Source organism: Trachypithecus francoisi, unplaced genomic scaffold (genome assembly GCF_009764315.1).
Source record: "Trachypithecus francoisi isolate TF-2019V2 unplaced genomic scaffold, Tfra_2.0 Lachesis_group3, whole genome shotgun sequence".
Classification (NCBI taxonomy): Eukaryota; Metazoa; Chordata; class Mammalia; order Primates; family Cercopithecidae; genus Trachypithecus; species Trachypithecus francoisi.
The window spans coordinates 92,556,463-92,844,820 of NW_022681468.1; the positions used below are offsets into that span (position 1 = coordinate 92,556,463).

The 288,358-nt window shown below is 41.1% G+C and overlaps 2 protein-coding genes and 1 long non-coding RNA gene across 7 annotated transcripts; 1 reads left to right on the forward strand and 2 right to left on the reverse strand.

Moving 5' to 3' along the window:
* Positions 1-17,350: 17,350 nt before the first annotated feature.
* NR2F2 (nuclear receptor subfamily 2 group F member 2) lies at positions 17,351-32,105 on the reverse strand. Of its 3 annotated transcripts, none has more exons than XM_033188889.1 (3): positions 31,304-32,105; positions 22,960-23,487; positions 17,351-20,240 (listed from the first exon to the last, which is right to left on the reverse strand). In XM_033188889.1, exons 1-3 carry the CDS (start codon positions 31,344-31,346, stop codon positions 19,966-19,968), a joined length of 846 nt encoding a protein of 281 aa, XP_033044780.1. In that variant the 5' UTR covers positions 31,347-32,105; the 3' UTR covers positions 17,351-19,965. The 3 variants fall into 3 exon arrangements, with proteins under 3 accessions (XP_033044780.1, XP_033044781.1, XP_033044779.1); XM_033188890.1 differs by lacking the exon at positions 31,304-32,105 and adding an exon at positions 23,706-25,006; XM_033188888.1 differs by lacking the exon at positions 31,304-32,105 and adding an exon at positions 25,026-26,878 and having other exon boundaries at positions 18,772-20,240.
* LOC117070159 (centromere protein V-like) lies at positions 26,018-228,420 on the forward strand. 3 transcript variants are annotated; one of them, XR_004431805.1, is made up of 5 exons: positions 27,231-30,703; positions 67,133-67,287; positions 161,589-161,631; positions 223,761-224,002; positions 228,369-228,420. XR_004431805.1 is itself a non-coding variant. In XM_033188891.1 (2 exons), the coding sequence occupies exon 1, from the start codon at positions 26,236-26,238 to the stop codon at positions 26,584-26,586; it is 351 nt and encodes a 116-aa protein (XP_033044782.1). In that variant the 5' UTR covers positions 26,018-26,235; the 3' UTR covers positions 26,587-30,459; positions 67,133-67,474. The 3 variants fall into 3 exon arrangements, 1 of the variants encoding a protein (XP_033044782.1); XM_033188891.1 differs by lacking the exons at positions 161,589-161,631; positions 223,761-224,002; positions 228,369-228,420 and having other exon boundaries at positions 26,018-30,459; positions 67,133-67,474; XR_004431804.1 differs by lacking the exons at positions 161,589-161,631; positions 223,761-224,002; positions 228,369-228,420 and having other exon boundaries at positions 67,133-67,474.
* LOC117070160 lies at positions 179,048-181,852 on the reverse strand. The gene is made up of 2 exons (XR_004431806.1): positions 181,756-181,852; positions 179,048-179,623 (listed from the first exon to the last, which is right to left on the reverse strand). It is a non-coding gene; the product is annotated as an uncharacterized LOC117070160 (long non-coding RNA).
* Positions 228,421-288,358: the final 59,938 nt, after the last annotated feature.

Genomic DNA, 288,358 nt, shown 5'->3' on the forward strand with positions numbered 1-288,358 from the left:
AAAACTATTTTTTTTTCTTTTTTAGTTTGGGGGACAACTATAGAACACATATTTTCCTTCTTTTATTTTTTTTTCTTTGAAAAAGAACAACAACAAAACCCTAAGCTGCGTCTCTGAGCTTGTAGTGGATTGGGCGCTTGCTCGGTGTGCCTGGGCCGAGGCTGACTCCAGCGCGCCGCTCCCCGAGCCTGGGGACCTGCAGCCCCAGCGTCCGCCCCGCCCGGGAATTTCGAAGATTTCTCCCGAGCGGCGGCGCGGGGAGTGTGCCTCGGGCCTCTCGCCACCACAGCTCTCCTCGCCGCCGCCAACCTTCCCCAGTCGTGGCCTCAGACCTTCGCCCACCCTGCGGACCTCTCGGCCTAGATGGGTCTGAGCGCTCCCGACTTTCCGCTCAGAGGCTTTAGGAACCCCGAGTTAACGTTGCTCGGTGGCCGCTGCCTCGCTGCGGGGACGCGGCGGCGGATGCGCTCGGTGGCGAAAACCTGGGCGCGCTGCCGTACCTTGGAGCGCCACCTAGCCGCAGAAACTGGAATGACGCCGCCGAGCCTCCCAGCCTGCTGCAGCCTAACTTGAACGTCACCCGGACTTTTTCCCTAATCGAAACCCTCAGAGAAGTCGCAACGCACAGGCCTTCTGACGGGTTAAAAACCATTATGTGTGACCGACAGATCCCCCAGTGGCTGCATTGGGATGAAGGGAAAATAACAGGAGAAGGAGAAAAATATATAGGCACAATTTCACCAAGTCTAAAGTAGTCACTCAAGCTGGGGAGCTGCTTTTCTAGAAAGGATAAAATAAATGAGACATGGTCTTTAGGAAGCCACTAGTTCGGGCCGCCGTGTATTTCGGGTCATGCAGCTGCGGCCAATGCAGATATCTCCCATGAGGTGGTGCCTATAAAGTCATCCCTTCCCAATTATGATTTCCACCAAAATTCACTTATTCTGGTCAGTCCAGCATTAAAGGCGTTCTGCAGTGCCAGTCGCCAGCCTACTGGGACACTGCAGCCACAGCTTTTGGCTTTGCTGACTAAACAACCATAAAATATAGCCCCCAACATGTACACCTATCCGCTGGTGAAAGTAGTAACTGACAAGAATTGCAAATTACACAGCCTTTCTTTCCAAGGTGCAACTGGGTATTTGATACTATTTTATCCAGTTGATAACTTAACAGGTTTGCCCCAATCTTAACATCCACACGACCATAAAATACACAGAAAACTTAATCCACTTATATGGTGAGCCTTTGTTTCAATTTGTCTTCGAAGTGCACCATCCCAGAGATGGGTGTTTTAAGTTACAACAAATGTTACATGCCAAAAATGGTTTTAAAGTAGAGCATCTCTCTCATAGTCCAGTGAGGATTTGTGTGGTTTCTTTGTTTTGAAGGGAGGAGCAGAACCTTTATTTAATGTAGTTTTTATTACAAATTTCAAATCTTTTTATTTTTTAAGGAGCTCTGTGGACCCTACAGATAATGGGAACTGAACTGGGGACTATAGGGTGGAGTTAGAGTTTGAGTTAGAGTTTATTTGGTGTTGTGTAAGCCCCTGTATTTCCCTGCCCGAGCAATCCCAACATAGAGATCGCTTCTTGAAACTCCGCAGTCCCCTGAGTTAGCTGAGTGAGCCCCCAAGGGGCAGGCAGGGGATAGAGTGAGTGCCCCCTCTCCCTGTAACCAGGGCTCCTCCTTGCTGATTAGGAGCTCTCAGATCTTGCTCAGAAATTACGCCAGAAAAACAGCCAGGTTGGCTTTCTGGCTGGCTTGTCTCTTCTCCATCAGGCTAGGAAAGATTTCTGTGAGACCACACAGAAGAAAGGCCCCAATTTCCTAGCAGAACTTGAATGAGCATTCCTAATAACTGCCAGCTAAGGAGGGGTGGCCCGGGCCCTGGGGGTCTTGAGGCCTGAGCATGGGGGTGGGGGTTGGTGCTAACATGGGGAGAAGACAGCTGATGAAAGATAATAGGGGGAATTCCCAAGAGGGTCCTGGGGCCCACTGATGGCCAGCAGTGAGAAACTAGGACAAAAACGTAGGAGAGGAAAGCATAGAAAATGATATGTGTGAATCTGCATGCCTACAGTTTGGAAAAGGAGTTCTGAACTGGAAAAGGTTTTCTCTCTCTCTCTCTCTCTCTCTCTCTCTCTCGCTCGCTCGCTTCAAACCCCCCCACCCCCTTCTTCTCTCCCTTCATTTCTCTCTCTTCCACCCCTTCCTCTTCTCACATTCAGGTTTTCTGTTTGTTTGTTTGTTTGTTTTTTTTTTTCACCCAATAATGCCTGGAGATGAAAAATGATTTTTATTGCTATTACACTTCCTACCGCAAGATGCAGTGCAAGGCGGCCGAGTTTGTATTACAACTATGTCACAATGTTTCACTGATGCAAAACATGTAGCCAGAGGGTGTTGCTAATGACTCCTGGATTAGAGTGAGATTGAGACTGGGAGAAAAAGAAAAAGAGAGAACAAGAGACAGAGGAAGGGAGGAGAGAGACGAATTTCATTAGAGAACGGGGAAAATCACTGTATAATCAGCTCTAATAATCTAATCAGGATATTTTCAGATTTCCAGGTTCTCTCCACGCTTAAGACTGTGAGCTAGAAAGAGACCATTATCCTTTTAAACACCACAAAGGTTTTTTTTTTGCATGTTAATAACTATTAATTATGTTTACAGCCAGTTAAGTGAAGAACTCTCCTTTGGAAAGAAACTTCGGAAAACGCTTAATAGCAGATTAAAGCTTTTTCCTGGAGCCAAGGTCTCTTGGAGGGAGGTGGGGGCAGGGTAATCACCCAAGGGTGTGCCGAGCCCGAGGCAGCTAGCAGAGGCTTAAAGCCCCTGCCCGTGGTCGTGCACACAAATGTGCAAACGCCTGTGACGGCCTGTTGGGGTCCAGGGTGCCCCGTCGGACCCGTGGCGGAACTCATAGGCGCAGCCAGCCGCCCGGGCTCGGCTTCCGCTTGGTCTTGGCAAAAATGTCCCTCCGGGCTCCGAAGTCCCCGGCGCCCTCCCCCGAGACCAGCTCTATTTAGGGAATCGGGAGGTTTCGCGGTTCCTACCGTGGCCCAGGCCGGTCCCACCGCCCAGCAGTCCGCTTCTGCCCCCCGGGGCACAGCAAGGAGGGCGTTCCCTCGGGGCTGCGGCCCTTTGAACCCGGGGAGCCCTCGGCTCCCGCCAGGACTCGCGGAGCTCGCTCGGGGCCCGGCTGCGGAGCCGAGTGTAGGTGGCGGGTGGCGTTGAAGGGGAGTGGGGGAGGCTGGAGGGGATGGAGGGGCGGGGGCGGGAGCCGGGCGTTAAGCCTGGAAGCTTGGCTGTTTACCCAAACGATTTTCCTTTCAGACCCGAGACGTCAATGAGACAAGATCAAACTCCCCTTCTCATAGTGCTTGTGTGGGGTGTGTGTGTGTGTGTGTGTGTATGTGTGTGTCCTCTTCCAGGAGGGGTTTTGTGAATGGGGGCTCCAGGATGTCGGCTGGGAGGGACCAGAGGCCGGCCCGGGCACCAGCGCCTCCTCCCGGGGACTGGGAGAAGCCGGTCGGAGGGCTCGAGGTCTGAGCGCACCGAAGGGCGCGGCGCCCCAGACACAGTGGTCCTCTGGAAGAGAAGCGAACAACAGGAACACAGGCCATGGAGAGCGAGGGGCCGCGTCCCTAAAGGCCCAGCCAGGAGACACATGGGCGTGTGCAGGAGGGGGAGGGGGAGAATAATATGAATCACACCCTCCTTGCAGTCCCTTAATTTCCGATCCCTCCAAAGCCACTGGTTTCTTCCCGACTCCCTCGCTCGAGATCTATTAGCTGCAAATTAGGCCAAGGTTTTGGCGATTATGGTGCAATTCAGGCCGAGTGACACGCGCCGCCTGGCCTGTGCCTGGGTCTCTCTTCGCACTGCAAAATGGTTAGAAACGAAGAGAGGATGGGTAGCCTGTATTGATAAGACATTGGTCATTTTAAAAAGAGCCCCGACCGAAGAATATCCATCAGCCTGGGGAATCTGGGGAAGAGGGAAGAGGAGCTAAGCAGGCTGAAGTATGAGCTGCGGCGCAGCAGGTGACAATAGTCCTGGGCACGGCTCCTGCAGTTGCTCTGGGGACGAACCGGGACTAAAATCTCGTTTAAACAATAACAACAACAGCATTAATATCACTGATAAAAAGAACCAGAAGGCAGTATATTTATTAAGATCATAAATTATTAAAATCTGGTTACATGAACATTGTATGTATAGTTAATGGCACTACCTCCCACAACTCATTGCTCACCGAAGATCGATTAAAGGCTTAACTAAAGAATTCTTTCTGGAAGAAAAAGGTGTCATTGCGATGCTCTGACTCAGCCTCTATTGCTTCTTCTGCATCAGCCTGGCTCTAGTGCCCCCCACTCTTCCCACATATGCATCCCTTACTGAAGGATTCTCTCTCTTTTTTAACTGACCAACCACCAACTCCCTGTCCAGAATATTCTTATTTAACCATAATTCCCCTCTGCTGGTGCTGACATGGATGGGGCATATTAGGGACCTGCTAACCCTTCTTCAGGCCTCTGTATCTTCTGCTCAGGTGTCCCAGGCCTGGAAAACACACTGGGGGGGGGGCTCTAGGGGCCTCTGACTTTCTCCCACATGTCAGGGGTGGAGGGCTGCAGCTCCAAGGCTCAGAGGGGGCAGAGGCAGCTGATGGGCCTCTGGGTATGAGTAGAGGTGCTTAAGGACCTAGCTAGGCATGTTATTGGCCTGGAATAAATGTGTGTAAGAGGGGAGATGCTCACGGAGGAAACCTGATGTGCCTAATAATGATTGACACCACCATCTAACATTTCTTAAGCGCTTACTACGTGCCAGTCACTGTGTCCACATCTCTGGGGCCTCCAAGCCTGAGGACAAACCACTATGGCCAAGGGTAGGCCTCTGAGCCGGGTGGCTGGGCCAGGGCAGGCAGCCAGCCAGATAGGTGTCCTTGTGTGGCTGAGGTCAAGGTTTCCACTTCCCAGTCCGTCCTGGGGTGGCATCCAGGAGCCAGACCAAGGCGTCCTCCCCACCTGCCCGCCGTCGTCCCCTGACAACCACTCCGTAGCGTGTGGCCACGAGCTGTGCGGACTTCCAGGCCAGAGGGGAGGTCAACAGGTTCTAGCCACGTTCGCTCTTCTTCGAGCTCAAGTCCTTAAAAAGAACGTAGACTGGGCCGAGAGAGCCGCGAAGGCCAGGCTCAGGCAGATGGGGAGCGCTCAGTCCACCGAGGCCAAGTCCACAGCCAGTCCAGGAGCCCCGCGTCCTGTGCCTCCTCCTGCTCAGGTCGCGGCAACGCGGCACCAGAAGAGGTGCGCCTCCCTCGCGGTGCCAGAGGGCGCTTGACTGATTCCCAGGCTTCAGCATTGGAGAAGGCGGCCCCCGGCTTTCGCGGCCTGGTGTGCTCCCAGGGCAGGGGCCAGGCGCGGCACTCGGGCCGCTCTCCACGCCCCACCCCGCCGGGGTGTTCTAGCCTCCAGCTCCAGGCAGCCAGAACGAGAGTTTTCCTCCATTCTCCGACTCTTCCTCCCATCCCCCTAACGCAGGAGGCTGAGATTCGCCGGTGACCCAGTGCCGCGCCCCGTGAGAATGGAAAAAAGCAGGCGCTGCTCTCTGTCTGGAGACAAAAGGCCTCTGCTTTCAGGCTCCCTCGGGCTTGGCCACTAGGTCTTTCGCACCGGCTTCCACCTATGCAGAGGAGGTAGGAGCAGGTGAAAGCGGCGATGCAGCGAGGGCTCAGCCAGCGAGTCTTAATTGATCCCAGAAACTGAACACCTCCGAATCCACGGGCATAGGTACGACCAGGCATCTGCTGCAGAAATACACAGTCTGCCCCCAGCACCCCTCAGCAGCCCCCATCCAGCCATCGTCTTATAAAGGGGCCCCTGGTTGCCGGTGTTTTCCTTCTAGTCTGATTGCAAATCATCTGGCAGCTAGAAACCCTCGCCCCCTGATATCGACCTGCAGAGGTTACTCCTTTCCCTAAAAACGACTCTGGCTTGCTTTCTTCTACTAGACCCACGGGAGAATTAACTGGTTTTTACATTAAAAAACAAAAACAAAAAAACTTTAAACTCTCTCTGGGTGTGAGATGTGGTTGGAACTCTCCGAGTCTCCTGGTTCACCACACTAACTCTCTGCTGCTCCTGAAAAGCTAGTCCTCTGAAGAAGAAATAGTCTTTTCCTGCAGTCTATCATTTCGGTATTACAAATAACTACCGTGGAGCGAGAAATACCCACGGCTTGAGAATATTGATAGATGATAGTAGCGATATTCACAATCGATCCCTTAATAGGCAGACGTCATAAATCATGTTCAATGCCCTGACAGCAGAGTACTTCACATAATAATATAATTAAGATTAAAACTCGAGAGGTATTGGAGGCAGCGGGTATTGATAGCTTCAAAAATTACATTCTGGATATGACGATGGCATGGAAAAGGACCTTGGGAAACTATAACCCCAGTCCCCAAAAGTGGAGTCTTCTGGCTGCTCCTGTCTTGTGCTGAGCCCCTCCCGCCCTCCTGTCCCTGCACACACTGTTTTTCCCCACCAGCAACTCGAATCTCCCATAGGTCTGAGCAGAGAGTAGGCCCACTCTTTCTCAGAAATGCTATCCAGTAGGATAAGAATTAATAGGGTTCGGATGAGTTCCTTGGATTTAGGAACTGTTTAAAAATTCATTCCTTCAGCCTTGAATATTAAGTTTTTAAAAAACGTTTGGCAGACCTAGGAAATGATGCTGTTTGTTCTTTCAATACAATTAGGTTCCTGAACAAAGTTTTCAAAATTACATATAAATAACTGAATATATGCAGATATGCCAATCCACTTCATCCCTGAAACTCAACTGCCTGTACACCTTCCCAGAACCTTGGGCCTCAGGACAAAACCCCAAACTTCACATTAAGAGTAAAAGCAGAGTGGTCACATCCCATGCAGCAGTGATAGTCTGCTCTTTGCTTCATGAGCAGAACTGATTATAAGTGCAGCTGAAATTATTTCAGAGTGGAATATTAATCAAATCAATCAGAGCTGACATTTGAGAAATATTTGAAAGTCAGTGGCAATTTACAACTTTGTTATTGGTTAAAAATCTTTTACCTTGTAACAGCAATTAATAATGCTTAGAAAAGAACGATTTGGAAATCCCCTTCCCATTCTTTTTATTTTTCTCTGGCTCTTAAAGAAGGAAAGAGAGAAAGGAAGCAAATGAGTGATCAGTAGAAACAGGAAAAACACTGAGTCGTTTGTGGGGAGAACAAAACTGGAAAATATAAAAGAAAGGGAAAAAAGATTAACCCCATGGGAGGCCATCAGGAAATAAAGAAAATACAGGAGGAGCGGTAGTAAATCAGAAAATGAATTCTGTAACCATACCCCATGAGCAGGCTGGCTAAAGGTTGAATTTCAAATGGCCCAGAAACCCCATCAAAATGAACAGTGCTGCTAAAATATCTTGAAAGTAGCTCAGCTCTGAATCCAGGCAGAACTCAGGGTATTGTCTGTTTTGTTGTTGTTAACAATGTATTTCTTTATGGCCCAGGAGCAGCCGTGTGCAGGCTCTTTCCCAAATTCAATCCCTGGAGACCAGACTGGCTTTCATGTTTCTGGTGTTAACTCTTCTTTTGGTCATAGCCAATCCCCCCACCCACCCATCTTACACTGATTATTAGATTGTCTCAGCCCCACCTAAACAAAATACCCAAATAATGACTTGTTGAATAACTATAAATCATTTTGGCCTCTGAGTTTGGAAAATCATTTCAGTGAAAAGGCTTTGCTGTGAAATGCTAAAGAAATTCCCAACCTTCTGCTCACTGAGGAAGAGCTGCTACTTTTATTTGTTGAGCTTTAATTTGTTGGATGTGGAAATTTTTCAGGTTGGTTAAAAAGGATGGAGGAGAAAAAACAACTTTGGCAAACTTTATCTGGACTTTACTATAAGCCCTAGTTTTGTCTCATTGAACCCAAGCTGGGTCTACAAAAAGTAGCTAGAGATTGAGATTTATTGGACTCTAAATGAAAAGATTCATTTGATATAAGAGGTTAACTCAAAGTTCCTACACCGTGACTAGCTTCAGCAAATGCCTTTGTTGGGTCAGCACAAAAGCAGTTCAAAGAAATCTTAAAAACACACCGAGATATAGACACACAAACACATTCTCCCAGTTAAGCCACAAATGCAATTCTCTTTTCTTTGTCATTTTTTTCTGTCATTACAAACCTCCAGCTTCTTTCTAAATGGCTGGGATGGTCTCCCCTAACCCATCAAACTTTGCCATTTTGTATTTTTTGCTTTTGCTAGAACTCAATGAAAGAATGAGGGGGTATGAGAAAGTAAAAGGGGGGAAGTGAACTAATTTGGATAAAGCAGAACACTTTGTAAATGAGGTACATGGAGGATAGAGAGATACAGATGGAGGAGAGGGGCTCTAGGACTAAAAATAGGCACACTGGTTGGAAACTGATGAAATGGATTTTCAGCGATCAGTCTATGGATTCAATAGGAACCTGACAGAACATAAGGATGTGATGAGGAGACCATGAGTGAGAGTGAATTCGTCAGAGAGAGTGAGAAGGGAGAAAACAGCAGCAAGGACCTGAGATCCCTTGCAAGGAGCAGACTATGGAGATGCTAATGAGGGAAAATTAACCTTGGGGTTGGGTCTGTGACATGGGCCTTCCACTGAATGTCTGATCCAGGGGCTGCCAGCAGCTTCCCTCTGCACCAGCGAAATGAGATAATCACTCTGAAACCTCCCAACCTTGGTGCAAGCAAGCTCTGAGACTGTTGTGGAGAGCAGCTAACTAACAGCTCTTTCCAAAGAGACAAACAAATAGCAACTAGGACCACAACCAAGCACCAGAGCAAACCTGTAGCTGTGGGTACATTTGTTCAACTCTAGAGCCCCTCTATGCTGGCACATTGAAGGAAGGGAGGAGCAGGTGTGGAAAACGAAAAAAATACCTTCATCTCTGTTTGTTCCAGTCTGTCGCCAAAGGCCCTGGATAACCGGGCCTCAGTGAGGCAACACAAGGGATAAATGGATTTTATCTCCAGGAGCGTGGCCACTGGGCCAGGGGATTATTGCCTAGCCAGAGAAAATGTAGTGGGGAGGGGAATAAAGAAAAGAGAAATTGAGGAGGACAGACACAAAAACAAACAAACAAAAAAGAAATTCAAAGGGAAATTCTGAAAGTGGTTTCCTGTCACATACACTGAGACATTAAAACACACACACACACACACACACACACACACACACACACGGATTTTATTAAACAAACAAGCCAACAACCAAACGCACATCAAAACCACATTTGCTCCTGCTGTCATAGGAAAAGAGGGTTTGGAATGATTGTAGGGTTCTGGTAGGAACCCTTCTGGCCTTCACTACTATCAGTACCTCCCCACCGCCCCCACCCCCACCCCTCGCCCCAGCATTTTCATAAATGCTCTGAAGTCCCCGCTGGAGAAGGGGCCGCACTAAAGGCTGCAAGCAAGGGGAGCACTCCCTGTTGGAGGTGAAGGGGTCATGTTTCCAAGTAGAGACATCAGCAAACCACAATCTTAGTGACAGTGACAGCGCAAAATTATGTTTAATGTTGCAAGGGGAAAGGGGAAATATAAAATTAGCGCAAAGAAAATGTTTCCCAGACCTTCCTCACAATTAGGGCAGCAGCATATGGATGGGCACAACGGCGGGGTTGACAGCGGAGAGGGTGGGGCCTAGCAGGGCGACTGTGTTGGAGGGAGGCAAAGGCCAGAGTCCTCACTCCCCAGGAGGAAAAGGAAAGCTTCTGGAGAGAGATTAATGACACTCCGCCCAGTCACTCCACTGGGTTCGGAACCTTTTTTGCAGAAGAGGGGATGTTCTAGATTTCCCATCCTGGCGGAGATGACAGTTCAACGACCGGCCTACTCAGTCCCAAAGCCACAGGGCGTTTTAATTAGTGATGAGGCTGGTGAAGGGGCTGACGGAGCCTGGAAGGCGGAGAAGGAAATGCGGAGGGGGAGATTCGCAGCCCCAGACCCCTCCCCCTCCTCGCCGGAGCCTCGGGAGCTGTAGGGAGAAGATGCTGAAGCGAAGTAAGAATTACTTAATAAATTAGCTGCCCCTCTTTAGAACTTGCTGTCAGCCCCGCCTCGGCAGCCACACGTCGGCGGGCGAGACCCCATTGCCTTCTCACTACGCTCCTGGATCTCCATAGGCGCACCCCCACCCCCAACCAGGGCCTTGGACAGGCAGACAGCCGACAGCCCAAGGGATTGGCCCAGAGAGGTGGGAACGGTGGCATTTTCAAGGAGGAAGCAGTTTCTCTTCAATGCGGGAGATTATTTCCTAAGCTGCTTATTTAAAGAGACAGAGATGACAGAGAGAAAGAGAGGTTGATTCCCTTCTTGTGGTTAAAAAAAAATTTAATTTTGCCTTTGTCTAGAAATCACTGTATTATTGTGATTATTGAACAACATAGTTTCCCTTCTTACTGCCAGGCGAGGGGAGGGGGAAGAAAGGGAGAGGATAAGGAACAATTTATTTTAAAAATAATACATATTACAAATAAATGCATTTTTAAAATCTAAACCAGGCAGATAAAGGCAGATAAGAAACTGCAATGAGAGAAAAGGGTGGGGGGGTGGGCGGAGAAAATAGTTTGATTATTTAAAGGCTAATCTATGCAGAAGAATCAGGAAAAAGAAACTTGGGGAAATAAGACAGCTGCCATTTCCTATGTGATAGCTACATGACTTGAAAAAAATAGGAAAAGAGCTATTCTTAGGTATAGCCAGGGTTGTAGTTTCATACTTTGATTTTAGCAACAAGTATCAAAAGATCTAAACTAATTGATTGCTGAGTTCCTTGGCCCTTTTCCAAAGAGCAATATAGATTTAATTGTATGTTGCTTAAAACTCCATTTCTCGAACAGTGTGAAGCATGTAATAAAAGTCATAAACCGTATCGGAGATTTTTTTTTTTTCTCCACAAGCATAAATACCCAACTGACACTTGGAAATCTTAGCTAATACTCCTAATGGGTTAAAACAAAACAACAACAACAAGAAAGGCATCTTCAAGGGGTAGCCACATAATAAATTCCAAACTGTTAATCCATTTTAACTCATTCAAAAGAACCTGCAGTTGCAGATGGATGTTTTGCAGAGGCGGGATTGGGGTGAAGAGACCCCACATCAGACACCTGATTTGCTCAAATTCAGTCCATCCAAACCACACTCCCCCAAAGGAAAGAAGTCTGGCCTACAAAAAGACACCAGAAATATCTCCACCAGAGAAAATGGATCTGAAAGTTGCAGCCGAAGTGCCTGGCCACAGCTCTCTCTGGCCAAGAGACAGGGAAACCACTCCGCGGCTTTCGCTCCCCGCTGCCCCTAGCCTGGCATCCCCCAGGGAAAGAGACCGGCCTAGAGACTCCGCAGGAGCGCTCCAAAGCGGTGCAGCAAAATCCACCCCGTCCCCCTCCTAGGCAGCTCTCCCTTCCCCATTGTCCTCCGTTATCCCTGACCCCCAGTTGCTGTTGGGGTCCAAAACCACCCGCGGGTCCCCCTCGGCCAGCTGTATCTTGGAGAAGCGAAGAGTCCCAGCCACGCCTGCGATTTGGTCGGAGATCTGCTGCTGCAGCCAAGTTCGCCGCCGCCATCAAGCTGGCGGCTGCGCGCGTCGCGGGCCGTGCCCTGGCGTGGCCAAGCGGGCCGGCTGCAGGCGGAGATCTGTAAAAATCCACGTGAGCCGCCCCCTCCTCCTGCTGCCCGCGGCCCCTGACACTGCAGCATTGAAGCCTGCCCGGAGGTCCCTGAGGTCTCCGAGTGTGACAGTACTCAGCATAGCGGGTAGATGGCACAATTTTCTAACATTTAGAGAGAGGAACCCACGCTGGGAGCAATAAGTCCATTTAAAAGCCCTTTATTTAAAAGGAACAAAGATAACTGACAAGCGAAGTACAGAGACATCTCAATGAAATTTCCAAAGAAGAAAGAGAAATCAGAGGCTAAAGCAAATGCGAACTGGGCTTGATGGAACAGGCCAGCACTTTCCTCCCCCTCGAAAGGAGAGCAGATAAAAGACAAAAAGAAAGAGGTGGTGGTCACTGGGTCTGTGCGGTAAGTATCACAGCCCAAACCAAATTCTAAAAGTCCACAGCCACTAAACTTTAAAATGGCCGGGTGGCCTCGGTGGGGGAAGGTAGGGGAGAAGCCAGATCAGTTTGGGGGAAAGAGATATGGAAGTTTTGCCCCTACCTTGGAGGCTCTTCCCCAACCTTTGGTAACAGGACCTCTGCTTTGGCTTGGGGTCTGGGGAGCCCCAGGAGGATGGGCATGCAAGGCACTCGCACTGGGCACACCTGAGCCCTTCCAAGGGGCGGGGCACCAGAGGCTTCTGTCCTACAGTCACCTTTCCTACAATGGGGCCCAGGGCTGGGCCGGGTCAGCCACGATCCCAGACCCTAAGATTTGGTCAAAAGCAGGGCACTTAAGCTCACATTCAGAGACGTGGGTACAATTGTGCCCCTTCCAAACTAAGAAGGGCACGACGGCACCCACTGATGTCTCCTGGCAACGCCAAGACAGCCCACACTTCATCTTGTGCTCTGGCACCGCCACCACCCTCTCCCTCCCCACCAAACCTACACGCCAGATCCGATCCCCTTGGCCAGGAGAGCCTCAGGCTGAGTGGAGGAAACAGAGGAGGGGGCGAGAGGCCAAGGGATCGGTGAGGCCACCTCTCTGGTCGTCCAGGTCGGCCTCTGTCCCCGAGAGACCCTGGCCAACCAGGACCAGCGGTGGGAAGGGGCGCCGCAGCTATCGACCGCAAGGGGTCAAATGATTGCATTTGGGTGGGTGCTCGCCGACATATTTGCTGAGTAAACCTTCCTCGCTGGGCTGAAGGCGAATCCCCGTTGATAAATCCATCATTACCGTTCGGATTCAGGGAGGCAGTCTCGCCACTAAATTCATCTTACATTTGTAGCGCTTTAATAGACATTTATTAAATGCTTTTAGAGAGAGGCATGGGGCGCGTGATTACATCCTAGTTATAGACAGAACATAAAGACCCACGTTAACACCCATTTGCAGGAAGGAAGGAAAAGGTGGGGAGGGGGTGGTAAGGCAGAGAGATGAAGTGAGGAGAGGCAAGGAGAGATGGGGCGGGCAGGGACACGGTGTCCAGGCGTTACTAACGAGGGCTGCCTGGCGGGAGCAAGGCTAGAGCCTTGGGAAGTTGCAGGCTGTGGAGAGAAGTACTAGCTCCCCTCGCAGTTCCTGGGGCTTCCCTTCCCTTGTCCCCCACCCACAGTCCCCGCGTGGTGGACTCGTATTCTGTCAGGGAACAAGGGACGCCGCACTGCCGACCCTTTCTGTCCCTCCAACCCCCACTGCTTCTTCACTTTATTCCAGGCCTCTCCAACTTCGACCCTTTGGAGTGGCCAAACCAGAAAGAGAAGAAAGGAAGTCCCCACATGCCCAGGACCCCAAGAACCCCTTTAAAGCAACCTCTTCACCCGATATCACCCCCAACCCAGACAGCAACAGAGCTGGGCCAGGCCTCCTGCAGCACAAAGTAGACGCCCAGGCCACCGGGCGGTGTAGATCTGCTTGCTCAGAGGGCTCCTTGGCCTGACAGTCTTGCGGAAGGGCCCCCTGCTCTACGCCAGGAGGAAGCCATGCCACTTTCGCGCCTTCGATCATCTCGTGCCTGGGAACTTGCCCTGGACTTGCCCCGCGCCCCCCGACCTCATCCTCAGGGAGCTAGTCCAGTAGGGATGCCTGGGCCTCCAAAGGGCCTAACGCCTTCCTGAGGGCCCCATTAGCTTCGCCTAAAAGCCCAGTCCCCGAGCTCTGCCAGCTCTGCGTGTGCTCTCACCGCGCCCTCGATCCCCCGGGACGCAGCCACCAACCCGGGCCGGGCCGGGACAGCAGGACTCCGGGCCCTCCCTGGCTCTTGGTAAAGAACACTTCCGCTATCTCAAAGTTGCCATAAGAAAATAAATACAAGTGACATTGTACTGGGCCAAAGCTCATTAGTTCGTTGTCCAGGCCTAATAAAGGAACAGAAGCGCAAATTATAGAGTTCAGCTTCAACACACGCTCTGTCACCCGAGATCAGCGCACCGAGAGCCTGATTCCAATTGCTCCGAACTTGCTGCGCAGTTCGCCCCCCACCCCCTCCTCTCAAGCAGGAGGTTGGGTGGAAAAATATAGTTCCAAAGGGGGTAATGATCAAGCTTTTCCTCTCGGAAGCCTGCGCCACCTCATTTCCCATCAGTAATCCCAATAAAATTAACGTCGTGGCTCCAATTGAAAAGAGGAGGGCCCGCAACACTCCTGAAATAACACACTCTCCCCAGCAAAAGGTAAAAAGCAAAACGGCCCTTTGTTCAGCTAATTAACGAAGGCCCAACTCCGAAAGCAGATGTGTTTGCTTAGCTAATCACAAGCATGTTTCTTTCAAGGAACGTCATTTCGAGGGGGCCACTCCGGGGGAGATGGGAGAGAGGGACACCACCCCCCAGGCCCATTCTGCCTCGGGTGTCTCACCCCAGTCTAAGATCCAGAGGCTGAATCCAGGCAGCCCGTCTTTCACACCTTTCTTCCCCTCAGCCCTACCCCAGAGGCCCCAGAGGCAGAGACTTCAGCGCTAGCCCCAAGGCCAAACCTGCAAGACACGAGGGGGAGAAAAATAAAAGTTTTAATGACACAGATGCCATATTAAATGAGGCAGTTTTACAATTCACTTTGAATAGGACGCTAACTTATTACAAGTGTGTTATCAGAAGGACGATAAGATTTATAACTCCAAGAGTCAGCTTTGCGCCTTAATGACAATGGATGTTAAGAGGAGGAAATCTGTTCTCTATTAGAGGAGATGAGAATCCTTTCCCGGGTTTGGGGGCATTTACAGAGGCCTCCAGGACCAAGCTCTTTGTGTCTCCATATGAAAGATTCTCCCTTTCCCCTCTGACTATGAAATAGGGTCTCCTTGTTGGGTTAGCACCTTGCTCAGCTTTTTAACGTGTGCTTGGGATAGAAAAAAACAGAAGGAAAACGACATAGAATTGGGGATGGAGATAGAGGTGGGTGGGGAGCGGTTCTTAGCCCTCTGGTTCCTACAGTAGAACTATTTCCCGGTCTTTCTTTACCATACAAAAGATAGCTTTCCCCTAAACCAACACAGTAAGCAAACTTTAAAAAACTGGGGTCCTATTACAAACCAACGCCCAGCACTAACTGCTTTAAAATTACTGCATAATTAGATTTAGTTGAATTTCACCATTAATTAGGCAGCCACACTGCAGGGAGCCTTTGAAATCTGAGAAAATGGGAAAAATCATCTGAAGCACGTTTTTTAAACCCAACTTCAATAAATCTTGACGAGGCCTGGAATTCAGAGAGTACCTCGCTCCCCTCCCAGGCGGCTGCGGGATAGGGCTGTCCTGGCCGGTGCTGGGGATGGAGCTGGACGTAGCGGGGCGATTTCCCCTCGGCCCGAGAACGGGGCCTGGGCCCGGATCCACTATCTCTGCAGAGGCCCTCGGAAGACCCTCTCTAGGAGGCCAGGTCTGTCCCACGGCCGCCCTTGCCCACTCTCAAACCTATTAGAGAAAGAGGATCCTCCGCTGCAGTCGCTCTCCTGCCAGAGGCACAGTCCACGCGGGCTCACACATTTCTAGGGTCTGCGACCACCCGCCTGGAACCGGCCCTCAGCGCCTGCTAGATTCTCCCACCCCGCAATCAACCTTCCTCCCAGAAAGCCACCTTTGCCACAACTTGGACGTGCAAGCAGCAAGTTCTGCCCAAGTCCAGCGGGGTTCGCATTCCGCCCTCCCTCCATTCCCCCGCGCGCCCCAGCTCCGCTCCGGCCCGCGCAAACCCCGGCGCAGCCCCTGCATTAATGAGCGCGAGAACTGACCGAGGTCTGTGAAGACCGTCCTCTCCCCCTCCCCCTATATCATTCAAACATTTAAGATCATTTGCGGATACAGACTTTTTATTCTTCTAATTTGGTTCTTGGAAGGAGAGGAGACAGGAAATCAACTCTCCTGAATATGGGAGGGGGAGGGGAGAGGGTACAGCGTTACCAATATTTTCCTTACGAATTCTGTTGCTTTAATTAAAGAATCGAGGATCGGACTCACTTGCCAGCAAGAGTTTAAAAGAGGGTTTTCGTCCTGCAGACGGAATGGCCTTTAGCGCCCCTCGCCCTCCTTTTTTCCTTTTTGGTAACCAATGTGTTTTCTATTACCCGGCCCTGCCGTGCCTGGCAGCCCGGCGCTCACGGTGCAATGGGAGACGCCATGTTGGCTCAGCTCATAGGACCAAGTCAAAAGCGAGCTTCGAGGCAGAGTTTCACACGCTCGAGCTCCCCCTGACCACCCCCCGCCCCCGCCCCCGCCTCCCCCCCGCCTGTAGCCGCTTAATGCACATCCCAGGAGTGCAGCTCCGCGCGCTCTGCACCCCGGACTTTCCCGGGGCGCTGGCGGAATTCTGCCGCACGTAAGTGGGGGCGGGGGCTGGGGGGCAGTCACTTTCCCGCAGCAGCTGCCAACTCCAGGCCCCCGTCCCTACAGCCGGCTGGATGCTAATCCAGCCGTCTCCGCGGAACCAGCTTTGGACGTCGCCTGCTAACTTTGAGCCCCAGCTCCTCGCGGCCCAGGGAGAGCTAATGGTGAAAGGCCGAGGCAGGGCGACCGCGAGCCGAGCGAGCAGGCTGGAATCCCCCCCGGGCGCAATCTTCCCCCAGGTTTGTTTGAAAGTGGCGAGAAGCAGCGAGCGCCCCTCTCTCTCCTTGCACTATTGTTGCATTTCGCGTCTAACTGGGTTCTCTCACACCCCCGAGCGCCACGAGGAGGAGGGGGAGCGGGGTTGGGAAAAGAAATAAAGCGAGCTCAGATCAGATGAAAAAAAAAAAAAAAAAAAAAAACCCAGCAAGGAAAAAGAGACACTTAAAGGGAAAGAGTCGCCATGTTTAGCAGCTTTTTTAAAGATCTCGTCAATTTCACACAGAACGCGCTCGCTGGGTCCCAGCCCTCGTCTTTTGTCCAATTCAGTCGCAGCAAAGATCTTTTGTTCTAACTCAGCGTGAAAAGAAAAACTTTCTTTAAATGCAATAAACTTAAACCGAACTCAAGACTCTAAACAGATCCTCCTCCGGCCACTCTAAACATATACAAGGGGGTTTGTTTTAACCGGTTGAAAAATTTTGGGTCCTGTTTTTCTGCCTCGCAAACCCCAAGCTCATTGCTGAAACTTAAGAGTGTGAGAGAGATTTCCAACGTCTAGAACACATGCTTAAAGCATAATAAAACAGGGATTGTCTTTTGCTTTGAAAATCATAAATTATAATTTAATGCCAATAATAATTTACAACAAATGGCTGTTTACAATAAACTAACACAAAACAAACAAGGAAAAGGGCCTGTGTTTTACTTATTAGAGAAACTTCACACACTCACATGGATAGCACTTGCAAGAGGAAGAAAATAAACAACAACCGACAAAACCTCGAACTAAAGGTCAGCAATACTGTGCCGTAAGAACATACTTGTATTTATATATGTATATATCTACAGAAATCAGTGAGAGTCAGATGGAAAACTCTGCACAAATCAGATTTTACTGGTCTGCATGTATTGGCGATCTGAATATTAACGTTTAATACACTTTACAAAATGATCCCTTTTCTTTCACCTCTCTCACTAGTTCCCTCCCCGCCTTAAAATTAAACCACAACATGATGAAGTACTGGTGGTGGGGGGTGGGTTGGAAACCTTGAATAAGAACAAAATTGCAAGCTCCCAGCACTGAGCTTCCTCCAAACCAGGAAAAGAGAAAGAGGAAAAATGAAAAAAACTCCAAAAGAAATAGTTACTACTTTTAAATCAGCACACCCTGTAAAGTTTCCTTCCTTCCTTCTTTCTTTTTCTGTCCTGCTTTCTCTTCCTTAACTTGGCTTCTAAGGACAAAGGATCCCAAGAGCAGTACAGATTGTAGCTACACAATCTGAAATGTCAAAATGTCGATGTGTTTTTATGTACATAACTCCAATGGAAAAGATTCCCTTGACCCTGTGGTCATGCTCTCACAGACTGAAGGTAAAGTGAGGAGGGGAGAGGGAACCCAACTGCAAGTTATCATATGTACATTAAAAATAGACCCTTCAGTCTTATAACCTGTATCACTGAATTTGAAACTCTATCAACAACCACGCTAGAGTAGAACCACAGAATATTTTTAAAAATCGCACCTACTTAAGGAAAAACTCATTGCAAACAACTGTCCTCTAATTACAATGCTGTGATTAGCTTGCTTGAACGATCTTCTGAGTAACTGTCAGAAATGTACAAGAGTATTTTTTTCTGATCATAAAATAGATACTGATCTCAAGATTTCTAATACTTTTTCACAATACCTTCCCTAAGCAGGCACTTAAGTGTGACAAATATAAGGGCCTTTTTTTTTTTCCTGGAAAATCCATTTTTAATTAAAAGGAGGATTAGGTGAATGGGGGTGGTTTACTATATCAGTATGGCACTTCCTAAACCATAGATAAACCATTAACTTCAGCTCCCCCCCACCCACACACACACCCAAATTAAACAGGCAAATACACTAGTCCACCTTTGAACAAACTGACTGAGGGGAGTAAACAAATGCCCTCCCCCCACTGCCCCCCGCCCGGCCAGCTAAGCGAGAGCTCACAGGGGCTCTTCTAGATGTAAAGACAGTGAGTGGGGACAGCCAGGTTTCAGATATCAAATAATATTTTAATTTCTGAATACTTTCAATTTTCCTTGGAATATAACACACAAAGACTCGACCAAACAGTTCAGTTATTATAACTTTTACAGTATACAGAAATGTTGCACTTAAAAAAAAAAACCTTCAGTTTTTTAAAAACACAAACTGTAAACTCTAAGATACTGAATCAATCACGTTACCTATAAGTGCCAACAGTGTTATTTTTGTCATGCTGATTTCAATGGTATTTTTTAAAAAGGGAAAATATCAACAATTATAATACAAAGGGTTTGCAAATATACAAACAGATATAGGATTTTCATAACAATTCAAGAACTAAGCGGGACCCAATTCAAATTACAAAAGTTCACTTTTTATTCAAAACCTCAGCATGTGTCTTGGACACATTCCTTGGCTGCCAATAAATTCCACAGTTCATTCTCTTTCTTAAAATATTTTTTAAAAGCTAGGTTTGTCATGGTGTCTTTTGGGGAGGGGCAGGGTAGGGGAAGTTAAGTGTTATATGTGGTTCCTCCAGTTCTCTAATTAGAGTGCTCAACTTCACCTAAAATTTTTGGTCACCACTTGTAAGTGCGTTTCCATCATCTTTGAGTTGCCTTTTAAAGTTTTATGTCTTCCTATGATATTTTCATGGACTCAGTTTTAATTCTTGCAGAACATATATTTTAATGATACACAGTTTTTAAGAAGCCAAGATTATATCAAAACTTATTATAGAACCACAGAATAAACTGGTTTGGAACCAGAAAAGTACAAAAAGAACAGCTAGAGGTACATAGACACAGGACAATTAATAATTTGGAAAAAAAAAAAAGACTTACTTTCTCCATTCTGCTAATTTTCTCCCAATCTCCTTAAATGCACTTTTAGCAATGTTTTTCAAAAATTTAGCAAAAAAAGAAAAAGACTAATTTCCTTTTTATACAAAAATGATAAGTAGCAAGTTGTTCTGACCGACACAGGAGTTTTTTTTTTTTTAATGCATTCTGTAAAAGTTCATTTGACAGTCTTTTTTTTTTTTTTTTGAAATTCACAGTCCATTAAATTCTTCCCCTCTCTTCTTTTAGCAAACTTGTAACATCCTTTTATATCCTTTCTTAACAGAAGGAAATTAAGCAAACAAACCAGTCTTTTGCCTTTTCTTTCTCTGTTTCACTCCCCCTTCTTATTTTATTTATTTATTGAATTGCCATATATGGCCAGTTAAAACTGCTGCCGGACAGTAACATATCCCGGATGAGGGTTTCGATGGGGGTTTTACCTACCAAACGGACGAAAAACAATTGCTCTATGACTGAGGAGGAGACGGTGCGGAGGGAAGGGAGGCGAAGCAAAAGCTTTCCGAATCGCGTCGGCTGGTTGGGGTACTGGCTCCTAACGTATTCTTCCAAAGCACACTGAGACTTTTCCTGCAAGCTTTCCACATGGGCTACATCAGAGAGACCACAGGCATCTGGAAGAAAGTTTAAAAACAGGAGAAGAAGAAGGAGAAGAATTCAGTCATCAGATTAAGAGGTTTGAATTGGGTCACATGAGGTGTGTGCACAGAGCTCTGTCAAACTGCCCCAACCGGAGTTGGAGCAAATGTCTATGTACTGAAAACTTAAGGAGAAAGAGCAAGAGACTGAAGAAGTGTTTGCTTTAAAATAAAACATAGCTCAGTGTGCTACAGGCTTTCACTGCCTGAGTCCTTAGCCTGGGTCATTGAGAGGCCCAAGCAAAAGTGCATTGGGTCTATCTGGCCCAAGTCAGTAAACAGAAGAAACCAAAACTACCAGCACTCTTTCCCCTCCTCCTCTGTAAATAATAGTTTGGCTTATAATTATATAGGGGTTTGTGGGGGTTGGGAGTGGACAACCTGGCCCAGTCCCGAGTAATGGCGTCCACGATCCAGCCTCAGATTCTCCCCAAAGAGGGCGACTCATTTTTCTCCAGTCTTTGAAACTGATTTAAGTGGCCCTTTAAAACTGATCTTGTCAGTTTAGCCTATTGAAGGGCAGCCATGCAAACTGTGATCTCTCTGTTCATTTGAGCTGTTTCTTTTTCCCCCTTTTCTTCTCTCTCCCTTTTTCTCCCACCCCCCTTTATTTTTTAAAACCCAGGTCCCTCCAAGAAGCATCCCCCCTCCCTGTTATCTTCAGGAAAACACTCTTCTTTTTTGATATGTGAAAATACAATAAGTGCCTTTGAAATGAGAAGCTTCTTAGTAAAGGCGGTTCAGGTTGTGACCTGACCTTTCAGGGCTCCCCAGACAAGACTGGGGTTAACACATGCGTATTGTGAATCATTAAAACAGATATTAGAAAATCAGCACCACCACCTCCACCCCAAGAACCAGAACACACATGCAACTTCCTCATATGTATATCTAGGACTCTGCATGTCTACAGAATGTAGAGGTGTCTGTGGACAGGAACTAAAAGATCTGTTTGCATAGGACTCCTTCTCTCTGCATCCTCGGAACTGTGTGTCTCCCTCTGAATCAGATAACAGGAACCTTTATCTCTTTGTGAGGCGATTTGCATTCTCCACACAGGCCTCCACATTTTGCAAATAGTCATAAATTAAACTGTTAATGACAGTATCAGGCATTTTTTTTTTCCTTGAAAGACCAAGGGTAAGGCTAAGAGCTAGCAATGATATCAAGAAATTAACAACTACCTCCATCGTCCAAGAAGGTGGGCTGGGTGTTGTGTTGTGGGACGGGGATGAAGGTGGCCATGAGGTAGGGAAATATCTTGCCTGCATATCTGCAGCAGGCAAACATTCTAGATATGAGGGGCTCTTGAGAAAAATAATCCCTATCCAAACCTCTGCAAACAGCTTCCCTGCACAGACACTGGCCTTTAATTGATCACCTAAGGACTTCCAAAGGCAGAATTTGGGGTGGCTGTGCGGGGAGATTTTATGTGGAAAGCAGCAATGTACAAGACTTAGCAGTTTGAAGACTCAGAACCTGCAAGCCGTTCAGCTGATGACTTAGTTCCCCAGACTTCTTTCAAATAAAGAAGAGATTGTGGACCTCCTTTATGTTTGCCACATAAACTACACCTCTCCTCGTTTCCTGTTACAAGCTTAAAATATTGTAGTGGGTGACTAGGTTCCAAGCCCTGCTAATGTCCAAATGTCTGTTATTCTTAATCGGAAACCCCTTTCCCCTCTCAGCCATGACAAAGGGATCAGCTGACAACTTAGTATAAGAATGTGAAAGGGGGTTGGTGATTTCCATCCACCTGGGCTATGCTGAACTCAACCTGGAGGCAGCCAAAAAGCTCAGGTGTGGCCCAAAATGGAAAGCCAGACACTTTCAAAAATCATTTTGCCTCAAGAGTTAATTAATATCAGATCTATTACTCACACGGGTTAAACTACATGCAAACTAATTAGATTGCATAATGCAGTCAGTGATGGTTTTATATCTCTAGCAACATCCATATCCAGCCCAAGTTGGCATACACTTTGGGTTGTTTGAAAATTGCCTTAAGTGTTTGCTTGGGCAGGGGAAGCAAGAGGCCAGAGTCTTCAACCTCCTGCAGACATTCTAAAGAGTTATGACGGTCCCTTTCTCCTCTTGCCCCCTTCCTGACAGATCTTTTCCCCTCTCCTGGCAGTCTGCATTATTTCAGTAAGAATATGATTTTGAAAATTGCTGCCCTCAGATTGGATTTGCCTAGAGCTCCAACTCCTACTGAGTTAGCAGGCAAACTTTTCCTCTGCAGGGGCAAACTTGCCCCTGTAGAGACACTGTCAGGGCTGCTCCAGTGCCCAAAGGCATCTCCTGGAGGTCCAGCCAGGGTGCTAGAGAAAACCCAGGTCTTGAAAAGATTCCCTGGGGCCCAGCAGGCCCAGGGGGCGTGGGCTCAGGAAAGGGAACAGGAGAGGGCATCCCAATCTGGATACTGCAGGTAGGGGAAATAGGCAGCAGAAGCTGCCCTATGGCCCATTTGGGGAATCTATCTGAAGCATCCTTCCTGCAGTCCAGCCTTCCTCTCCTCTCCCCAGGACAGGCCTGGTGGTGCCCAACAGCTATACAAAGTTCCCACTTCAAGTTGCACTCAACAGTTTGGCCTTTCAAGGAGCAGTTTGGGTTTGCCCTGGGGACTCCCAAGTTCTCTGGGCCCCAACTCTGGGCTAGGAGCCCGTGGGCACGAGAAGACAGGGCTCCTTCCTACCTGAGGTGAACAGGACTATGGCCTTGAGGCAGCTGTACTCGGCTGAGTCAACGTGCAGCGCCTTGAGCTTCTCCACTTGCTCTTGGAAGATCCGTATGTGGTCCATAAAGGCGACCACCCGGTCGGCGGACATGGGCGAAGCATGCAGGCCGGCGGCGGCCAGGAGCGGGGCGACATGGAGGGGCATGGAGCACTGCGCCGCATTCAACACAAACAGCTCGCTCCAGGTGAGGCGAAGCAGGGCCACCTGGTCCGTGATCTGCAGGTCGGGGAAGAAGGGGATGTTCCGGGCCCACTCGACGGCGCTGAAGAGCATCCTGGCGGCCAGTTCGCAAATGTTCTCGATACCCATGATGTTGTTGGGCTGCATGCATTGGCTGCCGAAGCGCGACGTGGGATAGGGCTCGGCGCGCAACAGCAGGGAAATATATCCGGACAGGTACGAGTGGCAGTTGAGGGGGTCCCCGTTGGTCAGCGCGAACTGCCCGTGGGTCGGCTGGGTCGGCGGCATCCTGCCCCTCTGCACCGCTGCGGGGAGGAAAGGAGACACTCCACAGTTAATGACCCGCCTCAGTCCCCAGGTTCCCCGGCGGGGTCTGCCCCAGCCCGACCCCCACCTGACCCAGGCCATGAGCAGCGCAAGAACCAGGCAGGCCTGCCACAGACCTGGAGTCGCCAGGCTCTTGGCACCATTCCTTTGAAACCACCACCCAGGCGAGCTCTGAGGGTCAGAGGGGCACACTTGCCTCTGAGACCCGCTCAGGGCTGGTCCACCGAGGACCCAGAATTGGCCACTTTGCCTCGGGGTCCCCGGCGCTGTGGGCGGGATGTAGCATTCTGAGGGCATCTTTCTTCTTTACTGCTAAACAGCTGATATTTCTTATTGATTGGAGGAGAGGGAGCGGGAGGGGCGAGTCTGGGGGGAGGGTGAGACGCTTTTGCAAAAGGCACGAGGGTTCACCCCAGACGGCCTGTGGCCACTCCGGAACGACTCTCCCACAAACCCCGAAGCCCCAGCCCCAGCCCGGCGGGGAACCCCCAGTGAGAGACAAGCAGAGAGCGGAGATCTGGCGTCTGTCTAATCAGTGTGCTCGGAGAAAGAGACTGAGGGAGAGGGCGGAGAGAGAGAGGCCGGCTTAAGGAGAGAGGAAGCCGGGAGAGGCAGGGAGCAGGCGGCCGGCACTAGCGGAGCCTGGGCAGGGCCTGTAAGGGCCGGGGAAAGCCGGCGAGGCTCGGGCTCAGGCTGTTATCTGACTCCGGACCTGGAGAGTCGCTCTCGCAGAAACACAAAGAAACCCCGGCGTTGGCTCGCCCCAACCCGGAGCCCGCGCCCCGCGCCGAGCGCGCCATTGGCAAAGCACGGCTCGCGGCGCTCGGCGAATTTTATATCACAAAGACCCAACTCGCGCAGAGCGAAAGCAGCCGCCCAGGGCCCCTCGCCCACCCTTTCCTACTTCCTATCGCGCTCTCTTCGTTTCAAAAGTGAAAGAAAAAAGCAAGCAGAGGTTTTTTTTTTTTTTTTTTTTTTTTAGCAGAACGTTAATCCACGGAGGGTCACATGAGCGCTGCCCGGGCGGCAGCGTTAATACGGCGAAGTGCATAAAATTGCCATTTGTAATTTGAACCTCCTGTACAAAAGTACAATCTCAGGTTTTTTTTTTTTTTTTTTGAGAGGGTGGGGGGTGGGGAAAGGGATGAAGGGGAGGGACATGTTGAACATGCAGGAAAAACAAGAGGAGAGAGAGAGAGAGAGAAGTAAACTAGGCTTTAAAACAACAACAAACACCCCATTCCTTGCAGAAAGGCAGACTCCAGTGAACTCACAATCAATGCAAAGCAAATGAAAACAGCCTAAAGACAGAGTAAAGAAGGAAATCAGTCGGCCAAAGCATGCGGATTTGGGGTTTGGGTTCCAATGCAGAACTCGCTTCTAGTATAAAACCCCTTTCCGCTGCAATACGAAGAGAAGAGCTTGGGGCTTCTTGTCCTTACCCAGAGCAGGCTAGCCAAACGTACCCAGGACCCCGGGACCCAGGACGAGGGAAGGAGAAATGAGAGGCCGATACCTTCCCGTCTCATGCCCACTTTGAGGCACTTTTTGAGGCGGCAGTACTGGCACTGGTTACGATGGTGCTGGTCGATGGGACAGTTCCGGTTGGCGCGGCACGTGTAGCTCAGGTTCCTCCGCACGCTGCGCTTGAAGAAGCTCTTGCAGCCCTCGCACGTGAACTGGCCGTAGTGCTTGCCGCTCGACTTGTCCCCGCACACCACGCACTCGATGTGTTGCTGCTGCTGCTGCTTGTCGCTACCCGGGCCGCCAGGGCCGCCCTGGCCACCGGCCGCCGTCTGGGCTGGCGTGCTGGCTGGGCCCCCTTGGCCGGGCGTCTGTGGCGTGTGCGGGGCGCCGGGCGGCGGGCCGGGCACGGGCGGCGCCTGCGAGGCCTGGCTGCCCTGTGAGCCGGGCACCTCGTCCTGGGGGTCGCGCCACGTGCTGACTACCATTGCCATATCTATGGGGGCCGCGTCCGGACTTCCTGCTCCCCTGGCTGCGGGCGGCGGCGGGGCGGCGGCGGCTCCCCGGGTCTCGGGCTCCGGCGCGCCGCCTTTTGTGTGTGCGAGGGTGCAAGAGGGCGCGGGAGGGCGCCCCGAGTGGCTCGGGGGCTGGTTGGTTGAGGTTGGTTAGTTTTTCCTTTTTTGTTTTTGCTTTTGCAAAGTTTTGTCGATTGCTTGTCTGGCCCGGTGTGTTTGTTTTGTTTGTTTCCCTCGGCTCAGCTTTGTTGGTTTCGGGGGGCTTTCCGCCGGGAGGGGAGGGGAAGGGGACAGGATAGCGAGTGGGAGCAGAACGTGAAGAAAGAGGGAGGGGAGGGAGAGCTGAAGTCGATTGTCTGGCTTCAAGACAGAAGTAGGAGGCAAAAAAAAAAAAATCTCTCCAAAGATCTCGCTCGCTCTCACTCTCTCCCTCCCTCTCTCGTTCACTCTCTCGCTCTTAGAGCTGGTGTGCAGCCGAGGAGTTGGCGGAGGAGGAGGAGGAAGAGGAGGAGGAGGAGGAAGAGGAGGAGGTGGTGAAGGAGGAGGTAGAGGAGGAGGAGAGGCGACTGTCCGGGGGCCAAGTCCAGGGCAGCCCACAGTCAGCCATTCAGGAAAGCCATTGAAATCAGGAGGACTAGGAGATCGGAGGCGCCGGGTGCGGGCGCGCCCAGGGAGCCAGGCAGGCCGGGGCGGAGGCCGGCGGCCCGCGGAGTGGCCGGAGCGCTGCCCGGGTCCGGGGGAATCAGCATGAAAGTGGTCCTCGTCGGGCACTGCGCGGCGTCGTCCTGGCGCTGGGCCGCCGCCGCCGCCGCCGCCGCCTGCCCCGGGCGTCCGGCGCGCGCCTCGCTCTCTCCGGCCGCCGCTGCCCGCAGTCGCTGGGTGGAGGCCGCTCGCCGTTCCCTGCGGGCCGCCGCTGCCGCCGGAGCCGCCGCCGAAGCCGCCGGGTCGGGCCCGGAGCCGCCGCGTCTAGCGCCGCCGCCGCCGCTGAAGTCGCTGCTGCCGCTGCTGCCGCCGCCGGAGCCGCTGCTGCTGCTGCTGCCGCCGCCGCCTCACACACATAGGGAAAGAGTCAACTCGCCGGCGGCGGGGGAGAAATGATAAAAGAGAGAGAGGAGGGCAGATCACCACCTAGAAGCACATCCTTCGTGCGCAGAGGGGGGAGAAAAAGACGGAGAGAAAGAATGAAAGAGGGGAAAAAAGGCAGCACGGCACCCAGAGAAAGGAGGCAACTCGGAGAGAGGAGGAGGAGGAGAAGAAAACACACGCGCGCACGCACACACACACCGCGGAGAGAAAAGAACAGAGAATCAAAGTGATCAAATATGCTAAAAAGGGGGGCGCGGGAGGGAATGCGATTTATAGGCGCCGGGGCTGGCAGAAGTGGCTTCTCCGCGATCAGCTCACTGAGCTCTCTATATAGTGAACTTTGACACGACTGCTGCAACTTAGCGCACGTTGCCATGGCGACGGCGCGCCTTATAAGGCAGCAGCCGGGGTTGGCCTGGCCAGGCGCGCGCGCGCCGCCCCCTCGCCGTCATTGGCCGGACTGCGGCGGCCCCGCCATGGCGGCCGCGGGCGCAGCCCGGTCCTAGCGCGAGCGGCGTCGCCGGCGCGGCGCGGGGAGCCCGGGGGACCCGGGGTTGGGGGTGCGGGGACGGGTTGGCCGCGCCGCCGCTGCTGCCGAGCGGGGGATGGGCCGGTGCTGGCCCTGCGAGCGCTGCTTCTGCTCGCCCCACATCCCGCACCCGAGGTTTCCGCCCCGGCGGGGAGACTAGCGCAGCGCGCACACACAACGTCTCTTAAAGGCTCCGCGAGAGGCTTTGGATGGAATCGGGGACTTTGCCTCTCGCAACTTGTCGATGTCACGAAATCCGCCGCTCGCGCACCACCCGGGACTCCTGGCGCATCTTAGTGCCCACAATGCCAAAGAAAAGTTACCTGGTTTCTTTGCAGAGGGGTAGGGAGTGAGGGTGGGAAGGTGCCACGAACTGAGCTTGTAGGCATTTTCCAAACGAAAGATTTGGCCAAATCCGGGTGATGGCAAACCCTTCTCTTAATTGACTCTGATCACTTGTTCGGTTTGGTGGCTCATGTATATATATACATATATATGTGTGTATATATGTGTGTGTGTATATATATACATGTATACACACACACACACACACACACACACACACATATATATATATATTCTTTTCAGAGGATAAAAGCCGTCCTGTTTCTGCATATTCCTTGTAGGGTTAACATTTCACAGGTATGTGGCCTGACATTTTAATTGCCCAAATAAAGCATCTCGGATGCTGAGAAGCAGAAGTAGACTTCACCTCATTGTCATGACGCAATTAAAATCAATTTTCCTCAACTTTACCCTCTCTCGCTGGTTTTTGCTAACTGTCCAGCCAACATCCTGCCACACACCCAGTCATGGTGAGAGGGGAAAGACCTCTGCCCACTGATGGACAGGAGGAGGCAGCCGCCTAGCCTCCCCTGTGCACACCCTCTGCACACACATGTAAGCGCACATGTATCAGATGCACATTTGTCAATGTACACAGACAAAGACTTCACCGACCATGCTTCTAGGTCATAGAACAGTTGAGTACGGACTTCATTGTTCCTCAAGTTCCTTTTAAGCATTCATATAGTCATTAAAACGCACCCAGAGATTCTGCCCCTAATGGGAAATAATACTAATACAGGTCACAAGAACCAAACACAAGTCGTATTCTACCTCAAGAAGTCACTGCAAAAAGAACAACTTCATAGCCTCTTGCCATCCTGCTCCATGTGCTAAAATAATTGAGACAGTTGTGTCTTTGAATTCCAGGGTGTCTGGTTTTAAACATCAAACATGTAGAATTGCTCTCAGAACACACTATATTCCAACACAGTAAACTTGTTGTTTGATTATCACCAGTTAGTGAATTATCATTATTCCACATTTATACAAGAAAATTATGTCTCCTTTGTACACACTTTGCACCAAGAGAAAACCTTATGCCGGTAAACCAACCAGGTTTGTGAACAATTAAAATATTTTACACAAAAGACACTGAGCTCCAGGAAAAAATGAACACATATGAAGAGTAAATTGACAACCACAGAAAACATCCTTGGTAGCTGAAAAAATAATTGACAGGATAAAGATATTTTAAAAATAAACCATACATACAATTGACATGTATAGATTACATTTTACATTCAATTTTCTTTACACACATAGGCAGAATATGAGGTAAGGACTAAAGATCTGGGCAGATAAGGACTGGTTTTTAGGAAAGGAAAAGTCTTTTAAGCTTCATTCCTGAAACTTCCTCAACCCTCACTCTTTCTCCGATGAAATCACATATTTCACTAAAGCTGTAGGTTCTCCGTTTATTTGAAAGTTGTTAAATAAATTTTTAAAAAGCCCAACAAACCTATAGTGGACACTGAACTATCATAAACCTGGTGTGTAATAAGATTGCCACAGAGTGAAGCCAAGTTGAGAATTTCAGGTTGATTAGAGACACAATATAACTTTCTCCTAAAGAGGATAAGAAGGATGGAAAAGAAATCATTACAGAGGAGGTTTTTGGTTGTTGTTGTTTTCCCTTTCAACCTCTTTGATTCAGGAATTGCTAATGTTACAAATGTCAGTAGATTAGGGACAAGCTCAGCTGAGATGTGATGAGACTGGGGTTGAGATAGGAAATATAATGGGCATTCCCATCTCAATAGAGGATGAAAATATTTGATTATAGGGAAATCTTAATCTCACCTCCTGAGTGAGGAGACTTCCATAGCAGATTACCTTTTACAAACATGGGAAGAGACAATATCGAGGAGGAAGAACTTCCCCAGTCCACTCAGAGATTTTTGGAATTTGAAGTATGCTCTGATGGCCTTAGATTGAAATGGAAGAATTTCCCAACCATATCTTAAAAAATTGGAGCCTGCTAGGCAAATGATCACAGGGCTGCCATAACGTCAGGGTGTTTCACTCTGTATTTTAGGACTCATTCAGTTATGAAATGCTGTTACAAGGGGTAAAAAAATCACCGTATGAATTATACTTAATTTTAATACATAGAAGAAGAGACAAGACTACAGACTGGGAAGAAAAAAGGCAAAAATATTTCAAATGTCTTCGCCAGAGATGCTCACTTGCTGTGCATCTAAGGTTGAAAAGCTCTGAGAAGACAAAATCAATATATTATTGTTGTTTTTTAAAAATCCAACTCAGTCTTTTTTTGCAGATGTAAATTTATTTTAATGAGAAGAATGGCAAGCTTTAATTTATCTAGAGAAAGGTGGGACAACATTTGCCCTAATCTAAAAAAGAAAAGAAAGAAACTCAATGCCCAGGAATATAATTTTCTTGCAGAAAGTGGCCTGATGGGCTGTATTTCTTTACAGATTAAATCACAATATGAATACAGAGCCCAGCAAATGCCGAGTTTAACTCTGAACTCAGTAGAAACCAGTTCCGTCCTCCAGGATTCATTGAATTCCTCCTTTCCCTCAATCTAGTCCGTGTGTGCTTTTCTCTTCCACCACACTGGAGCTCCATGAATAGGGAAAGGGGCTTCCATTGTGTCCCTCTGAACTTCCAAGTCAATGCAATTTTTAACCACTGGCTTGTGGTACTTTGAAAATCACCAGGGGCTGTCAGAGTTGGGTCCTCTGAAAAATTTACAGTGCTAAATCAGAGCATATGCTGGGAGGGAAAAAATTGCTTAAGATTGGAGCAAGTACAGTATCTGTCTGCCCCCTAGTGTAAGAGTCCTAGCTGCCTAAAATTCAACTTTAAAAGAAAAGGAGCTCTTAAAGGGAAACGACTTTGGACTCACGTAGGCACAGGAGAATGAAACTTCTGTACATTTTAATCTGAATAATTCTTCAGGATTTAAAATTAATTGGCTCTGGCTTGGTTGGACCGTACTCGGATCTCGCCACCTCTGCGTTTCCCGAGCCACTGGCGAAGAGGTGATTTTTTTTTTTTTTTTGAACTGGGTTTATGTGCGTCCCCCTCACCCCCTCCTCTCTTTTTCTTTCTCTCTGTCTCTGTCGTCTCTCTCGCTGGCTTTTTAAAAATGAGGAACCGCTCCTTGAATGTTCTGGACAGAGCACAGAATTGCTTCTTAAGTCAGCCCGGCGCGGTTGCAATAGACAGCAAAAAGGTAAACGTTTGCCTGAAACCCGCACGCCAGCTCCACCACCCCGCCCGATGGTGAGTACCCTTCTCGTCGCGATTCTCCTCCTAGCTTAACCGAGCGCTCGCCTACCCGAACTGTGGCCGAGGGCGCCGGGCTAGGCTTTTCTCCCTCCCTGCCTGCCTGGCTGTCAGTTGCACAAGGTTGCAAAATGAAGCGCAGAGGCAAAGCGAACAGTAAATTCTTATACTTAGTGCGAGCCTGGCAGCTCCTTTGCTAGAAAACCGAGTCATCTGCTGCTTGGAAAACCACGCTTATAGGACTGGTTTTTAGTTTGTTCTATAGAAGGAAATGAGTTTGAGGAGACAGTACGAGGAGATAGGAGGCTCCGCAGTCTTAACGCTTCGGTTTAATCATATTTTGGCAGCTTTGCAATTGTATTTTCCCCCTCCCCCCCCCACCATCTCTCCTACCACACACATGTAATAAAATATGGCAATGCATTGAATTGACTCTTTTCCCCCCTTCCCCGAACCCCTTAAACCACAGTCCTCGGCATTTCATACGCGTTAGCAAACCGATATTTTGAAAAACCCAAGTCATCCCCAACCCCACACAGCACAAGGAGAAAAGTGAGAAAGGAAAGAGAGAGAAAAAAATACTGTAAGTAAACATACCAAAACCATATTTGCCTTGTTCAAGATCCCAAACCGCTTGCATCTTCCTCCTAAACTGGAATAACTCTCCTTTAGTTTGGCGGGTGAAATAAATGCTTTGTTGGCCCCCTGAAAAGATGTGTCTTTGATAATTAAAGAGAGAATCTCCTCCTCGGTGTTTATCTAAGCGATTGTGCAAACTGATAAAAAGTAGGCACTAGCCTGCAGGGAAAAAGAGGAAAGGTGAAGGGAGAGATCTTCCACCTCAAGGAAGTGCTTCCCCATGTATTAGGCTCTCTCAGCCTTGGAAAACCCTGCACACTAACTTTAGAGAGACAAGGTTTCAGGGAGCTTTGTACATAGCTGCTGAGGAATGCAAGCCTCGCCTTTAAGAAAAAAAATCCCAAACCGTAGGTAGGAGATGTCTGGAGTGATCCTTGTCTCTCATCTCATTCCTTAGAAGGAAGAGTGCGTTGTTACACCTTGTTTGGGGCTGGAAAGACGAGACTTTAAAAACACCCCGTCCAATTGAAAAAAATCTCCCAACTTAATGAGTTTAGTCGGAGGCTGGAGCAAACGGCTCAGCCTCAGCAGAAAATCGCCAACAACTATAGGCGATATTGCAAAGCAAGACGACCCAAGGCACAGCCAAATTCCACTGTTTGGGGTCGAGAGGGATGGAGGCTAATCCTAAAGCAAGTTGGGAAAAAACAGAGGTGGAAGAGGAGGGGGAAAAAGCATCAGCCTCGCAGACTGGCAGACAGGCTTCCCTCGTCCTGGATCAAAGATAGAACTTGAGACAGTAGGGCAACATTTTTCCTAGGAATCCGTTGGAATCTTCATTTTCCACTTTTAACTCAAGTCTCCCCAAGTGATTTTTTCCCCCTCTCCCCTGTGGATTTCTGCCTCCCCCCTTTCCGGTCCTCATTCTAGAACTTTCCTGAGAAAGAAATCTATTTCTTTTGGGGGGAGGGGTTCCCCATTCCATGCCTTCAGATAATGAATGCTTGATTCACCTCCTCCCTTTCTCTACTCCCCAAAACGAATAAAGGAAGCAGGAATATGGTAACTAGTGAAAATTGAATATAAACTATGCTGCCTCTCACAGTTTAATACAGTTTTAACTAATGGATTTCTGTTTTGTTTTGTTTTAAGAGAAGAATAATGGGGAAACACGGATCTTTTATTTTAGGAAACTGTTATGGTAAGATGTATGTCAGACTTGACAAATGGAACTAACGCTCTTCGGCTGCTTCTTGTCCTTGTCTTAAACAGGAATTAAGTTAAACACAGTGCTGAATGTTAATTACATGTTTACTGGCTAATGAAAATTACAAATGGTTTTGCCACCTCAAACAATGATGAAAACTCTGAAGACACTGTAATTATATACTTTGAGCAAAATAACTCAGAATATTGATCATAAGAAGTGTAAATCTTTTTTAACTATTCATTAATACCATAAATATGGGCTACAGAAGTTTTTCCTTGCGGTTTGTCTCATCAGTTATACTGAGTGGATGGATGGTGAGGCTCCTCTGGGGAGGAGGTGAACTCATTCTCTTAGTAGAAGGAGGCCACTTGTGTAACTCGGGGGTGCCCCCTCCCTTTCGCCCCCACCCCCTTCATCCCCAGCAGAAGGTCGAGGAATAGTTGAACTGGAAGGCCGGGCTCAGGGCAGGTGAAGGTGATCACAGCCTGGCCTTTTCCCTCCCCTCCCTGCCCATCTTACTCCTCTCCCTTCTCCCTTTCCTGCCAGTTCTGATTGATGACTGCCTTCCCCAGCTCGGGCACCAGTGGGATAACCTGGCATTCGGGGGTTCCTAACGGAGGACCAGTTAGACCAAGAAAGTCACCCCACCCACAACTCAGCCATGGAGCCCTGACAACTTAAATTCCCTCCTTCAGAGATGGCTCAGGCAGTTCTTTGCAAAAGAAGGAAAAAAAAAAAAGTTAGGGATGGAGGTTGCTATTAGGTAAGGTGGCTCAAGCGGCTGAACCAGAACTGGTTTCCCTGGGTTTGGAAGCAGAAAACATTTTTTTTTGTTGTGGTTTTCTTTTAACTTTGGCCAGAGTTGTAGTGCTGGCAGCCATTCCGATCTCGGAGGTCAAAGGTGAGGGCTACGTTAACCCTAAAAGGCTGGCCTGGCCTGGCCACAAGGCCAAACAGGCAGGGGAGAGGGGGTCTGTCAGCCTTGCAACTTGGCACTTTGGAGGGGACATCTGTGGAACCCACAGTTGGGGGACACAGCATCAAGTGTGAGTTTTCAGTGAAATATTGAGGATTTTTTTTAAAAGTGCCCTAGACTTGTGGGACTAGAGTCCTCTTTTTCCCTGAGAATTCCCAAGGCGCTGGTCTTTGTCTTAGAAGGAATGGAGTTTCTGAATGGTGTGAAAGGGACAGAGAGGGTCGCTTCAAATCGATTTTACTTGTCCTTTCTGTCTTTTCGGATCAACGCCCTTCAATGGGCACAGAGGTGCTCTTTCAACCAAAAACTTGTGCTACATTTTCTGCCTGTATTGGTGCTAAATACAATAAGCACTGGGCAGGGTTTTTTTTTTTTTTTTCCTTTGCTCTCCAAAGCAAGAAAGCACCCTAATTAAATTGTTTTATATGGACAGTCAAGACGGACCAATTAAGTTTGCATTAGTATAAAGATATAGTCTGCAGATAAGGTTGTTTAGAAAATCATGTGTAGGACAAAGGAGAGGGCGCTAGCATTTTGGAGAGGTGCCTAGACTCAGCAAGGTCATGCCCCTTCCTCCTTGGGCCCCAGGGGAGTTGCAAAGGCCCGGGCCCCAGGTGAGAAGGGAACAAGCTCGCTAACAGGTGGGCGACGTTGCGGGAGACTTTCAGGCCCGAAGTCCCGGCCCAAGAGTAGTGGAGTCCGAGGATCGGGATTCCTCACATCTTACTCGGGCAACGTAGCAGAGCTAGGTAGCGGGTCCCGTAGGAAGCGGCGGGACCCTGCAGTGCCCTACTCCAGGTCGAGCCTACTGCCCGATGTCCAGGTCCAGAGTGCGGCCCTGCACTAATGAAATCGTCTGCGCCCGGGGAAGGCCCGGAGGGCCAAGGGACACCGACAGTGTCACGGCCGCAGCCCTCTCACAGCCAATATCAGGGCAGGAGGCCTCCACCTAACACCTCCAAGCTAAGCGTTTTTTCTCGTCTTAGGAGAGGGGAGTTTTTCTGGGAGGAAAGTAACGTTCCCACCCGACGCCATCCCGCCCGATGGACGTCGAGGATCAGTCTCTAGAGTAGGGGAAAGGCCGAGGGGTCGGAGAAAGGGTAGCAGGGAGAGCGGCTTGTAGTCCAGCTGATGCAGCTCTCGGCTTCTCCACCCCCTCTCCTCCCTCAGAGGTGTGGGCGGGCGGAGAGCATCTCTCCTCTAAGGAGGCGACCCCCATAGCAGGGGCCAGGGCCTCCCCGTGTCGCGGCTCAGGGCTGTGATAGGTGGTCCCAGGGCCGGCGGGCGCGAGCGCCGCGCGTTGCCGCTGGCAGGGCTCGCAAGGCGCACAGGGCACCCCTTAGTAGGGCGGGAGGGATGAGTGGGGGCGAGAATTAGAGCCTGGGGAAGTGGCTGAATGTCAAAAGTAAAAGGTTGAAAAGCCAATTTTCCAGGCGCGCTTTCGCCCCCCTCAGCTGGTTGCAGGGGCAGTAAATCAGCGGCCGGCGGCGAGGGCGGGAGGAGCCCCCTCGGCGAGCTCGGCGCGGCTCCGCCCGGACCGTGCGCACCTCCCGGTGGGCCCCGAATCGATCCGAAGCCTAGCTGAGGATGTCACCGCACTAAATATTTACTGATCACACACAAATAGCCGGGGCTCGAACGATTTTCCTCTGTGAGGAGAGCGCGGAGAGAAGGGTAAATCATTTTATTAGTGTGGATAAAGCCCAGAGCACACTCTGGGCTGGAGTGTTTTAAGATGTGTCTTCAACAGGATGAAAAGAGTTAGGGAAATCGATACCGAGTGATTAGAAGCCCCCGGGGTGACGAAGGGGAACTGGGCTTTCAGGGATTTGGCGAGGCTGAGAGGGGGGAGCAGGCCTCAAGGGGGGCGGCCCGATCACCGCCAGGGAGCTCCCCGGCTCAGGCCTCTTGTTCCTCCCTACTCGACGGGAGACGCGAGGGCGCAGCAAGCTGCAGGGAGTCCGCTGCGGCCAGGCTTCGTGGTGCCGGCTCAGGGTGAAGGCTGCGCGGGCTGCCGCGGGGCCGAGGGCTTGGGAGCCACTGGCTTCTCGCCGCGAGTGGCAGTGGCCAGGTGGCCGCGGGAGTGGATTGCAGGCGTGGTGTGGGAACACCAGGAAGTCCCCCACACGCAGTCTCTCCAGACAGCCTCGGGGATTAAAGGTGTGGCCTAACGGGTTGCATTTCTCCTGCTGGCATTTCGGGTACTCCCAGCCGCGACCCGATGCACCCTCGAACTTTCTCCCGGAGAAATCTCTACCCTATCCTGTCTTTTAATATTTTTCAAGAAGTCTCAATGGCCCATCCCCGCCAGCTGCCTCTTCCTCCCACCCACTTGGTGTCAGGGGCGGCCGCCGGGTGGCAGAACCCGCTGAGGACTGCCGGGAGAGTGAATTCCAGGTTCCCTGTTCGTGGGCAGGTGGGACGACATCTGAGGCCGAGGAGGAAGGCAGGGGGCAGGGTGACAGACCCCGAGGAAGCCCCAGGACGTCTGCGTCCTCTCCTAGGCGGGAACTCAGCTTTGGGGGTATCAGGCCACCCCCAGCGATGGAAACCCATCGGGGCCCTTGGCTGGGTACTGCGAACCCAAGTGGCCAAGGAGTAAAGGCTGGCAGGGCTTGTTGAAGTTAGCAAGGCTTTGAGGGGAGTTTGCTGGGAGGGAAAGCAAAACCCCCAAACTCAAGCAGCGAAGTCCTGGCGCGAAAATGGCTTTTCACTTCTCCAAGCGCAAGTCTCGCTCGCTACTGTGTACAAACCTTGAGGTTCGAAACAGCTGCAAATAATCAAGTAGGCGCAAATTTCGGGAGGGGAGAGGAGGGGCGAAAGGTAAGAAAAGGGGAGAATCTTTTTCGTTTCTTCTTCCTTTTCCCGCTCCTGGCCTTTTCCTAAATATCTGCGCTCCCTAAAGCAACTGATAGCGACCTACGTTTGTTTATTTATTTAGAAAGGTTCACCCCCACACCACCCTCCAATTACTCGATTTTCTTGGCAGCTTGAGGGATCCAATCCAGGCTGCCCTGCTTGGCTCTTCGGTGCAACAGGAAATATAGCTGCAGATCCAATTAACCATTTTCCAGAAGATAATTTATTATTATTATTTTTAAATGAATCCCAGTGGATTGAAGCGACCATGTTCAGGTATGAGGCTATCGGGTACCTCGCATTCCTTCCTCGGTAATCCTCTAATTCCTGCGTTGGAAGTTCGCAAGCCAAGCTGACCTGGAGGGTGTCAGGAGCCGGGTCTCCATTAACCCTTCTTGGTCTTGGCCGGAACGAAGGTTAACTACACTAATCTACCAAAAGGAGACGTAGCAAAAAGGAAGCGAGGGAGGGAGTAAAGGAAGAAGGAAAAAAGGAAGAAAGGGTATATTCACTGTAGTTGCCAGAATTTTAGAGCTCTGCCCTTCACTGGTCCTCTCCCACCTCCACCCTTCCTATGAAAGCAGGTTTCCATTCAGAGAGACAACAGTCTCATCCATCACCCGCAGCACACTCCATGGAGATGGACTTTAGGGAATAAGAAAATATAATATAGTGAAATATTTTCTTGTATTTAACTGACCGCCTAGTCCATTTAAAAAATATTTCTAACCATGTATACAACCGTAGATTGCTGTGCAGCGAGTTTTAAAAACTAAAAAAACTAAATAAATAAAAAAAAATTACATGGTTTATTTCATTTAAATAAAAGCTAATTTTAGAATTTTGTCAGTAGCCAAATTACAGCCATAGAATCTGGATGAGATTAGAAAAATATATGCTGCTGGTTTCAAACCTGGTGGCATTCTAATGGGTAGTTGTATGATACTTACATGCATGAAGGTGTATGCACGTGGGTGTGTATATTCTTATGGTGTTAGAAGTTCCTTGATGGATTAAAGGTTCATATACTCAAGCACTAGATAGAGGCTGTCACTCATGTGTACTGGCAAAAAGGCAGAAGGCAGTGCAAAAAAGAATTTTGAATGAGCTCCTTAGAATCACCATTGTTGAAATACAGGCTGAAGCAACTTAGCTATGGTAGAGCTTTTGTGGCTTGCAAAATCACAGAAAGACACTTCAAAGTAAAACCATCAATTTTGCAGTTTGGTAACTTTGGCAGGGCATTTAAATAAAAGGTGAGCATCTTTTGCCAAAATGTTTAAAAATTCAGGGATGTACTACTCGGTCTATTTTACTTTTCAATGGATTGAAGAATTAAAGGAGAATAGGCTATAGCTAGAGGTGATGGCATAAGGGGGCTCTCTGCCCATTTAATCAAGTGTGGTGTGGCTATACATGCCTTTAATACCAATATTATATTGTAAGGCAACTCCTGCTGAGAAAGTTCCAAAGGCATCTAAAGCCATGTGGACATCAGTTCATACTTAGCAGTGGACAGAGTGAGGAATTATTGTCTGGTTCTACATTTTTCTCTTTCTCAAGAGCCTGGTAATGAAATCTTCTAAATGGCAGTTAATTTTTGGTATGTCAAGAAAAAGCATTAATCAAATGGTATCAAGTGCCAGTCATTTAAATGTGAAGGTGTTAGTAAGGCAAATACCCAGATAAATTAATATGGTTAATTAGCTGCATCAGTAGTACTTAAAGAAAATACAAACAGAACAACAAAAGGGATTTAATTAAATTTTCTTAAAACACAAACTCAAGGTGAATTGCAGTTGGAGAAAAATAGTTTAAGGAGTTATTTCCATTCTATTGGTTTTTATAAGTTTTTTTGGGGGGGGGACAGTTTCAATATAAAGAAGTAGGTGGACAGAGACAGACATAGTGTCATAATAGGGAAACATGCACAAGCTAGTTACAACCTCATTTCTCCTCTTAAAAGGCTGATTTCTGGAAAAGTTGAAGGTGAATGTTAAAAATAAAGAACTTCTGTGTAAAATTAAGAGAAGGCTGTTTAACATCATATTCAGCTTCTTGACCATAGGAAGTATTAGCTTGAGAGTTTACAAAGTGTATTGTTTAAATAAAATTTATACTTTTCTTTTTAGTTTGAATACAAGGTAGATAAAGATATTTTTCCTATCCATCTATTATAATTCATAATAAATTAATCAACCTTATCTAGGAGATTTCTATGTACTTGACTGAGGTAAATTGATTGAGAGGAAGTCACTTTAAATAGTTTAAAGCAAAACTGAGAACCTTAAAGGAAGGGAATATTGAATTCAGTGAAAAATGTCACATTGGTTATTTCTTGGCAGGACCATGTCACATCACATCAGGGAGAAGTTAGCAAAATTGGGGAAGCCCATTTCTTTGTAGAATGTATGTTAATAACTTATTTACTTCTAAAGATATGTTGCAATTTCTTTGCATATACTTTGTTGCCACATTACCAAGTAATTAAAAAGATAGTAGTACTGTGATATTTAAGTAGTGGGGATTTTAAAGATACTTTTCTTCTTAGCCTCCTCTGAGTGATAAAGACGATGTTTATTTACTCATTTATTTTTCTTACATGTGATATTGGTTAATTTAATGGCTTTTAAAATTAGATACTATTTTGCTAAAGTCTACATGGTATATAAATTGAAAACAAATTCAAAAGTATCAAATCTTTTTCAGGAAGTGCAATTTGAATGTTCAGTTATTGAAGAGCTACTACTTCAACCCCCCAGGTTCTATTAAAAACAAACAACTAAACCTGTTCTTCTTTCCTAACAACTCTTAAAATTGCAACTGGCATGGCTGTGGATGAATGAATATTTAATATGAGTCTTTAACCCTCCTTTCCCATTTACTCTGGAAATGCCTTTAATTTGTCTTTTATGAGTATGTATTTTAAAAAGCATTAGTCAGTATACAAGAATTATTCACTCCCTTTTTAAAATCAGTGAATAAAAATTCTAATTATAGAAAAGAGGTGCGATGTTTATTCTGAAGTTTCAGTAACACACTAAGTTTTTTTAAATAAACAAGAAGAAACACTATCCTAGATAAATTAAAATAGGGCAGCTGTTGGGTAGGGTTTACATTGATATCCTTCTGCCTTTTGCTTTTGGTACAAAGGTATTTGGGTTTTTGTCTTCACATACTGTCTATTGTTAACAGAGTGAATTTTTGAAGTTAAAAATATTTTCAAATTGTCTCGCCTTTAGAGTCGAATGCATTATTAAATTGAAAAACATAATATTCACTTTTGTGTTCAAATTGGTATGTCCAGGTAGTAATGAGAAAGGTATGTTCTGTAAAATGTCTCCTCCCCTAAAAAACAAAACACATAGACATTACATAAACTAAGTCCAAGAGAAAAAACAATTCTTAGGATTCAGTGTGTTTGAACAATGAAGCTCTTAATAAGTTTTAATTTCTTTTATTTTAAAAATCTTAACTATCTACTAAGATGGGACACTTCACTTTTACAGTTTTATATACTTTTTGAATTTAAAAGCAAATTTTAACATTGCAGGATTTTTGAATTGTAGAGAGATTTGAAAAATAAGCCTCCAAAATAAAAGACAGACAAGTGACAGGGCATGCTGTCTTGCCTAAGTTTTTAGGGATATTACAAAAGTTTTCTTTTAAAAACTACAATAACATGCTTTTTCATCAAGTACAAAATAAGATAGGAAGAAAAAAATGAAGAAAACATCTCCCTCTCACTCTCTCTCCCACCAAAAGACCCCAAACAACAACAAAACAAAATAAAAAGACATCCAAATCCTAAACCCCATAAATGAAGCCCCTTACCATGTTGGGAAAGTTTCTGCGCAAACTGAACTGTTTCTGTGGGTCCTGCCAAGCTCCTGGCTGGTCAACTTTTTAAACGCGGCAGGCAATGGTTAGACTGAGGTGAGCAGCCTGACAGCCTAGAGAAGGAGGTAGACTTTTAGAGCTCAGCTCCAGAGACCTACCACTTAGGGGGAAAGTTGGGAAAGCAACTGTTGAGAGTTAACCTCTCCTTTCCAAAGGAGGTTTGCAGAGGCAGGACAGTGAGAGCTGATACCACCAATTTTATTATTTTCTCTGGCATTCCTAACTTTTATGATTTCCCCCCTCCTTCCTTTACTATCTGTCTTTGTGCCTCCAGGGCCAGTGAAAGAGCAGGGCAGATTCTAGATTGCTTTCAGAGTTTGCCTTCTCTGATGATGGATTACCATGTCAATTTAAACAGCATAGGATTAATTTGTTTCAATGATTTCTCTTTAGGCTGAATGCCAGCCGTTTTTCTATCTTTCTCTTTGCTCTTCAGAACAACAACAACCAAAAAAAAAAAAAAAAAAAAAAAAAAACCCTTCTTTCCATATTCTAAGTTAAGACACAATAATAGAAATAGACAAGTTAGGTGTAATGTTGCAACACAGTTATAGGTCTGAGTGTTTTTTATCTCTGCCTAAGAGGCTGAAACATACAGTCAGTCACATTAAAATGAAATTGGACTCAACATTTATTCAATAAATACTTGTCTTGTAGATAATCCAGTGCCGAGTGCTTTTGACACATAAGAACTTAATTTGTCTTGGATAACAAGTTATTAATATGGCACATTTAAACTTGCCACCTACAATAAGGTTACTGAGCTCTACAATAAACTCAAATGATCATTGTGAAAAATAGTTTGTGTGAAGGAGAGAGACATTTTTTGAGAATGCTGATATTATTATATGTAAGTATATTCACATACAAACCAGTAACATATAGGAGCACACGTACATGTGTACACACTCTCCCCAACATATGTGTGTGTGTGTACACACACACACACACACATATATATTCAGATCACATATGACAAAAAAGTTCAGTGAAGTTAAAAAAAAGTCCATCCATTATGCAGATATATCTAACCTTTCCTAAATAAGAATGTGTCAGAGAATTTTCTCTTTTGAAAGATTTCTAAAGTGCACAGGAAAAATGCTGTTGAAATCCAATTTTTTTGCAAGACCAAACCCATTATGAGGTTGAAAATGGCACAAAAAAAGCACTTAGGTGCAATCCAAAATCAAACAACCCCTCCCCATTTTTCACCTAGTCTGAACTTGCAGACAGCCAGAGCATGTTGCTGGTAGAATAAAGGCAATTTAAGTGAAATAATCTATTACTAAAGTGATTATTTTATTTCCTGCTCTAACAGGAGGTCCTCCAATGATGCAAAAGGACAGGAGAGAGATTTCATCCTATGGACTGAATATATTGGGCAAACATATTTTGAATTATGGGCTTCTTTTTCACCACCCTCTTCAAATTGTCTCTCCTTTTCCAGCATTCCCTCACACTGAAATTTACATCATAGTTCAGAATAATAAAGTGCATTTTGAATATGAACACAAATGGATTCTAGAGCCTTCCCCTTTTCCTCAGCCTTCTCGATGCACAGGCGGGCTTTATTTGAACAGGTTCTACTTTCTAAGGACATGCATGATCAGAGGCCAACGACTGTCAGAACTGGAATCTATGCAATTTTAATTTGTAAAAAAAGTTGTTGGTTGCTAACCTTGGGGGAGATTGTGCATCTCTAAGAAACCAAATCTTTGAGTGCTCTCCCTAGAAAATGACGTTACACATGAGTAGAAAAATCCAGGCAAGAAAGGCTAATTGAATGAAGAGAGAGAATTAGGTTAAAAAATAGAGTACAATCTAGTATCACATTTTCACTAGTGTAACTTGAAATGAAGGTGTCTTCAAGTCGCCAGTGTTGCCAGAGTGTTTAGATGTTGGCCACAGATGGGAGCACCTATTGAAATGTGTCTGAAGAAGATTAATAGGGCTTGTCACTGTTGGGAAAGCACTGCTTTGCTGTAAATTTCTACCAGCACAAGATGAATTACCGATGAATGCTCACTTATCAACCCCATCACTATCGTTCGACACTAAATCAAATTGAGAAGTTATCTGCAATCAGAAAATTTCTTTTTAAAATAGACATACACTTTTAGGCCCCAACTCTTTACTAATCCCATGTACAAAACAATTCTCTATCCCCTGATGCTTCTTTAGCTTAAACAAAATTATATCTCAATAATGAATATATTTTTAAGTTTTGCACAATAAGCAGCTGGTCAATAGCAAAGGTTGGCAATATTTTCGAGAGGGTATGAAGGCTTCTTGGAGGTCATCATTTAACATTTCATAAAATGTTTGTGTGTGTGTGTGTGTGTGTGTGTGTGTGTGTGTGTTTTAACTTTTAGGTCTTTCTCTCCCTCACTTGGAAGGCAAAGAAGAGAGTAAGTTTACTGTTGTAAACCCTGTGACCTAATAGTCCTCTAATGCTCTGGTAAGATCTAATTCTAAGAGAACTGCAAGTTTAAATAGAGAACAGTAGAACTGAATTCAATAGATGGCAGTGATACTTGGGGACATGCATTTATTCTTTTATGATTTAATGGTATTTTAGATATCTCTTTTTTTAAGTTGATTTATTTGAGAAGCAAAGCAGGGGCATTATCTCGTTTTATTATTTATTAACCAACTCTGAGCATCCAGAGGCTTTCCAACCTAGGGATAATTACATTTTGATAAAACCATCAACACTTGTATTGTTATAGGACTCTACCTGTTTAAAAAATGTGGTCATATGCATGATTCATTTGATTTTTACTGAAGTCCTGTACAAGAAGAGATTTTGAATTCCCATTTTATTGATGAGTAAACTGAGGTCATGGAGCCAATAGGAGCACAGATGGACTATGAACCTATTTAACCTATTTCTCCTGGGTTCCTTTCAGGATTTTTTCACTCATCATTATGTAAATAAAGGAGAAGATGGCTGGGCGAGGTGGCTCACGCCTGTAATCCCAGCACTTTGGAAGGCCAAGGTGGGCAGATCATGAGGTCAGGAGATCGAGACCATCCTGGCTAACACGGTGAAACCCTGCCTTCACTAAAAATACAAAAAATTAGCCGGGTATGGTGGCAGACACCTGTAGTCCCAACCACTCGGGAGGCTGAGGCAGGAGAATGGCATGAACCTGGGAGGTGGAGCTTGCCGTGAGCCAAGATCGCACCACTGCACTCCAGCCTGGGCGACAGAGAGAGACTCCGTCTCAAAAAAAAAAATAAAACTAAAATTATGATGATACTAATAACAGCTAACATTTACTATATACCAGAACTATGGTCACCATTTATTTATGTAACTTTATTCAATCTCTATACAACTCTCTACGGTAAATACTGCTATTATTTCTATTATCCAAGAGAAAAAATGAAAACCAAGCAGAATGAGACTTACAGAGTTTAAAGACCTGCCTGAAATTCACATTGTTAGTAAGGTGGAGGCATATTATTCAAATCCAGGAAGTCACAATTCAAAGCTACTGCCCTATCCTATGTTCCTGTTTCCAATTACAAGAAGTCTTAAATTGTATTGAATGCTCACAAGAAACCCCACTTCTTTTCAGAATATAAAATTCCTTAGACTCTGCAGCAGTGTGTCATGGCAGAATAGGTGCTGGTTTGGAAATAAGGAGACCTCGCTTAAATTCTAGCTTTACCAGTTAACTAAGTAGGTGACCTCAACTTTTATGGCCTTTACTTTCCTCATCTCTAAAATGAGTTGCTTGGGTCAAATGGATCTACGGACGTTGCACTTGTGTACTTCTTTCACTTATGGTCCCCAAGAGGAAAAAAGAGGAACAGAGAAGCAACAGCCATCTCTGCAGAGGTGAGTAGGGGCACGTGACACAGTGCACTGTGTGAGGGCATGGCTCCTGCTTCTTGGAGACTGTCTTGAGGACACTCAGCATTAGAGGAAGTATCCTTTTTCTTTTTCTTGCCTCCAGAGAGTACTGAATACTTAAAACAACGATGGTTCTTTAGAAAACCATAGAATTCAAAACTTGCAAGAAAATCCTTACCTCCATTATTTTCCAAGTAAGAGAAAGAAAGAAAGAAAGAAAGAAAGAAAGAAAGAAAAAGAAAGAAAGAAAGAAAACTGAGGTCTGTAAAGGTTAGAGGACTTACTTAGGGTCATTGACCTGGTTGGTGATGCAGTTGAAACTGGACCGCTTTCTCTTGGCCCCCAAACCAGGAATCCTCACCCCATGAAAGCGTCTTCCTTACGCTGTGCTCCTTGCTCAACAAAAAAGACACTTTAGATTATCTGATCATGTCCCTATCATAACCATTTCTCTATTTTATGATGTGATACTTTTATTGGGTTATTATTGGCTGTAATATAAAATTTTTCTAGGTCTCTCTCACAGTAGTTTTTCATAAAACCTATTAAACTCACCAGCTAAATAGTGGAGGCTACAATGAAGAATCACACAGTAATAAGAATATTCTGTCATCTCCATTAAGTCACAATAATACTCCAATCTGTATTTATCACAATGGTCCTCTGATGCCTCCATCACTCAAATTGTTAGATTTATATTCTCTAATGGTTCCCCAATGGGAAAAACCTGTATTTTTTATTTTTCTTTTCCTGTCCCAAATCACCCTTTCATATCCATTGCCTGTTTTGGAACCCCTGTCTGGGTTTAATCAGAAGTTGCAAGACAAAATGTGCATTATTAAGAAATATAAATATTTTCGGAAGCAATCAAAGGGATGAAAGATTGATTCAGCATGCAGATTGGACCTAATTCGAAGCAGCTTTGTTCTAGTGAGGGCTACTGGGATACAAAGTCAGGAGCCGTTGTACCACCAGTTAGTTGGAAATTCCAATGCATTAGAATAACCTGTCAGGGTTTTTTTTTTTTTTTTTTTTTTTTTTTGCTAGATAGGCTGAAAACATTTTTGCAAGCTATGTTCCCCAGTCTCTGGGCAAAACCACCTTCCTTGCCACCCTTAGGGACTTGTAATAGGTAATACTCATCTTTGAGAAATTATGACTAATTCGTTCTTCGCTTTAGAGTTCAGATCAGCAAGTACCTCCCTTTTCCCAACTCAGAAGCTGGCTTAGCATTAACTTTCATAAGAACATTTTGGCCTCGAGGCATCCGTATTACAATTTCTTTCTTGGCATAACAAAAGGTATCACGTTATCTACCTGGTCAATCTCTATTGGCTTTCAAAATAGAGACATGGAAAAACCTAATAAGCCTCATTAGGATATCTGCTTTAAAAACAAGGCTGCCTCATTTAGCACATTGCTGTGAAATGTCCCAGCAGAGCTGGGTGGTCATTGCTTGAATACAGGTATTGCTAATTTGGGATCTTTGTTAGTCTGGTAGCTCTGAAAAAAATGCCTAATGTGTAGGTGGAATTTTAATACACAAGGGATCAAACCCAGATCGTTGTATTTTGTTTTTGTTTTCTTTCTTTCCTTTAATCCCACTTCTTGTCCACATGGCCATGTGTGAGAGATGGCTTGATTTTCTTGATATGGTTCATCCATCCACAGCTGGAATTCCAAAGACGACTGAAAATGTCTTTAAAATCAACACAACTCAGGGAGCCTGAGAGAACAAGTTTTCCTTTGTTGTAGGGTATAGTATTATTTGCTGTAGGTTTTTTGATATACATTCTAAATTAGGCCTGCAAAGGCATGCTTCATCTTTAATTCATCACTCTCAGCTGAAAGAGATTAGCAATGTCTAGCACGCACCCCTCGTATGGTGCTGACCTCATCAAGTATGGCCTGAAATTAATTAGCCTCATTCATTCAAAATGGAAAAGGATAATGGAGCCTCATTTTAGAGATGACCATCACAAATTGTATGCAGCATATTTAAAAGGCCCCTATTTTCAAACCATGTAGATTGAAATTCTTTCCAGGGCTTACAATATGCCAGAGTTATCAAGGATCCAGAGCAGAGCCTGGTCAGGTTTCGTGTATATATGTTTGTGTGTGTGTGTGTGTGTGTGCAGAGTCATATGTTCCATGAATGTTAGTGCCTGTGTATGGCTGAGTCCATAGCTGGCTTGTTCTCTAGGATGACACCCAGAATATCTGACCAACAAAAATCTGATGTTTCATACTGTTTTATATGATCCAGTAGTAGAATACATTAAGTGAAATTTTTTGTTGCTATTAAGTGGAATATGCCAGCACAAACTTTGCTGCTATTTTTCAGATGCTATTCATGCTTTAATTTAGAAACAGAAAAGCCTCTTAAAGAAATGTTCAACTTTTCTATTTTGAGTTATTTTTAAAGTTTCTGTCTTTTCCCAGTCTCTACTGTTTGATCATATTTTAAAACATGATTTAGGACTACGTTAGATTACAGAATCACTTAAATTTACCATCTTGCTAAGATTAGCTGATTTTTCCCTTTTGGGGATTGACTAAGAACAGCCAAATTTTTGAATATCAAAACTGCTTTCTTTTCTAGCCAAAAAAATCTTGACCGGGGTTCTTTTGGATTCTCAAAGATGTTGTAAAGTTTATTTTTATGAGCAGTAGTTTTGGGACTACAAATTCGAAGAAAAAATGACTTTTATGTTTCCAGGTTTTAATTTTTAAAATAGTACAAAATGTAGTTAACTTATGAAAAGATAGTAGCGGTGTTTGAAGGGACTTTTACATAGTATACATTTCTAAAGGAAAAAACTTTATCCCAGTATGACTTTGTTTAGTTAAATTAAAAAGCAGGCATTTAGTGTAATGAAACTACAGAGCTTCTACTTAACTGTTGTAGTGAAACAGGCAGTTTTAGGGAAAATAATGTTTTCAGAGCTCATTGATATACTAATCTCCATATGTAAGTTATTTAAGATTATTTTGCATTATAATAAAACAGAAACTGGAAGCATGTTGCCCATGTCTCTGCAAACTTAGGATTTAGAAACTTCTCTAAGCTCACTTTTGCTTAAGCTCCTTATCCCAGAAGACCCCTGTGTCTAATGGGCATATATCATTTATATATACAAGATCATCAATCAGGAACTGTGAACCTATCATTTTGACATAAAATATCTGTCCTTAAATCTGCCCAAACTTCTAACATATAATTTTAGGAAATTAGCTAGCTTAAAGTCTGGGCTTCTGACTTCTGGGGGATGAAATGAAAAAATGAAGAAAGTTCAAATCATACAAATTTGATTTTAAAATCACAGTTTAACTGAGCCAGGGATAAAACTGATCTCCAAAATGCAGATTTTTAAAAGTTGATGGAAACAGACAATTTTATTAATTATTATCTGATCAGTTTGGAATTTCATGGCAAGTAAATGTCATAGTAGATAAAGAAGAATATTCTCCAAGAATAGTTTGACTCATTGAAGCACATTTTACCAATAATATGATACTTTCTCCATACTTATTTATCATTGAGACAAAGGAGCGTATGCATTCTGTAATATTGCAATTTGCTCACATACTGAACAGCATGTCTCAATTTTTATTTAATTTTTTTATCAACTGAGGTGAAAATGGCAGAAAAACTGTAAATATGAGGATTAAGCTGTATGAAATTTGAGTTCATTCAAATGACAAACTCAAAGTAAAACACAGATGAACTTACCAAATTCATTTGGTATCCACCTGAAACTGTAAATCTTCTCTTGACATTTGAGAGTAGAAAGGAGGTTCACCTAAAATTCAAACCAGGTTTTCTTAAACCTAACCCAGACTTACTAACTTTGGGGTAAACTACGGTTGCATTTTGGGTTCATAATAAAAGTTTCATCCCACTTTAGCTGATGATAAATACATGATGGGCTGCATGGAGTAAACTAGAAGATGTTTTTGGAATTGCTATTTGATCTTATTTCATAATGTTCTGAATTAGGGAAGAACAGTATATAAAGCACATTTTCAATGATGTACAGGGAAAGATGACCACATAAGACTGTCCGGAAGAGAAAATTAGCAGCATTTGGATGTAAAGTATACATAGGGTTTTCTAAAAAGCAGAATGAGGGTGAAATATTATTAACTCACATTTCTTGGGTGCTTACGATAATCAGGCACTGTTTTAAGCATTTTACATGTATTAACTCAGTTTGGCTTACCATAGATAGTACTAGGCAAATACTATCACTCCCATTTTGTAAAAATGCGAAAGACTACTAGGCATAGGGAAGTTGCGCAACTGGTCCAAGGTTATACTGCTTGTAAAAGTGATTTGAGCCCCAGATGTCTGGTTCTGGAATCTCTGTACTTAAGTACAATGCCATACCTCCTCTCTAGAGAAAATGCTATTACAATGTTGTCTGAAAACAAATTGCTGCAGACTGTGAATGGGAGGCATGCTTTCCCATTTTTTAATGACTGAGGGCAGTAGTAAATTTAATGGAAAAAGCCAAAGTAGACAAGCTCATTCTTGTCTAATCTTCTTATCCCAGAAGTAGGAAGGGAGTTGGTTTCCCAAATCTCCTGTAAGTCCTTGCTGAGCTTCCACTTGGAAAACTACATTACGTAGGATGCCTCAGTGCTGAAGAGATGGAGATAAACTGAGTGGAATTCAAAGAAAAAAATACAAGAATGACAGGGTGAGAGGGGAAGATAAAAAGAACTAGACAAGTAGAACGTTGGCCAAGTAATAGTTAATAGAGAACTCAACAGTGTTCTAGAAGTATGTAGAAGAAAAACAATGGCCTAAGAACGTCACTAGGGTGGCTGGAAAGAGGCAAAGAGGAAGGTCTAAAAGAAAAACAAATTAAGAGAACACTGTTAGATTTTGTCACTGTCTTGCAAGACCCACAGTAAAAGTTATATTTTCTTGGAATGCTGAAGTCCAAGTCAGAGATTTCGCAGGAAAATAAAATTTTGTTCATTTCTTTGTGTAGGTTGAAGCAGAAGGATAGGCTTAAAAAATATAGTTTAAAATGCTTTACATAATAATAATGTGTGGAATGTCCCCCTAAAAGTAATAACCTTTACATTTACTGTCTCATTTAATCCTCATAATAAATTTACAAGGTATATACTATTATCTCTGTTTTACAGATAGAGAAACAAAGGTTTGGGGGACCCAGGCCCAGACAGTTGGTATCCCTAGGAATCCTTCCCAAGCCTGGTCTCTTCCCAGAACACCACGCTGCCTTCTCTCACATGATGTCCCCGGGATTTTGTTCAGGAGATGATGTCCCAAAACAACTGATTTTAGGCCAAATTCATTACAGCGCATCACCCTCAAGGAATGTTTTGATAAGAGTATATTATGCTGGAATCAGACATAGCCCTGCTTCTGAAATCTGGCCGACATCTTCAAGAGGTGGCCGAGTCTGCTTAGCTCTTTCAGAAGCTGTGCATGTTAAGTAAACACACAGTGGTTGGCTTGAATGTGGGAGCTAAGGAGAGCTGGATGGACATGGGAAAATGGAGTGGAACTCTCGAAGTAGGCCCCAAGCCTCCTGCCTGCAGGCCCCCAAATGAAATCACTTAGCTGTTTATACGAGTCTTAGTGCTGATGAAAAGACTGAATTACACTTCAAACTTTTCCCTGCCAATGGAGAAAAGTTCCAGATTCTTTAAAAAGTATGAAAACCATCGATCCGAAAAGTGGCAACAGCATTTGGGACCAATTATCCAGATTAAGAGGCAACAATGATCTGTTTACACTTTGTAGCCAAGAGCCCTTTGGCTCTGGTCCACAAACTGGAGATTGTAATTTACAGGAATTTCAGCCTAACATTGACTTCTCTTTTGACCTGTGTGTCTGAGAATAGAGGAAGGCATGTAGCAAAAGCCCTGTGTTACCTTCCCTAAAATGTTAATGGATGGGGAACTGAATATCATCTTCTAGGTAACACAGCACATAGATCCCCTGCCATGAAGGCATGGGTTTTGTCAACTCAGGAAGAGTCTAATTAACTATGTCAGGATACAGCTTTTCAACTTGCCACTCCTCGAAAATGATATTTATAAAAGAAGTCAGAAAATAAAGGCTCCCTGCCATCTTGTGCTTAATTACCATAGCATTCTAATTTAACTCTAATTTTCAATACATTGTGGATTAGTCAGTCACAAATGGTAGAAAGTGAAGTTATTACCAGGAGAACTGTGTTGCTGAGAATGATCAGACGTAAGATTGTGGCAAATACCGATATTACGGGCAAAAAGGAGATATTTGGAACATTTGGCCAAAACTCCAAAGTTGAAGTTGATAGAGATTTGAACCATTTGGGATGGAGATGCAGGTTTCTCCCTCTACAAAGGAAGGTCAGTCTCCATTTTGCATAACCCTGATAATTCCAGAAGTTTTTGAAAATATTGGTCTTTCTTTTAACATAATCCTGATGTTAAGGGCTTGACCTTGCCAGGAGGAAAATAACCAAGTGACAAGGAACAGAAATAGGAGATATCTACTCCTGAAGAGCAGGACTGCTCAATGCAGCAGTATTGAAAAGACAAGTCGTGATTTTACCTGTAGCTATAGCTATGCATATGTGTTCAAAGTTAAAAAAAATAATAATAATGAGGGCTGGGAGTGGTGGTTCACACCTCTAATCCTAATACTTTGGGAGGGAGAGGCGAGAGGATCACTTGAGCCCAGGAGTTGGAGATCATCCTGGGCAATATAGTGAGACCCTGTCTCTACATAAAATAAAATAAAATAAATTAGCCAGATGTGGTGGCTCACACTTATAGTCCTAGCTACTTCAGAGGCTGAGGTGGGAGGATGGCTTAAGCTGGGGAAGTCAAGACTGTAATGAGTGGTGATCTCACTACTGCACTCCCGCCTGGGTGACAGATTGAGACCTTGTCTCAAAAGAAACGTAACCACACTGAATACCATCTTAGACCATCAAATTGGAAGTAAGCACAGGCAGAGACTGAGTTGTTCTTTTTCAAGCTCTGTTGGTTGGATAGCCATTTAGATAAAAAGACAACAGAGGTTGTGATTGTGGAGTATTGTGCAAGTCTTGGAGTTGGAAAGCACTTGTTATCCCATCATCCTGTGTGCACTTAATGCAGGGCCATCTTCTGAGGCAACTCCAATATGATGCCATTCCAGACCCTTCACAAGTCAACATATATTTCTGATAAAAACTGGTCAAAAAACAAACTTTATTCAACTTAGGATTTTTCAGATCCTGGTTTATCTCAACAATTTACCATTTTCTGCAATGTCAGAGCTTCCTGACATTTACAATTAACTCACAAATTAACTTAGAAATGATAGTAAGCTCTCAGCTAAATGATCTAGTGGCCACTGGGGAGCAGACCAATTTTCTAGAATAAGGTTAGGACTAAGTTGCTCTGTAACGATGTTATGGTTGGTTGTGTAGAAGCAGTTATTCAAGTGTGAGCAGGAATCTAGGTGTGAGAGGGAGTCATTGTCTGCCTCTCACTCTGGCTTGTTACTCAGCACTTTGACATTCCTCCATCTGTAAAACAGATAATCTGCTTTTAAAATTTTTTGGAATTCAAGGCTCCATAATGGAATCAAGAAGTCATGGAATCCTAGCTTGGAAGGAAGTTTGGAGGGCGTTGGTCCAACTTCCCACTGAACCCAGAATTCTGGAAATGGACAGATGATCAAACAGATGCAGATGGAGCGATTTTCAGGAGTTGCAGATTCAAGGAAGGTAACATAAACATGACAAGGTCTGAGTGAAGGCTGCCAGTTTGGCCAGGGCCACCTGGAGAGATGGAGGGGAAGGGTTCATGCTCTCCAAGACTGCTACCACTGGGAAACTTTGTTTTTAGAAAGCTTTGTTCCTTGCATGAAAGCAAAAATCGATGTATTGGAAATATCTTTCTCTTGTCTGATTTTATCTTGAGAAGGAATATAATAAAATCTTATCCATTTACCATATGGTAGACCTTCAAATCTTTGAAAACTTTCATGCCCCTCAATCTACTGCTTTTGTTTTAGTGGCTAAAGTTCCCAGTTCCCCATATGACCTAGACTCAAGAGATTTGCTTCCCTGAGTTGACCTTGGTTTGCCAGTCTCTTAAGAAGTGTCTGAAAACAAGTACATTACTCAGAAGTTACATTACCATCAGGGACAGTGTCTGTCCACTGCACCGTGTGATTGACTTTAAATGGAGCCTTTCATCAAGGAAGAGCCCCCATATCCTGGAGTCAAATCTTAATCATCTGGGGCTTGTACAAAGGATTTATTGCATTTAAAAACGTCTCACACTTATCCCCATTAAATTTCACTGTGTTTTGGCTTTTTGGTAGCTTTTAGAATCTGTCTCTTTTATATTTTGTTCCTTTACAAATGTACTAGGAATTTTTTTTTTCTTTTTTACAGTTTCGCCCAGTCATTGAACGAAATATTGCAGATGCCAGGGCTTCTGGAGTTTCTGGGGTCTTCGGTGTCACTAGTGATTATGTTGAAAATAGTTGCATGTGTATTTCTTCAGTTAACTCATAAGTAGTGATTAATGGCAGGGTCTCTGGAATGAGATTTGCCAGGGTTTAAGTACTGGGTCTGCCAATATACCAGGTGTGTGGCCTTGGGTGTATTAACTTATCTGTGCCTCAATGACCTCATCTCTAAAATGGGGATAATAATGTAACTATCACATATGGTTGTTTTGATGATTAAATGAGTTAAAATATATAAAGCACTTAGACTAGTGCCTGGCACATAGCATGCACTATTTATTAATGAAGATAAAATAAATAGAAACAATAGTCCTAAAGATAGGGTAGTTGCTTGTTTATATCTGTAGCTCCAGAGACTGATGCTGTGCCTGGAATACATTTGGCGCTAATATATTGAGAATACGATGAATGGGTTTCCATAGTGTTATAGACATTGCATGTAGGCAAATACTACAATCAATGCTATGGCTCCTAATGTTAACAGATTTTCAACATGATTATAAAAAAGAGGTCCTGACCATTGAAAGAGAAGTTGTGTACATTCAACCTCACACCATCTCCATGGTGGTCATTTTGCCACTAATCTTTCTGTGAATGGTAATAGCATCAGTGTCTTTATTGATCTAGTCTATCATGCCTCTTTTATCATGGAAGACTAGAAAAGACACATACTTAAGTCTACCCTCAGCTCAGAAAAGAAGAATGCATTCTGCTTAATTTGTGCTTGCACCAGTCTGCAAGGGGATGCTTAACCAAGGAATGCTAGTGTTTCCTAATCAGATCTTCAGCTTGTTTCAACTTTTGTAGATTCCTAGGCCTGAGGCAGATTCATTTAAAAATATATGATTAAAAAATAAATGTTTTAGGCATCGTGCATGATGTGAAAGTTTCTGCATCCTCCTACCTTTCTATTTACATCACAAGTGAAGCTTTGCCATCAGGATAGGTCTTGATTTTCAGGTGCATAGCCATGTAACCTTCCCCTGGGTTCAGCTTCAGTATGTTAAAGCCAGTTCTCATCAGGTTGGAAATTTAAATCTTCCAGAGATATCTTCTACACTGTAATTCCCTTTGAACTTCTGTCCATGCTAATTTAAACACAGTCGGTATTTTCCTCCTTCTATATTAATACAGTCAAGCTCAAAGAATAAAATTCACCAGTGTTTTCTCCTTTGAATGTGTTCAATAGGTAACCCTGAAGCAATTACCTACTGCAAGAGGTGGGAGGAGCCATTCTGTAGGAGCAGGGGCCATGGGTAATATGATATGTGGTTGTTGTGTGTGTAACGTGCTAATACTTTTGACAGCAACCATCCTAAAGGGGTGTAGCAAGTCATTTGAAATTTGTACACAGACTGCCCTATCCATTACGCATGGCCCATATCATACCCATAATCTCCCAAGGCAGATATGCTATTACACTCAGCGGGCCAAGGTCTGCTGGTGCTCATATACACATAACTCCCACTGACTCTGTGCCACCGAGACACTTCAATGGGGGTTGTCAGCGGCATAAATTTAGCCCGGTACAGTCACAACCACAGCGGGCACAGCTGAACAGAGAGACCTGGCTGTGTGTTAAAAAGGCTGAGGAAGAACAAAAAAGCTGCCGGTTTTCATAAGAAATCTTATCCCTCGAGAATTGAGAACTGTAGCCCGATACTCACCACACTCTTTTTCCTTGTCCCACAACCTGTGGATCCCAGCCTTGGACTTGGAAGCAGCTAAAACAGAGTGGGCATTAAAAAAAAAAAAAAAAAAATGTGTGCTACAGGGCATAAAACTGTGCTTTGCATCCAACCTTATTATGTGTGGGAGAAGAATTCCCCATAGATGATCTTCAGAACATTTATTTATCAAAATTTAAAGGAGCTTCTTGGAACCAATGGCCTTTAAATGTAGAAAATTAAAAATTAAAAATACGTAAAACAGAGGCACAAAGATGCTAACCTTCTGAAAGTCACTAGTACATCCAAGTTGAATCACATTTGTTATGGGTGTTATAATGTATCCCATATATTGTCATGCTAATACGATGATAGCTATATTAAACCTTTCACAGTGATTTCCAGCATGTTATCTCATGTGATTATTTGCAAGGTCTTTTTTGGCCCCTCAGATATCCCCAAATCATATCTTCTAAGTGATCAGCTTAGAAGCTCTGGTTGCAGCAAACACCAGGATTTAATCCTTTCTCCTTGGAGTCACGGCCCTCACAGCTGTAAACATGAAGCCTGCTCCTAATCATCAGAAGTGCCATCGTTTGGGAAGCAAAGCCTGGGTTTGAATCCCGGCTTCGTGCCATGCTGTGTGTATCTTGGGTGTGTTGCTGTTAAGCCCCATTTTTCTCATCTATATCCTAGGTTAAGACGGTAACTTCACAGTGATGCTGTGAGGACAACATCAGAAAGCACTTAGTGCAACATACATGCACCAATGAGTGAAGGCCTGCAACTGTTACAGTGTGTGCTACTTAGTAGGCACTCAATAAAAGCTTCTTTCCTCTTTTTCATCTTTTCTTCCCCACCATATCCTAACAATGCTTATGCAAGCCTATGAATATTGAGAAAATACCTTTAAAAAAAAGTAAATATTATTCCATGAATAACAAATGACTATGCATTAAACAGAACACATTTAAAGCTATACTCACCCTTTGATTATTGGTATAGAACAGGTAAGAATGATCTAATCGAAAGAAAAACAGAAAAATAAAGAGTAAACAAAGAACCAAATTAGACATTCAGTCAAGTATGATTAGTGTCTATTTCTGGTGGAGATTTTAGCTGAGTTTAGGATCCTGCCTCTCTGGCTATTAAGGTACAGTGGTTAAGGGTGACCTTTAAGAAGTTGAATGCCTAATTCATTCAGAGTTCCCATAGATTTTCTTTCTCAATTTGGGAAAGACCAAAAATCAGGTGCAATTCTGTTAATGCTATAAAACTAGTATGTTTAATGATAACGAACTTAGAAAAAGGAAACTATCTTTTTCCTTAATAAATTTAGCTTTCTTTTCATTTCTCCATTTTAAAAAAGTAGTTCACAATATGAGGACCCTAGTTTGAAGTCAAATTAATCATGTGTTAAAACATGACATCACTCATTCCACTCATTCTGAGAACAGTGGTCTGGGTCATGTTAAAAACGAACAATGTGTTCTTGAATATGAAAAAATGCAATAGGTTAATTTGCAAAGTATAAATAATTCAATACAAAATTATGCATTTCTCTTTACATATTTTCCTATATAAAAATATTTCCTCCTCATGGTTAAGTAAACTCTCATTGGCACGTGTAACTCCCTTAGAGCTCAGATAGGAGATGCAATATTGTGTTTTTTAGAAGAAAGTAACTGAAATTTAGTAAATTGAAAAGAGCACATGCATTTATGTGTGTGTGTGTGTGTGTGTGTGTGTGTGTGTGTGTGTTGGTGGGGAGTTGATATTTTTCAGTTTAGAAAACAACCTCCAGTTTGAAGTTGCACTTAGAAAATGTTAGAAGGTAAAAAAAAAAAATTGAACAGGATTTGGACAATATTCGGGGACTTTGGAGAGTGTGTGTCTGAGAATTGGGTATTGATGATGGCAATGTAGCCACTTCAATTTGTGTAATACAATCAGCAAGAATAAAACAAGGCTTATCTAAGTATAAGTTGAGGTGGTCAAACTCTAAATAGAACATAAAATTGATATACATATATCCAAATATACATGATAAACTTGTTAAATTCTTTTTGTCTTATTAAAGATAATAAGAAATACCAAAATTCAAATATGCCTTCTGCCTTCAAACATCACTTCTTTTTATGTAGGGTTGATGATACTGGCCTCTCAAGTTCTGGGTAGTTTTGTGGTCAGTGAATCTTGTCAAACAGGAATTTGTTTTAAAAACAAGGTGTTCTCCCTCCTCATCCACATTTTGCCTCGATTTTAGTGATCCTTTCACCTTCCCATGCCTGTCAGATCATAGCATCATATCAGCCTGCATCAAATTGATTTAGGACAGTAAGCATTTCGTCCGGAATGAAATTCCCCATGAAAATGTAACAGCACCACCCAACATCAAAAAAATGTCATGGGAAAAGTGCCAGAAGTTGAGCTAAAATGAAGGCTGAATGCTTTATATCAGGGAGAAGGGGAAAAGGGTCAGACAGAAAGAGAAGCGAAAGGAAAAGCAGGGCAGGAAGAGAGGCATGAAGGAGAGGAGGGACCTAAATTAGAACAAGAGGCGATGTTTATTAATAACCTTACTGACCCACAGGCCCCTGACACAAAATACATTAAGTATTCTTGGGACACTCTGGTCTGTCACTCACAGGAGGAGCAAATAAAATGGTATTGGAAGCTGCAAACTTTCTGAGAACAGATAAAAAAGAAAAGAAAAAGCCAGAACAAGATGAAGGCATAGACTCACAAGCTCAAGAGGCCTCATGGTCCGGGTTCACTTTCTCCTGCAGCATCTTCTCCAGGCAGTCCACCTGACGCCTGCACATTTCTGGCAAAGTAGGACTGAAACAAACACAAGAAAATATTGAATTTTAGTTGCAAAGAGGTACAGTGGTTAAGAGTGACCATTCATGGCCATTGTAAGACATTTGGAAATTAGAGGAAAGCATGAAGAAGTAAATAAAAATTGCCTCTGATTTCACCACTTAAATATAATAATTGTGAACACTTTGATAGACATTTTCTAATCTTTTTCCTCTATTTTTTTGCACATACGTATTTGTGTGTTTGGAAACTGCAGTGCAGACCCTGCTGTAGTGTACTATTTTGCAGGCTGCTTTTCCCATTTGATAAGTCATAGTAAATATTTGTTCATTTTGTTAAAACTATTCCATAACATAATTTCTTTCTTTCTTTCTTTCTTTCTTTCTTTCTTTCTTTCTTTCTTTCTCTCTTTCTCTCTCTCTCTTTCTTTCTTTCTTTCTCTTTCTTTCTTTCTTCTTCTCTTTCTTTCTCTCTTTCTCTCTCTCTCTCTCTCTCTCTCTCTCTTCTTTCTTTCTTTCTTTCTTTCTTTCTTTCTTTCTTTCTTTCTTTCTTTCTTCTTTCCTTCTCCTTGAGACAGAGTCTGACTCTGTCACCCAGGCTGGAGTGCTGTGGTGTGATCTGGGCTCACTACAGTCTCGACCTCCCAGGCTCAAGTGATCTTCCCACTTCAGCTCCCCCAAGTAGCTGGGACTACAGGCCTGCGCCACCACACCAAGCTAATTTTGTTTGTTTGTTTGTTTTGTAGAGATGGGGTTTTGCCATATAGTCTGGGCTGGCCTCAAACTCCTGAGCTCAAAAGATCCACCCACCTCAGCTTCCCAAAGTGCTAGATTTACAGGTGTGAGCCACTGTGCCCAGCCTCCAAAACATGATTTCAGTGCCAGCATTGCATTTCCTTATCTATAGAGGCTCTAATTCATTCATTCCTCTAACCTCTAGTCAGACATTGATACCATTTGTAACTTGTTGCCTTTATAAAATCTTCCTGTGTATCTTCATTTCCTCTGGATAAATTATTGTATGTGAAAATCATGGGTCAAAGCCTTCTTTCTGTTTTGTTATTTTACTTTTGGCTACATTTTGTAGAGTTGCCCTCCAAAATTGCCGATTTATATTCTCACTCAGGGTGCATATGAACAAATACAGATTTCAGGAACCATCATTAACTCTTCCCCCCAAAAGATAAGAAACATAGCATCCCATTGTGTTTTGTATTATGTTGATTATTTGTGATGCTAACTTTCTTTACATTTCTTGACCCTTTGTCTTGTTTTGTGTGTAGGTGATTTTGCATGGTTTTTAAAATATTTGTTTATTTAACATTTGCCCTGTAGTTCCAAGGAGATTTTCATTAATTTTCTATTAAATTATAAAAGTTCTTTACATATTAAGTTTATTAACTTTCTCACTATCATATATTGCAAACATTTTCTGCATTTTGTCGTTTGGTTTTTAATTGTTAATGGATATATGTCGATGAATTTAAGTACATAAATATTTTCCTTTATTCTTCCTTCTGCTCTATGTTTTAAAAGGCTTTGCCCATCCCGGAGTAAAGTCAGTATTAACCAATATTTTCTACTAGTGCTTTTGTGGCTCCTTTTATTTATAGAAACATTTAAATCTCTTATTTATCTGGAATTTTTTTGGTCATTGTGATAAGAATCTATTTAATAGAATTTATTTTCCTTATTGATTCAAATGTATGCTCTTGGGCCTGTTTATGTGTTTTCATGTTTATTTTATTATCTTTTTGTCTCCATCATTTTTGCCAAAATTCTCCCTTTTTATTATTGTAATTCAAGAATATGTTTTTATGTCTCGTAAAGTAAGCTCTCCCTCTTTAAGATTGGTATTCTGGATGATGCTTTCTTTTAGTTATTCCATAAGAATGCATCAAGTTTCAAATTTAAATGTTAGAAAATACAATTTAAGTCAAGCACGGTGGCTTACACCTATAATCCCAGCTCTTTGGAAGGCTGAGGTGGGAGGATCACTTGAGACTAGGAGTTTAAATGAACCATGATACAGTCACTGCACTTCAACCTGGGCAACAGAGAAAGATTCTGATTTAAAAAAAAAAAAAACAAAAAAGAGAGAGCAAGAGTACAATTTATAGATTAATGTGTGTGGATTAGAGGTCTTTTTAAAACTGGGTTTTCTCATGTGGAAATAAACCATGCCTTCTCATCAATCTTTTCATATGAACTTCTGTAAAGTTGTAGTTCCTTCAGGTAGTTTCTCGATACAATCTCACATTTATTCAGTGCTGTTGTGCATGCAGTTTCCCTATTCAGTTTCATGACTTCACTGAGCAACAATATTTTTTAAGCATTTTAAGCATTTTTATTTCATATTTGCCACTTTACTGGTTTCTTATTCAAATAATTTGTCAATTTGATTCTCTTGAATCATCTAGGTAGATAACATTATTATCTGCAAATAATGATCATTCTGTTCCTTTCCCAAAATTATGTAATTTCTTTATTTTTCCTGTCTTATTGCAAAGGATTACAACTTCCAAATTATTTAAAAAGATTCTTCATTAGGAAGGCTTTTAATATTTCACTGCTAGGAATACACTGTATTTTTGATAAGCTCTTGCCCATAGATGTGTTTTTGATTTCAACTTTCAGTCTCCATTCCTGAACCTTCTGTACCCTAGTCCCAATGTATGGGTCCCAGTTCTCCCTGCTCAGTGCTGAATAAGTCTTACCCTTTTTGTATACAAGAATGTTCTATCTCTATACACACAGCCTCATTACTTATCTACTGATGGCTTCTTTTTGAGTCATAACACCCATGGTTCACTATAGGAGAACTCTCCTTCAATTCTTGGACCAAAACAATAAAAATTGGAATCACCCTTGATTTATTTAGCAAATCATAAGAAACTACCTCGCTATTTTCTGCCACCTTAAAAATTAGTGTCTTGCATAAAAGACATTTTATTTTTCCGTTTTAGGAAATGCTAAACTTTTTTCTCACATAGGAATGGTTATTTCATTTGAATTATGCTGGCTTTCTGCCAGAGAAAAGTAAAAATAACCTGGATTTTGTATGTGCCATGCAAAAAGAATTGGTTCCATGGGTTAGACTGGTTAGAACAATATGTGAAAATAGACTGAGGGGAAAAACAGCAATGTTTAGCAAGAGTGTTTGGTTACACGTGGAGAGGTGGAATGGTGAACCTCTCCAAGTAGAGGTGGCCTTTGGGACGAACCACGGCTTAAAAACCATGAGACCTCAAACACATCTGTATATCACCTTGAGTTTCCATTTTCTCAACTCTAAATTGAACATCTTTCCCCTGCAAGGATAATGTAAGAATCAGAGACAACTTCTGGAAAGCATCTAGTTGGACACTTGGCACCTAAGCAGGCACTTAAAAGAGAAGCTGTTAGGTTCTGGCCAGGTTTGAAGGCAGGAACATGGACCATGTTTTAGATAACAAATGAAGACTTTAGTATGAATTTCTACATATAACTGACCCCAAACATACTCAAGAAGTTTAGGATTTAGTCAACAGGCATTACTGTACTTGGGGTGCCATTAAAAGGTTCCCCAGCCTCTGCCCAAGGTAGTAGACACCCTGTCTTCTCTTTTCTCCTCTGTCAGGGTTGGCCTTTGCATTGACTGCTGACTTTATTGGATCCTACTTCCTGTCCCACCCTGATGGAGCATGAACTCTGAATGTTTAGATTCTGTCTTCCTCTGAGGGAGACCGGAAGGGCTCCTAATTTTGGTAAAACAGTAAATTTAGTCATTATAGCCATGTGCCTGGCATTTAAGAACCTCCTTGTCAGCACCCCTTAATTTTTCCAATTTGTTAGGCTGGAAAGCACTCCTATTAGTATCAAACTTAAGTCTTAATGAGGTGAAATAAGAATTTACCCCTATCATTCCCCAAATGAAGATAGAGATTTGTATTTTTTTTAAAACATAATGGCAGGTATCTGTGTTATCGTTTAAAATCAATTATCCTTTATTCCATGCTTTTTGTTTTTTCTATTGTTTATCTGTCCTGCTTTCCCAGAGGGGCAGAATTAAGGCCCCCATTTGGCTTTTATTATCATAATCAGTTAATAGCTGTTCTATAATGCTTTACTTATTGTGTTAATTTTCTGTAGTTATGTCCAGAGGCCGCTTATTGGAAGATCACATTTTTAAAAAAAAATAGAAGATCTAACTCCTTCTTTAATGGGTCCAGTTTCCATCTATAGTGTCAGCTGAAATTATCCAACACGATTGAATTGCAAGATCATTGAAAAAATATATAAACTGTAGCTAGTATTTTCAGTATATCTGTTTTGAGTCCAAACATTACATTAGTATGAGGACACTCCAAACACTCATCATAGTATTTCTGTTGACCACAGCTTATGATACCACTTCCTCGGATCAGCCCTGAATCTCAGAGGTATGAGTGTGTGCTATTGCTGGGCACACTGCTAATCATTGTAGTTCCATCGCATAGGTGCCTAAACTCTGGGTCCCAGGGACCATCGTCCTATTGCTGTTGGTGATTTTAATGTGAATGTATCTTATGTAGATGTTGGCAGTTAAAGAACTAGTTCTCAAGTTAAAATGGAGCTTCAAAGCAGACATAGGGAGAAACAAACTTATCTGAAAAATGACAAAGGACATTTGTATGATAAATGTGATAGAATGGGCCCCATGATAGATGCATTCTGAATTAGATGAATGTACTGAAGTGAAAAGAGTTTCACTGGGTGGTCAGCACTGTGGGTTCTAGGCCTACCTCTAACATGAACTCACTCTTAAGACCTCTGGGGGCCTCAGTGTTCTCTTTTGTAAAATGAGGAGGAGTTGAGATGAAAGTTCTGTTTCCTTTCCACATTCACACTCTGTGTGATGTTCAGCCAAGAGTGATTCTGTGAAGCAGTTCAGTGAGGAAGAGTCATTAGCAGGTCAGGATTGGATCAGAATTAGAATGCTTCTGGTTCATTATTGAGTCTCTGAAGATGGGCATGGCACTTGACATAAAACAAGGGCCCATTCGTATTTTTATAATAAGTTAGTGTTGATTGTAAGGCCTACATAAAACTCCAATTTGAGAACTGTTATTCCTTTGATGGCAGAGAGAGGAGGTGGAGAGAGGGCTAGACCACGGCAGTCACAGGAACTGGCTGTGTGACTCTGGGCAGGTCACTTCATTTCTCCCATTCTTTTCTCCTTTACTTGTCACATAAAGGGTTTGGAGGAGAATTGTCAAAATAGCTTCTTCTTCTTCTTTTTTTTTTTTTGAGATGGAGCCTCACTCTGTCACCCAGGCTGGAGTGCAATGATGCCATCTGGGCTCATCGCAACCCCCGCCTCTGGGTTCAAGCCTCAGCCTCCCGAGTAACTGGGATTACAGGCGTCCGACACCACACCCGGTTAATTTTTGTATTCTTAGTAGAGACGGGGTTTCACCATCTTGGCCAGGCTGGTCTTGAACTCCTGACCTCGTGATCCACCCGTCTTGGCCTCCTAAAGTGCTGGGATTACAAGCGAGAGCCACTGTGCTCAGCCTCAAAGTAGCTTCTAATTAAGAAAGTCAATGACCTTAGGAGAATGGTCATCCCTGTAAAGCAAATAAAAAGGTTCTGATGCTTTACAATATCCAGTGTCCAGAGCAGGTAGAGCACATTACCTGTGATTTAATGCTCGCTGGGAAGAACTTCATGGGGATGGGCTGAGAAGAAGAGGAAGGAAAGGGGAACTGTACACTCAAGTTTGGCTGGGACTTTCATGCAGCGAAGGAAATGAGGTCTCCTGTAATTGTCTCTTATTAAGGTAGAGAATGTATCAAATGCTGTGTTTAAATCAATTCAATGCCGATTCTTAGCACAGTGCACCACCTGTTTTGGCTGTTTCCATATCCTGCCCGCAGTGGTGATGTGTGAGAGCTTTTCCTTCAGGCAATGCCATCAGAGAAGGAAATGAATGGCAACAACATATTGAAAGGAAGAGAGAAAAAGTTTATATACATTTCAATGGAGGCACGTTTAAGGCATTTAAAAAGGGAGTCTGAGAAATACTGACAAAGTTTAAACAGAATCTTAACTTTGATCTGATTTTCTTCTGTAAAGCAATTTGGCACATAATTTTTCAAGTGCTAAACCACAAATTCTAATAGCTGGACCTCAATGCCTTCATTTGCATCTTGGGACTTCTATTGCCCCCCCAAAAGTTTAAGAAATTATTAAGGTGATTTTCCAGAGAGATTAAAGCATAAAGCATTTGCTGGTCAGTTCTCATAAAAACTACAGCAGCATAGAATAGCTGAGATTAAAAGCTAGATTTAAATCATGCGAGGGCTCAGTTAGTATCAGCGCCTAATTAAGAAATCTGTAAAGCTGATTTGATGGAGAAAAATTCTATCAAGGTGTGATTGGAATTTTCCCTTCCAATTGCTGTTGGGGATTTTAAGAGGAATATATCCTACATGGACTTTGGTATTCACAGGACTAGCTCTGAAATTAAAATGACGCTTTAAAGCAGAGCATAGGGACAAACTAATTTACCTAAAGGGTAAAAAGGAGGTTCTTAACTAAAAATAAACGTGATGAATTGGGACTCAATGTTAGACTGAATTTCTCCTTAGTTTTTTAACCCAAAATCTTTCATAGTTCATATATGTAAATGATAGACTGTCATCCCCTTGAAGGCTAATGGATATTATTCTTTTTTTGTGTTCCCAGTACTCCACTCATGGTTCTTATCACATAATAGATTCCCACTAAATGTTTGCACAATAGATGAACTGAAATACTTTGATAATTTTAAAAGAGGTTCTTGCAGAGCATGGTGCTGTTTTGGGCCTATCTTCTGTTCAATAACTTGATTGGCCAGTTGTACACCAACTAGTGAGCATTGTGCAGGCAGCCTGCAGGCTGAATTGGGCCAGTATTTATCCACGCTTTAAAATCAAGAACCTTCAACTTTGCATAACAATATGAATTTCTAAATTCCGAAGTTGTGGCACTGTTTAGTCAACAGCCGTGCATAGTGACTATTAGGAATAGCAGCCCCCATTAGGAAGGGCTCCTTCACAGGTTGCCATTATTAATAAATGTGATAGATTGCCCCCGGCACTGTGCCCCCACCCTGCCCCACCATGTTAGGTTGCGTTCTGAATTAGATTTAGATGGATACACTGAATTCTGTGGCGTAGGACTCCAGGCTGACTTCACATTTTTTCTTTTTCTCTTTTTTTTTGAGACAGTGTCTCACTCTGTCGCTCAGGCTAGGGTGCAGTGGTGAGATCATAGTTCACTGTGGATTCTATCTCCTGAGGCTCAAGCAATCCTTCCATCTCAGCCTCCCGTATAACTGGGACTAGCACCACCATCCTCATCTAATTTTTGTATTTGTTGTAGAGAAAGGGTTTCGCCATGTCTCTACATGCAGGGGCATGAACTCACTGCAATCTCCACCTCTTGGGTTCAAGCAATTTTCATGCCTCAACCTCCCGAGTAGCTGGTATTACAGGTGCCCACCACCACATCTGCCTAACTTGTATTTTTAGTAGAGACAGGGTTTCACTGTGTTGGCTGGGCTTGTCTCGAACTCTAGACCTCAAGTGATCTACCTGTCTTGGCCTCCCAAAGTGCTGGGATTACAGGCGCCAGCCACCACGTGAGCCTAGTATGCCTTTCTATGGCTGTTGGCTTTGAACAAGTTAAAGATCTAAGTGTGAGCTTAATTGTTTTCTCCAGCTTCACAAAAAGAGAAGACTCTAAGTGCTAGGCTTGGAGTGAATCTGTAGTGTGCACATTTCTACAACCTCAGTGTGGCTCCAGTGGGAATTGAGCCGAATCCAAGCACTAAATAACCCTAATGATACCAAGTAGGAGCTCATCAGGGAGCTGTTGAAGAGTTTATCAGAGCATATTAAAATACAATACATTCACATAATCAAAAAAGGTACATCAGTCCATCTGTCTATATATTCCTTTCTGATATTAAATTTGTCCAGGGACTTTTCAAAATTATATCACCTATCCCTACCCCTTCCTTTGTGAATAAAAATGTGGCAAGAATGGAGAGCAAATCAGAATAATGCACGTTGGTGAAAGTCCTATAATTGAAATCATTATTGTTTAAGACACCATTGCTTTAATCAGCCTATCATAAATCAATGCTTTTCACAAGTAAAGGTTTAAAATAAAATGCTGTTAAACAAATTGGGCCTCTTAAAAGGCATGATGCAATTGGGAAGCTACTGAAAATGGATAAAAAAGTGCTTTCTGAATGGATTCACTGGTTCCAGCATTTTGTCTTCCACTTAATTTAAAAATATATATTACCTGGTCCTTTCTTAGAAATTACATATTGGAGGTCTATAATGGCCAAGCCTTTAACCCATTAAAAAAATTCACTCCCAGGAACAGTTAATATTTGACGTTTAATTGCTTTTTCTTGTTGGAGAGGAAAATGGTTTTTTTCTTCTTTTCTTGATTGACTTTTCAAAAATCACCTTGTGAACTAGAAAGATGGAGATGATTTTCAAAAACTGAAGTACACATCTGTGTGTATGCACGCATATATATGTTCATGTATAAATAAAATCTCCCATGTACCAGAAGCTGGTGCTTCCCTCACAATAACTCTGCAAGGCAGGTGTGACTATCTTCATGTACTGGATTAGGCGGCAGAGGTCTAGAGAGGTTAAATGATTGCCTCAGGTCACTCAGGTAGTAAGTGGAGCAGTGGGTGGCTTGACCACAGAGCCAAGGAAAAAGGTCATGCCAGTGGTCCCATCTTGGAGTGCAAATCCTCTCAACCTCTTTAGCCAGCACCAGATTCAGGAATATAGCTGATAATCCACACCACCAGCAAATGTCAAAAGAGCCCAACTCTAATCTTTTCTAAGCATTTTAATGTGAGTCCTTCATGGTAACTAAGGTAAGAGAAGCTGTTGAATCAGCCCTATAAATTACATCCATCTGGAAGAGAGTTCTCATCTGGGGATTTGTGTGAATAAGCAGGGAGGCTTTGGGAGGCTGAGGTGGGCGGATCACGAGGTCAAGAGATCGAGACCATCCTGGCCAACATGGTAAAACTCCATCTCTACTTAAAATACAAAAAGTTAGCCGGGCTTGGTGGTGGAGCATGCCTGTAGTCCCAGCTACTTGGGAGGCTGAGGCAGGAGAATTGCCTGAACCCAAGAGGCGGAGGCTGCAGTGAGCCGAGATCATGCCACTGAACTCCAGCCTGGGCAACAGAGGGAGACTCTGTCTCAAAAAACAAAACAAAACAAAAAATCAGGGAGGTCACAGTTTTCTTATTGGAACAGTAATCATACAGACATCAAATGAATTTTGGGCCTCTTCAGGAACTGTTTTAAAAGAAAGAGGGGACCTGCCAGATGTTGGTGTGGAGAGGGTGAGGAAAAGCCTCCATTTGGCTGCCTAGAATTAGAATATTTCCAAGTCAACACTGTCAATCTCCCCACTTTGACATGCAGTAAATCCAGTACCCACAACTAAAGTGTTTTCTTGCTTTCTTTTTCTCCTTTTTTTTTTCTTTTTTTTTTTGAGACAGGGTCTTGCTCTGTTGTCCAGACTGGAGTGCAGTGGCATGATCTCGGCTCACCACAACCTCCACCTTCCCATTTAAAGTAATTCTCCTGCCTTATCCTCCCAAGTAGCTGGGATTACAGGCACCTACCACCACGCCCAGCTAATTTTTTGTATTTTTAGTAGAGATGGGATTTCACCATGTTGGCCAGGCTGATCTTGAACTCCGGGTCAGGAGTGATCTGCTTGCCTTGGCCTCCCAAAGTGCTGGGATTACAGGCGTGAGCCACCATGCCTGGTCTTTTTCTTTCTTTTCTTTTCTTCTTTCTCTTCCCACAAAACCAGGTATTATTTAAGTTTCTTGAAAAGCTGCACAAACCAACTGTTCCTCTCAGATTATCCCTTTCAGAGCTCAGGTGATAAGCCTCCTTGGGTTACACCTCCCATGACTTGTGGTCAGATGTAGGCTGTTTCATTCTGCATTATCCTACCTTACAAGAAAATATTTGTATATTGGCCTCACCAGGTCCCAGTTCCTCTGGGAATCGTCTTGTATGCAACATCTTCACAAGGGTGGCAGGCAGTTGAATCTCTGGCCTTCGTGGGACCACTGGACATCTGGCAGAGAACCAGGAAACCATGGATCCCTTCTGTGAGTCCACTCAGCCGGAAAACTACAAGGTGTGTGACTGTAGGATGAGGCTTTTTGAAAGATGAAGTACAACACTTTGAGAAAGTGTTTGGAAAGAAACTGGCTGATGTCAAATGGAAATTTGACCATTCACAGATTTCTTTTCCTAGATATAGAAACACAAAAGCTTACATGTACACATTAAAAATTTTTTTAAGTTATCTTTTCTTTCTTGCCTTCTTTTCTTTCCCCGTTTTTTTTTTTTTTTTTTGGTCTTTTTCTTTTATTCCTGGTTGATAGTAATTCCCATTTTTAACCAAGGAGTGGTAAAACTGACACTCTCATATTGCTATGATAGGATATATTAGCAAAACCCTTTTGGAAATTCATTTGCAGTGTGTATCAAGGGCCCATAAAAATGCAAGATAACTATGTGATAATAAGGAAACAGGATATGCACTCTTAATGCTTATAAATACATAGGCAAAATATACATACTACTAGGTAATATTTATCATCCACTTAATATATGACAAGCACAATGCCACATGTTTTATAGGCATTGTCTCATTTATTTTGTACACAGACTTTGTGTGGTAAATATTATTATATCTCCGTTTTACAGATTAAAAAAGAGAGGCCTGTGGAGGCTAATTGTTTCATTTGGAGCCTGGTGTGCGATTTCAACCCATCCTAATTTGATTGCAGAGCTTATACTATTAATTTATAACACCTTATCATTCCTCATAATATGTGGTTATAAGTAAAAAACAAACATTAACAACCAAAAAAAACAAAAACAAAACACACCAACAAACAAAAATCAGAAAAGCTCTTCTCTTATAATAACCACATGAAAAAATAACTAGGAAAGCATAGACTGAGAAAATGGCCAAACCTAAAAAAACTTATTTGCAACCAGTTAATGAAATAACAGGTAGCCTTCGACACTTAAATGTTTTAAGTTTTTTTTTTTCCCTCTGGATGGGAATTAGGCCCTATATGAGTAATTTTCGACCGAGAGAATCTAGTTGATATTATTCTGCTAATTTAAGGAAACTTCAAGGGAACTAGTCTTACATGTAGTTGCAAAGGACTTTGAAAGGACTTTGTCCAGACTTAGGTGAGAATTTTCTTTTGGACTGGAACCTAGATTAGTGTTTCTTAACTTTCTTAACTTATATTGTGTGAGAACATAGCAGAAGATATTGATAGAATCTATAGTTTCTCTTTCTCTCTCTCCAGAAAAACATACATATTAACATTTATACAAGATTTGCTGTATGTATTTTAATTTAATCTTTTTTTTTTCAGGAAACTTTGAAAATTTCAGGTATATTGCTGGTTCAAGATTTAAACTAAAATTTCCCTTTCTGTTTTGGCTTGCAGAATGTTCTTTACACCTCAGTTTGGGGAAAGTCTTTCTCTAATAATTTTTTTTTTTTTCTTGGAGAAACAGTCTCACTCTGTCACCCAGGCTGGAGTGTAGTGGCGTGATCTTGGCTCACTGCAACCTCTGCCTCCCAGGATCAAGCCATTCTCCTTCCTCAGCCTCCCGAGTATCTGGGACTGCAGGCGCACACCATCATGCCTGGCTAATTTTTGTATTTTTAGTAGAGACGGAGATTTCACTATGTTGGCCAGGCTGGTCATCTTGAATTCCTGACCTCAAGTGGTTCACCTGCCTGGGCCTCTCAAAGTGCTGGGATTCCAGGCATAAGCCACCATACCTGGCCTGTATCTCTAATAATTTAAATACTGATACAGTTTCTTCAGAGTGTTACCTGCACCTGGAAAACTGAGGTCGATAAAGTAAGCAAGTATAACGCATCATTTAGTTTTGATGTTTTCATTAATATGATATCACACCATTGTGAACACTTGTATTTCGTTGCATAGCTAACAACTGCCTTTTGGATTTTTCATGTTAGAATGAAAAAAATGTATGGCATACATCACCAAGAATCGAAGGTTGTGCCTGGCAGTGTGAATGACTCTGTAATAAAGAGAGAAGCTTTGCTAGGTGAGTGGACGGCATTATGAGAGGCTTTTTTTCACATCTGCAGAAATGCATTTTCGTTAAACACCTGTGTTAAGCACATATGCATAAGGCACAGTGATAGATGGATGTAAAACATGGGTAGATGATGTCCTTGTATGAGATTCTACAAGGACTCCAATACACCGAAGTTTGGAAGCGCTCAGGCAGCCTCCTGGCACTATTGGCTGTGCTGCTAATAAGATTACAGGCAGGGCATGATTTCATTCCATGTAATATTTTCGTCATTAGGAAGAGGGAAGTTGTTTTTACCATTTCTGTTTTCTGAAATTGAAAAATTCTCAGGTACGAATCCCAAAAGACTTTACATGCAACCTCCATTTCCTATTCAGGACTGTTCAAGGAGAAGACAGAAACACCATGTTTAGAGGTCATTGGTCCATCTATTCTAGAAACTTCCCCTTGGCAGTGGTCCCTGCCTGTGTTACAGAACACGGCAAAAATACAAACCATTGTGCATCTGGCCAGTTCTGCAATGCTCCATCCCAGTGGGACATTCCTTCCTCACTCCAGCTGGTGAACAGCTATGCCCTGGAGCCCAGGACGGACATGCCTTGTAACTTTTTAACCCAGTTAGTGTAACTGCCAATATTATTCCTATTCATATAAATGTCTAATCCTTTCTTGAATCTTGCTCAATAATATCCTGCGGCACTGAATTCCACAGGTAGATTATACACTGCTTTAAAAAGTATTTCCTTTTCTTGGTTTTAAATTTGTTGCCTTTTAATGTCACAAAATAGCCCTTGTTCTTGCATTAAGTGGCACAGTATAGAAACATTTCAAATTGACCCTTATTTCTTCCAAGCAGTTTCTTCACTAATATTAAACCCCTATTTTCTTCATATATTTCCTGTTTTGGCATATATAATCTTGATTGAATGAAATGATTTATGTAAGTAGTCTCACACTATTTTGTGAACGTAATAGGCACTGGTAAAAAGCTTTCCTTGGTATTCAATCTCATTTATTGGACAAATATTTATTGAGCATCTATTATGTACAGGAACTGTTCTAATTTTAGAGAGTCAGCTTCAAATAAGACTGGGTCATTTTTCTGAAGGACTTACTTTTCTAGAGAAGGAGATAAGCAGTAGTGTAGTGAATAAATCTATGAACCACATGGTTTCAGATGGTAATAAGTATTATGGGAAGACTGAAAGAGTGGCTGGAGCCAATTTGCATTGCACAGTCAGGGAGTGGCTCTCTGAAAAGAGGACAGTTGCCATCAGCCGTCAAGGGGCCCCCTATGTGAAATCTCCATGAAGGTGAACTCCAGCTCTGGAACAATGCCCAGTAGTTTTTGAGGCTCAATCATTATTTGTTGAGTGCATAAATGAATTAAGGTTGAGAAGGAAAGCCTTAGTTACTAAAATCACCAGGAATTTATTCAGTAGATTCAGGAGGATCATTTCTTGAATCCCCGTGTTCTGTAACTCCCAACACTGTGGGAATAAACAAAGCAGGGGCTGTAGTTAGTTAGACTGGGTTTCAAGACCTGACCATGGTCCCCAGCTTGCCAGCTGTGCGGCCTTGGGCAAGTTACCTAATTGCTTTAATCCAAAGAACCCTCCTTTATAAAAATGAGAGTAAACTTCCTTCTTTCACAGGAGTTGGAGGTTTGAAGGCAAAGTTAACGTAGAAGTTCTTTTTAAACTGCCAACTGGTGTAGAGGTGTGGTTATTCTTGAGGGAACCAGCTGTTTCCACTGTCACGCTCTGTTCTTTCATTCTTCCCTTTCTCCCTTCCTCATATTCTGTTTCCTTCCATTCCCTATTTTATCCCTGCCACTGCCTAAAGCCCACCAGGGCATCCATGGGACTTAGCTTTCTGTCTCAGAGGTGGCTTAAGCAGGGTGGACTTACCTTTCTGAAATTCTTATCTATGTCTTAGGAACGTTTACAATGGAGCTGTTGTGTATTGATGCAGTGGACTGGATGTGACTTTCGAATAGTGATTGTTTGCTTTTATTTTGTTTACTGCTTAATCTTCTAGGGTCAGGTTATCCAAACTTCTACCTATAAAGACAGTCCTTGCCTGAATTTCCGAAGGAATCTTCCCCCAGAAACCAAGCCTTTGGTTGCAATGGGCTGCCTGGCTGCCTTCAGCTCCCTCTGTGTTCCAGCCTGACTGGCATATGCACACGCTGTTTCCTCATGTTGCCTCTTGTTATTCTTTTTAATTGTCCCTTAATGTATGGTTCCCCCCCGCCCCCCTTTTAGGCAATTTGAAGTACAGGCATGTGCAGCTCTGCATAATAATGTATTATAGGAAACATTTCAAGGAATAAATTATTAGAATTGTTTACATGCATGGTTCAAATTCACTGGCAAATTGCTTAGGCCTCAGTTTTATGATGTAGCTGCCAGCTAAGCTCCTTCAGGGTAAAACTCTGAAATAGGAGAAGCTGCCCAACGCTGTCCCTTCCCAGCACTTCCTCTGCCTTGTTCCTGCCCTTTCAACATCTCCCTCCTTTCCCACCCCCAAATAACTCTGTGGAGCTGCCAGGCCTTTTGCACCTTAACGTGAAGACATTTCATGGGTCCTCCCTGGACCCGCCCCCAGCAAAGGTGAGGTGTGCAAAGGAATAAATCTCCAATGGTATAATTTTAGACACTGTGGCAACTGGGAAGGGTGGCTATTTTTGGCTATGGAGCTTTCTCCTTGACCTGAGATGATATTGCCTGGCCTGCTGCTAGTTCGCCCGGCCAACCCTGCCCGTGGTCCTTTTCACAACATGTTTGCCATTCCTGGGGGCTGGCTTCTTCCTCTTTCTGCCAAGCAGCTCTGTGCTCATGCAGGATGCTGTGTGTTTGAGCAAGGGTGTGAACCGGTCGATGTGTGCCCACCTGGGCTTGCCCCAGGGCAACACTCTCAGGCGGTGGTCAGGCTACCTCTAAGGGGCAATGCGGATGGAACAGATGTCCTTTCACATTGGGGGTGGGGGAAGATTTCCGGTCCAGTTTCTGGGTCTCCCTCAGCCTCTATACTTTATCAGCTGCTTAGCGACCATTCTATGAGTCACTCCAGGCGAGCCAGGCAGCCTCCAGGCCACAGGGTTCATGCATTCCCGCCTACACTGCTTCATTTGAAGCCGCATCCTCACAGAGAGTCTTCTGACCACCCGGCTTGCTGTCTTCCCACTCAAGCTCCTGATGCAGCTGCTGTCTGCAGACCCCCTGGACTGCCTGGGGAAGTGAGTTGGAGCTCCTGCAGCAGAGGGGTGGAACAGCTACATGAAGATCCGAAGGTGGCCAAAAATAACAGCACTTTCCAGATGAGGGTAATGTTATAGCCAAGATCATCACTGGGGTAGGGTGTCTTGTTCTTTGTTTTACAACCTAAAAAGTACACAGAAGACTCAAAGATCATTCAGGAAGGAGGAATAAAGTCAGTACAGAACAGAGAAATGGGAGCAGTTAAAAACAAAGGAATTGAGTTTCCTTATGCCAAAAGAGAGAAAACAGAGGCCTTTTATAGATATATAGAGAGAGCCCTGGCTATCTGGATGGAAGTTCTGTTTTCTCCAGCTTCCATGGCCACAATAAAAGGGGAGAATTCTGAATCTGCAGAGAGAGAGAGAGAAAGTGAGAGAGAGAGAGAGAGAGGATATAAGGAGAGACTGACCAAGGAACAAAATAGTTAGACAAAAAGGGAGAAAAAAATCAAGAGACAATGTTGCCTTCTCTTTTCTGCTATTGGATGAAATTTAATGGAAACGTATTGAGAACCAACTCTAATCCAGTTATCTATTGCTGCATGACAGATCCACCTGAAATTTATTAACTTAAAACCACAATAATCAAGTTATGATGATCTGTCATTGTTTTAAGTGTTGACTGGATCAGCTGGGTGGTTCCCACACAGTCTTTCTTGAAGATAAGGATGAGGTCTGGTGGTGGCCAAGGCTGGAGTCATCACTGAGGCTGCCTCATTCACGTGTCTGCTGGCTGATGCTGGCCATGGCTGCAACTCCTCAGCTGGGGCTGTCAATTAGAATCCCTGCACGGGGTCACTCCATGTAATCCGAACTTCCTCACAGCAGCTCATCCTTGCACTTCTTACGTGGCCACTCAGGACTCCAAAGATGAGTGTCCCAAGAGAGTAAGGTTGAGGCTGAATGATCCTTTTTTTTTTTTTTTTCTTGAGATGGAGTCTCACTCTGTTGCCCAGGCTGGAGTGCAGTGGCGTGATCTCAGCTCATTGCAACCTCCACCTCCCAGGTTCAAGCGATTCTCTCACCTCAACCTCTGGAGTAGCTGCTATTACAGGTGCCCGCCACCATGCCCGGCTAATTTTTGTATTCTTAGTAAATATGGGGTTTCAACATGTTGCCCAGGTTGGGCTCCCACCCCTGACCTCACATGATCTGCCCACCTCGGCCTCCCAAAGTGCTATCATTACAGGCGTGAGCCACTGCACCTGGCCCGAATGATCATTTTTGACCTACCAAGTCACCTTTTCTATTGTGCACCAATCGCTAAGGTCAGCTCAGATTCAAGGGCAGGGCATTTTGATACCTCCTCTGGATGTGAGGAGTGTTAAAGAACTCGTGGACATGTCTTAAAACTCTTAAAACTGCTAAAGTGTCCAATCATGGTGTCAGCTACTCCCAGCCTCTTGATCTCCAGGAGCTTCCAATCTCCAATCTCGTTGGAGCTATCAAAGTCAATTAAGTATTCTGTGAAAAGTAATAAAATAAATACCCATTCACCAGGTGAGTGAGGTGATAGAAGAACGTGTACCAAGTGGATGCAAGATGAACCCTCGCATTCGTATACCTCACAGGCACAGTGTACTTGGGAAGACCTGTGGCCACTGATCATTTGGAGAGCTTTGAAGGAAAATAGGACAGCAGTGGCTGAGGTTCCCTCACTGTGGAGTGGGGATGCTTACTTGCCTTGTTCAAACTCCTATGACTGTGCTCAATGATTTATTTATCCTCCTCTGCCCTGCCTTGGTATGACCAACTATCCTTTATTTCAATTACATCACCCTGCAATGGTCCAAAAACCTTCCCTTTTTTGTTCTTCTTCTGTGACTTTATCCTTTCTGTGCATGAAAAAGATTCGGACTGGGCACGGTGGCTCACGCCTGTAATCCCAGTACTTTGGGAGGCCAAGGAGAGAGAATCACAAGGTCAGGAGATTCAAGACCATCCTGGCTAATACGGTGAAATCCAGTTGCTACTAAAAATACAAAAATTTAGCTGGGTGTGGTCATGGGCACCTGTAATCCCAGCTACTCGGGAGGCTGAGGCAGGAGAATCGCTTGAACCCAGGAGGCAGAGGTTGCAGTGAGCTGAGATCTCGCCACTGCACTCCAGCCTGGTGACAGAGCAAGAAATTAAAGAAGAAAAAGAAAAAGATTCAACTCCCCTTCTCGTTCCCTACTTACTTGCTACTCCATTGCTGTTTTTCAGACCAGTGAACTTGTCTCTGCCCTTGTCTCATTCCTCAGTCAACTGCTTGAAATATACATTTTCATCTTGTTTTCCTTCTTTATGGCCACGGTCTCTTGCCTCCTCAAATCCTATCTTATATTCCACGTGACTCACGCCCTTCTCTGCTCTGACTTGTCTTATCCTAGGAGCCAGTTGTCCAGCACAGTGTAATGGGATGGTGGGCCCTGGTGCCACAATGCCCGGCATCTCCACTAGATACAGCTTTGAGATCTTCATGATGAAGCTTGCTCCAATCCAAGGCTTTGAGGTGGGGTTTGCTGTTCAACCGCTAACCTTTCTTTGGTAAGCATTTACTATATTCCATCATCACTGAAATTACCTTTAATCTTGATTTGCACCTTTAGTCTCCTAATAGCACTCATTCTTTGTTTCTGTTTTGTTTTGTTTTGTTTTGAGACAGAGTTTTGCTCTGTTGCCCCAATTGGAGTGCAGTGGTGCAATCTCTGCTTATTGCAACCTCTGCCTCCCGGGTTCAAGTGATTCTTGTGCCTCAGCCTCCTGAGTAGCTGGGATTACAGGCTTGTGGCATGACACCCAGCTAATTTTTGTACTTTTAATAGAAAATTTTTGTATTTTTCTACAAAAAAATCTTGTATTATTCTACTAAATTCTAAAAATGTTGTATTTTTTCTACTAAAAATACAAATATTTTTAGCCACGTTGGCCAAGCTGGTCTCAAACTTCTGGCCTCCAGTGGATGCCTGCCTTGGCCTCCCAATATGCTAGGATTGCAGGCATGAGCCACTGTGCCTGGCCAAGGGATATCCATTTTTAATCCCCATGTAGGTTAGATCTCTTTTATCCTCTTAGTATAAAGTGATATATGTTCACTTTAGAAAATTTAGAATGCACAGACAAGCAAAAATAAGAAAAAAAAAACACTGTAGACAGAAACATTGTTAACAACTTAATGTGGGCCTTTCTCATCCTTTTTCTTTTTAATTATGGTTTTTATATCTAATTATGATAAGGCAACATTTTTGTTGCCTTATCAATAGATGGTCAGTGCTTTCCTCTGAGCTACTTCCTATTTTACTGAACCAGTTCTACAGAACTCTATTCCCTGGCCCCAGCTGATTGGAACAGGCATGGACATCTGGCCCAGCTGGACTAGTCCCTGCTCTTTCCCTGGGATTGAATTAGAGTATATGAAGGACTGGTGCTATAATAGCACATTGGCATATGTATTACTCTATTCTCGTGCTGCTAATAAAGACATACTCAAGACTGGGTAATCTGTCAAGGAAAGAGGTTTAATGGACTCACAGTTCCATATGGCTGGGGAGGCCTCACAGTCATGGCAGAAGGTAAAGGGGAAGCAAAGGCATGTCTTACATGGCAGCAGGCAAGAGAGTTTATGCAGAGGAAGTCCCCTTTATAAAACCATCAGAACTCATGAGACTTATTCACTATCAGGAGAACAGTATGGGGGAGACTGCCCCCATGATTCAATTATCTCCACCTGGCCCCTCCCCTGACACATGGGGATTATTACAATTGAAGGTGAGATTTGGGTGGGGACACAGCCAAACCGTATCAACAGGGGATTAGAATTTGTTCCTTGAAAGCTAAAGCTGTAGTGGAGAAGATGGTTTGCAAGAGATGAGTAGAGGAGACAGTAAGAAGCGGAGGAAGAGATGGCAGAGATCTGGGGGCAGAGACTCCTTATGTCCTGGCCCTGATCCCTGCAGGGAATTTTGTGGAATAGCCTTGCATCCTTACCTCATATTCGTCTTTAATGGAGCAGTGTCTATGGGATTCTGATATTTTCATCTAACAATGCCTGTGCAGAATGATAGGCACAGGCTTTGTTCACTGAAAAATACATCATCGTTTTTTTCTGAGTCATCATATGTCCTCTTAGATTATAATTTTCATGGCTGCACAGTGACTATTGTGGATGTCTCAATATTTATGGGAGAAGTGCAATTTGTGGGAGAAACTTGAGCTCTGGTGTTAAAGAATACTGAGTTCAAATGCCCCGCCCTGACACTTGTTGGCTATGTGATTTGGGCAAATTATTTAAACACCCTATGCCTCAGTTCCCTCCTCTGTAAGATAGGCACAGCAATAAGGTTAAATGATGTAATGATTCTTAAAGCTCACAGCACATTTTCTGTCACATAAGTGAGGATTCAGTAGATTTCACCTCTCATTATTTATAATCATGAAACCAATACTCTGTTATTGCTCCTGTAAAAACCCTTCTGTTTTCCTCCTCTCCTCCTCCTCCCTCTCCCCCTCCTCCTCCTCTTCCTCCTTCTTCTTCCTCTTCTTCTTCTTGTTCGAGATGGAGTTTTACTCTTGTTGCCTAGGCCGGAGTGCAATGGTGCGATCTCAGCTCACTGCAACCTCTGCCTCCTGGGTTCAAGCAATTCTCCTGCCTCTTTTGTGTTTTTAGTAGAGATGAGGTTTCACCACGTTGGTTAGGCTGGTCTTGAACTCCTGACCTCCGGTGATCCGACCGCCTCAGTCTCCCAAAGTGCTGGGATTAGGAGCATGCGCCACCATACCTGGCCTCCATTTTCAACATTATAAACAGAACGGCAGTGAACATCCTTACAGTCAAATATTTGCACATAATTATTCTTTGAGAAAAATGCCAAGAAGTTGCATTATTGGATCAAAGATTATGGACATAAAAATTATTTAAAACATGCACTAGGGGCCAGGTGTGGTGGCTCATGCCTATAATCCCAGCACTTTGGGAGGCTGAGGCAGGCAGATCACAAGGTCAGGAGTTGGAGACCAGCCTGGCCAAGATGGTGAAACCCTGTCTCTACTAAAAATACAAAAATTAGCTGAGCATGGTGGCGGGTGCCTGTAATCCCAGCTACTCAGGAGGCTGAGGCAGGAGAATCGTTGGAACTCAGGAGGTGGAGGTTGCAGTGAGCCGAGATCACACCAGTGTACTCCAGATTGGGCAACAGAGCAAGACTCCGTCTCAAAAACAAACAGACAAACAAACAAACAAAAAACAACAACAACACAAAACATGCACTAGGATGACTGTCTCTGAATCTTCAGTGTTATCCACCACCCTAGCCTTAACCATTTTCTTCTTGGCCTCGGATTTAGAGAAAACATGTTTCTTTCTGAGTCCAGGATGTGGTCTATGTTCACTTTCCAACAAAATTAAAACGTCACATCTGACATTTGAGTTGGGACTCTTTGAGGTAAAGTTAATTAATTCATTTAGCTATTCACTTACATGTCAGGTATAGATTAGGTTTATATACCGCCTAGATTTATGGATTAGGTTTATATTTTGAGAGCTGGCTGGAATGTTGCTAATGATGGAGAGGGCTTTGCAGCCATCATAGGAAGAGTTCCAGATGGTCCTAAGGAAGTCAGATGTAGACTAAGGCTTACAGTATCTGTAAAATCTTTCTAGAAACAGGGACATTTGGAATATGAACATCTTTATCTTTTGATGTGCCTGGAATGACCTGCCATCGGCAGACCCTTCCCTGGCTTCAAGGCTCTGGAAAATATCAATATGAAGTTTAGTGAGATGCTTCTTTGAGCCACCCACTCTGCTAGGCACCTTGGAAAGACAAACGTAACCCTACATGATCCTTATCCTCAAGAGCATAATTTGTTGGGGAAGTAGATGTGCAAACAATTAGAGGGCCAGTTAAATTTGCTAGATTGGTGGTGTGCACCTGTAAGGAAATCCCAGAATAAGGCATTCCATGAGCCAAGGTCTGCATGCAGTTAGCCACTTGGTCCCCAGGGGGTTTTAGTTGTTCTAAAGTTATAGTATTTGATTTTTCTCTTTAGTTAAAAACAATGAACACTGGAGATTTTAGGTAAAAAATACAGATTTCTGTCTTACCTTGAAAAAACGAAAGAATTGACAATAATGAGCCCCTATTCCACCATGGCAACAGAGGCATGGCTGATCTTTTAGCCAGGGAATGAAATGAGTTCCTCTGCCAGGCAGGGTGGCTCACGCCTGTAATCCCAATACTTTGGGAGGCCAAGGTGGGCGGATTACTCGAGGTTAGGAGTCCGAAACCAGCCTGGCCAACATAGTGAAACCCTGTCTCTACTTAAAATACAAAAATTAGTCAGGTATGGTGGCAGGCACCTATAGTCCCAGCTACTCAGGAGGCTGAGGCAGGAGAATCCCTTGAATCCAGGAGGCAGAGGAGGAAGAAGTTGCAGTGAGCCAAGATTGCGCCACTGCACTGCAGCCTGGGCAACAGAGTAAGACTCTGTCTCCAACAAACAAACAAACTAGATTGGATGACTGATCAGATAATAGCTAAAAGAGTTTCCAACAGTGCCCCGACTCCATGCTGACGCTGTGCAAAGCACATGGTGTGCAGCAGCTCATGAAATCCTGACTCCAAGCATATAATACATTTGCTATTAGGGAAGCGGAAAAGCAGATCGAGGGAGATGGGTTAAGTGACTTCTCCAAGGTCACAATCAATATCATCAAAGCAGGGAGTGAACCCCAAGCTTCATTACAGAGCTTGCAATCTAATAATCAGGGTACCCCACTTCCCAACTGGATTAGTGCTTCTGAACAACTACCCTGGCAGCAAAGTCAGGGTTGCATGGGGTGAGACTGTGGGGACACTGAGAGAGCAAAGCTGCTGAGCATTGGCCAGAGAGCAGGAGGGCCTTCACCAAGGTGGCCTAGTGCTGTGAAGAGGAGGGGCGGGTGGGGGAGATGTTGAGCAGGGTGGATCAGCGGGACCCTCCTTCATGGAACCTGCTGGCCATTGCATCGCCTTTTCTTTTCCTCCTTGGAATTCTTGAAGCACTTTGAGTGTCTTTCCCAGGGCTTGCTTGTGCCATGTCCCCATCCAGCTGTGTGCATCTTATCACATCTAGTATGTTTTGAGTTCCTTAAGGGCAGGAGGAATTATGCTTTATTTGCCTTAATTTTTTTTTGCATTGCTGAGCATAGTGCTTTGGTAAATGAATGAATTCCAAAATTATCTTATTCAGATCATTTCTCCTTATGTCTGCATTTTATAAGTTAGTGGCAAGTTAAATACTTTTTCTTTTAAAATATGAAAATAATTTCCTTACACAATCTACTTTAAACTACATTAAAATATGAGGGAAAGTAAGACTGGGAAGTTGTTTAAAAACAGCAAACCCTTTAAGAGTCAATGTCACATTTATTGCTATAAAATATTTTTCTCTCTCTGTTAGACATCTGGTTCCCATTACGTACAGTATTGGGTACTTGAGTTCACCAGCCATTTTGCATACCAAGCAGTGTGCAGGCAAAATCCCCACCGTCATCCACCAGTATATGCATTTGCACCAGGTAATTCTTCACATTTACAGACAATCCTTCTATCACCAACTTAATTCCTACCAATACATTTTTGAAGTTACTTTGCTCATAGGTATCTTAAGACCAAATTGCCTACATCTGAGAAGTGAAAAACTTCAAAACTCTGGAGTCTTTGCTTTATGTCATTGTACAGTCCAACTATCTATAATCTGGCATTGAAGTCAGTGAAACATCTAAATCTTAAGTCTATATTTCCTAGTAACATTGACCCAGAAATGAGAAACACAATATGGAATGTTTGCTAATGAGTCATGAATTTCATTATAATTGCTTCCACATTCAGGATAGCTCCCTTAAAACCATCTAATCTTGACATATCCTGCAACAATCCCATGTGTTGTAAATGATTTTGTTTTATTTCTTAGGTTACTGCTAAGGGCTTATTTTCTGGTTCATTTCATTTTCTTAAAGAAAACCACACACATGTGTGCATGTGCACACACACACATTCAGACATATACACTTCACCCCAATTTATATTTTTTGAAATAAAATAATTATGAAATAAAAAGGAGCCCTCATCATTTGGTTTGAGAATAAAAATAAACACATTTAGGGAGAAAGTTGAAATACAGTCCATTTTACAGCTCTAATTCAGGCCTCTGAGAATTAAAGCCAGAATTAAGCAATGCCTAGGCAAGCAGTAGTCGGTACCCTTTGGAGACTTAAGAACCTATATCAGAATGGACAGACACTACTAGTATTCAGTACTGTAATGATGGAAAATTAAATACAACTTTAAAAAACTGTTCACATTATAAAGTGATCTATTAGCATTATACGACTTCAGCACTTAAAGTGACTGATTCTAATTGCAAGATTTGGCCAGTAGCAAGCATTAAAGAGCTGCAGGATCTTGTATTTTATTTCTTTTGGGATATTTTAACTGGATTTTCTTTGGAATGAAGCTTTATTCTTACCACACAAAAGATTGTGTGGAAGAAATTTCTCTGTTCGATAGAATGAGAGGTAATTATAGTTTCTTCTTCTTTGATTCGTGATTCAATATGCCAGATCCTAAAAAATTCTTGCATTTATTCTCCCTTTCCTTTACTAAGTAAAACTCTATTTTTACAGTTCATGGATATTGTCCTGAAGAAGTAAAGATGGATGCCCTTCTCTAATGAGCTTTAACAAGCAGGGAGGCACTCTTTTCTTTGCACCTGGTTATTTTACTGTGTCCTTCAGAATCTCTCCAGGATAAACCGGTGGGTCTGTAGGATGAAACTACCATGCCATACCTTGAGCTGAACTTACTTTACATACGTTATCACAAAACTACAGGGACTTCTGGGCAGGTATACTTCTTAGATGTACCTACTAATGAGTTTGCAGTTTCCAGAAAAGAAGGAAGTGTATGGGAGAATGTCATTCGTCTTTGAATTTGACTTTAGGTTTATGACATCTACAGGCTATTTCAGAATTTTCATTTGATTGACTACAGGAAGCTAATTAATTGAATAGAATTGGAAACTGCAGCTCTTTATGCTAAAAGAGGGTTTTTTTGGGGGGGGGTGTTGAACTTACATGTTAAAGCAGTTTAAGATATATTGAAATTTTACCTTAATCTGTTGTATGGATTTTTTTTGTTGGTGGCTTTCAGATCTCTCAGGTAGTAGAGGAATTGCCTACTACGTTTCAGAGTTTAGATGTGATGACCTACATTGTTATCCATGTAACCAACAGTGGGATCTTGAAATGTAGTTTAAAACTCCAGCAATACTGTAAATGCTAGCCTTATTTATTTAAAACATTGCTCTCTGAAACTGACATTATTTTCTTAATAGGACAACACTGGGTAGAAAGAAGTTTAAAGGCACTCTCTGACTTCTTGGTGAATTTTTCACTAACAGTTCCCTGTTGCTCATAATTGCATCCTCTCTTCCAAAACCTAGAATCTGCAGAAGAGAGCAGAAATACTTGTTATTGACCTGAATTAGGATAAAAAGAAGAGAGAAGATAAGATCATAGCTGTTGGCACTTTGTTTATAAAAACATCATTTCGAAAATATGCTTGAATCAGGCAAAAGTAATGCATCTCCTTCCTCTCCTAGCATATTTTAAATGCCAACCTAGCCAGACAAAAAGAATAGTGCCCCAAATTAGGGCATTTTCTTTCCTGTATGCTAGTGTAATATATGATAACATCATTTAATTATTATTTATGACATTTTAACTACATTTTAGATATTATAGAAATATATAAAATTTATGTAAAAGTATAAATATAAAAATCAGAAAGTGTTTAAAAATTATCACATTTTATTTTGAAATAATATAGGACTCATTGAAGTTGCAAAAATAATTCAGAGAGATCCCCTGTACCCTTCACCCAGCTTTCCCCAAAGAAAGCATATCACATAACCATAGCACATTCTAAACATTAGGAAATTGATTCAATAGTGTTAACTCAGTTAGAGGATTTATTCAGGCTCCAGCAGTTTTACATGCACTCTTTTCTGGGATGTATAATAACGTGTAGAAATGCATAAAACACCAGCGTTAAGAAAGCATCTCTCACCAATGAATATTGATGATATGCAAGATTCTCAGACAATGTGGTTTTATGCATCTTGTGACTGACTAAAAGCGAAGTAGAGCTGGTTGCATTTAGGAAAGTCCTTTATACCTAATTGCTTTATCCATATGTTAATTAACTAATCAATTAATCAATCCTAATTGTGCCAACTATGAGCCAGCCTCTTTGATAAACTGGAGATGCCAAGATGGAGGCATGGATACTACTCGCGAAGAACTCACAGGAGGAGATAGAAAAATGAATCAACAATTACAACACGTAGCTACATACCATAACACAAATGAAGCACACCAACATGACTAAGCACCTAAAAGTGCCCTGCATTGCACCAGGCATTAGGGATAAAGGGGTGAATAAGATGCATGTTCTTCCTGTTCTGTGGAGCACACTGCTGAGTGCAGGAGATAAGACCATTAACGAGCGATGACAGCAACGTGCTCTAACAGGGAGCTGTGGTTCGGCGTGGGTGGGTCCTAACCAGATCAGTGGGTATAGGAAAGTGACTCAGGAGTGTGTCATGAGGTCAAGGCCAGCATCTCAAGACGCTGAGCATGAGTGCTTTATGGGATCTTTGAACCAGTCTCTGACTATATTTCATGCAGACCCCATAAAGCATCTTCTAGTTGTGCTATCACATTTTAGCAGATGGCTTGCTATCACAAGAGCAGTCAATGTTTCTCAGAACTGAATCAAGAGCTCTTTGAAATCCAGACGTGGTGGCTCATGCCTGTAATCTCAGCGCTTTGGGAGGCCGAGGTGGGAGGATAGCTTGAGCTCAGGAGTTTGAGATCAGCCTGGATGACCTGGCGAAACCACCTCTCTACAAAAAATACAAAAATTAGCTGGGCATGGTGGCATGCACCTGTGGTCCCAGCTACTCAGGAAGCTGAGGTGGGAGGATCAGTTGAAGCCCGGGGATAAAGGCTGCAGTGACCACTGCACTCCAGCCTGGGTGACAGAGTGAGTCTCTGTCTCTAAATAAATAAATAAAAACAAAAACAAACAAACTCTTTGATGTCATACCTGGTGTCAGGTCTTCTCCGTTCAGTGCTGGCAGGCCTGGTGCTGGGCTCACACAGGACATGGGGTAAAGAAGCGTTTGCTTTCCCCCAGTGAAGGTGAAGTGTTTTCCTAGAGGATGGTTGCTTAGTTGGTGTTGGAAAAATATAACAGTTGTGTTTTTCTTTCCTAACAAATTGAGGTTTCTTATTCAAAATGGGACAACACTATCACCCTCTAAGCTGCTGTGGGTCTGATCATTGGCTTTTCGAACCCCTCAGCTGCTTTACACTAGACTTAAGGTGGCATCCAAAATTCCTACCTAAGCGTGTGGTCTGCAAGGCCTTATGTGATGTGGCTCTGCTCACCTATGTCTCATCACGTTCTGCTTTATCTCCAGGTCCTAGTGGTCCAAGCATGCTGGCCTGTTTATTATTTCTTTCACTTCCAAGCTGTTTCCTACTCCTGGACCTTTCCACTTGTTTTTGGAAATGTTTTCGTTTTTCCTGATATTCTTATCTATAACCTCATTCTTAAGGCTTCTATTGCAACACCTTTTATACTGAAGCACTTGTTTATATGAAGCCTTCACTGTAAGCTCCACTTTATTCTTACTTTTACTTTGCGTATTTATTATCGTATGCAATTTTCTATTCATTGGCGTGATTATATAATATTTATCTCTCCCATTAAACTGTAAGTTCCATGAGGGCGGGAATGATGTCATTTTTATGATTATCTCCTGAAGACTCAATAAGCAGTTGTTGAATGAATTACTGAATGAATGAAAACATGAATAAATGAAAGAAATAGTGACATATACCATTATTTCTCCTATGTTTAGGTAATGCTACACCTGAGATTTAGAAGTATCTATACAGTGTTTTGGGATCATTTCTGGAGTCATTTCTTTCTCAGGTTCAGGCAGCAGTCATTTCTCATAAAAATCATGGCCAAGCTGGGCGTGGTGGCTCACGCCTGTAATCCCAGCAATTTGGGAGGCCGAGGTAGGCGAATCACCTGAGGTCGGGATTGTGAGACCAGCCTAACCAACATGAGGAAATTCCGTCTCTACTAAAAATACAAAATTAGAAATTAGCTGGGTGTGGTGGCGCATGCCTATAATCCCAGCTACTTGCGAGACTGAGGCAGGCGAGGCAGGCGAATTGCTTGAACCCAGGAGGTAGAGGTTGCAGTGAGCCAAGATCGCACCATTGCACTCCAGCTTGGGGGACAAGAGTGAAACTCCGTCTCAAAAAAAAAAAAAATTCGTGGCTGACATGATTTTGTCTACTTCAGCGGTTTCTGCTCTAGGTGTTTTATTTGGTGAAGTTGTCATCTCAAGGCTACTCCAACAATGGGCAAACCATGGTTTAGGTGCCCACTGCTGACTGAAATGGTGGCCATTACTTTGCAAACAACAGTCTAGAACTGCTTTGCTAATCCCGGGGCTTTGAACATGGCTCTTTGGCACCCAGAGGGTCTTGAGCATGGGAGGTACCTTGGCAGACAGGTCCAGCACACCCTTTAAAAATGTTTATATCTGCTGAATTCTAGATCCAAATCCTATCTTCAAGAATCCTGTCTTCACTGGCTTCAAAACTGGGATGAAGGAGGCTCCTTAGTGGAGAGCAAACCAAAGAAGTATTTGGAACAGGGATAAGGGGATGGCTAGAAGTCAGGGAATGTCTCCAGGGAGCAGTGATCTTTGAGTTGAATCCAAATTGGTGGTCAGGATTGAGTTACTCAGATAGGCATATGTGACATGGTATAAGGGTGGGCTGAGGGAATAGCAGTGCAAAGGCCTAAAGAGATGTTTGGCGAAAAGGCTCAACCAAATCTCTGGACATACAAAACCAATTAATGGACTGTGAGAAGAGTGGTAATCCTTTGTCTCTCAAATTTGAATTATGTAGATAATTGCTTCAATTTTGTGCCTGGTATGTACCCAGTCTAAGTATATGTTTATAATCTAACATAGTTTATCTTAAATTTTGGTTGGTAGGTAACAATGCAGTCCGAATTTCTGTTTTTTTTTTGTTTTTTTTTTCTTTTGAGACAGAGTCTCGCTCTGTCGCCCAGACTGGAGTGCAATGGCGCAATCTTGGCTCACTGTAACCTCCGCCTCCCAGTTTCAAGCGATTCTCCTGCCTCAGCCTCCTGAGTAGCTGGGATTATAGGCATGTGCCGCCATGTCCAGCTAATTTTTGTATTTTTTAGTAGAGACAGGGTTTTACCACCTTCGCCAATCTGGTCTTGAACTCCGGACCTTGTGATCTTCCCGCCTCGGCCTCCTAAAGTGCTGGGATTACAGACATGAGCCACCGCACCCTGCCACAGTATGAATTTCATTAACTTTTCTCCTAGGTTTTTATCAAGAAGGGCATGTGTGTGTGTGTGTGTGTGTGTGTGCACATATGTGTCTTTAAAGTCATTTGTTAATCTTACTCATGTATAAATAAAGATCACAGATCTTGTTTATGTTAAGAGCTGTGAGATTTTGGCGAGCTGCTGCTTCTGGAATGTATACGTAGTGAAGAGCCAGGATTGCATACCAGAAAGAGCTCACGTTTTGGAGTTAAAGACCTGGGGACAAGGCTCAACTTGGCACTTACTAACCTGTGAACTATAAACCTGTGACTCTGGGCAAGTTGCATAACCTCTCTGAGTCATAGTATTTCCCCTCTAACTTTGTGATAATAATAAGGTTATTTGGCTCATTTATCTCATAGAATTATTTATATAAGGCAATCTATTTGAAAAATCTTTAAACATTATAAAGCGCCTTATAAATAGGAGGATTGTTATTCTAGAAAAAGTATACTTAAAAATGTGACAGGTTATGTAAGTGAATGGAGAGGCCCTACCCAAGCTCAATATCATTTGAAAATTGAAAATAGCATATTTCGGCCGGGCGCGGTGGCTCAAGCCTGTAATCCCAGCACTTTGGGAGGCCGAGACGGGCGGATCACGAGGTCAGGAGATCGAGACCATCCTGGCTAACACGGTGAAACCTCGTCTCTACTAAAAGAATACAAAAAAACTAGCCGGGCGAGGTAGCGGGCGCCTGTAGTCCCAGCTACTCGGGAGGCTGAGGCAGGAGAATAGCGTAAACCCGGGAGGCGGAGCTTGCAGTGAGCTGAGATCCGGCCATTGCACTCCAGCCTGGGTGGCAGAGCGAGACTCCGTCTCAAAAAAAAAAAAAAAAAAAAAAGAAAATAGCATATTTCAAATATGGCAATATGGATAGACATTCAAAAGTTTCTGAGAGCAGTGAAAATTTATACTTATTGTGTTGCAGGTTTATAGTTCAGAAGGCAGTTCAATGTTGTACAAATTAAAGAGAAAGTCAGTCCCCCAAATAAAGATTGATAAAAACTTTTGATTTTTAGAAAAGAAGGCATAAAGTGAATTTTCATGAAATATTTCTTGGTAACTCACTTTGTAGTATTTTTGGAAATTATGTAACAATAGAATTACTTTCCAGAATACAGTAACAAACTTTCCCCAAAATGTTTTGTTTAATTAAGAAGGAGCTAAGTAACTGGAGGAAAGGCAAGCACATTTTATATGTGACAAACAACTATCTCACACATTAGTTTCAAAATATAAGACATCTAAAGGTGCATATCAAACTCAGCGTTAAAAGTTATTGAGATCCTTTGCCATAAAAACGATTTCCTTATGTTTTCTAGAAACTCAAATTGGATTCATATTAAAGAAGAGAAGGATGGATTTTTTAGACAACACAGACCCAGGAAGGGTTTGAGGGGTGAAACAAACTGGGTTATGGATGAACAGCGGGTAATTGGAATATAGAATTGAAACAGTAATTAACATCTTGGTAAGTTACCCACCATAAAATGCTTTAGAGCAAGATAGATTTTTGTTTTTCTGTTTTTTCTTCTATTTCTTCTTTTCTATTTTTTTCTTTTTTCTATCTTGTCATGTAGGGCACCCTTTTTTTCCCTCTAATTTTGAGATCCCCATGAATGAAAACAAAACAAATATTAAAATATTGCATAGGAACAACACAAATGGCTTTGGTAATGCACAAACTGCAAGTGGATTGGCTCTGTGTCAGCTGGTGCATGTAGGAAGCTGAAGAATATTTTCTTTCCAACGGTTTGGATCTTGAAAATACAAGACATTTTTTGGCGGGGGGTGGGCGCAAGGGTGCAATCCAATTAAAAAAAAAAAAAAGCCTGTATGACCATTGTGTAGGAAGAGCTTCAGCCACCCTACAGCAGACAGTGAGTTGGTGTTCCACAAGTAACTGGGGGAGATGAAGGGTACATTGTAGTCAGGGGGAGTCTCTTTGGGCCTAAAATCACTATAGAACATTTTTCCAAAGTACCCTGGTGTCTGCACTGATCCTGAGTGCTGGCACTTGCACTTTGTCACCACATCCATCCCAGAGCTGCCCGAGTGGCTGGAGGCCTCTTGAATATCAGTATCATGCTGTCCCCCAACCTGGGGAATTCGTTTTCCTCCCCTGCAGTAGACGTTTGCGTGAAGGTTAATCCACAGTTAGGAGTTACTTAACTGAAGCCTCAGAAAACATACACTGCATCTTTAAGAAATAGTTTACTTGTGAATCAGTAAACGTACTAGACAAAGCAGCCATTACTTATGCATTCCTGCATACCCAGCAAGGTGAAAATAATAGAATAAACATCATATACTTCATTATGATATCGGTTTACACTTCCAGGGTACACAAAAAGAGGCCATTTCATCAAGCTAATTGCCTGAAAGTAAAAGAGAGAGAACTTTAGCTATTAGTCTATTATGGGGCTTTTTTCTTAATCACAAATAGGGGCCGTGTGTCCCTGGGGGGATGTGTATTCTAATTTACAATTGAACTACAGATCAGAGCAATCAATCTTGGGCAGCACTTTTACAGTGTAATTGCTGCAACATAACAAATAAAAAAAAAAAAAAGAGAGAGAGACAGAAGAAAAAGAAGAAGGCCTAAGCTGAGCTTCAGCTTGAGGTGGAGATATTTCCACGCACTAGTTCAGGGTGGGAGGGAGGGAAGAAATGCCACAAACATGAATATGCAATGAGGGCTCATTAGCGGCCTCGTGTTGCCATGACGAATGGCATTATCCGCGGCCTGGTGCTGCCTAAACATGAATTTTATAACGACCCATTTATCATGACTTGTCATGGGCTTCTGTACTGTACTTTCTTCCAGCTCACACACCTTTCCCTACTATGACAGTAGAAATCTTTCCTTTTATTATTATTGTTTCCTTTTGTATTGATTTCTGGCTCTTCCAAGTAAGTTGCATCAAACAGAGCAACATGCTAATGAGTGATTTGTGCCTTCAAAGTTGAAGAACTAAAACTTGATTATTCATCCCGTCTTCTCTGTAGTCATATAATTGAGCACAGAGTTGGGCTAAACTTTGAAAGAAATTTCTTGATGTGTGAGTTTTTGCTTTTTGTTTTTTGTTTTGACTGTAGCATCTTGACACTGGAGAATTTTTTAAAATTTAAAATTAATGAAGTTATCTTCCTTTCATTTATTTTATTCCCTTTTTTGTACATCCAGAATCTTTTAATATCTTAAATGCACAACTCAGAAGTTTCCATGTCTCTTCCCAAAATCTCGGAGCCATTACAGAAAAGTGTAAGACTAAAATGTTTCAGAGATTTTTAGTGCTTAGCATTTTACAAGTGCATGAATTGATTTCTCACTTAGAAACCCTCTTATATTGTACCGAGGAATGTTGGTGAAAAGCTTGTTCTTTGATAATAACTTTCTAGGATATACATTTTACTAACACACACACACAAAAAGTGGAAGCAATCTCCCATGATGAAAACCATGAGACCTGTTTGAATATTCAGCAGCAACAATTTGCTCTATGCGAAGGCTTGAGTCTTTGCCATTGGCCAGGAGGGAGGAGGGTGCATGTGTCTGTCAAAGTTAAGTCCACCAGTCAGCCACGCATAGGGTCCTGGAGTGGCAGAAGTGTCCTATTGTAATCAGAGATACAGTGTGTCTTACGATTAGTCCGTTTAGTACCACTAAAAGGGTAGCACTAAAACTATTTCTCAGATTTAGCTTGGTGAAACATGGCAGCACAAGGAAGTAGAATCTGGTATTGCTTTGCACATCCAGGGATTACAGTCATTCCTGTATTTAATTTGTGAACAGTAAATAACTGACAAGGTCTTTTTAGCATGACTGTCTCTACTGTGCCCTCTTGGATTTCATTTTAATAGTAATGACACTTTTACATAGTAATAATATTTATGTAACAATGATATGTAAAGCTCGTGATAAAATGTTCTGTGTATTACTGATAATTTTATATTCATAAAGGATTTTGCCCTCCCCCAGTTCTTGTTTTTAGATCCTTGGGTTCACTAGAATCTGGTCTGTTATTTAATTTTTTTTTTTAAGGAAGAGAAAATTGGGGCTCAGAGGTTAAGTGACTGGCTCAAGGTCACACAGAAAAACGAGATGCTGGGGCTCAGCATCAAGGCCCCAGGTCAGTGCTTTAATGTACCCAAAGTTGCAGAGCAGAAATTATTGCTAAAATAGCAGGTAATCTCTTTTAGGATTTAATGATAAGTGAATGAATTGGGAAAAGAGCCCATTGAAAAGATGACCATCATTTACACTTGAGAGCCTGTTATTTTCCAAAGCTACTTACTAGGACTGAAATTCGCATGTGCATGTCAATTAAAATTAAGTTACCATTCAAACCATTTAAGTTGAATTAACTTTCATCATTTAAAAATGCAGACATGAAATGTTTTCCAACATAAAGACTTGGGCATCATCCTGGATGGTGATCTTGTCTTATGAGTCCACTGGGCATTATATTTTTGTTTCTGAAGAAAATATCCCTATCTTCCTTGTGAATGAATTACATAGGATTTTTAGAGATCATTCTGTGAAAAAGGGAGTGAAATACTGGCAAATGATATTAAAGAACACTGTGATTGTGACTGAACAGATTAAGACTGTGTCTATATGACACCAAACATCTGGATGAAAATGGAAAAAAAAAAAAGTAAAAATCCTTGATGTTCTGTTTACTTGATATCATACATCTGGATCTTTAATAACATCTGGATTTTTGACTCTTTCCTTCTCCTAGGTTTCATCTGGATGTTTGGCATCATGTTCAGAAATGAGAAAGATAAAATTCAGCACTGTTATTACTGAATTAGATAAAATGATTGTATTTAATTAATCTGTAAATATTAACTAATTATTCTGTTTACCATAACATGTAATGAATATAATTCTCCACCAGGCAAATAAAGAAAGAAAGATGTCATTAGATGATTTAAGTGTAAAACTTGGCTTAAAGCATATTTACATCTTGGTCATAGTTTACTGGCATTAATTTCCTTGGGCAAAACTCTTTTTAGGTCCTCAGACAACCATTTTCTCTTCTGAGGAATAGATTTCCCTGGTTCTTATGAGGATCTGTTCGTTTACAATGTGTTTTGACAGTAGTAAAATTTAGTAAACATTCAGTAACATATGAGATACATCTAGTAATAGATGTTTTCTTTGCCAAGTGAATTATCCAGGGCTGATAAAAATCAGTGTAAAACCCACTCTCAGAGCAGCCTTCTGACATGCCCGAGGCTGAAGCCCAAAGAGGAATCTACTGAAACTGGATTTCAAAGCCTTTGTCGCAATGAAAAGCACCTTCTGTGACTGATGTTTTTTTGTGATCTCCTCTAAAAAAATTATCATAATTATTGAACATTTCCTCTGTAGCTTATTCTCAATCCAATCAGTTATAATGAAAATAGTCTGCTTGCTTTTCATATTCTTAAGTTTTCAAAATGATTAGTGCTTCCTTGAGATATCCTATTAATTGGACACACAACCCAGATGAAAAGACTGAAACCCAAGAGTATATAAAAAAACACAAGGTTGTTACAATTTAAGTGCCTTCAAAAGATCTAATTTGATTTCTAAAAGCAGTTTTGCAGATGTGAAAATTAAAAGCACGCAGAAACAAGATATAGTTTAATGAATGTGTAGGTTAAGAAACATTTAGAGGTTTCAGTAGCTTTACTCTGACTTTTTGTTTGTTTGTTTAGCTGTTATATTGGAAAGACTGGGCCCACAATACAATAAAAATTACTGAATTTTATGGGTCGCTATTTCGTTGATCAAATTGTCCCATTCTTCCCAACATGTTTCTGAAGCAACTCGGTATTTCTATCTGCAGATTTGCAGGTCCAGGACTCGTCAATCAGATTTCTGATTCTAATAAAGTCCAAGAGTCTCTCCACTTAGGTTTGTCTTAGCTGTTTCATCAAAGAGCCCCTCCCCTGTTCCCAGCAAATTGCACACTTATTCCCACTTAAAAAGAAAAAAAAAAGAGAGAGAGAGAGAAAGAAAATAATAATAATAAAAAAACCCTTCCCACTGGTTCTAATGACATCTTCAGTCATTAATGAGTTAATAAAAATCTCGAAGTCATCTGGGCTAGATAAGAAGGAAGAAAGAAAAGTATTGTACTGTAATGACAGGCTCTTGAGCTGCCCTCTGAGATGTCATGGGTCAGTCATGTTAAGAATGTGTGCGTCCAATCATCTGCTGATTTTTATCAGCAAGCCCTCCAGCAGGAGCTGACAAGGGCCAGTTTGGGAGTCACAATGAACAAACAATGACTTTTTGGATTGTTGGGGGCTGTGTCATAGAGTGAGGGGTTTACATATACTAAAACATGATGACATTAGCAATCAATATACCAATTACTGGACAAGTTATTGGAGGAGGCATTCACGTGTCTTCAGCCTGCTTGCACTTTGAAGGGGCCTCTAGCAGGGAGAGTCCGTGTGTCCAGAGGCAGGCAAAGGTTCAAGACCTCAGGCCCAGATCTAAAAGGCAAGCCCCTCTTCTCAGGTTGAAGTAGTCCAGAGCTGCGTGATTCGAGTCCCCTGGGGAGTTTATTAAAAATACAGATTCCCGACTTTCCTTCCTGGAGATTCCATCTCAGGAGTCTGGGGCTAAGGGTGGGACTCAGTGTTTTTAACAAAGATTCCAGGTAATTCTGATTGGGGGTGTTAGGGAACTGCTGTACAGTTGTAATTCCCAAAGTGCTGTCCCCCAGCCAGAGCAGCTGCATTCCTATCACCTGGAAGCTTGTTGCAAATGCACTTTCTTGGGCCCCTCCTTAAACCCACTGAAACTGAAACTCACTAGGGGTGGGGCCCAGAGATCTGTATTTTAACACAGCCCCCAGGTGATTCTGATGCACTCTGCAGTTTGAGAACCAAGGCTGTAGTACAAAGATCCTGCCAAGGTGTTGCAACACAGCTCTGTCATCTGTAGCCTCTGAGGCTCCTCATGGGTAATTTGTTACTTGTACTAGTTAGAGTGCTGGAGTTTGCAAATTATTTACTTAAAAAAATTAAATTAGAGTAGATCCAAGATTATCTTCACAATCATGCCACTCTCATTCACTTGCATACTGCTAGGCGTTCTTGAATGATCTTGATGTATGAGTGACTTTGATTACAGAATAGGAAGAATAAACATAGCTTTTGTCTATTATTTGAAGTAGAAAGAAAGAGTGGATTTGTACATAATCTTAAAAGAAAAGGAGTCCATAAGAAAAATAAATGTACATGAAGCATTTATTTGATGTATGACTAATATTTATCTAGGTAACTGGTGCCATTTGTGAAACCCCTCGGCAAATTAGTGAGGTCTACTGTTTTTGTCTTTGGTAGCCGCAGACCATGCAACATGTCTTAATTAGAAGAGGAGAATATGCATGGCCCAAGGTCAGCATATCCTTAGAAGAGGAATGGCAAAGACCTTCTTGCAGTTGGGTTGGGACTTCCTTTATTCAGCCAAGGGTCCTCCTAAAGGGGCTTGCTAAACTTTCAAAAGAGGTGGACTCGTTTGCCAGCCATGCAATAGATTTAAAGCAGTGTTCTCCAGAATACGTTTGAAAGAGTAATTCCATGTCTCAAAACGTCGATTTAAAAAAATGTCCAGGGTCAAGTTAGAAAGAGTAGATTAACCTGAGTTAAATAGGAGTGTTTGCAGCAGGGCTCCCAAAAGCCTCCAGCACATTACTATGCACTATGAATCTCCAGGACATTTGATCTTCAATAGATTTGATTACCCAAACCATTTTATAAAGGAGAAGCTTGTAGCATTGGAGTTCAGGGAATAGACTTTCAGGAGACACAGATTCTTATCTTCTAAGATGGCAAATATCTGTTGGTAGAAGCTAGTTCTTTTATATGTTGTATAGTAAGGAACCTCTTCCTGTATTCTAAGTTTTCAAACCCTCTGTGTCTGGCATCAGGATTCATTATGTGGTGGCTTGATGCCAGCAAAAAGGTTCATGTGACACTCACCAAAGAGTTAAATAAGTTGTCCAGTTGTTGATGGTTTGGTTAAATTATCCCTGAATTTTTGGCATATCTCCCAGAACAGGTACTCATAAAAAAAGAAAGAAAGAAACCTGGGTTTTACTAAGTGAGATTACATTGTGTTTTCATATATGAGGGATAATTCCAGTGCAACTACTTGCCTATACCCAGAAACTGGTTGCATAAGCAGATGGGTATTGGACTGGGCCTGATGTTAGAAAGTACTTCTGCCCCCCTCCATTGACAGTACTGGTCTTTTCTAGTTCACAGGGCTCCAGATGGCCATAGCTGTGTCAGCCATCTTTGTACCCACACTGGCTATTTCTGAAGGTGAAAGTTTGGGGATATGTATTACAGAGGGCAGGCCAGGAGGGATATAAGCACATTACTTGTTGTAAAATTTCTTTGCTAGAAGTTATGGCCAGAACTGTGCATTAATGCCAAATGTTAATTCTTGCCGGGGACATGATGTCTTATAAATGTTATGAAAGAATATCATTTTTCCTGTAGCAGTGCAGGTACTTTTAAGGCCGTGTTAAGAAAAGGGCTAGTTTCCCCATAACATCTGCAGGTCACCTGCTTGCTTGTAAATCGCCTCTATGCTAACATCCCTTCCAACTGTTACACAATAGTTAGAAGAAATTGTCACATGGTAGAAAGAATAGAACTTAGCTGACATTTGAAAGATGTGTAAAGATTAAAAGCAAACAAACAAAAATTCCTCCAAAATAAAACAACCCCACCACCCTTGTTAATATTTGTCACCTTTTCTACATAGTTTTACAAGTCTCTGCAAGACTCAGAACTCATTAGGATGTGTCTCTCAACTAGAAATAATAGAGCAGATTCAACTTTGGGAGGTCCTAAAGCCCTTTTTTCATCTCCTTTGTAAATATATCCCCATAGACACCACATGTGCTTCCAAGCTTTCCAGACACAAGGCGTTTGTATGACGAGATTCACTCTACACCCTCGTAGAATAGAGCAGAAGTTCAACATAGTTAACAGAGATCTACCCACCACTGGTCTGGTTTGTTATGTAGTTGAATATTTCTCCCCTTTATATTCTTTGAAATGTTTTGAATTAAAATAGCTTACTCAAGGTCACTGAAGGCATATGGTCCTGCTCAAAACTTTAAACAAAACATTAGTTTTTACAACCTTTTGTAATTTGGTATTGTATACAACATAGTTATATGCAGAGTTTCTGTAATCTTTTCAGTGGGTGACAGAAATATGAGAAGCAAATTTATAAGCCATTTAGTGAAGCATTTAATCAATTTCATGCATAGGAAATAACTCCGATTGCTTTGCTTTATCAATCTTTCTCTCCAGCAAAACTCTTAAGTCAACAGGATCTCCAAACACTGCCTGGGTGGGGGAGGGGCTGGGGGCGGGGTGGGGAGCCGGCAGGCACCTTTCCCTGCACACAAATGTCACGGACTTCAAAAGTCTGCCTAAAACGGGCTTGCCAGCATCTATGAGGCTTCTGGAGGCTGTTAATGTGTTTCAGAAAGAAAGCACGGATCTAATGTTTAGAGGAAGTTTTCAAGGCCTTTTACCGTAAAGTTATTCATTAAACACCTTTTTCCCAGAGTGACTCTCACATGCTCAGCAGTGCAGACTGTGTTCAACATTAGGCTCAAAGAAGTATTTTTGTAAGAACTGTTTCGGTGGTTATTACTTTTAAATACATGAAAACTGAAACGACTCACATTAAAACTTAACTTCTGAATTAAGGAGTTGAAGCGATGTGACCAAAATACCTGAGATTCACCAAAGGGTCCTTTTACAAGCAGAGGTATTTTAGCGGTTTTCAGGATACTTGAATTGTTTTTTAGAGTTCATGTTCCAATTCTCTTTTTGAATTGCTTGAAAGATTAATCCATCTCTTGGCTACACAGTGAGTTAATATTTTCTTTTCTGTCATGTGCTAGAATGTCTCTTACGACATTTTACCCCAAACACCATCAAGTTTTTTTTTTTTTTTTGAGACGGAGTCTAGCTCTGTCGCCCGGGCTGGAGTGCAGTGGCCGGATCTCAGCTCACTGCAAGCTCCGCCTTCCGGGTTCTCGCCATTCTCCTGCCTCAGCCTCCCGAGTAGCTGGGACTATAGGCGCCCGCCACGTCGCCCGGCTAGTTTTTTGTATTTTTTTTAGTAGAGACGGGGTTTCACAGTGTTAGCCAGGATGGTCTCGATCTCCTCACCTCGTGATCCGCCCGTCTCGGCCTCCCAAAGTGCTGAGATTACAGGCTTGAGCCACCGCGCCCGGCCACCATCAAGTTTTTAAGTGAAAAAGTCATAAGGGAGCAAAAGATGATTTTGCCAATAATCATTATCTGCTAAACTGTATTAACATTGCATTAGCTCTACCTTGTCCTCTAAAATGGGAACCGATAAAAAGGTATTGCAGATACAGTTTCTAATTTAGAAAATAATTTGCTTCCACTGATTTTTGAACCTAGAAAAATGTTCCAGTGAATAAATTCAGTCTAGTTGCTTTTTTTTTTTTTTTTTTTGAGATGGAGTCTTGCTCTGTTGCCCAGGCTGGAGTGCCAGTGGCATGATCTTGGCTTACTGCAACCTCCACCTCCTGGGGTCAAGCAATTCTCCTGCCTCAGCCTCCCGAGTACTGGAACTACAGGTGCCCACCACCACGCCCGGCTAATTTTTGTATTTTTAGAAGAGACGGGGTTTTACCATCTTGGCCAGGCTGGTCTTGAACTCCTGACCTCGTGATCCACCTGCCTTGGCCTCCTAAAATGCTGGGATTACAGTCGTGAGCCACCGCACCCGGCATAGATTCTTCAGTTCTGATTTTAAATCGGCTCCATTCCTGGACCTCATCTCAGTCTCCTGATGTTTCATTCTGCCTTTGAAATATGACATATGCAAGGATTTGCCTGTGTTGGCAGTTCAGTGGCATGCCATTGATATTTATTTTGCTATACTATTTAACTTGTGGGAGTCCCATCATTATATTGAACAGAGTTGCCTTGATAATCTTGCATAAAATTGGCAACTCTTCGGGAAACTGGCTATGGAAGTAGCTTGGCTGATTTGTCTATCTCTCTGTCTCTCTGTCTTTCTATCTCTTTATGTATCTATTGTTCTATCTTTCTATTGTTATTCAACGATTAGGTCCTGCATTACACCAGTGCCTTTATTGACTTTTTTAAACAATCATTTTGAAAGAGATATCTTTGGTGTAAGATCTAATATTTAATGCAAAAAGGGACTCCCTAGAACTAAGAAATTTAAAATTTTCAAATAAATTTTGAAACACCAAACAATTACTATATACTTATTCTACTTGTAAATATTAAGGTATTAGAGGATAAGGCTAAAGTGCTCTTTGCTATGACTTCTCTGCCTCCCTTGATGTGATCTATGTTACCAAGGATATGCATCTTGCCAGTCCCTTTTCTGTCCAAATGAGTCACCAAAATGTGCCATATTATATGTATCATTGTGCATTTGTTATTTTCACTTATCCGTGCTTTGGAGATCTTACCTGGTTAGGAGAAACAGATATACCCCATTCTTTCTAACTGCTTAGAGAATTTCCCATGACGGGGGTAGACCATGCTCTCTGAGTTTTTCTCCTATGATGGACATGTAGATTTCCTCCTACCTTTTCACTATTATGCATAGCACATTAGTAAATATCCTGGTACATACTTCCTATGTACTCTAGTATTCCTCATATGCTCGTATGCATAATACAATACTCTTATGCCGTGAGTACTTCTCTACATGGACACTTAAAGTGAAACTGCTTGGTCATAAGTATGCATATTTTATGTTTTACTAGTTATTGCCATATTATCCAGCAATTTTAATTTTAAATGAAAGTCCTACCATAATCTCTGATACAGCTTTTCTCAACTCTACTGAAACCTACACATTGCTATAGCCAGTCTCATTCTCTGTTAATAATTTTGCTTCTGCTTCTCCAAGAAGATGGAAACCATCCAGAATGCCTTTGCTACTGAGCTTTTCCTTTTCTGGGGCAAGCTGGGGCCAGGCAGGCTAATCACGGGGGCATAGCCAGATGTTCAGAAACAGGGCTGCTCAGGGCCATTGAGGTGACCAGACATTCAGAAACTGGGGAGCATCAGGTCAACAAAAGAAGCCTGTTCGTCTTTTTAAAATGCATCAATAGGCCGGGCGCGGTGGCTCAAGCCTGTAATCCCAGCACTTTGGGAGGCCGAGACGGGTGGATCATGAGGTCAGGAGATCGAGACCATCCTGGCTAACACGGTGAAACCCCGTCTCTACTAAAAAAAATACAAAAAACTAGCCGGGCGACGTGGCGGGCGCCTGTAGTCCCAGCTACTCGGGAGGCTGAGGCAGGAGAATGGCGTGAACCCGGGAGGTGGAGCTTGCAGTGAGCTGAGATCCGGCCACTGCACTCCAGCCTGGGCGACAGAGCGAGACTCTGTCTCAAAAAAAAAAAAAAAAAAAAAAAATGCATCAATAAAGTCAGTGACACATTTTCATTTTGATCATAACACCAATGTCCAAATTCAAACAATTGTCTCAGCCAGTTTTATAGCTGAGGCCTACACATTTTTACTATTTTTCAAAGACAGCCTTGGGGGCAAGGTAGAAAGACTTATAATCAGATTTGTGGTGATTGTTTAGGATTTAGGGCCCAGGAAGGGGATGCTCCTGGGAACCACTTTCCTTGTCCCCTTCACCCAGTGTTTTTCTGGTCCTCTGCATAGTATTTTACACCCATGACCTCCTTCCCAGTCTTACTGCTGCCTGTTCATTCAGACTCACCTTTAAATTGTTTTGGTGGCTTCATGTTAATTTGTCTCTGCTAGTCTCCTCTTTCTTCCATCCATTTTACCCTGCTAAATCTTCATGAAGTACAAATCTTGTTTTTAGTATTTTTGTTTGTTTGTTTTCGAGAGACAGTGTCTCCCTCAGTTACCCAGGCTGGAGTGCAGTGGCACAATCATAGCTCACTGGAGCCTTGAACTCCTGGACTCAAGTGATCTCCCACCTCAGCCTCCGGAGTAGCTAGTACCACAGGCATGCAGCACCATGCCCAGCTAACTATTTTTTATTTTTTGTGGATATGGGGTCTCACCATGTTGCCCCAGGCTGGTCTCCAATTTCTGGGATCAATCCATCCTCCCACCTTGGCCTCCCAAAGTGCTGAGATTGCAAGCACAAATCATCCTTCCTGGTCCCAATCTGGTTTTGATTGGCTATTGTATAACATAGCTTCTTATCACTTGTACTCTTTATCCTGCAATTCAAAGTCCTCCATGATTTTTTCCCAAAATTGTCTTTTAAAAAACTTCCTTTCTTCTTCTCTTTTATGTATATTTTAACCTAGCAAAACGAAATGGTTACCCTTCCCTCAACTTTCCTGCTTCTTTACTCTTCCTTTGGCCAGAATGCCCTTTCCTCAACTGCAGAAAAATCCATGTCTTCAAAGTCAGGCCACTCCATGAGGCTTTTTCTGTCTTCCTCATTTTCCACCAAATGAGTGTGACTGTTAATAGAAGACAATGACAGGGATTAAAATGGGAGAGGGAGGCCGGGTGCAGTGTCTCACACCTGTAATCCCAGCACTTTGAGAGGCCAAGGCGGGCAGATCAACTGAGGTCGGGTGTTTGAGACCAGCCTGACCAACACGGAGAAACCCCGTCTCTACTAAAAATACAAAATTAGCCGGGCTTGTTGGCACATGCCTATAATCCCAGCTACTGGGAAGGCTGAGGCAAGATAATCGTTTGAACCTAGGAGGCGGAGGTTGTGGTGAGCCGAGATCGCACCATTGCACTCCAGCCTGGGCAACAAGAGTGAAACTCCGTCTAAAAAAAAAATCGGAGAGGAAAACCAGAAGTCAGAGGTTGGGCTAACCTCTAAGTCCTAAGTGAAATGGCTTGATCCTGTATAACTTAAATAAGGGTTACACACATTCTAAGTGATGGATGTATTTTCCACTCCACAGTCTAAAACAGAATGTGAAAATGTAATCTAATTGTAACTGTATTAAAATGTTATGCTACAGTTAAGTCTCTGTTCAGCTCCTACTCTAGTGCAGGCATTTAATCAGGAAATGGCCTCCTGTATAACCCATGGATTGTTTGTAACTCAGAACCCTTAAGTGCAATGAAGCTAACCCCATCTATATTAATAACATATTTAGACTATGTTATGTATACCAATTCAGAGATGAAAATGATACTTCGAGTCTATTAGTAGAACATGTACTTTCAGCTGATTTTTAAGATAAAAAGGATCTGTTTTATACAGTTGTCTCTACCCTTTTCTGCCTGTTCCCCCTGTAACTAATGGTGTACATTTATGAGAAGCCTTGTGGAAGTTAGCCATGGAATCCTGGTCTTGCATGAGCTTTTTTTTTTTTTTTCTTTAAGGATTACTGTCAAATATTGGGATTGAATCTCTAAAATTAGCTTTTAGAATTTATGTATAATAATGAAAAATTAGAAGCCAACTATATGTCCAAGAATAGTAGATTGATTCCATACATATAACATATCAATATTGAAATATTATATGGGCTTTAAAATGTTATGAAGTCTATATTAATATTGAAAAAGGTTTTAGGGTAATCTTAAGGACACTTAAAAGGCAAACTCATATTTAAACTTAACTTTATATGGACTATGAACTTGTCAGGGTGATAGATTGAGAAGTTATTTTATTTCTTTAAAACATTTTAAAATGTGGGCAAGGTGCATTGGCTCATTTCTGTAATCCCAGAACTTTGGGAGGCTGAGGCAGGCAGATCACTTGAGGTCAGGGGTTCAAGAGCAGCCTGGCCAACATGGCAAAACCTCATCTGTACTAAAAATACAAAAGTTAGTTGGGTGTGGTGGCACATGCCTATAGTCCCAGTTACTCTGGAGGCTGAGGCAGTAGAATTGCTTGAAACCAGGAGGCAGAGATTACAGTGAGCCGAGGCTGGGCCACTGCATCCCAGTTTTGGTGACAAAGTAAAACTCCATTTCAAAAAAAAAAAAAAAAAAATGTTATATTGAGTGGACATTGAAATCCAAGCATTACAGTAGCTATATTGCTCCTAGCTGAGTGGTGAGAGCTGGATCAGAGAAAGAGGATTCTGTCTTTTCCTAGCCTCAGAAAGGCAGCTGGAGGGGTTCCCCCAAAACTAGGGAAGAGCACACATTGCTCTTGCAAACAAGGAACTTGAGATGGGCAAACTTAAAAACCACCCTGATTTCACTTGAGGACACTGGTTTAAATCGATACTTATAAGAGAAACCTGAAGCCTCAGTATAAGGGTAGAACTCATTATAGCTATTCCTGCTACTAACAACACACCCAGATATCCTGATTTTTATAGATTGATTATCTTATGAGAGGATGAAGAAAAGTAACCAATGGGATTGCCAACGCACCTTACTAGTCTTTGAGGAACTGTAAAAAAGGAAGAATTAGTGGAAATTTAGAGATATGCAAATGATGTTTTACTTTCAAAAATATTCTGAAGGTGAATTTTGGAATGAAACACTTGATAGCCCATGAATTAGATGTTGAGCTTCAACAGAATTTAGTATACATTTTTAATTGGATATTTGGTAAACCTTTATCGGAGGATGATGGAAATCTAGAACATTAGACTGAGAAGGAAGTTGGAAATAGAAACAGTTCACTTAGATCCCTCATGGATTCACTAAAAACAGCTCAAGTCGTGCTGACTTTTTTTCTTTTTTTTCTGATAAGGTGAATGTGTGGTAGTAAGGGATACTAGAAACCAGAAAACTGTAGTCTCTTCAAACTACAAAGTCTAGAGGAAATCACCAGGCGATCTTGTTATTTAACCAAATGCAGATTCTGAGTCAGTAGATCTGGGGTTGGGTCTCAGTTTCTGCATTCTTAAGAGACTCCCAGGTGACATGGATGCTGCAGGCTCATGGGTCGTACTTTGAATAGCAAGATTTTAGACCATGGGCCCCTAATACAGCTTGTTAAAAACCGGGTTTATGCCCTTTATGTCCAAAGTGTCTGATTCCACAGGTACAAGATTCTACTTTTTTTCAAGTGTCCAAGGTAATTGTATTGCATGATCTTGTAAGGAACCATAGCATCAGACACTACATAACCAGTCACCATACACAATATCATTATAGTTCTTTTTTATTTGATTTGATTTTTTAAGACAGAGTCTCGCTCTGTCGCCCATGCTGGAGTGCAGTGGTGTGATGTCAGTTCACTCACTATAACCTCCGATTCCCACGTTCAAGCAATTCTCCTGCCTCAGCCTCCTGAGTAGCTGGCACTACAGGCACCCACCACCACGCCTGCCTAATTTTTGCATTTTTTAAGTCGAGTCAGGGTTTCACCATGACCAGGCTGGTCTCGAACTCCTGACCTCTGGTGATCTGACTGCTTTGGCCTCCCAAAGTGCTGGGATTACAGGTATGAGCCACCGTGTCCAATCACTATCATTATAGTTTTTACAATCAGTTGTATTATAATTGATTGGACCTTTTATTTTCATTCTAGATAAAATTAATTACTTCTACCATGGTACAAATTCTTTACCTTGTACATTATTGCATATTTTATGTTCTATTCTTGCACACTTTGGCTCCCAATAGCCATGCCCTCTTACCAACACACCCTTAATAGAATTTGTATGCACAGTTACATTTTTTGGAATGGAATTGAGTGTTGACTTGTTCTACATCCCTAAGCCTCAGCCTCTCCTATGGTCAGTGAACACGATAATACCTACTTTATTGGGGATCAAATAAGAACAGTGTGAAAGAATGTCCATGGCCTGACCTTGTAAATCTGTAACTCTAGATTCTAGGCTGTTCCCTGCCAAATTTGACATGGCTTCAGACAAGTTGTCAGATGTCTCTGATCCTCTCTCTTGCACCAATAGCAAAAGAGTTTTTAAATGTATAAAGTGCTAAACAGACTTGAGAGAGTTTTATTGTGAGCAGCAGAAAAATGCATTACTTTTTAATTTAATGAAATTAATATCCAAAATTAATTGAACAGCATTAAATTAATTAATATATCATTAATTTTTACATGAATTCTCTCCATTAGCAGTGTGTCTTATAAATGTTTGCTAGAGGGGTCTTATATGTAAGCATTACTCACTGGTAGAGGATTCTCACCTAATACATGTGCTAAATTTCTATCTTCTTGCATGATTCTGGTTGAGGATCATATTATTCCAGCCTTAGTTGTCCCCGAGGTATGCAGGAATTTCTCTCTTTTGTGTTGTGCAACCCATTGTGAAAGCACAGTGCCATCAGCGCTGCTATATGTGGTTTGCTAGAAGTATAATTTTCTATACCTCTTTGGCTTGGGCCGGAGAAAGAAACCAATAATTGCATGTTGACCTTGCTTGCTGCTTCTAGGGCCACTATATCCCACTGGGCTGTAAAATTAGCATTTCTGCGATGCCTATCTTATTTGTGCCATTCTTTACCTGAACATTCTTTCCTATGGTGAATTTCAGAGAGAAGAAATACAGATAACTATTTTTTAAAAGCTAACTGACCTAAATGAAGACCTAGACTGAAGGAAGTCCAACTGCCACGTTTAAATATAAATTCACAATGACCCAGATTAATAGACCTTTGAGCCAGAGAAAGGGTGAAAATGGTGAAGGCAACTGAGATATGGTAGGTGAAGAATAGGGGCTCTGGGGCCACATGGCCCGGGCTCTTATTCAGCTTCACTGCCTTCTGTGTGGGTAATCTTCCGTTAGTTAGCTCACTTTGCTAAGCTTCAGCTTCCTTCTCTGTGCAAAGAAGATTTAAGGAGGTAATCAATTCTGCTAGAATCTATACCTGGCAGAAAGAGAGTTTAGTTTTTCATCCCAAAGCACTACAAATGCTTAGAAAAGTCCCAAGCACACAATAGGTGCTCAGTTGATGTTTGTTGAATGAATAGCTTTCTTCCAGAATGATAGAAAATACATGTCTTCCTTAAGGTCCTGCAAAATGTTTTTCCACATGCCTTCTCTCCCGCGCACTCCTTCACTGGAACGTTTTTATTGTTCTTTAACAGTGAATGGCCCCAGCATTTTGTTTATCATGCCAGAGATAAACCAGGGCACGATTAAAAGTCTAAACCCTTCCGTGGGCTTCCATATCATCTAAAGTGCTTATTGACTCGAACTAAAGTAGATGCAACAATTTGAAGCTTCAACCAAGTTTAGTCTTTTTTTCTTTTTTTACTGTTTACAAAACAAGATATTTTATGGAAGTAATTTATACATTGAATAGAAGAGGGCTATTCCCAATATTATCTTTATCTTGTAGACATAAATAACAAACAACTCCGGTAATCAAAATTTACTGCAATTGTAATAGATTTTGGCAGAGTTTATGTATTGTATGCAATGCTAACATAATGCTGAGTTTCAAGGATAGAGACCAGGATTCCTAGTTTGGCTTTGTTAAATGGGGGGAAAAAAATCACTACTGTATTCGTTGTGTTTACTACATTCAAGAGATTAATTCTCATAAATAAAATTGTTTATACCAGCTTCTAATCAGACAGTTGAAATTATCTGTGGCAATGTAGCCCACTAAAAACTTGTATACTATGAAAATATTTCAATAATTAATGCATGCTCCATCTAGAGTAATCGACAGTGAGGTCATAAATGTAATGGGCCATCTGTGTTTGATTTGTACATGAAAATGCTTAAAGGGATAGGCAGGTAATTCAAGCTTCCCTGGCAAGGAAGATTTGCTCCAACTTCTCCAAGTAGCAATGACATTTATTAGATTTTTTTCTTTTTTCTTAAAGTTTTTTCCAGGTTTTTATTTGATCTATGTACTTCTCACTGTTTCTTGTTCTAATGCAACAATCCCTTTTAGAGTTTTTGGTACTCTAAAACCAAATTAAATTGGCTCATAGTCATTCTTAACAATTATACTTGGTTCTCCTAATTTTTTTTTTTTTTTTTTGAGACTAGGGTCTCACTCTGTCACCCACAATGGAGTGCAGTGGTATAATCATAGCTAAGTGCAGCCTCAACCTCCCAGGCTCAAGTGAACCTCCCACCTCAGTCTCCCAAGTAGCTGGGACTACAGGTGTGAGCCACCATGCATAGCTAATTTTTTAGTTTTTTTGTAGAGAGAGTCTTGCCATATTGCCCAGGCTGGTCACAAACTCTTGTGCTCAAGCAATCCTCCCACCTCAGCCTCCCAAGGTGCTGGAATTATAGGCATGCACCACCACGCCCTGCCTCCTAATCATTTCAATGGCAACTTGAAAGCCACATGTCTTAATACAATATTATTAGAGGCTCACTCCAGTGACTAATTCTTCTCTGTCTGACCACTTCAAACTTTATTATTGCAGTTTTTGCTTTTTTGTCAGTTAACAATTAACCAGCCCTGCTTATACGTGTTAACGAAGAGTGATAGGACCAATAGGAATCTTAGTCATGGTTTTGTAACTCGCCCCTGTGAGTACAGAGCAGAATCTCTTATTTCTGGATGTAAGACAATCTCTATTAACATCAAAGGAGGTTTTAGGATTTTCTATGGAAGAAAACCAAAGAGCATTGAATAATTGCTGAGACCTGGACCCAAAAACGTGTCCAGGAACACACATTCAACTAGAATTTACCAGGATTTATCATCTGCTGGGTACTGTGCTAGGCACTGAGGACATAGTGAATGAAACCAACAAGGTCCCCATTCTCATGGTTCTTATATGATAGTAAATGTGACTTCCTCCTTAGAGGTACTCTTAAGTTCTACAACTAGGAAACTAAATGGATTATCTCCCTTGGTAGCCCCCGCAAATCCGTATCTCCTCCTGTATTGCCTGTTCGGGGAAAATAAGCTACCATCTACTCAGTCACTCAGTGCAAGAACCTAGGGTCATCCTGGACGATTCTCTTCCTCTTTTGTCTTCATCAAGGTGATTCACAAGTTCTGCCTCCGCTGTTTGTCATCGCCTGACTCTGCTTCCTTCTCTTCATCCCTACCCGTACAGCCATAGTCTTAATTCAGTTCCTAAAATTTTTTTTGCCTAGAATCTTCCAACAACATCCAATATTAATTCCTTACCATTCTATTCTTCATACTGCTGCTATAGTGATATTTTAAACATTATAATGTTAATAAGATAATGTCATTTCTCTGTAGAAAGTCCTTACCGTAAGAGTTCTACAATTGTCTTGGAGACAAAACTCAGACTTTTAACATGGTGTACAAGAAAAACTTTTGCTAACGTGGCCTGAGCCCGTTTCTACTATGCCATCTCTTGCCACAAATCCAGCTCTCCAGTCCTGCAGAAGTCTACTTGCTAGGCACATTATACCTTAGTGCCTTTTACCATGCAATTCCCCTTGCCTGGAATCCCTGACTTTCTTTCATTCACTTGCACAATCTCTCTTCACCTGTAAAAGCTACTCCTAGAGATGTTGCTCTTTCTGCACAGTTTCTCTTCCTTGATGCTCGCCTAGGTTATTAGTGGACACTTCTCAGAACACTTCGGGTTCAGCTCTATGGCAGCATGGAGCAGCTCTGTTTACCTGCCCCAGGTGGTCACACAGTGTCTGCATACATGTGGGATGTATGCTGAATAGGAGGTATTGAAGGACATTCACTACGTGTCCAGCACTGTGTTACGTCTGATCAAAGACATGATAGAATCTAAAGACAATTCTCTACAGTCCTTGTCTTTAAGTGGGGTGGCAACAAGATGCCTACCCTGTACCAAACTGTTATTTATTTGGAACTAATTGTTAAATCACCCTTTTTCTCCACTTTTCCACGCTAATATTTGTTCAAAGTTTATAGTTTTTAAAGTAATTCTTAATATTCAGTTATGTCAGTTCTTGCAATTCTTACTTACAAACATATGCCTTTTAATAGCTTTAACCTGGTGCCCTTAATATTTTTCAAAGGCACCTGAGAAAAGTATAAGAAAAAATTTAAATTCATTTTATTCTAATTTTTGAAGTAGAGATGAGCTTTTCGGTTCCACTGTGGCATTCTACATAATGACAATCAACCTAACAAAAACCAAAGCAAACACATACCAACCCAGCTCTTCACGTATTGATATTAAACAGATATAATAGCTGGGACTAGACGCGGTAACTCAGACTCATAACCCCAACACTTTGGGAGGCTGATGCGGGTGGATCACTTGAGGCCACGAGTTCGAGACCAACCTGGCCAATATGGAGAAACCTTGTCTCTACTAAAAATACAAAAATTATCCAGGTGTGGTGTCCTGTGCCTGTAATCCCAGCTACTTGAGAGGCTGAGGCAGGAGAATCACTTAAACACGATAGGCCGAGGTTGCAGTGAGCCAAGATGGCGCCACTGCACTCTGGCCTAGGTGAGAGAGCGACACTCTTCTCAAAAACAAAAAGCGAAAAAAACAAAATAAAAAGCAAAAAGATGCAATATCTGGATAGTTAATTGAAATTTTACTTTTTCAGATACACGCTTGGTTTTGAGCAGACATAATCACCCTCTTTGTTTCCTGTAGAAGAAAACAAAATACAAGACACACTTTTAATCAGAAAAATGTAAATAAAAAAATATAAAATACAAATTTAATAAAAATCTAAATTCAGCTCTTCACTATTTCCTGAACACATGCTCATTAGCTTTCACTATATGAAGTGTAATTCTAGAACGATAAGAAAAAGAGGCACTTTGAAAATTAATGAACGTGATTACAATATGTAGTGAGGCAAAGGATAGTTTAAGAAACTGCACAGTTATACAAGGAAGAAAATGAGGTGAGAGAGTAAGTGCCCTCTATCTGAGGTTGCTTGTGACATGGCCAAGGGCCTGCAGTGTGCCCTGCATCCTAAGATGCTAGTGATGGGGCAGAGTGGGAGGACTCAGCTCAACCTTTGTTTTTTTCTTCATGCACCAAGCTAGGGAAGTCAATTTTGCCTTCAACACATAGGATTGATTGTTTTTGATTTCATTATTATGATCAGAAAAAATTTTATATACCTTTCTATGTATTCAAAACATGAAAAAAAGAATCTTAAACAGCTATAGACATTACCACCCAGATGTTTTGAGTTCAAAGTAATTAACAACATGATAGGACACAATAAACAGAGCCATCTTTCAGACAAGTGCACAGCCTGATGAGACAACAGATTAAAGGCTTAATGGGGCCAGGTGTGGGGGCACATGCCTATAATCCAAGCCCCTTGGGAGGTCAAGATGGGAGGATTGCTTGAGGCCAGGAGTTCAAAACCAACCTGGACAACATGACAAGACTCCATGTCTACTAACCCCCCCCCAGAAAATTAGCCTGGCATGGTCGCACACACTTGTAGTCCCAGATACTCAGGAGACTGAAGCAAGAGGATTGCTTGAGCCCAGGAGTTTGAGGCTGCAGTGATCATGCCACTGCACTCCAGCCTGGGCAACGAAGTATGACTTTATCTTAAAAAAAAAGGTAAAACAAAACAAAACAAAACATAAAAAGCTTTATTGAGGATGGTTTCAACTGGCTGAGATAAGTTCCAACCATGTTTCCCACCAAAATATGGTTTCTTGTACTTCTTTGTGACATTATAAAAGCAGTACATACTCAGAACAAAGAAAAATTAAAATATACAAAAAGCAAAACTAAGGAGAATACCCTGAAAAAGAATTTTTGCCTTTTCTACAAGTTAGCCATTGTGATTGCTTTGGTATATATCTTTGCAGATGTATAAAATAGCATGCTATTCTACATATGTTTTGTAACCAGCTTTTCCTCTTAACATATCAAATACATCCATGTCACTAGGCCTATTTAAGGTTATGTGCTTGAATAAGAACCTACTGCCAGTCAAGAACATGATACATAGCAGCTCACATACTATCTTTTTTAAAAAATTAAAAGATACAGACAACTGAGAATCATAATAAATACATTAAGTTAGCATGAATCTTTATTTTAAACATTTAGATGTTGTGCCTTGTAAACAAATCAGTTCAGTGTTTAAGAGTGATGCATAAAAATGTTGGGAAGGTGAGGGGAATATTTTTAAATAATTTGGTAAAATAGGATGGGACTGGGTTTTGGAGATGAATGGATGTTTGCACCCAGCTTCCCCAAGTCCTAGACTATGGATAGGTGAGAATATCTAGCACTGTGCTTGGCATGCTGAGGGCCTGGGGAGAGTTGGAACCCATTTCAGTTAGCTGGAAGAAGCAGGGATTCAGAACACAAGGATGGTAAAGGTAAGCAGTGTCAAGGGGAGGCAAGAACGTGATGGAAATACTAAAATGACTGGTGTCTCATAAACAGGGAGAATGTTCAATAAATCGTGCTGGGATTGCTGGCTAGGGATATGCAGAAGAATGAAACTGGACCCCTACCTTTCACCACATACAAAATTTAACTTGAGATGGATTAAAGATTTAAATGTAAGACTTCAAACTGTAAAAATTTTAGAAGAAAACCTAGGAAATATTTACTAGACATCATCCTTGTAAACAATTCTTCACTAAGTCCACAAAAGCAATTGCAATAAAAGCAAAAATGTATAAGCAACATCTAACTAAACTAAAGAGCTTCTGCACAACAACAGACTCCATCAACAGAGTAAACAAACAGCCTGCAGAATGGGAGGAAATATTCCCCAACTATGCATCCAACAAAGGTCTAACATCCAGAATCTATAAGGAACTTAAATAATTCAACATGCAAAAAACAACCCATTAAAAAATGGGCAAAGGACAGGAACAGGCTCTTCTCAAAAGAAGGCATACAAGCAACCAAAAAACATGAAAAAAATGCTCAACATCACTAAGCATCAGAAAAATGTAAATTGAAAACAACAATGAGATACTATCTCACACCTGTCAGAATGTCTATTATTAAAAGTCAAAAAATAACATGCTGGTGGGGCTGTGGAGAAGAGGGAATGCTTCTATAATGCTGGTGGGAATGTACAATTTCAGCCACTGTGGAAAGCAGTTTGGAGATTTCTCAAAGAACTTAAAAATGGAACTAGCATTCCACCCAGCAATCCCATTACTGGGTATATACCCAAAGGAAAATAAATTGTTCTATCCAAGAGATACATACACTTCTATGTTCATCACAGAGCTATTCACAATAGCAAAGACATGGAATCAACCTACGTGCCCATCAACTGTGGACTGGCTAATGTGGTACATATACACCATGCAATACTATGCAGTCATACAAAGAACAATATCATGTCCTTTGCAGCAACCTGTTTGCAGCTGGAGGCTATTATCCTAAGCAAACTAACACAGAAACAGAAAACCAAATAGCGCATATTCTCACATGTAAATGGGAGTCAAACATGCATGCATGGACATAAAAAATGGATACTGTAGACTGCTAGAGCAGAGAGGGAAGAAAGGGAGCATGGGCTAAAAAAACTACTTATTGAGTCCTATTGCTCACTACCTGGGTGATGGGATCATCTGTACCCCAAATATCAGCATCACACAGTATACCCATTTAACTAACCTGCATATGTAGCCCCTAAATCTGAAAGTTGAAATTGCTAAAAAAACAAAAAACAAAAAACCACAAATCAATAAACTTAGATATGCCACCCCCTACCCCCCCAAAATGAGGAGAGTTTGGTGGTGGAATGAGGAGAGAAAAAATGCCCTCAAGTGCTATACCACAACAGAACCCCTGGAAGATGAAGGAGAAGAAGATGATGGCAGCTAATGGATAACATTTACAATAATAATGACAACACCGGATCATGCTTGCATTTACCATGTACCAAATAGGGGACTCTAAGCATGTTGCATATATTAACCATTTAATCTTTACCACATTTTGTCTGGCCTATCTTCTCTTGTTTTTGAGATAGGGTCTCACTCTGTTGCCCAGGTGGGAGTGCAGTGGCATGATCTTGGTTCACTGCAACTGCCACCTCTTGGGTTCAAGTGATTCTTGTGCCTCAGCCTCCTGAGTAGCTGAAATTACAGGCTCACACTACCATGCCTGGATAATTTTTGTATTTTTTGGTAGAGACAGGGTTTCAACCATGTTGGCCAGGCTAGTGTCGAACTCCTGACCCCAAGTGTTCTGCTCGCCTTGGCCTCCCAAAGTGCTGGGATTACAAGCCACAGCACCTGGCACTGACCTACCTTCTATTGCTGTAAGAACTAAATGAATTTGTATTTGTAAAGTCCTTTAAATAGTGCAATATAAAAGTTTGTTAATAAAGCATCCTTTTACTGAGACACACAGAGGTTAAGTACCTTGCCTGAGGTCACACAATTACTCAGTGGAAGAAGTAGAATTAGAACCTGGGCCATCTGGCACAGGAACTCAGGCTGCTCCTGAGGGATCTCTGGTCAACTCAGAAAGTGATGGAGCTGTGGCTCCTCCTGCCCTGATTTCACCTTACCCACAAAGAATGTCAAAGGAGGTGTTGTCTTTCTCCATGAGAGAAATGGGAATGACCATTAAAGCTGAAGAATTCCAACAATGGGCACCTGCTGACGAGCTGGGGGCTGCATTACTTCTGCTCCATCTCACCTCCTCCCATCCACTCCATCCCTCTGGCCCTATTTGAGGTGACTGGGTGGGAAAGGCACTCTCTTAGGAGGTTTGATGTGACATTAGGAAAATGGAAAAAAAATACAGACCCAGTCTGTAGAAATGTCACTATTACTGGCAAAGGAATTAAAATCTCCTTAAATAGTCAATGTTTTCAGGATCTCTGGGTGAAGACTCAGAGTTAAGGTCCACCCTTTCTCATTCTTTTCCCCATTCATCTTCCTCTTCCCTGATTTCTGCCCCTCAACTATTGACCAGCCCATCCCCTCTCCCCACTGTAACAATAATGGTCATAACAAGAATACTGGACGCTCACAGTCACTGAGCTCTTGTTATGTAGCAGGCATATTAATTCATGATCTCATTTAATCCTTGTAACAGCCTTGTGAAGGAGTAACTATTTTCTTAACCTGCTTTGTAAGTGAATAAATTGAAGTTCAAAGAAGATAAATCATTTGACTGGTAAGTGGAAAGACTGGAATTGGAGCTCCAATCTCTTTTGCTAAATCCAGTGCCACACTCTCTCTCCTTATCCCCCAAGGTACTGGCACCAACTCCACTAAGCTTCAGTTTTCCAGCATCACCTGATTCTTGGAAGATAAGTGGGTAGATATGCATGGGCCTCCCTGAGTTAGACACTCTGGCACGTTTCACACATGGTATTCCAGTCAGTTGGACTGTTACTTTTAGCCAGAAAGGTTATGAAATGCACCAAATAAGATAACAGGATTTGTTGTCAAGGCCAGCCCCTGTTTATTGAGTGTCTACAATGGCCTGGCATTTGTGGTAGCTGCAGAGAGAAATGCAGTGGCATAGGGGATGTGAACCTGCTATCAAGAAACTTACCATTTGAAAAGGAAGATGAGACCAGCTCACATCAGAAGAAGAACCTAAGAAAACATGGTGGGGTGGGGGGGTTCTTTGGGGATACTGCCTGAGTGTCCATCCCTAACACTTTTCCCTTTTCATCCCCTTCAAGCCATGAGGTACCAAGGCCACCAGTGGGATAGTAAGCCTGATGCTAAGGGGGATGCTGAGACATCTGGGGTTGAGTTAGAGGTGAAGGAGCAAAGAAAGAGAAAGCCAGCCTCTTTTCAAGGTCTGGGCAAAGAGAGCAGATTGTGTGGATCCTGAAGGAGACGCTTTACATATCTTCATCAGGATGTAGTCCATGGAAGGACCCTCTGCTGCTAATCATGGTAGCCCTGGAGAAGTGAGGCAGAAACAAGCAGATGAGCTTCTGCATCTGGTAGGCTGGGTGTCCTGCCAGTCTTTTCAGTGCCTCAGCAGATGGTAGCAGGAAGAGAAACTTCCCTACCATTTTGGCCTTTCTCCTTGCTCGGAACCAAACATCTGACCTGTACAAATCAGTAGAACATGACCTTCAAGAAAAACCATAGCTTCTCCAGTGGGATTTAGGAAATAGATGAGAGAAACCCAAATGGTTAGGACATACGACTCATTGTTGATAGAAGAGACGGAGAAATGAAGATAAAAAAATGAGCATTCTCAAGGATATGTCATTGAAACACCACAAAGATCTTCTATACCTACTTTCATGATGTCTGCATTGAAATAGCTATTAGATGAATGAGGGAAAAATGGCCTAATTCTTGATAGCAGCTGAATTAGAGATCTGGAGGATTAAGTAAAAGGAAACACAACATGCCACAAAGACAGAAACACATGAGTGAAAACGTAGGTGACTTAAAGCACAGATCCAGGAAATGGAACATGCAAATAAGCCATCCAGAAGAAAAAGAGGAAAGGGTGGAAAAGTGGTTGCTATATCCAAAATGAAGGAACATTTCAGTGAGCTGAAGGAAGACATTAGTTTCCTGATTACAAGAGCTGAGTCTAAGTAAGAATTAAGACAAAACAAAACAAATCCAAACAAAAACATGTAATTCAACATATCCTCATTAAATTCATAACTATTCAGCGTACTAGACACTGTGGAGTTTCAACCAGCTACCCCTTTCAGGACTGGGGCACCCTAACTCCCCACCCACTGCTGTCCCTGTCCTATACTGGTTGATGCGATGCACAAAAGAATGATTCTCTTGTCCCAATTCGAAAACTCAAACTCAGCTCCCATAAGATCAGCTGAGGCTGCACATGGTTACTGAGTTATTCCCTCTGCCCAATCCTGCCTCTTAATCCCTTATAGTCATTGTTCTCAAGAGCACTCCTCTGTAAAATTCCTCCTGCCCACAAATCCCCATCTCAGAATGTTTCCCAGGGAACCTGACCCATGACACTTTATACCAAACAAAGCAAAGCAAAACAAAACAAAACAAAAATCCCAAAACAAAAACAAAACAAAATTCTCCCTTAAGAAAACCCCTAAACTAATGACATTTTTCTAATAAAGCATTCTGATTAATGAAAATAAAGGAGAGCTGGATGTGGCAGCTCATGCCTGTAGTCCCAGCACTTAGGGAGGAAGTGGTGGGAGAATAACTTGAGCCCAGGAGTTCCAGACCTGCCTGGGCAACATAATGAGTCCCAGTTCTCCACTAAAAGAAAAAAAAAAAAAAGACAAAAAAATTAAAGGAGAATTGAACTAGTGTTATACTTGTCTGCTATACTGACAACTGAAAGATGATAACACGAAGTGTATAGAGAAAAGTCCACTGAAAGCTAGAGATGGTGAAATAAAATCTATTGTGAGAAAAGGTCTGAAGTCAAAGAAGCATATAATTAAGAAAGTATTATTTATTTGGTTCCAAAAAATTATTTTGGAAACAGGTAAGGACTCTGTTTATTACTCCTACAGCCTTTCTGATGAAAACACTGCAGAAAATTATCTACCCAAATGACAACTGAAAACAATGGAGATTTCAAGACTAAAAGGATCGGAAACACTGGATCATGAAAATGATGTAATTGAGATGTCGTAAAATATTGGTGAGTATGGATTATTGGAACAGAAAGAATGAGATGTTGGGAAAAACTCTGGAGTTAAGAGGGGTGGCTGTGTGTGATGGTAGGGGGCAGGGAAATTAATATCACAGTGGGATGAAATATTTATTTAATAATGATATGCTAATAGGGGAGTCAACATTAACTTCAGTGGTTATGGAAGGAAGGTAATGTATAGCACATTTGACAAACAAAAATACTTTCCAAATTACCAGAAGAAATAAAAAAAATGAAGAGAAACTTAAAGAGGTCAGCAAAAAAATATAAAAACAGGTAAAAAAGAAACAATAGCAAAATGTAAAAAAATTAGAAATTAAATATAAGATTGAGGAATTCAGTAGATCAGTTATTACAAGAAATACAAGTGGGTAGAATTCCTTATCAAATGTCAGACTAGGTTAAAAAACAAAACCCAGCTTCATGCCCCACAAGAGTTATACCCATGACAAAGTGAAATACTGTAAATTAAGGGTTGGGCAAAGACATCCTAGACAACTGCAAAGAATAACAAAACAACAAACCCCAAGGTATTTGATCAACTGGGATGCAAGTTTGAATTCATGAAACACCTCAAAGAAAGATGCTATGTAATGATAAAAGGCATAACCTATTAAGGAAATATGATGAACACAAAATATCAACTAACACTGGAGACAAACACATAAAGTAAAACTGCACTCCAGCCTGGACAACAGAGCAAGACTCTCTTTCCAAAAAAAAAAAAAAAAAACTGTAGTGGGGATATTTAATAAAGCACTTTCAGTATGTGGTAGATTAAGAAAACAACAGGCCAGGTGCAGTGGCTCATTCCTGTGAGTCCCAGCACTTTGGAAGCCCAAGGCAAGTGGATCACAAGGTCAGGAGTTTGAGACCAGCCTGACCAATATGGTGAAAATCCATCTCTACTAAAAATACAAAAATTAGTCGGGCATGGTTGCAGTCACTTGTAGTCCTAGCTACTTGGGAGGCTGCGACAAGAGAATTGCTTGAACTTGAGAGGTATGGAGGTTGCAGTGAGCCGAGATCATGCCACTGCAGTCCAGCCTGGGTGACAGAGCAAGACTCCATCTAAAAAAAAAAAAAAAAAAACCCAAAAAAACAAACAAAAAAAAAAAAACAAAAAAAGCCAAACAGTGAACAAAGATACAGTGGATTTCAATAAGATATCCAGTAACACAGAACACAGAAACATACACACAGATCTATGCAAATGTGTGCCTGTGTGTGTGTGTGTGTGTGTATCAATGTACTCTACAGGAATTTTTATCTTCATCTGTGTCCATAAAGTATTTGTAACAGTTGATAGATATCTGGCCTCACAAAAAAACTAAATAAAATTTAAAAAGTAGAGGTTTTATAGGCTACATTTCTGATCATAATGCAGTAAAACTACACATGAGCATAAAAAGTTAACAAAAAGTTCTTAAAATTAAAAACACTCTTTTAAATAATCATTGGATCAAAGAAGATAACCAAATTAAAGTTATGAATTAGAGTAATAAAAATAGGAATATTTCCTGCTATATAAGACATTCAAACAGCTTTTTACTGAGGCAAAAATTATACCCATAAATTGTTTTTTTTTTTAAAAAAAGGATTGAAAATAAATTTTAAAATACCGAACTTAAATTCAAAAGTAACAATAAAGTAGCAATGAGGAAGGAGGGAATTAATAAAGATAAAAGCTAAAACTAACAAAATAGAAGACAAACATAAAAAGGGTTAAGTAAAATCAAAATTAGGCTTTTTGAAAATATTGATGAACTAGATACAATTCTGTCTATTATGACTAAAGAGAGAGAGGGAGAGAAAAAGAGAAAAAATGAAATTAATATACTATTATAAAGGAACTACAACCACAGATATGAAGAAGATAAGAAAATTTACTGGTGGATATTACGTACAACTCCACAGAAATAAATTTGGAAACCTAGAGTAAATGGATTTTTTTAAGTAAAAGTATAGACTCTGGAAATCAGTTATAGCATGAAGAGGTAGGAAATACGAATAAATTAATTATTAGTAGAAGAGGCTGGAAAGTGAAAGACCTTGCATTTAAAAAGGCGCCAGAACCAGATGGTTTTACAGATGACATTATAGTCTTTTAAAAAATTCATTTGCAGTATTATATAAACTTTCTTTGACCACAACAAGGAATGACATTCAAATTGTTTTGTGAAGATAACTTGGAAAGACAGCACAGAGTTTGAAGACCAATTTCAATAAAGAATTATACACAGATTTTAGCAAATTAAATTCCATCAGTGTATTAAAAACTTATGACACCACTATTAGATAGAGTCTGTTACCAGAATTCAAGAATGTGTCTTAGTTATTACAATTCTTTAGTAAATTATAGAAAGCCTTCCAATTAGTTGTAATGGATGTAATGGTGGTCAATGAATCCTTAAATCCTGATTTCTGAATAACTTGGCTATTGCAGGAGTGGGGTAAGGGTAGAGAGTAGACTGGTGGAAAAGAGTCATTTAGCTTTAGACAAATGCATTAGCTATGTGTGCTTATTGATTTAATTTTTAGGAAGAAAGTTGTAAAGAGGAGTGATGACTAAGCCATGGGCCTGTGATGAGTGTCTATCATGTTCCAAACCCTTTACTAGAGTGCTTTGCATACAATGCCTTTTCATTTAACGATTTAATCAGGCTTGGGTTAATACGCTGAGCACACACTCATATTAATAGAATGCCTTCCAGAAATATTCATTGAGGACCAGAAATCAACATATCATTTTAGAAGAAGTTAGGTAAAAAAAAAAGGGGCTTATGCATAGAATGCGATTATTGAAATTGGTTGCAGATAAACACGTTAAATACTTTGCTGACAGATTTTGTTCATAAGACAAAAGATACAGCAATTTCAACTGATGTGCGAGTTCACAGATCTTGACATTGCTTTACAAGTTCATTAGAATGGTTTTGCTGGCTGTAACCGTAGAGGCATACATACTTCTGCTGCAAAGACATCAGAGATCACCTAATTTTCCTAAGCTATCTTTTTTTTTTTTCTTTTGAGAGGGAGTCTTGCTCTGTCGCCCAGGCTGGAGTGCAGTGGCGATCTCAGCTCACTGCAAGCTCCGCCTCCCGGGTTCACGCCATTCTCTTGCCTCAGCCTCCCGAGTAGCTGGGACTACAGGCGCCCACCACCTCGCCTGGCTAATGTTTTGTATTTTTAGTAGAGACAGGGTTTCACCATGGTCTCGATCTTCTGACCTCGTGATCCGCCCGCCTCAGCCTCCCAAAGTGCTGGGATTACAGGCGAGAGCCACCGCGCCCGGCCACTAGGCTATCCTAATAGGGTGTCTGCTGGTTGTACCGTCTCTGAATGGGGAATGTCTTAGTCACACAACGCAAGGGCAGAGGCTTTCTTTTCCATCTGGCGTAGCTCTGTCTGAAGACCTTGGGGATCTCAGGGAGGAAAGAGATTTCCAACAGAAGGGAGAAGACCTTTGGACATATTTTTGTCATGAAGCAGCCTCCCATCCTTCCTTGAGTATGCTTCCTGCTACATCTGTCTCTGGCATAGCCTGGGTTTCTCCTGTTTGCCTTGAGAAGGGAGATTCTTTGGTACATTTACAGGGCCTTGAAAGCCTGGTGCCTTCCTAGAAGGAGGGAAATAATCTTTCTTGTACTACAGAAAAGCAACAGAGCACAGCTCTGTCCAAAGTATGTTGCTAAAGAAATTTAAACAAAGCAAACTATGGATACCTCAGATGCAAGATTTTGTTACTTAACAAGTTGGAGTAATAACTACTAAGTCAATGAATGTAAGTCTACCCTATAAACAACGATTATGATCTTTAAACAGGGCTTTGCCTCACGACAATTATGTCGGCAGCCAATTGTGATAGCTACCCTGTCTTTCTGCTTCATCACTTAAAGCGACAGTCTCCAGCTTTCCACTCTGCATCTATCATAAAGACACATTGATTTCCTTTCTGGAGAAACACATATTTCTTTTCTCCTGCTAAAAAGATAAATCTGACAGATTTTAATCAAATGTAGTTGTACACAACTATAGAAATACGTACAGTGCCACATATGAAAACAAAAATACAACACTCCCAAAGCAGAAGGAGTTCTGTGGCCAAGTTTCTTTGTAGAAAAGACTTGCATTAATATACACACATACATGCACAAACACACACCCACACAGAAATAAAGTCTGAGAGTTGGGTATTTTAATATTTTTTAAGATAGTATATTTGCTTGTAGTGACATCAGCAAAGGTTGGTCTCAATTAAAATTTTCACTAAAACTATATTGTCTGTATTTTTGTTGAATTCTAAGATTCTGTAATGTTGGGCTTTGGTCTTTAAAATGAACTCTTTCCCAAGATAAAACTCGGCTTTCAGAGGAAACACCATTTGAGATATGTGGAAAAATGAAGAATTACCATGTCTTGTACCCAACAGACTCTACTAACTGTATTTTTGTTCAGTATGTGGCTATGACAGGACCCAGTGTGTCACAGAGCACCTGTATTATTTTATATAGTGATTCTGAGTAGCTTTTATTAGTAGTCTCTTCAGTGTGTCCAAGGAGATGCAACATGTTTTATCTACATAAGATTTTTTTCTGAATTTAGGTAGACATTTAAATGGATTTTTTCTTAAGATGGTATTAAAACTCTGTGGGAGAGGGACTGAAAATTATCAAGGTTTGATGCTTTGTACCTCTCATTCATTGATTAGTTAGATACCGCTCACTATGAGTTATGCATAAGCTGAGTTTTAATGACAATTTTCAAAATATCTGAGTTGCTGGCATGTTTTGTCTTTTCTTCTAAGTATAGATATGGCTGATTGCGTTTTCATTAGAGTGGAGAGCTTGGATATCTTTTGTTCGTACCTAGTGGCAATTTCCTGTCCAGGTATCTTGGCATAATATATCTTATTTCAGCTAATTCTCAGAGGTCAAAATAAAAAACAATCTACATCATGAATGAAAGTGTAGAGATACAGCTTTAAGTGACCATTAATCTAATCCTGCCTTAAGTAGTCCATCATTTCAATAAAGCTTCAAAATTTTATTCTCATAATTTTGAATAATATATTAAGATATATGATTCAAGTAGAATCATATAATGGGAAGAAAACTATTGAAAGTTGCTTTAATAATCCTACATAGTGATTCATAGTGTATATATGTATAGAATTTCTTTCAATGGGCAAAAATAGAGAGCTATTTCTCTTTTAAAATGTGAACTTTAGGCTGAACGCGGTGGCTCATGCCTGTAATCCCAGCACTTTGGGAGGCTGAGGTGGGCAGATCACTTGAGGTTGAGAGTTTGAGAGCAGCCTGACCAACATGGAGAAACCCCGTCTCTACTAAAAATACAAAATTAGCCAGGCGTGGTGGCACATGCCTGTAATCCCAGCTGCCCAGGAGGCTGAAGCGGAAGAATCACTTGAACCTGGGAGGCAGAGGTTGCAGTGAGCTGAGATCATGCCACTGCACTCCAGCCTGGGCAACAAGAGCAAAACTCTGTTTAAAAAAAAAAGAAAAAAAAGATGTGAGCTTTAATAACTCCCCTTTGGTGTGCTCCCATTGTCTTTTCTAAGTCCCTAAAAATTGCAGACATTATTATCTATATGATAATGTACCCTAAAGTGCCCTGCAGTGCATTATTGGGTTACTTTTGATGACTGCTTTGGTTTGAGAATGAACTCACAACTCTGTTTTCTGTCCTTGATGTGCCATTTACAGATATTTCACTCTGAAAAGCGCAGGGTGATAGGAGAAAGAGAAAAGATAAAAAGTGGCCAAATCAGAAGTTACCTTGTTAGAATAATATTAGAAGAGGTTGCCATTTAAATTGTGAGAGGACTAAATTAACTTCTTAATGTAAAAATTAAGAAAAGGAAGCCAATACAAGTGGGTGAACTTATTCATTTGAATATCGTGGTGTCCTCATTAAGCCTCAGCCAATAAATCAGTGGTTAAAAATTTGTCCCAAATTCCATCTGGTACTGGCGTTATTTGAAAATTTAACCCAAAATGAAAGGCCACCCTGAGAGAGGAAATATATGGTGTTTTCTTGAAAGAATATTTGCGATGCTCCAAACTACAGCCGCTAGAAGATATGAAGGCAAGCACAAAATATTACCTGGATCATGATTCATACATGCTGAACAGACAGTAAACTCACTGCATTCCTTTGCCCCCACAGAAAGTGCTCACAGCTAGCTATAGCTCCAGTGTGGTATTTCCAAGCAATATTTTCCAAAGTTACCAAGATTTTTCTTATTTACAAAGGAAGCAATTCATTTTGCAGGACATTTCAAACTGGCAAACGGCCAATAACAATTTTGACCAAAGCTGGGTGCAAAAGGTATTGCAAAACACAAAGCGAAAGAATATTTAGGAAAGATGGAAACAAAAAGGAAGATTATTCATCCTTCCATATGGCTTTTAAAAGCCATTTACAATTATGCACCGCTTATGGTAGTTTCTATAACATTTTCTCCATTGAGAAGGCAGAAGACTGAATATGTTTGTGAATGCATTACAAAAGAAAGAGAAAGGATTCGGAATGACAATGGAATTTAGCTGTTTGAGAATCTGCAGCGTGATAATGACACTGTTAACCAGGAGAATGGAGAATGTGATCTCATTTGCTTTTCCAAAAAGAGATTTCAAGAACTTAACCAAAAATTAAAGTTGCTAGTGATAGTGTGAAAAGTAAACAATAACAGGCCTACCACAGTTATGCATCTGATTGAAACAGGTACAGTATATCAGAGGTCTTAGAACCAGCGTTTTGTTCATCTGTCTGCTATACATGGACGTGTACTTCAAAAGAATGGAGAAAGTGTGGACTTGCTCAAGATGTATTTAGATAACTTTACACAATATGCACATTTGACCATGTGCCATGCCTTCAATTCATGTCTTGGGCCTCCCATGGCTAAATAGTAAGGAGATTTATAGCTTTTTAGGTGCTAAAAAAGATTCTGGGAGATTTCATAGTCCATTTCTTATTTGCTGGGGAAGGACTTTCTTACACACTTACACAATTCCAGCTAAATTAAAAGATACTTTATTTGTCAAATTATTATTATTATTTGGATAGGATTTAACTCTGCCACACAGGCTGGCGTGCAACTATGTGATAGTAGCTCACTGAAGTCTTGTATTCCTAGGCTCAAGAGATCCTCACACCTCAGCCTCCTGAGTAGCTGGGATTACAGGTGCATGCCACCACCCTTGGCTAATTAAAAAAATTATCTTTTGTAGAGATGGAATGTCACTATATTGCCCAGGCTTGTCTCCACCTTCTGGACTCAAGCAGTCCTTCTGCCTTGGCCTCCCAAAGTGCTGGGATTACAGGTATGAGCCACTGTACCCATTCCAAATTATTTACAGATATTTACTAACAATCCCACTCCTCCAATATCACCATCACTTGACAAGTCCCGATCATCTGTTTTAAAGAAGATGGGCTGGGCACAGTGTCTCACACTTGTAATTTCAGCACTTTGGGAGGCCAAGGCAGATGGATCACGAGGTCAGGAGTTCAAGACCAGCCTGGCCAAGATGGTAAAACCTTGTCTCTACTAAAAACATAAAAATTAGCTGGGCATAGTGGCGGGCACCTGTAATCCCAGCTACTCAGGAGGCTGAGGCAGAGAATTGCTTGAACCCGGGAGGGCGAGGTTGTGGTGAGCCGAGATCACGCCACTACACTCCAGCCGGGGCGACAGAGCTAGATTCCGTCTCAAAAAAAAAAAAAAAAGAAAGAAAGAAAATTTCTTAATCTCCCTGTTCCAGCTGATGTGTGATGTCAGACAAGTCATTAACTATTTTTTTTTTTTTTTTTGACAGAGTCTCACTCTGTCTCTCAGCCTGGAGTGCAGCAGTGAGATCATAGCACCCTGCAGCACTGCCCACCTGGGCACAGATGATCCTCCCACCTCAGCCCCCCAAGTAGCTGGGAGCACAGGTGTCCCAGCTAATTTTTAATTTTTTTGTAGAGACAGGGTCTCACAATTGTTGCCCAGGCTAGTCTCCTGTGGCTCAAGTGATCCTCCCACCTCAACCTCCCAAAGTGCTGGGATTATAGGCGTGAGCCACTGTGCCTGGTCATGAACACTGTAAGCCTTAGCTTTCCCACATGGAAAATGGAAATGACAATGCCTACCTCACAGAGGTGACATGTGCTAATGGATTGAAAGCACTAGCATAGAAAAGCTTACTACACAGGCTGGGCATGACGGTTCATGCCTATAATCCCAGCACTTTGGGAGTCTGAGGCAAGAGGATCATTTGTGGTTGGGAGTTTGAGACCAGCCTGGCCAATATGGTGAAACCACGTCTCTACTAAAAATACAAAAATTAGCCGGGCACAGTGGCACATGCCTGTAATCCCAGCTACTGAGGAGGCTGAGGCAGGAGAACCTCTTGAACCCGGGAGGTGGAGGTTGCAGTGAGCCAAGATCACACCACTGCACTCCAGCCTAGGTGACAAAGCAAGACTCTGTCTCGGGAAAAAAGAAAAATACAAAAAGTAGCTGGGCATGGTGGTAGGAGTTTGTAGTCCCAGCTACTCAGGAGGCTGCGGCAGGAGAATTACTTGAACCCAGAAGGCAGAGGTTGCAGTGAGCCAAGATAGTGCCACTGCACTCCAGTTTGGACGACAGAGCAAGACTCCATCAAACAAACAAACAAACAAACAAGAATGAAAAGCTTACTAAACACTAGAGAGCTAAAGATAGAAGTGGAAAGAAAGCGGGAGAAAATGGCTTGGCTTGTGGCTTTTAGGCTTTCCTCTCAATCATTTCTATTCTTTCATTTCTGTTAATTTCAAAAATGCTATTGACAGGAACGTCTGCCAGATTCCTATGATTCCTCCTTATTTTTTCCTGACACACACCCTAGTCATCTTGTTTCAGACCATTCTACATTCGGTATCTCAGAACTTGAAGAAATTAAATCTTCTCTGGAAACAGAGTGACTTTCTACTGTAGTGGAAGCCACCACTCTTGGGTGTTCCCTGTAGTAAAATACCACTCTGATATAGCAAATGATGCCCTGGGGCTGGAGTAGTGAATCCTCTGTCCAAAGCACTCAGCCTTCCCCGCGATTAGTCACTTGGCCATCTCACTCTGCAGCTAGTAATTCAGAGATAATCATGTTACCAAGATGCCATTTAATCTGTATTTGGCGTATCTCAAGTTTTCATCTTCATTAATAGAGCCATCAAAGTTTCATCGGGCCTGACTGGTATTGGACACACCAGTGATTCACCCGGGGGGTGAGGTTTGCAGTTTGCATGGAGAAACTGTGCTTGCCAGATGGCAGCTGTTAATCTGCTTGCATCAGGGTGCGAGGAGACCTAAGTTTGCCTGACCCCTAGCCAGTGGGGCTCTCCCTCACCTCTGATTGCACAATGACCTTGCGGCAGGCCCTGTTCTTCACTCCCAGCAGGCCTGAAGGCACTGGGGGAATGGATGCCTGATGAAGGGAAGGAATACTTTTTCCGGCCTTTTTACAAGAAAGATTCCTAACCAAATCTTTGCTACCTACAGCCTAGGATATTGAAACATAGCTCTCCATGGAAGTGTTGTAGGCCTTTCTCCTTAGTTCAGCTAAAATAGGGGTCTTGTCACACAACCATGAAGTATTAGGCTGGTAGACACTCTGAAGGGTTCAGAAAACGGAATCTATTGGGCAAAAGGGAATAAAAGGGAAACAGATTCTCAGCATAGTTAGAGTCCTGCTAGTATAGGCTTCCCACCTCACAGATTGAATCCCAGGAACCACCCAGGAAGAGGAGGAGCCAGGCTCCTGCAAATGGCATGAGCTTCCCGAGGTTCCACCCCAGTGCACACTCCTCCCAGTGTGCGGGCCAGTCAGGGGTTCTCTGGGACCATTTTATACGTGGCTGTCTCAGAAGGCAGTGTGGTATGGTGGAAGGATGTGAACCTGGGAGTCAGAGAAACTTGGCTTTGAATCCGGACTCCAGCATTTAACTAGCTATGTGAAGTTAGGCGTATCACTTAATCTCTTTGAGCCCCAGATTCTTCCATTCACATGCTATGAACCTGATACTGTCATCATGGCGGGTGCTTCATAGTCAAGGCAGGGAAGTCAGATGGAGACCAATCCATGAGCCCCGTGACCCAGCTGTCCTGCTCCTGGGAGTGGAACCCATCCCGGCATTGGGTGTGGTGGTGAGGATGGTGGTGACTGAGGTGTTTGTCGCTGGGGAGATGGGTAATGAGGTGTCAGGGAGGCTCATCCTACAATGCTATGCAGCAGTTTGAAGCAGTGCAGAGTAAATCTTAAAAACTGACTAAGAGGGAGGAAAACCACAAAAACGTCTGTGGGCACCATTTATGTATAAACATATATATGTGTATATATGTAAATGCATACGTGTATATATATGCTTATATGTAAACATATATATGTATATAAGGTACATATACAGACAGAACAAGGAAATTTGGGGCATCTTATGAGAATGCATACAAACTCAAGGATGTCATCAAACACAATAATGCTATTGCTTACAGGTTGTGGGAGGAAAATGGAAGGGGAAAAGGAGATAAAAGTTCATGAACAAATGAGTAAAGGGCTTGGTATAAACTTGTAATGATAGCATGCTATGAGTTGAGAAGTATGACTTACTCAATGTTCTGTCCCAGGTCTAAAAGAAAAAGAAAAGTTCAACAAAAAGTCAAGGGAAGGGGGAGAATATAATTCACAATAATGCTGTGGGAGCTTCAGGGTCTGGGTGTGAGGACAGGCACCCGTGTGGCTGTGGAATAGCTCTCCCTTGGATCTCTCTCTCTCTCTCTCTCTCTCTCTCTCTGTTGAGAGTGGGAAGAAGTTTCAGGATAAATGTAAGGCATGGCGCAAGATACTCATTTGCTCTTATCTGAACTCTCAGTCTCTCAGTTTCTAGTTGCCTAAAGGCACTTCCCTAATTTTTCCCAATTCTCAGTGCAGACCCGGTTTTTGTGACTTGGTCACTGCAGACCTTTCAGAAGGTGTGGTGCTCATTCTTGTTAAACCAGTTGAGAATTTTCCCAATCCTTTGGCCCCACACACAAGTGTAGCTGCTCTTCCAGTCAATGGGACCTTTGTATGCAGCAGGGCAGAAGGATATTATTATGTGACAAATGACCACAGGGAAACTCCCATTATTTTCCTTGTGTCTGAGAAATTATAAATGGGTAATAAGGCACACTTTGTAGTAACCCTTGTTAATTTATGATTTTAAATATGAATGTGAATTTATTGCAATGATACAATGAAGAGTCACCATGGGCACTGATCATAATTATCACCAAGTACAATGAAGCAGAGAAAGAAACTATCTCGCTCCTAAATGGCATCATCCATATAAGCGTTGCCTTGTTCAAAGCTACTCTGTATTATTTTCTTTTAAATAAAATAAATAAGGCAAAAATAAGGAACATAACCTAATGCGGAGATGGAATAGTCTATTTCTTCTTTGTTTTTTTGGAAGCTAAATTTTTGTGATAACATTAAAGATAAAAATCAGCAAGACACGTCTGGGCTATGAGAGGCTACTCTTAATGTCACATGTCCATTTATCACCTCATCTTCTCTATGTTCTCTTCCCTTACCCCACTTTCTCCTCCTCCTACTTCTTGATTAGCCAATCAGATGTCTTATTCTTCTGAAGGAAGTGATTTGTTCAGAGATGGGTACATGATACCAGGCTCTGCCAATATAAGACTTGCCTGAGACATTGGTTGGAGATGTAAAGAAAGAAGTATGCTCACTTCTAGAATAGCCACATATGAACCATTAACTGCAGTGAAGAGAGCCTGATTAAAGATGCCAGTGAAGAGAGAAGCAGAGCAGCACAGAGCAGGAGCAATAGTGAGATGGGCATGATGACATTACTTGAGTACCTGGATCCAGCCACACCTGAAACCTGTATTCTCTAAACTCCTCACTTATTGGAACTAATGTGTTTCTCCTTTTTGGTTTTAGTTGGTTTGAGTTGACTTTTTACTCATGGCAAACCAATTTTTCTTTTTTTTTTTTTGAGACACAGTCTCATTCTGTCACACAAGCTAGAGTGCAGTGGTGCAACCTTGGCTCACTACAACCTCCGCCTCCTGGGTTCAAGCAATTCTCCTATCTCTACCTCCCAGGTAGCTGGAATTACAGGCATGCACTACAACGCCCGGTTTTATTTTTTTATTTTCAGTAGAGACAGGCTTTCACGATGTTGGCCAGGCTGGTCTCGAACTCATGACCTCAGGTGATCCACCCGCTTCAGCCTCCCAGAGTGCTGGGATTACAGGTGTGAGCAGTTGCCCCCGGCCAGAAAACCAAAGATTTCTGAGTAACACACCAAGTAAGAAAGGCAAACACTGCCACACTGGGAAGCACACACTCATTTATTAAACATTTAGCATGTCTTACTCTAGAGCAGGAAGAGTATTTATACAGATCATATGACTCATTTGAATCAATTTCAAACAAAGAGAACAAGTCTGTGCATTAGTTCAAAGATGCCTGCCATATCTTTGGGTATCTAAATAAGTTCACGTGTGTGCTTTTACTTTAACAACAAAAAAGAAATGTGGCCATAGGTTGAGTTACCTAGATCATATATTCTAACTACACAGTAATTCATAAATTCTGTGCCAACACGTCCATTTGTGACTACAGTTGTGTGAAGGCATGAAGAACTACTTTAATAGTCATAAGGTGATGAGCTGTATGACCTAAGGCAATTTACTTAACTTCTTTGTACTTTCAGTGTTTATCTGTAAAGTGGAGATAATAATACTATCTACTTCAACCAAACTTCGACCAATTCTTGTGAGTAATAAATAAGCAAATATATGTAAGTGCTTGGAATGATGGCTGGCACACTCACTCAGTAAATAATAGTTATTGTTATTAATTATCACCACCACCATCAACTTCATGTAGGAAGCTTCACAAGTAGTTTGAATAACTTGCAAACATGCAGAACTTTATTTACCATTTACAAAGTACTTTTGCCTGCATCATCCAATTTGAAACAGTAAATCTACACTGCCACGCAATATGCATTTTACAGTTTGGTTTCTTGCAATTGAAAAGAGCAGTTTTTTCAAATATTTACATAATATTTTGCAAGATCCACTGAATCTAGTATCACATATGAATGACTGATGAACACTTTTTTTTTTTTTTTTCTGCAGAATAGTTAAACAAAAACACTTAAAATACAAATGTGACCTGGTTCTGAATATCTTTTATCAAGATTGGAAGTTGAACTGCTTAATAAAACTTTGGTTATACCTGTTATATTTGTGAACAGACCTAATCACGGGAGATAAAATATTACTTTGTTAAGAGTTACTTTATCTTTTCCTTAACATATCACTGATATCAAAAAGAAAAGGCTGAAGCAAATTCATTCTTTCATGTCATTGGTCACTTAAAACATTTTTAAAGTTGGACTTCCTGAAAGACTTAGTGTGTTTTATGTCACCAACATAAGCAGATTGTTGAATCTGACACATCTAAAAATTTTCTTTGTTTATGGAATTTTCTCACAAAGGCTTGCTTTCAAAATGCTAAAATATTCATTCATAGTAAGAGTTTCCCCCCCTCCCCCCACGACAGGAAAAAGCTTTTGAATTAACTGGGTAAAATTTTTCAATAGTCTTGTTTAAGGAGATGATACAATTTTTTTCTTATATCAATTTCTATACTTTATCAAAGTTTGCTAGTAATTCTATCTTTTAATTTTGGACTTTGATGATATTTTATCCAATTCAGGGAAAACGCACCTGCTTTAATAACTGCTAAGGGGACAAGGATGGTGTGGGAAGAAAGATTCATATAATTAACTTTACAAGTGTAAATTTTAATAATCTCTTGTATAGCAAAATAAAAACCAAAAAGAATATACAATAAAACTTTCTTTGGTATTTAGATGGTTTCTTTTTTGTTAGCGCTTTGGCCAGAAGCTAGAAGAAACAATTCAGTTCTGAATTGTTCTCTGTTTAGGCTACTGTGTTACTAGAAGGCTTCTGATATTGCAACTTTTTTTTTTTTTTTAAGTTAGCAAGTGTTCCTCACTTGTATGCTTGATGGACTAATCTATTCCCCACCTAGATACTTTGGGTTATGGTCTCAAGAGTACTTAGTTCTATTTTCTTCATTGTGTATCACAAGGTAAATGCCAAATTCTAGACGTATATTGACACAATTATGGACACCCATCATTTTTTGAAGGTGAGCCACACTTTTTAGGTTTTAAGAATATTGAATGCATTTTAAAAGCCAGATTCTCCCAGTGTTTATGCAATTGTACTAGATGAGTATTAATAACTTAGGTCTCTTAGAAGCTGTATGAAGATATGCTAACAAAATTGTTTGCTAATACACAGAAAAGGTATGTCAGTGTTGGTGGTGTGTCTGTCCTAGAGAAAGGAACCCTAGGGACAGGCTTTCTTATTCAGTATCATATCATCAATGAGCATTTTAGGGAACTTAGTGCTAAGTATTCTTGAAGTGATGCTCAAATTTTAAATTTAAACATAGAAAAATTTATGTACATGTTTTAGGTAGGTAATGCATGTTCAATCCAACATTCCATACACAAAGGGCACCTGCATATTCCTAGGTCTCAGTTATGGGATTACATGAAGTCAAATGAACATTCATAGTTCTTGAGAGCCTCCCATGGCCCCCAACAAGACCACCTGTCATGGCTGGCCGCTCTTCTATTGCTTCATCTGGGCTCCACTGGGCTCAGCAGTTCTCCACTGTTGTTCCTGGAGGAGTCAGAGTGGCTGTGAAGTCTGTGGTGAAGTGTGTGGGGCAGGTCCCTCTGTCTGTGTGTCTCACTTCATCACTTCAGCCTGTAGGCAGTACAATTTGGACCTGAGTCTCATAATGGCTTTTATGAAAGTATCCCCTTCAGGGTCATCTTGCAGTATCTCTCTGTAGAGAGAATCAGACTGAGTTTCTGGCACTGTCTGGGAAACACACAGCATTCTGTTCCATCTTGGGTTCCCATGTCTTCCCAGAACCTTGTGTTCCAAAATATTTTTTAGTCCAGACCCCCAGCAATGTTGGACATAAATTCATGCAGATACATGTTTTGGGGATAGCAGGGTAGGAAGTTTGTAGCCCCATGAGGCTCAGCACATGCCGCACTACTATTAATATATTTTATTTCAATGGATGGCTGAGGCATAGAGTGACAATTTGATCTCAAAATGTAAACAGACCCAGAGGTTTTATAAAAAGCTTCTTTTGTGATTTTGTGGTGATGACTTTATTGGACTTTTAATAAATTTATCACCTATAGACGTTGGCTGTCGATACAGACACCAACACAGAGAGTGAATAAGAATGAAAGGAAACCTGTGAAACCTGTGAAAGATCCAAATAACAAGGAGATTGTCATGATGTTTTTCCGGGGTGGTTCAGATATTGGAGAGGCGTGGGAGTGTTCAGTAGTCAGTGACATCTGCACGATATTTGCATAGGGAGAACTTTAAAAAGGTTGCATTTCTTTTCTACTTTCATATTTACTTTGGGTTAAGGTTATAGGATCTCCTTGGCAGTGTTGCTGATGCTATTTTTGTAAACCCCAAATCAGTGTTCAAATGTAGTGGGATGGAAATTTTGAGCTACAGCAACAATAAATACATTTTATGTCCCTGTAACATTCAAGCTGTAGTATGTCTGAGAGTCAGTGAAAGTTGTTCCCTGACTTGAACTCTGAAGTAAGAAAGAAACTTTTGTTTCTAAATGTTAGAGATTTTGTTTTTGCACTTACTGCAAAGTTAAGTGTAGATATAGTCTAATTTAAGCAGTTTTGGCAAAATACCAAGTGTGCTCATTTGTTTGATAAGGGAGGAAAACCGCCACCTTTTCATGAACACAAGTCCTTTACCTGTGTTGAAGATACGTGACTTCTGTCCATCAAGTCTTTGATCTTGTGGACTCGTACAGAAAATACAGGTCCTGTACAAGAAATAAGAGGCAGATATGTACTCCAGAAAGTCTTTCTCATCCATTTTAATAATGCCTGATTTTGAATTTATAGGATTTCACATAAAGGGCCCTATTTATAAGTTTCTTATTCTTCTCTAAAGATGTAAAACTTTATATGCTGATTCGAGTGAAATTGAGAGTAGTCAATATCAATCAAACAAAGATTATTTAACATGTGCTTTAGTATATTCTATATTGGATTTCTTTACAAGGATATTTGATAAGAGAACAGATGTGTGTGTGTGTGTGTTTCTATATCTTTCTATGTTTTTCAACTCACCATGCTTCTACACTATAATCTCCTGGAAGGGCAGGGCCACACGGTATTGTTCATTTTGTTAACCTTATAACACCTAGTGGGAGGCTCTCAAGAAATGAAAACCAGTTTATAATTGTATCAACTTTACCTTCTGGAAGATGCCTGTCAGTGGCCTTCTACGGTCCTTCCACCCATCCGGTGGGGTGGATTGAGCAAGCCTTACAGTCCTTATTTTATAGATAATGAATTTGAATTTCAGAGAGAGTGAGTGATTTACAATTCCCGCATGTCTTTCACCGCATCCATTTCTTGTGACCCATCTCTGGACACTTTATGTTGAGGGAAAGGAGCATTACCCTGCAAAGCTGGCAGGAAAAAGGGCTGCTGACAAATGGTGTGTTTGAATTTATGGATTGGGTTAGTGACAGTTGGCAGAGCCTTCCTATACAGTCACAGGATTCTCCATCATCACTGGCACCTTGCCTCTAGGACCACAGTGAGTATCAACCCACATTGAAGACAACCATGAACAAATTTCAGTGGGATTGGCAATGAGATTTCCAAATGGACAGATCTTCTGCCTGAAGGTGGTCACCAGCATGCCTATAGTGTATAGAGCTCTCTACTAAATCCATAGCTTCTGCTTTACCTTACTTTTCTTTTTTAACCTGGTTTTGTTCATTGTAGATAGAGTTCTCTCTCTGATAGCCAGGAAGTTGTATTGAGAAGGGATCAGCCACAACAAGTTTGACTCACTGGGCACATGTTACCTTGTGTTTTTGTTCAGCACCTCTTTATGTAACAAAACTGTCTTATCTCTCAAAGTCATAAAAGGTTGACATTTAACCAAGTCTTGCATGTCATTCTGGGATGGATATCGTGACAGTTCGGCATGTCCTTTGGCATTGGGTATGTGCTGATACATTTCCATCCAATTTACAAATGTTTCATTGAATGCATAATGTATGCCAGGTGACTGTGCTGCTCCTGGGGAGATGGTGGGAAATGAGACAGACACAATCCTTGCCCTCACAGAACCTAGTGGGGACAGATGAGAAGAAAGGAATGCCAGTGGAATTAGTGTGATGAAAGAACAAGCCCATGAGATAGGAATAGCTTTTTTAGAGCGCTAGGCATTCTGAAACTTTCTGGTTATCTCAGATCTCAGATTGCTTAAACTTCCTCATGCCCTTACAGGTAGGCTCTGGTCTTAGTAGCTCTGAAATATTGTGAAAGTTTCGTGACCTCCTGGGACCATTGTTTTATCATCTGTGAAACATAGACATTAAAGTGTAGGACTTTAAAAGCTTTTGCAATCCTAAAGTATCATTGTTGTATTATTGCAATAGCTAACATTGATCAAAGTCTAACTAGATGCCAGGCACTGGACAGGGAGCTCTTATAAGCATTGTTTAATTTATTAAGTGATTTTTGTGGATCTTTTTGTGTAAACCTGGCTACAAGCAGCCTAAGGAGAGGCATGGAAGGTACTCTGGTGAAATCCAGATAACCATCAAGGGAGCAGATGACTTTGTCTAGATATCTTTCTCAATTCAGATGTTTTATACACTTTTCAGGGGAACTTGCATCACATCTATACACACCTATGTTATATTTATATAATATTTGCATGTGAACCTTGTTCTATTTAAAAATGATCAATTTGATGCCTCAAATAATTTTTTAAAGGCATAAAAACTCTAATGACAAAAAAACAGTTTTCAAAGCAAAACGAAGTCCTCCTATCTGGTGTAGTCATTTATTTTAAAAGATACATTTTAAATGCCCCCTATCCAGCTGTGCTCATCTATATCTCCTTTTGTAGAGTTAGTTAAGCCTTTTTGGAATTGCCTTGTGTCATTTTCAAATGTTCTTGAATTTAATAGCTGCACAACATTCTTAGGCAGACTTAGTCTTCAGCTACCTGCCAGGGATGAGTTCACATTCCTTTCAATAATGAGAGAGCAGGAAAATGGACAACACTCTTGCAATAGGCTCAAAAACACCTGCCAGGAGAAAGAGATGAGCTGTTTGATGTCCTGTGTCCCACCAACCTGGCAACTCCGTTAACTAACAGTGATGATGAAGAAGATGTTGGCAGTGGTGGTGGTGATGACAAGTGCGAATGTAGATTGAGTGGCTCAGGAACTTGGAAAATTAGTTTGCCTAGCTATTTCATTCAATCCTCATATCAACAAACTGAAGTAGATGTGAATATGTCCGCTTTACACAGTTGAAACTGAGTCTCAATATTTGTAACCACCTTGCTCTGGGTTACTCAGTCAGTAACTGGACAAACTGGGATTTCAACCCAGGTCAATCTAATTCCAGATCTCAGGCTTTTAGTTTCTACATGACACTAGTTTAATCCCTTCTTGCCAAGAATTCTAAGAGATAAGGTAAACCTGCTGTACTATCTTTAATTCTATAACGATAGAAATAGAGTTATTATTATTTTAATATTATCAATCAGTAACTTAGAAGTTCTCCCAAAGAGTCAAACAATTGGAAAAAGTACAAAGTTGCACAAACATCACAAACTTTTAGCAGTTCATTATTTGGTACGTGGGTGGGAAGGCAGCATGGCACAGAGGAAAGAACCAGGGTTTGGGCTGGCTGGGCTGGGTTGGAGACCTGGCCCCATACTGCTGGCTACATGGACCTAGACCATCCTTAACCCCTCTAAGTCCTAATTGCCTCACCTACAAGGTGTGCTAAAATGTCTTTGTTGAAAAAACGTTAGATTGATTGCAACTCATAAATTAAATGTGTCTGTGCAGTGCCTGGCAATGGAAGTTCTATGTTTTCTACTATTAACTAGATAAATAGTAGAAAAGCTCTTGGTAGTAACAATCCTCTCACTACCCTACTTACAAACCGCCCATGCCTACCATGCTCCTGGGATAAAACTCTACCTTAAAGGCCTGCCTATCCATGTCACCAGCCCCATCTTTAGCCATTTTCCTTTTCATTGATTTTTTTCTCATTTCTCATGTGGGATGGTGTCAGCCTTCCACCCCAGGGCCTTTGAATATGCCATTTCCTTGGCTGAAAAATAATCTTTCACCCTTGTATTAACTCACTATTCTGTATTGTCCTTAAGATCTCAGCTTAAATGTCACTTCCCCAGGGGAGTCTTTTCTGAAGTCCCAAAGCATCAGGTCCCCCTTATAAATTCCCAGGGTGCCTTCTGATTTGGGATACCCTTCCCAGTGGTAATTAAGTACTTAATTCACCATTAATTGTTTAATGTCTGTCTCCATCACCAGCATTGACCTCCAACAGGGCAGAGGCTGCATCTGCCATATTTATTCTCTCTCCCCAGATCCTGGCATGGGGCACCGCTCCTAGTTGGTGCTTGATAAATATTCATTGAATGAATGAATAAATGAGTTGATGAATAAAGGATTGTCTTACTTCAAGTATTCGCCTTTACACTTCCTAACCTGTTTTTACTGAAAGAAGACCACTTGATGTGAGCCATGAAGACTTTTACCAAAAGTTTTTGCCCAAAGCTGTGCCCTTTTTACCCCTGATGAGAGCAGAACTTCCTGGGGGACCATTTGTTACCTGTGGTGCAGCAGCCTTGTGTACCAAATGAGCTGCATCCACTCCGTCCAGAACGATACACTGGATGATAAAAAGATATCACCTCCGTGAAACAGATGCTTCATTTTATGATAGAAAGAGAGAAGCTGAAGCCTGCAGGTGCCGGGATGACACGCGCTCTGCAGAGAATCATTAGAGCCTCCTTAGAGAACTGGGTTTACTCTGTGTTTAATCAGCCCCAGGCAGAAGAAATGGCTTCATTTCAGCTCGACGAGAGCCAGATCACAAAAGGAAGATAGATGGCCAATACGGCTCATCACTATAAGCATATTGTCTTAATTTGAAGGAACAGCCTGGCACCCGTGCTAATCAGGAAAGAAAGTGCAATATGGCTAGCATTGAAGGCCAGTCGGTTTAACTCTCAGTGTACCCCTTAAGGAGAAGCTCTCATTTGTTTTCTTAATTAATATTTTAAGGGAAGTGAGAATCACAAAACACATTACTCAATCACTTAATAAGTTCCTTGGCTTAGAATTAAAGATGCTCGTGAACCCGGGAGGCGGAGCTTGCAGTGAGCCAAGATTGCGCCACTGCACTCCAGCCTGGGCGACAGAGCGAGACTCCGCCTCAAAAAAAAAAAAAAAAAAAAAAAAAAAAAGAATTAAAGATGCTCCAGGAAAGACTTTTTATACCTGAAAACTTTGAATCTCTAGCTAGAAAAAAGTCTTAAAGCTGGTGAATGAAGTGGCTTAGGAAGGTAAGGTCTATTAATTTGCTGGTTGCTTTTATGTTGGTCATGTTTGGCAGTTGATCCAGAAGTAGCTACCAATAGAGACAATATCAGATCTACTGTGTGGAAACTTGCTGGTCTCTTGCAGGCTCTTGTTTTTCATGACTCAGTCCTGTGCTTGTTCTTCACCACCCTCAGCTTTTTTGAGGTGTAACTGACAAATAAGGATTGTATATTTAGGCTGTACATGGCGGCTCATGCCTGTAATCCCAGCACTCCGGGAGCTGAGGTGGTTGGATTGCTTAAGCCCAGGAGTTTGAGACCAGCCTGTGCAACATGGCGAAACCATATCTCTACAAAAGTACAAAAATTAGACGGGCATCTAGTAGTAGGTGGCAGCTACTGAAAAAAGTTTAGGTGGGGAATCACTTGAGCCCGGGAGGCTGAGTTTGCAGTGAACCGAGATTGTGCCAATGCACTCCAGCCTAGGCCACAGACCCAGACCCTGTCTCAAAAAAAAAAAAAAAAAAAGGTTATACCTTTAAGGCATACAATGTGGGGCTTTGATATACCTTGTAAAATGATGACCACAGTCAAGCTAGTTAACATGTCCACTATGTGTATCATTACCTTTCTTTCCCTTATCGTCAGAACATTTGAGATCTACTTTCTTAGCAGGCCAGGCACGGTGCCTCAGGCCTGTAATCCCAACACTTTTGAAGGCCAAGTCAAGTGGATTACTTGAGGTCAGGAGTTAAAGACCAGCCTGGCCAACATGACAAAACCCTGTCTCTACTAAAAATACAAAAATTAGCCCAGTGTGGTGGTGTCGTCCCAGCCACTTGGGAGGCTGAGGCAAGAAAATCGCTTGAACCTGGGAGGTGGAGATTGCAGTGAGTGGAACCTCTGCACTCCAGCCTGGACGATAGAACAAGATTGTGTCTCAAAAAAACAAAAACAAACAAAAAAATCCCCACAAAAACCAAAACAAACAAACAAACAAACAAAACCAAAACAAACAAAAAACTGGTCTCTTTGCAAACTTCAAGTATGCAATACACTATTATTAACTAAGTTACTTTCTGTACATTAGATCTCCAAAATTTATTCACTCTGCATAACTGAATTATTGTACCCTTTCACTAACTCCTCTGTGTCCCTCCTCATGCACAGCTCCTGGCAACCATCATTATACCCTCTTCATCTGCATGCTTTTGTTCCTCTGGAACTTCTCTTCGTTAGGACTGCAAAACGGATATTCAGTTCAGTCACTCTTAGCTTCTCAATTGTCCCAAAATACCAGAAAAGGGATTTTAAGCTTGTGAGGAGCAATAATACACATCTGAACTCAGCATCCTTGCCAAACCCCTCTTATTTGAAGTAAAAGTAGATAATGAGTAGTTTGGGTACTTACAAACAAGTGGATGTTTTAGAATCATTTGGTATGTGTCACATCCATGTTTTCATTATATCCCTTGAGCCTTAGCACAAAGAGCTTTAACAGCCCTTCTACCCCAGTGACCATTTTCCAGATGTTCTGAAACAACATCAAGTGACCCAGTTTACCCCTGAGAGATATATAAAGGTGCATTTATGGAGAGACTGGATGAGTGAGGCTGAGATATTCGCTCAGCAGCTTAGTCCTACATAATCTCCCATGAATGTAGTATCGAATCTTACTTTTTACCTAAGGCATATTGAGTACCGTTTCTAGAAAATGATATGCGAAACACTGCTAAAGTGAAGAAGAAACTTAAGAAGCTTAGCAATGGATGTAGAAATATTATCATCAGCTATCAGGGTAATAGTATCCAGTCATTCCCTACCTACAGGCACAAGATTTAGGCTTAAGCAGCTGAAGACAACACAGAAAGTGTGCAGTCTTAGAGTGTTTAAATATCAGCACGTCAAGGGGAAGGACTTTAAAACCTGGACACGTGTCATTTGCTTTTTGTGCTGGATAGGGTGAAAACAAAATCACAACTGCAGAATTGAAAATACCCAAGAGGCAAGCCAAGGTTCATTGAGAAGTCATACCACTGAAACAAGAGAAATCATCATTTGTAGATAGGAGATTGTTTCACTCTTTGCACATGGGCTGCAAATACTAGAGTGCTCCGTGGGATCAGAACCCAGCTCTTTGCCTCTGTAAGGGAGGTGAGCCATTTCTCAAGGACCAACAATATTCAGTCATAGGGGAAGAGCCACTGATTCCCTCCAAACATGGGGATCAGGCCACATGTCAAAATCTGGCAAGAAGGTGGGATAATTCTTCCGTAGCACATCTGTTTGTGTAGATGACGTTGAGTGAAAAAGGTGCCCCCTCTCCAACTCCCAAAGTAAGTAACATGCCAAAACCTTGATGTGAAAAGTACTTAATTTTCTATAGTATGTCAATCACCCAATGTCTGCTGTGCAAAATGAACAACGTTCTGGCATGATTTTCATTGCCACTGGCACGGAACTCACTACAGTCATACTGTTGAGGTACTTTATGCATGAAAGGGAAAGTGAACCCACGTGAGGGTGTCTGACAGCTCTCAGAATGCCTGCTAGTGGCCTGCTGTTTAGCAACCATTTACATGGGACCAACTAATGGATGACAGTCTTATTGCTGAGTTCAGAAACAGATGCCCTCTCATATCTTGAGAGGCTGGGAAGTCTTGCTTGGCACTGACATGTTTGTCTAGCTTAAACTTTGGTGATGAAGTACAACTCTGACTGCATAGTGAGGTGGATGCCCATTTGAGATAAAATGAACTACTCTTTGCTTTGAATATTTGTGGTCTGGAACATCCAATATTGATCATTTTGAGTCAATTGTTATTGCTGGTGCTTTTCTGATTCCTGCCACTGATTTGTTCATAGTTAGAAACATGAGTTAAATTACCCTTATCTTAACATCCTTAACCATCAATGTTGTTATTGGTCATACAATTAGCCACTTCCTCTCATTTCAAATCCACTGACAGTTTTGGGTGGTTTGAGTTGAGTGGGTTGGACAAGGGGAAATAGGTGATTTCCGCTGCTTCTTGCAGAGTTAATCTCTCATCCAGATACTGCTAAAGCATCTCTTTCAACAGCGGTCTTTATTGTTAGTTTAGCAGCATCACTGTAAAGAACAAGTTTCTTTAGAATGCTCCAACTCAAAGTCCAAATGATAGATGATTTCGCAGTCCTGAGGAAGTCATTTAAGCACTTACATTTCTTTTCTTTACTTTTTTTTTTTTTTTTTTGAGATGGAATCTCACCCTGTTGCCCAGGCTGGAGTTTAGTGGCAAGATTTCGGCTCACTGCAACTTATGCCTCCCGGGTTCAAGCGATTCCCCTGCTTCAGTCTCCTGAGTAACTGAGATTACAGGAACCCACCATGAAGCCCAGCTAATTTTTTTTGTATTTTTAATAGAGACAAGGTTTCACCGTGTTGGCCAGGCTGGTCTTGAACTCCTGAGCTCAAGTGATCCACCAGCCTTAGCCTCCCAAAGTTCTGGGATTACAGGCGTGAGCCACCGTGCCCAGCCTCACTTGTATTTCTTTCAGCAATTTGTTCCAGTTTGAACAAGATAGTCAATTTCTCATTTAAACATGGAGCAAGCAGGTTATGTGTGTGCAAACAAAAATATCTGGCACCCATTCAAAGTTTGGATGAAAAGAAGGATGTGGAAACATGTTACAGCTAGAAATTATTACTTTATTGTAACTGCCATTTGATATTTGGGGGCTTCTTTCTTCTCAGCACAAATCTCTGTTTTTAAAAGTCCTTTTGGGGAAGTTCTGGGCACCCTACACCATCCCTTCCTCCACCAAATAGCTGCTGGGCTGCTAACATGGTCAAGCTGGCCTTGAATCTAGAGAGTATTTGCACCTTCATCTATGCTGGCAAGTTTTCTTTTCCCCTAAGTAAAACATTTGTTTCAGCTAACATGTTTTCTTCAGTGTGGTACATCTTAGTTGCTAAAATGTCACTTCTGTGGCAAATATTTCCTCAAGGAAACATTTGTAAACATCTTCAAAAAGGAGTGCTTAGCCCTGACTCCAACAAAAATATAGCCAAATCAGCACATGTGTTTCTAAAATCTCCCTTCCTTTATAAAAGTCAGGCTTTTTCCCTGTAACTGATCAGCAGGAAGAAGGATATATATATATGTCCATGTCCTCCATGTACTTGACCAACAAAGGCTCAAAGGGGCTAAAACACCTTTGAGCATAGTATTGATCTTAGTAATCTTGTAACAGGGTGTATTAGTCTGTTTTCACACTGCTGATAAAGATATACCTGAGACTGGCTAATTTATAAAGAAAAAGGGGTTTAATGGACTCACAGTTCTATGTGGTGGGAGAGGCCTCACAGTCATGGTGGAAGGTGAAAGGCACGTCTTACATGGCGGCAGGCAAGAGAGAGAATGAGAACCAAGTGAAAGGGGTTTCCTGTTATAAAACTATCAGATTTCTTGAGACTTATTCACTACCACAAGAACAGTATGGGGGAAACTGCCCCAGTGATCAATTATCTCCCACCAGCTCCCTCCCACAGCATGTGGAAATTATGGGAGCTACAATTCAAGACTAGATTTGGGTGAGGACACAGACAAACCATCTCACAGGGTTTCCAAATGACAGGTTTTTGGAAAACTGAGACCAGCACTTTGTATCTTGTATGGGTGCCTCTCAAGGGATCAATGAGAACTGGAAGTGATCAATGCTCCCTCATACTCATAGCATGTCTGGGACTCTGAGTGCCCGGAATTCTGCCCCATGTAGAATAGAACCTTGCTAGAAGGTTGAGCCCCCCCTAAATCTAGAGGAATCACCACTGCACAGAAAACTTCTATCAACTCCTTTCTGTGCTGTGTGAACATAAGACTCATCTCAGTGTAATGTTGTGAGAAAATTCATGCTCCATCACTAAGAAACAGCTGTGTCTCGCCACAGTCATTAACTTTTGAAAGATGTTAAAGGAAGGTATTTGTTTGAAGCCAGTCACTTCAGCCAGAGCTTCCCCTTCAGGTTTCCTTCTGGTTCTCTAAGTGTTACCTTGCTTCTCTGATAGGAGTAGGGGAAACCAGCACCAGAAATTTATGGCTTCTATTAAGAGGGTTGGCTGGATGTGTAGACAATATGTCAATAATTATTTCTGGTGGGGCTCTAACAGCAGAGGAAGTGTCTTTGTAGAATGGCTTATTTTAACAGAAGACAGATCTGTCTGACCTGGGTTTTATGACAGATGTCAAATATATCGAAGTGTGTTGTGAAGCAGATCGCCTTATTGGCAAAGAAATGAAAGACCACCAAGAAGATGGATGGGAAACTTTCCTTGAGGGGTTTCGTGTCTCTTGGTGCAGGTGCAGCAGTTAATCTGGAGAAAGGTCAGTGGGCAGGTGAGAGTGGATACCGTAGGGAGCAGTTTGAACTTCTGCCTATCCATGAGACTTGAAAACAAAATACCCCAAGCCCTAGAGGGTTGATGGAAAATGGGGTGGAAGAAGGGGAGAGCAGGGCAGCTCACACAAGAGCAATTAGAGGACAAGGGTAAAGCAAGTGAGGCCACCCAAGACAGAGCACCCCCCCACTTGTCTCATCTGAGGTACCTGATCAAGAACAGGTTGTTCTCCAGCCTTCCTTCTTGAGTTCAGCTCAACAAGTATCAGTGCCATATGCCAAGAACTGAGCTGGGCATTAGAGAAGAATGCTGAATACACAGGCTCCCTACTCCAGTCGCCAGTTTCCTTCTTCTGGAAAGAAACTGGTGTCTTGGGGTCACTTATTAGCTGCTGGGTAGCCTAAGGCAAGTGTGTTGATGACTCTGAGCCTCATTTCCCTGAACTGGATAAAGGAGCTCAGGACCTTGCCCCATAGAGTTGAGGATTGAGAAGCACAGTGCCCTTGTACTTGACCCATAGTAGGTATGGGAAAGAAGGTTCAGGAGACCATCTGTTTTAAGTGGGTCCAACACACAGTGCTTCACAGGGCTCTTCCGGTTCTCGTTTACTCTCTACAATATGGGAAGTACATATTATGATTTTGGTTAAAATTGAGGAGGCAGAAGGGATGGTAAAGAGAATCACTCTCTGTTTAGATATAGTTTCTGTATCTATATAGTTTAGATATCTGTTTAGATCTGATATCTGTTTAGATTAGATATAGTTTAGATCTGACCAACTTTGGGGTCAGATATAGAAACTATAAAGGGAGCAGTGAGGACCACTCAACTGTTTGCCTTTCATCTCAAAAAGACAGAATTTCAGGCAATTTATGTGGTCCTTCACTGAAATTATCTTCCATTAGATTATAAGCTCCCTGTATTCTTATTCCCTGAGCTTCCTTGTCACATAGGGTTAGCAGGAAACTGTGCCCCTTGGGACAGATGGATTACATAAAAGCCACCCTTTCTCTAGGCTGGTGTAGTGAGCACTGGAGTGCTGGACTCAGTGGGAGGACAGTGTGGTGGTTTTCAGTTGCCCCTTCAACCGGGCTCTCGTGTCTAGGCACAATCTACACCACTGTTTGTGGTGGCTCTGTGAGCCCTTAGCACAGCTAAGCCCAAAGTGCATCGTCAGCACATGTTTTCCAACTCAGTTTATTACAGTCACTGTTGTGCATAAAATGATGGCATCATGTTTTCAAAGAGATTACTTTAGTCATGGGAAAAACAGAATAGAGAAATTATGGATAAAATGTAAAAAGTCACTGCAACAGTATTCTTTTGTGCTCTTAAAATGTTTCTTCTTTGAGTCCATCATGAGAAAGAATACAGTATTTCATTCCTTCTGGCTTTGCTGGCTATAAACCATTAAGGGTTTTGTGTGTTTTGTATTTGATTGGAGGGTCCATGAACTACAGTTATGAGAAAAGCTTGGAGAAACTGAGGCAGGACAAATCATTAAAGAAGAATATTTAGATTGGACTCAGTGGTTCACACCTATAATCCCAGCACTTTGGGAGCCTGAGGTGGGAGGATCACTTGAGGCCAGGAGTTCAAGACTAGCTTGGGCAACATAGTGTGACCCCATCTCTACAAAAAATAAAAAAAAATTTAAAAAGGATATTTACATTTTTCCATGTATGGGATTCCCCAGGATTAGGTAAGGTAGCTGAAATACAGAAACCAAGAAAAGCTCACAGAAAATGTTAGTTGTGATATAGAATATTGGTTTGAACTATTTTGTCTTCTGCTTATTCTTCAAAGGTGGTCTCGATGGTAAAAGTAAAATCCTTAATAAATGGAAGAACTGTATAGTCTTCTGTTTTGGATTTTTGGTTTGTCCCATTTTGTGGTAGTATCATAGGGAAATCTTTAGAATGCAGATTTACTTGTTTACTTGCCACTTCTCCCCCTTGATCTACTGGACTTTTGACCACTTCACTTACAAAGGGGAAACTCTCAGAAGGAGGTGGGATGCAAGCTGTTTTCATAGATTTTATCCTCCAAACCACTTCCAAAGTGGTTAAGTGCTTTCTCTAGGAAGCAGAGAGTAGAAATGTCCATAAAGAAAAAATAGCAGGATCTGCTTTTATGTTTAAAAAATGGGGCTGGACGTGGTGGCTCATGCCTGTAACCCCAGCACTTTGAGAAGCCGAGGAGGGCAGATCTCTTGAGCTCAGGAGTTCAAGACCAACCTGGGCAACATGGCAAAACCTTGTCTCTATCAAAAATACAAAAAAATTATGGGGCATGGTGGCATGCACCTGTGGTCCCAGCTACTCGGGAGACTGAGATGGGAGGATATCTTGAGCTCGGGAGGCAGAGAGGTTGCAGTGAGCTGAGATCACACCACTGCACTCCAGCCTGGGCAACAGAGCGAGACCCCATCTCAAAAAAGGAGGGTGAAGTGGGTAAAGTGCAAACTGAAAACAGGAATTTCCCTGGAAATGAAGTGACTGCCTTGAGTCAGATGCTAGAGGTTAGATTTGTCCCTCCTAGGAGGGTTGCTGAAGTTCTTCATCTCTTAGCCTGCCTTGACGTATGAAAGGAGAAATGATTTTCAATTTGAATCTAGAAAGTGTAGAATCTGTCACTGGGCAGAACAAGGGGCACATGGCTTTTCAACCACAGGACTATTTCACAAATTCATATTCTTTTCTCTTCATTTTGACTCTTTTTTGGTCCCCCCCTGCTCATTTTATTTCCCCTTGAATTTGTATTAAATTCGTTACCTGCTCTTAAGGGAGAGAGGTTCTCAAGAGTGGGGAAGACGCTACCAATAAAAAAGTTGGCGGGGGGAAGAAGTCACTCTTGGTGCATTGAACTAAACTATAGTTTATCTCAAATTACTTCCCCCTTTTTGGAGAACAATATACTTTTCTCCTCCAGGAAGCTTAACGTCTCGAAGGCCTTTATTAACTTGATCTTTGGGAATAGTGTTTTAATTTTTCCATAATCATCATGCAAATTGATCATGATAATCTCTGGAAAGGAAAATAAGTGAACCAATGGTCTCATTAACTCCAGTGCTAGGGGGACCCACATTCCTGAGAGCTAGTGCCTTTACCCCATGGTGGCCCAGGACTTCATTGTGTATGACTTGGCTCATACCCAGTGGGAGCTGTGGATCGTTCCCTGCCTGGCCTGTTTAAATTTCCTCATGCATTTTACTCCCTTACAAAATAATAGGGGAAAGGTTCCAACCTTACAAAAGAAATGTTTGCGTTCTACTCAGTTCTAAGCAGGACCTCCGACTCTCCTATAACAGAACCATACCATTGATGCACATGACTTTTCCAGACTTTACCTTAATGACATCGAGGTCTCAAATTGTTAGACCTTGGGTGATAAATTGAGTCAGTCAGCATTAAAATATATGGCTCAGATGCGTAATTCTGAATGCTGTTCTGCTGAATTAGGAGGGCTTTTTAGAGTGTGCTTTAATGTTAATTTCACAATGACAATGGCAAAGACAAATAGATCTGTCTAAAATATACTTAGTAACAGATTTTTGAGTTGGTTATTAATTTTATATAAATGGTTTCTCTTTTTATTTTTATACACTATCAGATTCAGTAGAAATCAGAATCAAATGTGATACACTTTTATTGATTGCCTGCTATGTGTCAAGAAAGGTGTTGAATATTTTCAAATGCTGTCTCATTTATCCTCATCTTACAGACAAGGAAAATGTAGTGTAAAGAGGTGAAATAGCCTGCTAGCCGGAGAGGGCGCAGAATCATTTACAGATCTACCTCATCATTGACAAATTTTGGATGCAACCCTTTGAAAATAATTTCTTCAGTGCTGTGTACAGCTAATAACTGTTTCTCAGTAGACCTTGTCCTATCAGTGAGTAGAAAGGAAGTGCCTATAAGCCTTGGGGCATGGGGCACCATAAACCTCTGGGCCTGGATTGTCACTCAGTAGGTGACCAGGACCATAGTTTGAGCACACCAGTGCCTTTCACTGGCTAGTCATATCTGTGACCAAAAATTATCTCTTCCTCTTTTGGAGACAATTATCTTCTAGGGAAGTACAGATGCAAGAAGGTATGCACAAAGCTGGTGTTGGAAAGCAATAAACTAACAACCAGGTGGGTTAGCCAAAGAAATCTGCCTCCTGAGACAGAGCAGGGCCACATGCACATCTCCTTCTGAAAAACCCCATTTATCTCAACTGCAGTGAGAAAATGGGTTATATGTTCTTTTAAGTCCCTTCTACCTCTCTGGAGAAATTTTATATGAATATGCATCAACACCAACTACTTGTAAGCTATTACGTTAGAGTACAATAAAGTATACCTTCTATCAGTTTTGTTGAGTGTCTACTAAATGCTGGGAATTGTGCTAAGTGTTACAGTTCCAAAGACAAAAGGGCCTAATAATCTTGTAGGGAAGGTGGACTTATGAACAAACACCTGCAAAATTAAAGAGATGACTGGCGGCAAGCACAAAGAATGACTTGAGGAAGGTGTTGGACAGGTAATGACACTGGGGCTTGGTCTTGAAGTTATTAGTAAGAGTTCCTTGGATGAAAAAGTTGGGGGAAATATATCCTATTTTGAAGGAACTTCCTACTTAACTTGGCAAAACAAGAGTATGTTTTTGCCTTGAAAATGGCAATAAACATAGTGTAATTGGTTTAGGGAGGCTGTGCTCCATGGAGAAGAGCTGGTACTACATTTAATTTATCTTGTAGCATGGTGTTTTCTCAAACTATGCTTAGAAGAATACTGGTTCCTTGAAGTGTTGATTGGTGTTGACTGGAAATACAGGGAGCTTCTGAGGCCAAGTAATGTGGCAAACACTAGGGTAAGCCAGTTACCTGGGGTTAGCTTTCTGGTAGGACTTCTCAGAGCCTTTAATATGCTACTCTGCATCATAAATTTTCAAGAGCTTGCCCTGTACCTATTTGTCTTTCTCTTTTCATAGTGCACACAGGGTTTCATGGATCTCAACATAGAAAATGCTGCCTTAGGGTAGAGGCAGCTACCAGCAGTCTTTAGAAAGTGAGTGTTTTCTATTTCAGAAAGATAACACTGGGCACCTGGGAAGAAAAACTCCAACGGTGAGAAACTAGACTCAAGGCAACCTATAATGAAGCTGTTAAAATTTTCTAGGCGAAAGAAAATGAGGGTCAAAATTAAGGCAGTGAAATCGGAAGGGAAGAGATAGAATCGAGAGATACTTAGGAGGTAGAATGGATACTCTATAACAACACGGATGGTGAATGAGAGAATAAAAATACTTGAAGGTGAATCCCAAGTTTCTAGTTGGGAAGCTTGGACAGAGAAGTATTGGGTAGAAGATGAAAAACAATTAAATTTGGGACATACAGATAAAGATGGTCAACTCATAGCCAGCAGCAACTGGTGATACTAATGAAGCAAAGTATTTCCCTGACCCCTTCATGGGTGGGAACTGGAGTTCATGGGTGCTAGAACTAGCCGGCCACTTTGGTGCTGGCAGGGGTGGACTCCACTCTCTCGGTCCTGCTGCGTTTCACCCCTTGTGGGAGGGGGAGAACAGGTGAGTGGGTGAGTGGGTGCAGGAGCCAGGGTGAGTGCTTTTGGGCACTGGCAAGAGCTAAACTTTGTGTGGGCCCTGCAGCAGCATCTAGGGGAGTGCCCACTACCTCTGAAGCTTCAGAAGGAGTGCTACCATGCCCTTTTAGCTTTCCCATCTGTGGATCGCTTAAGTGTTAACAGCTCAGTGGAGGGTCAGTGTGACAGCCTTTTGTACCTGCACTCGTGGCATCTGAATTCTTGTCTGGCATCCTGGAGTAATGAGGTCGCATGAAAGAATTGGAAATGGTAAATGTGGGGGATTTTGTTGATGATTAGAGTGGCTCTCAACTGGAAGGGGAGCTGAAAAGGGGAAAGAGCAGGAAGGTGAACTTCCCCTAGAGCAGGAAGGTGAACTTCCCCTGGAGTCTGGTCATCCCCAGCTGGACTCGCTCCAAGGCTATGCCGTCAAGCTGTCCCCCTGAAGTCAAGCTGCTTCTCTCCAGTGTCCAACCATAGTCTCCGACATCCAGCTGCTTTTCCTCTCTCTGTTGGCTGAGCCTGGGGTTTTTATGGGCATAGGATGGGGGATGGGGTGGACCATGGGTGGTTTTGGAAAAGGCAACATTCAAATGGGACAACAGGGATTTTTACTCCCACTTTCTGCCGCGGTATTAGACTTTGCAGCTTGAGGGTGGGATCCTTGCTGGGGACCTGCCCTCTTCTCCCCAGAGTTTCCCTGCCTCTGGTCCCTATCAATAATCTGCAGTTCAGGGAAAAAATGAACTTATATTTATCTTTCTGTGATGCTTCAAGTGACTCTATTATCTTGCAATGTCTTAGGGTCATCATAATTAACATCATGTTGTTAGACCATAAATGTTTAACAATGCAGGTTATAGAGAGCTGTGCTTAATGGAAAGCTGAACACAAATTATTCATTGAGATACTAACATGTGCCTAGCACAACAATGCTAGGTAAAGAAAAAGCAAGCAAACAAATAAACAAGGGAAAAATAAAAAGACATATCCCTTGCTTAATTTTTTTATTATCTTAAGCCTAGAGAAGATATTAAAGTGGTCAGAATACCAATGTTAGGATTCTGACCTTTCACTTACTATGTGACCTAGGGCAAGATACATAACTTTTTAGTGCTTGGGTTTTTTCATTTGTAAAATATTATTTGTAGACTATTAGTGTATTTCTCATTAAGGAGTTATGCGGCTTAGCTAGGGTTAAACAAGATAAAACTATTTACTTCATTCTGAAAGTATAAAATAAATTTCTTTAGGAAATAATGTATGCATTGTGATCTATTTAATAAGTTTCACTGTTACTTTATTTGGTTTCCAGGTAATACCAAATAATAATGTGTCTATTTGAATTGCAAAAATCAAGCTGGTTTGAATTAAAGAAGTGTGAAAAACTCCTAGGTTGGCAAAATATGTAACACTTCTATCAATTAAAAATAGGTAAAATGTGTTAAAAAATAATGAAAAGTTCATGCTTTAATTGATCTGGCTTTTTTCAAAAGCCTATATTTTTACGAAGCTTAATAAAACAAAAGTTGAAATGGTGCCCATTATGAAATCTGTGTTAATTGTTATTATTCCCATAAAGTTCAGATGACTAAAAAAATGCATACTACCTGCCTTTCATTTTCTCTGTATTTATTTTTCTGTATATAATCACCATGGCAAACAGAGCATTTACTAAATTGAAAACTTCCTTTAAACACACTAGAAACTTTTGACACAAGATTGCTAGAATTATAGTGTATTTTTGTCAATCTAACAAAACTTCCTTCATTCTTCCTGATTTCAACTGCAAGACTGTTTCTCTACTTATCTCCAATACCGTCATCATCTTAAATATCATTGTGCTGGAAGGCATTGCAATATTAATTAAAAATACAGTCTAATTATTTACCCTAGTTGGTTCATACAAACCTCTTTGGTATAATCAGTGGACTCCCTTAAGGGGTTTCACGGTATTTCAGAGTGAAATAGAAAGGTTTGTTACTGACTTGCACTTGGCTCATGAGTGTAATTAAGTCTAACCTACAATTCACCTTTAGGTCACTAGATCAAATACAACTTATCTGGGCAATGTCCAAAGGTATGTGCTGATGTTGACTGAGTGCTGACGGGCGGCATACATAAATGAATGGAACTTTTAATTCACCTCCAGGCGTCTCGGAGAACATTCCGGGTGTTTCACAGAGTCAGAGGGAAAGCAGAGGGCAGCCAAATAGGTCCTTCATTTTAGACAGTCCCCAGGACAAAGCAGCACAAACCAAGCTGAAAGAGCTGCTCAGATGGCTGAAGGTGTTTGGCGACAACCTCTTCCCACTTCTGGCCTTGGTGCTAACCTAAAGTTGCAGGACAACCTTTTCTAGCTGTTGGTGTTGTGCTACGAAGCCTCCTGGATGTGCCTGGGGCTCAGTCATGGGAGAGATTGTCTTCTCAAGTAAAGCAGTGAAGTGTTTCCAGGCCCAGCGCAGTGCTCAGATCCAGGCTTCAAAACTAGGTCCTTGGGCTCTTCTGGCATAACAAGGGTTCAATTGATTTCTCAAGGAGACTCAAAGGGTCCATTTGTCTTTCTCACAAATATGTTTTAGAAACTGTGACAGTAAGGCCGGGTGCAGTGGCTCAGGCCTGTAATTTCAGAACTTTGTAAGGCTGAGGTGAGTGGATTGCTTGAGCACCACAGTTTGAGACCAGCCTGAACGACAGAGTGGAACCGCATCTCTAATATATATATATATATAATATTTTATATATATAATATATATATAATATATTTTATATATATATATATATATATAATATATTATATATATATAATATATATATAATATATTTTATATATATAATATATATAATATATTTTATATATAATATATATAAAATATATAATATAATATATTTTATATATATGATATATATATATATATTTTATATATATAATATATTATATATATTTTATATATATAATATATATAATATTTTATATATATAATATATATATAATATATTTATATATATAATATATATAATATATAATATAATTTTTAAAAATTATATTATATCGTGCTGAGGCACAAGAATTGAACCTGGGAGGCAGAGATTGCAGTGAGCGGAGATCATGCCACTGTACTCAAATATATATAAATATATTATATATATAATATATTATATATATATATATAAAATACGTAATTTGTGTATATAATCATAATATATTATATATATTTAATATATATAATAAATATAATGGCAGCATGTGCCTGTAGTCCTAGCTACTCAAGAACCTGAGGTGGGAGGATCACTTGAACCTGGAAGGTGGAGGTTGCAGTGAGCCGAGATCAAGCCACTGGACTCTAGCCTGGGCAACTGAGCAAGACCCTGTCTCAAACAATAAATAAATAAATAAATAAATAAATAAATAAAGGAATAAAATGTTCTTGACTCCCATTTTAAGACAAAAATCAGTGTCTGAAACTACTCAGTTTGAAACATTGAATTGCCTGGCCTAAGGAAGAAAAGAAGTTCATAAGTAGCCCCATAAGGTCGTAAGAGCTTGGAAAATGGAAATCAATGGTAAAAATACTTCTAAACATTGAAATTGATTAGAAATTATAGTGGCTTGGGCCGGGCATGGTGTCTTACGCCTGTAATCTCAGCACTTTGGAAGGCTGAGGTGGGCAGATAACTTGAGTCCAGGAATTCGAGACCAGTCTGGTCAACATGGCAGAACCCTGTCTCTACTAAAAATACAAACATTAGCCGGGCATGGTGATGCACGCCTGTAATCCTAGCTACTTGGGAGGCTGAGGCACAAGAATTGAACCTGGGAGGCAGAGATTGCAGTGAGCGGAGATCATGCCACTGTACTCAAGCCTGGGTGACAGAGCAAGACTCTGTTTTAACAAAAACAAAAAGAAATTACAGTGGCTGAACTGTAAATTTCTTGGTGGATATTGTGGGAAATGAGAAGAAAATGGTAGTTTAGGCAACATATGGAAGGCTTTGAATATCTCGAGTGTTTTTTTGTTTTTTGTTTTTTTAAATATCCAAGCCAGTGGTGTAGTTTTACCTGCATAAGCAACTCAACAGAAAGATTTCAATTAATCTAGAATTGAGTGGGAATAGGTATTTTGTATTATTTTTCCTAATTGAATTGAACCTAAAATTTTGGCTAAGAATTCCAGGTAGAAATGGACTAATTATGTTTCATAATTCAACAGGTGTTTGCAGTCAGAAAGGTAAATCAAGACGCTGTAGGTTTACGTGAGGAAGATAGTAGATGGTGTCTCCCTTGGGGTGATCTGTGAAGAGGAAAAAGAATAAAGCAACCAGAGATTGTGGCCTTTGGGTTTCTGCCTGCTGAGAAATGACAAATAGAATCCCAGCCAGCTGGAAGCTCTGATTCACAGAAACAGGAGAGGTCATGTGAGATATAAAGTCAACCAGAAAGGGCTACATGTATAGTTGCTAAGTTTTATTTTAAAACTTGTTAATCTTGATATTGGGGGATAGAACTGGACTACGGTGGAATCTGCTAGAAACCTTTCTAAAACAAATCACATCTGTTCCTGTGAATAAGCTGTCCATCCACCTATTCACTTAAAATAGTATTGAGCTCCTACTATGTGCTAGTTATGAGATAAACAAAAGCAGACAGCCCCCTGACCTCATGGAGCTTACAGTCAAATGAAGTGCCCAAGGACTTGCTATACAGTGGGAATGTGAGCAGAGTGTGAGGTGCAGAGAAGAGGTGGTCAATGGCCAGACCATACAGGCCCTTGGAGGCTGGGGAAAATATTTTATTTTTAATATTAGAGGAAAGGAGGACCCATTGACTACTTAAAAATATTTTCTTTTCATTGTATTTTGAAATGGAGTCTCGCTCTGCTGCTCAGGCTGGACTGCAGTGGTGCGATCTCAGCTCACTGCAACCTCCACCTCCTGGGTTCAAGTGATTCTCCTGCCGCAGTCTCCCAAGTAGCTAGGACTATAGGCTCATGCCAGCATGCCCTGCTAATTTTTGTATTTTTTTTTTTTAGGAAAGGGAGGGTTTACTACATTGGCCAGGCTGTTTTCGAACTCCTGACCTCAAGTGATCTGCCTGCCTTGGCCTAGCACATTGAAAACTTTTAAGTAAGGAAATTACATGATCAGGCAGACTAGTTTCTAGGGTTTTTGTTTGTTTGTTTGTTTGTTTGTTTTCCTCCTGCATCTTCATGGGATTTTTTTGGATGCCCAGTTTCTCCCTGCTGACCATGTAGATGCAGTTTTCTAATGACCTCAGAAAATTGACTAGGGCGTGAAAGCTGTTGTGTTGATGAACTGCAGAAATGGAAAAGGATGAAGAGACCATGTTTTTCAGTTTAGTTCGGACCCTCACCACCTTCCACTGGATCGCACAGTAGTTTCATTAGTTGGCTGGGGTCTGATGCTTGTCTTTCCTGCCAGACAAATTTTCTCAAACAATTGCTCATGGCATGGCCCTATCCAGAACTTCCACCAGGGCCCTAGGGCCACAGTGCCAGACCACCTTACCGGAGCAACTCAGGTCATCCATGGAATGGTTCCTGTTGGTCTTCTATATGTTATTGGCCATAAAATTTGCAAAACATCACTTCTTAAACTCATTCAATGGATTGGCAGTTTAATGAGATGTTTCCAGTTTCCCCATTAAAAAAAAAATTGGCTGAATTTGATAGCTCACACCTGTAATCCTAGCACTTTGGGAGGCCAAGGCAGGTGGATCACATGAGGTCAGGGGTTTGAGACCAGCTTGGCCAACATGGTGAAACCTTGTCTCTACTAAAAAATATATAAAAAATTAGGTGGATATGGTGGTGTGTGCCTGTAGTCCCAACTACTCAGGAGACTGAAACACAAGAATCACTCGAACCTGGGAGGTGGAGGTTACAGTGAGCCAAGATCATGCCACTGCACTCCAGCCTGGGTGACAGAACAAGACTCCATCTCAAAAAAAATAAAAAATAAAAAAATAAAGAGGCAGGGGAGTCTATTAGTCAAATACATCAGGAAAACAAATCCAAAGTATAATATCTTCACTCTTCATGAGGCATTTAATGTACTTAGCCTCACTAAAGGCTCCAAGAAGTCCTGCAAAAATGTGATTAACTCAACACTTCCCAAGCATGATCAATGTTAAACCCTTTTCTGCACCTAATCATGGTTACTTGGTTGAACAGTTTAGAAAACACTGCCCTAGTTCCCAGTTTAACCTCTTTGAACTTCTCTTGCTATGGCTCTGTTTATGCTGTTTCTCCCTTTTGAATGCCCAGTTTGGATGGCCTTTTGGATTCTCCCTTTGGGAAAAATCATCATTATCCCTGCTATCTTTCCAAGCTCATCCAACTGAGATGTCACCTCCTTTATGAAGCCCACTCTAATGATTCTAGCTCAGATTGACATTGCTTTTCCTCTAACTCTTGAGGCACTTTTTTAGCTGGGCTATTTGGTGTTCCTTTACTACTACTTTATATTGTTCCTTTCACCATTTATGTTTATAATGGCATTCTTTTCATCTTCACTATGCGAAAACCAGCTTTCAAGTTTCTTGAAGGGATTGATGGTTCTAATTTTTAGGTTGGAAGGCAAAATCATGAAGAAACATGAGCTTTGGATCAAGACGGTTATTTCAGTCACATTTTGGTTAACCAGCTGCATGACTTTGGGCAAATTACCCAACTTCACTAAGCTTTAGCTTTCTTTTATTTGTAAAATGGGGACAATGAAATCCTCACCTCTTGGAGGTGTTGTGAAGAGTAAATGAGACTATGTACAGTGTCTGACACATTGTAACAATCCATACATGTCAGATGCTGTCATTATTGTTATTATTATCACATCAGTGACTAAGACTGTTATGAAAAAGGTCCCTTTTTTGTTATAGTGACTGTACATGCCCAATATTCTGGGAAATCAAAATTCCTCAATATTCTGAATATTTTAGCATCCAAAGAGGCTCCCTCTCTCTTTGCAAAGGCAGAGAGAATTATGTTAGATATATTCATTGTCTAGCAAAGAATGGTCTTCATCCCAGAGACAGAGAGCCTGTTGCTGTGACTGCCATATTCACTGGAAGTTCTGGTCCATCCAAACTGTAATAGTGAATTTCACGTGCAAACACATAGTCCAAAGCATTCTGACTTCTGGTTCAATATAAGTGCTGTGTCTTTTTTGTCTTTTTTTTTTTTTTTTTTTTCTGGCGACACAGTCTCGCTCTGGAGTGCAGTGGCGCAATCCTGGCTCACTGCAACCTCCACCTCCTGGGTTCAAGCGATTCTCCTGCCTCAGCCTCCCGAGTTTCTGGAATTACAGGCATGCACCACCATGGCCAGCTAATTTTTAAAAATTGTTTTAATTTTTTTAGTAGAGACAGGGTTTTACTATGTTGTCCAGGCTGGTCTTGAACTCCTGGCCTCAAGTGATCTGCCTGCCTCAGCCTCCCAAAGTGCTGGAATTACAGGTGTGAGTCACTACACCTGGCCAAGTGCTGTGTCTTGCATGAAGACGTACTTGGTCCCTCCCTGTGGATGGCTTGTCCACCTGGTATACCTGACCTGGACATCAGAGGACTTGTAGGTGTAAGTCAGTGACTGGGCAGATTCAGCCCTTTAGTTGATTTAGGTTAAATTTCGCTTGAATTCACGTGATTGTTTACAATAAAATAGTTCAGCAAAATAAAGTGTCAAGAGTCCTTTTATATTTTGCATGATAAATATATATAAATCAAGAAAAAAGAACTTCTGTTTATTCACTAAATGTTTATTGAGTGACTACTATTTACTGGGCACAGTTATATGGCCGTTGTTATACAACAGTATACAAAACACAGACATCCCTGTTGTAATGGAGCCGAATTCTGATGGGAGAAGAGAGAAATCAAACAAGGGAATGAACCAATATATTACATACCAAAAGGTGGTAAGTACTGTGAAAAAATTAAAGCAGGACATGGAAGACAGAGAGTTGGGAAGGTCAAGGAAATGCTTTCTGTTACAATGACATTTGAGCACAGGTGTGAAGGAGAATCTGGGAAGTACGTGGGCTAAAGAAATTCTCAAAAGGTAAAGGATCATGTCACTTGATAGGCAAGAGAAGGAAGCTGAGATAAAGAAAAAGAGTGGTTTGAAGCTAGCTAAAAAACATGCCAGATTTTCTGGCCAAGTAAACAAGTCTTTTTGCAAAGGAATTCAAAAGCCAGTGGCAGGCTTGAAGGAGAGGCACCACATTTGTGTTTTTGGAAGATTACTCTGGCAGTGCCACGTGGAGAATGGATTGAGGAGAGTGAAGTAGATCCAGAGGAAGGGGAAGAGGGAGGAGCTTAGGTGACTGACGGGTGCTATCATTTCCAGGCTGGCCACGCTGGAAGAGGAGCAGGCTTGCTGAGAAAGACAATCACTTAGGTCAGTTCTGGAAGGACACCATTGGGGCAGTCCAAGAGAGAGTCTCTCCAGTGCAGATGGGAGCAGTCAGTTGAAGTAGAACCTCCCTGGAGAGGTTTTTTGTTTGTTTGTTTGTTTGTTTGTTTTGACAGAGTTTCCCTCTTGTTACCCAGGCTGGCATGCAATGGCACGATCTCAGCTTACTGCAACCTCCGCTTCCGGGGGTTCAAGTGATTCTCCTGCCTTCGCCTCCCGAGTAGCTGGGATTACAGGCATGTGCCACCATGCCCGGCTAATTTTTGTATTTTTCGTAGAGACAGGTTTTTGCCATGTTGGCCAGGCTGGTCTTGAACTCCTGACCTCAGATGATTCACCCGCCTCAGTCTCCCAGAGTGTTGGGATTACAGGCGTGGGCCACCACACCCAGGCCCCTGGAGAGGTTTTAAAGCTGGTGGCTTATGGATGGTGACTGGGGCCATAATGAGAGGGCACGACTTTATCAGGGAGCACCTTAGAGTGAGAAAGAAGACGACCGAAAATAGAGACGTAGGAAGGCTGAAGATCTAAGACCTGAAGGAGGAGCCAGAAAGGAGGCCAGAAGACACCCTGGAGCCTGTGAAAACCTGGAGACTGCCCACCGGATAGCATAATGATCAAGACTACAGGTTCTGGTGTCCAACCCACCTGGCTTTGAATCCTGATTTCCCCACTAAAACTGACATGACTTTCGGTACTAAGTCTTGCAAGGTGATTGGGAGGGATTACATGTACCATGTTTAAAATCTTTAGCACTTTGTCTGGCTTGTAGTAGGTGCTCAGTAAAGTGGTACGTGTGGAAAGGGATATGGAGAGGCACATGGATGGAAATGGAGATGGAGACAGAGACGGAGGTATTCTCTAAAAATGTTCAACTCGAAGTCCTTGGCAGCATTAACAGAAGGAGTGGCAGCATCTCAGCTAGCATGCCAGACTAGGATCTGCTGTAACTCTACACAGCCCAGAGCCTGTCATGCCCTCGGGTAATGTAATGAAAGGTGTTTTCCTCTCTTCAGAACAGGTGCTCAACTGATACAATTTAGAGTCTCAAATTCCAGAGCTTAATTGTTTGTTCTACATACAAGTTAGCCACGCTCAGAACACCTGTGGACTAAGTTCTTTTGATGCACCAAAGCCTGTCTTTTATTAAGCCCTTTGCGGGCAGTCAAAATAAGACCAAATGTGCATGTGTCGCTGCATAACCATGTGGACATGAAACAAGTCAGCCAGCGTGAGGACTGCACAGTAAGTGCTTAAAATAGCAAGTGAATCCTTGGGCTCTGGAAAATATGGTTACATGATTAATGTAACCAGAGTTAGAGATGAAATAACATTAAATATTTTATATATATAGAAACTTGCCTACACACACGTAAAATTCCCTATTAGTTGTACTTGAGGTTTAGTCATGTTGAATCAATAAAAAATGATTTAGAGCGGATGGTTTTCAAAAGCTGGTTGTGCTTTCAGTCTCCCATAAAGAAGTTAAAATTAATTTTAATATGTTGATGGTGCTTATTGATGATAATATTCGTAATAAATATCCATCGGAAAAATTCTCCGGCACATCTATGTGACAGAGAGGTCAAGAATGTTAATGACGATCAGGACTACAAAATGCAATCCAGTCAATTACTTTAATTAAATCTAAAACTACTTTATGTCTTCTCATTTATGTAGTAAACTGATAGTGGAGAAAAGGGCACCATCTTTATCTGGCTCATTGTAGAGTCCAAAGATGCAGTCTCAGATTGTGTTTTAACATTTGTAGCTCTGATATCCTTGTGGAATATTTAAAGTAATTATGGGTCTTATGAGTAATGCTCCTGCTTCTATAAGAAGAAGAAAAGGTGGAGATTTCCCTTTGAATGCCGTTTTGTAGAAGCAGAGCTTTCTCTTCACAGACACTAATCTTGTATTTACAGACTGGGTTATATTTGGTAGAGCCAACATTCCAGGGTAAATGGTAGAAACGTCTACATTTCAGTGAATCCTTTTTAATTATATTGTTTGGGATCAGAAGAAAAAGAACACAGCTGTCTGAAGTTCTCCCTACCACAGAGGTTCAAGTGCTTATAACCCAGTCATCACAGCCATGCAAAATGCCTTTTTATTAATTGTGGGGTCTTACAAAAGTTGGCATCACCTATGTGTTTAGGTTATTAAACTGGGAGAATAGAAAGGTGAGTATTTTAGAAAATGAATCAATTAATAAATGAGCAATTCATTCAGTTTTTCCATGAATATTAATAGCATGTAGTGACTATTGTGTGTCATGTAGTGTTATGGGCATCTGAACACAGCTGTAAACCACACAGACAAAATCCAGTCTGGACCTCAAGGGATTCACATTTTAGCTTGAAGGAAATGAGGAAACCACAAATAAAGTAAACTGAATTATATCAGATAAGGCAAAAACTATGCCAACCCCCCCCCAAACAAACACCAAAGCAGGATGACGGTAGGTTGACCAGCTTTTCCTAGTTTGTCCAGGGCTGCCCTGGTGTTAGCACAGAAAATCTTGTGTCCCAGGTGAACCCTCAGTCCCAGGAAAACTGGGATGATTGGCCATCTTAGTAATGGGAAAGAGAGCAACTAAATGAGAATTTATTTTGGATGAGTGGTCAGGGAAGGCCTCTCTGGGGAGGTGATACTTGAGTTGGGATAAGAGCAATGCAGGACCCAGAGCAGTGACTCACACCAGTAATCCCAGCATTTTGGGAGGCTGTAGTGGGAGGATCACTTGAGCTCATGAGTTTGAGACCAGCCTGGGCAACTTGGACAAACCTTGTCTCTACCAAAAAAAAAAAAAAAAAATTAGTCAGGCATGATTGTTACTGGGGAGGCTAAGGTTGGTAGATCCCCTGAGCCTGGAGAGGTCAAGGCTGCAGTGAGATGTGATAGCACCAAAGTGCTCCAGCCTGGGTGACAGCGTAAAACCCTGTCTCAAATAAATAAATGGAGCAATACAAAGGAGCTCCCTTCATATACCTGCAGATCCCTCAGGATGAGGTTCATCTCCTGGTGGTCTTTCAAAAGAAGGGATTCATGCTTTGAGAAGAAGAATAAACATTTATGGAAAGTTATCTGTGAGCCAAACAGTGTAAATATGTTATCTCATTTAATTCCTATAGCCCCAAGTGGTAGGTAGGCTTTATTATTTCCATTTTACATGTTAAACATTAAGTGATAAATAATGTCTGAAGTCTTGGAGCTAATAGAAAATGGCAATAAGATCTTTCTCTGCTTGAATTCAAAGCCCACAGGAGGTAGTGTGAAAAGTGAGTTTTTGGGAAGAAAAACCACTTTCTGCTTGGAGAAGAGATGAAAATGGATCTTTCATTTATGGAGCTCAGGCTCTTGCTATACAGCCCGTGAAACCTCCTCTAAACGGGACTGGCTTGGACATTATCTTTTAACTACTCTAGATCTGACAGCCACGGGGCTAAGCAGCCTCTCTAAGATAACTCTTGAACTCAGGACTGCTTGTGGAAATAGAAAAGACTATGATGATGGGAACTGGAGTTTCTGCAAATCACAGGTAAGAGGGAAGGAATATAAACTTTTATCATTACTATGGTCCTACTTTATCTCTGGGTTAGTGTTGCATATGGATGAATGAGAGGCATGTATCTTTGTCTTATAATTTAGCTTTTGGGGTGTGTGTGTTCTTTAAATCTTCTTAGAGAAGACCTCATGTATCATGTCTTTGGATTTTCCATTCCAGCTAACACAGATGCTTGCATGTAGAATGAAATTCATAAAAATTTGTTGAAATTCAAATATTTGGAGGTTCAGCATTGGCATACTGATGAAGTTAAGGTTTTGCTTTTAAAGTGATTTTTATAAGAGAATCTCTGAGGTGACTCACTCCTGGGTTTGACTAACAACTATTTTGGACTTTGAAAAAAAAATTCCTTGCCATAGTTATATATATGTAGTTATATATATAGCTATATATATAGTTATATATATATATAATTATTATTCTTTAAAAGATAAGGTCTCACTCTGTTGCCCAGGCTGGAGTGCCATAGTGTGATCACAGTGCTCATTGTAACCTTAAACTCCTAGGTTCAGGTGATCCTCCTGGCTTAGCTTCCAAAGTAGCTGGGACTACAGGTGTGCACCACCATACCTGGCTAATTTAAAAAAGTTTTTTTGTAGAGATGAAGCACTCACGTTGTTACCCAGGCTGGTCTCAAACTCCTGGCCTCAAGCACTTGGATTACAGATGTGAACCATTGTACCCAGTACCATAGTTATATTTTGACCCAAGTCATGCCATGATGACAAACTCTGAAGATATAAACTTATTTAGCTTAAAATATAAAGATGTGAGAAAGCACTTTTGGAATGATAGAGTGAGGACATTTTTTAAAAAACACCACTTCCTCATAAAAGCAATAAGAGCACTGGAAAAATAGCTAAAAGCAACTTTTTCAGAACTCTGAAAATTAATCAAAGGCTTTCAGTAATCTGAGGAGTGTTGATTCAAGAAAGGTAGCTGAATCTTGGTAAGAATAGTAAGTGTTGTGATGTTTTAACTTGCCGTAGTCCTATTCCACCTCTCTCCAGTTCTGTAGTAACATTGAAAACTAACAGCCTCTGCATTAAATAACTAGTTGGTCCTAAAATTTAAATAGAAATGCAAGGGATCAAGAATAGACAAAACAAAAAACCTTGAAAGAGAACAAAATTAGGGGACTAACATTTCTCAACTTGAAAATTTAGGTACAGTAATTAAGATAGTGTGGTTCTGGCATAAGGATAGATATTTAGATCAATGGAACAAAATGGAAGGTTCAGAAATAACCCTTACATGTTCAGTGAATTAATTTTTGACTGGGGTGGCAAGTCAATGGAGGAAAGAATAATCCCCCAAAATGATGCCAGAACAATTGGAAATCCACTTGCAAGAGTAAATTTAGACACTCTATCCTGCATCATATCCAAAAATTACCTCAAAATGGATCATAGACCTAAAGGTAAGTGCTAAAACTGTAAAACTGAATTAGGCAGTGGTTTCCTAGATGGTACCAAAAGCAAAAGCAACAATAGGAAAAAATAAGTACATTTTATTTTATTTTTATTTTTATTTGTTTATTTATTTTTTTGACACAGGGTCTCACTCTGTCACCCAGACTGGACTGCAGTGGCACGATTATAGCTCACTGCAGCCTCAACCTCCCAGGCTCAAGCAATCCTCCCATCTCAGCCTCTTCATTAGCTGGGACCACAGGTGTGTGCCACCAGTCCTGGCTAATTATTTTATTTTATTTTGTAGAGGTGGAATCTCACTTTGTTGCTCAGGCTAGTTTCAAACTCCTGGCCTGAAGTGATCTGCCCACCTCAGCCTCCCAAAATGCTAGTATTACAGGAACAAGCCACTGTGCCTGGCCTAATTTGACTTTATTAAGGATAACAAAAAAACTGCTGTGCTTTAGAACACCACCAAAAAGGTAAAAACAGATTGGCATGTGGTTCATGCCTGTAATCCCTACACTTAGGTAGGCTGAGGCGGGCTGATTGCTTGAGCCCAGGAGTTGGAGACCATGGGCAACATGGCAAAATGCCCTCTCTGCAAAAAAAAAAAAAAAAAACAAAAAATTAGCTGGGCACGGTGGTGTGCGCCTGTTGTCCCAGCTACCTGGGAGGCTGAGGTTGGAGGATCACCTGAGGCTGCAGTGAGCTGTGATCACACCATGCATTTCAGCCTGGGTGACAGAGTGAGACCCTAATTCGAAAAAAAAGAAAGGAAAACACAATCCAGTGAATGTGACAGAATATTTTCAAATCGTATATCTAAGAAGAGACTTGTATCAAGCACTTTGTATAAAGTGCTCTTACAACTGAATAATAGGCCAGGTGCGGTGGCTCACGCCTGTAATTCCAGCACCTTGGGAGGCCAAGGCGGGAGGATCACCTGAGGTTGGGAGTTAGAGACCAGCCTGACCATCATGGAAGAAACCTCGCCTCTACTAAAAATACCAAATTAGCCAGGTGTGGTGGTGCGTGGCTGTAATCCCAGCTACTCGGGAGGATGAGGCAGGAGAATAGCTTGAACCCAGGAGGCGGAGGTTGTGGTGACCTGAGATTGTGCCATTGCACTCCAGCCTGGGCAACAAAAGCTAAACTCCATCTCAAAAGCAAACAAAAAACAAAAAAAAAAAGCCCTGAATAATAAAAAGACAAATATGTAATTAAAAATGGGCAAAGAATTTGAATAAGCATTTTTTTCTGAAGAAGATATACAAATGGGCATAAGTACATGAAAAGATAGTCAATGTCATTAGTCTCTAGGAAAATGCAAATCAAAACCACAATGAGATTCCTGACACACCCATTAGAATGGCTGAAATTTAAAAAGACAGACAATAACAAGTGTTGGTGAGTATGTAAAGGAATTGGAACCCTCATATATTATTGGTGGAATGGTGAAATGCTACAACCTCTATAGAAAACAGTTTGGCAGTTTCTCAAAATGTTAAAGATAGAATTACCATATGATATAGTAATTCCATGATTAGTATAAACCCAGAAGAGTTGAGAACATATGTCCACAGAAAAACTTCTTCAAGAATGGTCTTAGCTGCATTACTCATAATAGTCAAAAAGTGGAAGTTGCCCAAATGTTCATCAACTGATGATTTGAAAAACAAAATGCAATATACCAATACAATGGACATTATTTGGTCATAAAAATGAATGAAGTACAGAATTAATGCATGCTATGACATAGATAAACCTTGAAAACATTATGCTGGATGAAAGAAGCCAGGCACCAAAACCCCTGCATTGTATGATTCCATTTCTATGAAATGTCTAATGCAAGCAAGTTCATGGAGACAGAAGGTAAATTAGCGGTTGTCAGGAGCAGGGAGAGGGAAGAATAGGGAGTGATTGCTAATGGACATGGGATTTATTTTCGAGGTGTTGAAAATGTTCTGAAATTAGATACTGGTGATGTTTGTATAACTGTGGATTTACTAAAAACTGCTGAATTGTACACTTTAAGGGGATACATTTTATGGTATGCAAATTATATCTCAATGCTATTATAAAATCTAGTAATATGCTTTGTAGGAAAATGTCTATAAAATAAACATCTTGGTAGATAAGTTTTTATAAGGTAAAAAAACAGAGGCAGGGGTTCATAATACCCACTAATATCTCATTTTCTCGTATCTGTTTTAGATGAGTGTAAGGCCATTTACCTGGACTTTTTTCCCAGCTTCAGGTAGGTCTACTCATTTGACTGAATTCTGGCCTATATGGTAAGAAAAAAATGTCTTCTGAAGTTGCTCTTTGTACCCTTAAAAGAAAATTGCTGGCTCTCTATGTCCTCCTTTCCATTTTAGGCAGGTTGAAGTGTGCACATGAGGGGCTGAGCCATTGTTTTGTTATTATTTTTGTTTTTTTGAGACAGGGTCTCACTCTGACTCCCCAGGCTGGCATGCAGTGGCAGCCAGCCACTGCAGAAAACTTCAAAATCACATGGGTTGTTCTATAATCAGGATTAGCCTTCTACTTTAATTCTCTGTGTGCTGTTTGTCTTTCTTTCTAAAACAAATTATTATTTTACAAAATTAAATAATTTTAAATTATTTTTAATGCCAAAAATATTGCACATGCAATGGTGTGCATTCCCCTCCCAGGCTCAAGCAATCCTCCCACCTCAACCTCCCAAAATGATAGGATTACAGGAATGAGCCAGTGTGCCTGGCTGCCATCTTTGAACTGGTCGTTAAGAGCAACAACGTCAGGAGCTGGGATGCTGGGCCACTTGATGAGTGAGCCTACAGAATCGGTCTAATGCCAGAGAGAAATACATTCTCTACCAGATATTGGCCATTGTTATTTTTGCTACTTTAAAAGCAGTCAAACCAATCTTCTCACTTATAGAATAACATCTTTGGTGTCATGATATATATTTTTTAAGATTTATTGTTCCTTCCCTTGAATCTATGTTCAGATGGTTCCAAATGAAAAACTCTGAGGGTATCAGGACACATATGACCAACCTGATCCTCTGGAAGTTTCAAGTAGGAGTTGTCTGCGTAAATAGCTAATAGAAAACACAATTTGAAACACAAGAGCAGAGTTTCAAATGGACTTTTGTGGAAGTATAGTTCAAGTTGAGGGGAGCAAAGGAGTGCTGGAGGAAGACGTAGAGGAGGAAGGTGACCTGAGCCACCCCCTGGATGGTTAGGTGGAGAACTTCAGTAGGCGGAAGGGTGTGGCCAGGGGGGAACAGAAGAGAGGTTTGTGTAGTAGACATTAGCCAAGGTCAGAATATAACAGAGTGACTGAAGGGGAAACTGGTTGGAGATTATGCTGAACTTTTCAAGTTGACCGGTGCTGTGGATGTTTGGATTGGAGCTCAGGACAGATGTCCAAATGAGAAATTTAAGTTTGGGAATCATCTGCAAAAAATCACATGGACCACGGGGCGCGGTGGCTCCGCCTGTAATCCCAGCGCTTTAGGAGGCCGAGGCGGGCGGATCACGAGGTCAGGAGATCGAGACCATCCTGGCTAACACGGTGAAACCCCGTCTCTACTAAAAACACAAAAAATCAGCCAGGCGTGGTGGCAGGTGCCTGTAGTCCCACCTACTTGGGAGGCTGAGGCAGGAGAATGGCATGAACCTGGTAGGCGGAGCTTACAGTGAGCTCCAGCTCAAAAAAAAAAAAAAAATTCACATGGATTGTTCTGTCATCAGGATTAACCTTTTCCTTTAATTCCCTGTGTGCTGTTTGTCTTTCTTTCTAAAACAAATTATTCATTTAAAAATTAATTACAGTGACTCATGCCTGTAATCCCAGCACTTTGGGAGGCTGAGGCAGGCAGATCACGAGGTCGAAAGACTGAGACCATCCTGGCCAACGTGATGAAACCCCGTCTATACTAAAAATTAATAATAATAATAATAATTTTAAATTATTTTTAACGTTAATAATTTTATAAATACGAAAACAGTGGTAAAAATTTCACTTATATGTATTAGTTACAAAACAACTCTACTTTATCAGGATACAAAAACACTGTAAGGAAATACACATTGGATGGCTGGGTGTGGTGGCTCACACCTATAATCCTAGCACTTTGGGAGGCTGAGGCAGGAGAATTGCTTGAGCCCAGGAGTTCAAGACCAGCCTAGGTAACATAACAAGACTCTATTTCTACAAAAATCCAAAAATCAGTTGGGCATGGTGGCATGTGCCTGTGGTGCCAGTTGCTCCAGAGGCTGAGATGGGAGGATTGCTTGAGCCCAATGGGGTGGGGTGGGGTGGGGGATCAAGGGAGCAGTGAGCCATGCTCATACCAGTGCACTCAGCCTGGGTGACAGAACTGGACCCTTTCTCAAAAAATAATACTTATAAATTGGAAAAGGAAATTATGCTGCCTTTACACACCTGCAAATGGTTTTTCTAAGGGGTTAGTTGAAAAATTATACTTTTCTCCAGGAGTATTTACTTCTAATTATCCCAGCTCCAATTTGGCACCATAATGTGAATACAATACAATACAATATGTTAATACATATAATTTTAAAGGTAAATTAGTTATTATCAAATTGTTTTTATTTTTAAATAATTTTAGAGTTACAGAAAAATTCAAAATAGTACTGAGAAGTCCTATACACTTTTCACCCAGCTTGCCCTTAAGTTAACTTCTTACTCACAGCCATGATTCCAAGAAATTAACCACAATTAAGCATAATATTATTAACTAAACTCCAGACTTTATCAGATTTCACCAGTTTTTCTTCTAATTGTTTTGTGTATGTGTGTGTTCCAGAATCCAGTCACCGATCTAAAATTGCTGGTAGTCTTTAAGTTTTAAAATCCTCCTTACTCATTTAAAAACGTGGTAGTACAGAACATCGCTCTAGTCCATCTGAAGCAAAGAAGACTGGAAGGGGAACTATGAAGTGCCTGTTCGAGACCAGGATTGGTTATTAATAAAACCCTACACCTGTCAAGTGGATGGTTGTGGGAATTAAACATGAAAGCACTCTGAAAATTATCAAGTACTGCACTCCAGTAAGATCATTTATTCATTCATCAATTTTTCAGAAACGATTTCCTGAGCACCAGTCATATCTTAGGCACTAGGTTAGGCATAGGAACCACACAAAAAAGATGCCAGTTCTTGGTTGCTGGTAATTCTAGCCATGCAAAACTGATCATTAAGTATTTATTGAATGTCTACCACTGGCCCTATGATACCAATTATTACCTTTCCATTAGAGTGCAATGATTGTTCCATTACAGGCTTGAAAGAGTTAATGTGCTGCAAATGCCTCTGTGCCTGGGGAATTCTGCACCACCTCTGCCCAGGCTGCAGATGCATTAGGCTCCAAGTATGTATTTTCTTTTCACTTCTGTTTATGTCTCTGTTTTCTGTGAAGTCTGCTAAACTGCAGCAGTATCTTCCAAGTTCTCTGACAATGTTATAAATTTCATTAAGAAGATGTAGCCTTCTGGGGCAATTAACTCCAAAAGTGGTACAAAGCCATAGCAAGGAGATACTGGCCTGTAGTACTTAGCACTTAGCTCTGAAATTGAGATAAGCCCTATCAACCCGGGGTTGTGTTTAATGTTCACTGCAGCTTCCATACCACAGCTACAACCTAGCGGTCACCGTGTTAACACTCCCCAATATCTATTACAATTAGTTTTTGATTAAGAGGCCTAACATGGCTTTTGAAGCTTTTTATGTTGTGTCAAATGGCTAGTGATGGAGTGAGATGCACAGACACCTCCCGGTAACAAAGCATATTGTAAAAGGTTTCGAGTGAACTATTTTATCATCCTAATGGAAACCAGATGACTTGAACTCCCCCCTTAATTTCAACTATTTACTGAAGAGTCCTTGTTTTGAATTACTGAAAGATTTATTCTTAAATGACTAGCTCATGCATTAAGAATCGCTAATAACAGAGCCATTTGGAATTTGGGAAAGCTTTTAAAGATGACCAAAGCAATGTTCACAGAGGCTTTATTTTATTTTATTTTATTTTACTTTATTTTTCGTTTGATTTTTAAAGAGCAAATGTCTTTGCCCTTTCCTAGTGTTTAATTATTACTTTAGTTATTGTTTATGAGGCCTTTCTCAGTTGAGTTATACTGTCTTTGCCAGGGTTTCAGTCAGTAGTCTTGGCCTGTTGTTTAAGAAAGAGGTCACTGGTATTTTGTGAGGAGAGAGAAACTTTGTTTAGTTATGTAAGATGTAATTCTTTGTGAACTGAAAATATATGCTATTTTTATAAAGGCCATTTGATGAAACAAAGTACAATTATTTAAAAATCCCTCTGTAGATTAAAAAGCTGAAAATCTGAATTATTTGATATTTTATTACACAACATGAACTGTCACATGTAAATGTGATGGAAATGGTATAGAAATATGACTTAACTTGTGAGTGTGAATCATAAGAGCTTTTTACTGCCGGGCGCACTGGCTCACGCCTGTAATCCCAGCACTTTGGGAGGCCGAGGCGGGCCGATCACAAGGTCAGGAGATTGAGACCATCCTGGCTAACAGGTGAAACCCCGTCTCTACTAAAAACACAAATAATTAGCCAGGCCTGGTGGTGGGTGCCTGTAGTCCCAGCTACTCAGGAGGCTGAGGCAGGAGAATGTGAGCCCGGGAGGCGGAGCTTGCAGTGAGCCGAGATAGCGCCACTGCACTCCAGCCTGGGCAACAGAGTAAGACTCCGTCTCAAAAAAAAAAAAAAAATAGCTTTTTACTAACATACCTTTTTACTGACTGTCTCTGGCCTCATTCATATACTTCCCTTTGAACCTCAGTTTCCTCATCTGTGATCTGGGGGTTGAATAGACGTGCCCTGAGTTTTTGTTCATCTCTAGATGTTATTGATTCTGTGATGTCAGATGTGCTGCAGACTGTCAGTGCCTGGAGTGTAAGAGTTTTATCACGGAGATGCGGTGTGATGTATTGGGTTCAAACCTTGGCTCTGCCTGTTATTGACCAGTCATTCTTTGGCATAGTACCAACTTATTAATGCTCAGAGTCCTTCCATACAAAATAAGGACAACGTTAGTTATTTCACAGGTGACGTGAAATAACCTAGGAAGTAAACAAAATCAGATATATAGGGTGCCTTGTAAATGTTAGCCTGTCAATCATTTCTGTTTCCCCCTTTTTGCCTTCACGTTTTGTCCTGTTTAGTGGTGCCTTGGACAGTTTGAATGAATGAAATGACCATGATGTTTGTCATGTACATCCTCATATTACAAACACTTAGTGAACACTTGCTATGTGCCAATGTTGTGCTAGGTCTGGGGATCCTAAGACTAGAGGCAGAGGCTTGCTCATACAAAGATTGGGTCATAGACATAGGCAGAGTATTTTAATAGAGCCAGACAGTCAGAGATGAGTAGAGATGGCAGCTCTCAGCGGGGCCGCTCCCTCAGTGCAGATTGCAGTTGGGGCTCACTCTTGTATATGATCACATACATCATTTCAGGTAGTCCTCTCAACCACCCTCTCAGCCTAGCAAGGCAGGGGCTATCAATCTCCCCTTTGTAGATTAAAAAGCTGAAGATCTGAATTGTTTGATATTTTATTACTTTTATTAACAAGATCCGCTCAGAATAAAACTTGCTGTCACAGATGTAATTGCAGCAAACACGTGCAAAGATTTAGACGAAGTAAAAAAAAAAAACCTGTAGCAGATTTACGCATTTATATTTCACTCATCAGAGTCTCTTTTCTAAGCATTATCACTTAGAGACCCATTCATTTCCTTCATTTATGCATTTGTCCAGCATTAATATGCTGTTTTGCAAGCACAGGGCTAGGTGGTGGGGGTTTGAAGATGAAAGCAGTAGCCTCTGCCTTGAGCAAGGAATTTGCAGTCCTGTGAGGTGATAGGCACTTGCGCCCATGATTATAGTGAGGAGTCGGGGCTGGCCCAGAGGTTGACAGAGGTATTTGAGGGAACACAAGGGAGAGGCCCCCTGGGGGGCTTAGATGAGGCCTTCTGGAAGAGGGGAGGGGACACATGAACTTAGTTGAACTTTATAGGATTCAAAAGGGACAAGCGAAAGTAAAGGTGACATGGAGATACTTGAGGTGAAGAGAGTCTGGGAGACAGGAGAAAGCATGGCTCTCTGGGGCTATTGTCAGTGGTGACAAGGTACCACGTGGTGGGAATGTGGCTGCGGAGAAGTGGGGAGGCACCAGGTTATGAGGACATTTGGCCAACACCCCTCCTTCAGCAAGAAACAAGTTCCCATACACACTTTATAGTTCACATCTGTTGAAGTCTACCCCACATTTAACTAGTAAACAAGACTTGTATCTTATTTATTTCCATTTCCTCTCGAACCCATCTCATTTGCTGCCTGTGGCTAGTCTGGGTTTATAGTCCACCTTAGCAGTTGGTTAGAGGCTGTTATTAGTATAACCAACCTTAAATAATTTGATTTTCAGGTTGGGTAAGTCACAATATCTCCTGTGGGCTTGATAGTCAAGCTACACATTTATTTAAAAATTGGTTTCTTCACATTATATTTGAAAGCAGTGCTACTCACTCATCTGTAAACTATTAGGCTATGTGTATAAAAGTATCTCATCTGACTTTCATCTACAGAGTTCTGAGGATCCGTTTCAGGTCCTTGTGGATATTCCAGATCTCTATGAAGTCTATTGTCTTATTTTATTAGCTTTCTCTTTAGGACAATCCTATAGTGAACTGTGTATTTAAAGGAGAAGAGAAACCGTAGAATAAATTGTAAAGATACACTCAGGCTTTTTTCCTCCTTGGCAAATTTTCAGGTGTTCTTGTTTGTTTGTTTATTTATTTGTTTTTATTTTAAAAGGGAGATTTAAACTGGGTCTGGTGTGGCCTGCAGTAGATAACGTATTGTTTGGCCCATGAGTTATAAATCTAGAGATTTCACACAAAATATGGCTTCTTTAAAAAATCAAAAGATATGATGCTGTGGCTCTTAGGGGCTTTCTGTGGGGCTAAGGCACATTCACTCCCGGGTTCCTCATGGTCCCTGGGGCACCCACTTCACTCATCAGGATTCCCTGCCACACCCCCAACGCATTTGCCTTCGAGTCTACAGCTTGGACTTGACTTTTTCCCATTAAAAAACTGGGTGAATGCCAATCAGCGGGTACAAAATGTAACCCTCTTAGCGCAGAAGTTTTAAAACAAGGCATGGACTTAATAGCTCAACGAGGAAGCCAATACTTTTAGAGAGGCTTTGCAGGTTAGTGATAAAATACATTTCCTGAGTGATTTTACACATTGCCATGGAAGGAAAGCAAGGGAACCACAAATGTTAGACTAAGTAAAATTTATCAAATCAGTGATCATCCAGAAAATTTTCCTTCATCGTTGCACTTACTTTTTATCATGACTGTCTCAGAACTGTTTTTTGGTGAGAATATGAGAAACATAAAAATGAAGAAGTAATTTTTTCACTCTCTAACAATCAGAAATCACCATTGGGGTTTTCTTACATTTTTGGGTGGTTTCCTCTGGCACCCACTTTCCTGAGCTTGGTTGGAGTGCTAGTTTTTCCTGGTGTTAATTATTAATGTGACCTGTTTATGTACCAGTTATCCAGCTAACCATTAATATCTGTTTACTCATTGATGACCTTTGCAATTGCGTACCTAGCTCCTGGCTGTAAATGTCAACTTTTTGTTTTTATGTGCTAAATGTTTTCTCTATATCCACTGAGTACCCGAAACAACTTCTTAACAAGGTAAAATAATATCAAGCAACACAAATATAACCTTTATGAATATGAAAAGGAAGACAACTACTATTTTTTTATGAGGCAACAGAACTTTCCTGTTTGGAATGAGCAAGATATGTACACAAATGGCAAATGCAAAGGATCCCTGAGGGTAAAAAAAAAAAAAAAAAAAAATTGGCAAGAAAAAATGTTCTTCTGCTTCTCTGCTTAGTTTGGAGAGGCGGGGTCGGGGCGGGGGCGGGGACAAGGAAAGGACTCTGACCTAATCCTGGGGAATGAAACCCAATTTTACTTTTTCAAAATGTCAGTGTTAAGCACTTGCACATTCAAGCAGCCCTGCAGGATTTATCTCTAGCTACCCAGTCAGTCTACATTAACCCCAACACGAGCAAGACATTTCCATTCCACACAATTGTAATGGCTAAAGCTGAGATTAAGCAATGCAGCTTGGATTAGGGCTGCAACTGGTGACCTTAATTTTACCCATCATTGGAGCCTGTGTACATTTGACTCTTCTTAATTGCATTTGCCTAATTTAAACAGACAATAGTAGCCCAAGACATGTTTTCACCCCCAAATAATAAAAAAGGAAGAAGAGCGTTTTCCTAGAAATTAACCACAGGACAGTCTTATTATGTCTGCTGCTTGGGTAACAAAAGCAGCTGTTTTCTTTTTCTTGCCCCATTAACATACCAGCACTGGGAAGGACCCATTGAAATATTATCATCTTTGCATAACAATACAACTTTAAAGTCTCACAGTGCTTCTTTAGCGAAATATTTTAAAATATTAATATCATCCCAGCCATAAATTACCATGATGGCATTCATAGAGATTAAAGTTTTGAGATACACCTTAGATGTACATTCACATTTTCTTATTCATCGAGTTCTAACTTCAGTAAAATTAGTTTTTTTAGATAGAGCTCTGAACACTTGCTGTGACTGTCACTTCGTGTTGAATTTATCATATAGAATTTAAGGCGGAAGACTGGGGAGCAATCTGTCACAAACGATTGTATTCATAATCGTTGAGGGTTGGGATGGGGGCTGGGGAGGAGACAAGCATCCTAGGGCCGCTCTTGTTGCCTGCACCATTCACTCGGCTCCAGTGGCAGTGGCGAGGGGATTTGCGTAGGCTGAGTGTGTAATGTGTTTCCTTCAAGCCTGCCTTGATGGCTCTGTCTACGCTGTACTTTGTGCACATAAATGCCTCTCAGGTTTTCTCAGCTAAATGATAACTCAGCTTGTCTTTTCCGGTGAATTCGGTAATAAATAGATATATTGGCTAGACGTGGGGTGTTCTGACTTAGTTAGATCCTCTCGTGTCCTGGAGTAGACAAGTGGACTCAATCATTGTGCTAGCAACAGGATACATACTTTCTGGGGAAGCATGGGGTTTTATGCTAAGTTTACAATGACATGAACTGAAAAGCAATTCAAAGTCAAGGTTAGTATTGTAACCTCACGTCTGTCTAGGGCATCTAGAGGGGAAAACGGTCAAAATGCAACATTATTTTCTTTGAAAATTGAACATCTATTAGGGGATTTTGAAATGATAGAGAAGTAGAACAGTTGAGTTGCTTCTTTTTTTTTTTTTTTTTTTTTTTTTTGTTGAGACGGAGTCTCGCTCTGTCGCCCAGGCTGGAGTGCAGTGGCCAGATCTCAGCTCACCGCAAACTCCGCCTCCCGGGTTTACGCCATTCTCTCGCCTCAGCCTCCCGAGTAGCTGGGACTACAGGCGCCCGCCATCTCGCCCGGCTAATTTTTTGTATTTTTTTAATAGAGACGGGGTTTCACCGTGTTAGCCAGGATGGTCTCCATCTCCTGACCTCGTGATCCGCCCGTCTCGGCCTCCTAAAGTGCTGGGATTACAGGCTTGAGCCACCGCGCCCAGCCGAGTTGCTTCTTGAACTCATTTAACGTGTACATTTTACTCTGGGAACTAAGTATTTTCCCAAGACTGCTATTCAGCGCTGCATTTTTTTCCTCTGATGTGCCAGGCATTTCTTCACAACCTCTGGATGTTGGAAGTCAAGTACTCTTAATAGCTTGCAGATCTATATCTGGGTATCAAAATCACAGGCTTTTGAACTTTGCCAATCAGAATCCCACATTTACATTTCCTTATTATGTCACATGCTCAATGAGCTTAATTGACACATGGAAAATTTCCTGTATACATCTTACTCAAGGCAACACTGGAAATTTGGGTTTATGGAATGTGTCGGCAGCCCTGAATGCTCTTGGCTTCTTCACTGCTGGCTTGGTCTGTGGCCCAGAATGATGCAAGTTATGCGTAGCTCAGAACTCTCAAATTAGCTGCTGGGGCAGTATTAGGAGTGTGTTCAGGCTCCAGAGCCATTTTTGAGGGCTGGAAGAGGGAGGGGGAGGCTCTGGCCCACTCCCCACTGTGAGGCAGTGGAGGTTACTGTTGTTTGTGAAGACTCAGGCCATTAACTTCTGCAGGAAATCTGCCCTCATTCCCAGCCTGCAATATGGCTAGGGGCCTCATCCTAGGCCCCTGTGGGATCCTGGGATTATTCTATTTGTAGCACTTATCATATTGCACTAAAGATCTTTTCATGGGTCTCTCCTCCAACCAGACAGGGGATGCATTGAGAGACAGGACTCAGCACCCAGCTCTGTGTCTGACCTACAGAGATACTCAGTAAAGGCAGCCTAGGTGCTGGGTAGGCTGTAGGACTAAGCAGGATTGGACATGGGATGGCAATGATAATAGCAGCTCCTAATTATGGAACAGGTACTCAGTGATCATAAATGCTAGCCTAGGTGATTCCTTATACCCATTTTACAGATGAGAAAAGTAAATAGGATGTAGCAAGGTCAGGTAGTGTTCACAGGGTAAATTAGGAAGCCAGAGAACTGAAAGGGGAACTGGGGAATTCCAGGCTATTCCTTATACTCTGAACATACACACCGCTGATTTATCTGAAGAAAGATAATATTTCCATGATCAAAATACAATTGAATAGCAGTTACAGAGCTAGTGAAGCCTAGAAAGAGTCCAGGCCTTGCTGTGGTTTCACTTCTAGTGGCACTCAGAGGGGTCTGTGTTTTCAGTTTCTGTATTATTTTTTGGCCTATGCAGTATTTCATTCTTAGCATTTTGCAATAAATTGGTGGACTCTCAATATTTCTATGTATCTGGCTTTACCATGTCCTAGTTCTGTGATCTTGGAAAATTTACTTCTGTGCTCCTGTGTCCTCTGCTGTGAATGTGAGGATGGAGGGTTGTCTTGAGGAGTGACCATTCTAATATTTGCCAAGATCCTAGAATGGTGCTTAGCACATTCTGAGTGGGCAGCAAACATTAGATGTTCTGATTTTTAGTTTTAGCTGTCCCTGTCTCTTCTGCTTGCTACTGTCCCTACCTACCTGAGCTTCCCTCTTGTGTCTCTGCTGCCCGCAAGTGTGTTGGGTGCTGGGAACATTGGCTGGAGCGTTTGCTGCATCTATCAGCCTGCGATTAGGGACCAGTGGTCCACGCTCACCTGACAGCCATCCTCACTGAGAGATAGCCACTTCTGCAGGGGCTGCCATGGATTGAGGCCTGTCTCTGTAAGTGGCCTGCTTCTCTGGCCTTCACCCCCTTTCTATCTATCAAAATCTCTCTCTGTCTCCCTGACTCTCTCCCTCCTCTCAAAGGCCCCAGCTTCTGCCCTCTTCCTCCCTGCTGGCATTATCTCCTCCCACAGCTTGAGCTTTGAGGAAACAAAAGCCAGGTGTCTTGGCTTTGGACTTTTAAAACAAACCTCCCTCGAGGCAGGGGAACAGAGAGGCCTGGCTTCCTTTGTAGAGCAGAGGGCAAATGCTGAGATAAAAACACAAATTAATATATCAGTAAATTATCCTGCCCCACTGACATACTCTCTAATCAGAAAGACAGTGAAAACACGGGAGGATGCCAGGAAAGAATCCAGGGGAGGAAGGAGGAGCCACAAAGTCAGCAGCAGCCCAAGGAGAACAGCCCCTCGGGAGGCTGCAAAGGCTGAACTTTTCCCCTGACTTTTTACTGGATGTGCAGGGAGCACCAGCTTGCACCACTGTGGGGTGACAGGAAGAGACAGACAACAGCGAGAGATGGAGAATGGAGGAACCAAGGAAGAAAACCGAGGCAGGGGCAGAGAGGCAGGGCTAATAACCATGTGGGCTAAGATCTCACTCCTTTGGACTCATAATCATCACAGTGACCTTCCTTAGTGGCCATACTCACTGCAGAAGTCACCCCATTTTAAAGACAAGGGGCTGTGCATGGTGGCTCACACCTGTAATCTCAGCACTTTGGGAGGCCGAGACGGGTGGATCACCTGAGGTCAGGAGTTCGAGACCAGCCTGACCAACATGGAGAAACTCCATCTCTACTAAAAATACAAAATTAGCTGGAGGTGGTGGTACATGTCTGTAATCCCAGCTACTCGGGAGGCTGAGGCAGGAGAATCGCTTGAACCTGGTAGGCGGAGGTTGCAATGAGTGGAGATTGTGCCATTGCAATCCACCCTGGGCAACAACAGTGAAACTCTGCCTCAAAAAAAAACAAAAGATAAGGAAACAGGAAGTCCAGGATAAGTGGACTTTCCCAATTTCCTGCACTTGCTAAATGATGGAGTCAGGTTTTCAGCCAGAATGTGGAGAATGGTGATCATGCACTTAACCACTTTGCTATTAGTACAGCCAAGTCTGTGATCTGATCAAACTGGAGAACTCAGTTGATATATGTAAAGATAAACAAAAACCTGGTAGAGCCAGAAGAAATTGAGACTATAAAAGAGAATGAGCCAGAAGTGGTGGTGTGAGCCTGTAGTCTCAGCTACTTGGGAAGCTTAGGCCGGAGGATCTCTTGAGCCCAGGAGGTCGAGACTGCAGTCATCACACCACTGCACTCCAGCCTGGGTGACAAAATGAGATCTCATCTCTAGGAAGATAAAAATAAGAGAATGAAGCTCTACTCCCAGGGCTTCAAATATGAATGAAATTTTCAAGTGAAAGAATAAAATTGTCACATCCACCACCTGGTGAAGAGCTTGCACAAACATGGCCTTATTGGCTCCACTCAACCCCGTGGGACAAATCAGGGCTTATTGCCCTTTTATAGATGTGAAAACTGAGGTTCAAAAGAATTAAGTGACTGAGCCAAGTAAATAAGAGGCAGAGTTTAAGATGGAACACAGTTCTACTGACTCAAAATCCAATGTTGATGGCATGGAGGACATTATTTGTCAGGGGGGCTCATAGTCCTATACTCAAGGGTTGCCAGGGAAGAGGAATGAACTAATATCTCTTTTCCCCATGCATGCTGGTGGGCTCACTTAGGAGAAATGCATGTTGAAGGTCAACTAGTGGGGTTGCACAGATGGGAAAAGAGGGATTTTCAGGTGGCTTTCAGCTGATGCATTTGATTTGTCAGGAGAGGACAGGTAGTTGGGATTCATGATATGAAAGAAATATGCAGGAAGGGAGCAATAGTAGCAAAAATTGCAAAGCTATGAGATAGAGAGGAAATGCAGGAAGGATTTCAAAGCAGAGTATAGACAAAGAATGCCTGGCATACAATCTGGAGAGGAAAAAGATGGGGAAAGGAAGTAGGAAGTGAAAACTGAGGGAAGTGGAAAAGAAAGTGAACATGTGGATGATTTGGAAGCTGTCCTCAAAAAGTAGAAATGTGGCCTGGAATCTGTACAACACAAACTGAAGGGAATATAATGTTTGGGATAGGAGAGGAAACACCTGCTTAAGAAGGGTGTTTCAAAAGTCAGAGCCACACCCAGACCAGAAGATTCAGGCAGACTGATGGACATCATTATGATGAGAAAAACAAAACAAAACAATATCTGTAAGTTTCAGCCAAAATAAAAGAAAAAATGTGGAGTGAGGAAAGGAAGAACAACCACAAAATCAATGTTCTTTCTAGAACTTGCTAGAATCACAATAGAAATATTGAAACACTATTAGACCAGTATTTTCTAAACATATCTGAGGATAGCACCTCCTCTTACTTTTTATTTTTTTAAAAAATTTTTTGAGACAGGGTCTTGCTCTGTCACCCAGGCTGGAGTACAGTGGCACGATCATGGCTCACTGCAGTCTCGACCTCCTGGGCTCAAGTGATCCTCCCACCTCAGCTCCCTGACTAACTGGGATCACAGGTGCATGCCACCACACCCATCTGATTTTTCTGATTTTTAGTATAGAGGGGGTCTCACTATGCCGCCCAGGCTGGTCTAGAACTCCTGGGCTCAGGCAATCCTCCTGCATTGGCCTCTCAAAGTGTTGGGATTACAGGTGTGAGCTACCATTCCCAGTCCTCTTTTTTATTTTTAAAAATCCTTCTTTAATATCTTGTGGAACTATAATTTTAGGAACATAGTTTATAAAATGCTAACTTGGTAGCATTAAGGTGGACTTTTCCACCCCTGAATTCCCTCCTCCCAAATTGTAATCCTTTTTGGTTTTTGAATGATGGCTAATAACTCTTCTGATTCTTGGTGCTTTCACTGTGCCTGCCTATACGCGACCTCTGTTAGGCTATAAGCTAGAAACCCAGGCTTATTAGAATTTTGCATAAATAAGCATCATAGGATTTTGAGCATTGGCTTTAGAGACTCTCCCATGAGCAAATATATGAGTTTGGCACCCTGAAGCTTTTGCAGCTATTTTGACTGCCCACAGAATTTTTCTTGCTTACTTACTTGTTTCTTAGCTTCCATTCAGAAGGTAGAACTTTCCAGCTAATTGACCTCCAAATAGTTGAAGCGTGATTATATTATTGCTACTAATAATATTGGCATTGCATAAAAGCAACAGAACCAGTCTGCAGATATATACACTGCAGAGGCCCTTTAAAGAAACAGTTAATCCAGAGATTAGGCTGCATATTTTGAGGACTTTTTCAAATTTTTGTCATGCACACACACTCATCTGATGCTTGCAACAGTGTTGAGCATATTGTTTGTGAAGTGATAGTGAACCTCAGTACGAGAAATACATGACCACCTACTGGTGGGGTTACAAAGGCAGAAATTCAGCTATAATCAAACAAACAAATGCATTCTTCTTTCTACACATTCATGAGACAGGAGTGTAAACTCACTTGTGGAATTTACAGTTTTCCACAAGTGGATTTGGTGGAGGCATCTGACTGGGTCTGTTTCTATGTCTTTCACTGTATGCATCTCTTATCGTAAAATTTAAACAAAGAAATGACAGTTGGCCTCTTGCCATGGAATTAGATTCCATTATAGAATAAGTTCTTATCACTAGTCCCAATGGTTTTACCCAAGATGTCTTTTTGGATACATTTAAGGTAGATATTTCAGGGTCCAATCAGATACATCAAAGGAAAATAAATGCTAACATAAAAATGGACAAAGGAAGGGAAATAATGATGTTGCTTTGTGCAACTTTTAGAGTAGTTTGTTTCATGCCAGACATTACCTTTATCCTGTCTGCCCTATTTATCATAAAAATTTTACTTTGAAAATGTTATTTTAGAAGGAAATTTTGTTGTGACAAGACTTAAATGTAGGAGGTGAAAGAATTAGATAGTGAACATCCAGGTATCCATCACCCACTTTCGACAATGAACACTTTACTTCTCTTGCTTTTTCACATCTCTTGCCATCTGTCCTTCCCTCCACCCAATCATCCAACCATCTTGATTTTCCGACGCATTTCAAATGAGTTGCACGCCTTGATACCGTTACCACTAAACTTTTCAGTATGCAGATCATTAACTAGAATGCAATATTTACTTACAAGGTTTGTTTTGAGGTGGATAGAGTATAATGTTCAAACTATGTACATTTTGGTGGATTTTGGCAAATATACACAGTTATGTAACCCAAACAACTCTCAAGATCTGGGATGCTTCTAGCATCCCAAAGTTTTCTCTCATGCCCATTCCACCAATCCTTGCCCCATTTTCCTGAAGACAACCATTATTCTGATATATAATTTTTCACCCTAGATTAATTTTACCCATTTTAGGATTTCCTGTAGATACAATTATGCAGTGAGAAAAAGAGGTGCAGGGCTTTTTCACTCAGAATAGTGGTTTGGAGATTCATTATGTTGTTGTGTGTCTCTACTGTAGTTTGTTCCTTTTTATTGTTGAGTAGTATTCCATCGTAGCCACATACCACTGAGAAGAATTTTAAGAGAGATAGAATATGCACCAAAGAATGCCAGAGGAGAGTTTCTGGGATAATAAGATGGTGGTGGTTGGGGGGACCTGAGGTATTTTACTATAAAAAAGAGCACTTTTAGGAAAGGACATGAGAACCACCTTCTACTATTTAAGGCAAGAATGAGCACACATTCTAGCAATGGGCCAGATAGTAAATATTTTAGGCTTTACTGGGCCATGTGGTCTTTTTTCAAGTACTTAATTCCTACCTTATAGTAGAGTAAAAGCAGCCACAGACAATATGTAAGTGAAGTAAGATTGTGTTCCAATAAGACTTCATTTATAGACACTGAGATTTAAATTTCATGTGATTTTCATGTGTCACAAAATATTATTCTTCTTTTGATATTTTTCCCAACCATTTGAAAACTTGAAATCCGTTCTTAGCTCATGGCCCATATGAAAACAGATGGTGGGCCAGATTTGGCCTACAAGCCATAGTTTGTCAATCTTTGATAAAAAAGCAGTGTCAAATGGAAGAAGGAATCATTATTCTGTTTAGAACTAGTGGGTAATATGAAGACTAAAGGAGGCAGCTTTTGCTCAGAAAACTGAAGATCTTTCTATTAATTAAAGTAGTGTTGAAATGGATTCTAATTCCCTACTTTGTCTCTGTCCCTTAACCCTATTGCTAGCATAGGATTAGCAGGACAGGCTACAGGGCTAGTCAGTTTAGTGCAGTTGTTCAGTTCTTCTCAGTCTAACTGTATGACCTCTGGCAAGTTAGTTAACTCTTTTCTGTTTCCATTGATTCATCTAACAAATAAGACCAATAACAGATCCTGCCTCCTAGAGGCATTTTCAAGATTCAATAAGTTAAGTGTCTATGAAGTCCTAGGAAAAGTGCTGATTCACAATCAGTTCTCAATATACTTAGGATAGTGTCTGGCACACAGTAAGTGTGAAATATGTATTTATTATTATCATTACTGTTGTTATTGCTTTAATCATTGGGAAGTTGGATAGGCATGTGTGAGAATTTTGTTGAAGGAATTCCTACTTTTCATAGTAGGCTGGACTAATAGATGCTTAAGTTGCTTTCCTGTCCTAATCATCAGCATTCTCTTCAATTTAGTGCCTGATACTTTGACCCTGAGGCTCAACTGTTATTGAAATCTGAGAAGAAATAACATAACATTCTAGTCATTAATATTAGCATAGCCTACATAATAAGGTAAAAGTACAGTTGGGCCTCCATATCCCTGGGTTCTGCATCTGCAGCTTCGAGTAACCACAGATTAAAAATAATTGTAAAAAAAAAAAAAAAAAAAAGAAGAAGTAATAATACAGCAATAAAATGAATACAAATAAAAATACAGGATGATAACCATTTACATAGCATTCACATTATATTACGTATTGTAAGTAATCTAGAGATGATTTGAAGTATACAGGAGGATATGAGTAGGTTATATGCAAATACTATACCATCTTATATAAGAGACTTGAGCATCTGCAGATTTTGGCATTGAAGAGGGTTCTGGAACCAATCTCCTTCAGATACAGAGCAATGGCTGTGTATTTTGTTTCTGCTTGATCTCTCCTTACCCTGGATCTTGGACCTACCTCTCAGTAGATCTGATTAAGGATTAATTATAAGGCCTCATGTGGATGCTGACTAGTTGTAATGCTACATATGAGAAAGTGAGAGGAGTAGGGATCTTTGCTTTGTAAAGGGAAATGTGTCAAAGCATCAAGCAAGCATTAATTTTTTCTAAGAGCTTTATTCACATATTGGGCAATGCTGAATAACCGGATAGTTGTGCGAGTATTAATGCAATTATGTCTGGATGTCCTGTGATGTTGTGGGACTGGTGCTCCAAGTCCGTTATGATTGCTGCTGCCTGTTGAGAACAGGGGAATTCAAGTAGAGTTGACTGTGGTGGATCTCCATTTGCAACCCCTCATCCCCCAGTTATAACACTTATACTAGATTGTTGTCTTTGTTTACTTGGTCTACGAAATGTATTTTCCCAAGCCTGATTATTTATCTTATTTTTCTCTGTTAGCTGGCTGGAATGATGGCCTCTGTTTCTAGGTGTGGTAAGCACGACATAAAATCACAAAATGGTACTAGCAGAGACCTGTGGGATTATTTATGTTAACATTTCCGTTTTCCACATGAGAAAACCAAGGCACAGATAAGAGAAACTTCATGCTTCTGGTCCAGTGCTCTTTGTATTATGCCAGATTCATCTTCAACTGTAAGCAGGATCGGATGTGGGGCATGTTGCTGAAGGTGGCAGGAGGGCCAGATGGAGGCAAGCCCCATCTTCACGCCTACAATGTAGAGTTTTGGCATTATTTCCAAATAAATACATATAATAACTGGAATACTACCTCTATTATATTGAACACTCTCAGAAAACACTGTAAGTATCAAATAATAAAGCCTAATTCATTAAAAAATCCTGTTAGGGGATGTCTTTATTATTTCACATATTGGAATCTCAAATGGTGGCATTGGTCTCAGTCTTTCTGTAACTCACAAAAGCCCTGCTGATGAGAAAGTGATACCATAGTATTTACGTGGGTGCTTAAACATTTAGACATCCATGTGAACAGACAATTCCAGGAAGAATTGCTGTTAGGACACAGAGCAACATCAAGGCAGGCCTTGATTGATCCTAGATGATAAGTTAAAAAAAAGGTCAACATGGACATGAAGAAAGAACAATAGAAGGGAAGAAATGCTAGATAGTGAAAAGGGAAATAAAAGAAAGGAGGTAGTGTACCCTGGCAGTTCCCATGAAGTTAAGGTGGCAGGGGAAATGCAAAGCTCTCTGACGGGGCTGAATCTCCTAGTCTTTTGACGAAAGTAAAAATGGGGGCTTTCCCCATTAACCCCCACATGACTTAATGTAGCCTGTTCAATAGTCTCATGTGTTTTTTGAAGCATAAAGGATTTGAGTTGACTCTTACTATTTTCTAGCTTGACTCAAAGATGGTTTACAGCACAGGAAGTTCCAAGGTTTCACATAAACAATGTCATGAGAGTTATTAATTTTTGGAGTTAAGATTATTGCCTCCTGACTGACTTTCTGAACTTTTTGGATTTAGTAACTACTGCTTGGAAGGCAAATATTTGCTTTCCATATTAAAAAAAACTCCACTTTTTAGAGTATGTAAAATGACACACTAACATGAACTAAATTCATAATGAAGCCGAATTCTTTTAAAAAGTATTATATCTATAAAATTAGAAAACCATTTCACCCTTTTGTGTAAAATACCTACGCTAATGCCTTGCTCACTCAATTTTTTTTTTTAAAATCAATTTTAAGGAGAATAAAGAATTCTGCTGCAAAAACAAGTTGAAAGTCTAAAACTTGTTTATCGCAGTAGAGGCTCCAAGATCACACATGTCCATTAGAGGTATTCAGTGCAGGGTCACTGGAGGGTCGGCAAGAGACAGCCAATTAGATGTCTGTTTTTCCTTTCAAAGTCCTGTCTGTTTCCTTCACTCTCTTCAAAACACCCTAAGTAGACGTATATATCATGAGGCCAAAGCAAAAAAAAATAAATAAATAAATAAAATAAATAAATAAATAAATAAATAAATAAATAAAAAGCCTTAGAACAGTGGGAGTTGTATTATCCAATACTCATATGCATTTTAAATACCCATCATTATCAAGAGGAAAAACGAAGCCCAGTGTCTGATAAGAGGATGTGCTACAAAGTAGAATACTATTCAATTCTGTCTAAACTTAGGCAGGAAAAGGCTACTGAATACAATTCTTGGTTTTTCACCGTGGGAGATAGACGACTTCAAAGTTGTAGCAAAAGTATTTGTTTAGAGTAGGGAGGATCAAGACTTTCTGGTATTTACAGTGAAAAAACAACAACAACCCAGCCTATCTTTTAGAAAAGGAATGCATGGTTAAATTGGCTCAGCTTGTCCTTAGCAACCTGAACTCGGAGGCCACATTTTTTCCTCTCTAAGAAGCAAGTGGGAACTTGAAAAGTATGTAGCATGTCGTGAAAAGGGAGCAGTGAACTTTGCTCAGGTCTGCAGCCAGCACTGAAATCTGAACCTTCTGTAGTCCCTGGACTGGTGTCCCACCTCCCTGCCCCCCAACCTTCCTTTTTAATCCCTCTGCATAGAGCGCTTTAGCAAGCTACCTAGGACTGGAAGCAGAGCAGTTGTGACTTCTAAGAGAAAACCTGTTCTCTAAGTATTTCTGATGCCATTAAGAAGGAAATGCTAATGACACACACACGCACAAAAAAAAAATCCCACTAAACCCGACTTTATAATTATGATTATGATATTCAACCTTATTTTTTATAATATGTATGGAGAAAATATAGAAAGATTTTGTTTTGTTGCATTCATTTTAAAGATAGCTTGAGAAGTTTTGGAGGTTCCCTGTCTAGAGATTATCATTGCCTGGAAAGATTTTTCTTACCTTGTTGGCGGGGAACATCATTAAAAGCCCTGCATTTAGGCAGCTTGCAGTATGAATCTTTTCACAACAGTAAGTTACTTGGTAACTTGAGCTGCACTCGTTCCTGAAATTCTTTCACATAATTGAAGATTAACTTGATTCCCCGGATTGTTGAAGGTGGTTGACAGTGTGGGGCTGGGGTGGGTGGAAATAGATTATTCAAATTACAAAGAAGTAGGTGTACCCTAAGTGACTGCTCCATTACTGATCATGATGGTTTGCCTTCCTAAGTATTCATCAAGCTTGGTGCTGCAGGATCATGTGGGGAGGGAGGAGAGTGCACCGCCAATGTTCAGAAAGCAGGTGAACCTCAGAGAAACTTAAATATTTTGTAAAGAGACTTATATGTAGTAATGGCTACTCCAGAATCCATTAACGCCCAAACAGGCTGACTCAAGGGTTCTGGCTTTCTCAAGTGGCTAATGTAAACAATATGAAAGTCAATAGCCGGGGACATTCCAAGATAGTATTAACACGATTGATTTATTGATGGTTGCACAATGGGAGGTTATCTTTTGTTAATTGACTCAGTAAATAAGCTCCCAGGCGTCAGTGCATAGGGGGAAAAGCAACCAGTGGAGGAAAAGGTGAGGCACCTGGATTATAATTGTTTTCCACTCCCAGCCTGTCTTAGTAAATTCTGTACCACTTCCTCTGCCAACCTCAAACACAGCTTAGCAATTTTAATTTCGGCCAAAACTCTGCATCCGTGTTTCATGAGGGGAAGACTCAAGGGTAGTATGTTCCTATCAAACAATCAAACTCCTTCTTTCCCTTTCTTTCTCCTTCCTTCCTTCCTTCTTTCCTTCCTTTCTTCCTTCCTTCCTTCCTTCCTTCCTTCCTTCCTTTCTTTCTTTCTTTCTTTCTTTCTTTCTTTCTTTCTTTCTTTCTTTCTTTCTTTCTTTCTTTCCTTCTTTCTTTCTTTCCTTCTTTCTTTCTTTCCTTCCTTCTTTCTTTCCTCCCTTTCTTCCTTCCTTCTTTCTTTCTTTCTTTCTTTCTTTCTTTCTTTCTTTCTTTCTTTCTTTCTTTCTTTCTTTTGCTTCAGGAAGATATAAAGCAATAGCAGGTGAGAGAGAGAGTTCACTGACTTGGCTTATTATTAATACAAATCTAGAAATGGCAGGGAATAAGAGTGTATGATCTTTTAACCTCCAAGAAGTGATTGAACCAGGGCGATAATACATTGTTTGCTGTTGGCAATTATTTATGAAGCACTTCTCTATAAAGACTACTATAATTTGGTACTTCCTCCTCCTAGGAGGAAGGGGGAAAGAAAAAAAATGCTTTATAAATTTTGGCCGATTCCTAGTACAGCAGCCCCCCTTATCCTCAGTTTTGCTTTCCACAGTTTCAGCTACCTGTGGTCAATCGCAGTCTAAAAATATTCAGTAGAAAATTCCAGAAATAAACAATTCCTAAGTTTTAAATTTCACACTGTTCTGAATAGATGAAATCTTCTGCCATCCTACCCTGTCTCACCTGGCCTGTGAATTGTACCCTTTGTCTAGCGGATCCACGCTGTATGCCCACCCCTCCCCGTAGTCACTTAGGAACCATCTCTGTTACCATATTGACTATCACAGTGTCACAGTGCTTGTGTTCAAGTATTTCTTATTTTGCATGGTAATGGCCCCAAAGTACAAGTATAGTGATGCTGGCAATTCAGATATACCAAAGAGAAGCCGCAAAGTGCTTCCGCTAAATGAAAAGGTGAAAGTTCTGGACTTAATAAGAAAAGAAAAAGTATCCTGAGGTTGCTGAGATCTACAATAAGAATGAATATATTATCCACAAAATTGCGAAGAAGGAAAGAGAAATCCGTGCATAGTATGTATAGGGCTTGGTGCTCTCTTCAGTTTCAGGAATCCACCCAGGGTCTTCCAGGGTGTCCCTCAAGGACAAGGGGAAACTGCCGTGTTATATCTGCTGAAGTGGGACCTCCTGGATCAATTCCTAACACTTTGAACTTGGCAACATAGATTTTTTTTGGACTTTTACACTTTTATCAGCGATAGTTGAAAAATTTAAATTACTCACTGTTTAACCCTTACCGTCTTCTAGAACAGTGGTCCCCATCCTTTTTGGCACCAGGAACTGGTTTTGTGGAAGATGATTTTTCCATGAACAGGGTTGTGGGGATCATTTTGGGATGACACTATTCCACCTCAGTTCATCAGACATTAGATTCTCATAAGGAGCACCTAACCTAGATCCCTGGTGTGAGCAGTTCACAATAGGGGTCGGCTTCTATGAGAATCTAATGCCACTGCTGATCTGACAGGAAGCATGATCCAAAGTAATGCTCCCTCGCCCACTGCTCACCTCCTTCTGGGGCCTGGTTCCTAACAGGCCACGGATTGGTACTGGTCCGCAGGCCGGGGTTGGAAACCTCTGTTCTAGAAAACTCAAAAAACATCAATTTCTCCTTTCAGGTTGTCTTTCCCTCTGTCTCCCTAAGGCCTTTCTTTTTTTGATATGGGAATTCTTTAAGCTCTGACTTCTCTTTTCCTCTTTCCTCTGCCATCTCCTGTCAATCTCTTCCAGCTGCTGGCTGCACTCTGCAGGGGAATGCAGAGTGAGAGTGAAGTACAAATCAACACCTGCACCCACTCCAGCTCTGTCTGCACCTTCAACCATTTCCTGTCGTGACTTTTCTATTTCTGTACCTAACCCACCCCATCCCATTCTGCCATTGTTTTTGGCCCCAAAACTTGGAGTCCACCTCACTTTCTCACTTTCTTCTGTAAGTTCCCAAGTCCTATAGATTCTGCTTTTAAAATGTATAGTTCATAAATGATGAGCTTTGCGTCCCAGGTAGATTACATTGGACTGTGGATTGGCACACGGTAAGTATTCAATTAATCTCTGTTGAATGAAGGAATGAGTGAGTGGCTCCTCCTTAAACCAGGGTCCCTGCTCCAAAAAATAATCCTACGTAGCTTTGCATACTACTGTATTCTTCTTCATAATAATCATCTCTGATCACATTATTTCAGGGCTCAAAAACAGTCAGTAACTAGTTTTCTCCTGAATCCAGGGTAAACTACTCTTTTTTCAAGCCACCCACAGTGTCTTTTTGTTGTCTTCCACTGAACTCCTAAATATCCTATGCTTAACACAGAATATTGCTTATTTTCCTCTAAATTCTTTTTTTTTTTTTTTTTTGAGATGCAGTCTCGCTGTGTTGCCCAGGCTGGAGTGCAGTGGTGCGAGCTCAGCTCACAGCAACCTCCACCTCCCAAGTTCAAGCAATTCTCCTGCCACAGCCTCCCGAGCAGCTGGGATTACAGGCATGTGCCACCACACCTGGCTAATTTTGTATTTTTAGTAGAGACGTGGTTTCTCCATGTTGTTCAGGTTGGTCTCAAACTCCCGACCTCAGGTGATCCGCCTGCCTCGGCCTCTCAAAGTGCTGGGATTACAGGCATGAGCCACCACGCCCGGCCTTCTCTAAATTCTTTATATTGCTCTGCTCTCCTATTGTAGCTCATTTTATTTCTTCAATCAGAATGTTTGTTCTATCATTTTTTTAAGCTGCATTTTTTTTTTAATGTTTTTTTGAGGTCCATTTCAAATGCTACCCTGTCCATGGAGCTATTTTTAGTTCCATATACCTCTTTCTCAGCCAAGCTAGATGTGCTCTTCCTCTTGGGGCATTTATTGTATTCAGCCTGTATCATATATATTTCTATACTTGATTTATTCTTTCCTAATAGAAGGTAAATGCTTGGGAGACAGGAGCTAAATCTTACTTCTTTTTTTCTATGCCTGGACTCTCAATGCCTTGCACATAGTAGGCACACAGAATGCTATTATTGAATAACAATGATTTTTATATTCTCATCCATGTGAGTTTTTTTCTTTCTCCTTTGATTTCATGTTGTTGTTCAGCATTGCGTGAGTGTGCGTTTTTCCATTTGCTATGTCCTGCTTAGCACCTTTAGTTTTGAAAGACACATTTAATTATTCATCTTTCCCATTTTGACCTATCAAATAAAATGTATTTTTTTCATGTGAATATCCAAAGTGAGAGAGGATACTGTGAAATGTCTCATGAACTGCTGTTCCGAGGTAGTATTTATAAGCAATCCCTCTATCTGGATTTCTTTGAAATTTTATTTTTATTTGTACAGATTTAGGGGGTACAAGTGCAGGTTTCTTACATGCATATGTTGTGTAGCGAAATCCACATTTATCATCATTATTTTAAACTGGTCTTCGGAATGCAGGGAGGTCCAGGAGAAGGGCTCCTTCAGTTTGCCCTGCTGCAGCCTGCTTCGGGTTTGCCCAGCTTTCTGTTCTTTCCCTACCCCTTTTAATGTCTGGGAATTAGTTACCCTGAAGTTCCACTTCATACAGAGCTGCCTGCAACTTGAGATGCAAACTCCAACACTGTGGGCCACTTTTTAGAAGCATGTGGTCATTCGGGAAACAAAGGCACTCCTGTTTCCTCTTCTCAATAACAATTAAGACATCAGATTAATAGAATCTTTAAATTCTTGAACTATGCTCGCAGAATAGTTTGTGTTTGCTTTAACACAAAGGAATACTTTCTGAACCCTAAAGGTCACCCAAGAAATAAGAGAGAGACGGCTTATGAATTGTGTATACTGGTGGATTTTTGGAGAATGGCATGTGTCCTAGGCAGGGCGCTCTGGCTCTGGAGGGACTTGGCATGGGAGTACTCTGTGATTTACTCTGGAGAGGCATTTCCTGGGCAGGGAATCCCCTGTATTGAGGGGCATGCCATTAGGAGGAGAAGAAGAAATGGGGGCGGGGCAGGATGGAGAAGAGGAAGGCTTCTTGGTTCACATTCTGGCATTCACTTAATGAGTGTAATGTTCTTGCTAATGGGATTTAACCACAATACCTATCCCTAACCTTGTCACCAAAAAGGTAGTCCACATGCCCCTTTTTTTCAATACTGTCTGCCTGGTAACTGTGCAAAAGTCTGTTCTCCCAATTTTCTAAATGGTAATCCTAGAATTATCTTGGCTCAGAAATAAATGAAGAACTCGTGTACAGGACTCAAATTTCCCTACAGGGGTTGTAACTGAAACAAGGATTAAGTGCCAGTACACAAAACCTCTCAAGCAATGGACAACATGTCAATTGCTAAACATTCTATGGTAGAAGGCCTTTAGTTTTTCTCTTTTATAAAGCTTGAGATCAAGTTTTGGTAAGAAGTGAAAAAGCAAGGCAATTTAGCTCCTTTAAAGGATTGCTTGTTGGGAAGGACAGAGCTATATTTAACTCTGTGGCTGTGTCTCCAGGAAGCTAAAGCAACAAGGCAATTAAATGGTGAATTGTGTATGTAGAGAGGGGGTTTGGGGGAGGGTGGGTTAAGGAGATGATAACATAGGCCATAGAAAAGAGTCTGTTTAGGAAAAAAATTTTCAAAATGGTTGCAAAGTATCATGAAGATACAACAGGCTATTGACTGACCACCTGTTGCACATTGCAAACCTTTATTTTGAAGTGGCACAGACAAAGCCTGAATAACTCCAAGTTAACCCATATGGTGATAGCAGTAATAAACTCTGTGTCATTTATTGAGTATCTTTCGGCAGCAAATAACAACAGGGTCTTGCCCAAGATCACATAGCTGCTAAGTGATTGAAACAGATTTGAATCTTGTTCTCTTTCTTTCCCCACTTTTAGTTGCTTATACACTATGCCTCCTATACTCTTCCCTGCTGCACCAGTATTTTATGGTATTTAAATTCTTATGTTACAGCACTTTGACCTTCTAGGAGAAAGGCATGAAATACACCCCCCTCCCATAATGCCCATACTCATATACGTGTGTGTGTATAAAACATCTACATCTAAATCTACAATTTAAGTGGAGTGCTATACTTAAAAAAGGAATAATGAGAAACTCTCATTTACACTGTAATTTACATTCAGATTTCCTGGAACTGTAGCTTTACTCTCTTTTGCTTTTTTTTTTGTTTTTAAAAACCCCAAATTCCTTTTATTTATAATAATTCCTGGAGATTTGACTCTGCTCATGTCCTAGATATGGGGTTATGGATGTGGGGCAGAGATCAGCGAGATAGACCTGTGTCAGGAAACAAAACAGCAGGATAGAATTGAGTGTCATGTAACTAGCTCTCAGTGATCATTTTTCTCTTATTTTGTATGGTAAACCTAAGGCCTGTTTGATTTTGCATTTTTGAATTTAAATCCTGGGTAAACAGGTAGATGTCAGCCAATGATCCCAAATGGAAATTATTGACTTACAAGAGGGTGAGTAATTTGACCAAATCTCAACACAAAATTCTTCTTCTATGAGTGGAGTTTAAAATTGCAGGACATTTTAGTGCATCGTCATTTTTCCTTTTCACACCTATTCCCTTATTGAGATAGGTAGGAATCAAGAACTGCATCTCTAGGAAGATTGATAAGTATGCTTTCTGAAAAAAATCAACAGTATACGAATAAGAAGTATATTTCCTTGAATGACATAGTTGTTAGTTTAATACCTTAAATAAATAAGGTATTCAATAAGTTTTAGGAAAATCAAATTTAGAAATAAACATTTGGGTATGGAGGGCCTAACAGGGTTGTTCTCAAAGTAGACAAAGAGATACTTACAATCTTGTTGAACCTCTTTGGGACCCAGCTGGACAAGATCATTGCTCAGGTCCTCTAGAGCTCTAATATTCTTTGAATCGATAATAGCCCAATGCCCTTTCCTTTCTAGGCCCGTTCATTTAGGGATGGGATAAAGTGGTCAAGAAAGCAAAATTCAGCTGTTGAGTCTGGAGGTAGTTTTAGATATAAATCAGAATATTTCTCCCTACCAGATCAAAAAGAGAGAAGTTCTTATATCTGCTCGTGTTTGAAGCAGAGCGGTAAAAATGGTGGTGAATATAAAAATCTAGGCTTATTACAAGACCTGAGAAGCAGTTCTCAGGGCGATGGTCTTGCTGTCAGTTACCTGAGACTATTTAATTACAAGCAACTCATGATTACCTGTAAAGGCGAGAGATGTGGTGGAAAACTCAAACAATGGTTGTTGCAAAATCATATAAATTGGCTTAGGAATATCCCGTGTGACTTCACAAACCTCCCCCCACCCCCAGAAATTTGCCTTCCTAATTATGTTTTGCTTAGCCCAATATTAAAAATTAGTTAGTTTCCCCAAAGTGGCTCTGAAGTTAAACTGCAGAGGGAGTTGTTTCAAGAGCATGCCAACTGGAATACGGAGGATGAAACATTTTCTGGCACTAATGTGGCAAAAATTCCTAAAGTTATTTTAATCTTAAAGAAAAACATAATCTTGAGCACCTTACTAGCCTTCACATATTATCTGAAATGCTATAAGCATTTGTAATGATTACATAAATAAGATTGTTTTTATTTAGAGATGTGTGTTTTTACCTTGAGAATGTGTGTTCTCACTCTCATCCTTCTTGTCAGCTAAAGAAAATAATAAACCAATTTTCACAGACTCAAGCATAGTGCTCTGCACACACAATTGGGTGCATAGTGCATTGAAGACAGATTAGGCTAGATTTGGAAAGTTAAACCTAGAGGTGGCTTAGAAATCTTGGATCCTTGGGCTACAACGTCATTGTCATAGGGGGTTTCTTGATTGAATTATTTTCTTTCTTTCGTTCCTTCCTCCCTCCCTCCCTCCTTCTCTCCTTCCTTCCCTCCCTCCCTTCCTTTTTTCCTTTTCCTGAATTTAAATGACTTCGTAGTCCAATATTCCTAGAGCATATACAAACTTGAAAGTAGGCATATATTCCTGAAATTTATGGTTTTTATACAATTGCAAATCCAAAACAAATTTACAAATTGATCTCAAACAAAATGACAAACTCAGCATTCGTATTAACAACATTGACTTAATGCGATGGGTGATGGTTTGCTAACATTTAATTGCCACTCACAGCATTAATGTTGTTCCAACAGATATGCTGATGATGTTTTGATTTTAGTATGCCTATATTTCCTCATAATGTATAAGATAATTCCTTAACACTTCTCTTTAAACTACTGCAAAATTTTGGTCCTCACAGCATGCTGGAATATCATTTAACCTTCACTTGGTACAAATGCGTAATTTACTTACTTGGGGGTGGGGTCCAGGTTTTGTGGAGCCTGAAGATTACACAATTTTTAGGGCTTTTAAAAATATATAAGTGTGTGTGTGTGTGTGTGTGTATATATATATACACACATATATATATGTAATAAAAGTGAAATAAAATTTGCTAGGGTCCCTCCCAAGACATTGGAAGGAATCTGCATAGGAGTCGAAGCTCAAGCTTCATTAGCTTCATGCTAAATCCACCTGTGTTAATGTATCAAGCCCTTCTCTATTTTTTTCTTGTTGCCAATAAAGAAGAATGACCTGGCAACAATGAGTAGTGATATTTTTTTTTTTAACTTTGGGAAGATCAATCTTAAATCACACATTAGTGTCTTTAAAGATTATTCTCAACCTAAAAACAGAAAATTAAATTGTCATTGTCATTGATGACACAGAGACGACTGAGAAGTACCTTTTGGTTAAATTCATTTCCCTTGATAAATTCCAAGGAGGAGTTGCTGGAAGCAAGTTTAGAGCTCTCACCATACTTTTCTTGATTGGATTTACAGAGGTCAAAGTTTGGAGTGCAACTAGAGAGGTTAGCAGTTCACTTTTCCCAGCCTGCCTGACTTCTCATAGCTTAATCTTCAGGCACAGCTGCTGTGAGCACACAGTTCCTGGGACTCATATCTTGCCCTGCTCCTGGCCTGATGACAAGGTTGGGAGGAACTGTGGGCAGGTAAGGCCACAAGGAACCTCAGGCCAATATTTCTCTGAAGGGCAGAGGGACAAACAGAATCCAGAGGTTGGGATCTACCTCAGGGGCAATGTCTCAGAGTCCAATGGTTGCAATGAGATGTGTTGTGAGTCCGAGCCAGGGAGGGAAACAGCAGGCACAGGGGATGTTGAAAGGTCAGCCAGGCAACGGAAACCAGGGGTCAGGAAGAATTCTGAGCTATGATATCAGTTGGCATGCATGGTGGGGCATGTATTCATAGCAAAACAAAGCATGTTTCATTTTTCAGGACCCAAGATCTTCCTGCCTTCCTTTCCTGGTAGGACTCAGGGATTCTTCCTGGACTCATAGACACTAGGTCTGAAACCATGCATAAGGACAGGAAGTGGGTGTGGCTCTTCCTTATTGAGGAGATTCTGGAATTATTTTTATCAGAGTTGATTGGAGAATAAAATATGGTAGTCAAGATCAGACCTCTCCTCTCAGGCTCTTTTCCTTCTAAGACAGGAGAACCTTCTGAGAAGTCCCCATAGTAGAGAACCCTCATGCTGCAAGTAGCCAGGATACACATTCTGATTTGAGCTGAGTTCTAAGAAAATCTTTATTTTGGGACATTTGAGCCTTGTCATCAAAGAACTCTAACTTTCTGTCTCCCTGCTATCTGTCTATCTATCTATGTATCTATGTATCTATCTATCTATCATCTATCTATATTCTTTCTATATATTTCTATTTTCTCTATATATTTATATTCTATATATTTCTATTTTCTATAGTATATATGTTAGATATATATTAGAGAGATATATTGTTTTTCTCTGTATATATATGTAGGAAAGTGTTTTGTAAATGGTGAAGAACCACCATATACCAGGTTATTATAATCTCATTTCTGCCCAATGGAGATGCTGATTTTTATCTTGCTTGATAATTGTTTTCAGGTGAGATTATATCACCCGATATATGCTTTTTAAATTTCTTTTTCTTGTTTCCTTTCTGTTTGTTTTCTTTTTGCTTTTGTTTCTTTAGTTTTCTGGTGAAAAATGATTCCATTGGAAATTTTATATCAGAACAAGTGTTTTCAGAAAAGGAAGGGATTCTCAGATTTAAAGGAAAAACTTTCCCTAAAAGTCAGAGCAGCCAGAGCTACTAGGAAACCCCTTTATCTAATCAATCAATTCTTAACTATAACCCACTCAACTGATGCTTGGGTAGAATATAAATTCCAAGTCACATGAGGTCTTATCAGTTATAATACTGAGAAAGAATTAGCCACTCTGTTTTGGTAAGATGATAGCTGTGGGCTAATTCACTTTTTCTTGAAATATTTGGGGGATTTGAAAGCTTAAGAAGTAAACAGATTGTTTTGTTCAGGGAACCTTCTCTGAAAGAGTTACCAGGGTTCATCTGATGACATTAGCTTTGCCAGTAATTTCCATGATGTCAAGGGCACACGGGAGATTAAAGAGGGATTAAGACCTGCTTGCACAGTCAAAGCATCACAGTAAATTGACTTGACTTGGCAGGCTGCACTTCAGGTTGGCACCCTTTCACCACCTAATCATATACAATCCAGGTTTGTGGTGTTAGCTAGGCTACTTTCGCAGAGGCCAAGAAATGTTAAGCAGACAAGGTAGGAGGTAAAAGTTGCCGGGAAGGTGTGGATGGACTTCCAGGAGAATGCTCAAGGCCAGGCTGCCACCATGAGCTGCCGATGAGGATTAAAACATTAAGGAAAATGTTTGTTGTTGTTGTTGTTCTTTTTTCCCCAGAATCTTTCAAAAATGAATTTCATTTTCTATTTACCCTCCTTCCACCCACTCCCAAGTTTTCCAGATATGTGTTCCTCTTAAAACCTTTTTAATCCCTCAGGTTATTACCAACTCTTCTGCAAAAGGAGTCGGGTTTGCCCAGGAACTTCACGGAATAAAGATGAGTTTATATTTTAAAAAGGAAACAGCTGGATGGCAAAAGCCAGGGAGGGAGGCAGCTCTTGTTTCATTAGCGAAGGGAAACTCGAGGGCCTGGAGAGAACAACTGGGCTGGCAGCCACGGCGGGGAGAAGAAAAGGAAACACACGATCATAAAGAACTAATCATGAAAAATGGAAAGTGAGAAAGAGCCAAGAACAACAAGCAATAAATAGATTTGGAAGGGGGAAAAAGATGAGGAGGAATGAAAAGCCACGCTCAGGAAAGAAGCAATAGAGCATGTGCGTTTCATTTGAAAAAAATTAATAATTCTGAAAATCATTAAACAGGCTTAAGGAAAATGTTTGAAGATAACTTTTCAGACCCAGGTTTTATTTCTACGTGTTGTTTAAGAGTCTCTTCCAGTGCATGAAAAAAAAATCAGATGGAACTAGCGGGAGAAACTTAACATACAATGTGCCTGAGTGATTGGTTTCCCTCTGCTTTTTTTTTTTTTTTTTTAATAATTTCGGCCTGATGGTGGGGAATAGAAGCAATTAGTTTGGCTATGTAGGATCACTGATAAATCAGGGGATTCTAAGACTAACTCGTACAATTCTAGTCATAATCAGAAGTATCAAATACATTTTCACCTGTGCAGTAATCACGCAATGTTCATTTGTTAGTCATGAGGGGTTGATAATTCAGCACTCACAGGTATATCTTTAAATATTTTCAGATGAAATTAGCAGGGATTTAAGGAGGAACTAAGAGGAAAACCGGATCCTAGTCTGTCCTTCATCTTAAAGGAGGACTGTTGGTCATGTTTGTATATTTTATCATGTTGAATCTGTTCATCCAAACATGGCCAATAGTTTAGGCAATCCTAGAGAGAAGATGCATATATAAGAAGATACATATATATATATATATATATATATAATATATATATATATATATATATGTATATATATATGTATCTTCTATACACACACATATATTCTTTGAAGTTTCACGTCAGTTACAGATAATACATTACCAATGAAATGTTGCTGGTCCTTTATTTGGGGGATGCCTTACTAGCTTTTTAAAAATTAGTTTTTAATAGCAGCATTTGTTTAAGAAGGAAGAAAAAATGCTTGGTGGTACCTTCTGGAATGTACATTAATCTTGTTAATGACAGTACAGTTCATGGTTGGCAAAACAGGACTTTTGAATCAACCTGTATTGTGTGTGTGAGTGTGTATGTGCTTGAGAAAGAAGGCCAGGGCACTAAAGATACATGAGAAGTGCATGAAGACAGGATGCAGGATTTCCTATGATTTTATGTTGTTCTTAATTAGGAAGCATATTGGCAGCAAATGCTAACATGTGTTAGGATGTTTAGCTGAAGCCAAATAAATGTTTTCTATTACAACTCTGAATTCTATGCCTGGTTGGAACCCGTGCTGTTCTGCTCATGGCTTACAAAATCCTGTTAAAAGTCATCTCAAGGGCCAATTTTCTGTTGGCTCACAGAGCAAAACTACTTTCACCACATGTTTTCCTGAAGGGTTATCTACAAGTCCGGGTGTAAGTCAAAGAATGGAAGAGGATGACCTCTGATCGTGGAACTGCATTGCTTGATGGTCAGGAAGGGTTCTTAGTAAGCAAACTCAGTTTAATCCCAGAGTCAGAAGTGGGTGTCAACAAGCCAAAGCAGCATCCTTTCAGTTCTGCTACTTTTTTGTCTTGGTGGAAGAATAGCCAACGGAAGAAGATGGAGAGTCCAGACCAGAAAAAAAAAAAAAAAAAAAGATGAGGTAAAGTAGCTACACTTGTGTACATGAGCCATGTAAAAATATGCTATTTGTTTATTTATTGTTTTGAGACAAGGTCCTGCTCTGTCACCCGAGCTGGAGTGCAGCGGCAGGTTCTGGGCTCACTGCAATCTTCACCTACTGGGTTCAGATGATCCTCTCGCTTCAGCTTCCTTAGTAGCTGGGACTGCAGGAACACCCCACCATGCCTGGCTAATTTTTGTATTTTTAGTGGAGACAGGTTGCCATGTTGCCCAGGATGGTTTCGAACTCCTCAGTTCAAGTGATCCTTCTGCCTTGACTGTCCAAAGTGCTGGGATTACAGGTGGAAGCCACCGGGCCTGGCCAGTTTTTCTGTCGGTGTCTTTTTCATTGCTGTGTCTGAGAAATTTTACACACGCTCATATATGTAGCTGAAATGATGCAGGAGTTCCCTGGGACCAGCCGCTTGGTACTCTCATTTATTAATATCAATAAATCAATGAAACCAGGTTGCAAGGCAATCTTAGGTATTTATTCACCATGCTAGGACCGCATTGCCTGGAACTCTTCAGCAGTTTTTCACTGCAGGGCCTTCAAACAAGCTCGTCCCTCTTTCTGGAACATTCCTTTCCATGTTTTGCAAGGCTTATTCCCTCACCTGGTTCAGATCTCTTCCCAATTGTACTCTCTCTCCCAGCTTTCTTTGATCCCTTCATCATTCTTTCCTCTATTTGTATTTATTTATTTTTGTTCATTGTTTTCTTCCCTCCTCTAGAACGCACATTTCAAGAAGGAAGGACATTTATTTTGTTTTCCCTGCCAATGCCTAGGACAGTGTGAGGAACATAGAAGGTGCACAACTAATAATTTATTCAGTGAATTAATAGGTCCAGGGTGTTTTTGTCACTTGTTACAGATGTGTGTGTGTAACATTTTCAAAGCCTTGGAAGTTATTAAATCACTTTCCTGCATTTTATATGCAAGATTCCTATTATTTTTAATAAGAGTCAGCTATACATCTAGACTACATTAAAAAAAAACAAAATTACATTTTCCTTTGCCTTGTAAACAATCCCACATGGTATATGGGCCAAAAAAAAAAAAAAAAAAAAAAGAAAATTAACAAAAAAGGGAGAATGTACCAAACCATATTCAGTTAGTAAAAGGGGATGTTTTTCCATATTCTTAAATGAAGATCTTTTAACCAATATATCCAGTCTCTCATAAACCATAAAATGAAGTGACTGGCTATCAGAACTAATTTTTAGAAGAAAAACTGTCATCTTTAAAGCAGTAAAATCTTCATAAAACTGTGTAAACTAATTACTGGGTTAAGTAAAATCACTGAATTATATCAGGACCTTCAAATGTCTCCAGGGCAGACATAATACAGTAATTCTCTAATAGTCACTCTGGGGAGATACTGTAATGGGCGGGATGAAGTCATTGCAATATTCTCATTTAGTTTTGGTCCTGAGACTTATAAAGAGAATACTGGTGGCAGATTGCACATATGGAAGAGATGCCTATTCATTTCACGTGATACTAGCTGGCCTTTCCAGGCGGTGGATCATGAGCTCAGGGGAGCCCAATGGAGATGGGCATACTTACTTATTCTGCAAAGAAGATATGCCTTAAATCCATTTGAATGTTTGTTCTCATCCCTCCTCATCAAAGAGAGTGGGAAATATTTGTGTACAGTATTTTTTGCTTTAGGTTATTTAGATGCCCTCATGTATATTAGGTTTTTGCACGTGAGTAAATAACTAAAAACAAGAGCAAGACCTACCAGAAGCTTCAACGGAACAGATGAACCATAGAAGACCTCATGTTCTTTTGAATTAGTAAAAAGCTCCTTAGTTTAAGTAGGTATCTTGGTAATCTAGGATAAATCACAAGGATTGGGTAAACTCAGTGGAATATTGAAGGTTTATTTTATTAGGTAATTTTATGTACATTTAGGCCACGTATGGTGGCTCACGCCTGTAATCCCAGCACTTTGGGAGGCCAAGGTGGGTGGATCACTTGAGGTCAGGAGTTTAAGACCAGTCTGGTCCAACATGGTGAAACCCCATCTCTATTAAAACTACAAAATTTAGCTAGGCATGATGGCACGTGCCTGTAGTCCCAGCTACTTTGGAAGCTGAGGTAGGAGAATTGCTTGAACCCGGGAGGTGGAGGTTGCAGTGAGCCAAGATCACACCACTGCCCTCCAGCCTGGGCTACAAAGTGAGACACTATCTCTCTCTCTCTCTCTCTCTCTCTCTCTCTCTCTCTCTCTCTACATATATATACACATACACACACACATATATACACATACACACACACACATATACATAAAATACATATACATAAAATATCATTGTTTTCTCAAATCTCAGACTAATCTTATACTCAATATGGAAGATAATCATAACTCATCACTCTGGATTATAACTGCTTACATATGTCTTATGAGATAATTCACCCTTGAAGGTGAGGAATTCACTTTATTTGCTTCATTCTCCAGTGTCCAGTTTGTGGACTGAATGAATAACCCTTAACGGAAACCTGGCTGTGATTCCCTTCACTATTAACTTTTCCTAGAGTTATGAATTCCAGTTAGAAATTTGTTCAGAAAACCACTTGTCCTTAGAAATATAATTTCACAAGACACACAAGTTGATTTCTTCATAGTCTAACATGATGATTTCTACCCTGGTTCAAGGCTGTGATCCATGAAGAAGAGTGATAGGAACCAGACTTCTTAAAAGTGGTGAGTATCAGGCCACAATCTCAGAAGATAGTGTATGAGGAGTAAAATCGGGAAGACACATTCACATTTACCCAAATGTCTTGCACATTAAAAGCTGTACACCCTCCCCAACTCCAATTAACTCGGAGGGAAATCTTTGTGTGGGTTTGGTTCTCTCTAATGTGCCTGAGCCTGCCATTGCCTGGCTGGCCCCTGTGTCCCTTTGGAATTGATAATGAGGTTCAAGAGAGAAGAATAGTCCTCACTAAGCATGTCACCCCTATTTAGCACCTTTTCCAGGATGGCAGCCACTATTGTTTTATTATGTCTCTGATCAGCTGTCACTATTCATAAAGTAATCACTGCCATTAACACATCACGCCTCAAGCCATCTGCTGCAGCATGGCACACACAGGGCTGTTGGTTGCAAGCAAAGCAGGTGTCACCTAAAAATGACAGTACCACAGTAAAGGTGGGAGGTCATCATGGTGAAAGAGGATATGTCATGTCAAATAACTCTATTTTTTGACGTATTATAGTGCAATGAGCAATAGTATTTCTTGCTCAATTTGCAGAAGGCTAAAATTAAAACTTCTTATTTGAGATACTTTTTTTTCAATATTGGTAAGTTATGGAGATAAAAAATGTCATTGAAGTTCTTAAAACAATAGCATCTAGATTGCAAATGGACTCTTGCATTAAATTTGCAGTCAAGTTTAAAGCATTCTTGAGGAGATCTGATCTGTCAAACCTTTATTTGACAAGTGTTTATTGAGCACATACTAAGTGACACTGACACGTGGCTGACCCGCTTGAAATATACAGTTGCTCCTTAAAAACAAAAATCACAAGTAATGTGTACAGTGGAGATTCCTGATCTTAGCTGCATTTTTGAGCCTTGGTCTGTCCCTAACACTTATCTTGATTTTGGATAATTTTTTGGATAGTTTTCAGTTTTAATAGGATCCATATTGATTGGATTTTATGTGGATGTATTGGAAAATAAGCTTGCATTGGAAAAATACAAAGATTTCATAAAGTCTATTAAGAAGGACAGTATCTTTATAGGACAATTAATTGTCTTGGCCACCTTCATTGTAAAGGGGCTTTATATTTATACAACTGACAGAGGAGATATAAATTTAATTGAAGATCTTAAATGTTGATAGAAAGTGAGACAAGGGATCATAATTGGGTTTAACTATCCTTCTAGCCCCTTCCCCTCCTGCATATACACTGGAATTGCATCCTGAGCTTAACTTCAGAAAATTCATATATTTGCCCTTGGCAAATATACACACATATACATCTACATGTATATGTAAAAAATTAACTAGGATAGTTAATAATTCTACTCTCCATTTTATTGCATAAGTTTCCGCTCTTTTCCTGGGAGTGAGAAGTATTGGATGAGGGTTTGGATCTTCTATACCATCAGCTACTCTTAGCAACATTGCCCATCCTTCCCTACTGGTGATGAGAGCATCTTGCTGCATAGGTGGTGGTTCTGTTGTATACAACACAGTACTCTTCTCCATGATGCACATGTCCACACACCCTATATGCTACTGCTGGTTTAAGGGATTTTCAAGGGTCAATTCAAAAGTACATTTAGAATTTAACTTCTATGGGGCATGCTACTCAATTACAAACAAATTGAGGAAGGCTATATAACTCCAAAGTCTAGAGAAAGCAGATACCCATCTTTTATATCAGGATTTCTCAACTACTTTTGAATCCAACTTTCTTTTGAGAAACAAAAATCTCAAGCTTTCTCCCCATCCCTGACAATTTGTAGAATCATCTGTTGTAACCAAAAAAATAAAATCGAGCTTGAATTTTTGTAGTTTGCATTCAGAAAAACATTTTTTATTTTTATTTTTAATTCTGTAGTGATCTATATGCTTTTCAAAATGGGTTCCCTTTCTCCCTGGGGATTATGATATGCCAAGCATAAGGGGCATTTTAACTTTAAAGATGACATTTGTGAATCTGGGATGCACGCTTTTCAAGATACCAGTGAAGCATCAGAGAATGAGCAAGCACGTGTCTCCTGATGACTCATGGCCCTTTCTTTCTTTTTTTTTTTTTTTTGAGACAGAGTCCCAGCTCTGTTGTCCAGGCTGTAGTGCAGTGGTGCGATCTTAACTAACTGCAACCTCTGCCTCGCAGGCTCAAGCGATTCTCCCGCCTCAGCCTCCTGAGTAGCTGGGATTACAGGTGTCCACCATCATGCCCAGCTTTTTTTTTTTGTAGTTTTAGTAGAGATGAGGTTTCACCATGTTGGCCAGGCTGGTCTCAAACTCGTGACCTCAAGTGATCCACCTGCCTTCGCCTCCCAAAGTGCTGGAATTACAGGCATGAGCCACAACACCCAGTCTGACTGATGGCCCTTTCTAAGGAGCCTGAGGTGGTACATCTGTGATTACCAGATACAGTAGAGTTGATGTTGACTGTTGCACTTGTGACTTAATAGTTTTTATAAAAAGCCCCCAAACTGTTTGATATTTCATTTGCATCAAAATGTAGCTCAAATGGCTTTATCAGATAGGCTCCTTAAAATATCATGTGCCGTTGTTCTAGGCTCAGAAGGAACACAAAGACAAAGAGAAATGGTTCTTGGGTCCTGCCCTCAAGGCACTTACAGTCCAGTTTCAGTTTTAGAAGTTCAACCAAGAACATGGCTAATGACTGGTAGAGATTGTACTGACTATTATACCACTTCTGTTAAAATATTATTTTGGTTGAAATAATAAAATGTAGATTCAAAAATAAAATAAAATAGTATTTTACTGCATTTTTCTGTGAAAGAAATGGGGGAGTCTTGGGATTTCAAGATAATCCAACAAGCTGAGTAGGGCTGGCCATAAGTTGGGAACTCATGAGATCACAGTGGAAACCCAGGAAAATGTTCATCTTTCTGTTTTTATTTTCCAGACAGGATCTCACTCTGACTCCTAGGCTGGAGTGCATCATGGCTCTCTGCAGCCTCAACCTCCCAGGCTCAAGTGGTTCTCCCACCTCAGCCCCTCAAGTAGCTGGGACCACAAATATGCATCACCACACTTGGCTAACTTTTTTATTTTTATTTTTTGTAGAGACAAGGTCTCCCTATGTTGCCTAGATGAGTCTTGAACTCTTAGGCTGTAGTGATCCTCTGGCCCTGGCCTCCCAAAGTGCTGAGATTATAGGTGTGAGCCACTGCACCTGGCAGTTGAAGATTATATGCGGATCACCTGAGGTTGGGAGTTGGAGACCAGCCTGGTCAACATGGTGAAACCTGGGGACTCTACTGAAAATACAAAAAACATTAGCTGGGCATGGTGGCAGGCACCTGTAATCCCCCCTGCTCGGGAGGCTGAGGCAGGAGAATCACTTGAACCTGGGAGGCAGAGGTTGCAGTGAGCCAAGATCACACCACTGCACTCCAGCCCAGGTGACAAGAGTGAGACTCCATCTCAAAAACAAAACAAAGCCAAACAAAACAAAAAGAAAAAAAAAAAAGAAGTGGTCTCTTTAGGTTATAATGGTACCATATTTTTACCATACCTTTTATATGTTTAGGTATGTTTAGATACACAAATACCATGGTGTGACCATTGCTTACGTCATTCAGTACAGAAATATTTGTACAGGTTTGTGTACAAATCTGCACAAATCTGTACAAATATTAGCCTCTATAGATTTGTAGCCTAGATGCAGTAAACCATATCATGTAGCCTAGGTGTATTGTAGGCTATGTCATCTAGGTTTGTATAACTACACTTTTTGATGTTCACACAATGACAACAAAATCACATAACAATGCATGTCTCAGAATGTTTCCCAATCATTAAGTGACTCATGATTGCACTTAGTCTCTCTGGTCTATAAAATAAAGACAACCAGAAAACCAGCTACAAAGGGTTGTTGGGGTGATAATATAATACTTAAAATTAATACTATAAAATAACATAATACAAAATATTTATGATATTTATAAATACAGATATAAAAACATAGTTTTACTTATGATAATACTTCTTTTTTTTCTTTTTTTGAGATGGAGTCTTGCTCTGTTACCCCAGCTGGAGTGCAGAGAAGCAATCTCGGCTCACTGCAACCTCTGCCTCCTGAATTCAAGCAATTCTCCTGCCTCAGCCTGCTGAGTAGCTGGGATTACAGGCACCCACCACCATGCCCAGCTAATAGTTTTTGTATTTTTAGTAGAGACGGGTTTTCACCTTGTTAACCAGGCTGGTCTTGAACTCCTGACCTCAAGTGAACCTCCCGCCTTGGCCTCCCCAAGTGCTGGTATTACAGGCATGAGCCACTGTGCCTGGCCTACTTATTATAATACTTCTAAGTGTGATAAAACACTTATATGTCTAGCACACAATAAATCCTCAATAAATATAATGTGCTAATATGGCAGATTAAGAGAAAAAGCCAGTGAAATAAAGCTGCAATACTTGCATTTAGAAAATACTATAGGAATAGGACAGAAGGCTTGGCTGACTGAAATGAGGAATATATTAAAGGAAATGTCTTAAGAGTAGGTGACATTTGAATTGGCTGGTGAAAGAGAGAGAGAATAGCTTGTTAGAGGAAGTATCAAGAGCAACATTTTGGACCATGAAGGAGAAGGAACCAACTGCTTTCTTCTTTCATCCCTCCCACTGAAATGTTTTTCTCAGTTTGCCTTAAATCTCATTTTATGGGTTCTTCAAACAATTTGCCCATTTTTGTGTTTACCTGAGCATAAGATCTGTCATGTAGATTTTCTTTATGGAGACCCACACATTTAAAAAAGACTCTCATAAACATCATTGTTTATTAATTAGTATTAGTATAGTTGATAATTTTATACCTTAGGCTTACAATATAATGATTTTAAGGTTTTACTCATCCAAAATTAACTTCTCCAGCCTCCCTTACTATTAACTCACTCTTTGTATTTAATTTATTATTCAGTTTTCTATTTCTTTGGACTGAGTGGGCATGGGAAATAGAATGGGAGAGGAAGCATGCAATTAGATAATATTGTATAAAACTGCTGGCTATTTTATATAGAAAATGAAATTTGAGACCTCAGGATGCAAAATTAATGCATAAGAATTTCATCACTTTGTTAGAAGATGCAATCGGAATCCATCCAATATGCTGTCAGAGACTTGGTGGATATTTGTCAATTTCATTTGTCATTCAGGAGGAATACCTGGATTTTCTCAAGGAGGCATCTCTGCTTGGTCTCAGTCTACATGGTTTATGTGGTGCTTTGCCAAGTACACTCCCTATCCACCTTCCAGTCTTAAGCAGGGGGAATAGCTCAAGCTCAGTCACTCAGGCTTTCCCTTCTAGGAAGCTGAATTCTGAGTGGCGAGACACAAAAGTGGGAATATGCTTGGAACAGATTCTTCCTGTGAGCAGAACCTTGAAGAGGCTATTTATTCATTCCTGCTATCTGGAGCTCTGAAGCTTTCTGGTTCTCATCTTTGTTCTGTCATGATCTGAGTATCTAGCTTTTGGGTTCTCTGAGCTGCTCCATATCCTTCCAGGTCTTTTGCTTCATGTAGTCAGAGTTTAACTGATTGTCTAAGTGATAGAATGAAAATGTGAACACAGAAAAAAATATCACTAGATGACAGGTCAGATTACTAAACAGCATTTTCTCACTGGACATGTATTTTGAAAGCACATACCAGCACCAGGCACTGTTCTAGGCACTTGAGTCAGTGACAAACAAAATAAAATACTGAGAACAATAGATGTGGCTGTGCACGGTGGCTTATGACTATAATCGCAGCATGTTGGAAGGCCAAGGCGGGGGGATCCCTTGAGCCCAGGAATTTGAGAACAATAGATGTTCTAATAGATATTTGTTGTTGAGCTTTCAGGAGCTAAATGAATGGGCTAATGACATTTATTCAACCTTAAGATAATTTTTATATGACCCTCTGTGAGAGGTTCTAATAATTTTTTTTACAAAAGAATAAGAATATTAACAACAATCTAGGTAAATATTTCAAAAGAGTTCTTCCTCTGGAAAAGCAAGCCGACTGTTGATTTAAATTTCTCAATGATCAAAGTGTTGAAGTAATATGTTTTGAATAGAGCCATCTATGAAACATACCCGTATAAACAACAAGACTTGTAAATGCGTAATGGGCAAAAGTAATAAAACTATTGAAATAATGCATTTTCCTCATACCAACTCTATCCATTAATTTTTTACAGTTTTCTACCATGTAACATTACCCTTCATAAAAATGATATTTTAAAATGAGATGGGGTTGGTAAAAGAAATAAGGGGTAATAATGGAAGGGGGATTGCAAAGCTGTGCTCTGCTGGATGAGGGAGAAGGGAAAATAGAATTCATTTGGGCTTTCTGTGAGCCAGAGGCCATGGTCTGTAGCCTTTAAAGGGGTGAGCAATGCTCAGAGCCAAGGATTTTTATAGCTTTATTTTGATTATTTGTTTCTTTTCTCTAAAGAAATCAAACACAAGCTATTTAAAATAATGAAATTCACTTCAATATAATACTTTATAAGCAAAGTTGTGAATCTCTCACGTATTAAACACTTAAAAGTTCTTCATGCATTCTTAGATGAGTTGCATAGAATCTAAATGTAATATAATGGTATTCTTGCATGAGGCAACTTGGTGCAGTCAGAGGGACATAGATTTTGGTTCAGATGGATCTGAGTTCTAATCCTGACTCTGCTATACTCAAGTTATTTGACCTCTATGTAACTGTATTTCTTTACCTGAGAAGCAGAGATTATAACTCCTAGCAAGTAGTGGGTACTCAAGAAAAGATGGTTTTCTGGCCAGGTGTGGTGGCTCACACCTGTAATCCCAGCACTTTGGGAGGCCGAGGTGGGTGGATCGCCTGAGTTCAAGAGTTCAAGACTGGCCTGGCCAATATGGTGAAACTATGTCTCTACTAAAAATGCAAAATTAGCCAGGTGTGGTGGCAGGCGCCTGTAATCTCAGCTACTCCGGAGGCTGAGGCAGGAGAATTGCTTGAACCCGGGAGGTGAAGGTTGCAGTGAGCCAAGCTCATCACGCCATTGCATTCCAATCTGGGTGACAGAGCAAGACTCCGTTAAAAAAAAAAAAAAGATAGTTTACTTCCACTGCCTTCATCCTTCATTCTGATAATACTTCAAATTAGAAAAGATTAGCTTATTTGCAACTAGAGGCCAATACAGTATTATTAAGAGTCCCACTTAAAATGCTTAATATCCTTTGATATTATGTGTCAACTAAGTAAAAATGTACATGCTTGTAATTCCTAAAAATAAAGAAATAAAAGGTTGAAATTTTTACACTTACATTAAAATGAGATTCCATACTGTAGCATACTTTTGGAAAATGGAATTATCTGGGATATGAATGCTTTATTTCTCCATTTATTCAACAAACTCCAATCACCATTAAACTCTTGGCCCCATGATAGGCATTTAGAATACAAAGATAAATAAAACATGATTCTGAATTTCTTTTTTTTTTTCTTTTTTTTTTTTTTTTGAGACGGAGTCTCACTCTGTCGCCCAGGCTGGAATGCAGTGGCCGGATCTCAGCTCACTGCAAGCTCCGCCTCCCGGGTTTCCGCCATTCTCCTGCCTCAGCCTCCCGAGTAGCTGAGACTACAGGCACCCGCCATCTCGCCCGGCTAGTTTTTTGTATTTTTTAGTAGAGACGGGGTTTCACCGTGTTAGCCAGAGATGGTCTCGATCTCCCGACCTCGTCGTGATCCACCCGTCTCGGCCTCCCAAAGTGCTGGGATTACAGGCTTGAGCCAGATTCTGAATATCAAAGAGTTACTTCACCCTCTTCCATGGTGAAGATCACATGCAGAGAATTAAATGCAGAAATGTAGGATGAAGTGCCTTATGGGAACAATGGGGAGGATCACCTCATTGGTGAGCATGGGGTGTCAGGTGACACAGGAAGTTTTCCAGCAGAGGTGGTGGTGATGGTATGTATGTCAAGCCTTAGGGAATGAGTTGAAGTTATCTAGGTGGACTAGGTGGGAGAGACTAGAGTAAGAGGGCATTCCAGGCAGTGAGGCAGGAAAATCACAGGGAGATGAACCCACATGGTGTGTGTATGTGTGTGGAGTGTGTGTGTGGGTGGGAGGTAAGAAAGTGCCAGCAATCAATGTTATGCTGCACAGAGCTAGCGGTAGGGGGTAATGAGAGTGATGCTATTGGAGAGGCAGGCAGCGGCCAGGTCATGGGTGTTTTCTTTCCCAGGTCAAATTGCTTAAGCTTTATGCAGAAGGACAAATGATGGCTTGGGCACAGCTGAAATGCCTCTGCTCAAACCTGTGTGAAGAATAACAAGTAGGTGGTAAAGCCCATTAGGAAATGGGTAATGTAGTCTGTGGTCCAGGGTCAGTCTGTAAGGGCTTGGAGGAGGTGAGGTTAACTGGGACGCAAAACAGCAGGAGAGCTGGGTGGTTGGTAGCAGATAGGGGTGAGCTCAGGTGCAGAAGGAAGAGAGAGAATCTAGGCTGACTCTCAGTTCTGGAGTATGGTACCTGATGTCGTGGCAACCATCCAAGATAGGGAATACATGGATATGAATGAGGGTTATGGTCCAAGTTTAGGCATTCAATGAAATCAAACTGTGGGTCTCTTAAGAACAGGGCTGACTGTGGGTTTTCGAATACCTTGGTGAAAGTTTGCTAAAGGGAGCTGCATTGACCACTTCTCCTGGTGCATGCAGAAGGCCTACCATGGAGTGACCATGGGGATGATAAGACAGAAATAAGCTTTCACTTTGCTCCTTAGTAGCTCTGGGATAGTGGGCAAGTCAATTTAGCACTCCATATTTCCTGTCCCTCATTGAGAGAATAAGTAGGCTTGACAAATAATCTCTAGTTAAACAATTATTCTTATTTGGTTCACTAAAACCATGTAATGTGGTTCTCCCTCACCATTTGTTGGTTAATAGTACACACCCCCCTGCCTGCCGACACACCATTTCAAAAGTTTTCCTCTCCCAAATTGATGAGGCATTCGATATTTGATGTCATAAAGGGGTTTTTCTTAACTCAAGAATATTCTTAGCTCCTTCTCTTCAGGAATTGCTTGCAGCTCTTAGATGATGTGAATCACCTCCAAAGCATTTATTTTCCAACATTCAAATGCATGTTTTGAAAACGAACATCAGCTGTTAACCAGAGCTTTCCCAGGTGCAGCAGAAACCCTCTTCCACAAGGCTTTACCTCCCTTCCCTACTCAGTAAACTGCCCAATCCAAACAGGGGGCCACTTCTGGGGCAGTAGCTTCTGACATGAAAGAATGCATTCTAAGTAAAACAAAGTGTTTTTCAAATTAGCACACATACCAAAAAAGATGTATTTACTTAGTACACCTTAATGGCTTTCGAAGAGCCATTAGGCTCAACTGAGTGAATATTCCGTGTATTACCAAAAGATGCACAATATATCCCAAAACAGTCATTATACCTGTAAATATAATAGCACAAGCTCATTTCTCTTTGAATTTTCCTTTGCTCCTTTCTAAGTAATTTTCTTAGTCCATTTGAGAGCAAAGGGAGACATTTTTTCAAGGTTTGGGTGTTTGCTTGCTTCATTCCAAAGTTCAGGGAATAACTGAGAAGTGTGTTCATCTACCATTGAGTGGCCTAAACGAGGTGGCATTCTATGTAGTTAAGACCTGCCTAAGTTTCCTTATTAACAGAGACACCAGCAAAGAGTAAGTAGCCTAAGGAGATTAATGTAAAAAGTCTGCAGGATAGAAATATTGCTTTAGAAACAAAATAATATACCCTCTACCCCCCATGAATTAGTACCTGAGGCACTTTAATTGGACAAACTCAGTGTTTAGATCAGGAGTCTGTCCAGTTGCTATCTGTGACCACAGGAAGCAGAAGCAAAGGGGTTAATAGTTGCTGACAATTTTTTTTTTTAACAAGCAGTTTTATTGCAGAAATGGGAGTTGAACCGGAACATTCACAATCAGAATGAAAGGGCAGGCAGGCAGATCTGGAAAACTCACCATTGTATGTGAAAAGGAAAGTTTTCATGGATTTTAGAGAGACCAAAGAAAAGGGCTTATTTTATATTTGAGAACATAGTTTAATTTAGATTTTTAAGGACCAGTCACCCAACATTCAAAATCCATATATAATTCTCTGGAGAAATGCAACAATGCCTCCATTTGATCATGGTAAGGAAAGCATTCAAATCTGACAATACCTTATGCAATGCTTACAAGACATATGTTTCTAGGTGGTTTCAAGAGAAGTATGTGCAATTTAATATGTTGACTTTTATTTGTAAAGAATTGTGTTGTTTACCTGCTATCTTAGAGATCACTGTTCCACCTTGAAGAGTGAAGGTGAAAGGGTACAAATCAGCCAGTGTGTATCTTCTGACAATTTCCAGATTTTTATCTAGAGACATCCAGCAGCAGAGAATCATTCATGGGTGGCATGTTATAGTAAAAAGAACACTGCACTTGGGAGTCAGAAGGTAGAATTCAAAGTCTCAGCTCACACCTGTAATCCCAGCTACTTGGGAGGCTGATGCACGAGAATCACTTGAACCTGGGAGGTGGAGGTTGCAGTGAGCCGAGATCGCGCCACTGCACTCCAGCCTGGGAGACAGAGAAAGACTGTCTCAAAAAAAAAAAAAAAAAAAAAAAAAAAATTACAAGGCCATGGGGAAATAGTTTCTTCCAATAGTTCCCAAACATCACCGTACGACAAAAACGTCTGTTGAGCATTATATATGCACATACACCTGGACCATCCTCCTGAAATTTTAGCTCAGTAGGTCAGAGATTGGTCTCCATATTGTTTACAAGCAGCGGGGGTCAATAACTACTAATAAATCCCTCACACTTGGGTGTCCTCATTTGTAAAATAGAAACAACATTTTCTATTCAGCGTAGAGGACTGTTGTGAAGACTAAATACAACGATATACTTAAGACATCAGTGCAATGCTCAGAAGAGGGTCACTTATTTTTCTTCCAATGGGCCATGGTTGTTCTAGTTCAGAGCTCCCCAAAGTGAATTCTAAGGAGCAATAACCCCATGAGATTGTCTATGGAAAAACTGTGTACCATCAATCATATTTGGCAGCTGCACATTATACTCCCTTCCAGACTGTTAATGGGACCATTAGCTCCTTAAACTTTCTGAAAGAACCTGACAAAAAGGAACTGGCTAAGTTGGTTGGACTCAGTGTTTCTCAAAGTTATTTAACTACCCAATTCTTTCTTCAAGTGGCAATTATTTATTGATGTTCGATGTAACATGCTTTAGTGAACACTCCTCTTTACGATCTCTAACTAATGTCCTACCTTTCTATAACCTCCCTCAAGGAATTTCCTGCTTGTTTTTAGTCTGACTGAGACCCAGCCTTTCTTTTTTTTTTTTTTTTTTTTTTTGAGATGGACTCTCGCTCTGTCGCCCAGGCTGGAGTGCAGTGGCCGGATCTCAGCTCATTGCAAGCTCCGCCGTCCGAGTTTACGCCATTCTCCTGCCTCAGCCTCTGGAGTAGCTGGGACTACAGGCGCCTGCCACCTCGCCCGGCTAGTTTTTTTTGTATTTTTTTTAGTAGAGACGGGGTTTCACTGTGTTAGCCAGGATGGTCTCAATCTCCTGACCTCGTGATCCACCCGTCTCGGCCTCCCAAAGTGCTGGAGACCCAGCCTTTCTGATCATCTTGAAGGATGTCTGCTCTTTTCTTGAACTGCTAGTTTAAATGGACTCTCATATTGAGCATGATTCTATTTAAATACTGTAGTTTTTACTTTAACTGAGATAGTTATGAGGGTAGGACACAAATGATCAGAAAAAAATAAACTATTAATTTAGAAATAAAATTCATACATAAATAGTAAAAATTCACAAGTCCATGGCTGTTAAATAAAGGGAAGACAATTACATTTTGAGAGCTCCTACTTTACCCTTGAAACCAGTGGAATGTGATAAAATTTAGAAATGCTATGCCTCAAGCTATAATCTAATAATCAAAAATAGGTGGTAGAAATGGATATGGATGCAGTAAACAATTTGAGGAGTCTTGAGGATAGCACTATTTCTCTTAAGTCAACAATTTAAGAGCTTTTGGGAAGTTGAATATAATCATGTAGATTTTTTTGGTGACCTCATTTGCCTGGTCTGTACTCTTAAAGAAAGTAGAATAAATGGCTTCTAATGTGTCCTTCTGGGATTGAAAAGCAAAATAGCAAAGTGTACCTCTGAGGTGTATTTGTAAAAGACTCACCTAGTCATTCAAGCAGAAGAGGACACAGGCATAGACACATGGTCTTGGGATGGATGAATAGACATCATGGGTAGGGATGGGGAGATGTGATGTGGAAAGTCAGGTCTGGCAGAGTTCACAGTAAGAATTTGCTTCAGATAACTACTCAGAGGAAAAATATATATTTTTTTTTACAAGAATCTTGCCTTTACAGGTTTCTGAGATAAAAATCTCAGAAGAACAGCTTTTGCTCGTGAGCTTTCCGATATTTCCACTGTGGTCCTGGCCAGAAACACTGTGAGAACACCCTTTCATTTGGTATTTGAGCCCTTCTGCCTCTGTTCCTGGCTGCAGACCAAAGGGAACAAACGCAACTGAACATTTCAGAACCTCAAAATAGTAAACCAAAAATGGTTTGCTCTGCTTTTGGTTCTAAAAATGATCGACCCCAAAGCCTTGTTCCAAATGATCTGGTGGATCCATCTCTAATATGGATTACAAGATTTTAGAAACCTTTGGAGGATGGTGTTTTTAAAATAGATAACTAAGAACAAAGAAAACAATCAATCCAAATGGTTGTAGTATAGGTGTCTGACCACCACAGCAGAGACTAGACTTAATAAACATATTTTACATTCTAGTGTAAAGTAATTAAAAGAAGGAGATTAGAATTTGGAGTGGGATATCTGGGCTTGAATGTTGACTTGGTTCATGACTAGCTGAATGTCTAGGGTGTATTTCTGAGTCTCAGTTGTTACCTGTGAGTAAAATTAATAATACAAATGAAAAATGATTATACCCATTTTAATTGGGTCATTATGAGGAGCAAAATTATAAAACTACTTCTAAAATTGGAGTGTCCATGATAATATGAAAGTCAACAAATCCCAGTGATTAGAAATTTGAACTTTGCAATGCAACACATCTAGGTTCACATTTCTGCCCCTCTGTTTTCTAGCTCTGTGGCCTTATATGGGTCACTAAAAATCTTTGACAATCAATTTTATAATCTGTGAAATGGGGTTAGTGTTGTTGGAGAATGAAATCAAGTAATGTGTATAAAATATTTGGCACACACTTAATGCTAGAAAAATTGTTGGCTATTAATACATGTATAAATAATGATCATGGTGATTTTATATACTCATAATTCTAGGTGCCAGTCCAAATACAGACATATGAGAATGTGGATAGATCCTCGAGTTCTTTCTGAACCTTCCTTCCATGAAGTTATATACTCTATAGAATCAGTGGGTGAGTTGATTTAGGAGAGGTGCCAGTATGAGCCTGGAGTAGCTTACTTGGTCAGATCCAAGTAAATCTGGCTAAATATAAGGATCTAGGGGAGAAGGTGGAAAACGCTTGCTGGGCCCATGCCAAGTATGAAGCAATGCTGACCTTGGCAATTTTTAGCATCCAGCTTTCACCAGTTAAGAGAGGAAGGTTAAAAGGTATAAATAAATGCAAAGGCCATAATAAAATCATTGTGGAATTAAAACATTAAACTCATGGGCTCTTAATTATAAAATAGCAATATATTGTTTACAAATCTTCTTATATTAGGGACTCAGGGATTTCACAGAATGCTTTTCTCCCTCCCCTCCCCTCCCCTCCCCTCCTCTTCCCTTCCCTTCCCTTCCTTCCCTTCCCTTAATGCTTTTCCCCCTCCCCTCCCCTCCCCTTCCCTCCCCTCCCCTCCCCTTCCCTTCCCTTCCCTGGGACAGCATTGATTTTGCTCTGTTGCTCAGGCTGGAGTGCAGCAGCATGACCTTGGCTCACTGCAGCCTCCACCTCCTGGGCTCAAGCAATTTTCCCACCTCAGCCTCCTGAATAGCTGGGACCACAGGCATATACTGTCACACTTGGCTAATTTTAATTTTTTTTCAATAAAAACAGGGTCTCAATATGTTGCCCAGGCTGCTCTCAAACTCCCACCTCAGCTGATCCTCCTACCTCAGCCTCCCAAAGTGCTGGGATTACAGGTACAAGCCACTGTGTCTGGCCAGGATGCTTGTCTTAAAAACAAAGATTTACTACCAGCAACCTGGATGGCCCAAAATGTGACTGGCAGCTTATTTTATATTCCCCATTCACATTAAACGTAGAAACTTAGTAACTATTAGATTTGATTAAATATTAAAATGTCATATTGTTCAGCCAATGAAAAAATTTTTTTCAAGCTGCTCTGTGGGGAGTGACTAGCCTGCTACCTTTGTATGGTATTAGTTTTATGGTAATTTCTCTTCCTCCCTTCATAGTAAAAATCCTTGAAGTGTTACTCTCCTTAGGAACACTTCCTCATGGGTTTTGAATCTCCACCTCTTTCCACTCCCAGGTACTGAAACCATATTTTTCACAGGCCCCTTTACCTGCCCAAGGGTCAACTTGATTCTTCTCCTTTGCCATTTTACACCATTGACCATGTTGAAAATCCTAGGACTTGCTGTCTCCTGCACTGTTCTTGTATTTTGTTTTCTTCTGAATTCTGATGAATACTGTTCTGTTGCTTTAAGGTGCATGCTCAGGGTTCTGTTCATTATCATCTTCTCTTTGCCTGATCCTTTATCTTTAAGCAAACCCATCCATTCTTGCTACTCCAGTTATCTCCTCTATCCAAAGAGCTGGGCCACCATGATTTTTCTCCTAAGCTTGTTATCGTCACCTGGATTTCCTCAAGCTCAGTATATAAAGCCAAAACTCTTCAATTGTCTCTGTAAGCCAGCTCTCCTATCCCTTCCCCTTTGTCTCAGCCATTTTGTTTGTATATGGAAATAAACCTCCTGGTGTTAAAACCTCAAAACTTCAGCATTATCTTTGTCTCTACACTCTTGTTTGACCTCTAGATCCAGGAAATACCCCAGCTTCATTGTAAGGCCTGTCAATTTTATCTCACAATGTTTTTCACACTTATAAGCTAGATAGACCGAAGCCAGGGTCTGTGTGCTCATTCTCTGTGATGCTCATTCTTATGTTCTCAAGATAGTTGTTGGAGCTCTAGCTGCAGCTTCTGCATTTCAGGCAGAAAGGAAGAGGATGATCACAGAACCAAAGGGCATCTGCAAACTGAATCTGCCACCCTTTAAGCGGAGCATTCCTGAAAGCAACATGTAATAATCTTTGCTGACATTGAATTGAGCAGAGTAGTGTCACATGACCACCCTGATGTACAACGGAGGCAGAGAAATGGAGTTCAAAAGATTGGGACACAGTGCTGTTTCAATAAATGGGAGTTATATTAGAAAGGAAGAAAGTCCAAAATGTTTTGGGGTGGGCAATTGACAGTCTCTACACACCTTTCTTCTTAACTTTCCTATGTTTACTTGAAATAAATTTCCACTGACTTTGAATAAAACACTCCTTGTTTCCCACCATCATCATCTAACTTCACATCTTCACTGTCCTTTTGCTTAGATTTTTACAAAGCCAAGTGGACTCTGTGTGCCTCTACTTCACTGCTACTGAGAGGTGAAGCCAGCTGGGCTTTGCGGTTGGGTGGAGAGTTGGAGAACTTTTCTGTCTATCTAGAGGATTATAAACGCACCAATCAGCACTCTGTAAAAAGGCACTGATCAGGGCTCTGTGTCTAGCTAAAGGTTTGTAAATGCACCAATCAGCACTCTGTAAAAACGCACCAATCAGTGTTCTGTGTTTAGCTAAAGGTTTGTAAACACACCAGTCAGAACTCTGTCAAATGGACTGATCAGCACTCTGTAAAATGGACCAATCAGCACTCTGTAAAATGGACCAATCAGCAGGATATGGGTGGGGCCAAATAAGGGAATAAAAGCTGGCCACCCAAGCCAGCAGCAGCAACCTGGTCAGGTCCCCTTTCACGCTATGGAAGCTTTGTTGTTTTGCTCTTTACAATAAATCTTGCTGTTGCTCACTCTTTGGGTCTGCACTGCCTTTATGAGCTCTAACACTCACTGCGAGGGTCTGCGGTTTCATTCCTGAAGTCAGTGAGACCATGAACCCACTGGAAGGAAGAAACAACTCCAGATGCACCACCTTTAAGAGCTGTAACACTCACTGTGAAGGTTTGTGGCTTCACTCCTGAAGTCAGCGAGACCACGAACCCACCAGAAGGAAGAAACTCTGGACACATCTGAACATCTGAAGAAACAAACTCTGGACCCACCATCTTTAAGAGCAGTAACACTCATCTGGAAGGTCCGCAACTTCATTCTTGAAGTCAGTGAGACCAAGAACCCACTGGAAGGAATAAATTTCAGACACACTACTACTGTCCCTGTTCATTAATCTATTTATTCAGCAAGAAAATATTGAGAACGGGCACTGTCCTGTGTGCTAGAGATGGACAGAATCATGACTTTTCACTTCAGGGCCTCACAGTTCAGTTGGAGAGAGCAACATGGCCCCAGTTGATTCCAGGGCAACACAATTAGTGACATAACAGAGACAGATGAAAGGGATTGCAGAAGCAGAGAGAACATCCGGACTAATTCAATCTGTGAATGGTGAAGAAGACCTTCCAGGGCTGATGCTGTGAGCTGAATTGTGTATTAGTAGGAATTTCTTGGTTCAATACACAGAGAAATAACAAGTTTTCTGTTGTTGTAAACTATTCCTTACTAATTAAAAACAAAGTGGTTATATTCTTGACCTCACTCTGAATTTACTTTTATAAGAATGTAATCGTAAGTGAAAGCAATTTTAAATATAGCATTATAGGGCACAGTATTGATAAATGAGAGGAAAACTTGTTCTTAAAGAGTGTATCACTCACTTACCATGCCCTGAAATTAACTGAGAACTCATTTGTCAAGAGAGCACCTACCCTATAAAGAATTCTTCCAATTAACATCAAAAGCGATCATTCTTAACCTCCCATGCATTAAGAAAATCGTGTCTGCACCCAATGTTCTGTTCATAATCAATGAAGCCCTTTATGTTATTCCAAATTTATCACCCTGTATATTACTAAAATGGATGAATTAATAAATGAATCTGCTGTAGGTCCAGAAGCCAGATTTATTTGTTGTCTTCTGGTTCTCATGGGATTTTTCTTTGGTCTCCAAGACATTTCACTCTGCACTCTCTCATAGTTTGGGATATTTATTGATAGCTACTGACAGCATGAGTTGGTACCCATAGACTCACAATGGCTGTATCAGAAAAGTGCTTTTGAGGGGGATTACATTCTAAAAATGTCAGCCAAGTCACTCTCAGGCTATGCTAGAAAGGCAGTGCAAGTGTTGTGCTATTATCAGTCCTAACAGTATTAAATTGCTATAAAAAGCATACATCAAGATAAATGAAATGATGCTTAACACTGGTGAGGTCATGGTAAGCTTGATATATTCATAAACATTAGTTAAAGAGTGAACTAGTGCAACATTCCTGGGGGCCAATCTCATGATATGAAACTAGAATAGGTTAGGATATATTCTTAGGATCTGAGCCTTATTCCACTTGCAAGAATCTACCTGTTGAGATGACTACAGATGTAGAATTGTAGGCAAGGCTGGGTGCAGAAGGATGGCCATTGAAGTATTACATAAACTACAGAATACCCATGAGCTAGAACACTATGTACTCATCAAAATTGGTGCTTTCCGATAATTTTGATTACATGGAAAAGTGCCTGCTATGTTCAATGAATAAGAAGAAAAACAATTGTATCAAGGTCTGATCCATACGGAGGGATACATATATCATATATGCATACACATCTTTCAAATGATTTGCATCAGAGTGCTAACAATAATCTAAGTTTAAGTGATTTCTATTATCATCTTTAAAGTTCTCTAAATTTTATGAATTTCTGATCAAGATGCATGAGTTTCACAATTAGAAATAAATCACTCTTTTTTTTTTCTTTCTTTTTTTGGAATTCAGTGATGCAGTTACAGCTCACTGCGGCCTCTACCTCCTGGGCCCAAGCGATACCCCCACCTCAGTCCCCTGAGTAGCTGGGACCACAGGTGATATGGTTTGGCTGTGTCCCCACCCAAAATCTCATTTTGAATTTTAGCTCACATAATTCACACTTACTGTGGGAGAGACCTGGTGGGAGATAATTGAATCATAGGGGTTGGTGTTTCCCATGGGATGTTCTCATGATAGTGAATAAGTCTCATGAGAGCTGATGGTTTTATAAAGGGGAGTTCCCGTGCACATGCTCTCTCTTGCCTGCCACCATGTAAGACGTGACTTTGCTCCTCTTTTCCTTCCGCCGTGATTGTGAGGCCTCCCCAACCATGTGAAACTGTGAGCCAATTAAACCACTTTTCTTCATAAATTACCTAGTCTTGGGTATATCTTTATTAGCAGCATGAGAACTGACTAATACAACAGGCACGTGCCACCACACCTTGCTAATTTTTTATTTTTGTAGAGATGGAGTTTTACCATGTCCGAGCCCAGGCTGGTCTTGAACTCCTGGGCTCAAGCGATCCTCCCACCTTAGACTCCAAAAGTTCTGGGATCACAGGCGTGAGACACTGCCTGGCCAGAAATTAATCACTCTTAAAAGGAAAACTGAAAAGGACCATGTAGTAGAAGATGAAGAGATTATTTATAAGTACCTTTTATATGTATGTATTCTACATGCCTAATACGCAGATCCACATACAGTGTGAGGTCAATTTGTCTAAGGGGCTCAGCACAGGCTTTGGCCAGGGAGGGTGCTTCGGGCTTTGAGCCTAACTGCCTGCCGTCACTCTCTCCCCTGCCATCCCATTCTCCAGGCTGCCATCAGATTTCTGGTTCCAAAGCTATGGCCCTGTATCCTCTCTCTGGAAACATTGTTAAAACCTGTTATCCTCTCTCTGGAAACATTGTTAAAACCTTCCCAATTGTGCACAGAATACATTCTCTCCCTCCACTTGGCTCCAGTTCATGTCCTCAGTCTGATATCCCTCACATCTTTCAATCCTCCTGCACTCCAGCACAATAGAGCTACTTTCATGACACTCTTCACCTCCCCCTGCCCACCACTTTACCCTCATTTCTGCCTGTCCTACCCGTTCTTTAAAGCCCTGCTCAAATTCCCAGAGTGACCACTCTGAATTAATCTTTCCTTCCATTATTTCCTCTTTGCACTTTATTGATCTCTTTCATTGCATTAATCAGAATTTTACTTGTATTATGGTTCCTTGTGTCTTTCTGTTCTTGTACTGATTTTTAGCCACCCAAATCATGTCTTCATTCATAACCTTTATGGAGTGGTTCTCAAACGTTAGCATGAATCAAACCATCTGAGGGTTCATTAAAACAGATTGCTGGGCCCCATCCCTGGTGTTTCTAATTCAATACATCTGGGGTAGGGCACGAGAACTGGCATTTCTAATAAATCCCCAGGTGACGCCGCTGCTGCCTCAGTATGGCGACCACACTTTGAGCACCACTGCTTTTCAAAAATGGGAAACAATGAACTAACATGAGTGAACTTGCTATAGTAGATAGGGAATGGAAGTTCAGAGGGCAGGATTTAGAATCGGAGGCTTAGGTTTGAATTCCAGTTCTGCCACTTAATGCTTCAACAAGTTACTTAATCCCACTGAATCTTCATTTTCTTGCCACAAAAATTGGGATATTATTACAGTAAGTCCTCAATGTCACCCATAGGTTCTTGGAAACTGTGAATTTAAGCAAAACGATGCATTAAAAAAAAAAAAAAAAGCAATCTTACCATGGGCTTATTCACATACTCAAGAGTTAAGGGCCTAGGGAGTACTTCTGGTCACAAAAACATCGCCAAACTTCTAAATAAAAACTAGAACACGGCTGGGCGTGGCTCATGCCTATACTCCCAGCACTTTGAGAGGCTGAGGCGGGCAGATTGCCTGAGCTCAGAAGTTTGAGACCAGCCTGGGCAACATGGTGAAACCCTGTCTCTACTAAAATACACACACACACACACACACATATTAGCCAGGCATGGTGGCGTGCACCTGTTGTCCCTGCTACTCGGGAGGCTGAGGCAGGAGAATTACTTGAACCCGGGAGGCGGAGGTTGCAGTGAGCTGAGATCGCGCCACTGCACTCCAGCCTGGGTGACAAAGCGAGACTCCATCTCAAAAACAAAACAAAACAAAAAACAACAACAAAAAACAAAAAACTAAAACACTTCTGATATTAAACATTGAAATAAATGCGATTACACATATATTTAACATAGATTAATAAACACAAATAAGGTCATTATTTAAATGCTTTTTCCAATTCAGGGTTAGGAGTGATCAGAGCCCTTCCTGGCAGCTCAGAGCATAAAGTTGGAACAGCCCTGGGCGGGATGTCACCCCATTGCAGGGGTCACTTATACCCACCCACACTTACACTCACTCACACTGGGACCGTGTGGATACTTCGGATAACCTGACGTGCACATCTTTAGGGGATACGTGGAGAAAACCCAAGCAGATTGTGGCCCCAGCTGGGATAGATTTTTTTCCCCATTAATATTGTAAAGAAACAAAACTGAATGAAATAGTTATTCAAGAACCAGCTGTACCTCTTACATAGGGTTGTTCGGAGGGTTATATGAGATCACTTTTGTAAAGTGCCCAATAATAGGTGTGCAATAACTTTATAAGATAAATTTTGCCACCATTTCACAGACAAAGAGACTGAGGCAAATGGAGGTCCCATAATTTACTGGAAGTCGTCTACCTTATGAAAAACAAGACTGGTATTCTAATTTAAGTCATTTTTATACATTCTACTCTACCCACCACAGTCTACTAAATATAATGCACACTCAAAAATATTGGATTTCTGTTTTTTTTTTTTTTTTTTTTTTTTTTTGAGATGGAGTTTCGCACTTGTTGCCCAGGCTGGAGTGCAATGGCGCGATCTTGGCTCACCCTTACCTCCACCTCCCAGGTTCAAACGATTCTCCTGCCTCAACCTCCTGAGTAGCTGGGGTTACAGGCATGTGCCACCACACCCAGCTAATTTTGTATTTTTAGTAGAGATGGGGTTTCTCCATGTTGGTCAGGCTGGTCTCAAACTCCTGACCTCAGGTGATCCTCCTGCCTAGGCCTCACAAAGTGCTGGGATAACAGGCGTGAGTCACTGCGCCTGGCCTAGATTTCTGTATTTCTTTATGTGAAATCCTCTACTGGCATTACCATCTCTCAAAACATTTTCCTGGACTTTTAACTAAAGATTATTTCCATTGTGATGGGCACAAGTGCAATTTCCTTTTTTTTTTAAGACGGAGTCTCACTCTGTCGCCCAGGCTGGAGTGCGGTGGCGCGATCTCCGCTCACTGCAAGCTCCCCCTCCAGGGTTCGCACCATTCTCCTGCCTCAGTCTCCCGAGTAGCTGGGACTACAGGCACCTGCCACCATCCCCGGCTAATTTTTTTTTTTTTTGTATTTTTAGTAGAGACAGAGTTTCACCGTGTTAGCCAGGATGATCTGGATCTCCTGACATCGTGATCCGCCCTCCTCGGCCTCCCAAAGTGCTGGGATTACAGGTGTGAACCATCGCGCCCGGCCCAATTTCCCTTTCATTTTAAGAGACTGGGAGAAGTAACAAATCAGGTAAGTAAAATTAATTATTAAAGAAGGAACTAGCATTTAAAAATATAATTTATAAAACTGAGTTGCCTAAGAGAAGCGCCACCTTACAAGACTTTGTTACTTCATGGCATTAATAGTTTCAGGAACATTATAATACATAGTTTAATACTTTAATTTTCTTTGGTGTTCTTTGTCATGTTTGGGGGGGTGGAGGTTTTTTTTTATTATAGATTTTATGATAAATAACTTCGTTTTAATAGCACTTTTGAATTTGCTAGACACTAAAACAATAGAGAAAAACCATTTTATAAACTGAAAATTCACTTGTGTGAACACTAAATGCTGGGATTTGATTTCTTTGTTTCTATAGAAACAAAAGAAAATTGAGATTAAAATAAGCTAAAATGGAATTACATTTTATGAAAGAGTCAAGAAGCTTATTTTACTTGTTCCCAGTGTAGTGTGGTGAAATAAAATTTTTATTTAAAACCCAAGCTGTGGCCGGGTGCGGTGGCTCAAGCCTGTAATCCCAGCACTTTGGGAGGCCGAGACGGGCGGATCACGAGGTCAGGAGATCGAGACCATCCTGGCTAACACGGTGAAACCCCGTCTCTACTAAAAAAATTCAAAAAATTAGCCGGGCGAGATGGCGGGCGCCTGTAGTCCCAGCTACTTGGGAGGCTGAGGCGAGAGAATGGCGTAAACCCGGGAGGCGGAGTTTGCAGTGAGCTGAGATCTGGCCACTGCACTCCAGCCTGGGCGACAGAGCGAGACTCCGTCTCAAAAAAAAAAAACAAAAAAACCCAAGCTGTCTGTGGGTCCTTCTGCCTTCTAAGGAAAAGTTCCCTTGGAACAGGGAGAGGCAAGATTTATATAGTGAAAAAAATGTACCCCCTTCTCTTTGGTGTTTCATTCCAATTTGAGAAATCGCTGGTGATGGTTTGGAGGAGATAGGGGAAGATGAAGAGCGTTTTCGCCGTGAAAACTTAAGCCAGTGCTCTCTGTATTGTTCAAACAGTAAGAGTAGGTTTAGCAGAAGCAGTAATGTTAATGTCTTTGGGTCGGTAATGACAGCCCACTAGGGTAATAGGTCAAAGAACCAACATTTTCTGTGATAACGGGAAGGAAGGCCAACTATGAATCGGGGCTGAAGAACTTTAAACAAAGTAGGCGCTTAACACTTGTTTTTGACTTATTTGTGTTGCTTCAATGTAAGACTGAGATAGTTAGTACAATGCAAGTACTGCCAGGCATGGTGGCTCACACCTGTAATCCCAGACCTTTGGGAGGCTGAGGTGGGAGGATCCCTTGAGCCCAGGAATTTGAGGGTGCAGTGAGGTATGATTGTGCCACTGCACTCCAGCTTGGGTGACAGAACAAGACCCTGTCTCAATTTGAACAAAATAAAACAACAATAACAAAAATGTGAATATCCGTGTGGTTGGTTTTAGAGAAATTAAGGGAAAGGGGGTAGGTTTAAATGCTGGGTTGGCACAGTTCAAATGAAACAAATAATGTCTGTGATAGACGAGATGTGGGGAATTGGGGCATTTGGGAGACAGAAACTCAGAGAGAACAAGTCACCATGAGCCTAAGTCCACAGGAGTTTACAAGCATATCGAGAAGGGTATCTGACAGCTGACATTTAGGTTGTATTTCTACTGCTTAGATAATATTAAATCTAATGTGGTTCTAATATTAGAGTCCTTTGCCATTTTTGTTCTTAGTCATCTTCGAGTGTCTAGTAGAATAATATTTTCATGTATTAGCATAATTCTAATCTAGGCAGAAAAGGATACGTCTCCACCTATAGCATGAATTTACTCCCACTATTGAATTAAATTGCAAATCAATAGAAAAAAAATTGAAGAGGGAGAAAATCTAAATATCATTACCTAAAACAATGATGAGGTTCATGTCTTGGTTACGTAGAATAAGAACATCCCCCACCCTCAATTCAAAAGACTTGAGTTTGGAATTGCTGGATCTGTAGAATTTGGATGACAATCCTTGTCTTCTCAAGCATGTTTTTCCGTATATAAAATGGAACACTTATATCTTGGTATCATGAGGATGTTGTGCAAATAGTAGGCCCTCAGTAAATGCATACTGTTTATTGACATGTAAACTAACCTGGTAAACTTTGTCATTACATTGTTTTTATTTTTTACTTTTTTTTTCTTTTTGAGATGGAGTCTCACTCTGTTGCCCAAGCTGGAGTGCAGTGATGCGATCTCAGCTCCCTGCAACCTTTGCCTTTTGGGTTCAAGCGATTCTCCTGCCTCAGCCTCCCGAGTAGCTGGGACTACAGGTGCATACCACCATGCCTGGCTAATTTTTTGTATTTTTAGTGGGAACGGGGTTTCACCATGTTAGCTAGGATGGTCTCAATCTTCTGACCTTGGGATCTACCCGCTTTGGCCTTCCCAAGTGCTGGGATTACAGGCGTGAGCCACCGTACCCAGCCTATGTTTTACTTTTACAAGGGAATAGTAGAAGGCAATTAGGGCCAGCTTTATGGGCATACAACCTGTGTTACCACACAGGGCTCAACACTCCAAAGGGCCTCACACTTAGCTTAAGACTCTGCTGCTTGAAAATCTTCACACTTATTTATTTATTTATTTATTTGAAATGGTGTCTTGTCTCGCACTGTCACCCAGGCTGGAGTGTAGTGGCGTGATCTTGGCTCACTGCAACCTTTGCCCCCTGGGTTCAAGCGATTCTCCTGCCTCAGCCTCCCAAGTAGCTGGGGTTACAGGTGCCTGCCACCACACCCAGCTAAATTTTCTTTTTTATTATTTTTGTATTTTTAGTAGAGACAGGGCTTCACCATGTTGGCCAGGCTGGTGTTAAACTCCTGACCTCGTGATCTGCCTGCCTCAGCCTCCCAAAGTGCTAGGATTACAGGCATGAGCCACCGCGCCTGGCCCGAAAAATCTTCATAATTTTTAGACAAAAGACCCTGCATTTTCATTTTGCACTGGGTCCTGCAAATTATGCACCCAGCCCAGAAGGTAAAATTACTCTGTAAGCTTCAGCCTTTCTGACTCTTTCTTGAGTACTTTCCCTCATCCATTCCCCACTATGAGGACAGCACAGGTAGCTATATTGTTTAGTGGGACTTAATCTCTGGCTATCGTTGATTGGTTCAGAAGAGGGCATCTCACTCCAGATGGTCAAATTTAGCCCATTCCCGTAGTCAAAAGTGATTGGTCCAAAGATGGACACTTGAGCAAAACTGAGCCAAACTCTAGGAATTTTGACACTTGGATGGCACGACTGAGCTACTAGACTGTTGATGGCAATATTTTCCACTATTTGAACTAGGAAGGAAAAGAAAATTGATTTCAAGAGAGAATAAAAAGGAACCTGGCTGGGCTAGTATCTGTAATCCCAGCACTTTGGGAGGCCAAGGGGGGTGGATAGCCTGAGGTCAGGAGTTCAAGACCAGCCTGGCCAACATGGTGAAACCCCATCTTCACTGAAAATACAAAAATTAGCCAGGCTTGGTGGCACATACCTGTAATTCCAGCTACTTGGGAGGTTGAGGCAGGAGAATCCTTTGAACCTGGGAGGCAGGGGTTGCAGTGAGCTGAGATCATGCCATTGCACTCCAGCCTGGACAACAAGAGCAAAACTGCATCTCAAAAAAAAAAAGGACCACCAGGCATGAAGACAGTTGCAAAGGAGAGGACTGGAAAGAGGATCTCATGAGCATTCCTGGATCCATTTGTTTCTGAGGCCCAATTGCTTTCCTGTAGTTGGATAACTATTATGGGAATAAAGAAAAATTCTTTCCAATCCATTCCCGTTTTGTCAATTCAGTACAAGATAGGGTTGTTCTTATTTTGAGAGAATTGTCCTTCACTGTGCCACATGTAATCCTTTACCTGGAGTGGCATTCCCTTTCTGACCTCTTACTGACTCCGTGATCCCGTGCAGGGAAGGCGCAGCATGTATTCTCATGCTTGCATTTACATGGGCTCTAATTTTTTTTTTCTTTTGTTCTACATATGTGGCATGGATAATTTGAATCTGATAAAGAATCTAATATTTTTTTAATCAGATAATATTCAACTCAATCTATCTTTAATCTGAAACTTTGCTCAATAAGAACATATAGGAAATGCAAAAAAAAAAAAATGTAATAAAAGATGGAAGACCTAAATCCACCTTGAGGCATAAACAATGGTGTTACTTTAAGAAATGCACCTGCCAACCCTAATAATGTCTGTAATAGTACATAAAAGCACCTCCATGCCTCCTTCTTTTAGACAATATGGTCCAGTGGGAAAAGTTTTGGCTCTAAAAGATACTGTTCTCTAGCTTCATGATATGTTCATTCCACCTTTCTTCATCTCAATCAGAGAATCTGCATAATGTAATTCATAATTTTGTTCTGTCAAACCTGCAAAACAGTACCAGCACCTATGCACAGCATGTTGTAGAAAATGGCAAGTATATACATAAAAATGGAAATGGATCCTAACTATCTAACCTTACTTGCTCGTAGAGAAGTCCAACAGGTGAGTTGGAATAATTGATTTTTTCTTCCCCAGTCATGCAGGCCTAGTTACAGTTGATACACTTTTCCATTTTGTCCAATAGTAAACAGTCTGAAATGTAACTTAAAATACAGTTTTCCTATAAATTATAAAAAGTTCTGAGAAAAACTCATTTATCTAATGGTCACTGGATATCCAACACTGTGCTGTTGAGAGCTTCCTTAGCAAGAGGTGATCAAATCAGGAAGAGTTTCCTTCGGAAATCATGATCAAATCAGGAAGACAAACCGAGCAGAAGTGAAACCACTTTTGACCAAAACATATGTTTAACTGTATATAGATGTTGATCAGGATGTGTTTGGCAGCCAGTAGAAATATTAATTCAGCTGGTTTAAATGATTAGGACTTTTATTATCTAATATAATAAAGTTTGGAGGTACGTCCATATCTGAGTGTGGCTTCTTCAGCAGTTCAATGGCATAATCAAAAATGGAAGGCCTTTTTCCTGCTCTGCTATTCTCAAGGTGATAGTCTTGTGTTCCCAAGTTGCTACAGAGCTTCTGCAGCTCCAAGCATGACCACTATATTTGGCCGCTGAAAAGCATGACAAGGGCAGAAATCATAAAGACTTTGCCCAGAGGGCCTTGACTGTCCTTGCCTTCTGGTACTTTAGCGAGAACTTCATTGGTGGTGGCTCCAAAAATCAGTAGACTTTCTGTGATGAATTCACTGTAAGAACTGTGGGACCCAGCCTCCCTTGAAGGACGTAAGTACCCGATATCTGAAGAAAATAGAGGTGTTTTTGTTTTTGTTTTTTGAGTGGGAGTCTCGCTCTGTCGCCTAGGCTGGAGTGCAGTGGCATGATCTTGGCTCACTGCAACCTCTGTCTCCCAAGTTCAAGCGATTCTCCTGTCTCAGCCTCCCGAGTAGCTGGGATTACAGGCATGTGCTACCACGCTCAACTAATTTTTACTTTTAGTGGCGATGGGGCTTTCATCATGTTGGTCAGGCTGATCTCGAACTCCTGATCTCAGGTGATTCACCCACCTAGGCCTCCCAAAGTGCTGGGATTACAAGTGTGAGCCAGCATGCCCAGTCTCTCCTGGCTTTTGTAGACTTGAATTTGATTCAGCTATAGGGTCTTGTATGATACTGTCTATCCAAGTCAACTGCTTGGTTCCATTTTTCTTTTCTGTTCTCCATTTGGTTGGTTTTATAATCTACAAATTCACATCCAGAAGGTATGTATTTTTTCATCTAGTATATGGATAAACTTATTGTGAGATTTTATTAGACTTTTTTGAAACTTCCAAAAATTTTAAATTGCATTTACTGCTTAAAGGAATAATTTGAGATATAACTCAAATCAGTAAGCAGTCTTCTTAAGAGAGATTCATATTAAATATTTTTGGTAATATTCCATAAGGGATATGTTGTAAAATTCTACTTGATTTAAATAGTATTTGTTACCTTTCACTTTTCTCAGCTGCACTTTCTCAGTTTACACTCTAATCTCCTTTTACCTGGACAATTCCAGTCACTTCCTAACTGTGCAATGTACACATCCTGTTGCTGACCATGGGAACTCTCTAAAGCACAAATATGATGCTCTCTTCCTGTTTGAAATTTCAATCAAGGTTACTTGCAAAATCAACTTCATAGTTCTTGGTCTAATGCCTGAGACCCTGACTGGCCTTGCAACTTCCTTCCTTTACAGCTTCAAAAGTTGCTACCTCAAAGAACCTTCCAAGTTTTTGAAAAGTACTTTAAGGATGAACCTACTGTAGGCATGAGGAGTTGTTGGTGGCTCCCCAAACATCCCATGTTCTTTCAAGTTTCCATGCATTTGCACATTCTGGTACTACTATCTGGATCATGATTTTCTACCTATCCTGCTTTATAGGAGAATTTATTTATTTCTCAACATGCAAATGTTCTCTCCTCAATGAAGACGTGCTGAAACTCATTTTTAGCCCATTTCCATGTAGCCAGCAGTTAATACTTTTGAAACATCGTATATGTATTTCTAGTACAGGATCCAGATCTGTACATCACATGTACATTTAATATAAACTCTAATCCCCACATTAGATGAGACTTCATTGTCCGAGCCTAAGGCATGAGAAAGAGAACTGGTTAGTAGGCTCTCAATAGGAAATAGAAAGCTAAGCAGGTTGATTCTTCTTTGTGACTTTTAAAGACACTGGATAAGTAAATCTGATGAAGACAGACTTTGGTTCAAACCATGGATTGAACAACATGCATTTCAGTCATATTATCACTTTTACAAAATACCCGTATCATATTATGGGTATTTCACTCATATATCTCAGAAAAATCTATTCTATGGTTTGTGGAGGTAATAACTGTTTTAGAAACTGAATTTTAATGCAAAATTGATAAATTATTGTATGCAAATGGTAATATTTAAAGAATTTCCACCATTCTCCACACATTACTGGGACTGGATAATTATCTGAAAGGCAGATTCTGGTTTTGAAGGTTTAGACAACAACACAGTAGACTTTCTTTTTAGTACTTACTTTGATTATCATTGACTATCTAACATTAATGTAAATAAGAATTATAAAAAATGAGAAAACATGTTTGTTTTATTTTAGGGGTAACAAAAAGTATCTTTTGAAAGGGCAGTTTAAATATTCCCAGCCCTCAAATTATTAAAATACAGTGTGGTGGCTTTCTCTTTATACTCTGAGCTTGTTGGTAGCAAAGCCATTTATCTTTGTTGTCTTCCTAACCGATAGTATACTGGCTTGCATTTATTTTCCTTCTGATGTGAGTGTTTCTGGATCCCACAAACACATAAGTTGAGGTAGTTTTGGGAGACAATTAAGCAAATGAAGCACACTTCTTCTGCTGGGCTGCAGTTGGATGATTCTACCTCATGTGTTTGGGGAGCTGGTGTAGTGATATAAATTTTAGAGCCAGAATGCAGGGTTTAAATTCCAGCTCCTTTACTTACCAGTATGTGCTACCAGGAAAGTCATGTAACTTCTTTTTGCCCTGATTTTGTCTACCGTTAAGTAGGGATAATACCAATTACTATCTCTAAGAATCTTGAGATTACATGTGTTAATACATGTAAGGTGCTTGAAACAATGTCTGACACATCATAAATATCATCGAAGTGTCAGCTCTCACTTTATTGGTTTCAAGTCTTCACAATCAGCCTCCTTTCTCTCTGTCCTAGGGTCATGCAACATTTTGTATAAATGTTTCTTATGAGAGAAAATGCTCCTGTCTGTTTAGGAGTGTGGGTGTGAGTGTTTAAAGACATTGATGACTTTTGCCCTTTAATGGAAATTCTCTGCACCTAAAGAGCCAGAAGATTGTATTATACATTTATAAATTCACATCAAGTGCAAACAGAGAGGGAGATGGATCCCGAAGGACATATTATCAGAATCCGGCTCCAGATGGAGAATTTATGTGATTTGGTATAAGTTTAAATACAGAGTTGTTTTACTCCAAAGCTTAAGAGAAGAGGAAGGAATCATTATGGTCATTGCTAGTTATATTAATGGAAGGAGTTTTCCCTATTTTTAAAACTTAAGTGATGGTAACTATTGGCAGAACTTGTCATTCATCTCAACCGAATTTCTAACGCGTACTCTTAAACTCCCTCTTTTAATATTTATTTTTAAATGTTTTTATTATGCATAAAATCCATTTTTTAGTAAGTTGAAAAGAATTGGAATGACAGGAAGTCAGAGCTGTCATGGGAACTGGAGAAAATGGGTGTGGGGAGGGGAATCTGTAGAGCACAGGTGCCAGGTATCCTGTGGATCTCAGCCACAGCTCCCCCCATCACCTTTCCTGTATTGTTTCTGACTAATGGAGCCACCCATTCACTTTTTTTTAACCAAATGAGAAAAAGGATGCATGGAAATTCCACAATCCGTGTCAATGAGGTCAGACATCAATAAGTTTAATGAGAAGCTTCTACATCAGAGGCTTTATTTAATTTGTTTTGTTATTTTGTCTTACTGTGGCTTCAGAATTTCACCCAAGCAATGCATGAAAGGTTTAACAATACTATGTTAAATCAGTAGATCTACATGATCTATTCAGTGGAATAGAAGAAATATGATCAGGACTTGGTGGCCCTAAATTAACTTGTTTAAAAACAGGATTCTTGATTTGGGTATGAATTTTCTTGCCTCCAGTGATATGCTGGGAAAGGTTTAACAACTGGCACTTTGGAATAAAACCTTGATTTATGCTATTGGCTTGTTTCCTTCTGGTGATATTCCCACCATAGTCAATTTTGACCTAGCAGTGTGATGATACCAAACGAAGAGTTAAAAGAGAGGTGCACACTGGACTCTTGAGAGTCTGTTGAATCCGGCAACTACACAGCACAACTCTGTTTACGTCTTAGAAAAGATTTGAGACAGGCCAACAAAAGAGATTGTCCTGAGAACTGGCGTATACAAAAAGCTCTATGGCTTGTATAGGCAATGATGAGGCACAGAATTCAAACAGGGAAGCTGGATCAATCAACATTGTTTGACTGCACAGCATTAGATAGTCCAGCCAATATTCACTGCTGCACTATTGTTTTTAAACTAAATTAGTGAAGTATACAAACATTCCTGTAGACGTCCACCTGGATATGTCAGATACCCAAAAACTGCTTTTATTTCCTTTTTTTTGAGATAATCTCTCTCTGTTGCCCAGGCTGGAGGCTGGAGTGCAGTGGCATGATCTTGGCTCACTGCCACCTCTGACTCCCAGTTCAAGCGATTCTCCTACCCCAGTCTCCCAAGTACCTGGGATTACAGGTGCCTGCCACCATGCCTGGCTAATTTTTTGTATTTTTAGCAGAGACAAGGTTTCACCATGTTGGCCAGGCTGGTTTTGAACTCCTGACCTCAAGTGATCTGCCCACCTCATCCTCCCAAAGTGCTAGGATTACAGACTGTGAGCCACCATTCCTGGCAAAAACTGTGCTTTCTTATGGTGTATTTTTCTTTCCCTTTCTTCTAAAACATTTTTAGGTTGTTATGTCATTTTATTTCATTTTACATCAGAAGGTTTTCACATAGGAGTCCGTATTCTCAGGTTTTGTATGGTTTGGAGTAATTCACTCTGTATTCATTCCCTCTGAGGTCCTATATGATGCCTGTTTCCAAGGGAGGAAGTGATGAAGAAACAAAATATCCTCAAGCTACTCTTAGGATCAGTGTCCACATAGATCTGGCACACAGAAATGCAAGAAAACAATTTGTACAATAAGGTGGGGTGGGGGCGCCGGCACTGAAAGTGTAACAAGTACTCCTGAGAGAGGACAGACGGAGAGGACCCGTGGGCAGGGATGGCCGCCCTGAGCAGCTGATGTTCGAGCTAAGATCTGAAGGGCAAGCTGGGGCCACAGACTTACTGAGTTGGGGGTGAGATGGGTCACCATCTGGGGCGCAGGAGACGGCCCATGCCTAGCTGAAGGAATACAGTGTATTCAAGCTGCTGAAGGAGTGCCAAGCTGGAGCCTCCTGCAGGATGAGATGGGATGGGGTGTGCGGCAGGGCAAGACCTAAGGGATGAGATTTTGTGCTTGGGTCCTTGGATGGGAAATGGGGAGGAAGGAAGAAGAATGAATGGTGAGATGAGTTTTATCACCAAGGAAGAGGGAAGTATTCATGAGGTGTTTACATCAGGGATTTTTATTAAATTTAGCGAGGGGTATTGATCTGGGACTCAGTGATCTGGAACCGAGAAAGGGAGACTTCCCCCATATCTGAGCAGCATGCAGAGTGACCAAACAGCCACATAGTCATGACTAAAAGACTGACATATCTCAAGGGTTTGACAAGTCTGGGAAGCCCTGGAGGGGAACCCCCAGAGGGCGAGGAGTCCTGCTTTGGAAGGGCAGGGGTGTTTGCCATACAGTGAAGTGTCTCCTGCGAATGGCTTTTAGGCAGCAGGCTGTCATGCACAGTTGTGTAGTTTGCATACTTGGCAAAGGTACTCAACACAGGGGGCAGTGGGAGCCTCCATACAGCTCTCTCTCAGCTCTTCAAATCTGCACCTTGGCAAGCGACACAGAGATGGGTTCTTTTTGACATGCTCACTGAGGCTTTAAGCCAACGAGACCCTAGAGACCCTATTCAGGAATAACTTGGGGAGAGGGGCATTTGTTGAGGGTGGCGGGGCAGGAAGAGGTTTTGAGGTTCTTTGCCAGCTAGGAAGGGGGTTTGATCCTGAAAAAAATTAAAGTTAATATATTTTATTTATGCCTAATGTTGATTGGGCAGGAATTGCTTAATTATACACTGCATATGTGTATATATCCACCCACACATGCATATGAGTATTGTGAGTGTACATATACATACATGCATATGTAATGGTGATATAAATGTTTCTTAAATATATTCATGTCCTTCCTCTTCTCACTTTTCAGGTGCGTGATTTCCCACTTACCTCCCACAACCACTACCACCCACATTGTCCAAAGTATTCAGCTGTCACGGGGAGGATCACAATTATTCTAATGGTACCGCAAAAAGAGGGAAGGACATAGCTTTTAACATCTGTTAGAGAATTTTGTTGAGACTGTAGTAAGTCAGCCTTTGGAAAATACTTTTCTAAATTTCCATCCATTCAGGTTAACTCATTAGAAGTCAGACCTGGAAGATGAGATCATCTATTTCTTCAAGAGGAGAACCTCTGCTTCTGTCAAAACAGCAGAGTCAACAGGGCATGGTGTCTCATGCCTGCAATCCCAGCACTTTGGGAGGCTGAGGTGGGAGGATCACTTGAGCTCAGGAGTTTGAGACCAGCATGGGAAACATAGTGAGACCTTGTCTCTACCCCAATTTTTAAAAATTATCTGGGTTTAGTGGTGTGTATCTGTAGTCCCAGTTACTTGGGAGGCAAGGTGGGAGGCGAGGTGGAAGATTGCCTGGGCTGGGGAAATTGAGGCTGCAGTGAGCCATGATCACACATCTGCACTCCAGCCCAGGCGAACACGAGACCTTGTCCCCCAAACAACAGCAATAACAAAAAAAAAAAAAAAAAAGAAAGAAAGAAAGAAAGAAAGAAAGAGAAAGAAAGAAAGAAAGAAAGAAGGAAAGAAAGAAAGAAAAGCAAAGCTGAGCCAGTAGACTTAGGGTTCCACAAGAATGGGATAGCATCTCTACAAGTCAGAAAGACAGAGAGGAAACTCTACTTCAACTCAGTAGAATGTGGGAGAGAGAAAGGAGACACAGAGATGTGGCAGGATTAGGCTTGATGCTGAGCGACTGGAAGTCTAAGCAGTGGTTGAAACAAGATTGAATGTATTTCTCTCCTTTCTGGTTGCCTGGGGAAGGCAGTTCAAGGCTGGGATGGCACTTTTCAGTGTAAGAGACTCAAGCTTCACCTTTTTATTTTTTACTCTGCCATGATCCTTAGTCCAAGATTGCCTCATGGTGCAAGATAGCTGCTGTAGCTCTGTCCACCTCATCTGCATCTCACCCAGTAAAGAAAAAAAAAAAGTAAATAAGGCCACACTTCCACATTTGATCACTTTACTAATATCCCTTAGCAGAGCTTAGTCATTTGACCACCCAGAGGCAAAGGAAGGTGGAGAATATGATTGCTATTCAGAGAAGCCATGTGGAGAGCTAAAATTCTGGGGTACTTATAGCTAGAGGAAAAAATTAGGGAAAAAATGAGGACAAATGAGAGAACTGATACTGGGAGAAAAGAGTAGGGTGAACAGACATGTGTTAGAAATGACCAGATAGATTTAGGGGAGTCAAGGACATGACACCTTGCCTACTCCCATGGTACAGTCTGGGAAACCACTATGACAGGCCCTGTTGGTGCTGCAGCCACACGATGGCATCTGGGCCTGATGGATGTGCTTGAGGCTGCACTACTTCTGCACTCAGCACAAGGTCTCAGCGGTTCCCACAGTCCTTCATGATGAGGTGTGTTGGGTTGAGGCCGTACACTAGCAGAGGGCCAGCATGAGAGTCAAGATGCAGTGGCAGCTGGGACCTCCAAGACTAGAAGCCTGACATGTCAGCAGGTGAGACAGGACCTCCTGCCTCTGCAGGTACCAGCCAGACCAGCCAATCCTCATTAGACACCAAACGTGTCCAGTGTCCCCTGTGACTCTGATCCCCTGTCTTCCTGCTGCCCAAAGACACAGCAAGCTTCTTCATACACAGGCACCATCTTGGGGAGGAGCAGGGAGTAACTCTTTTTTCTCTTCCCATACATAGGGGAAGCTAAATGGGGGATGGAGGCTTCTTGAGAAGATTTAGATAAAGAAGCCAATTTTTAAGTTAGGCATCTGAGTATAATGTGAGTGCATTTTCTATCCTATAAATGTACATAGAATTAAACTTGTAATGCTAAATCATTTACTTTTGAGTTCACCCTCGTAAGAGTGCAAAATGAACAAAAATTAAAATTGAGATTGCAGATTCCGATTTAGGGTAGACATGTGGAATTTAGTGGTACATCAGGCTAAAGACATTACTCCAAGATAATACCATTTACACAGAAGATCTCCTTAGCTAGAGATGTGTTTTAAAAAACTGAAACTAGTGAAGAAAAGAGAATTGACTCCCACAAATCGGGTGTTTTCCAGGTATTCAGGCATGCAACATTCACACAGATGCTCTCAGATCCTCTTATGAAGTACTGGATTAAAAAAGTATGAGATAAAACATCAGACATTTCAGTGACAAAACCATCCCTCTTGATCAACCAAAATATTCAAATGCATTTCAGATATGCTGATTTCTAAAGTGACCTAAAGAACTTGTTTTCCCTTAACTCTAAGTTAAACCCAGACACAGTGACTCCAGACAGAGAGCAATTGTATGGGGATATTGTATTGCTATTGCCTGCAATTTAGATAAAACGAAGGTGCACATGGCATGTCCCCACGTACACACACACACACACCTGCCCTCCCCCCCACCACACACACACTGTGAGGTACTATATGAATGCCTGCATACTCCACAAATCTAGTCCAGCAACTTGCTTAAGCTTTTCACTGGAACAAAGTGATAGTCTTTTCCCCTAAAACATGGTATCTAAAAAAAAAAAAAAAAACAAAACAAAACAAAAGAAAATAGCTAATTTAGCAAAAAGTAGTGACCAACTTTTCCAGGGACCCATGGAATTCAGGCTGTCTAGCTGACACCTCTGCGGTACTTTAAATATTTAAAACAATTGCCTCTGAAATATGGATTACCAGGTAGGGAAATGTACAAGGGAAGATTGCTTTCTCCAGTTTTGTTTGCTCCTTTTGATGTGAAACGTTGTGAAAAAAAAGAGCTGTGACCCTTAATTAGATCAGGATTTATCTACGTTGCTTTTCTTTTGGTGCCTGACCCCACTAGTCGGGCTAGTTGATCTGCATTGCCTAGTGTTGACACAAATGGACAGCGTGAACCTTATACTGCTGTAAACACCTCTAAAATGTGGCCTTCCTTACATGGTCAGCGATGAGGCCTTGACAGCATGACACACGTCATCTGATAAGCTAGGGTCAGGAGTCACTCGAGGAGTGTCTTTTTCTTTAAATTTCTAAAAACCAAAAACTTTTAATGTTTTTAATAAGTAAATTACCTAAACACGTACAGTCCTTTTGCACATATTAACTCATCGGAGGCCAAAGTGAGTCAGAGAGGGCTCCCTCAACAATCAGGGGCTGTTCACCTGGTGTATTGTAACTGCAAGACCACATTTTGTTGAGAATCTGAGATGTGTTTTGGAGAGCTTATGTTACATGGTGGTCACATGGTCCTGAAGGAGCCAGAGGTCATGACTTTAAGTAAATGGCTGGATGTTTTTTCCAACGTTGGCAATGTCTATACTCAAAGGCAGAAACTCATTAGTAGGACTTCGATGAAGGAAGAATATTTTTCTTAAAGCAAGATACATTTTAGTGACAGAATTAGCCTTTTTGTTTATTTTCCCATGTATATATATCTACACATGCATACACATACATATACAATGCCTGTTTTATAGTGTCTTGGAGATGTGGGTGATCAGGTTTTCTTCATGCCAGTATTTGGAATTCAGTGAGATCAGGTGGCTAGGCAAAAGAACAGTAAATTACAACAAGAGCTTCCTTTATAGTCACCATGAAGAAGATGACTTATTGACTGAGTCATAAAGTCATAAACCAAAATGTCTTGGTAAAGAAAAATTTTAATTGATACTGATACATGTTTATCCTCTTCCAGGTCTATCTTATTCACTGAGGATGGGATAGGGGATATGTCAGTCCTTTGGATAAGGTGCTGTGGGAACACAGAGGGACTGGTGTCCCTGGGATGTAGGAGGTTTTCCTGTGTTGGCCTCCTGCTATCTCTCCTTGTGCTTCAATCATTGTATGAGAGTAGGTGGAGGAAGCACCAGCTTGGACATTTCTAGAGCTTTTAATAATATTTACAACCTTAAAATTTTGCGCTCAAAATAGGTCATTGAGAGCCTGTAATCCTGCAAGATTTCAGAGCTGTTCATTGCACTTTCCGTAGCAATTCTTTCATCAATCTGATCACGCTCTTAATTCCAAATTTGGTGTTGCAGGTAGTCAAAATACTAGTAAGGACTCCATTAATGCAACTCAAAAGTCAGGTTTCTTGTTCCAATCACAGTTCAAATCCTACAATTTGGAATCCACGGGCACTTCTAGATTGGGTCTTGCAGAGATTTTTTACAGCAGAAAGAATGAGAAGGCAAAAGAAAACATTAAGTAATAACCAACCCAAGCAACTCCAGTTTCTTTCTGCAGAAGGCAAATAGTTCTAAATGAATCGAATATTTGGCAATTTTTTTCTATCCACACCGTTTGACTCCATTCTGGGCCAAAATGATTTGTGACTAAACACAGGCAAAAACAAAGTTTATTTTTAATCTGTCTAGCACTGAGGGTATTGGCTCATCGTCCAGAGGACATGTGAATTCTTATCCTTTATCTAATCTTTAACACTCTGTTTCACACTGGGGAGTGGTGATGGCTCAATTTCTAGCACTGATTTCCTATTGAAACTGTGGTTTCCTTCATTGTTTATCAAATTCTCTCCCATCCTACCCTCCACTCCAACCAACTCAGAGTTTTTCTTCAAAGTCACAATAAAAGCTTGACAATAAAATCCATTGGATATACATTGTGGAAGATGGGTGCATTTTCTATATTTTACATCATATTCTTGTTTCTGGATCACCAAAATATGATGTGTTATAATTCAGAAATTCATTTCACAAATAATTTAACTAACGATAGGTCCAGACTTACGCAACTTGGGTATAGGCCAGACAAGTGGTTCATGATTGTAATCCCAGCACTTTGGGAGTCTGAGGCCGGCCGATTGCTTGAGCCCAGGAGTTGGAGATGAGTCTGTGTAACATGGTGAAAACTCATCTCTACAAAAAATTATAAAAATTAGCAGGGCCTGTTGGCATATGCCTATAGTCTCAGCTACTTGGGAGGCTAAAGTGGGAGGGTCGGCTGAGCCCAGGAGGTCAAGACTGCAGTGAGCCAAGATCACAGCACCGTACTTGAGTCTGGGCAACAAAGTGAGACCCTGTCTCAAAGAAAAAAAAAAAAAAAAAAAGGAAACTTGGGTACAATTGTAAGATGGAGCAACAAATCTGGGGTTTTACCTTGGGTCTCCTATACCATGTGACCTTTCAAATTTGGCCTTGCACAAATCATTCTGAAAAGGTATATTTCAGAACTTTTTCCCTAGCCTGACTCATCAAATATATTTTCCCCACAGGAATATCTAGTACCATTGAAGTGAATAATTAACATTCAAGGTGCTAAGACCATGTCTACATGATGAAAAGTGTTTTGGAAAAGAATAAATGAGTGCATTACTAATGAAAGCTTTTTTTTTCCTTTACAAAAAGTCACTGAATTTTGCTATCCAGGCAGCCCACTGTCTGATGCATTGATAAATGGAGGAAAAGACAATCACATTAAGAACATCAGAACATCATTTGCAATTCTTAAAGTCGGTATTCAGAATCAATAAGCAGGGAACTTTCTCTTAAAATTAGAGGTAATAACCCACCCAGTTGAGTGACAGCAATGTGGTCAATTGAAGATAGAAAAACAAGACATATTTTCCACATTACAAGCCTTTAGTCCAAGGAAGTGTTTTTCGAATGATGTTGACTGAGACCCTGAGTAATAAATACATTTTACACTGCAACACAAATGCAAATGAGTGTTGAAACAAGTTTCCAAAGTAATGCTAACTCTACTATCTGCAATACACATATATTTTCTATTGTATTCTATTTCACTTTAAAAATACATGCTAGTTGCAAACCATAAAATTGATATCCTTAATAGGGGGACTGTGGTCCACAGTTTGCAAGAACAGTTATTTAGCAGTTATAGTCATCTATACTTTTGAAAAATGTAGCAGAGGGACTAAGAAACTTCCACAAAAATATGTATTCATAAGCGGAGTGAACCAAAGACCACTTTAAGGATAGAGTGTGACATATGATAGGGGCTCAATATAAATCTGAAGAAATAATTAAAAGAAGATAGTAGAAAAGACCAGGCGTGGTGGCTCATGCGTGTAATTCCAGCACTTTGGGAGGCTGAGGAAGGTGGCTCATCTGAGGTCAGGAGTTCAACAGCAGCCCGGCCAACATGCTGAAGCCCGATCTCCACTCAAAATACGAAAAGTAGCCGGGCATGGTGGCGCATGCCTGTAATCCCAGCTACTCAGGAAGCTGAGGCAGGGGAATCGCTTGATCATGGAAAGGCGGAGGTTGCAGTGAGCAGAGATTATGCCACTGCATTCCAACCTGAATGACAGAGCGAGAGACCATTTCAAACAACAACAACAACATAGTAGAAAATAAGAAAAGAAGAAGATACTGTGGAGAAGCCATAACAGCAGGTGAGCAGATAAGGCAGTTGAAATGAGCCTCAAGCAGCTTAGAGGTGGCCAAGTTTTGGCAAAGATTTTAGGCTGTTTATAAAGCAAAATAACAACTGGAATGACTTTAAGTGCTAAATATTTTTTGTAAAAAAATATAGTGAGGCCAGCACGGTGGCTCATACCTATAATCCCAGCACTCTGGGAGGCCAAGGCAGGCAGATTATCTGAGGTCAGGAGTTCGAGACCAGTCTGGCCAAGATGGTGAAACCCACATCTCTACTAAAAATACAAAAATTAGCAGGATGTGGCGGCCTACGCCTGTAATCCCAGCTACTCAGGAGGCTGAGGCAGAAGAATTGCTGGAGCCCAGGAGACAGAGGTTGCAGTGAGCCGAGATCGCGCCACTGCACTCCAGCCTGGCCGACAGAGCAAGACTCCGTCTCAAAAAAAAAAAAAAAAAAAAAAAAAAAAGGACCAGTTGAGGAAAGTTTAAAGCCTTTTGTGACAAATGGATATGGTTTTGAATCCCAGATTTTCCACTTACCAGCTTTGTCAATGTGGACACTTTTTCTTCCACATCTTGTGTGATCTTTAATATTGGGGTGATGATGTCTAGCTAACCAGGTTATGATGAAAATTTATAATAATAACGCATAGAAGGAACATTATAGGGCCTAATAGGTAGCAAACGCTCAAGAAATAAATCAAGAAATATTATTTTGTGTGTTACATTTTGGTTTTTTTTTGTTTTACCCAACCTCTGGCTTTAGGTTTCTTTTATGCTAAATGAATCTACCCTTCAAAATGTTGCATCAGGCACTAACATACCTTCTCTGCCCAAATTGTTAACTAGCAGATAATCAGGATGACTCCAGCTTTGTACCTGACTGAGGAACTTAGTGAACCCTGAGGAAATGATGATTAAAGAGACAACGAAGAGGCCAGGTACGGTGGCTCCTGCCTGTAATCCCAGCACTTTGGTAGGCTGAGGCGGGTGGATCATGAGGTCAGGAGATCGAGACCATCCTGGCTAACATGGTGAAACCCTATCTCTACTAAAAATTGAAAAAATTAGCTGGGTGTGGTGGCACGTGCCTGTAATCCCGCTACTTGGGAGGCTGAGGCAGGAGAATCACTTGAACCAGGGAGGTGGAGGTTGCAGTGAGCCGAAGTTGTGCCATTGCACTCCAGCCTGGATGAGAGAATGAGACTCTGTCTCAAAAAAAAGAATGTAGACAGGAGACATTGGACTGTGCTCTTCTAGATATGACAGGGAGCAAATAAGCCAACTCCAGGTCAGCATAAAATCCTAGGCGATCATTAAAATCACTTAAAATTAAATAAGCCAACTCCAGGTCAGCAAAAAATCCTGGGCAATCATTAAAATCACTTAAAATTAAAATCCTAGGTGATCATTAAAATAACTTTAAAAAGACATGTTTTGGGAGCTATACGTTCAGGGAAACAGAGGAGAATACAATTGGGACTCTATGAGGTGCCGGGTTTGAAGCTGTATGGATGTGACTGATGTCAGGTTTTCATGAGGCCAGTGGGAAATTTAGAGGCAGTAAATTCTGGGCAACTCGGGCTTTTGGTGCTTGAGTAATGATTGGGCATCAAGATCTCCAAACTGTGTGGCACGCACCTGTGGTCCCAGCTACTCAGGAGGCTGAGGTGGGAGGATAGCTGGAGCCTGGGAGATTGAGGCTGCAGTGAGCTATGATGGTACCACTGCACTCCAGCCTGGGTGACTCAGCAAGACCTGGCTCAAAAAAAAAAAAAAAAAAAAGAAAAAAAAAACAAACAAAAACAAACTGGACCCTCTCTCCCTAGGGGTTTTTCTCTTTCTCTTCTCCTTCTCTTCCTTTCTGATTATCTCCTTTTCCTTATTCACAAAGTAGGAAAATATATATTCCCAACTATGAATAAGTATACTTATACTCAACTATATTTTCTTTTTTTTCCAGCTATATTGATGTATAATTGACAAATAAAAATTAGATATTGTTAAGGTGTACAACACAGTGCTTGATAGATGTAAATATTGTGAAATAATTACCACAAACAAGCAGGCTAGTTAACATATCCATCACCTCATGTAGTTACTTTTTTTTTTTTTTTTTGGTGTGGTGAAAACACTGAAGATCAACTCTCTTAGCAAATTTCAAGTATTCAATGAAGTATACTTGAATAACATTGTATATAAATTCAAGTATAAATTCAAGTATACAGTGCTATTAGCTATAGTCATTCTGCTATGTATTAGTTCTACAGAACCTATTCATCATATAAGTTAACGTTTGTAACCTTTGCCAAAGACGGCTCCACTTCTTCCTCCCACCGGCTGCTGGTAACAACCATTCTACTCTCTGTTTCTATGAGTTTGACTTTTTAGGTTTTGCATAGAAGTGACATCATGCGGTATTTATCTTTCTGTGTCTGGCTTATTTCATTTAGCAAAATGTCTTGCACGTTCATTCATATTGTCGTAAATGGCAGGATTTCCTTATTTTTAAAGGCTGAAGAATATTCCATTGTTTGTGAATATGTACGATATCAACTGTATTTTCATATATGTGTTTAACTGGATGCTCTCTTAATAAACTTTAAAGGATTAAAGATTGTCATTAGAGAATTCTAAATAAGATGGTTTAGGTTCATATTATACAACACATGTAATATGCCTGCATTATGTTGACTCTTATTAAATTTTAAGTCCTACTCAATAGTGTTGAGGGCATTAATGCACCCAAGAATTTTGTTTTTTTATTTAACTTAGTGAGAAAATATAACTTAATATATAGAAATTCACCTAGACTGGTATAGAAGTATTTAACACCATATTCTTATTAATAGATTTCTACATATTTGCAATGACTAATAACTAAAAATGTAAAAAATAAGGAAGTTACATTATAGGTTTCCAAAAAATAAGCCTTTCCACATGTTAGATTTCAAGAAAAAAATATAAGCACAAAAGTATCTATTATAATGCTTGGAATAGTCAACCAAAATTTCACACAATATAAACAAGACAAATCGGTACAATTAATAACAGAGGACTGGATGTTTCTGCTGTAAATTTTTGATACACATTGTTTCTCAATTTTTGGTACACATCAAATTTCCTCAGGGTGTTGGTTAGTAATATGGATTTTGGGAACCACCCTGAGAGAGATTCTGACCCAGAAGGTTTGAGGTGGGGCCCAGGTATTATTTGCAAGCATTGTAGTCCATTTTTTTTTTTTTTTTTTTCTTGAGACGGCGTTTCCCTCTGTCACCCAGGCTGGAGGTGCAGTGGGGCAATCTCCACTCACTGCAACCTCCACCTCCCAGGTTTAAGCGATTCTCCTGCCTCAGTCTCCTGAGTAGCTGGGACTACAGGTGGCACCAGCTAATTTTTTTGCGTTTTAAAGTAGAGATGGGGTTTCCCTATGTTGGCTCGGCTGGTCTTGAACTCCTGACCTCAAGTGATTCACTCATCTCGGCCTCCCAAAATGCTGGGATTACAGGCGTGAACTTCTACCTACACCTTGAGAAACGGGTCTAGGATAACTCAGATGAATTTTGGTTCTTTTTGCTTTCCCGTATTTTAGATGTAACCAAAGTGGTGCGCTCAATATTTACTCTAAGTACAAGGAAGAACGAAGAGGTAGAAATTTGAGGCAGCTTTTCAACCTGTTTTTCTCATTTTGTTTTCCATCTTTGTTGTATGCCTTAAACAAACACACCAATTGTCTTAATTGAACCTTCCGGAGCATATCCGCATTCCATGTGTGCCCATGAATCTATGGCCACATGCACACATAAATGGTTTGGAGTTCCATTTCTTAGAAAAAATGAAGATTGACCCCGATTATTTAAGTGCTGGGAGTATTACCGTAATAAATGGTATTACTACATGATAAGAGCAAGTGTGTGATTGCAGTCAACATATTTTCTACATCACTAATGAGAGACTAGCAGCTTGGATACACAGCAGTGTCTAGAGTCAGTGGCTAAGCTGTAGTAGGACTCTATGAAGTGGGGAAATACTTCTGACCAACCCCAGGGAGACGTTTGCAATGTGGAGTGCAAGCTGCTCTGCCATGGTTTAGCACTGCAAACACTCTCTCTTATATATGCAATTTGCATATTCCTTTATAAACGAAAAGACCACCTGAATATAGGTGGTAAAAAGATCTTCTTTCTACTTTCCTTCTTCTTTTGTTCTTTCCATTGGACCTTTGATTCTGAGAAGTCTGCCCCATAGAAAGGAGGAGGCTTAACTCTAGGAATGCTCCCTGTTCTCCGTCTCTTTCATCTTTCTTCTCACTTCCAGCCCCGGAGGCACCACGGAAGCATCAGTGATGCTTTTTTTTTCCTCCTCCACTCCAGTCTGCTCCACAGAACCCCATGTCCTCGGATAAAATGCCAACAAAAGTCCGAAGGCGGTTTGCAATGGAAATGGATTATTGAAGACACAAACACCTGTAGTAAATTTTATAGTTTATATACTTCTGTGATGCTGTTGTTCTTAAAATTAACAAGAAAAATCAGGAAATTTACATAATTCCTGTGAGTTTCTAGGACAAATGAGTTTATGACTATAAAATATCTTGTAATCTAATCTACAGAACTGTAGGTAAATATAATTGGGCATTATTATTGTTGTTGTCATCTTTCTTGTTTTGTGAACAGTGATAATCCTAAGAAAATCAAAAGTTAGCTGTGTGCCAAGTTCAAGTTGAGAGGACAAGAGAAAGACAGCTGGGCAGCTGCAGTTCACTTTATGGTGGGCCCCAGGAAGCTGAGGCATCTGGTCACCCAGCTGCTGAGCGGCTGAGTTAGGAATCAGATTCCTAGCTTTTGTTCTAGAATCAAGACATGCCCCTTGAGGCTCAGCCATAAGAGCTTCGCTTTGACCCTCAGAGCCCTGCTCTTTGCTTGGATGGTTCACTTCTGTGGACATTCTCCCACTCTCGTTCTTATTGTTCCTTCCCTAGCACCTGCCCTGCCCTGATTGGTGAAGTTGCTGCCAGGGACCAGGAGGCCACTCTCCGAAGTGTTTATTATAAACAGGGGGAGAAAAGTGGGGAAGGAAAAGTGCCAGAGGAGTATCTCATATCTAGCTGCCCAAGGGAATCCACTGAACACCCATTACATATGCTGGCTAAGCTTCCATTGGTCTTTCCCCATTAGAACAATGATAGTCTCCAAGTATATATGGGTCACAGGTTGTAGAACACAGTGACAGTGGATAATGGTTTTTATGGGAAAATGCATTCTGAGATGGAAATCACCAATTTAGTAACAAACATTTAGGAATTAATGCTGTCCGCAAATTCAGGACTACCTTTCACTTATGCATCAGTTACAATTCCATAGCCAGAAATGCTGACATCCCATTAAAGAAGAGCAAGAAGCAATGGGTAAAACACCCTGAAAACTACAATAATCTTTAATGCTGAGAGAGGAGCAGCAAACATTATAAGAACAACATACAGCAAACTTTGCCAAATAATGGGGAGTTACGCATGAAGCTTGCTTTGTGAGAAACAACAGATTCACTTAAAGACAACTCTTAGGGATATTTTCTTTGGCTTTGTCAAAAATTCTGGACTTTTCTACAACCATGTCCCAATAAATGTACCTCATTAAAAATATGAAACTAGCTGGAGACAGTGGCTCATGCCTGTAATCCCAGCACTTTGGGATGCTGAGGTGAGAGGATCCCATGAGCCCAGGAATTTAAGACCAGCCTGGGCAACATACAGAAACCCAATCTCTGCCAAAAAAAAACAAAAAAAACAACAAAAAAAAGAACACAAAAAACCATGAGATGTGTTGGCACATGACAAGTGCCTATGGTTCCAGTTACTCAGGAGGAAAAAATATATATTTTTTAAACTACGTATTGAAATGCTTTGTATTGCTTTATTATTATTATATAGTGATACATAATCAGTGAAGAAATAATTAAAACAATAAAATGATTAAAAAGAAAATAAAGGCCAGGTGCAGTGGCTCATGTGTGCAATCCAAGCACATTGGAAGGCCGAGATGGGAAGATCAATTGAGCATCAGAGTTTGAGACCAGCCTGGGCAACAAAGTGAGACCCTGTCTCAAAAAAAAAAAAAAAAAAAAAAAAAAAAAAAAAGTAGAAGAAAGAAAAAGAAAAAAAAAAAAAAAAAGAAAAATTAGCCAGGCACGGTATGGTGGCACACACTTGTAGACTCATAGTTCTCCCAACTACTGGGGAGGCTGAGGTGGGAGAATGGCTTGAGCCCGGCAGTTTGAGGATGCAGTGAGCTGTAGTCGTGTACTGAACTCCAGCCTGGGTGACAGAGTGAAACTCACTCTCCAAGGGGGGGGGGGGGGAAAAAAGACAAGAGAAGTAAACGAAATATGACCTAAATAAATTTAATGACCTCTTCTAACCTTTTAGAGATCATGTATAAACACACCACACATATGTTTTAATGAAATATTGAGTCATATTGAAATATGGTAGTATAGTCTGCTTTTTAACTTAAATATAGTACAGATCTCTTTCCATGTCATCTATGGTATAACAATTAAGTTGGATGTGTTTAGTATTTCATTTTATGGCTGACAATATTTTATTTCACTAATCCACATTTGACAATCAGATTATTATAATATTTTCACAACTTTATATTCTCATAATTCAATTGTTGTACTAAGGCATATTTATTTCTTTTGTATGTGAAATTTATCAGACACTTAAATTGTTTTAAGCAAGCTTTATGAGATTACTTTTCTAGATCTACTGGTTGTCTGTGGTTTCTAAGACCAAGTTGACTGTATTTCTAGACAAATCAGATAATGTGATTTCAGAACACCTGATTATTTCAGTCAATTGAAAGAAGCAACTGGTCAACCCAGTGCATGATATTATCTTTTTTTTCCTTCATAAGTAAGAAGACACATAAAATTCTTAGGATTTAAGATTTAAATCTTAGGATTTAAACTCTTAGGAGTTTACAATCTCATACTGGTTTACATGAGACAGAAAGTGCTAACTGACAGAAGACCCAAGTTGACAGCCAGCTTTCATTTCTCAGATGCCATATGAAAAGAATCCCTTATATTAATTTTCTCAGTTAAGTCCTACAGTTCTCTATTAATTTCTCAATGAAATCCAGAGGACTAAATTAACTGACTCTTCAACTATCCCCAGTAATGAATCATTAGCTACAATGTTAATAGAGACAGAAGGAAATACGATATTGCCTATAGTACATAAGAAATAAAAATTTGGTGAATGGCATTGAAAACAAAATTGTATTTCAGGACCTATTCTATTTTATAGAATCCTTCTTCAGCAAGAGCAAACTAATGGAACTGCATATTAGAACTACTGGTCAGTATTAATTTAGCTAAATTAGCATTGAAATATGCTAAAATGTTCACTCTTCAGCCATCTGGGCCATCATTTTCAAGATAGATTGATATGATAAAGAAATGGTGAATGGGGATTAGGAAAGGTGAAGTGAAAAAGTTATTATAATCCAAGATTGTGAATAAATGTTTATAGATGATCAGGAGAGTTTTACATAGGCCTCATCTGATTAGATGTGAATCTATACATAGCACAGATCTGTTCATACTCACATGAAGGAAGAAGAAAAAGCTGGCATAGCACCAGATGTTTAATTTGTAGCCATCATTATTTTCACAATAACACCGGTTGAATCAGAGATACTGGCACCTGTTGATTTTACCTGTGCATCTATTTAGTGCTTTGTTCTTAAATGTGAACACAGTAGGGTAAGAGCCATGTTAAAGAATCATGATATAGGAGGGCGGAGCAAGATGGCCGAATAGGAACAGCTCCAGTCTCCAACTCCCAGCACGAGCGACACAGAAGACCGGTGATTTCTGCATTTTCAACTGAGGTACTGGGGTCATCTCACTAGGGAGTGCCGGACAATCGGTGCTGGTCAGCTGCTGCAGCCTGACCAGCGAGAGCGGAAGCAGGGGGAGGCATCGCCTCACCTGGAAGCGCAAGGGGGAAGGAAATCCGTTTTCCTAGCCAGGGGAACTGAGACACACAACACCTGGAAAATCGGGTAACTCCCACCCCAATACTGCACTTTAAGGAGACAGGCACACCAGGAGAATATATCCCACACCTGGCCGGGAGGGTCCCACGCCCACGGAGCCTCCCTCACTGCTAACACAGCAGTCTGCGGCGATCGATCCGCAAGGCAGCAGCGAGGCTGGGGGAGGGGCGCCCGCCATTGCTGAGGCTTAAGTAGGTAAACAAAGCCGCTGGGAAGCTCGAACTGGGTGGAGCTCACAGCAGCTCAAGGAAGCCTGCCTGTCTCTGTAGACTCTACCTCTGCGGACAGAGCACAGCTGCAGTCCAATAGGGGAAAGAGCGGGGGCCGGTGCAGACGCGAACGACTCTGTCTGACAGCTTTGGGGAGAGCCGTGGATCTCCTAATGCGGAGGTTGAGGTCTGAGAACGGACAGACTGCCTGCTCAAGTGGGTCCCTGACCCCTGAGTAGCCTAGCTGGGAGACATCCCCCACTAGGGGCAGTCTGACACCCCACACCTCACCGGGTGGAGTCACCCCTGAAAGGAAACTTCCAAAGAAAAAATCAGACAGGTACACTCGCTGTTCAGCAATATTCTATCTTCGGCAACCTCTGCTGCTGATACCCAGGCAAACAGGATCTGGAGTGGACCTCAAGCAATCTGCAACAGACCAACAGACAGTCCTTCTGACTGTCAGACGGAAAACTATCAAACAGGAAGGACACCTATACCAAAACCCCATCAGTACGTCACCATCATCAAAGACCAGAGACAGATAAAACCACAAAGATGGGGAAGAAGCAGGGCAGAAAAGCTGGAAATTCAAAAAATAAGAGCGCATCTCCCCCTGCAAAGGAGCGCAGCCCATCGCCAGCAACGGATCAAAGCTGGTCAGAGAATGACTTTGATGAGATGAAAGAAGAAGGCTTCAGTCCATCAAACCTCTCAGAGCTAAAGGAGGAATTACGTACCCAGCGCAAAGAAACTAAAAATCTTGAAAAAAGAGTGGAAGAATTGACAGCTAGACTAATTAATGCAGAGAAGATCATAAACGAAATGACAGAGATGAAAACCATGACACGAGAAATACGTGACAAATGCACAAGCTTCAGTAACCGACTCGATCAACTGGAAGAAAGAGTATCAGCGATTGAGGATCAAATGAATGAAATGAAGTGAGAAGAGAAACCAAAAGAAAAAAGAAGAAAAAGAAATGAACAAAGCCTGCAAGAAGTATGGGATTATGTAAAAAGACCAAATCTACGTCTGATTGGGGTGCCTGAAAGTGAGGGGGAAAATGGAACCAAGTTGGAAAACACTCTTCAGGAGATCATCCAGGAGAACTTCCCCAACCTAGTAGGGCAGGCCAACATTCAAATTCAGGAAATACAGAGAACGCCACAAAGATACTCCTCCAGAAGAGCAACTCCAAGACACATAATTGCCAGATTCACCAAAGTTGAAATGAAGGAAAAAATCTTAAGGGCAGCCAGAGAGAAAGGTAGGGTTACCCACAAAGGGAAGCCCATCAGAATAACAGCAGACCTCTTGGCAGAAACTCTACAAGCCAGAAGAGAGTGGGGGCCAATATTCAACGTTCTTAAAGAAAGGAATTTTCAACCCAGAATTTCATATCCAGCCAAACTAAGCTTCATCAGTGAAGGAGAAATAAAATCCTTTACAGATAAGCAAATGCTTAGAGATTTTGTCACCACCAGGCCTGCCTTACAAGAGACCCTGAAGGAAGCCCTAAACATGGAAAGGAACAACCGGTACCAGCCATTGCAAAAACATGCCAAAATGTAAAGACCATCGAGGCTAGGAAGAAACTGCATCAACTAACGAGCAAAATAACCAGTTAATATCATAATGACAGGATCAAGTTCACACATAACAATATTAACCTTAAATGTCAATGGACTAAATGCTCCAATTAAAAGACACAGACTGGCAAACTGGATCAAGAGTCAAGACCCATCAGTCTGCTGTATTCAGGAGACCCATCTCACATGCAGAGACATACATAGGCTCAAAATAAAGGGATGGAGGAAGATCTACCAAGCAAATGGAGAACAAAAAAAAGCAGGGGTTGCAATCCTAGTCTCTGATAAAACAGACTTTAAACCATCAAAGATCAAAAGAGACAAAGAAGGCCATTACATAATGGTAAAGGGATCAATTCAACAGGAAGAGCTAACTCTCCTAAATATCTATGCACCCAATACAGGAGCACCCAGATTCATAAAGCAAGTCCTTAGAGACCTACAAAGAGACTTAGACTCCCATACAATAATAATGGGAGACTTCAACACTCCACTGTCAACATTAGACAGATCAACGAGACAGAAAGTTAACAAGGATATCCAGGAATTGAACTCATCTCTGCACCAAGCGGACCTAATAGACATCTATAGAACTCTCCACCCCAAATCAACAGAATATACATTCTTCTCAGCACCACATCGCACTTATTCCAAAATTGACCACATAATTGGAAGTAAAGCACTCCTCAGCAAATGTACAAGAACAGAAATTATAACAAACTGTCTCTCAGACCACAATGCAATCAAACTAGAACTCAGGACTAAGAAACTCAATCAAAACTGCTCAACTACATGGAAACTGAACAACCTGCTCCTGAATGACTACTGGGTACATAACGAAATGACAGCAGAAATAAAGATGTTCTTTGAAACCAATGAGAACAAAGATACAACATACCAGAATCTCTGGGACACATTTAAAGCAGTGTGTAGAGGGAAATTTATAGCAATAAATGCCCACAAGAGAACGCAGGAAAGATCTAACATCACACTTAAAAGAACACATTGACACTCTAACATCACAATTAAAAGAACTAGAGAGGCAAGAGCAAACACATTCAAAAGCTAGCAGAAGGCAAGAAATAACTAAGATCAGAGCAGAACTGAAGGAGATAGAGACACAAAAAACCCTCCAAAAAATCAATGAATCCAGGAGTTGGTTTTTTGAAAAGATCAACAAAATTGACAGACCGCTAGCTAGACTAATAAAGAAGAAAAGAGAGAGGAATCAAATAGATGCAATAAAAAATGACAAAGGGGATATCACCACTGACCCCACAGAAATACAAACAACCATCAGAGAATACTATAAATGCCTCTACGCAAATCAACTAGAGAAGAAATGGATAATTTCCTGGACACTTACACTCTCCCAAGACTAAACCAGGAAGAAGTTGAATCCCTGAATAGACCAATAGCAGGCTCTGAAATTGAGGCAACAATTAATAGCCTACCCACAAAAAAAGTCCAGGACCAGATGGATTCACAGCTGAATTCTACCAGAGGTAGAAGGAGGAGCTGGTACCATTCCTTCTGAAACTATTCCAATCAATGGAAAAAGAGGGAATCCTCCCTAACTCATTTTATGAGGCCAACATCATCCTGATACCAAAGCCTGGCAGAGACACAACAAAAAAGAGAATTTTAGACCAATATCCCTGATGAACGTCGATGCAAAAATCCTCAATAAAATACTGGCAAACCGGATTCAGCAGCACATCAAAAAGCTTCTCCACCATGATCAAGTGGGCTTCATCCCTGGGAAGCAAGCCTGGTTCAACATTCACAAATCAATAAACATAATCCAGCATATAAACAGAACCAAACACAAGAACCACATGATTATCTCAATAGATGCAGAAAAGGCTTTTGACAAAATTCATCAGCCCTTTATGCTAAAAACGCTCAATAAATTCGGTATTGATGGAACGTACCTCAAAATAATAAGAGCTATTTATGACAAACCCACAGCTAATATCATACTGAATGGGCAAAAACTGGAAAAATTCCCTTTGAAAACTGGCACAAGACAGGGATGCCCTCTCTCACCACTCCTATTCAACATCGTGTTGGAAGTTCTGGCTAGGGCAATCAGGCAAGAGAAAGAAATCAAGGGTATCCAGTTAGGAAAAGAAGAAGTCAAATTGTCCCTGTTTGCAGATGACATGATTGTATATTTAGAAAACCCCATTGTCTCAGCCCAAAATCTCCTTAAGCTGATAAGCAACTTCAGCAAAGTCTCAGGATACAAAATTAATGTGCAAAAATCACAAGCATTCTTATACACCAGTAACAGACAAGCAGAGAGCCAAATCAGGAATGAACTTCCATTTGCAATTGCTTCAAAGAGAATAAAATACCTAGGAATCCAGCTTACAAGGGATGTAAAGGACCTCTTCAAGGAGAACTACAAACCACTGCTCAGTGAAATCGAAGAGGACACAAACAAATGGAAGAACATACCATGCTCATGGATAGGAAGAATCAATATCGTGAAAATGGCCATACTCCCCAAGGTGATTTATAGATTCAATGCCATCCCCATCAAGCTACCAATGACTTTCTTCACAGAATTGGAAAAAACGGCTTTAAAGTTCATATGGAACCAAAAAAGAGCCCGCATTGCCAAGACAATCCTAAGTCAAAAGGACAAAGCTGGAGGCGTCACGCTACCTGACTTCAAACTATACTACAAGGCTACAGTAACCAAAACAGCATGGTACTGGTACCACAACAGAGATATAGACCAATGGAACAGAACAGAGTCCTCAGAAATAATACCACACATCTACAGCCATCTGATCTTTGACAAACCTGAGAGAACAAGAAATGGGGAAAGGATTCCCTATTTAATAAATGGTGCTGGGAAAATTGGCTAGCCATAAGTAGAAAGCTGAAACTGGATCCTTTCCTTACCCCTTATATGAAAATTAATTCAAGATGGATTAGAGACTTAAATGTTAGACCTAATACCATAAAAACCCTAGAAGAAAATCTAGGTAGTACCATTCAGGACATAGGCATGGGCAAGGACTTCATGTCTAAAACACCAAAAGCAACGGCAGCAAAAGCCAAAATTGACACATGGGATCTAATTAAACTAAAGAGCTTTTGCACAGCTAAAGAAACTACCATCAGAGTGAACAGACAACTTACAGAATGGGAGAAAATTTTTGCAACCTACTCATCTGACAAAGGGCTAATATCCAGAATCTACAAAGAACTCAAACAAATATACAAGAAAAAAACAACCCCATCAAAAAGTGGGGAAAGGAAATGAACAGACATTTCTCAAAAGAAGACATCCATACAGCCAACAGACACATGAAAAAATGCTCATCATCACTCGCCATCAGAGAAATGCAAATCAAAACCACAATGAGATACCATCTCACACCAGTTAGAATGGCAATCATTAAGAAGTCAGGAAACAACAGGTGTTGGAGAGGATGTGGAGAAATAGGAACACTTTTACACTGTTGGTGGGATTGTAAACTAGTTCAACCATTATGGAAAACAGTATGGCGATTCCTCAAGGATCTAGAACTAGATGTACCATATGACCCAGCCATCCCACTACTGGGTATATACCCAAAGGATTATAAATTACTCTACTACAAAGACACATGCACACGTATGTTTATTGCGGCACTATTCACAATAGCAAAGACTTGGAATCAACCCAAATGTCCATCTGTGACAGACTGGATTAAGAAAATGTGGCACATATACACCATGGAATACTATGCAGCCATCAAAAAGGATGAGTTTGCGTCCTTTGTAGGGACATGGATGCAGCTGGAAACCATCATTCTTAGCAAACTATCACAAGAACAGAAAACCAAACACCACATGTTCTCACTCATAGGTTGGAACTGATCAATGAGATCACTTGGACTCGGGAAGGGGAACATCATACACTGGGGCCTATCATGGGGCGGGGGAGGAGGGAGGGATTGCTTTGGGGAGTTATACATGATATAAACGTCATGCACATGTACCCTAGAACTTAAAGTATAATAATAAAAAAAAAAGAATCATGATATATATAAATAATGGAAAGTTATCCCTCTAGGGTTTCCAATAAATAAATAAATAAAGCAACTTGAGGACCTCTGTGTTCTTAAATGTGAACACAATAGGGTAAGAGGTACATTAATGGATCATGATATATATAAAATAACATATAAAATAATGAAAAGTTGTCCCATGATATATATAAAATAATGGAAAGTTATCCCTCTAGAGGTTTCCAATAAATAAATAAATAAAGCAACTTGAGGACCTCTGTGTTCTTAAATGTGAACACAATAGGGTAAGAGGTACATTAATGGATCATGATATATATAAAATAACATATAAAATAATGAAAAGTTGTCCCATGATATATATAAAATAATGAAAAGTTGCTCTAACAAATAAATACAACAACATGAGGACCTCAGAACAGCACTAGGATGAATGTTTTAAGAAGTTCTGATCAAACCAAGTAGCAGTGCCTGAGCACATTCTGACTTCTGGACCCTGGGATCTGTATCCAGCACGATGGATACTGAGCAGTACTTCTGGGTGTGATTTCTTGGCCATGTAGGCTATTGCAAAGAGAGAGTATTTCATTTAAAAAGGTCTGTGTGATGTTTTTGTATTTAAAGTGCAAAAATTTTAGATAACGTATCTTGATTTTTGGCTTTGATAGGGGTTTGTGGGGGTTATTCATTATTGAAATTTGTACTTAAGAATTTAGGACATTCTATTTATTATGTGTTTCCACAGCTAACAAGTTTATTATTCGAGATGATTACTCACAATACTTACAAAACAATAAAAATCAGAATACCATCAAACATAGGTTATTTTTGAATAAAGAACTTGGAAGTAATGAAGTTTCTATTTAAAAAATCATTTCCTGTACTTTCTGTTTCCTCATTAAAAGTATTAATATGAAACTTCAGATGAAAATGCTTTGGACCATCTCTGACTTAAGGAGAGATGCAAAGAAAGAAATTTTAGTTTTCAAATAGTTACTTCTTTCCCCTCTCAGTCAGGCACTATCGGAGACAGAAAATATAATGGCCATATAGTCTTTTGACAATCAAAAGCATTTTATCTGAGGTGGTGTGTAAAATACTTCTAAGTAATTATGAAAGCTTTCCTAGTTATAGGACAAGAAATGAAACCTGTTTCATCTCTCTTGAGATAATCGGCTTCACACTAAGAGGTTTTCTCCTTGCCTCCTCTTCCCTGTTTGCTTCCGATGCATCCCAGCAGCTTCAGCAAGCTTTGCAGCAGTGTTGTAGCAGAACCCCCTGGGACACTTACGAAAGCCCGGGTGGCTGGGTCCAGTCTCAGAATCTGAATTGGCAGGTTTGGGGTGGCCTGAGAATCTGCATTTCTGACTAGGGCTCAGGTGATACTGATGCTGCCAGTCCTGGGACCACACTTTGAGAACCACTGTTGTAAGGTCAGTTATATACATTTTTATTAAATGTTTTATTTCATTCAAAGCTATATGTAGCAACCTCATAGTTTTAAGATTAAGTTGATAGGGCAGAAAGAAGAAATGATGGTTTCTCATTTTGGTACCCATTTTACTAGTGAAGTTGCAAATCCCCAATCTATGTCACTCCTGATAAGTGATTTTATACAAATTGGGCCATTCCCTTGAGTGCTTCACTTGAAAAAATGTCATGTGTGACAATAAACCTTCATAAAGCATCAGAGGGAGGGGGTCTTGTTTAAGAAATTACAAGACAGATACGTAGTAAGTACCTAATGATTTGCTGAATTGAATATATAAAAGAATAAATTATATCCTTTCAAAAGTTTATATATTATAGTTACTTGCCATTTTGAGAAGAAAATTGGGAAGAAAATGATTTTATGCACATAATTCTCTCCCTTACCTATCATGTTATATCTTATTTTTATCTAAGATCTCCATGTGTCTTTTTGTCTTTAAGAAGCTTTGGAAGCAAGGAAGAGCAGAAATCACTCTCCCCATTGGATAGATGAAGAAAGGAGCCTCAGAGAAGAGATTCAGAGGTTCTCCTAAGGCCACTAAGTAATAAATGATGACATGAGAGTAAACCAAAGCCTTGCAGTGCCAGGGTTGGTGTGGTCCTCCCTGATGGGGGCCTTAACATGTGGGGCCAAGGACAACAAAGGAACAGCGTCTCCTTGCCATGGACCTGGCCAGTAACCAGAAGGACTCAACTGTCAGGGCTGCAAGAACTTCTCAAGGACCCAGCTCTCTGCTGGAGCGGCAATCAAGAAATTGAAACACCTGTGAAGCACCACTTCGCTGAAGAACCGGCACACCTGTCGACCACTGTCTTTCCACATGCAGATCCAGGAAGAAAATCAAAGCAAGGAGTAGGGAGAGACTGTCCTAGGAGAGGCTGTTCTAGGACTGTGCTGCTCCCCTGGGTGCGTAGCCCCTATGTCTTCCTTCCTCCTTGTGTTACCACCTTCCCTGCCCATGAACTGAAAGCTATCTCCTCCCTCTCCCTCTCTGCATCTTAAAGCTGAGCCCACTAACATAAAGCCTGGACAATTTGATCTGCAGTGAAATCTTGAGGACAGAGTCTGGCCTGCCTCATTAGAATCCACATGTTATTGAGCCTTACCCACTGGTGCAGGTCCTGGCACACAGAAGGCAACTTAATACATACTTGTAGAATGAATGAATATTGTTCGGAAGACACACTAAGTCAAGGGTTGTTTGACATCTAATGTTCAAAAACTATTTTGAGCACCTACCATTTAGTGGGTACTATCCTATTTATTTGGGATATGCTGGTGAAGGAAATGGATTCATTACCTGCCCTTGATACAGGGGATACAGACAAGTAGTTGTTATGCATGTGATGGTATGAAATCCAACAGATGAAAAGTTCTTACCACCTCCAGGCTCTGTCTTGCCCAGAAGCACAGCCTATGCTAGAGCCTTCATGTCCAGCTGACTTTGCAGTCTGGACTTTTCAATGTCTAGTGTGAGCTAAAATGTGGCTGCCTTTCCCCACTTCCTGCCCTATGTAGCCCTCTCCCTGGCCTCTTTGGGCCCTGTATATGGAGTATTTCCAGTCCTATGTAGTGACACCTGCATTGGTGAGTGGCTGTAGCAACTGTCTAGGCCTGTCTAGACATTAAAGCGATAACTCTAAACTTTGAAAGTCAGGGAAGCAGCAGCAGTCCTTCCCTTTCAGGCACCTACCAGCCATCCTGCTGGAGATACCTGGATTTGCATCTTCCCTGCAATCTTCTGGATGGGATAGAAGCTATGACTGATACTGAGCCATCTAAGGCATCAGTCCCCAACCTTTTTGACACCAGAGACTGGTTTCATGGAAGACAATTTTTCCACGGACTTGGGGTGAGGGAGTTGTCTCAGGATGATTCAAGCACATTACATTTATTGTGCACTTTATTCTATTATTGTTACACTGTAATACAGAATGAAATACTTATAGAACTCACCATAATGTAGAATCAGTGAATCAGTGGGAGCCCTGAGCTTGTTCTCTTGTGACCAGACGGTCCCATCTGGGGGTGATGGGAGACAGTGACAGATCATCAGGCATTAGATTCTCATGAGGTGCATGCAAACTAGATCTCTCACATGCACAATTTTCAATAGAGTTCATGTTCCTATGAGAATCTAATGATGCTGCTGATGTGACAGGAGGTGAAACTCAGGCAGTAATGTGAGCAATGGGGAGCAGCTGTAAATACAGATGACGCTTCACTCACTCACTTACCACTCATCTCCCGCTGTGCAGCCCAGTTTGTAACAGGTCACAGCCATGGACTAACTAAAATTGTCCCTAAGTGGAGGTGAGGGTTTCAAAGGCCGATACAATGTGTTGAATGCGGAAGCACTGCAGGGTCTGGATGCTCAAATAATTGTTTTTTTTTTTCTCAATTTTGGAAAGAAAGTTGTCAATCTAAAAAGAGAGGTGTTGAAGAACCTCCTAATTAGATTAGCCATGCTTGGCTAAATGGGAATGTTATAGTACTTTTTTTTTTTTTTCCTTGAGTAAAATCATACTTTGGAAGTGGCTGAGTTGCAGAAACATCTGGGGGCGCTTTATGGCGTTAATAAGAAGTTTGGCCCTTGATGCAAGGTTAATTTATTTGGGATGAAACTGTAGCTAGTTCAACTTCCTATCATGCTCTCCAGAAAACCCCACGGCCTGGAATCCTCCAGGCAAAGCTCATTTACATTTTTTATCTCCCTATAGTCAATTCTGAAATTCCAGTGGTCATGTTCAGACATAACTTACTAGAAGAGTCATTTCATTCAGAAACGTCTTAATTTTAAATGACATCTTGAGTCTCCAAATCTGTGCTATGGAGACTTCTTTATTTTGACGTGCTTATTCTGGTTGAGTACACTTAGTGTTTAAAAATGCAATTCGAAAGTTTAAAACTATGTTTCTTTTTCTTTTTCCATTGAGTCCCTCTGTCTGGACAAGGAGGACTCCTTTTAATACCCTTTCTGGTGCTGCAGACATTCAATTTCTACTTACAGTGTTTGTGGATGGCAATGGAAAATGTATTTCCTGATGAGCCTGAACTGGAAATAAAATTTTTGAGAACTTTGGGAAAAACTGGCAAAGATTCCACCAAGGTGCACATCCAAGGGGGCTGAAAGAGTTGCAAATATCCCCCTGGGATGGGAGTGAGTTGCATGGTAGGAGGAGCTCCACTTGGGGAGCTGATGGACCTGTGTTTAGAGTCCCACTCCACCACTAATTCATTGTGTGATTAGCCTCTCCATAAAAATGGGGAGATTATATGGGGTTCCTGCTTGTTGAGTCTGTGAAGGGCTTAGCACAGAGCCTGGCCCATCACAAAGACTGGATAATTGGAAATGCTTATTGTTACCATTCTCTGTAGGCAAACTCCAGGACAGATTTGACCTGATTCACCTGGGGTTATTCTAATTTCTGTGCTGAGGTGCCCCGTAGAACTCGTGGTTGAAGTAAGTGCTTGCACTATACTGACTGGCTCACAGTGCTAGGTCACTGGGTGAAACGCACTTGGAAAATCAAGTGCTCCCTAGTATTCTAAATAGTGGGGGGAGGTTTGGGAAGGAACTAACTAGAAAATGAGATCTCACAAGTAACAAAATATCCCAGAGAAGTAAAGGCTAGATCTAAAATCAAAGATACGTTCTTTCATTCAGTAAATATTTAATTACTTAACATGTGCTGGACCCTGTGGGGGATATGTAGATAGTAGATTCAAAAGCGACCATCTTTACTAACACTATTCTTTCCTTATCTGCAACTGAGCTCAGTGAATTTAGAATTCCCCATTTCTTTTCAGTAGCTAGAACGTGGGTATGATGGTCAATTTTTGAAACTCATTTAATATTGTCCTAGAGCTAACTCAGCTACATCTGCTGTATTCGGGCATGTCTAATTCACTGTCTGTGTGCAGGGGATGCCTTGGGCACATTGTCCAGATTCATGGGACTGGATACCACAGAAGTCTTGCTTCACCTAATCTTTGAGTGAAAGTGTCGGTCGGGGGGGCGGAGCAAGATGGCCGAATAGGAACAGCTCCAGTCTTCAACTCCCAGCGCGAGCGACACAGAAGACCGGTGATTTCTGCATTTTCAACTGAGGTACTGGGGTCATCTCTCTAGGGAGTGCCGGACAATCGGTGCTGGTCAGCTGCTGCAGCCTGACCAGCGTGAGCTGAAGCAGGGCGAGGCATCGCCTCACCTGGAAGCGCAAGGGGGAAAGAAATCCCTTTTCCTAGCCAGGGGAACTGAGACACACAAACACCTGGAAAATCGGGTAACTCCCACCCCAATACTGCGCTTTAAGGAAACAGGCACACCAGGAGAATATATCCCACACCTGGCCGGGAGGGTCCCACGCCCACGGAGCCTCCCTCACTGCTAACACAGCCATCTGCGGGGATCTATCCGCAAGGCAGCAGCGAGGCTGGGGGAGGGGCGCCCGCCATTGCTGAGGCTTAAGTAGGTAAACAAAGCCGCTGGGAAGCTCGAACTGGGTGGAGCTCACAGCAGCTCAAGGAAGCCTGCCTGTCTCTGTAGACTCTACCTCTGCGGACAGCGCACAGCTGCAGTCCATTAGGGGAAAAGACGGGGCCGTGGCAGACGCGAACGACTCTGTCTGACAGCTTTGGGGAGAGCCGTGGATCTCCTAACGCAGAGGTTGAGATCTGAGAACGGACAGACTGCCTGCTCAGGTGGGTCCCTGACCCCTGAGTAGCCTAGTGGGGGAGACATCCCCCACTAGGGGCAGTCTGACACCCCACACCTCACAGGGTGGAGTCACCCTGAGGGAAATTCCAAAGAAAGAATCAGACAGGTACACTCGCTGTTCAGCAATATTATCTCTTCGGCAACCTCTGCTGCTGACACCAGGCAAACAGGGTCTGGAGTGGACCTCAAGCAATCTCCAACAGACCAACAGACAGTCCTTCTGACTGTCAGAAGGAAAACTATCAAACAGGAAGGACACCTATACCAAAACCCATCAGTACGTCACCATCATCAAAGACCAGAGACAGATAAAACCACAAAGATGGGGAAGAAGCAGGGCAGAAAAGCTGGAAATTCAAAAAATAAGAGCGCATCTCCCCTGCAAAGGAGCGCAGCCCATCGCCAGCAACGGATCAAAGCTGGTCAGAGAATGACTTTGACGAGATGAGAGAAGAAGGCTTCAGTCCATCAAACCTCTCAGAGCTAAAGGAGGAATTACGTACCCAGCGCAAAGAAACTAAAAATCTTGAAAAAAAAGTGGAAGAATTGACAGCTAGACTAATTAATGCAGAGAAGATCATAAACGAAATGACAGAGATGAAAACCATGACACGAGAAATACGTGACAAATGCACAAGCTTCGGTAACCGACTCGATCAACTGGAAGAAAGAGTATCAGCGATTGAGGATCAAATGAATGAAATGAAGCGAGAGAGAAACCAAAAGAAAAAAGAAGAAAAAGAAATGAACAAAGCCTGCAAGAAGTATGGGATTATGTAAAAAGACCAAATCTACGTCTGATTGGGGTGCCTGAAAATGAGGGGGAAAATGGAACCAAGTTGGAAAACACTCTTCAGGATATCATCCAGGAGAACTTCCCCAACCTAGTAGGGCAGGCCAACATTCAAATTCAGGAAATACAGAGAACGCCACAAAGATACTCCTCCAGAAGAGCAACTCCAAGACACATAATTGCCAGATTCACCAAAGTTGAAATGAAGGAAAAAATCTTAAGGGCAGCCAGAGAGAAAGGTCGGGTTACCCACAAAGGGAAGCCCATCAGAATAACAGCAGACCTCTCGGCAGAAACTCTACAAGCCAGAAGAGAGTGGGGGCCAATATTCAACGTTCTTAAAGAAAAGAATTTTCAACCCAGAATTTCATATCCAGCCAAACTAAGCTTCATCAGTGAAGGAGAAATAAAATCCTTTACAGATAAGCAAATGCTTAGAGATTTTGTCACCACCAGGCCTGCCTTACAAGAGACCCTGAAGGAAGCCCTAAACATGGAAAGGAACAACCGGTACCAGCCATTGCAAAAACATGCCAAAATGTAAAGACCATCGAGGCTAGGAAGAAACTGCATCAACTAACGAGCAAAATAACCAGTTAATATCATAATGACAGGATCAAGTTCACACATAACAATATTAACCTTAAATGTCAATGGACTAAATGCTCCAATTAAAAGACACAGACTGGCAAACTGGATCAAGAGTCAAGACCCATCAGTCTGCTGTATTCAGGAGACCCATCTCACATGCAGAGACATACATAGGCTCAAAATAAAGGGATGGAGGAAGATCTACCAAGCAAATGGAGAACAAAAAAAGCAGGGGTTGCAATCCTAGTCTCTGATAAAACAGACTTTAAACCATCAAAGATCAAAAGAGACAAAGAAGGCCATTACATAATGGTAAGGGATCAATTCAACAGGAAGAGCTAACTCTCCTAAATATATATGCACCCAATACAGGAGCACCCAGATTCATAAAGCAAGTCCTTAGAGACCTACAAAGAGACTTAGACTCCCATACAATAATAATGGGAGACTTCAACACTCCACTGTCAACATTAGACAGATCAACGAGACAGAAAGTTAACAAGGATATCCAGGAATTGAACTCATCTCTGCACCAAGCGGACCTAATAGACATCTATAGAACTCTCCACCCCAAATCAACAGAATATACATTCTTCTCAGCACCACATCGCACTTATTCCAAAATTGACCACATAATTGGAAGTAAAGCACTCCTCAGCAAATGTACAAGAACAGAAATTATAACAAACTGTCTCTCAGACCACAGTGCAATCAAACTAGAACTCAGGACTAAGAAACTCAATCAAAACCGCTCAACTACATGGAAACTGAACAACCTGCTCCTGAATGACTACTGGGTACATAACGAAATGAAAGCAGAAATAAAGATGTTCTTTGAAACCAATGAGAACAAAGATACAACATACCAGAATCTCTGGGACACATTTAAAGCAGTGTAGAGGGAAATTTATAGCACTAAATGCCCACAAGAGAAAGCAGGAGAGATCTAAAATTGACACTCTAACATCACAATTAAAAGAACTAGAGAGGCAAGAGCAAACACATTCAAAAGCTAGCAGAAGGCAAGAAATAACTAAGATCAGAGCAGAACTGAAGGAGATAGAGACACAAAAAACCCTCCAAAAAATCAATGAATCCAGGAGTTGGTTTTTTGAAAAGATCAACAAAATTGACAGACCGCTAGCAAGACTAATAAAGAAGAAAAGAGAGAGGAATCAAATAGACGCAATAAAAAATGATAAAGGGGATATCACCACCGACCCCACAGAAATACAAACAACCATCAGAGAATACTATAAATGCCTCTACGCAAATCAACTAGAAAATCTAGAAGAAATGGATAATTTCCTGGACACTTACACTCTCCCAAGACTAAACCAGGAAGAAGTTGAATCCCTGAATAGACCAATAGCAGGCTCTGAAATTGAGGCAACAATTAATAGCCTACCCACCAAAAAAAGTCCAGGACCAGATGGATTCACAGCTGAATTCTACCAGAGGTACAAGGAGGAGCTGGTACCATTCCTTCTGAAACTATTTCAATCAATAGAAAAAGAGGGAATCCTCCCCAACTCTTTTATGAGGCCAACATCATCCTGATACCAAAGCCTGGCAGAGACACAACAAAAAAAGAGAATTTTAGACCAATATCCCTGATGAACATCGATGCAAAAATTCTCAATAAAATACTGGCAAACCGGATTCAGCAGCACATCAAAAAGCTTATCCACCATGATCAAGTGGGCTTCATCCCTGGGATGCAAGGCTGGTTCAACATTCGCAAATCAATAAACGTAATCCAGCATATAAACAGAACCAAAGACAAGAACCACATGATTATCTCAATAGATGCAGAAAAGGCTTTTGACAAAATTCAACAGCCCTTTATGCTAAAAACGCTCAATAAATTCGGTATTGATGGAACGTACCTCAAAATAATAAGAGCTATTTATGACAAACCCACAGCTAATATCATACTGAATGGGCAAAAACTGGAAAAATTCCCTTTGAAAACTGGCACAAGACAGGGATGCCCTCTCACCACTCCTATTCAACATAGTGTTGGAAGTTCTGGCTAGGGCAATCAGGCAAGAGAAAGAAATCAAGGGTATCCAGTTAGGAAAAGAAGAAGTCAAATTGTCCCTGTTTGCAGATGACATGATTGTATATTTAGAAAAACCCATTGTCTCAGCCCAAAATCTCCTTAAGCTGATAAGCAACTTCAGCAAAGTCTCAGGATACAAAATTAATGTGCAAAAATCACAAGCATTCTATACACCAGTAACAGACAAGCAGAGAGCCAAATCAGGAATGAACTTCCATTCACAATTGCTTCAAAGAGAATAAAATACCTAGGAATCCAGCTTACAAGGGATGTAAAGGACCTCTTCAAGGAGAACTACAAACCACTGCTCAGTGAAATCAAAGAGGACACAAACAAATGGAAGAACATACCATGCTCATGGATAGGAAGAATCAATATCGTGAAATGGCCATACTGCCCAAGGTTATTTATAGATTCAATGCCATCCCCATCAAGCTACCAATGACTTTCTTCACAGAATTGGAAAAAACGGCTTTAAAGTTCATATGGAACCAAAAAAGAGCCCGCATTGCCAAGACAATCCTAAGTCAAAGGACAAAGCTGGAGGCGTCACGCTACCTGACTTCAAACTATACTACAAGGCTACAGTAACCAAAACAGCATGGTACTGGTACCACAACAGAGATATAGACCAATGGAACAGAACAGAGTCCTCAGAAATAATACCACACATCTACAGCCATCTGATCTTTGACAAACCTGAGAGAAACAAGAAATGGGGAAAGGATTCCCTATTAATAAATGGTGCTGGGAAAATTGGCTAGCCATAAGTAGAAAGCTGAAACTGGATCCTTTCTTACCCTTATACGAAAATTAATTCAAGATGGATTAGAGACTTAAATGTTAGACCTAATACCATAAAAACCCTAGAAGAAAATCTAGGTAGTACCATTCAGGACATAGGCATGGGCAAGGACTTCATGTCTAAAACACCAAAAGCAACGGCAGCAAAAGCCAAAATTGACAATGGGATCTAATTAAACTAAAGAGCTTTTGCACAGCAAAAGAAACTACCATCAGAGTGAACAGGCAACCTACAGAATGGGAGAAAATTTTTGCAACCTACTCATCTGACAAAGGGCTAATATCCAGAATCTACAAAGAACTCAAACAAATATACAAGAAAAAAAAAAACAACCCCATCAAAAAGTGGGGAAAGGATATGAACAGACATTTCTCAAAAGAAGACATCCATACAGCCAACAGACACATGAAAAAATGCTCATCATCACTCGCCATCAGAGAAATGCAAATCAAAACCACAATGAGATACCATCTCACACCAGTTAGAATGGCAATCATTAAGAAGTCAGGAAACAACAGGTGTTGGAGAGGATGTGGAGAATAGGAACACTTTTACACTGTTGGTGGGATTGTAAACTAGTTCAACCATTATGGAAAACAGTATGGCGATTCCTCAAGGATCTAGAACTAGATGTACCATATGACCCAGCCATCCCACTACTGGGTATATACCCAAAGGATTATAAATTACTCTACTACAAAGACACATGCACACGTATGTTTATTGCGGCACTATTCACAATAGCAAAGACTTGGAATCAACCCAAATGTCCATCTGTGACAGACTGGATTAAGAAAATGTGGCACATATACACCATGGAATACTATGCAGCCATCAAAAGGATGAGTTTGCGTCCTTTGTAGGGACATGGATGCAGCTGGAATCCATCATTCTTAGCAAACTATCACAAGAAGAGAAAACCAAACAGCATGTTCTCACTCATAGGTGGGAACTGAACAATGAGATCACTTGGACTCGGGAAGGGGAACATCACACACTGGGGCCTATCTGGGGAGGGGGGGGGAGGGGAGGGATTGCATTGGGAGTTATACATGATATAAACGTCATGCACATGTTACCCTAGAACTTAAAGTATAATAAAAAAAAAAAAAAAAAAAAAAAAAGAAAAGTGTCGGTCCTTATTGCATGTGGTGCAGAAGTGTCTCTGGGGTAAAGATTCTCCTTCCAGCACTTAACGCATAGTTAGACACTGGCCCTGAGGTCTGGCTGTGAGCTTATTCAATCCCCAACTTGGAAACTGAAAGCATCATCTTGAACTTGGTATGTAGGAAATATTTGTTGTTGCTAATAAATGTGGAGAACACTACAATGGATTTGAGATGTCCATGAGATATTTAGGTGTACATGCCTGACAGCCTTATATAATGTGAGCCTGTAGCTCTGCAGAAAAGCTAGAGATGAAAGATGAACAGGTGGGAAGTCATCTGTTTAGTGGTAGTACCTAAAGCCACGAGACTAGGAGAGATCACCAGTGGAGTGTCAGGTGGCTAGCGGATGGTGTGATGACTGGCCAGACTCCACAGTAGAAACTTAGCTCCCATCTGTAGGGTCACCCCTCCCCTTAATCTGCAATTCTATCTCCTCTCAAGGAGGAATGGGAGCAGTCTTCTGTGAACTGCCTTTTTGCCTCCTCTTGTTCTTGGTGAAGTAGTTTGCTGGAGTTCCAGTAATTAATTCCCATTCTTGTCTACTCTTGCCTGAGGTTCTTCTCCATATGGAGTGGCAGGTGACTGGGGAAGTGCTCAGTAGTGCCCTGGGAACTTGAGTGACCACACGACATAGTATCTTTGGTGCCTGAGAGCACATACTAGTCTAGTATCTAAATGAGACTTTGGAGTCAGATATAGATGAACAATTCAGCTTCAATATCCAAGTCTATACAAGACAAGATGGTGTAAACCCAAGGGGGCCCAGAACTGTGGAACCTGTAGTTGAAAGGTTGAGCTCAGGGGAGGGGGGAGCTCCTTGGAGATGGTTCTTCACGTACATTCTTTGTCTGATTGCTTGGATTCACCCTGAGACAGATGTTCTTGCTGAAGTTCTAGCCTAATTCTCAACTCAATCCCCTACTTCTCTGACTTCCCCACCATATCTCAGTTTCCTCCAGAGATTATGATTGTAAAACTCTGGTCCCCATGGCGATTTTCTGCCCTTTAGTTTCCAGACCTTCCTGGAGATTACTGCCTGCCAATTTAGGCTTTGACCTTGGTCTGTGCTCCCCGCTCATGGACCCTGCTTAGTTTCATCTGTTGCATTTCCATTGTCAAGGCCTCACCCAGGCCTAGTCTCTGTTTCTGGGACATCCTCTGGAATGGCAATCCTGGCACTGTGAGTGTATCACATCTTCTGGTGCTTGCTGTGTGAATTTAAATTCCATCTTCCACTTCGTATTTGGAGGTCCCTGTCAGCCAAGGACCCTTAACTTTGTTGAGAACTGCTGTGTGTGTGCTTAATGTCTCAAATGCCTGCAAAGTAGAATTGTAGTTCTTATTTTATAGGCTACAAAAGAAGGCTCAGAGAGGTTCAGGAGCTTGCACAAAGTCACAGAACAGGAAGTGGTGGGTGCTAGGATTAACTGTCAGATTGGTTTGGTTCCAAAGCCCATTCTCTTTCCATAACTATGGGTGGCTTTCAAGGAGGTATGAGGAAGTAAGAAAGGTAAGAAAGACAGTGGTCAGGAAGAGTAGACCAGGAGTCTAAGATCTTTACAGTGACACAGTTTGTGAGTAACTAACTTCAGAGAGGTGGGCTTGTTAATAAACAGAGTGGAGAAAAAGGAGAAAAGGGAGCCGAGGGACTCCCTTTTGTCAGCATGAAGCTTATCATAATTAACAAACTCTGCTCTTCCAGATTTAAAATCAAGATGAAATTAATATTTCCCTTAGAAATGGGTGCTGTGGGCCAGGTGTGGTGGCTGACGCCTGTAATCCCAGCACTTTGGGAGGCTGAGGTGGGCAGATCACCAGGTCAGGAGCTCAATACCATACTAGCCGACATGGTGAAACCCCATCTCTACTAAAAGTACAAAAATTAGCTTGGTGTGGTGGTGCGTGCCTATAATCCCAGCTACTTGGGAGGGTGAGGGATGAGAATCACTTCAACCCAGGAGGTGGAGGTTGCAGTGAGCCAAGATGGTGCCACTGCACTACAACCTGGTGACAGAACAAGACTGTCAAAAAAAAAAAAGAAAGGAAGAAAGGAAGAAAGGAAGGAAGGGAGGAAGGAAGGAAGGAAGGAAGGAAGGAAGGAAGGAAGGAAAGAAAAAAAGAAATGGATGCTGTGCTGGAATGATGAATATTAAATTCACTTGGCTTGGGGACAGAATCTTGTTACTTCTGGGTCCTGGAGGCACACATGCTATGCATATTTGTAACAGATTCACACACATGATTGGGCCAGTAATCTTGACCACAACCTCCAGGAAGTATGAACTTAACAATCTGTGAGAAAAGCACAAATGTTGCTTCTCTGGTTAGCTATGAATAAAGATGGCTCCACTTTACTAGAAGTTCCTGATGTAACACATCTTAATCCAAAATACGGCTCCCCCCTACCCCCAGTATATAGAGAATAGCTAACATTCTTCCTTTTCCTCTTAGAAGGTGGATTAGTACCACCTGTCTCAGCTAACGTTCACGGGATTCAGCAGGAAAAACAGTATTATGAGGGGGAAGCTCCTTTGAATGCAGTATTTTAGGATTATTTCTTTGGTTGCTAAACAGCTACCTTTGTATTCAAAGGTGATGAGACATTTTCTGGCTGAGAGACAGAGACATCTCAGAAAGGTGTCAAGTTAAAAGAGGGCTGATGAAAAGATTTGAGCCACAGCCATAGGAGGAGGGTAAGCGATTGATTGCAGGCATTGCTTACATTTTCTTCCCACTGCTACAGTTGAGGGAAGGATTGTGGTCATTACCTTGCTGCCCCACCCCACCCATTCTTCTGTGGAAGGTATTACCATGGGCCTTCCTTCCAACTGGATCATTGCCATCCACCCAGGCTGCTCAATGATTTTCTCTGATTAGGGAAAAGGTGGAAGTTACAGTTCCTCAAGGTTCAAAGAGCTGTCTCCTTTGAACTAGGAGTCTCCTTTGAGCTGGAGTCCTGCAACTCGCTCTTGGCTTTGGCATTCAACAGGGATGGTACCATGGTCTGGGCATTAAACATTTTGTTGTCTGCCTTCCCCTCCCCCCACCCGCCTTTTTTTTAAATGAAGGTAATTTAATTCTCTTGCAGGAGAGTTGGGAAGATTAATGAGTCAATGTTTGGTGAAGTGCTTTGAGATTCTCAGATGAAAGGTGCTACATAATAATTACAATAACACTTTGTTCTTACATAGTGCCTTTCTTCTAGGGAGCTCAAACTGCTTTATAAAATTATTTCATTAATCCTTGCAGCATCCCTCTATGGCAGGTAGTAATTATATCCCCCCATTCTCATATCAGCAATCTGGGGCACAGAGAGGCAAATTGACCAGGCCAAGGTTACACAGTAGGTAACTGATAAAACCATCAGTTGAATTCAGATCTGATTCATTCATTTGTTTGTACCCTCATCCACCAATATTTACCCATGATTATATGTCTGACACTTGAGCTATTGGATAGAAGAGGATGTGATGCAAAGTTAAATGAAATACATTCTCTTTGAAGAGATTGAGTTAGTCCAGTTGAACAAGTGCATAAATCATTATAGTAAAATATAGCAATCATATTATACAACGAATTAATAGAAACAAACATGCATCTAAAGTAGGCAAAGAGAAACAAGAAATCTTAGTTTTACTAAAGAGATGTCATATGAGTGAGCTTTCTCTTGAGCGATGAGTTCACAAATAGAGAAAAAGAAGTTGAAGAAACATGCCTCCAATAAGAGAAGGAAGGACCATGATAAATGCAGAGAGTGAGATCCACTGGGCATAGTGGGAGCAAAGGGTTTTTTTAGACAGGGGAGTAGGCTAAGAAATTTGAACTTTATGCACAAGACGATTGAGAAGCACTGGAACTTGTTCAAGTAGAAGGAATGAGGTCAGCTTTATATTTAGAACATTAGCTCTGGTAGCTGAATAGTAACAGGTTTGGATGTGGAAGAGACACAAGCCCAGAAACCAGGAAGACAGGTCTCTGACTCAAAGTCCAGACCAGTGATTCTTCTCAACAGTTTTAGGAGCTGGAGCTCCAGTGTTGTTTCGAAATTCTGCATGTGGCACTTCATGAAAACAGTGACAACAATGGTCTTTCATGAATAGTCCATTTTCTCAATTCAAGAAGCATAAAAATTGAAAAAAAATTATCTATAATTCAGCTTTTCAGTGATGGTACAGTGAGCAATTGTCATTCTTCTGCCCTGAAATCCATCAGGCAAAATGGTTGAGTCTACATCAATTACCTATTATAATAGAAAGTAGCCTTTGTTATACTATTTGTTAAGTATCTCTCCACATTAGATACATGAGAATGATCTTCAATGCAAAAGTACTCATTTTTATTTCACGTGATAAACTAGTCTGTGATTAGACATATTTATGTTTATTTTTTGCCCATTATTGTTACTATGGAGTCAATTTTAAGAATGATTTCTTGATCACTTGTATTTTTTTATTCTTGTCAAAATCTCTATTAAGTGTCTGACAGAGAAAATATTCAAATCACTTTGCCTATATTAGAGGTTCTCAAAATGTTTCTCAGGTATGGATGGCTGCAGGCTCACAGGCTACCTGTTGAAGATGTAGGTGCACTTGGTCCTCAGAATGACAGATACTCAGTACTAGATCTCTTTATCTTCATTATTCATGGATAATAATGAGCCGGGAAAAGTCACGAAATTTTATGAAATAAATCCTGACACATGACTGGTTAAGCTATTCTGCACCTTGTGGACATACAGTAAATGCTTCTTGACTACCTGGCAATAAACTCATTTAGCCTTTTTTTTTTTTTGTAACAGTTGCTTTATAAAGAGTACATTATCTTTGTCATTGAGTTTGCTGAGTGAATCACTTAGGTTAGGCAAGGTTGTGCTACAGTAATAAACATCCCTCAGTATCACTGACTTTAACAAGAAAGGTCCAGTTCTAGCTCATGCATTGTAGATCTGAATGTCTCTCCAACATGCTCTCTTCTAGGTGATTGATCTGAAATTCACCTTCCTGTCAATATGCACGTTAGTGATTGCCAAAGCAATAAAAGAAGGAATTCAAACAATGGCAGTTAAAAGCTTCTAAGAAGTTCCACTCTTCATTTCTACACACATTTCATCAACCAAGGCAAGTCACTTTTTTATTATTATTATTTTTTAATTGAGTCTCACTCTGTCATGCAGGCTGGAGAGCAGTGGTGTGATCTCAGCTCACGGCAACCTCCCCCTCCTCGGTTCAAGTGATTCTCCTGCCTCAGCCTCCCAAGTAGCTGGGACCACAGTTTGTGTGCCACCATGCCCGGCTGATTTTTTTGTATTTTTAGTAGAAATTGGTTTCCACCGTGTTGGCCAGGCTGGTCTTGAACTCTTGACCTCAGGTGATCTGCCCACCTCAGCCTTCCAAAGTGCTGGGATTACAGGGGTGAGCCACTGTGCCCAGTTGCAAGTGACAAGGAATTACAATCCTCTCATGTGCCCTCAAGAGGGGAACAATATATTTGTCACAAGTCTTTTCTGCTGCTCTTTGAAAGTTACTATTTTGTTCTTTGAAAAACATCACATATTCATTTACAAAACTTGTATTTTAATATTTGAAAATCAAGTAATTTATTCTTGATGGCATAACTGGAAGAATTACTGGTATCATTAATCCTAATGCTTAAATATAGCCTACAATAGGAAACTGTTTATTGGTTAGTATCTCTCACCTAACAGCAAGCTTTTTAATAGTGAGAAAGGGTAGGAAATAGGACTGATATTTTTTTCTGCATTCCCACCACCTAGAAGAAGGGCTAACAGAGAGCAGGCACTAAACATTTCCCCATATATTGTGGCATTAGCAATTTTTACTTCATATACATTTGGAAGAAGATATAGACAGGTAAGCTGAATTGACTTTCCTCTAAGGAGAAAAAATCCTATTTTGTCACAAGATAAAATATTTCAAAATAATTTCTATAGTTGGACTTCTGATGTGTTTTCTAATTATACCTTAAGAAAAGCTAAAGTATCTAAGAAAACACAATAACTTTTGGAAATTTTTCTAACTTTGGAAAGAGTTTTGCTTGGAGTAGAGTGAAGTTCACTGTGCCTGACATGGTGGGGAGATTACATGGAAATCCTACCTTGTAAATGAACTCAGGTAATCAAGTAAAGGAAATGCTAGACTTCCTATGAAGAAGTGTGTTCTAACTCAGTTTCTTAGGGATCATTAATAGAGCTGTTTTTCAGTATATACTCAGGCATCTTAAGTTCATAAAAAAGCTCTACTATAGGCTGGGGGCAGTGGCTCACACCCGTAATCCCAGCACTTTGGGAGGCCAAGGCGGGCAGATCACGAGGTCGGGAATTCGAGACTAACCTGGCCAACACAGCGAAACCCCATCTCTACTAAAAATGAAAAAAAAAAAAAAAAAAAATTAACCAGGCATGGTGGCACAACTGAGGCACGAGAATTGTTTGAACCTGGGAGGTGGAGGTTGTGATAAGCTGAGACTGTGCCACTGCATTCCAGCCTGGGCAATAGAGAGAGACTCCGTCTCAAAAAAAAAAAAGTATCTATACTACTAGAAAATTCTTTAGCTTTAGCTCACTTGTCTTCTCCTTGAATTTTATTTGCATATTTCAATTCCTTCTAGTATTCTTAAAATACTTCTTCCTCATTGGCAAAAGCATGCTTTGAAGGTTTCCAGCATGTTCATCCCTATTAGTTGCTATCCTTACTTGGGGTCTGTAATATTTCCTTTGTGCCCTTTGTGTGCCATGACCTTCTGGTCACCCACTGGTATATTCAAATCATTCTGACACAGAGAGCATTAACCCCACAGTTGTGTGGTGTTGGTTTGAGATTCTTTGTGTAAAGCATGAATAAAGTTGATTTTTCCACTACTTTAGAACATCAATATCATAGATTCATTGGATCTACTTGTATCTGCATTTTAGATGGTCTGCTACTAAAGTCTTACTGTTTAAAAGGAGCTGCTGTTGGCTGGGTGCGGTGGCTCACGCCTGTAATCCCAGCACTTTGGGAGACTGAGGTGGGTGGATCATGAGGTCAGGAGTTTGAGACCAGCCTGGCCAACATGGTGAATCCCCATCTCTACTAAAAATATAAAAATTAGCTGGGTGTGGTGGCAGGCGCCTGTAATCCCAGCTACTCGGAAAGCTGAGGCAGGAGAATCATTTGAACCCGGGAGGTGGATGTTGCAGTAGGCCAACATCATACCATTGCACTCCAGCCTGGGTGACAGAGCAAGACTCTGTCAAAAAAAAAAAAAAAAAAAGATGGCCTTTCTTCCACTGACTCCATCCTTCATTCTGATAATACTTTAGGAATGAATAGATTATTTGCAACTAGAGGCTGTTTTTTTTTTTCTTAAAAAAAATTTCCTTGTCCTATTATTTCTTTGTCCTTACTGGTGGTTACACCAGCTTCCAGTTTAATATCATTTGCACATTTCATTAATATGTGGCTTACTCCCTCTTCGAGATCCTTAAAAAAAAAAAAGGAGCTACTATTGTGGGTTCCATGGTAGGTCAACAGGTTTCTTCTTGGTCTATCTCGGGCTTTAGGGAATTTGCATTCTTTACTTTTTCTCCTGGACCCTAAAAGGAGGTAAGGGTCATGGCAGGAATTAGAAGACAAGTGAAAGCCACCTTTTATTAAGTAGGCATTAAAGATAGAGGAGTGAAATCAAAGATTCCAGGGATGCTATGCTTATACACCAGGTCTGCCATTCCAGCTCCGTGCTTTGTGTATGTCATAGCATATAGTTCAATGAAGACTTGTCCTTTGAAGAACTCAAAGGGTAAAAGGCAGGAGCTCTAAAATGCAAGGTGTTTACTTCTTTAAAGTTTATTGTCAATATGCCTGAATATCTAAGGGATGGCCAAGAGTGTTGGCATGGGAGTAGAAGTGGAGGTGGGAAGACAGAATGGTTTCAAGAAGTTATAGGCAGTCAGGAGACTACAACTTGAATCTCAGAAGGTTGTCAGATGTTGTCTTAAGGGCATTTTATTTTAGTTATAGGTTTGGCAGAGTCATTTCAGAGTTGTTTCAACTTTTCTGGGAGCGTGAGGAATAGGGAGACATGGGGAAATAGAAAAAGCCAAGGAGTCAGGGCTTCACTGTTTTTTTGTTTTTATTTTTTAAAAAGACACATTTTTCTCTTTTTCCAAATTAATGTCTATTTGAAAACTTTGGCTTCTGGGTGGAGCCCTCTGGATCTTGTCTAATGAGCATCCATGTATTTGAAGTGGTATCAGCATGCACACAACTTATACTCTGCCTTTTGTTTTACTGCATGTTAGTTCACATATTCTGCAAGTCAATATTCTTTAGTACTAGTCATTTTTAATAGCTGTCTGTGTTGTGCCTAGTTAAGCTACTACATTTGAGTTGGCCTGTCCCTAAATTTTTTACAGTTGGTGATCTTTCTGATTTTAAAGATTGTGTAAACTTACATAATGTAAAGTGTTTGCATTGGTGTCTAAATTAGATGCTGGCTAAGGGTTGCCCTCTTTTCTTTCCTTTTGGTTCCCAACTGGATGCAGCCCCCAAACTTTGAGATTTCTGACTCCCAGTGCTCATCTCCAAAACTATCAATCCCAAGAAGGTGATTTTCATATAATAATTTTCTGCTCATAGTTTTAACCTCTTTTGGTGCATTTCTATTATTTCTTTGTCCTTACTGGTGGTTACACCAGCTCCCAGTTTAATATCATTTGCACATTTCATTAATATGTGGCTTACTCCCTCTTCGAGATCCTTAATAAAGATGTTAAATTAGATTGTATCTGACATTGACCCCTGGGGCACTGCAATACTTTAACGATATCCCATTTTCCTGTCTGCAGTCTATAGAGTTCTTGCAGAATGCGTGAGGAGCAGCTTCAACCTGGGATAAATCTTCAATTTTAATTCCAAAGCAGAAGTCAAGTCATGTGGTTTGGGATAACTTGACATTGCCAGAACATACTTGTAGTTGCTAGGAAGTCATATTTTAGCAATTAAGTACAGGTTTGCCAGAATTCTATGTCAGATTGCCAATCTTCTGACAATCACGAGATAGTCACTCTGTCCTGCTTACTGCATTTCAGTCAAACTGAGAAGGGTCTTGTTTAAAAAAAAAAAAAAAACGAAACTAGGATTTTTAATTTCAAAGCTTTCAATTACCTTTCACCAGGTTTTAAACAGCAAGCTTCTTCTGTGTTTCAAAGCAGATTTGTCAGAGGAACGGTTATACCAACTCACCAATGTAGGCAGAGTTCAGGGACGCATACCAAGTGACCCACTGAGAGTCCAGACATGAAAGCCACTTTCAAATTTCAAGAATTTACAGCAAGTTCTTCTTTCAAATTGGAAACATTTATTTTTTTTCTAAATAGCAAAGATATAATACCCTATGATATTTTTGGCATGGAATTTAACTCTCTCATCATATTTGGTTAAATCAGAGAAATCTATATATTTATATCAGATGCAAAAATTTTTCAAGTAAACTGTAGAATAATATCTTAAAAATTAGGCTGCATTATCAGGTAAACTGCAATGTCTATGAAATGCAACGGACTATGGTTAAATGAAATATGTTCTTTAATCATATACCTGTAAAGTCTTCTAAGTCCCTCCAAATTATCAACTATCTTAAACGTCACATGTTAGACATTCTCATCAATTTCTCTTGTTCTACCTTAAAGTAAACTTCCTTAGCTTTGCAAAGATTTTGATCTCCTCTTGGGCATACATGGTAAAACAATTCTTTAGATTTTAACAGAAAGGGAATGATTAAAAGGACACACATAACCAGAACTTGACACTGGCCCAGTAAATACAATCTTTTTTTCTTTTTGGAACTGTAAGCATGACTAAAAGTGAATTTTGGCATCAATCACAGAAGATTGTGTACATTCTACAAGGTGATGGAGGAAACACACGCATGTGGGTGTCCTCCCTTCCAAAGGGTTTTTTCACATGTGTATGATTCATTGTGTCTTGGAAAATACAGTTTCACTCAACTGGTTAATTGCATTTGGGAACCTGAATTCTGAAGCATCCCAGTGAAATCTCAACGTCACCTCTACTCTCTCATTGCTCTACCCCACACCCCACCCCACGAAGAATGACTGACCCCACTCACTTTAAGAAGTAAACAATGATTTAGGCAGTTCAGCCCAGAAACTAAAACAGATTAATCTCTGTGTGTAACAAAATATTTAAATTAGTGGCGTTTGATTGGGTTGAGATTTGGTGGTAGAATTTAGATAGTTCTCTCAATTCCTGACTTCTATTTTGGGTGAACAATAGGATATCAGAACATTATGTTATATTCTCCTGACCTCAAGGATCTAACAGTTTAACTGGCAATATAAGGGTTGTATAAGGAGTTAGAATCAGATGAGATGATCCACAGTTTGATGTAAAAGCAAAACAGAGAAGAAGGTAATCAGTGTGAGAGGAGTTACTGTTTCCAGGGCCTGGACTTCGGCGCTTGAGTCTCCTCCTCTTACACCCTTTTGCTGCTTCCAAATCTGTTTGTTTGTCTAGAGTCTTTTCCCTTGAGCTCTGTGTTCTTTTATCCAACTGTCTACTAAACAATGCCACCTTAAAACCCAGGAAACCCACAGGGCCAACCTGGTGGTGGGTCTTTCTGTTTTACTCTGTGCTGTGCTTAACACACTTCCTAGAGTAATCCAGCTTCAGCGTGGTATACTCAAACCAGTCATCCTGCAAATGTAGCTGTAGATGTTCTGGCTTCCGTATGCTGCTGAATCTTTAGCCAATTAATTTTGTTAAGCAGTTTTGATTAAGCTTGTAATACAAGGTGGACATGACAGCTGTTCTAGAACCACTCCAGACATCATCATGCTCCGTTGATCTTGTCACGTCATTCCTCCTCGCAAAAATGAGATGTTCCTGCTGTAACTTCATTCTTCCTTCTCTGCAAGAGCAAATGCCAGGCCCAAATGTTTCCTTCTTGTTTCTAGAGGTGGACAAACACTTTGTACACCAAGTCCTGGGGAAACAATGCCTAGATCTAACCTCTTACCCAGCATATGGGTCAGAGAATGGGAAGAACCAAAGTGAGAGCATCGGAGAGAGGCCTTCCTCTACTTTCCTATAAAGCATGGCTGACTTTCTTCCTTCAAGTGGTGTTTGCTCACTTGTCATAACTGAGCAGAGTATCATAAGCCATATTTTTCTCAGATCTCCTGTTTATACTACTTCAGTGCTAGAAAAGGTACTTGTAGTTAGGTTTGGTATATAATAAGTTATTTTATGTGGGAGTATAATGTGGTTCTAATAATCTATTTAGACTGCTTTTTAGAATGGATAGTGTTGCTACTACTTAAGTGTTATTCTAGTCCTTGAGCTGAAATGCTTATTAAAATATGCGAAAATAACTTATCCAGAGAATTCCTTAGACAACCAATAGGCACCCATTGAAGAGAAAAACATGGTTAAATTACTATTCTCTTAAGTTTTTTGGTTCACAACGTACCTAAATAACATCTTCCAGCTTGGAATTAGAATGAAATGCAAAGCATGGCATTGTTTTTGAATGCGTGCTGCAGCGGACAGAGATCCATGGTAGAAATAGAACAGAATTTTGCACACACACATGAATGCACCCCATGCACGTGGGCATGTGGATGTATCAACCACTCTCCTGCACATCTCACCTTTGGCAAGGAACTGAATCTCAGCATCTTAGTTTCTACACTTGTTCAATGGGCTTTATTGCACTTAATTTGTCTACCTCATAGAATTTCTTTGTTGATCATCTATAAAAAATGCAAGTCAGGCCGGGCGTGGTGGCTCACACCTGTAATCCCAGCACTTTGGGAGGCCAAAGAGGGCGGATCACCTAAGGTCGGGGAGTTTGAGACCAGCCTGACCAACATGGAGAAACCCTGTCTTTAAAAAAAAAATTAGCCAGGCTTGGTGGCGCATGCCTGTAATCCCAGCTACTCAGGAGGCTGAGGCAGGAGAATCGCTTGAACCTAGGAGGTGGAGGTTGCAGTGAACAGAGATCGTGCCAATGCACTCCAGCCTGGGCAACAAGAATGAAACTGTCTCAAAAAAAAGAAAAAAAGGCAAGTCAGGTTGTGTCCCTCTCTTTTGTCGAATCTTTGTTGTGGCTTTCTGTGAGTCTTTGAACAAACAAACCTATCCTTACGATGACTTCAGGGCAGCGCATGATCCGGCCCTTTTTCTCTCACTAGCCTCCTCCTTAGTAACTCCTCTTGGTAATGACTTCTTTTTAGCCCCCACTGGCTTTCTTTTAAAACCTTGAATTCACCTTAGCATACCTTTCTAAGAGAGGCCTTCTGACATCATGATATCTGGAGCTAGGTTCCCGTCCTCTGTCGTGCTGGGTCCGCACCCCTATCATTCTGCACTAGGTCTGGTCTTGCCTGACATATGCTTGAAGAGCCCCTGAATGCCTCCTTCACCAGACTCATCTCAGTCGTGAGCAATTTAATTTTTTATCTGATTAGATGATATTAAATGAAGACTGATCTTTTCTCCAGACTCTCATCCCCATCAGGGCAGGGCTGAGCTCTGACTTGTTGACACAGCCTTCCAGAACCTAGTAGACTACCAGACATGGAACATTTCCTAGGTGAAAGAAGGAAGAGAATAAGATGATGCCGGTGATACCCAGTGTAAAACAGTGAACACCACTTACACTTAAAATATTAATTTCATGTATTTGAGCTGATCAATCACAGAGTCAAACATATATATGCCATTTTTGTAAACATTTTTACAAGTAGAGATTAACCCACGGGCCAGCAGGAAGATTCTCTCAGGCAAGAAGTTAAGGAATTGTAGCACAATTCTCCGTGGTTTTGGAATATGATGTCTTTTTAACATAAGTGCCTCAGTGTTCTATTTCCAAGGAAGCTCATCAATCGTAAGTGCCAGAAATGAAAGATTTATTAATAAAAAAGAAATTCAGGTAATATGTATCTTTACTATTACAGTAGTCATGTTTCTTATTTTGAGGCCAAATGCCTTCTCCAACTCTGTATTAACATTTTAAAATAATATTCATTTGCATTTTACTTCTTGATAGTGCTTAACATCTGAAGGATTAGGAAGGAATTGTTCTAGCTGATAAGTATTGAATTAAACTTGGAGAAACATTTTTTATCTGATGACCTTCATCATGGTGAATCTGTTTAGGTTTTAGTGCAAATCAAATTTTTCAAAGTACTCTAGAGAGAGGTAAGAAGATAGGGCTTTTTATCTCTGTAATAAATTTGGGATTTTAAAGACTTGTTTAAAACTTATTTGGCATAAGTCAGTTTAAAACTCAGTCTTAAAATTTTCTTTAAAAATGAATATTCAGTAACCATTATGATTCTGAAGCAGAATAAAATTTGTTTAAATTCATAGATGAAAGTTGGTTTTGTAAGACTGGAGTTTTCTTTCTTAAAATTTCCATTATAGGGCTATCTCATTGGAAAATTGAATTAAAAATAACTTTTCCCATTATATCTAAACATACACATAAAGTTGTTTGTTTGCATAGCATGACAATGGAAAAATAAAATGAAGCATTCTGAGCTAAATGTTTGGAGGTGATATCACTCCTTGAGAATTTACAGCTCAAGTTTAGGGCTGTTCTACAGGAAAGCCATGTGTTTTACAGACAAGACCATTTTTTTCCTTAATAGGTGGTCAGTTTGTGCAACAAGTAAACCAGAACGATTTTAGAGGTAAACAGAGAAGATAAGAAAGAGGGTGTCCATGTATTTTTTTTTCCTTCTGTAAAGTTCAGATCATGCATCATCTCTAATGAGCTTGATAAAGCATAGCAAGGCAAATGTGCCATAATTCATCATGTTTTCCATTTCAAAAGTGACAGGCAACCTACAGGAAAAAAAAGTCTTTATTTTGTAACAATAAAAAAAGGAGGTGAGATAATCACATTTAAAATAATATCTGCAAAGGAACTCTTAAAATCCACATCAAATATGAAAAATTGTCTTATATTGGGGTTTTGTTTGGTTGACATGATGCCAAAAATTACCATGAGTGCCTGTAAGCAAAATATTTGCTTTCAATATTTAATCCAAATCTAGTAGAAAACATTTTAAAATCTTTAAAAATTTTGACAGAGAATGTGCTCTTATTGTGAGAAATGGCAATACTTGTACTTGTTAGAAAGGTTCCATTAGCTTTCACTCAATGCTGTTAAATATTACAGCACAAAATGTCGAAAGGTTTAGATCAAATTTATTCTGCAAAAAACCATAATGTACTTATAGTAATTTTTTGAATGTTTGCCTATTTCTAAAAATGGTTCAACAAAATAGCATCTCAAAAATGCGTCTCTTTTTGGTTCAATCATTTCCTTTGGAAATCAATCACATTTTCTTATACCATGGAATGAGTATCTTAGACCTCACACAGAGACAAGAAGAGTTGGGAACCAACTAAATATATAGGATATAATCACATCTTTAATGCCTCAAGTCATTCTGCCTTATCTGCAAGTAAGTGAGGGAGGATGGAACATGGTTTGGTCACTGTAAGAAAAATAAAAGCTACTATCAAAAAGAAACGTTAATTTTTTGCAGTGTTTCAAAACTACAAACACACATTTAATCACAAAATATGTCACTTTTTATAATAACTCAAGAAGTCAATTTGTCTTTACTAAGAATTTTAAGGATCATGTTTATTTAAAGTTCTAATCTGTGAAGTAATCAAGAAATAATAGGAATGGTATGTGGGATAGTAACTTTTTTTGTTTAGAATATAGGAAGTGTATTTACACAAATATTTAAAATATAGAAACACATTTGTTTCTAAATAATTACAATTAATGAAGACCCTGAATCTTCATATTGAGGTACCAGGGTCAAAGGCTCTGGGGTTAAGATGGAAGCTGTTCTTTATAACTTTCTTTGCACATTAGAACCAATCTAAATTGGTAGATTTAGAGAAAAGAGTCTGGTGGGACTTATAATCACTGAGTTTATATAGCATGACTAGACATATACTGGCAGAGCAAATTCCATCATTGTTACATCCTTATGTATAAAACAATATCTTTTATATATAACAATATATTTTATACATATGAATATTAAATATTCTGTTTAATAACATTCTGGTTATAACAGCTCCATTTACTTGCCACTGAATTATTAATATGCCACTGCATAGTAAACTTTGTTTTCTTTGGGTACTCAAGAGCTTCTTTTTATTATTGTCTTTGAGCTTTTTAACAGAAGAGAAAGAAAAAATATGATTATTGGCCAGTTGCAGTGGCTTACACCTGTAATCCCAGCACTTTGGGAGGCCAAGGCAGGTGGATCGCTTGAGCCCAGGAGTTGGAGACCAGCTTGGGAAACATGGTGAAACTCCATTTCTACAAAAAATACAAATATTAGCTGAGTGTGGTGGTGTGAGCCTGAGTCCCAGCCACTTGGGAGGATGAGGTGGAAGGATCAGTTGAGCCCCAGAGGCAGAGGTTGCGGTGAGTTGAGATCACACCATTGCACCTCAACCTGGGCAACAGAGAAAGACCCTGTCTCAAAAAAAAAAAAAAAAAAAAAAAAAGGAAAATATGATTATTTAAATTCATCTAGTCAACCCAAACTTATTCTATATAATGAAACAGCAAATTGAGTTTTCCTCTCAAAAGTTTATTCATTTTTGTTATTGCCCCAAATAGCACTTCTTTAAGGATGATGGCATTTGCTTCCTTCTTCCCTGCTCTCTCAAGTAGAGGGGGTTGAAAGTCCTTCCAGAATTCCCTTTCCTGTTTCTCCTACTACTTTAGGATCACCACAGAGGATGAAGATAGAAAAGCTTCTCTAAAACATGGGCTTATTGTTGAAAATGATAGGTTTCACCCAAGGGAACTAATCAGTAATAGGCAGCCTCATAACAGGGACTGGGGACATCTTCTATCATTGCAAACTCTCTGCCTGATAAGTTTTTCAGTTCTCAATTCAAGGGAAGACCTTTGGTTGACTCCAGTGTGTATGCTTGACTGTGTTATATTTCAGCTGTTTCTCCTTTTCCTTCTGACCCCCTTTCCTTCCCAAAGACCACAGCGTTCTTTCTTTTAGGAAAGGAGACATTTGAAAATTTGACCCAGGGCTCATACTTAAATTATTAACTCTTCTGATGCCCTAAATACTTAACATTTCTTGATGTCCACACCTTTTCACAAATAATTATCTTATTATTCCTTCTTACTTACTCTTCTGTGAATAAAGTCTGATGGATTTGTCTTTTACCATTTTTAATGAATACATTATTTCAAACATTACCTTTCCTTGCTTTTTTATGAATAAATGATTTCAGCTTACTTTTTCTTACTTTTATATTTATTGTCAAAAGCCACTAAATTATGTGGAACTGCAAAAAGCTTTTTGATATGATCTCTAGACTTTCATGGGATTTGAACCAAAATTCACAATCCAGAGTTTTAAAAAGAAGAGGAAAAGCAGTAGTCTTAGTTTTTGACTCTTTTAAATAATACTCAGTTTAGAATTAAGTTTAACACGACAGAGTTAAATATCTAATGAAAAAGATCCACTGGAGTATGTGGTGAAGATTTTTCTGGAGATAGTAGGCTGAAAGGGGTTGGCATTTTATACACATCTTTGTTGATGGAGCTGGATTGACAAGGTGACAGTTTCTCCACAATTTCCAGAAAGGCAAATCATTATTTTTGTGGGGATGGAAGTAGGGTTGGGAAAGCACACTACACAATGATACAATCCATTATTTGAAGATGTTAGTACCTGGTCTCTCCCCCATTTAATCAGAGGCATTGGGTCTTTCTTCAATGTTTCTGTATTTTTTGTGGGTGTTGGGGGGGGGGGTGGGAGGGTTAATACTTTCCCAGCCAGATCTGCCAAAGGGTTATTGTTAGCCAGTCAAAGGAAGCTGGCAGCCCAATACACCGGTGGGCTTGTCCATGGCTCTTTTTCTCTGACTGTTAACTTCATCACTCTCCAGGTGTGGTGTGAATGGAGAACATGTGGCCCAGCAGTTGCTAGAGGGCACGTTTTCTAAACTCAGAGTCAGAGGTCATTGGGCTGAGACCGCCAAGCTTTGGAACATCAACTGGGATTTAGTTGGAAAGGAGTCTATACAGACTGTATGGCTAGTACTTGCTAATCTCTGAACTGTTCTTAAGTGGAGCCTTTAGGACACACCGCTACCCTTTCCATGCTTTGATAACAGCAGTAGTAAAGGCAGAGTGCAGATAGATCATCATGGTTTAGTCTATAATGTCATATCCAAAAAGAAAAAAAAATAACACCAAGCTCTATTTCTGGCTCCTCAGGATTCGGGGAATTACCAAATATTTGAGCTTCTACTAATTCAGGCAGGGAAACTAATAATCCAGCAAGTATCTCTGTTGTTTTGCAGAAGGCAAATGATCTGGCTGGGATATTCTATCAGACTGTACTATTCCCAAGTCAGGCAACAGACAGCCTTCAAATGATCTTGGGAAGAAGTAGAGGCCAGCCAAGCTGTTGTAAGATTTAAAAAGTTAAAAAAAAAATCCTCTTTTGTGTTGGAAAAAAAGCGTGTTAAAACTAATTTTATTTCATGTTCTGAGAGGAAGCACAGAAACACCAAAGGTGTTGGCTTTCCGGGGTAGAACTGTGGGAGTGATGGTCAAGCAGCTTTGTTTAAAGATGCTGACGAGAGGTATTTATTTCGATTGGGGCATAAACTTTCTTGAAAGTGTTTTTTACCCCTTGCTTCTGCTGCTGAACATTCTCCTACCCAGATGGGTATCAGAAAGTGAGGTTCAGGTTTTGGCCTGCTGAGCCAGGGGAATACTTGGTCTACCCATTTGCAACAACTGGATTTTTGCTATTCCAGTGTAGGAAACCTAATTACACCCTGGTAAATTCTCTTCAGTCTACCAAACACAGAAAAAAAAACAGTGACAGAAACTGAAAGGCCAGAAAAGAGAAAAGAGTCCCTAAGACCTAATGAATCCAAACTAAACACCTCTCCACAGAAATGTCAAACATTTCTCGTAGCACAAAACAAGGCTTAAAGAATTCCCCGCTTTTGTCTCTGGCCTAATTCCTTAAGCAGAGAGGGGGATTTTCCTCTGGGAGTGTTATTTCACAAAGAACGAAACAGCAAATAAACAAAAGACTCTCAAAGAGAGAGAGAGTATAAATAAAATTCATGACTCCTTAAAGAGTTTACACTGAAAGAATGTGGAGGATTATTTACAATTAAAGCAGAGCCTCTAGAATACAGTTATTATATGTGTATATATATATAGATTTCTATATAAAGACAGAGTTCATTTCATTTTCTTCACAAGAAAACTGCACCTAGATACCCTTGTTTGTAAAAAATCGTGAAACTTCATTTTATTAAGATCTTTTTGTTGTAGTTTTTGCCTCATATACATATATTTTGATTTTCTAATATTTAAAACTTCTTACACATGTAGCCTAGCAATTCCTAATTAATTTATATCTTTTTATTAAAAAAGCTACAGGTGATGTGTGTTGCAATTTGATTAAAAAATAAATCAGTCTAAAAGAAAAGGTTCCAAGAAAAAGTGTTTTTTTTTTGGCATGTGTGTGTTTAAAAGTAATTTCCTACATTTAACAAACACCTTTAAAATAAGTGTTTTCAGTGTTGACAATATTCTTTTGGTTGAACAAAAGAAAAGTTGTAATATATTAAGAAAAGAAGTTCGAATTAACAAAAAAGGAGGAGAAAGGACAAGTTTAGAACTGTCTAGTTTTATGGCAAATCATATCATAATACAATGGGTAGTTAATAACAGAAATGAGGTTAGAGAAGGGGGAAGGTGAATACGAAACAAATGCAAGATTTCAGTATTAATGTAATAGGGAGACAGAAATAAATGGTTATTAGGATAAAGAAGCAGAGGCTAAGGAAACCAGTTGATTGTAAATTATAGAGCAATTAGTCCTCTTTTCAAGTGTGTGTGTGTGTGTGTGTGTGTGTGTGCATGTGTGTTTACCAGGCATTTGAATTCTACTTTGAGTGCGACTTAAAACAATGTGGATAATAACATTAAAAGCCGTGGTACAAGGGCCATATAGGCAAGAGGAGTTTAAAGGTAGAATCCTAGTAAAAGCATGGTCTTCTAGAGGGCTTAAGTCATGGGCCTGGGAGATGGGGCCAGGATTTAGTGCTTGCAAAGTTTACAGCAGAGTTTAGATTGAGTCTTATCCTGACGTGCCTGTCTCAGTGAAATATCTGAAACATTTGGCCCCATGAGATTAAAAGAACAGTGCTTATATTTAGCATCTGCTGCCCCCAACTCCAACTTTGCTACTAATAAAATTCAGCTCTATGGAAAAGAATTTGAATTCCAGCTGGGCAGTTTTCAAAATAAGATGAAAAGTTAAGCAGGCAATTGGTGTGTATTTAGGGCTCAAAACACCTTGCCCCCTAAGAAGACTTGAAGGAGTTAATCCCTTCTCAAGATAATCCACTAAAGAGCATCCTTCATTATGATGTTAAAAGCAAGGATCAGTGCCGAGGAGTCTAACAATAGGACAGGGGGCTTTTCAGACCCAACCACATTCTTCCCAGGTTAGAAACAGAAACTGCTGTGATTCCAGCTGAAAAACAGAGTAGGACTTTTCTCTTATGTTAAATATTCAGATGGAAGGAAGGGGGAGAAATCTACCACATTAACTAAATTCCTCACTGGAGAATTTTTCTTGGCAACTATCTTTTTTATGTTTTCAGAAATGATTGCCATGTCATGAGAGGAATCATTCTATAACTCAACAGTTACGCAGTTTGTAATCAGTCTTGATTTCATAGAAAAGTGGATTTTTGATTAAATTGTGTTCAATTACCCCTCCTCCTGTAATATTCAATGAACATAAAACTCACCATAAAGTTTTACTAAAGCTGCACTCTAACGTTGTTATTTGGTGAAAATTTATCCTGTAAGATATATTTTATATTTTTGGTCAGATCTTTATTTCTCAAAGATTCTTAATCATCTTCTATAAGTAACAAGACAAAGTATTTAGTGTATGTAAACAAATGAATATTAAAAAACTTGATTTAAAAATCTAGTTTTTACTATATTTTAGTACATTTTTAAGTATTGGACATACAATTTACTATTTGAAAAGGTCTAAATGTTGCTGCTTTCAAAATGTTTTATAAGAAATTTTTTAAATTAAAAGGATTTCTATAAACATCTTAACCATAAGTTCATCTCTTAGGTAAACCAAATGGAAAAGTTGGGCCATACTATGCTAAAGGAAATGTTTCTTTAAAAAATGTTTCTATAAACACATTTTTGAAAGACATGTTTGTTTTTAAGAAACTTTATTCTGACCAAATTGAATCAAGACAGGGAAAGGTTTTTTTTAAAGAAGTGTTTTCCAAGAGGAATCAACTGCATGCATAAACGTATGTTGTCACTGCCTCTCATGAACTCTGCTGTGTGCCTGTGATGTTCCAGGCAGCTGGCCTCTAAAGACCTGGGAGCTGGGGTTGCAGCCCTGAAGGAGCTGGAGGTGGACAAGCCCATTTTGGGGAATTTAGCAGGGCATGTGTTGGGGTGACAGTAAATCACTGGAATGAGTGGGACTGTTTAAAAGAGGAAGAGGCAAAGACTGCTGTGATTTGGATTTGACGTACTCAAAGAGTCGTTTGGAAACCCTGGTAAGACAAAGAATTTGAAAGAGAGAAGTGTATCTATAATACACAAATAGAAGTCTTTGGGACATGGGTGGAGAGTTTATATATGGATATATAGCCCATAGCTGGTGAGACATCACGAAGCTGGTGATGTAGTAAAGGCAGAATTTTAAATAGAATTTTATTAATGTTCTATTTTCATGAGAAACATCATGGAAGGGGAAGGATTTTGAGGTCAAGATTGGTTTCCTTATATGCATTATGTGAGAATAACTACGCTTGAACTACAGGCTAGTATGAAGATTTCTGGAGCGCCTAACAAAGCCTCTGTTATCTCAATACACCCATAATAAAGAACAGAGGTCTGAAGTTTTGCAGGTCCTTCGTGTCCTCATTATGTGGCTTTAGGCAAGTCCCCTTGTCTTCCTAAGTCACAGTTTGTTGTCATCTGTCAAGTGAGAATGGTATCAACTCACAGAGTTGCTGAGAATATAAAATAATATGGTCCATAAATAATCCAGTGCTTGGCTCATTTAAGACCTCAATTAATTCTTGCTTTTGCCAAAACAACAATTAAAATATACATACTGCAAAGTGTCAGGCATATAGCAAATGTGCATGAAAAATCAGATTCTCTTTCTTGTAAATGTATGCTTCCTTTTTTTCTTTTCTTTTTTTTTTTTGAGATGGAATCTCGCTGTGTCCCCCAGGCTGGAGTGCAGTGGCGCCATCTCTGCTCACTGCAACGCCTGCCTCTCATGTTCAAGCGATTCTCCTGTCTCAGCCTCCCAAGTAGCTGGGATTACAGGCATGAGCCACCATGCCCAGCTAATTTTTGTATTTTTAGTAAAGATGGGATTTCACCATATTGGTCAGGCTGGTCTCAAACTCCTGACCTCAGGTGATCCACCATCTTGGCCTCCCAAAATGCTGGTATTACAGGTGTGAGCCAATGCACCCAGACTCTGCTTTTTTATTTTAAAGGAAAGCAATACATGTAAGGTTAGTTCAAGGCATACAATTGTCACTAAAGATACTGATCTTGGAATCAAAGCATTTCGCTTAGCCCATGTACCTGCAGCTGAATTTTACAGAAAATATTTTGAAAATTAAATCATTAATTAATGCCAACTCATCATCTCCCTATCCTCTCCCTCCTTTCTTATACTACTAGGGAGAGCAAGTCATTGGATAGTCAAGACAAATAGTCATTTTCTAGAAATTTGGATCCTGAGAGCTGTGAGTGTTATGGTGAAGTGGCTCATATTTGATCTCCTTCCTCCTTCCTCAAGGTTTAGGCAGAATCTAGCCTCTTTATCTTTTTACTCTGGGATTCCTATTTTAAGTCATTTAACAGAGGACTATTGCTAACTCAGGGACAACACTTCCCTCTGACATAAATTTCATTTATTTATCGTACATTCATTGAGCTGCATTTATCATAAAACAAAACAGGATTTGCATACAATTTGCTTTTTATTGATTGTTACCTCATTTTTATCCTTTCAACTTTCATGTAAAATATTATTCCTGGTTTTATTTTAATAGAGGAAAAAAAAACAGATTAAAAATGTGCCCATGGACGTCGAACTGGTGCATTCAGTGGCAAAGCTGGAATTCAAATATCAGGACTCCTGCTCTGGGCTTCTTCTCCATGAAACTTGGAGGTATGATGGAGGTCTTCTTCCATTTGGTTCCCCAAGCTCCTGACATCCTGGAAGTCTAAGGGGTTGCTGATGGGCTTGGCTTTTTTTTTTTTTTTTTGAGACGGAGTCTCGCTTTGTCGCCCAGGCTGGAGTGCAGTGTGCAGTGGCGCGATCTTGGCTCACTGCAACCTCCGCCTCCCGGGTTCAGGCCATTCTCCTGCCTCAACCTCCCGAGTAGCTGGGACTACAGGTGCCCGCCACCAGGCCCGGCTAATTTTTTTGTATTTTTAGTAGAGACGGGGTTTCACTCTGTTAGCCAGAATGGTCTGGATCTCCTGACCTCATGATCCGCCCGCCTCGGCCTCCCAAAGTGCTGGGATTACAGGCTTGAGCCACTGCGCCCGGCTGGGCTTGGATTCTTAGCTATCTTAGCTGCTTTATGAGTGGGGACTTCTGCCTTCCACCACTGTTCTGAGTGACCCTGCAGTCAGATCTGGAAATTATAGTTACTCCTTAAAAGCCACTCCCCAGGGTGGGCTGAGGAGTTGGGCTAAAGGCCTAAACTTAGGGGTTGTGCACCTGCTATAGGACAAAATGTCCTGTAAACGAACGACTTAGACTTCTGCCTTGAGGAGAGAGGGTAGGTGGGGTTGGGAGGGTACCTTGACATTGCTTCAGGAAGCTGTATTCTCTAACAGGTCAAAGATTGAATCTGAATATTTTTCACCTTCCTAGAGTATCATGCATTGAAAAAGTGTTCAATAACTACTAATTGAATTGAATTCATTTGACAAAATAAAAGAAAAAAGTATAGGTCCAGAAATTTTCTTAGGTTAAGAAGCAATCTTGAATTCACAGCTTAATCAATAATGATTTGCAGATTCATTATTCCCTAACTCTCAGTCGGTACTTCTGGCTGCTTAGTTATTTTTAAACCTTTACTAGGTACATAAATACTTCCCTCTTTAATGAGAATGAAGCTGGGAAGCCTGTGCTTTATCATTAAGTTCCATTTTATTCACAAATGTTTCAGTTTCTGGATCACCCTTTAAAAAGTCATTAATTTATCACCATTTTTCTTATCTTCTTTAAAGATAAGGAAAAGAAAAAGGAAGACACTCTCATTGGTCAGAGGAGAGAACACAATTCCATCAGTGGAACCAGTAATTCAAGCTACTGCTTATGCCAGTTAAAGGCCAATTTGGGGAAAGGTGGGTGCCCTGGGCTCCATCTGCCATTCAACCACGGATTACGACCTTGTACAGACGGACTTTCAGCAGCAGGAACCCAAAATCATTGGTGAAATAAGAAAACTATTATACAGATATTAGAAAAATGGGACCTTCACAGTCATCAGAAAGTTATCACTTAATGTCATTTGTCATCAGCCCTTCTTTCTTGTGATTGGTTATATGTTTGTATACATGCACTTGAAACGTGTTTTTAAAAAGAGTATTATAAGTATTTTTCCAATAAGTGCAATAAATATTCAATAATAGAACATTGATATCTCATTATTACTATTGGTAACATCTATATGATGAGGCAAAATTAAAGTTGAAATGCAATAAGAGCCATATTTTATCATAATAGATATTTTTCATTTTCTGAAATAATATAAATAATGTGGTTGGTTAAAGTACGTACATACAGGCTATCAATTAAGATGTTTTAAATTTAATTAAATATTAAATAATAAAAGCCACAAGGGGAAGTAAGGCAATTTTTTCTTTAACATACAACACCTTAAAATGTTTCCTGATAATTATAGAAATATTGACATCAGATCAATCTTCATACCTCAGAAAATTAAAGGTTTAAGTACTGGGGACTATTAAAACAAATAAAACTGTTTATTCCACAACTTTGCATAGCTAAAAAAACTTCTATCATGTCTAGAAACACATTTCTGACATATGCATATCTCACCAGCTTATCTCAGGTTATTATACACCTCCAACCACAGCCTCATGGTGGCAGGCAGTCAGTAAGAAGGACCCCAGTGATCCCTGCCTCCTGGTATTCATAGTCTGGGGTAATCTCCTTCCCTTGAGTGTAAGCCTGTGGCTTACTTCTGGCCTTTAAGATTACAGCAAAAGCAATGGGATGTCACTTCTGTGATCATGTAAAATTGTAACTTCCATCTTGCAAACCAATTCTCTTCTTTGCTAGCTTTGATGACACAATATGCCATGTTGCAGAGGCTCACATGGCAAAGAACTGAGAGGCCTATAGGAACTAAGTCCAACAGCCAGGTAGGAAGGAGTCCCTCAGTCCCACAACCCAAGGAAACTGAATTCTGTCAACTAACAAGCATGTAAGTGAGCTTGGAAGTGACTTCTTCCCCAAGTGAGTCTTCAGATGAGGTCCTAGCCAACTTTTTGATTGCAGCTTGTGACAGACCCCGAAACAAAGGACTCAACTAAGTTGTGTCCTAATTATTCTGCTGTGAGAAAATAAATGTGTGTTTTTAAAAATGCTAAATTTGTGTTAATTTGTTATTCAGTAATAAATAGCTAATACATGCATGCACATACAAACACAGACACGCACACAGTATTTGGCTTTCACACTGAGGAGAACACAGTGAGTAGCCCCATTTCATGTGGCTTTTAAGGTAGCACAATTACTTTTCTTTGTCTGTGATCAACCTTTGTGTCCTTCAGTTTCTTTTTCAGGCCTTTGCCCTGAGTGTGTGGGGGACTAAAGGGATGTCATACTATATGGATGGTATTGCATATTCATATCCTTGGATCTGAAAGTAGTCCTAGAATATATCCTACGGAGATAATCTATTAAGATTAGAGAATTCCCTTCACGATGTTGTTTATTGTGGCAAAACTAGGAACAACCTGAATACCACTCCTCCAAGAAGTTATTGAATAATATTGGTGACTCTGCTCAGGAAAAATGCAAACAAACCACTAAAAAGAATAAAATAATCTTTATTGATATGAAAAGATATTTAATGTTTACTATGACATTTTTAAAAGAAGTTAAAAATCTCATTAAAAACTAGTTTAAGGCCGGGCGTGGTGGCTCAAGCCTGTAATCCCAGCACTTTGGGAGGCCGAGACGGGCAGATCACAAGGTCAGGAGATCAAGACCATCCTGGCTAACATGGTGAAACCCCATCTCTACTAAAAAAATACAAGAAACTAGCCGGGCATGGTGGCGGGTGCCTGTAGTCCCAGCTACTAGGGAGGCTGAGGCAGGAGAATGGCGTTAACCCAGGAGGCGGAGCTTGCAGTGAGCCGAGATCCGGTCACTGCACTCCAGCCTGGGTGACAGAGCGAGACTCCGTCTCAAAAAAAAAAAAAAAAAACTAGTTTAAAATCCACTCCTATCCCATACTTGTATTATAGATAATATACGTGCATTTTTTTGAAGTAGAGAAATTTCTGGAAAAACACTTATTAAAATGCTATTTGTTTTCTATGGATAGAGTAAAACCAGATAAGTGAAATAAACTATCTGTGTTTTCTATATTTTCTATGATGTATATTCCTGAATAGATGTTTCAAGGCTTTCATTATGTTCATAGATCGATTGAAGTGAATGAAAACTGTTTCTTAGACAACCTAAAATATATCCCAATTCCAACTTCCAGGTCTATCTTCATTGCTTCAAGTGCAGTTGTATGAAATACTTCTCAGTGAGACCATATTTCTTAATAATTAATAATTTCAGGTTCATTTTTCACCCCCTTCATTCCATTTGAAAAGAGTAGTGCAAAGGGGTATGGTACCATATCCCCACACTTTAGACCTATGGTCTTATAGAGCTTCTTAGGGATCTACTTTAATACAAAATTTAGTTTGCTGGTTACATCAGATGATGTCACACAGTTAATGAGCATTCTCTCCTATGCTGTACCTTCTCTGTTCTGTTAACATAGCTATGGTCAATTTTTCTATCATGTACAAGAATTGAATCTGTGGATAACTCCTAGTATTTTTCTGGAATTAAAAATTTAGCTGTTATGTTGTAGAAAATTCAAATATATATGATTCCTTTGTATAAACTATGTGCACATACGATTAATCAATTGATTCATTAAGACTTATTTTCAGTAATTTTTTTTTTGAGACAGAGTCTCGCTCTGTTGCCAGGCTGGAGTGCAGTGGCATGGTCTCGGCTCACTGCAACTTCTGCCTCCTGGGTTCAAGCAAGTCTTCTGTCTCAGCCTCCCATGTAGCTGGGATTACAGGCATGCACCACCACACCCAGCTAATTTTTGTATTTTTAGTAGAGATGGGATTTCACCATGTTGGCCAGGCTGGTCTTCAACTCCTGACCACCTGCCTCGGCCTCCCAAAGTGCTGGGATTACAGGCGTGAGCCACCACGCCCAGCTTTCAGTAATGTTAATGCCATCTTGATCATGACATTTAATTAAGAGGTGACATATGTT

What these genes read in the sequence shown, in the direction of transcription:
- LOC117070159 (XM_033188891.1), top strand. Translation starts at nt 26,236, where the DNA reads ATGAAAGTGGTCCTCGTCGGGCACTGCGCGGCGTCGTCCTGGCGCTGG.
- NR2F2 (XM_033188888.1), bottom strand. Translation starts at nt 25,467, where the DNA reads ATGGCAATGGTAGTCAGCACGTGGCGCGACCCCCAGGACGAGGTGCCC. An exon ending in AGTGGGCATGAGACGGGAAG is followed by an intron (nt 23,488 to 25,025) that starts GTATCGGCCTCT and finishes TCCTCCCCGCAG; the next exon opens with CGGTGCAGAGGGGCAGGATG. An exon ending in CATAGTCCTGTTCACCTCAG is followed by an intron (nt 20,241 to 22,959) that starts GTAGGAAGGAGC and finishes ACTTTCTTCCAG; the next exon opens with ATGCCTGTGGTCTCTCTGAT.